The sequence below is a fragment of the Typopeltis vanoorti genome, chromosome 2, assembly GCF_054136105.1.
Source record: "Typopeltis vanoorti isolate ZY-2024b chromosome 2, IOZ_Tvanoo_1.0, whole genome shotgun sequence".
In the NCBI taxonomy this organism is placed as follows: domain Eukaryota; kingdom Metazoa; phylum Arthropoda; class Arachnida; order Uropygi; family Thelyphonidae; genus Typopeltis; species Typopeltis vanoorti.
In genome coordinates this window covers 153,357,025-153,645,382 of record NC_143550.1, presented here as the reverse complement: position 1 = coordinate 153,645,382, position 288,358 = coordinate 153,357,025, and the positions used below count along the sequence as shown (strand labels likewise).

The 288,358-nt window shown below is 33.7% G+C and overlaps 3 protein-coding genes across 3 annotated transcripts; all 3 read right to left on the bottom strand.

Annotated features, from left to right (window-relative positions):
* Positions 1-19,281: 19,281 nt before the first annotated feature.
* Positions 19,282-31,724, bottom strand: LOC150109541 (uncharacterized). The gene is made up of 2 exons (XM_090408896.1): positions 31,557-31,724; positions 19,282-20,407 (listed from the first exon to the last, which is right to left on the bottom strand). The coding sequence occupies exons 1-2, from the start codon at positions 31,699-31,701 to the stop codon at positions 20,079-20,081; spliced, it is 474 nt and encodes a 157-aa protein (XP_090265022.1). The 5' UTR covers positions 31,702-31,724; the 3' UTR covers positions 19,282-20,078.
* A 36,315-nt stretch (positions 31,725-68,039) lies between these two features.
* On the bottom strand, positions 68,040-142,984 carry LOC150109540 (uncharacterized). The gene is made up of 17 exons (XM_090402609.1): positions 142,853-142,984; positions 142,563-142,739; positions 139,543-139,854; positions 136,632-136,943; positions 134,386-134,583; positions 126,922-127,005; positions 114,217-114,270; positions 101,518-101,779; positions 94,578-94,639; positions 84,001-84,168; positions 80,013-80,267; positions 77,537-77,710; positions 75,588-75,620; positions 75,418-75,450; positions 75,089-75,315; positions 73,582-73,707; positions 68,040-68,240 (listed from the first exon to the last, which is right to left on the bottom strand). Exons 1-17 carry the CDS (start codon positions 142,884-142,886, stop codon positions 68,040-68,042), a joined length of 2,712 nt encoding a protein of 903 aa, XP_090258735.1. The 5' UTR covers positions 142,887-142,984.
* A 1,178-nt stretch (positions 142,985-144,162) lies between these two features.
* LOC150109539 (uncharacterized) lies at positions 144,163-195,898 on the bottom strand. Its single transcript, XM_090408884.1, has 15 exons — positions 195,705-195,898; positions 193,774-193,953; positions 193,026-193,220; positions 190,775-190,969; positions 182,984-183,262; positions 179,773-180,045; positions 173,160-173,345; positions 168,850-169,044; positions 164,437-164,622; positions 156,626-156,826; positions 154,038-154,355; positions 152,719-152,955; positions 150,666-150,950; positions 148,652-148,915; positions 144,163-144,682 (listed from the first exon to the last, which is right to left on the bottom strand). Exons 1-15 carry the CDS (start codon positions 195,826-195,828, stop codon positions 144,366-144,368), a joined length of 3,435 nt encoding a protein of 1,144 aa, XP_090265010.1. The 5' UTR covers positions 195,829-195,898; the 3' UTR covers positions 144,163-144,365.
* Positions 195,899-288,358: the final 92,460 nt, after the last annotated feature.

Sequence of the window (288,358 nt, the reverse complement as noted above, 5' to 3'; positions counted from 1 at the left end):
AATGCACTGGGGCTGTTTTCCTTGACATAGCCAGTGCATTTGACAAGGTTTGGCATTATGGTTTGCTATACAAACTGATATCATCTGGTGTACCAGTCGGAATCATTCATCTTATAAAGGCATACCTCTACGATAGGCGCATGCAAGTTAAGATGTGTGGGGGGTAGTCTCGACACAAAAACGCATCTTGGCTGGAGTTCCTGAAGGATCCTTACTAGCACCAATCCTATTCTCCATATACTTGTATGATATACCACACAACCCATTATCTTCAATTAAAGCTCTGTATGAGGATGATACAGCGATATTGGCCAGATCTTTAAAGCCGCACCTAGCCATCAAGAAACTGCAAAAATACTGACTGCTAATCGAACAATATTTCACCAAATGGCGACTCCAGGTCCCCAGAAGAGCGTAGCCGTCCTATTTTCTAGACGATCAGTGCTTACTAAAGAAGATATTCTCCTTTTCAACACTAAAATTCCGTGGAAAACTGAGATCAAATATCTTGGGGTAATATTAGACAGAAAACTGACTTTCAGCTTCCATATCAAGATTCTCTGTGCCAACATGTCAAAAACCATAGCCGAGCTCTATCCGCTAATTAATAAAAACAGTAAGCTGAGCACCAGAACCAAACTTCTCATATACAAATTGATGGTTCGTCCAATACTTATCTACGCTTCACCGGCCTGGAGTCATACTTCAAATACTAATGTTCTCAAATTGCAACGTATCCAGAATAAATGTCTCAGAATTATGCTGGGCGCCCCGTGGTTCATCCGAACTGTCCAACTACATCGGGACACAAATGCCCCCTATATTTACACTTTCATGCAGACTATCGCAATCAAATTCTTCTCAAAAGCATCTGTGCACCCTAACAAACTGATCCAACTGGCTGCAGATTATGACGCAATGGATTATTTCAAACATAAAAGACCTAAAGCCATCCTAAACTTCAACACTGAGGACTAATCTCCCAGCCCACTCAGGGCGAGCAATTTTAACTCATCAACTTTCTTCACTCACAGTTTCTCTCAAGATAGCGGGGAATATGAAAAGCTTTTGCTTCCCCCCTTATGTCAGTAAAGTTGATAGTTGATAGCATCAAAATATTCAGTACGATGGGCTATTGAAGTATGTGTATCATAAATAAATAGTTATCAAACTATTTATGTTTGTGATATAATAAGAAAAAAGAAGGATCGTACCGTTAGTGTTATTCCTGTTATAGTACACCCACAGATACGAAACCCTTCGACACTTCTGCGCATGTCAGCAGAAGGGGAATCCATTCACAACTAGTCACAAAGCATCCTATTGAGTTACCTGATTGCGAATGACAAAATTGCTCACAACACTTCCGAACTCCCTGGCTAAACCATTCAAGCAATATTTGCATTTCAATTTCCAATTGGACATGTCATTTTTCGAGATCCTGTTTTCGATGTGGAAGTTGAATGATTGTTGGGAGGACATTCTAATCTACCATTTAGTTGAAAAGTCTAATAAAATTATGGGAATCGAAATTAATCCATTTCAATAATTTTTTTTTCCTGGACAGTTTTTGTAAATGAAGCCATGAGTTGTCAGAGAGGATGAATCCTGGAGAAAAGCTTTTATTTTTCCATGGTTTTCGCCCCGCCCCCTCACAATATTGTATAGGACTGAGGAAACCCATTGTGCTCGGCCTTCTCCAAGATTAAATCGTCAGTGCGCCATTGATCACCATGGTGAATTTATGCGGCTGGATCCAATACAGTAATTACTCTTCGGCAAGTTCCTGTTGAACCATTTATTAAACATGAAACTCGTAAACGAAATATGTTTTCGTTTACGAGTAAAAAATGCTTTAGTGTTAATACATAGAACGTGAAAAAAATTGAATATATAACTTCAAAAATTTCTTGTGGTTGAACGAATGATGGCGTTGGAACACGTCCAAGTTTTAGTGCCCAAAGCAACCGTAGTGGCGCTGCAAAAAGTGCCAAGAAAATGGCAAAAAAAAAAAAAAAAGGGAATGTGTTTTTGTAGTGTCTTTCAAATACGGCACGAGTAGTTTTTCTTCGTCCACCTTTGTCCACTGTCCACCTTGATGTGTTTACAAACTTCATTTTCCACCTGATGTCCGGAGTGTGATGGTTTTCGAACAGGATCGAATTCGCTTCATCACTACAGACAAGTACTGGCATAAAATACTTTTCGTGACTATAGATGAAGGGAACTGTGACACACTCGCACACTTTGCAAATAGCATTTGGAAATGCGGCAAGATGCTTGTGCTGATGATTATGTCGAAACGTGAGAGATTCAATCCGTGAAGCAACGAACGTGTCTGACCATCTGCTTTGATTTTCGTTACCACAGTGTCTGAGTGCATTTCGTTTCTTTCAAACAGTTTTTGTCCAAGAATAGCATGACTTGAATCTTACGTATACATGTGCAAGATTCCGGTACCATGGTTGGCACGATACTAGTATATACTGGTGCTCAAGGTCCTGATCCTTGTTCACCGTGAATTTCCGTTGATTGGTTGATTGATTGATTGGATCACGAATATTCAAACTAATAAGGAGAGAGGCAGAACTCTAACTGCGAGCTCAGCGGACCTCTTTATCTTGAAGTGTTGGTAAAATAGGCGTAGTTTCGTTCAAATTGCGACGAAACATGAATGTCTATGAGACCTGTGTGTGTGTGTGTGATTTCTGTTAATTGTGCATGCGGTAATGTCCGTTTTGCCTGTTTTATGGATGGAAAACCGAATTACTCGGAAGAAAAAACCTGGCCACCTCCGCATGAGACCAGATGACTTACCATCTGTTGAAGGAAAAAACCCTTATAAAATCTGTTTGCATCCTAGACAGGATTCGAACCAAGACCTTTTCGATCAATGGGCACCATCGATACCAACTGAGGATTAGACTGAGAAATTTGTCTTTTTTATACATTTACTGTACGCACGAGAGAGCGCATATTGGTGTCTTGGGGGAAGGAGGGGGGAGACATGTAAGGAAGGAGGATAGAAGTAGATGGAAATGAAAGATGGTGGCGAGAAATCGTTTCAGTCAATTAAAGCTGGATTGTGAATGACTTTTGAGGCTACACTTGTTTTGACACATTATATATATAAATATACTGTATATATATATATATGTATGTATGTAGAAAATTTTTTTCCCTCGGGTATAAATATGTTAAAGATACCAAGCTATTTTAAACCTGTTTTTACTCCATTTCCCAAGTAAGCAAACACATTCAGGCACAAATCAAGTGAATCATGCGACTCCGAAAAGTCTTAGACAGCAAAGAAGAAAAGAAGATACCTCAAGACAATTACAGTTACCATTCATCTGCATCGACTGGATAACTGGCAGATGTTCTGAGATCTAACTGTTGATTTTAATCTGGAGGGGGATAGCACAAGAGTTAGTAATCCATCCATTACGTAACACAAACCCCCCACCCTACCCAATCATTTTTTGTACAAAGGAACACCGGACGGCTGTGGCTGCATCAGTCAAAACCCTGAAGATTGCCTCCACAAAAGCCATAAATACAGATGAAGGCAAAAATTGTTACAGATTACCAGGAGCTAACCAAATTCCTTGATAAGAACCTCTCATATCACCCATTTGCCCTAATAGCGAGAAAAACCTCAAAATTGAGCTGCGAGGAGTAACTGAGTCTATTTCCATAGAAGAAATTACAACAGATCTTCAAACCAAAGACTTTAACCGAATTAAAGTTAGTCGTATGAAAAGGGCAAACAAAACCCATATCTTCTCCTAATACTGGTTAATGAGAAAGAATTAACGACACATAGGATCTTCAAACCGTCTGTGACTTTGTTATAAAACAGACAGAATCCCTGAAACGTGAAGCCACCACAACCGAGAACACAGCCAATGAAATGTGCCAATTGCGGTGCCCCCCCCCGCCATCTACAGAGGCTACTCATATTTCAAATCTCAACCTACGCTGAGTGACATAAATCACTCAGCAAAAATCCACCACTGGAAACAAATACTCCCCCATCAAGCTGTACTCCTTTCAGAACCAAGAAAACCCACGGAGAAGCTGCAACCCCCCAAAACAAGATTAATACGATCTAACATTCAACATTTACAAGCAAATCCAACAATACCAGATGCGTGGTTAAACATAATAGGAAACATGGTGATTGATTTCAGCCGAACCAATCCCACATAAGAAGCCAAAGAAATCGCTGTGAATTGCATGTACACTATGGACGATTTGCCTGTGTGAGGGATGAAAAACCCCACTTCCCTCACATCCGGCAATACAAAAATCATCTAAATGTTGATCAGTCAAACGTCAACATATTCTTCCTGTTAAACTAAGGGTTGTGAAAAAGAGTATTTAATCAGGATATTAAAATGGAGGATATTATGAATCCAACCATATTTTAAAGTCAAATATAAAAATAAACTTAAGAACTCTCTTAAGTTTCTTTTTTATAAATGGCTATAAACTATGATTGGATCCATAATTTCCTCCATTTTAATTAATCGCTGTATCTGTAATCTTGTACATCATTTAAAGAACAAAAAAAAAAATCATTGATAAATTAACATTATCATCGTGAGTAATAAATAAATAAAACTGGATCCTTAAGGCTACCAAGTTAGTCGGTCTTGGGCGTGGACAGTAGAGTTTTTTCCCCCAGTTTATCCTGGGATTTTTCATCCCGCAAAGCAGGCAAACCGACCTTGAGAACTCAACACTACGGACATGGATACACCGGGGCGTAGGGCTGATCCTGTGAACCTCATCCTGTGAACGGTTTGAGGTCCGATGATTAATAAACCCTCGACACAGCAAGGTAAAAGAGGGTAAAAGGAAGATTAGATTATTATTATTATTTTATTCACATAACTGAATACACAGTCAAAACAAGATATCATTTAAACAACAATTTCACTGGAGATACAGAACAATTCAGATTCTACCCAAGAATCTAAGAATAGTCCGTCAGATAGCGTCGTAAAATATGGACTGTTCCAAGTAGTGTAATTCTGTTTCATGTTGGGTCACTTCGTTGATGTTTAATTCTTGTAAATAGTTGGATGGCTTCTTTGAAATTGCACCGATAACTATTGGAATGACCTTGGTGTGTTTAAGCCACTGACGGCCAACTTCGATTGCCAGATTTCGATTCGATTGGCAGATCGCGATATTTAGTAATTTTTTCCAGTTCTTTGTTGTTCACGTTGTTATCACTGGGTACTGCGATATCAATAATCCAAACCTGTCGATGCTCGATAATTATGATGTCAGGTCTATTGTGTTCTAAATGCCGATCAGTTTGTATTCAAAAGTCCCAAAGAATTTTTGCTGTTTCGTTTCCCAATACAGTCTCCATTTTATGCTGCTACCAGTAATTGGAAGTAGGAAAGCCATATTTTTTTGCCTACATGCCAATGAACTATTTGGGCCACTTGATCATGGCGGTATTTATAGTCAGTTTGAGCTATTTTGCTGCAAGTACTGATTAGATGTTCCACAGTCTCATCTTTCTGATCGCATAATCTGCATTTGCTGTTATTATTGATGTTCATAATAATTACTTTCATTGCATTAGTTCGTAATGCCTGTTCTTGAGCTGCTAGAATAAATATTTCAGTTTCTTTTTTAATGTATCCATATTGAAACCACTGCTCGTCTTGGTGAAGTCAATTTTTTTCTCAGTATCTCGAAGAAATTAGCAATGCACGGGTTTTGTAATCGGATTTATTTCCTGTTGCTTTTAGAAGACCCTCTTGTGCAATTGCTTGAAGCATTTGCTCAGAGCTATTCTCGATGTAACTTGTTAAAATAATTTCTTCTTCTTCCACAGTCTGTCTCACTTGCAGCAGAACCCGCCCACCTATTCTACTCGGTAGGTACAACCGATCAACATCACTTCCTGGATGTAATGCATAATGCATAGTCATTAATTTTCTAGTTTTGCGGTCCAGTTTGTCCAGGTCTTCTTTTGTCAAATCTATTATGTGTATCGGATCACTGGTCTAGCCCAAGAAATCATTGCTCTAATTGTGTTTAATCCATTTTGTTTTGTTTTCAGAATATTTCTGACTATTTGGTGTATTAGGCTGACTCAGTACTAAATGTACTGTAGATTTATAACCTTTCATGGATGGAATTCACATACTTCTGGATGGAAGGTCAGAACATCTGTGTGTTAAATAATTATGAGTTCAATCCATAATTATAGGTGTTTGAATGCGTACTGGCGCCCTGATATCATTTAAATGATTTAGGTTTATATAAATGTTTCTCGAGGGCCAAATTAAATTCGTTAATAGGGTAGACACCCTATTTTAAATCATTCCAATGAAGTGAGGTGATCTTCTTGTAAGATGGTTCCTCCTCACTCCAGGATAATATTCCATCCAATCATCAATTCGATATTCCCCTTAGGAATCTCAACAATGTTTTAACTACATCGTAAAGTTTTGAAATAAAATTTTAACAAGTTCCAAAGTAAGTTAGTTACATCCGTTAACCCTTGGAGGCAATTTAATTCATTACACTTTAGTATTCAGATTAATTACATCTTAAAATAGAAACATCGGAACTCAGACTATCCTGAGTTATAGAAGCATCTTTAATTAAAATGCTTTCTCTCCAGATGTATGCAATATTGAGTTTCTAAGAATAGAAGACAAGATACAAATCATAGAGTGTTTATTTGATACAAACTGCAGGTAAATTTCTCGCTGGAATAAAAGAAAACAAACAGGAGTTGGAATGCAAATGGAAAACATCACAATGGCGAAAAACAGAGTTCATTTGTGCATCCTGTCACTCATATTTTTCCCCACTGATATTGAACGAGGAAACTTAAAACAATTGGAACAACAATTATAAAATATGAGATTCCACTGATAAAATCTGATTACGTACACAGGACAAAAACTGTTACCAACGCTTTACTATAGCTTTTCTAATTTTTCATATCATTATATCCAAAATTAAATAAATTCTTTCACATTTCTATTTTATATCGTAATAATAATTGTTAATAAATAAATTTTAATTAAAATTTTTGAATTATAGAAATATATTTCATCTTTGATAGCAACACCAATATTTAAAATGAATAATAATTGTTAATAAATACATTTTAATTAAAAATTTTGAATTATATAGATATATTTTTTATCTTTGATAGGAACACCAATATTTAAAATGAATAATTTTAATATGACAGTTAAAAAAATGATATTGTTTGGAGGGTAATGAATAGCAATGCTATAGCCAACGAAGTTAAGACTGAGGCTTGGCTATTGCTGTTACCCTCCTGCCATAATCATAGCTTTAATAGCTCAATAACACATATATTGGAGGGTAATGGATGGCAATGCTGTAGCCAATGAAGTTCAAACTGAGGCTTGGCTATTGCTGTTACTCTCCTGCCATGATCAGAGCTTTAATAGCTCAATAGAACCTAATCCCTACACTGTCCGCTATACATAACGGGGAACTGAAAAGCATTCTTTCTTCGCCCCTTTAAGCCAGTCCTTATAAGGACTGTTATAAATTAAATAAATTAAAACCGTGTGTGTGGCCAGGATAAGCAAAATATAAACTATCAATATATATATATATATATATATATATATAAATTGATAGAATAATAGAATACCAGGATAAGCAAAAGAAGATAAACATATATATATATAAATTAATAGATTAAAGCCGTGTGTGATGGCCAGGATAAGCAAAAGATTAAATCTCCGTGTGGTGGTCGAGATAAGCATATATATAAATTGGTAGAATACCCTTGAAGGGTAATGGATGGCAATGCTGTAGCCAATAAAGTTCAAACTGAGGTTTGGCTATTGCTGTTACCCTCCTGCCATGATCAGAGCTTTAATAGCTCAATAACACCTTATCCCTACACTCTCCTCTACAGACAACGGGGAAGATGAAAAGCATTCTTGCTTCGCCCATCTAGCCAAGAAAAAGAAAACATTAAATTAAAAAAATAGCAAATTTGTAATACTTAGTTCTGATTTTGATTTGATATAGTTTGTTATAAGAAAGAATAATTAATTTTAATATGGCGGTTCAGTATAAATGTCAGTAAATCATAAATCGTTATATATATATATATATGTTATATATATTTGTTATAACGAATAATGCCTTATATGTATATATACAGGTAGCCCTTGCTTAACGCGGGATTTGATTAACGCGGCGAAATTAATTGCGGCAATCCCTTTATATACGCGGCAAGAGTTTTGAAACGCGCCTTTAACCCTGCGGAGCTCGCAGCTGATCTGAGAGATACAAGCAAAATGTTTAATATAAATATTCTTACACAATTCAGTGTATAGCTTGGAGGTCATGAGTAGCTGTGCATTCATATGTCACAAGGGATATTCCACACTGTTTTTTGCTCAGTTTGGTTTAACACGTGTTATGCAAAGGTTTGTGATATTTGACGGTAAATTGTATCTGAGAGATACCGCGACCTCTGATGTCAGTATGGTATGGTTTAGTTTTATTTATTTATTTTTATTTTGTTCAATAATTTCTAGATTGTAACTGAAAATAAATAAACCATCATGCGTTACTGAAATAGAGAGCCAAAGGCTTATTTATCATATATGTCCTCTAGGAGACGTGCTTTACATTATGGAAAATACTAAGGAAAGTGATCTGGAGCTTACTCCACCTTTACTACGAGTTGCCCATAAAGTTGCTTATGCTTGCATCTGCCGAAACGTTTAGTTTCTATATATTCGGCACGAAACTCGTGTAGTTTCTTTATTCGGCTATGAAATAATGTTGGATTCAATATCCACCTAATTTTTACAACATGTAATCATATTTGCAGTGTTTTTTCTTTATGTTCTATTGCTTGTTTGCCGAGTGCTGGGGAGTCATTTTGCTTGTTATCGTAGAATTTATGCCGATAATAAAAAAAAATCCCATAAAACTGTTCAAGCAACTCTTGATAACTTCTTTTGATTAAAAAATTGCAGTAAATAATGTAGGTACAAGTATTTATTAACCTTTACTTTGCATTCATTTTTTATCTTTCCTAAAAGAGTAAAAAATAAAACGAATTATTAATACAGTAATCGATCATGGACGAATTGCAATTTTTACCATTGATTATCAGATTTGATTAACGCGATTTTGATATACGCGGTAACATCGAGGGATTAATTAACCGCGTTAACCGAGGAATACCTGTATAATTTATCTTTAGAACTGTTACGAGTTCAAAAAGGTTAATTTTGCAGCAGGGTTTATTGATAAAATTTAAAAATTTTATTTTATTTAAAATATATTAAAAATGATTTTAGGTTTAGAAAGTTAAAAGATTTAATATTGTACAAGTTATATCGATATCATTTGATTTAGTTCTAGAAATTTTATTTTATTTTATGCTTATATGTTTATTTATATATTGGCATTATAGTGTGATATATATTTTTAAAAAAATCAGCTAACACCTTTTTTTTATTCCCGTATACGGGGAGTAGGCGAGGCTGTTTAGCCCTATCTAACTTTTTGGAGACCGAGTGGGCAGTTCAATCTCCACTAGCAGCCAATCAGAGAGATAGCTAGCCCAAGGGTATCACTAATTAAGTGGCACGCGGTGAAGAGAGACGGCTCAACAAGTGCCGCCATCTCGTGGTCCTTAGCACAATATATTTAATGTCTGAAATAATGTGGGTTCTACGGTCCCGAGTTTCCGGGAGAAAAAACCCACTTGCCCATGCCAGAGATCGACTAACTCGGGAACCGGTCGAAAAAAGACTTAGAAAAATTTCCTCTAGTCGCCGACTAGACTCGAATCCAAGTCTTCCTTCGTGTGGTCAAGTGCCGTGGTATGCAAACGCCACATCCACTGAGCTACACAGGCTCTGTGATATATATATTTTGACTAAATTAGTAGCAATCAATACCAAAAAAAAAACATAAATGTGCATGTATACCAGATCCTCCAATAATATTTATTAAACGAAAATCAATACAATCAACTCAGTTAGTACAATCAACTAACAACAATCATTAGCTCAACTTCCAGAAATTGTATGAACCTCGAGGGTTTCTCAAAGGTTAAGGGTTAAGGGTTTATATAAAATATGAGTATTCTTACAATCATTGTAGAAGACAAGACAATAATTCAATAGCGGAAGATGGTTTTCACCATCGCCAATTGAATCCCCAAATAAAAGGACTTTTACTTGCGTCTTGCTGGATTTTTTGTGTGGTGAACAAGTCTCTGGTGCTCCAACATGATGTCTCTACGAGAATACAATTGCCCACAAATATCGCATTCGACCTTCTGTCGATCCTTTTGGTGTATGGGCAAATGACGACGCACATCCGGGACTCTAGAAAACACTTTTTGGCAAACGGGACATTGATAGGGGCTTTGTACCACCGCGACGGCTGTTGAAGTTTGGGGATCATCGCGTCGTACATTTGTGCTCTGAATTTGTCTCATCCGTGCTTCTATCGGTTCCATCTTGATACCGGCCTTGACCCGGTTCTTCTTTGACTTTCGGGATTTCTTAATTTTGGCTTTCGATGTAGCCGACACTCGAGTCTTCTTGACCCTGGCTGTGACTTGTGTCTTTTTCACCCTTGTTGTAACCCGCGTGGTTGCCTTGGTTTTCTTGACTTTTGTGGTGGTGACCTTTGTGTTTCGGACTCTTGCGGTGACCTTTGTCTTTCTCTTCATTTTTGCCGTCACTCGAGTTCTCTTCTTTGATGCTGCCGTAACACTAGTGAGTTTTGAGGTTAGCTCCGTATTAAAATCGACTCTTCTTCGAAAATCAGCAATTTCTTCTTCTTCCCCGTCTGTTTCGAACCACAGATCGAGTTCCCCATAGGAGTAGCTCCAAAAAGCATCTAAAGGGGGGTAAAATAATTTCGTTAAAGGGGTCTTATCGGATATAAAGTATATGATATGTACTTATTTATTGGCGTATAATAATCAACTAATTTATTATCTTCAGGCTCTTGTCACCTGTCAAAGCTGTAACGCAGCGTTTCCCAAACTTTCCATAGCTGAGAGGGGATTTTTTTCTTTTTTTTTTTTCTTTTTGTAACGTTAAAGTTTACTAAATTATCGTCAGCCCACTTTAGACTGGCTAGAATATCGGCGTTTAAAGACATTGACCGTAGAAGATTTTGAAGCTTGAATCATCAGAACAGCTATTAATAGGATGGAAGTTGGATCTCCTAAAGTGGCTAAGAGATGCAGAATGGCAGAATCCATATTGGTTTATGGATTCTGCCATTCTTGGCGTCGGTGAGTCACCAAAAAAAAAAAAAATCCATATTTTTATAGAGTTTTGAGGTCAGAGCAATAGGGCAAATGTTTGATGGTTAACTTTTAACTCCCTTTATGAGAATAAGTTGGATAAACCCTTGCTTCCAAGCTGCTGGATAAACCCCAATGAGTATGACAACTTGTAGAAGCTACATAAGATAACTGTTAGTTCTAAGCACACGCTTTTAGTACAACTAGAGGAATACCATCAGGGCCAAGAGGAATAATAAAATACTCAATATGGGATACGAGACCAACACCGACTGGAAAAAAGATTATGCATTGAAAAGGAACCTTGGACGAGGCTATGAGCAGACTTGCCAAGAGGAGAGCTAACATTGACGGAGTATTTAGAGGGCGAACTTGAAAGAAAGGGTCCAAGGTGTTGGGAGAACGATGTGGATTATCTAGTGTGCGTATATTTTTGATCGTTTTATATCTTGATTTTTTCTATCAAGAACTCACGTACCATATATTATAATTATATTTTCTGAGATTTTTTTTTTTAATTTTCAAAGACTGGCACAGGAACAGTTTGGGAAATGCTGCTATAAAGCGGTGAATCAAATGGAACATACCCTGTCAAAAGTAACGGAGGCTCATTGGCATGTTAAGAGTAACAACATTTTTTTTATTATCATTTGTTAGCGAGCTGAATGGCATTATTAACAGGCAATACAATATGCATAATAATTTTATAGTACATAATTTTCATTTTTGGATTTAATAAAAATAAAATAAATGCAAAAAAAAATTAGTTTGATTATATCTGAGTTTATAAATGTTAGTACGAAACACAGGAGTGTCCTCAAGGCACTTAAAACGGTCGGTATGACTTTTAGAATCCCCATCGGAATGGGATTGTCGGAGGTCATTTATTCTTCCGGTGTTGGTGTCGCTTATGGGAGAGCATGTTATCTTTGCGAGTAAATTCTCGGCCGCAAACATCACATCTGAATTTTTCTCGGTACGACATGTGACATTTGAAATGTCTTCGCAGATCACGTGGTCTTCCGAAAGACTTGTAGCAGAGGGGGCAGCCGGCGTTTTTATTCCCTCGGTAAGGTTTGAACGGCGAATCTTCCAGATTTACGACCTGCGGAAATAATTCGGACTGGAAATCTTTCGTGTCTTCATTTTCCACCTGGAATAAGAGGCCAATCTGTCCTGCTGGATCCGGTTCGAGTTCTGTTTGAGAGAGGAAGAAATTACGGTTATTAAAGGAAGCTACTGAAATCTAAATAGTTAATATTTAATGAATATGAGTGTGGATACTATTACACAGCGATAGCACCGTACGTATAGCTGCTCCACAGTTTTGTTGTATTGCCAATGTCATTAAAGGCATTCCAATACTGCTTGAATTCATTTCTCTACAATCAGTACCATCTGCGTATTTTAACATGTTATCTTTTTAATATACTTAGAATATTTCCATATAACACTAGGAAATCCTACAATGTTTTTTTTTCTTGTGTTAAATTTGTAGTTAACTGTTGTCTATTTCTTTGTTATCTATCATTATATATTCCGTTTAAATAACTCTGCGCAGTCATTATGCGCAGAAGACATCAGCGACATATTGTGGTCTTTTGTATTAACATATATATACATTTTTAGTTTTATGTGAATTTTTGCGTATTTTTTTTTTTTTGATAATAATATTTAATTTGGATTTATTTATTTACTTTTATAAATGTTAATTTTTTTAAATATTTCTTTGGCAAATTTAATATATAAATGATCTACAGAAAGACACCATTTATTGTACAACTTAAATTCTCTTTACTAGGCAATTCAGTTTTTTTTTTTTTTTTTTTTTTTTTTTTTTGAATATCACTAGTCTTTATTAATTGTACTACGACAATGGCCCCAATGAAGAAAAAGGTTGAAAAGGAAGGCGGTGGCAGTAAGAAGAAGGAGATGATTACGGTGGAAGTTAAGAAGGGAAGCACGAACAAGGTATGCAAGTGTCATTGGATAGATTCCTTGTTAAAGTCGCACAAAAAGAAAAAGAGTCAACAGATAGCAGTGATATCGTTAGTGACAATGAACGTCGTCCTACCCAATACAATTATTGTAATATGTAAGTGTAATGTAATTAATAAATTCGATTACTTTATGTATTTTGCATTAATCATTTTTATATGAATATTTTTCAGTTTTGGAACGAATCATCTAAGTTTCCATTATTTCTTATGGGGAAATTCGCTTTGATATACGCGTGTTTTGGATTACGAGCATGTTTCCAGAACGAATTATGCTCGCAAACCAAGGTACCACTGTATATGCATGCGCAGCTACTCATGACCTCCAAGCTATACACTGGGTATAGTGGAAGAATATTTATATTAAACAGTTTGTTTGTATCTGTCAGATCAGCCGCGCGATCTCCGCAGGATTAATGTGGGTTTATTTATTTATGTCTATTTTTTAAACAATAATACATTAAAGATATACAGAAATACATCATTATTATACAGTATAACGTAATTCTATTTACTTCAGTTTATTATATCTTTATTTTATATTTATTTCATATATACATTTTTACAATATTTATTTATATTTATTTAATTACATTTTTATTTATATTTGATTTTGATATATATTTGGTGGCAGCTCCACTCAATTGAATGAGGTTAATAGCCTGAAAGAAAAAGAATAGACTTTTTGTATGCAAACTCTAACAGTATTTATATTATCAACACGACATCGAATATCTACTTTATAGGTAAATATATTAACAGTACAAATATTTAAATAAACTCTGTCGATGCAAAATAAACCAATTTCTCGAACAGATGGCATGATGGTCTCCGATCACAACCAATCATTTGACAATACAGATTTGTCATTTTTGATGTCTGGTTGCCATGTAAACCAATATGGTGTCCTAGAATGAAGGAAGTAAATACATATACTATCACAATCATTTCAATTTTGGAGACAGGATAGGTTAGAGGGTTATTTCCTCTGCGAATGACAGTAGCGTTTATGGGAGAGCATGTTATCCTTACGTGTGAATCCACGGTCACAGATATCACACTTAACCTTTTCCCTATACGACATGTGGCATTCCATATGTCTCCGAAGAACTGTACCCCGCACAAATGCTTTGTAACAAATAGGACAAAATTTTCTGTTCTTGTTTCCGGACTTTAGTTTGGATGAACATTCGGAATTCTTGTCAACCTCAAACCAGAGTCCTAATGGTCTCGAAGGATGGCTTTGGTAATCTGTATGTTAAAAAAAAAAAAAAAAAAAAAAAAAAAGTGTTAAAACGAGAAAAAAAAATTCGATTCAGTTAATGTTAGTAATCATGAACTTAATCTACTCTGTGTGTGTGTGTGTGTGTGTGTGTGTGTGTGTGTGTGTGTGTGTGTGTGTGTGTGTGTGTGTGTGTGTGTGTGTGTGTGTGTGTGTGTGTGTGTGTGTGTGTGTGTAGATGGGTGCTGTTCTAGCAGTAATTCATACAGTTTATTTTTATTCTCTTTGAAGATTCCCCAGGATGCCACCAGAGGTCGTTCCCCTCGCCATAGAAATCTTATATATGACGTAAGTATGGCAATGCCCACTTTTATACTAAGAATCCTCGAACCAAATAAGAAATCAAATGTAAATTAGTGTCTTATTCGCTAACCACCAGGTGGCGTGACTAGAAGAAATAATATGTCTATATAAAATAAAGGACTCGAAGAACAACGTGCATAAAAATATGATTTAATCAACTTTTTTTTTTTTTTGCTTAATACACAAAAAGTGTCCAATAAAAAAATGGAATGGTAAGGCACTGATTTCTACTTGGACAGACGATGAACACATCTTCTGTGTTGTAACATATTATCTCTGCGTGTAAAGCTGTTGTTGCAGATGTCGCACACTATCAAGTCCCTGATAGTCATATGGCGTTTCATATGTCTTCGAAGATGTTCGGAACGGGAGACAATCACGTGACAATATGGACATTGGTGGCGCTTTTTGACATCCGTACTATCTTCCGATTCCACCTCAAACCAAAGCGAGTCTTTGATCAATGCATCGAGATCTGGGGGTTAGGAAATTTCAAAGTTAGAAATACTGTACAAATATGGCGTATAAAATGAATAACTTCATCAATACAGAAACCAAAAATATTCACTCACGAAGAACACAGAAAAATACACAGAGAAGCAGTAGTACTTTTAGCCAGTCCTTCTTAACGACAGCCATAAGACGTGTTCTATCTTCACTTATGTTATTAGCGCTCACTGCCATCGTGTAGAGCAATTTTAGAAATTGACTTTGTGTTGGATCAGACATTATTATTGTGTTATATGCCTATTATTATTATTTAGAAATAACTTAAACATAAGTTTTATTCATCGTTAAAAACAGCCAACATACTATTATAACTATTATGAATAAAGGCATTAATTAAACCTGTAAAGTGCATTTGTAATATAAGCACAAAAGAGAAGTTTAAAGATAATATTACAAAATACAGCTCTTAAAAAGTGACAAGTCGGTCGAACCTTATTTCATAGCCAAATTTGGTGAATTGATTGCAAATATTTTTCTCGATAAATTTTATAACATCATTTCTTAATTGAGAAATGTCTTTCTTAATTGAGAAATTGAGATTCAGTTCAAATTCGAAAAATGAATATTCCTCCTTCCTATTGAACTATAAAAAACATATTCATAAATAAAAGGTATATTATAAAAACTCAATATTTTATCCAAAAATATAAAAATTCTGATTCAATCTTTTAAATGTTTATTTTGTTTATAATTTTAACTTGTATTTTATAAGAAATATATAATTATATTGTTCCTTAATTTCTTATTTTAATCAATTATGGATTATATTGTACAATAATTTGTATATATTTGCAAAAGTATATCGAAAATACTCTGTGTATCTTGAGAAATAACATTGTATGGAAATACATGTTACCAGCAATTTAGCCTAACTTCTCTTATCTTTATCTACTGAAACTGCAAACATTATAATATCATTACCGCTATAAGTATGCAGCGGAGTATCAATTAGCGAGCATAGTACAAGTTCGATTATCCGAAGCCTTGCTTATCCGAATGGCTACTAATTTAAAAAAAAAAGAAAGAGAGATGAATACTGTATGTAAACAAAAGTGAAAATGACTCAAGGTAGTAGCAGAAAAATCGATAATTTAATTTTTTTTTTTCTGCATACACAAGAAAGTATTTAAATGCCAAAAATATTGAACAAATTCTGTACAAGGCGTGGTTTTTACTTAGGCGTGCCATGAACAAGTCGTTTGTGCTGCCTCATGTTGTCTCTGCGTGTGAACCCTTTATGACAGATGTCACACTCTATCAAATCTGGGAGAGTGATATGCCGTTGCATGTGTCTTCGGAAGTTTTCTGACCGTCGGGAGAGAATCACGTGACAGTACGGACATCGGAGTTGCTTCTTAGCATCTGCGGTAGCGTAGTCCGAGTCCACTTCAAACCATAATGCCTCCTGGATCAGAGCATCCGGATCTGTGTAGGAAAAATATGTTAGAAATACTGCGCAAGTATACCGTATGACATAAATACCCTTCAACAACACAGAGATCGTATATATTCACTGATGAGTCGAAACAGCTCATTTCCATAGAATAATACTCATAGAATTTTTTTGGGAAAAAAATTCTACGTATAGGCATAAACTTCTTGTCCTCATGACCATAAATAAAATAATTTGTTCAGGTGTCATAACACGACCCCTATCACCAACTACATGGCAGTGCAATTACTATTTTTTTTTTTTTTACCGAAATATTTCATAAATTTCCATCATGGTTATTTCTCTCAAATATTCAGTTGTGTATCTGTTAATCTGCAAGCGTAATGTCCCTAAGTTCAATCGGAACCTCTTTATATACAGGGTGTTCGGGATAAATTTGACATATTTATAATTAATTATATTTTTCCGTAAGTTACATGTATTAACACACACTTGTCTTCATTTAAAAGTTTGGACCATTCTTCATTCATATACAAGATGTCAGAAAGGATGGATAGCTGGAACCCACCTGAATCATGGAAGAGAATAACTTGTATTATGATGATTCGTGCCCGCCATCAAAATAAGGATATTACGACTGCTGCCCAATGCTCCCTGAATACAGTAAAAACAATCAGGCATGAACTAGAGACTTGCAATGGTGACTACGAGGATGTAGCAAGAAGAAAGATCCCTAGCAGACGATCTGATTGCGTTCGTACAGCAGAATTCCTCGCAAATCTGCAGGAACAGGTGTTGAAGAACCCTGGCATTGGAATTCGGGCTTTGTTCGTGGAGTTGCTAACTGTAGTCAAGCCCTGGATAACAAGGGTAGCCAATGGTAGGCCGTATGTATGGCAGCAGGATTCGGCCCCTTGCCACACCTCTGGGAAAAGTCAAAAATGGTTGTCTGAAAATTTCTACGACTTCACCAGTCCAAATGTTTGGCCTCCAAACTCCCCAGACCTTAACCCCATGGATTATTTTGTATGGGGCGCAGTTGAAAAAGACACCAATCGCACTTCCAGTAATACAAAAGCCCAGTTAATGGATAAAATTAAAACAGTTTTTGCGGCCCTTCCCAGGGAGACTGTAGCATCAGCTTGTTCGAGGTTCCGAAGCAGAATTGAAGCTGTGATCGATGCTAATGGTGGTTATTTTGAGTAAATCTTGTTGATAGTATTGTAATTAACTCTGCCTGTAATGTTTTTTTGTCAATTCATTAAATTTAATAGATACAAAGAAGATTTTCTTTTTCCTTACGAAACTGTCAAATTTATCCCGAACACCCTGTATATATATATCAGTCATACAAATAATAACGTGTGTAATTTACTGGTATCCACTAAGAAATAAAACACACTGACACTGTACTAATTTATTCATTTATTTATTAACAATAATAATAGACTTTTTTGCATCTTTTTTTAAAGTATTATTCAAAAAATCCATCGATTTTTTTGGATATTAATAACTGATTTTTACATTATATTCAGAAAGATATGTCATAAAAAGAACAAGTAAAGAAAAAACTCTATGACGTCATAAATCTTAGTAACAATGCCAAAAACAACGCAACAATAATGTGCTGGACAACAATAAATAGCAGACGATATCATGCAAAGATTGAAACACCAGAAACAACGCGAGGCGAGTTTCAAAAATGTACATTTCACTTCCAAACGATTGTTGTGAAATCCTAGTAGTAGTAATAATAGCTTAGAGATGAATAACGCATAACAAACCATTCTTGTTAAAAAAATTTTGGAATGGTAAAAAACTAACTGTAGATATAGGAACAAACTAGATAACAATCACATTGATTTATTCTTTATATAATTTATTCTTTAAATCGTCTGCTCTGTTTTGTGCTGATCTTTGATGTGTCTGACTAAGTTATCTCGTCTGGTAAATGACCTCGAACACCAAGGACACACAAATGCTTGACGAAAAAGTCTGTGCCGATCTAGATGTCGCTGTAGATGAAACTTGACAGCGAATCTCATACCGCATATAGAACACTGATAATTCCTCTGACGTTTAGGATCAGCCATAACCCGTCTTCTCATCCATCTATGTAGTTTCACGGGGAAAAAAGTGGGAAACTCTAAGAGAAAAAAAAAACAACAAAAGAATTTATTGAGAAAAATTGTTGTACATAAATCAATAATACAATGTAATTAATATGTTTTCATTAGTATTATATTTTGTCTGTTGTCGACTCGAGGTACAATGGTAGAAATTTATTTTTATTCGAATGAATTTCTGGATTTTAATTATAACCAAATAAACAGGTTGTTCAATATGCTAAATATAAAAAATATATATATATATATATATAATCTTCCTGTTTGTACTATATGAACATTGCATCAAAATGAGAAAAACTTCTACTTGTAGGATTTATTAATATTTAATATAAGGGTGTGTATTTTAATTTTCAATAGTTTTATTTTTAGTAAGAAATTATGCAATTTTTTTTCTTTGTTTAACTAACATATCATTTATCCAATTTTTTTTTAATTATACTTTCAAAAAAAACTAATTAAAAGAAGTTTTTTTGTGTTAATCCTTATATACGAGATCTGAACTTTCTAGAGCTTTTGAAATCGTTTAGTCACAGAAAAAAGTTAAAAAACATGGTTCTTCTTCTTCTTCGAAAGGTTGTCGACCTCTGAACAAGTCCTATAATAAACTGCGTCTTTATTTTAGTATTTTAAAGAGCATGTCTTTGATCATAACAATGATATGTATACAATATAACGATGAACTTGTCTTCGAGCCGTTTCCGTAGTTATTCAAATTTTCTGTCACGTGTGACAGATCACATGTTTATGTCATTTTCACTATTTTTATCAGTGGTTTTCTTCATCACAAAGTAATGGATAAGTAGCCTATGGTGCCTTCCGTACTTTAATAATATGTGCATTTCTTAATTGTTGGCTGCGCATGATGCATTTATTAATAATTTATGGCAGTTATTTTTTATTTATTTACGGTAAACAGTTTTCCATTGTTGCAATAAACAATATTACAATTATCTTTCAAGCATTAAAAGCACTGAGTTTGTATTTTTATTTGCAGATTTTGAAAAAAAACAATAACATTAAATAAAAATACTCAGAAAGAACTTTTTACACTAAACTGATTAAATCATGTAGTATATCGGTTAGGTTTAACATTACTTTTTCTATTATTATTTTTTTTTTTTTTTAAGGAGAAAGAGGAAGGAGGTCACACTCTCCTTCCTCGTGGCCTTCCTCTTGGTCTTCCTCGCTTAACGGTTTGGGCTCTTTTTACGTGCAAACGTCTATGTCTGTATAAGGTATCTTTGCGTGCAAGTCGCTTCAGGCAAACATCGCATTCGTAACCAGGTCGTGACATTTGATGTCGAGCCATGTGTCGCTTTACGCTACTCATCAAGGTCATCACAAGACCACATACGGGACAAGGAAATTTTTGATTACTTCCAGATTTTGAATCGTCATCTTCCATTTCGGATTCAACGTCGTCAGCTTGAATTTCTGGTGCTGGTAAGTCAAACCACCTTCCGACAGATGGCGCTAAAAAACAACAACAAAAATATTTTATTAATTTATTAAATAATTAATAAAAAACTAAAAACAATTTGTAAATAAATAATATAAATTTAATAACTAATAATTAATAATAAAATTAATAAATGGTAAAAAAACGGGAAAAGCAAATTAATAGAAATAATTAACAATTAAAATTATAAATTATCTAATTTGGGATGGAAAAAAGCAAACACAATAACATCTAGTAAGAGAGAGAGGATACGAAAGGGTTGTTGGAAGAGGAGAGAGAGTGAAAATCGTCAGTATTTTACCTCGATATGATAAAAATTAATTAAGAAGAAGGTCTATGACGGCAGACGATTCGATGCGTAGAAGGAATGGATGCGAGGTTTTGGATGTGTGGAGTGAGTTTGAGGGAAGATTGGATTTGTATAAGAGGGACGGCCTGCACATGAATGCGTTTGGTATCAGCAGTCGAGAAAAACTAAGAACTGGTAAGAGACCTAACACAGAGAGTCAGGGAAACTAAATTATAATGGGAGGAATGGTGAGAATGTGAGTGTAACAGCGACAAAGTATATAACTGTGTTAATGACGGGAATGGGCTTTGTCATGGATATGTTGAGGAGGAGAGAACGATTTCGAGTTTGTTTTCGTTCCGGTTCGTACCCATCAAATGGGTGTAAAGATGTCTACATGTGTAAGGCATTAGAGAATAGAGATCTGCGCAAGTTGTCCAAATGTGTCAGGCAGACTGCAGAAAGACAATACAAAAGAACAAACAGGTAGATTATTGTGTCTGTACACGGAGTATCAGAAACAAAGGGATAGAGTTTGTAGCCTAAGTCAATATAAAGCGATCTCAGATTGCAGGTATTAGCGAGACCTGGCTGTCAGAATCAGGCCTACTAACTGATATCGAGTGTCAAGGGTACAGTATTTTTAGGAAGGATAGAAAGGATAGGAGAGGAGAGGGGGTGCTGCTAATGATATCAGATGACTTGAATCCAGTTAGAGTTGAGACACCAATGATTGTAGTACTACTACTAACTATATTTCATGTGGCACTGAGTTTGATGCCATCTGGTGTGAGGTGGAATCTAACAAGATCAATTATGTAGGGGAATGTTGTTACAGACCTGGTGGATCGTTTGCTAGTGATGAAGAAATGCATCACCATAGAGACGATGGCCGCGAAAAGAGTAATCATGATGGGAGACTTCAAAAACATTGGTTGGTGTTAAAAAGTGGTTTCTTATTATTATATCTATGTTCTATATTTATTTATCTCTTTATACTTAATTTTAATCTTATTTTTATATCTAGGATTGTTTCCTCTTCGGATACTGGCGAATTTATATTTTGCTGCGCCAGCCAGTATCCTCTAGTAGAAAAGATGCTTACTCAGGGAGACAATACTAGATTCTTAGCTTTCTTACCCAATATCTTACTTAACTGCCGCATAGATCTAGATTATTGCAGTCGTGACCTAAATCTGTATTTTTATTCACTCACTAAATCCTTCCCTCCAAAATCAGGTTCTAATTTTATAAGTGGTAATCTGGAATCGTAATCAGACATAACTCAGGTTCAGGTAAATATGACATGTTCATTGGAATATCTAAAGCACAATACAAAATTCATTCACTTAATTATGTTCAATACTAAATAAACTCGAACTAAGAGATTAACACATTCGAACTAATTAAAACTTATAAGGCATGCTAAACACTGTAATTACGCATTGGGATACAAATCAAATGATAAGTTAAGCTAAATTCCTTCTAGCAGTATTGCTCGTAAGAACAAACTACCAACCATTCTAATGTTACTGAGACACTAAATTCTACCTTTCATATCGCATCAAGTTAATTCTATCACATACAAGTTACAACAATCTCTCCTAAACAATTCTTCTTACTCACAAACGAGGTTAACTTTCTAAATAGTGACTGTCCACAGAGTTCCTTATTATAAAGTTCTTAATTTCACAATCGTAAACAATCTTCTTTCTTCTAATGAACCATCACACAAAATTAGAGCAATAGCACCTCACCGACCTTTTTTTCTCCGCGTCGTTCTGCACCACGTGTTTGTCTGGATATTTCTCATCCATTTTGGCTGTCTATACGCCAACGTAGGGGTTACGCTATCTTCATTCTTTCTCCCGGAAACGGACTCAAGATCTTTGCGTTTCAGAAACAACTCGATGGGGCTTTCCAGCGATGGCCTGATTCCTAGCGGAATCAGGCCATCGCTGGAAAGCCCCATTCGCTCTTCAGTTTTGCAAAGAATCCAGCTTCATTTCTTTACGAACGCTCGCTGCCCGACATCACAGACTTCATCCCCCCCTTTTACGCGAAACTGCCCGCCAACTTCCGAACCACCCAATAGGAAAATGATACGACAAGTGATCAAGAAAAAGCCCCCTTGTTCCAGGCTCAACCCCCTTTTATACTCCTATCGAGCGCCTTCTATTTTTAGCCCCTTTTTGCACACCATCCTTACTAATTTCATCCTTTGGCTTATCCTTCGTTTCTACGACGCTGATATCCTCGGATTCATGGAATACATAGTTACGTGATTTTCCGAATTAGCCATACCCTCCAGCATGTAGCTTTAGGCCTTCCAGGAATTAATACTTAACAGCTTTATGATGACTTACAATAGATTTTACGTAGCTTAAGTAAGGCTTAAATTTAATTCACATCATCCCTCTTTTTAAAGACATACAAAATGAAATCTTAAATTAATCACAATAGCTTTGTTTAAATAAAGAATACAAATTTTTACATAAAGTGAGGAAGTTTCACTTTTAATTACAACTGATGCCATTTTTTTATGTTAGACCCTAAATGAGTGATTTCTATTCAAGATTCCTTCATTTAGGATCTAACATTGGATAACAGTAGAATCTCATGAGAAGAATAAAAATGAATTCCTTCAGCTGTTGCGAGACAACTTCCTCGAGCAGCATGTGACAGAAGGAACGCGCGGACGAAGTGTGTTAGATTTGATTATAGTGTCGGGGGTGTTTCAGTTAAAGACGTAACTAATCTGTGTCCGGTTAGAAACGGATCATGTGGAAGGAATACCGTCTGCATAAAAAGGATGTTCGTTATGAAAATTATAAGCAGCAGGCTAGAATAGTCCCAAGTGTTGTACGGAAAGCAAAGTCCGAGTATGAAAAGAAACTGGCTCTGCAAGATAAAGACAACCCACGAGAATTCTATCGATATGCTGCAAGTAAAAGAAAGATTGAATATGAAAGAATAACTCTTCTAAATGCAATTGGTGTGAGGGTTACAGATGCAGAAGAGGTCGTTTAGTTAGTGAGTGTCCATTTTGTTCAAAGCTATCAACCTGGTGTACGCGACATTAAACTCACTGATCTACCTCTTCACTGGATGAAGGAGCGCAGGTTGATGAGGACGAGGTATTAGAGCTGTTGCACAAATTGAATAAGAATTCAGCAATAGGGACTGATGGGATATCAGCACGTGTGCTAAAAGAGTGTTTAGCTGAATTGACCATTCCTTTGACCAGGCTCTATAATTACAGCCCTCAAAAACAATGAAGATTCCGCAGGAATGTATGGTAATTCCATTGCACAAAGGTGGTGCAAAGACTGACGTATCAACTATCGACCAATTAGTATCTCAGGAGTGGTGGTGGTGGAGATTTTGGAAAAATTGGTCAGGTTAGAAAGGGGTTGACACTGAATCTCTACTTTGTAATGAACAACATGGATTTATTCTTGTTTTAGCAAATTGCTCACATTCTAAAATATCATTGAATTGGACAAAGGGAAGGGTTTCTGACAGAATACAGCATGGAAAACTGTTGCATAAATTAGAGAATATAGGTTTGGATTATAAAATGTTAGTGTGGATAAGAGGATGGCTGACTGAGAGATATCTAAAAGTGTGCAGGTCTATTGTGCATAGGCCTGATCTCGGTTGTAATTCTGATACAGTGGAGAGAGTGCAAAGGAGAGTGTTATCAGGATTGTGGAATACCGATTATGAAGACAGATTGATACGGGAAGATGTGAGTCTGCAAGATTTAAGATAACTAGTGGTGGACCACAAGGATCAGTCCATGGCTTGTTTTAATTCAATCTGTACATCAATGACCTTGGGAATGATTTGACATGCGAGTATTTGCTGTGGATGCAAAGATAGGCAGGGTTATCAGCATTCCTGATTGCTAATATGCGGTACTGGCAGAATGATTTTGAATACGCTGGAATTGTGGGCATGGGAATAAACATCCACTTTAGCCTGATTAGATATCCAATGTCATATTATATTGGTAGGATTATGCTAGAAGAAACTGATCAGGCTAGGATCTTGGAGCGTTAGTGGATAGCAAGTTGAAGTTCAGGAACCATGTAGCAAAGATCGCAAATACAACTCAAAAGATAACTGCAATGCTGAAAGTTCCTTTCAGCATTGCAGTTATCTTTTGAGACAGATTGGGGCATTTGTAGATTGAGAACAGATTGAGAATTTGCAGACTGCAGACACTAGCAAACAGGAGAAAGAGGGGTGATATGATTGAGACTTACAAACTTCTGCAAGGGACATACAGGATTTCAATTGATGGAATTTTTCAATTTACGGAGAGCGGGGAAAGGACGAGAGGGAATCTTTGGAAGCTGAGAATGAAGGCCGCTAAGAAGGGGGTGAGGGCTAGATTTTTTCCTCATAGAGTGGCGCGTGATTGGAATGGATTATCATTGGATGTTGTGAGTGCAAGCAGCGTGAATGGATTCAAGAATAAGCATGACAGCAGGTGCGTGTGGCATGTGGCCTCTCTCAATGAGTTCCTGACTTCCTGGAGGTCTCTCTTAATAATAATAATAACAATTATTATTATTAATTATTATAAATAAAAAATCATTATTATTATGTTAAAAACTTAAAAGAAGATACAAAGATATGAGTTTTTAAATAAGTATAAAGTCATTTGAAAATACTTGCACACCCGCGTATGTTTTCCCCCATGGGTATTGCTGCAAGAGCGCTTCCGTAGCGTAGTCGGTAACGACGATACCCTTTGGTTAGGAAAGCATACGATCGATACTCATCATAATTAAGGCTTTACGTCAGTGTTTTGAATTAAAAGTAAATTAGTAGGGTTTTTATCCCAGCAAAACCGTCCGATAGTATACGCATTTAACACAAAACATGACACGAAAATGTGCATTTACATGTAATTCAAATCCTTATAAAGAAACTAAAGTGGTGTACCGAAAGGATCAGGAGTACACCATTCTACTTAATAACGCAGAGCTTAGAACATGGATGAGTTGGTAACTCAGTATTTTCAATCATCTCGTTAATTTTTCCATCCTTAAAAGGACTGGCTAAATGGGCAAAGCAAGAATGCTTTTCATCTTCCCCGTTATCTGTAGAAGACAGTGTAAGGATAAGATGTTATTGAGCTATATAAAGTTCTGATCTTGGCAGGAGGGTAACAGCAATAGCCAAGCCTCGGTTAGAACTTCATTGGATACTGCATTGTCATCCATTACCCTCCCTGAATGCCCATTTTAGTCGCCTCGTACGACATGCATGAGCTACATTGGAGCTATTCTTATCCCGGCTACCACACGGGAAAACAACCAATTTTTCCATATCATTATATATGTATGTATGTATTATTTGCGCTGTGGAAAGGTCTTTTAAAACTTTTAAGAATATTTATTTAATTTAATATAGAAATAATTATTTATTTTATGAAAAATTATTTTTATTTGATATACATTTTTTTTTTTTTTCAATTTTCTATATTAACTCCGCTCACTATATCTTGAAAATCATTGCATGTTACCATAGTCATTGTACTAAGAATTAGTAATTGCACTTCAGGTCTCTATTATGCTGCATTATAAGGTTTCAGCAAGAATTATAGTGAGAAATTAAAATGCATTTTTTTTTTCGAAATGTGCTACCTTCTAAATTTTTATTATCGGTATTCTGTTTACAAATACTATTATAGAGGGCGCTTTCTCCAGACACAGTTACGACGGCTTCTACAACGTCTTAATTAGTTACAAGTGTTGTACCTAATTACCTAATTGTCCAAATTTTCACTTAAATTGTGGTAGGTTTGTCATTAATTAGTTTTAACTATTATTAGTTATTAGTTAGATTTGTTACTGTTTGCAGCATGCTTCGACGACAATTTAATTTGAAGGTGGTCATCAGTCTCAGTTCCCCCTCTTTTTATCCGGGCTCGAGACCGGTATAGCTGACGAATCAGGCCTATGGATGAGTCTTAAGTATTCCTGACTGTAATCCGTGTGTGTGTTCTAGGGCCGGTTTGCCGGTTCTGAGGGATAAAAAACCCGAGTTTTTCCGGAAGAAAAAATCCTCTACCCCGTATGAGACTGGCTAACTCACCTTTTGTCGGAAGAGACCAGATAACGGTTCCTCACGTCACTGACGGGGATCGAACCCGGGTCTTTCCGACCAAAGGGCTTGACTGAATTACGGAGGATCTAATCCTCTGGGTTATACCGGCAGTTTTCATCAAGAAGTACTAGCGACCTCTTTTTTTAAAATGTTAGTCGCACGAAACGGATTGTAAACATGTTCCAGAAGAATTCGATTTGTGGATGTTGATAAAGAAATGTGGATGATGTCCTAAATTTATACAAAAAAAAAAAAAAAAAACTGAGCAAGGGAGATCTGGTTGTTTGAGAACAAAAGAGAAAGATTGGAGTCCATCCTTAGGGAAGTATTATAAGATAACCAAACCGCATGGCTTCACTTTTTCATTGTTTCGGTAGGGTCAGTAAACAAGAACTAAACCTTACGACGTCTAAAGTGACACGGAAAGTTGAAAATTAACATAAAATAAGCTGCTATGCGGAAATAAATACGAAAAAGGGGAGTAAAAAAAAAAAAAGGGTTTTTTTTTTTTTTTTACACGCAATCACCAACGTTGATTACAACTTCCACTTCAGATGGAAAAAAACCCGATGAACATGAAATTAAAAGACACAGTCTATTCGCTTCATATATCCCGAGTTGCAATGTCCAATAATGCCAACCAACCCAACTCAAACTTCCGTGATTTCTCCAAAGGTCCTACCGCAATATGACTTCACTCATCGGAAACCGAGATTCCAGTGGTGAATTTTCGTATGTTAGAAGTAGTAACAGCATGCAATGAAACTCAATGCAGTCATGACTTAAGGCTTGGTAGGACGCGTTCCATGAAAAGATATCGAATCTCAAGGACTGTTTTTGTTTTGCTTGATGGTAATACTATCCACGAAGGAATGGCTGTAAATGCTATGTTAGGTTATCGTGGATGGGATAAGGATGAGATACTCTGGGTGCCCTGCTTTAGAGACAAAAGACGAAACGTCTTCAAGTCTGCCATCTCTTCTCGGATTGACTGTCACATCCAGTTTATCCTGTCACAAATATGTCACATCTTGCCTCCTCAGCCTCTAGAGAACTCGGTGTTCTTTTCTGTTCTCAACATTACTTCTCTTCCTCTCAATTCGTAACACTCTATAAGTCTCAGGTGTGTCCAACTATGGAATACTGTTCCCACATTTGGGGCTGTACACCTAAAACCTCCCTTAGAATTCTTGATGATATACAGAAGAGGAAACTTTCCCTCACAGACTACAACTAGAGCAGCCACTGGCCAACACCCAATCCACTATCCAGCTTCGAACTCACCGAACTTACTTCTCATCAGCGTTTTGTGATGATCCCACCTTTCATGTGTGGGATCATCACAAAAAAAAAAAAAAAAAAAAGGAATTTAAGCAACTCTTACATGCAACACTACAAATGTTGAGAGTAGTCGAAGGATTTCATATTTTAAGAGTAAAAGACAGATGAATAGGTAACATCTTGAACAAAAAAAGGATGCCAAGTTTCTAGAATTGCTATGAAAGGGATGTAATTATGCCCGGAAAGATTAGAAGTCAGTCGGTCCCATAAGAGAGAGATTTGATATTTATTGTTAAGTTAAGCCTTATCAAAGGCAATCGGAGACAGTGACGCACCCAGAGGGGGGAGGGGTAAGGGGCCCTGTCTCCCCCAAAGAAAAAAGGAAAAAATAATAGAAATTTTCCAAAAAATCTTTTCCTAATGAATAAAATTCATTTTTTTTTTAAATTTATGTTGTGTCGTGTCCTCTATTTCTATACTACTTGTTAATTAGCGATCGTTGCAGATGGCAAAGATGTCATCGCCTTCATTGAAGGATGTGTGCAAATCAGTATTTAGGGCACTTATTACTGATTTTGAACTTGGAGATGTTTGAGCGCTGCAAAGTTTGCTTATGAGTAGGACGAGTGGAGGGTACCATCGTCGACAACACTGTGAATAGGTCAGCGAAAGCGGATTAGTTATGTATATGAGGAAGAAGATGGAGAAATATCTGCATCAATACGAAAAGCTAACTCCCTGCCTTTATACACAATGAACGATTTTAGAGAAAAACCAACGATCCAATTACAAATCCACTGCTGAGCAATTGGGTGATAGTTTGATGGTGGACACAACTTTTTTTTTTTTTTAATGGCTGTTTATGGACTTGCTTTTGCAGCCTTATTTATATGCCAGTAGCACGGAAAGCATTGATGACGATGATGATATGGATTTGCTTTCATACGTTTTAGTTCAGGAACGGATCTTTTAAGCACAACTGGTGGGATACGATCAAGACCGTTTGTTTTTCAATTACAGCCAAAGCAACTAACAATGAAACCGATGTATTATATCGATTAACTGCGTGAGTTCTTCGGTCTATTTGTTGAGTTTTCAGAGATAAAAAAATTCGAATTTTCCGGAAGAATAAACTCTGACGCCTCCGAACGAGATCAGCTTAATCACCTTAATTAGAAAAGTCCAATTATATAAATGAAAACATTTTTTTTTAAATTATTTTTATCTTTATAGTTTCATATTTTGAATTTAATTTTAAAGTTTATTAAATCTTATCTCTTATATTATTAAATATTAAATCTTATAGTATTTAGATTATTTATTATTAAATAAGTAATCTAAATCTTAGATTACTTATTTAAGCAAAAATATTTATAAAAGTAAACGATATACCTTTTCATTTTTTATATATGTTTAATTGGCCTTTAATTGTTATCCATGTGCTATAATGAAATAGTGTTTTATTGGTTCTCTTTATAATATAAAAAAGCTATGTAATATAAAGTTTATTTTAATAAATATATATTCAGTTGGCTTTTAATTGTTAGTTGTAATAAGATATCGTGGGTAATTGTACTTCCTGTGTTGTCTATCTGGTTAGACTGCTCTTCAAAGGATTAGAGTACGTACCAAATCAAAATTAAGTTTAAACGCAAATAAAAAGGGTATATACGAACATTTCGGCGATCGTCTTTTTGTAAATCAACCAATGCTATAAATGAAAGATCGTAATCACATATTCATAATCATCGTTTCTATTATTTACATTATGATCTCGGATGTGATTAATTAAATAAAGTGAAGTTTTTTTTTAGTTTGCAGCTAAATTTCAAGACCAGTAATACCTAAGAATCTCATAGTTTCTTTGAGATATCTCCGATATCTCAAAGAAATGAAGTTTACCATCATACAGCACTGGTGGCCAAAACTTAAGGACGAACTACATTTTTGCCTGTATATAAAAAATTTTGATGACTACAGTCAAATGTGGACAAATTTATTTCCAGCATACTAATAAATTATGTTGCACAAAAATTGCGTCATAAATTTCATACAAATTAATTTGCAGTATGCTCTTGCAATTTACAAATTTTCAAAGGTTGCTGTTAAGGAATTAATGTACAGCGCTTACAGAAAACTATGCCAAGAGACATTTCAGTATGGAATATGCCCACCCTGAACTGCGATGTGCGATGCAGCTCTCACGACGTCGTACTGCTTAGCCCCAAGTGATTCAGGAGTTTTTGAAGCAAACTGGCGCCCTTCTCCTAAGAGCGAAGATAAGGCCTTGTTCGTTTTCTGGAGGGGAATTTCGAGCAGCAATGCGTCTCCCTATTGCGTCCCAAATGTGTTCTATGGGGTTGAGATCTGGGGAGCGTGTTGGCCAGTCGATTCGATTAACATCCTCGGTCTCCAGAAGTATTTCACAACTCGTGTACGATGAAGTGTGATATTATCATCCATAAAAATGAATTCTTCGCCTACAGCACCACGAAACAATGGAACACAACGTTGAAGAACTTCGTTGCAATAACGCTCACCAGTCATAGTCCCTTTTACCAGCGCTTGTAGCTCGGTGCGTCCATTAAGCATAATGTCTCCCCACACCATCATAGTAGCATCTCTGTATCCGTTTCAAGAACATTCTCGCGATGGTAAGCAGTACACTTTCGCGCCAGATCACGTGTCGTCTTGAGACTAAAACGACTCTCATCTGTAAAGAGTACATTAACTCATTGGTGTCTTGTACAATTTTTGTATACAACACCACTGCACACGCGCTCTACGATGAGTTGTGGATAAAGGAACGCAGACTACGGTTTCTTTGGAAGTATACGCCTACTTTTCGAAGACGTCTTGCCACAATTTGTCGATATATCCGCGCACCTGTGCTCGAATGGAACCAACTTGCAAGCCGACCTTGCGTGGTGCTTCGATTACGTTTTACTGTTATAACCAAAAATCTATTTCCATGCTCCGTTGTAGAGCGAGGTCGACCTCCTTCTAGAACACATTCCATTGGTTTGAAATGCTGTTTTCCAGATCTTGGATACAACTTTATATGAGATTGAACTCTCTGTGTCAATATCAGTAATTCTGCGGCCTTCTTCAAGCTTTCTAATAATTCTTCCCCCACTTGAAATCATCGAGATGATGTCTTTAAGATATTACAAGACATCCAAGTTTGCAACAATTCACTTAGCGAAGCCTTTTCCCTTTTATCCTGTTGAGTGCTACCACGTGATACCTTTACGCGTGATTCGAAAATTTGAATGTGTTTCCCCTTTGTACTCGAAATCGTCAGTTCTACAAATTGCCACAAGCCGATTCGTCTAAATTTGCTGTTGTGATCTTCAAAAATAATGTTCGTCCTCAGGAAGAACACACCAGTGTATGATGATATATAAATAGTATTAATCGCAATTTTTTCAGAACTTAATATTAGATGCGCAATCATAAGCAACACTTACAGCTCAGTGTGTTGTTGGAATCCTCTTCGCTCTGCTCTTGTCCTGTATTTTCGATTCCTTCATCCTGTTCCACTTCGGTCATATCGGCAGATATCTCGATCTCTTCATCCACCACTATAAATGGCGAGACTGAACAGAGGGGCATCTCTTCCTTCACCTTAACCCAAGTCAAAAGTTCGGCATCTGTGAGAGAATGTATCCCATTAGTAAGAATCAAATCAACACCATCTTGTAAATGTTTATTGAATGCATTATTGGTATACAAACAGACAACAAGAGCCATAGAACTAGGATTGGAAATTTTAAATCCATGAATATATGCACATATTTTAAAACATCCAAAATCTTCTGCAGTTAGCTTGAATTGTACTAAAATAATGCATTTTATAGGAAATAATAATAATAATAATAAAACACTTGATATTTATTCTATAATAATATAAACTTAGGGAATTTTTTCGTATTAAACTGGTATGTCTTAAATTTTTTAAAAAAATGGACTAGTTTGTCTGTTTTGTAAAATGAATATTTCTCTTGCTTTTATCTAAAACACGTTCACGTTAGTTCTTTTTTTTTTTTTTATATATTTTTTTTTATTCATTTGATATATTCAGTTTACCAAACAATAATTACTTAGGTAACCATCTGCTTGCCTCGCACTGCACTACCGTCTATGAATGTGAATATTGCAACCGAGGTTAGCGAGATATGCTGGAAACAAAACGAAACAATAATTACTGATGTTACCTTTGTATCTTCGAAATGGTTGTTATATAAACTGCTCCATATAAACAAATATTGACTTCATTAGACAGTCAATTATTTATCCAACAGATCCACATGAACAGTCTATGTTACTAGAATGAACACGTAAGTGCTGTGAATGATTTCTTTGCTAAATATATCTTATTCCATCATGAAAAAAAAATAAAAAGGCATATTGTTGATTTGAAGATCGTTTTTAAAATTCTTAATATTGATTAAAACCTAGAGTAATACTGTAATTAGGCAAATATACAACAATTTAATTGGTACACATGTAAAGATAAACGTATCAAAATTAACATATGAAAAATCTGAGTATTAAAATAAAAAAACATTGATGGATTTGAATGCAAAATATCCCATAGTTTAGTCTTTATAATTAAGGATGTTCCCTACAGTAATATTAGCATTCTGTTTGGTTGTAATCATAGACAACAATTGGAGTATGTATACAAACCAACAATAATACTGGCACGATTTTATTCACATCAATGTTACAGAAAATGCAATATTACAAATAAAACTACAAAGGTATTATGGGCGAATCTCAATTTTCAATACTCGGAGAAAATGCTCTTATATTATATAATATAATACATCTTCAACATTTTCTCCCCTAAAACACTACACAAATCCATATCATTTCAATTATAAGGCACACACAGGGAATCATTCACAATATAGCTCGGGGGGGGGTGTTGAAATATACATGGATTTTTCATTTTTATTTTTTTTTTAACGAACAAATTATTTAGAACATGTATAAACCTTTTATTTAGAATGAAACATGTCCAGACACTAGATCATTAGCTGTCTGTATTCCTTTATTATAACTGATAAGGATTTTACACTATTAACAAGCATACATCATCTTCAAAAGAAGTTCCCCTTTCAATATTTTTTTGCAACAATCCCAAAACAACGGGTATAAAAACGGTTTTGTTAATATTCACCGGAGTATTGAAGAAATGTTCATACAATAGGCATATCTGCTATTCGCCCTTCTTTTATGTAATATTCTTCCCTAAGAGGATATTTTCAAAGGAGGAAAAGGGGAAAAAAAATTAGCATATACAAAAGCTGGTGATAATTTATATTTTTTTGCAAAATTGAAAAACACGAAAGCACATAATTCTGTAAAAGTAACAGGAATTATAATACTCTAATAAAACATTCGTAAATAGCTGTCTATGAATTTCTAGGATTTTATAATTTATTTCATGTGATTGTATTTATTTTATTACTTTTTGTATTAAAATAATTATGTAATTCTAAATCCAAAATGGTTACACATTTCAACCAGTTACACATAGAAGGAAATGCTATAATTCTTGTACCCCTAGACACAGCAAGTCGGGATCCCACATCTCAATGAAAGCTGGCAAACAGAGGCCAAAAAATTGCATTTTTAGGCCATCTTTTTCTAAAATTCTTAAACAAATTTATAACCTCTGTATGATTTCAATGAAAAAATCCTAAAAGTTAAAAGTGTAAAGCCGAAAAGCCTTAATTTGGTATAAGTGAGTATTATGATGGTATATATTATGGATACGGCTATATTTTATAGGTAAATATACAAAAAACCTGAAAAAAAGTTTCGAAAATTTACCATTGAGTTTATAAGAACTATTAAAAGACACAAGCGCTGTCCAGGAGTCATATGTTCGCTTTTCGGAACTTTTAAGGTGTTTTTTCTATATTTTCCTATAAAATATAACTGGATCTATAATATTTTCTAAAATAAAAGAATCCTTATTTAATCAATTATTTTTTCAGCTTTGAATACAATGATACTTTTGGTAATCTAAATATTTTTTTAAAATTGTTACCTATAAAATTAGAACAACTATTTTGGCAAATACAAAAATAGTCCATTTTTAAAAGCATTGTTATTGATGTGTGGAATTATGAAATTCGAATAAAAAAAAAAAGACAATTACAAACATTGTCAAACATATACTTACAATCATTCATATAGATATAATATAATAATAATAAATGAACTTATAACATGAATGTGACCGATAAAATAGGGAATTACAGGACTCTTTCAATTGGCACTTTGTTTATCGTAGGAAGGGGGGATGGATGGAGGAAAAGAGATGACAGAAATTGTCCGATAGTTCAAGAATTATCTTTATCTGTACACCACTATAAAAAATAGCCTTTAAAACTTCGCCGTATTTCTGTACTCAGTTCTTGTTCAGGTACTGGGAGAAATCAATCTTTGGATTTAACAAAGATCACAGAAGATCTATTTAATGGTGTCGTCGTTATCATCATGTTGGCGTCTTCTGTGGTCCAATAAATGATCTCGTCTTGTGAAACTTTTATGGCAAACATCGCACTGTACTTGTACTGACATATCAGAGTGTCTTAAAAGCGGTAATTGACCAGATACTACAAGATTGGAGTAGAAACATCTATTATCGACCCTCTTGTGACGATGATGCCTCAAACACCACTCCAGTTCCTTCAGTTTTAGCCAATCTGGATCTCTGCTGTGTGCAAAGAGTGGTGATCCTAGTAGGAAATAAAAAAAAAAATATGCTTTAGATAGTTTGGGTTTTTTTCTTCTTCTTTTTTTATTCTAAAGAAAATAATGGTATACTGACGGCGTAGATATCAAAGTTAGTAATTTGTGAAATATCATTTTTAGTTAAAAAATATTCAATATATACGGTGAGAAAAAAAATCACTGATGATATTAGTTCAAGTGGACCTATTGCCAGGCCCCCCAGTGCATTATTTTTACAAAAGTAACAGGGGAAAAAAAAGAAAGCATCTAATTATTTATGAATATTTATTGAAAGAAATCCCAATACAAAACATCGTTATTCAAAAAAAAAAAAAAAAAAAAGACAGAATTACATAATTTTCATCTCAATTTGATTCACATTAAAACATAATTAAACATTTCTTGAAAAGAGAACTAAATTAGATAATAATTAGTTGATTATTTTAATAAAATATATTATATTCTATATAACGAGGCACATTCTTTTCACATAGGAATAACAGAACAGTTTCGGAATTAATTCCATCAAAAGCGATATACTTTTTTTTATAGTAGTGTATATCCTTTATTAAAACTACACAGCATTTATTATTATTCAACAATACGCAATAAAATATAACCTTGAAATTAGCAGCTATCACGTTTAAAGTTCAATTCGAAACAGGTTTCCATGACGACCAATATGAATCAGTCAATTTCAATGCCAGCACGCGAACCAGTTGGCAATTATAAACAGGTTTCCATGACGACCAATATCAACCAGATACTTTTAATGAAAGCACGTGCACCAGTTTGGTAATATTCCAATTTTCATTTTTGTTGGCTTAAAGCCAATTATTATAATTGCTCTGGCAAATAAAGGTGTTTATTTAAAGCCTAAAATTACAAAATTGCTTTTTAAAAAGAATTATTGCACTGTTAACATTGCACTTTCTTACTACATTAGAAAACAAATGATATCCGGTAAATCTATAGATATAAAACCTAATTCCGTACAATTAAAGCAATAATAAAAACTACATACAAATTAACAGATTTCTGAAATAATTTCGATTTTTTTAATAAACTCTATGAATAGATTTCATGTGATATTTCAAGTTGTCGGTTCTTGTGAAGGGTTTGTGACAAATACAACATCGATAGAATTCTCTATGAGGTTGGTGACGTTTCATGTGTCTTCTTAAAGAATAAATATCAAAGAAAGTTCGTTGACAGTAAGAACAGACAGCAGAATCATCATTATTGGAAGCATTAGCTTTTGAAAAAGCTCCTCGATGAGGCAACACACCAGATTTCCAGGATTCTTCGATATCTGTAGGGGTGTAGAAAAGAAAGAGTTAAGAAAGATAACTTAAAATTGTGACACATATAAAGAAGTATTCAAGTATGGTTTTATTTAGAACTTTTTTTTTATTAGTTTCCTAGTACTGGAGTTGGGTTTATATTCGAAGTTAAAACATGATTCCATTTTCGTGACAATTCTAATAATATGATGGCCATCTTGTTAACTATTCAAGCCGCCATTTAAATCGATTATAGTTAAAGCCCAACTCTACCACGCATCTTGGCCTTTTGCCAAAATGCATCTTGGCAATGACAGCTTGGCATTTGGCCAAGATACATTTGCAATGATTGTGAATCGAGAGAACAAATTTGAGTAAAATAACCTTACAATATACACACACAAAAAAAAAAAAAAAAAAAAAACTAAATCTCCACAGAGGTCGCTTCCAGTCTTCCAACTACCAATCATAATCTTCTAAGAAATAACAAACCAACAAACTGTTGCTATTTAGAATTTTATTGTTTAAATCTCTATCAATTACAACATAAAAAATTATCACTTAATTATATTTTATTTAATTAACACTAATTACATTCCCAATAAGCATTGAACGATAAATTACGAGTTTTAACAATACACCATACATAATAAGCCCCATTTAGATCAACTTTGGATCAGTCATACATCATTCTACACAATAAAAAATAAACAATTTTATAATCCCCCAAGCGCAGTGGGGGTTAACACCACATTTATTATACATTTCATTTTAAATGATCTATTTATAAATCGATAATTCTAATGAACCTGTTCCCTCCACCAATATAATACCATTGAAAGACGTCAGTCAGAGTCCATTAAATATATAATATTGTAAGACAATTTTAATCTTTCTTGAGTCACTTATGTAAGAATGGAAGATTCTTATCAGCTTTAGACGAGTTTTAAAATGCAAAGCGATGACTAGAACAGCTGCAATTAATATTTTATTTATTTTTTGCTTTGAAATCTTCCTAGTCAGTTCAAGCTCACCCATTTTAGAGATAAAAATATTCCAGACAAAGCAAAATTATCACAGGGGGTGGGAGTATCTTAAGAATCGAATCTTTAACCGGGCAATCCGTGGACGAGCCTCTTGTGTTGCTTCATATTATCTCTTCGAGTAAAACTCCGATGACAGACATCACATTGTACGGTTTCGCGAACCATTAGATGACATTTCATATGTCTGCGTAGATGAGGGATGCTGGAGAACGTTATATTACAATAGACGCATCGAGGTTCTTTCCAACTTCCTTTTAAACATCTTTCTCTTCCTGTTCTTCTCATCCACATATGGGACTTGGAGTAGATTAATGCACCTGTAAGGGAATAAAAATGACACCGGTTATTTCAATCTGGGAATAGATTTAGGGGGATGGGAGGAAAACAAATGGTTACTGAGTTAGTAGATACAAACATAAGCGAAATAATAAAGTAGGAAGATAATTTTGTGAACGGATCTCGAACTTTCTCTTAAATAGTACCACAGCTTCAATAAACACAAATCGATACGAAGAATAAAATTTATTTATTTAAAAAAAAAAAAAAAAACATACATTATTATCTTCTGTGTGTCCATTTTTTTCATTCCGATGGCTATTGTTCTTTGAAATCCGCCCCCCCCCACGGTATGGTTGCCTAGCAACCGTGCACATACCTCTTGTGTTGTTTCATGTTATCTTTGTTAGAAAAATCCCGAAAACATAAATCGCACCGAAATCGTTCCCTTATCGCTAGATGGCACTGCATATGCCTTCTTAAATGTTGCAAACGAGAGAGGATCTTGTTACACAGATTACAACGATATTCCTTCTTTTTTTGACCATCCTCGTTTCTTCTCTTTACAGTCCAGTCTTCGCTCTCCATTAATATTCGATAACCTACAAAGACAATCACCGCTGTTAGTTAAAATAGTACTGTGCAGTTTTCGAGTTAGAAAAAAAAAATAAAAATAAAGAGGCAGAATTGGGGTGGAAAAAAAATATTTATTAGAAATAATATTCAAGTAACAAACCACTTTTGTTTGTGATCTCTAACTTTTGTACCATAGTGTATATTTCCTAATGGGTGAGCCTATTGGTTGATCGTTGTCTTTGCGCTGATTGTGTATTGTCCTCTTAAGTCCAATAACACAAAAACCATTCGCATACCTCTAGGTGGCGCTGCATGTGTCTGTGAAGGCTTGAAATTTTACTACAAACGCTGCACCGATAATCGGTCTCAGGACCACTTGGTGTCAATTCTTTCTTTCTTTTTTTTTCCTGCGTTCATCAGGGATTGGTTGGATTAGTGTAAAGGCCAAAAAAAAAAATCTAAAAATATTTGTTTAAATAATATGAAACTCAGACAAGGGTCGCATCACTGGCAAACATTTATTCCAATAAACAGTGTACATTTCATAGTAGAGGGCGCCACTGTCACACTCCATGCACGTATTTTCTATGTTGTTTCATATTATCTTTATTGGAAAAATCTCTGGAGCAAAGGTCACACCGGAAACGCTCCCGTATTTCCCAGTGACATTCCATATGTCTTCGGAGGTTGTCCAAACGCGACAGGACCTTGTTGCAAACAATACAGCGATGCTCTTTCTTTCCTTGCTGGTTCTTACTATCCTTCTCTTTGGTCGTGGTCCATTCCACGATGTCACTCCATTCCAGGAGATCGAATCCTATAAAGATAACCACCTAGTAAGTCCTAACTGTTTAGTGCATCAACACCATAATAACGATGCGCGCATGCGCAGTTGTTAAACAAAGCAAAAAAAGGCGAATCGGGTTTTTTTTTTTTTTTTTTTTTTGAGATATCGCAAGTTAATTATGAAGTCATCTTTTTTTCGTAAGACTTTTATTGAAAATTATGTACATGCTTCTGGTGTCGTTTTAAGCTATCTTTGTTACAAAAATCCCTTAGGCATAATTCACATTGGAAGCATTCCCGGATGTCCAGATGGCACTGCATATGTCTTCGCAGATGAGCCAGTCTTGAAACAATTCGATTGCACAGCTTGCAACGATATCGTCTTTTCCCAAAGCCATCTTCGTAAACCGAGTTTACCTTGAATTCTATGTTATCGAACTCGAAATATTTATCTAAAATAAAAAAAAGGGGGAAAAATATGTCAGTATGAAAGTCTAAAAAATAACCTGATTTTCCTGCAATATCATAAAAACACGGAAAACAAGATGACAGTCATCTGCTATCATCAAATATACCAACTCATTGTTAGTCAATCTTGTTTTTATTACGTAGTATTTTATCCATTCTTTACACTGCCCATTGTTCAAATATCAACATTTATTATTCACCTGTTACCATGACGACAGGTAGTAGTTCATTCAACTTTGGTTATTTGCACGTTACCGTAACAACCATCACCATACGTTACCATGACGCTAATTCATTGTTCGTATGAGATTTATTTCATTTTATTTTTAATTTCAATTTTAATTTATTTTTAATATCTTTCAAGTTCTTAGAATTTTACAATATATACAATATATAGTCAGTATTTATGTGTCATCACAATTATATTATTTATTACACACACGACTCATTATTTATATTATCTGAACTCCCAAAAATATTTGGTTAAAATAGTATTTTGATTGTCAGCATTTGTACTTGATCAAATGTCACATTTATCTACATAGAGAACAATAGTATTTATCTATTGTTATGGAAGGCTTCTATTGGTTGATGGATGGCAAAACAGCCTATTATTTTATCTATTGTTTCACGGTGTTTATTTATTGTTGTTTTCGTATGGCTATTGGTTAGATTTATTGCATGTTCATTGTTGAAATTTATGTTTTTGTTCTTCAACAATACTTGGACACCAAAAATCGAAGACCAATTGAATAAATCAAATAATAGATAAAAAGTAACAGATAATCACCATCTATCCATGCTTTGCAAGAACCTCAGAGGCACAGTCCAGCAACTGGGATTTAAAAATCATTTAATAAACTGGAGTTGAATCAAATTCTCATTACATGAAATAAACGACTTCACCAATGGATTAATAGTAGGTTCAAATATGCACGTGACAAATAGCTGTGATTTTTCTGTCATGAATTTTCTGATTTTTTTTTTGCATCGTTATTAATAAAATCCCAAAGACACTGCTTACCTTCGATCCATCTGACTCCTTCTTCCATTTCTCTTCAACTAACGAATGGAAGTAATTAAAAGAAGGCCCATACTATTTGAACACAGCCGTGAGGAGTTTATTTCAAGAAAAACAAAACACAAAAAAAATCCCAGGAATGATTTTATTCACAGAATACATTCATCGTTATGCATGTGATCCGTGAACGAATACCCTGTGCTTTTTCATGTATTCTTTGGTAGAAAAATCCCGATGACATAAATCACATTGAAACCTAGGAGGAACCAGTAGATGACGTTGCATGTGTCGCTTTAAATTTTGACTGGAGGTCACCACAAGGTTGCAGATCGAACAGCGATATCCTCCTTCCTTGTTGGGATATTTTCTTCTTTTCTGAGGTCTTCTACGGCCACTGTTAACATACACAAGCTGGTTGACTCCTAGAATATAAAAGACCACAACTTGTTAGTAAATGAATGCTATATTCTTAAGCCTACACTAAGAAATGATTCTTATCGTCAGTAAATGAGGACTCTGATCACACAGTTAGTAAAAATCATTTTATTTATGTCATAAGCTCGTATACAAACTAACAAAGCAGCAAATTAAAAACATTTAAATATTACGGATAACAGACTTTAACAAAGGACTGATCGTAGGATCCTAAGACAAGCAATGCAATCTACATCGTGGAAAAGTTGTGGGAATAGGTCACATTTACTTGGTGACATATTCACCGATACATCTATGTCTCTTGAGGTATTCTTTGGTAGAGAAGTCACGTGAACATAAGTCGCATTTGTATCTTGGCCTCTCTGATAGATGGCACTGCATGTGTCTCCTTAAATTTGGAAGCGATGCCACCATAAGAGTACAAACAGAACAGCGGTGTCCCCTGAGTCTAGAAGGCTCGTATCTCAACTCCGATTCCAACCAATTGCTCCATTCTGTAGAGAAAACGTTACCTAAAAATGGAAATTTTTTTTTAAAAAAATGAATTAATATTTTCTTAGTTTCGTATTTGTTTTGCGCAATGAAATTCGTGTGCTATCATTAGTCAAAGTCTAAATGTTTCTCAACAAGTTTTGTTTAAAATGATTGCGCACATCATAAGTATATAAAAAAAATCAGTATTTGCTTGTTTAAAATATTCAACTTACAAGAAATAGTTCTTCCGTACAGTGAATATTACCCATGTAACATCAAAAACAAGGAAAAATTATCAGTGATTATTCATAAAAAAATTTTATTCCGTCATGATATACAAATGAGGTCACAACATATAAGGATTAGCAGTAATTACGAAAAAAATAATGAATAAATTTTGCTTCCCATTGCTTTTTTTATTGTTTTGAGTTTTGACAAAGGACTAATTGTAGGATCGCAGCAAATAGAAGTCGCTCCTATAATTTACTGATATAATCACCAACAGGTCTATGCCTTTTGAGGTATTCTTTAGTGTAAAAATCACGTGTACACAAGTCCGATGTAAATCAGGATCTATCGGGTAGGTGGCGCTGCATGTGTCGCCTCAAATTCGAAAGCGATGCATCCGTAAGATGCATCCACAGAACAGCGATATCCCCCTGTCTAGAAGGTTGACATATGAACTCCGACTCCAATCTATTACGCCATTTTGCGGGAAAAACTCCCTAAAATGGACTTTAAAAATCAATTAATATTTTGGTAGTATCATCAACACAATTTACTTCTAGAAGTTCAGTTTAGAATCATGGCTATGCTTCATACACAATACACTGAATATAAGAAAGAATATTTTTATTACTCTGTTGTGGATCATACATTGGATAACCTCACCAGATAATGAGGACTTAATCGAATCGTTGATAAAAGAAACAAATAACAGTAGACAAGCGGGCTACATGCCCAATACATCGAGTTGAATTGATAACAAGAGAATAAAAAAGTTAAAAATATATTTAATATGTTAACAGTCAAAAATAAAAATTCTATACAATGATCATTATCCAGTAAGATTTACATGTTTATATAATTATTTTAAAAAATTCCCAATAAAGAAATCAAAGATACATTACTGAGGTATATAATACTTCAAACTTTTTTGACTAAGCGAGTCAAAATAAAGTTTGACTGCGCATAATAAACAAGTGAAGCTCTTGTTTGACTGTTTATCACAAAGTGGAACTTTTTTGACCGTGCAGTAGTCAAAAACGGGAATATTTTTGACTACCAATTTTTTTTTTCTTATGAGGGTAAAAAAAAGGGGGAAACGTATTTTGACCATATAATATAATTTTATTATTATTTTGATAAGGATTTGCATATTTACAAGGATATTGGAGACTCATAAAAGACTCCTATTAAATGTCGCTAACATTATTAATCTTCACCATAGCTGGATGCTGATGAAGTGAGATTGTCTGTTGCAAAGTCCCTCTTTACAGTACTTTTAAATGAGAAATAGTTATATGATTTTTATTTCTCTTAGAAATAATATTGTAACTTATATTATACTAAAAGTTTTAAATAGATATTTAAATTACTAACTTTAAATATTTAAAATTTTAGAAATAAATAATACACCTTTAGCAATTATATATATTTATAAGTATATTCTAAAAATATGTTATTTTACTCTTCTGAGTTTAAAGCTTCGTTATCATTAGAGAATAATAACACGAAGATCGAGGAAATGATAGTAGTAATATTAAGGCGTTTTCTTATTTTTTTTAAAACTCCATTTTCAAACTTGCACATACTGTATATATATTTCTTCAGTGTAATCATCACCATAGAACAGGATCTCGCGCTACGCCTTTTAGCATCTGTAGAATATGTTTCGGATGATCAGCAAGGGACGGTCTATAGGGAAGAGACACGATTCATTCTGCTTTTATGAGAATACGGTTTAAATAATGAAATTTTTCTATTTTCTTTTACAAGTAATAGCGTAACTTATATTTTACCCTTAATGTTTGATTTAATTATTTTAAATTGGAAATGGGTTTTTTTTTTTTAATTTTTACAAATCCCAAACACACCATTAATAATTCTATATCGTGAATTTACTAGAGATAAACAGTTGAAAAAAAAGAGAAAAAAAAACATACATCCCCATTCTGTTTCTAACAGTGGACACTTCTTTGCATGAAAATTGCAAAAATTAAAAAGAAGAGGTATGTGATTTTTTGAGTATTGGCTCTCAAAGTCGGTTCTTTCAATCATATCCCATGTAAAGTCCTTTTGTGTTTCTTTAAATAATCCTTGGTGGAGAAATGTCGAGAACACAAGTCACAATAGAATCTAGTACGAACCGGTAGGTGGCACTGCATGTGTCTTCTCAGATGTGGAAGACGCGATACGACCCGACAGCAAATAGTACACCGATACTCTCCGCCCTTCTTTTTCTTCTTCTTAGGTTGGTAACGTTCGATGGAGGAGACCTCATTGGTTTCATCCCACTTGGAAAACTGCGTGAGCAAATAAGAAGGTTGGTAGTAACCTAGAAGTATAAACCCCCGTATCAGTATTCAGTAATATGAACAGTGATTAAAAATCCACACAAAAAAGACGATAATAGGAATTAGAATTATTGCCAACGAATTAACAAACCTATCGCATCATTTACCTGTTTATCCTAAAGCTATTAAACATAAATAAGACACGGAAACAGTTTATTTAAACACTTTATTAATTTTCTCTTTTATCAGTAATGCTGTACATAACAATACATAACCAAGGCAATCATCGTTCTTTTATAACAGTTTTTTTTTTTTTTTTTTTTTTCAAACTTCAAGGTCTGAATGATATGAAGGCCAGCAATAACATGACAAAGACAATAAAAATAGGCATTGAAAATATCAACTTCATTGTGAATAGAGAACCTGTAGAACAAGTAAAACATTTCAGCTATTTAGGCACGATTTTTACTGAAGATGGTAAATTAAATATAGAAATAGACAACAGAATCAGCAAAGCTGGTATGGTGGGAAGTCAATTGAATAAATTCATATGGAATAAGAGAGAAATTAGTCGGAACACTAAATTAGCTGTATACAAGACAGTGTTCAAACCAGTTTTAACTTATGGATCTGAGAGCTGGGTCAGAAGTAAAACACTTGACCAAAGACTAGAGACTGCACATATGAGAGTCCTGAGAAAGATTAGAGGCGTGAACAGATGGCATCAATGGCAATATCATATTAAAAACGAGGTTATTAGGAAAGAACTTGACATTGTCTGCATCCAGGAATGCGTTAGCAGAGCTAATCTCAGATGGTATGGTCATTTAAATGGGAGAATGGGCGAGGAAAGATTAGCAAAACAAGTGTTCTCTGCCAGGTTGGCAGCAAAACGACCCAGAGGAAGACCAAGATATAGGTGGATTGATATGGTACAAAGTGTCTTAGACGATAGAAATATAAGATCTGATAATATTGGAGTCTTGACAAGTAACAGACTGATTTGGAGGAAAATTGTAGATAGGAAGTTAGTAATGATGTAATTTTTTCATGTAGTACTATCATATCCTGTACACCCCTTGAGGGTACATGGCAGGAATTTGATGATGATGATGATGAGGTCTGATAAAAAAATACCACGAACTACTGTTTTTTTCCTCTTGTAAACTAGATATGGGTTAGGGAGTCCCATCTTCAGGGTCGGTCAAAAATGATGACTTGACCAAATGTTCCATCTAGGGGCAAGACACGACTTTGATCTGATAGTCCATCTGTAGTCAAATTCGCATCTTTCTGGTTGAAAAAAAAAAAAAAAACTTTGCCAAAATTAAAAGGTATTATTATCTACATCATGTTCCCTTTGCTTCTGGAACCACAGACTCAACTTTTTTTTTTTTTCTTTTTAAAGCTTGATCCATTCAAGTGCCTGATTTGTGAACAGTCTTCTTGTGTTGTTTCGTGTCATCTTTAGTCGAAAAATCTCTAGGACACAGATCACACGGGAATCTGATCCTCACCTCTAGATGGAGTTACATGTGTCTTCGAAAATAAGCTAATCGAAAACCAAACGCCCGCAAATAACATAACGGAAGTCGTTTTTTTTTTTTTTTCCCAACACGGTTCCAAATTTCGTTTCAATTCTGATATTATCGTTATAGGACACTCGGACGACAAAGCTATGTAGACAAAAGTAATAAATAAATATATATTTCCTCACTATACACTTTAGATTAATTATATTTGTACAAAAAGTGTTGTAAACACTCTTTAATTTATTGCTAATCTAAAAAAAAAAAAAAAAAAGGAGTAATCACATAACGATTTGCCTGCGCATCTCTGTACGCATGTTTGCATTGTCAAACTTGCCACTCCCTCTTCATATTGACATGTAGGTTGCAGCTTTCATGGTACTTCCGGTCGCTTAATATACCAGGAAGTGACGTAAAGGGAGTACATACTAATTGAAATAATAAAATGGAACATATTTGTACATCATCAAAAAAAAATTTGACTGTGTTCGGAACTTCCGGTTAGTTAATAAAAACAGGAAGTGTCGTCAGCTGATGTAACTCAACTATTAAATTATTTTTTTAAAGTATAAAATGGTATATTTTATTGTATCTATGTATGTAGTTTGAAATAAAAAAAAACCATAAACATTATAATAAATTTAATGACAAACATCGGATTACAAAACTCTGTCTTGCCATATCATATGCACTTCCTTCCTATGTTGCTTCAAGTAATATTTGGTGGAAAAGTCTCGTGTGCATAAATCGCAGGAAAATCGCTCCCGCACTTCTAAATGACACAGCATATGCCTTCTCAAATACTCCAGTCGAGAGAGAACCTTCTTACAGATGTGACACTGATGCTCCCCTCTTTTTCGGAAACACCTGCGGACCCGGTTTGAATCCTGATCCCAAACTTCGGGTGCATCAAAGAAGAAAACGGATCCTGAAGTAGACAAGAATACATCAGCAGCTAATTACAAATGTTTATTTACAGATTACAAGTAGCTAAGTTATTCTTATTTGTATTTATGACTCTGTATGTGTGTGTGTGTGTGTGTGTGTGTGTGTGTGTGTTCTAAGGATGGTTTGCCATTTGAAGTCTGATTGTAGTTCAAAATTTGTCATCGATATGAAAGTAATGTAGGCAAAAAAATCGAGAGAATTAAAGAAACAGCACTAAAATAATTAATTTGGTTTATTTCTTAAAAATAGTTACAGTACAACTACAAATGCAAGGCTTCGTTTACATAATAGGAAAAGAGAGAGAGAGATGGGCCGAGAAATCATCCTCTTGTGGCAAAAACTTTTCTACATTATAAATAATAAGTAAGCTGATTAATCTTATATTAAATAATATAAAAATCTATACAATCTAATCTATCCAATTTACATTATTCATATACCCTCGCAAGCTCATTCTTCTCAACCTTCAACCCATCAGCGAATGGACGTCTATGAGTTCAATCTGTTAAGGACTACTGAAAAAATTCTATAAATATAAAATAAATATAGTCGTTATTCCCTTTCAACACGTTGCATTCAACTTTGACCATAAGAGGGCGCATCTTTCCATCTCTCTTCACAACGCATAAACAAAGGTAAACAGTTCGTTGTTGGAAGTGCAAAGAAAGTGTAGATTTTCATAGAACAAACTCATCAGAAGAATTTGAAGTGAGATGTGGGACATAAAGGCACATTAGAATCACAATCGTTAGTCGTTTATCGTAGATAACAATTCATTAGAAAAGTTAAAAGTAGTTGGTATTGAATTAAATAGCATTTCCTCCTCAATTGATCAGGCACAAGGTTAGAATCCTTTTTTAAATATTGAAAAATAAGTTAATCTAAAGTAATACTTTCAGTCACGTGACAATCTCTGTGTTGTTTGAGGTAGTATTTGGTAGAAAAGTCTCTCGGGCACAAATCACAGCGAAATCTTTGACGTACTGGCAGATGACACAACATGTGTCGTCGCAGATGCTCGAGACGAGATAAAACCTTATTGCAGATCATACACTGGTGGGCCCGTCTCTTTTTCTTCCTCTTTTTAGGAACCGATTCCGAAACCTGTTCTTCTACACTAGTTGAGTCGTAGATCACTAAATCGGACCAGAGATACTCTGAAACTTTAAAAAAAAAAAAAAAAAAAAATTAAGACCATAAAGTGAATTTGAATTTTATTACACAATTATTTATGAACCTTAAAACAATACACGCTTCTAATAATGATTTAATTGTTCCACTTGCAGCGACACCTACTGACAGTTAGCGGAAGTCTCGTGGATGAAAGGTCGACTTAATAAAATTCGTCTGTTATTTTTGTTATATTTATCCTTTCGGTTGTTTTCTGTCAAAAAAAAAAAAAAAAAAAGGAGCTGGGGGGGGCTATTTTATGAATAGTCAACGCCTACCTCAAGGTATGAACTATACATAATACTATTTAAAAATAAAAAAAAAAACGAGTTCTATTTTGGGGGGGGGGGGTATCCTCTTTTTTTTGGTTAAATTAATTCAAATTCTGTTTTAGGAATCTTATTTCTTTTTACAAATAAAACAGAATATTTTTTAAAAAAATCTTCAGATGAGCTAAGTAATAGTGTACAAACTACCTACTTTATCTCGGAGTCCCCTAGTTAAATCGGGAATGGGGAGGATCATCACTGTATTATGTATTTCGCTATGAAAGGAAAGCGTGACAAAAAATATAGTATTTTAGATAAAAACATATTTGAAGTTACAAGTAAAATTCGTATTTAACAAATACACAAATAATAATAATAATAATTAAATTTATAAAATAAACAAGTAAATAAAATACACAACAGATAACTAAATAAAGTGATATAAACATAACTGAAATCACCCCAAACACCCAAAGATATTTAACAAGATACTTTAGGCCTAACATGTATAAGTTCAATATACACAGAATCGACGAGTTTTATAAGGTATTTTTTACAAAGCTTATATCAAAGCAGTTGAAGCTTACGTACAAAGGACAATTCATTAAAATATATTCTTTATTTTGATCAAACGTTTACCAGACATACAAAGCATTTAGAACATCAGGTTCCGAGATCAGTGTCTATATCAAGATCTTGCCACATTATGTTCATTAACGTATTGAGATCCTTCCCCCTATATCAGAGGATCGTCCCTTTTCTTTCAAATAAATTTATATCTCTTTTTAATAACATGAGCACTTGCTACAAATATCTTTTTAAGTGTTTTTTATTTAAAAAAATCATTTTTAAAATGCGACTCTGTAGTAATATCATTGCCGATATTCAGTCTCCCTCTTTTTTTTTTTTACATAGGGGGTAATTTCCCGATCCCTCATCTTAAAAAAAAAGTGTGACGTCATTTAACGATGAACCAATGAGGATGTTGTTGTTGTCTTTTCAGTCCGACAACACTGAGTTGGTCGGGAAAAAAAATAAACTGTTGAACTGGGTTCGAGGATGTTCTAGGGGATCTTCTTCTGGTGTTGAAACCACGGGGGTTTGTTGTATTCCACCTTATGGACGAATCTTTGATGCTGTTTCATGTTATCTTTGCTGGAAAAATCTCGAGGACATAAATCACACGGGAAGCGTTCTCTCACCGGCATATGCAGTTGCATGTGCCTTTTCAGATGAGTCCGGGTGGAAAACTGGCGTTGACAAACTGAGCATGCGTGTTCCCTCCACGAAAGTTGGTTTTTCACTTTCCACTCCCTCAATCTCCAGTCGACAACTCCAACTTGGGAAGGAAGAAAAGAACCTAAATTTAAAAAAAATAAAATAGATTTTACTTCTCCTATAGAATCTATTTCAAGAAATATTCAGTAGAAAAGGAAATGCCTTAAATACAGTTTTAAAATTCATTTCTGTCGCTAGGAGGCGCTGAGGCAAGAGAAAGAGTGTAGATTGCGTTCCTTTAAAAAATAAAATAGAATAAAACGCTAAACAATAATGAAATCTCACTCACTATTTTTTGTTCTATTTATTCTTTTCAAGATAAATTCTGTACATTTCGACACATTGCAAGAAATCAACATAACAATAACGTTCAGTTCAATCGCTTCTATTACGTCACATAGGAACGGTTGCCAATAGCAACCACTTCTAGTTCTCAATTGGTATTTCGTTACTGTTTATTGCTAATCTTAGAAAGAAGGGCCCGTCGCGAATTTGTTGATGTTCTGAAGGAGAAAAAGAATATTGGTCTTTGTGATGATCTTAAACACATCGATCCTTTTTTATTTTTTTTCTTTGGAAGGGATCATCAGCAACGAATTTTGTGAACACCTCTTTTGTGTTGCTTCATGTTGTCCTTATTGGAGAAATCCCGCAAGCAGATGTCACACGGGAACCTTTGACGAACAGGCATGTGTAACTGCATGTGTCTTTTCAAATGATGCTTCCCGGACACGACCCGGTGGCAGATATTGCATCGAAATTCTAGCTGATCGGCTCCTCCCCAGTGTCGAAGCCAGTCGGGGATCCCTTTCAAATGACGGGCTTGAGAAACACCTAAAAAAAAAAAAAAAAAAAATAGAACAAATAAAACTCCATGTACGCCAACGATAGACAATAGTTGGTAGAGAAACAATACTGCGCATGCTCAAACTATGACCAATTGAAATTGTACGTATTTGTTTATTTCATGTTCTCGTCTATTTATTCTTTTTAAGATAAATTCTGTACATTTCAACACATGCAAGAAAGCAAACATAACAATAAAGTTCAATTCAGTCACTTCTATTACGTCACATAGGAATGGTTGCCAATAGCAACCACTTGTAGTTCTAAATTAGTATTTCGTTATTGTTAATTTTAAAAAGAACTATCGGGGGATTTGTTGATGTAAAGATGTTATTTCATGACACCTTTACACCATTTTTATGAGAAATTTTGGCAAGCTTTTTTCAGTTTTTTATAATACTTTTTATAACTTTTTCCAGACTTTTTGAGACCCTTTTTTCATTCTTTTTTGAGACAATTTTGGTGGTGTATTTTTATTTTATAAAGAAAAATTACCAGACCTTACATAAACAAATCGAAGTATATAAATCTAATGGAAAGTAAAGACATAAAAAATTGCAATAGAAGACACAAAAATTGACCAAAGAAGTCAAAGGCACTTAAATTGAAATTCGTGTTAAATGAGTCGGACAAAGGACACGTTAGTTTTATGAACATTTTATTATGAAGTTAAAATACAGGAACATTACTGTGATCACTGTTCCATTGTTCCAAAACAACCGATGACTAATTATTGTGCAATCCATTGTCCTTCCCGTTCCCAGCAAAATGGACGCATCTTTTGTGTTTATTCAAATTGCCTTTACTACAGAAGTCTCTAGGACATAAATCACACGGAAATCTTTCACGAACTGATAGATGAACCTTCATGTGTCTCAAGAGGTCATTTCGGGTCGAAATCAGGCGCATGCAAATATTGCAACGATGTTTCTGGTCCGAATCTTGCTTCCCGTCAAAAATCGGCCTCTGAAAAATTTCTAATAAAAAAAAAAAAATTTTTTTTTTTACTAAAATGAATCTTTATTTGCCTTAGAATGATCATTTAGTCAGTCATTTTTTTTTTTAATTTCAAACAAAACACGTGACTGCAAAGCAAACGCATTTACCATTAAGTAATGTATATTGCCTGTCCCTTAAGATCCAATGTCGTCTCCTGCATTGCGAGTAAATACAATATTTCAAATTCTACACAATTATTGCACTTTTGACTATCTGGAACAGCCTTTTTCTACAACAAAATGGACGTATCGTTTGTGTTGCTTTAAATTTCCTTTACTGGAGAAATCTCTCGAGCAAAGGTCACACGGAAACCGTTCTCTGACGGACGAGTGAAGCCTCATATGCCTGACAACATCGTACCGAGTAGAAAATAAACGTAGGCACACAGCACACCGATGTTCTTTTCCGGACTTCTGCTTTAAGTCACGCCATTCTCTGAGTCGCCAATCGGGAATTTCCAGGTCATATGGAAGAGAGGAACCTGTGGGGAAAAAAATACAGCTTAACAAGTGCGCATTTCAGTGGAACTCAATAGAAAAATATTTATTATAATTACTGTAATAAGTGAGAATGATACGAGTTGTGAAATGCATTACTTAAAAAAAAAAAAAAAAAAAAAACTGACACCATTGTTGATACCTTATGCATTGTTGAGCCAAATGTACGTTTCATCGTTTGCTTATTGTAAGCACTAATGCACATTGCATTTTTGATAAATTGTTGATTTCTTGCATTGTTGAGCACGATGATATGTTATTGTTGATAAACCTATTGTTACTTTATGTACATTTCATTGATGGTTAGCACTATAATGTACACTGCATTTTTGATAAAGTAATTGTTGATTTCCTGCACTATTGAGCACGATATTATTGTTGATAAACTTATTGTTGATTTCATGTACATTTCATTGATTGTAAGCGAACTGAAACGGTCTTCATTTCATGGCTGTTGAATTAATTTAGTGTTTACTTCATTGACTAATAATGCTGCAGCTGTATATTTCGTCTATCTAAAGTCCATTACTAGTGTGAAAACAGCTGATTGTTACCTTCAAAAGTGATCCACCATTATATTTTATTGTAATATCATAATGATTTCACGGTAGCCAAATCATTTGCTTGCCTTTTGTCGTGTACGTGTTAGATCAAGAATATCGTTGGAATTAGACATTAATTTCTTAAACAACTAAAATCACAGAAAATAATTCACAAATACAAATTTGAACAAAGTAAGAAGCCGAAACATTTAAAAACTGCATTTATTACGTGGAAAAGTAACATTTAAATAGTGATATATATTAGAATTGTACAGTGACGTGTTGATCTTCTTATATAAATAACTGATACTAAAAGATGTAATAATAAATCATAACTTTATATGTTACAACTTGATCAACAAATAAACGAATAATTTTGTGACAAAATTCCAACAATATATATTTATGTATAGCACATTTCAATTAGACAGTAAATTTCTTTTGTTTCACTTGAACCCATTGTTTAACACAGTTTTATTTTTATTATTATTGTTTACTCTTATTGTTGGCCATTGTTATAGTTTCCCGGATATCCAGTTCGGTTATCTTAACACTTTATGAATGCTTTTCATATGATATCTCATGCTGTCCTTAGTAGAGAAGTCCCTGGAGCACAGATTGCATGGAAATCTTTCCCTTACTGGCATGTGCACCAACATGTGTCTCTTCAAGTGATGTTTCATGGTAAAAACGCGTTGACACACTGTACATCGGTAATTAGAATTCGCTAATACCCATTGACGATGTTCGGGTTTGTTCCATTCAACAGAGTGATAGGAATCTTCTGACAAATCCGAAAGAAAAGAACCTGGAAGAAAAAAAAAAAGTCATTATCTAAGAATTGTATATATTTTTTTTTTCAGACTAAATATAGGAACCAATATGAGAATAATAAAATAAAAATTTGTCTACGAGTTGGGAAGAAGAAAAATCTCAATATAACTTACCCATAAACCAACTTATGCGCAATTTGCAGTAGAAATTGTCTACGCTATAAACTGTTCTGGTTGCTATAGTAACGAATCGGTCCTCATCATTAGACATCTAACCATTTGTCTTGTATAAATGGAGATTACATCGGGGAAATGATAGGATAATAGGCAGACTTTGCACATCGAAACATGAGTTGCAATTTTTTGGCATATTTTTCGATTTCTATACAATTGTGGTGTTTTCTTTGATAAATAAGAGAATCATTCAAAACTAGAATTTTTTTTTATTTTATTTTTACAACCGTGATTTATCCGACAAGTCTACAGAAAAGTAATTAATTAAATTTATACAAAAAAATATTCGATCTCTTTGTAAAATAATATTGCAATATCGAAAGGCACAAGAACTCTCTTGGGGGATATCACAGCGCGTGTCCTTCTTTTAATCTCATCTTAGATTGCAGATAAAACAACTGTAACCCATAATTAAAGGAACAAACGCTCATAACACTCTCATCATCATCATCAGTGTTCTGTCTCTTGAGAGGTCCAATGGTATAACTCAGCAGATTCTCTTCCCCCAATTTCCTCTGTTTCTTGCTTCCTCCTTCTTGTTCCCATTATATCATCAAGCATCGTTAGTGGCCTTCTTCCTCTTGGTCGCTTTCCTTCAATTTTCCCTTCTATCATTCTTTTCAGTAGGCTGTCTCCTCTTAATACATGTCCTATCCAGTTATGCTTTCTTCTTCTTATGGTCTTTAGTAAATTCCTTTCTTCTTCAACTCTTTGTAATACTTCTTCATTGGTGATTTTTTCGGTCCCCTTTATTTTCTCCATAACCACATTTCAAATGCCTCCAACATTTTAGCTTCTTTCTTCCTAATTATCCATGTTTCTGACCCATTATGCTATATTTGGAGTATGACCTTATATGGGTCATACTCCAAATATAGCACTTAATAAGCCTTTTCTTTAGATTTTTATTCGTTTTATTAATAAACAAATTTTTCTTGCCATAAAATGCATATTTTCCTTTATTAATTCTTTTTTTTATTTCCGTGTCACATTTTCCATTTTCTTGTATTATACTACCAAGGTATTTGTATTGTCTCACTTGCTCTACACTTTCTCCATTCATCCTCACCTTAACACTTCCTGGTTTCCTGGAGACTCTCATCACTTTTACTTTCTTTGAGTTAATTTTCATACCATATTTCTTGCATATAATTTCAAATTTTTGCATTAGATGCTGTAGTTCATCTTCGGTATTAGCTAATATTGCTTGATCGTCTGCAATTCTAATATTTTGTCTTGTTTTTCCTCCAATAGTGATTCCTCTTTATAAAATGCTTCTTTTATCATTTCTTCTGCAAATACATTGAAGAGCGTCAGTGACAGGCAGCATCCCTGTCTTACACCTCTGCCGATCACACATTTTTTAGTTTTTCCTACTTTTGTCTTTATTATGGCCGTCTGGTTCATATATAATTCAGCTATTAAGCTTCGGTCTCTCCAATCTAAACCTATTTTGCGTAATATTTCCATCAGATTTTCCCATTTCACCATGTCAAATGCTTTTTCAAGGTCGATGAAACAAATATAAACTTCTTTATTTACTTCTATATTCCTTTCGCATATGGTCCTCATTACTCCAATTGCATCTCTGATTCCTCTGTCTTTTCTAAATCCAAATTGATCATCCCTCAGAAAATACTGCACTCTATTATACAATCGTTGATTTAATATTCTTAGCAGTACTTTGGAGGCATGTGAGCGTATGCTTATAGTTCTGTAGTCACTGCACTTAACAGGATTGCTTTTCTTTTCAATTGGTATAAGAATACTCTCTGTGAAATCTTTAAGCCATACTCCTGTTTTGTAAATGAGGTTGCAGAGTTTCCATGTTTCTGTTATACCTTTTGTTCTCCAGTTGTTTTCGGATTTCACGAGGTATTCCATCCACTCCTTCCATCTTTCCACTTTTTAATTCCTTAATTGCTGTTTCTACTTCTCTCTTTAGTATTTCAGGACTTCTTTCTTCTGTTGAAATTTCATTTTGCTCTTCCAATTCAATTTTTGTTGGTCTTTCATTTTTTGCATAAAGTTCTTCGATTTATTCCTTCCATCTTTCACCCTGTATTTCAATATCGTAAATCAGTTTTCCTTGCTTATCTTCTAATGGCAGATTTCTTATGCTTTTTTTTAATATTTGTAATTTCTTTTGCATATTACGTGTTAGTAAATATTTTTTTAAAAAATGCTCAAAAGAATATTTTTAGGCTAAAATTATCCCCACCTCACTAAAAAGTAAAACATCAAAAGAAAATTATTTAAAAAAAAAAAAAGGTCTAGTGATCACGTGATTTTCTAATGTTATTCGACTATCAAGAATGGGAAAGGAAAAAAAATATAATAAATAGCTAATAGTAAAAATAAAAAGTTTGAACCCTCTGTGAAGATCAGCGGACAAGCCTTTGCATGATCATTATTTGAAAATTCTTTCTGTCACCATTTAGTTGTACCGAAAGGGTTAGTGTATCAATTGTTGCAGAGCGGATTGTTGCAAGAATTGGAAAGACAATTGATTGCATTGTTGCACAATAATTAGTCATCGGTTATTTTGAAACAGTGATGTTCCTGAATTGGGTTCGAATTCCGCTATAGACATGAATGTTTGTGATTGTCTTTTTAGATGGGAGATGAATTTCACTGCCCTGGTGTGAGAGCAACGCTCCACCGGAATTATTGGTAATGCATTGTTATTAGCTGTTTGTTCCTCTAATTTCGAAGAATAGTTTACGATCACTGTATTTTTTTATTTTTGATTTATTCCCGATTTCTGGCTCACGAGTCCTCTTTTGATTGCGTCTTCTTAATCCGGTGGTAGACTCTTTTATGTTGCTTCATGCTATCCTTCGTGGAAAAGTCCTTCTTGCAAATATCGCACGGAACTCTCACTCGGTAAACCTGATGCCGTTGCATGTGCCGCCTTAGATGCTCCCTGCGCGAAAGGACCACATTGCACACCGAACAGCGGTGTTCTGAAGCTCGGCTGCGAATACTTCTCAATTCATAGAAGGTTGTATCCTCTTGGAATTCCAGGATCTCAACATCCCCAAAGGTAAGAAAATTACCTAAAAAAAAAAAAAAATTAAAAACAAGAGATAAGATAAATATTTCTCATTTTAAATGCATAAAAAGCACACTGGCCTTAGAAAGGCTTATGCCTTTATCAGCCTGAATCAACTATAATATTATACTACAAAGAGAGAGAGAGAGAGAGAGAGAGAGAGAGAGAGATCTGCTGGCTAAAAGTTAAAAAAGTAAATAGACTATGAAGTTTTTTTCTATTATCACAAGTTTATTCTCTAAAATGGATATACAGAAAGTGTAAATCATAAATAAAAAACAAACATCTTGACACAATACATGTACGTATAAATAAAATAATCACTGCAGTAAACAGTGACCAATCACAATGACTTAATAATATACTAAGCCAGTTATTGCTTCTAATTGTAAACATCAGAATGGCAAAACATTTACGAGATCTTTACTGAACCATGAAGAGGTAGCTAAGGTCTTAACTAGATTCTCTATAATTTAATTAATAAAAAAGTGTTTTTATGAGTCACAATACACGAAAAAAATAGTCTGTTATAAGAATAACCATGACACAACCTTCAAGCACAATTAGCCTTACTCACAAACGGTCTATTTCTTACGTAACCATGACGACCAGCAAGCACAATTACATTCTCTGTTTCATACGTAATCACCACAATCAGCAGGTACCAATTTTATCTTTCTAAATAAAAACTATCCGTTTCATACGTAACCATGACAACCAGTAAAACACGATACCGTCTTCTAAGTAAAACTGTCTATTTCGCGTGCATCCATGGCAACCAGCAAGCACTCATTCGCTCAGTAAAATTGTCCGTTTCATACGTAACCATGACAACCAAGAAGCACAATTTAACGTTACTCACTAAAACGGTCTATTTCTCACGTAACCTTGACAACCAGGAAGCACAATTGCATTTTGTTCTTCACATGAAAACCACCAAAGAAACACAACTGCGTTTTCATATCGACATCGTCTATCTCGCACGTAACCATGACAACGCACCAGCTCATGTTTCATCCTTCAATAATTGTTGCATCACTCGAGATTCAAAAGTACTATTTGTGTTCTGTTGAAGTTTTTTCCTGGTAAAACAGCATTTTTTTTTTCTGCCGATGTAAATACGGAGTTCACTACTTCTCCATCATGAAGTGGGCATTTTTCTTGTGGTATCTCAAGTTACTCTTATTGGAAAAATCCCGCGAACAAAGGTCGCACGGAAAGCGTTCTCTTACATCCATGTGCAGCTCCATGTGTTGTTTGAGATTACCGGAAGTGGTGTAATGCCGATTGCAAAGTTCGCAGCGATATTTGGCCCAGGGCTTCTTCCACTGGCGAAGAGAAGAAAAGCTGTAACCACCTTGAAGAAGAAAAACAGACGGACCTAAAATTAAAAATAAAATAAGATAAATAAATTAATAAAAACCTTTTGAATAATTAAAATCAGTGCATTGATTGAGTGAGTTTAGCAGAAAAAGCAAATTGTGAATGAAGCAGATATGTTCAGCAGTTACAGATGAGGGAAGAAAGAAAGAAATGCATCGGTAACGTACTCAACTTTACCTAATATGGTTGACGAGGAACCACTTTCGTCATACGAAACTGTAACAAATTGCATTTTAATACACTTTATACTCATTTTAATGGGAAATCAATAAATATTGGATGGTTCGATGCTCCGGAATGTCAATGCGGAAACGAGATTCAGACTATCAATCGCATTGTGCTTGAATGCACTATCTACTCATTCTCAGACAGAAAAGAGGACTTTTTTTTACAAAAAAAGACCCCTGAATCCTGAATCCTTGGAGTGGATCCAGGATTTAAGGATTAAGCTTTGATTTTTAATTTGTTAACACTTTAACCTATTGTACCCCTTTTAATGTGATTTTTACAATTATTTTTATGCTGCTTTTATGCAATATCTTGAAACCTGTATATCATACGCTAAATAAAAATAAAATAAAACGCATTATCCACTTTCATATGGGGAAGGCTGTTTTTTTTTTTCCTTTTCTTCTTCTTCCGGGATGTAGGATTTTTCATCCCGAAAGCAGGTAGCCAAACCTTCCTCTGAACACACATATCTACTGACATAACACATTTTTGTCCTTAGAAGAACAATGAAGTACTAATTAACAAATAAAAAAAAAAAATTCACGGAACAATGAAGTACTAATTAACAAATAAAAAGAAAAAAATTCACGGAACAATGAAGTACTCGTGTCAATTAAAAATAAAAGAGTTTTCATGGAACAATGAAGTACTTGTTAACAATTAAAAAGACAAAAAATGGAACAATTAAGTACTAGTTAAAATTAAAGAAAAAAATTCCATAAAACAATGAAGTACTAATTAACAATTAAAATTTTTAAAAAATTGCTATTCATAACAGGAACTTTCATCTTCCTAAACTTTTGGAAAAATGTACGACCATCCAAAATTATTCCTTAAAAAATCTAAAAAAATTGAAATGAAGTTTCGTTTCATTTTTTTACAATGAAGGTGATTTACATTAATCATTATTATTATTATTATTATTATTATTATTACGGTAATTGTTGATCCGTGTACTTTATTATTTTATAGAGCTTACCTATTCACGCACATACATTGAAATAAGATTGTTTAGACAATTGGCAATATCTTTGATTTTATTTCGCCATTCCTCGGAATAAATACGTAATAATTGTAGACAAAGAAACTGATTTCCGCATAATCTGGATAAGCAGAGATTAGGAAGAAAGGAGAAAACACAAACTGGATCCCCAAGTATTTATAATATCAAAAAAGGGGGAATTCACAATTCTTTAATTGTTAGTCAAATTAATCCTCTTGTAGAGTTTTGTGTTTAAATGAAAAAAATAATCGTGTTGATTAGAATAACTCGAAACGTATTCCCAATCTATTTTTTTCTTTACACATTTATTAAATACAAGAATGAACGATAGGAAAATTTCTCACGTCAATCTATTAACTAATCTCAACACATTACAATACAGCAATTCTGTGCCTTGACGTTCTGTTTATCTCACTAACAAATGAATATATGTCTAGTACATTTCATCTCGTGACCTCCTAATTGTCACAGTTGATTTTTAATACATTTCACCTCGTGAGTTAAGTTTTAGTACATTTCACCTCGTGAGTTAAGTTTTACTACATTTCACCTCGTGAGTTCATTTTAAATACATTTCAGTTCGCGACATGATTGTTGTCTCAGCTGTTTTTAAGTACATTTCATCTCGCGACTTGATTATTATCGAGTTGATTTTTTTAATGCATTTCATCTCATCGCATGATTGTTACGTCACTGGTTTTAAACACATTTCACTTCGCGACTCGATTGTTGTATGAGTGGATTGTTTAATACATTTCCTTGCGGCCTCAGTTCAGTTTAAGTGCGCTTCATCACGTGCAATAAGTGGTTTGCATTTCCTATTTATTATACTCACCGTAACATCGTTTTACACGAGCAATAAACTCATTTCAGACACGTAATGTTTCTTTTTATGTCTCGTAAGACTGTTCTTATGGGAGAACTCCCGCGAACATATATCGCAACGAAATGTCTCTCTCACATCCATGTGCAACTTCATGTGCTGTTTCAGATTGCCCGGAGTGGTATAGCGACGGTAGCACATTTCACAACGATACTTTGCCCACGGTTTGTGTCTGTTGTGAAAGGGCGCATAACTTCTTTCAACGAAAAAACACGAACCTAAAAAAAAAAAAAAAAGAAAAAAAAATTAATGTAAATTTATTTGTTTTTGAAGCAATGATTGAGCAAAAAACAAAGAATAACATATACAGAAACAATGCGGACACATTTATGGCCGGCAATAAATATACATATTCGGAAATCGTAAACTTTGGCATGTAACAAAGCGATGCTTTACCGTATGGCAAGTTCACCACATTCATAAAAAAACTTAAACAAAACACGTCTATGGACTCAATCCGCACATACCTGTATATACTGACGGTCATAAAATGTAGTAACAAATTGATACTTTGCCGTATGGCAAACGGATGAATTTAGTGAGATCAGTTTAACATATTTAGCTTTTTCTTTTTTTTTCTTGCCATCATGCCCTTTAAAACTGTCTTTTTAAAGGGCATGATGGATGATTATGACCACAACAGTATAATAAGACAAATCAATAAAGTTAAGCAGACAGCAGAAGTTTTAAGTTCGTACCATATTTAACAAGCTTTGGTGAGCAAAATCTAAACTACCTTCTTTGTGATAGATGGCGCTAGTTCCAAAAGGCGGCCCTTATGTAGACAGCACCCGCCATGAAACATCTCCTATTAATAAATTTTAACAAAATATTAATATACACGGGAGAGAAAGTTACATGCAAACTAAAAAAATAATAGAAAAAAAACATAACAATACGAACTTAAAGAATCCGACGTACATTTTATAAAACAATAAAATCGATTATATAAAAAAATAATAATAAAGAAAACCACTTATTTTGACATGCAAAAACTCTGGAAGTGCGAAATGTGTTAAAGGCATGCCTAAGGGGAAAAAAAAGTTGAAAAATTAATAAACCTCAAATAGGATTGAGATTAAGATTAAATACGATTAAGGTGTGAGATTAGATATACAAATGTGTGAGTTCTCTTTTTACGTTTCATGCTGCATGAACAGTATAGCGTTGAGCATGGAAGGATTATTATTATTAAAGCGAAATTTTACTGCTGGGATAAGTCTCCTTAACTCAGCTGGAAGCGATGATGCCTTCTGGTTGGAAAGACATGGGTTCAACCCCCCCCCCAGGATATTCGAAGGACTTTATAAGGGTTTTACCACGTAAAGGAAACATCTCTTGCATAAATTGAACTGGTTCGATACTCCGAACTGTCAATGCGGAAGCGGGATTCAGACTATCAATCACATTGTGGTTGAATGCACGATTTGCTCATTCTCAGACAGAAAAGAGGATTAAAAAAAAAAAAACTGGCCCCTGAATCCTTGGAGTGCATCCAGGATTTAAGGATTAAGCTTCGATTTTTAATTTGTTAACACTTTAACCTATTGTACCCCTTTTAATGTGATTTTTACAATTATTTTTATGCTGCTTTTATGCAATATGTAATATCTTGAGACCTGCATATCACACGCTAAATAAAAAAAATAATAAAAGGCATGATCCACTTTCATATGGGGAAGGCTGTTTTTTTTTTCCTTTTCTTCTTCCGGGATGCAGGGTTTTTCATCCCGAAAGCAGGTAGCCAAACCTTCCTCTGAACACACATATCTACTGACATAACACATTTTTCTCCTTAGAGGAACAATGAAGTGCTAATTAACAATTAAAAAGAAAAAAGAATTTAATGGAACAATGAATTACTAATTAACAATTAAAAAGGAAAAATTATGGAACAATGAAAACAAGTTAACAATTGAAAATAAAAAAATTCACGGAACAATGAAGTACTAGTTAACAATTGAAAATAAAAAAATCATGGAACAATAAAGTACTAATTAACAATTAAAGAGAAAAAAATTCCATGCAACAGTGAAGTGTTAGTTAACAATTAAAATTTTAAAAAAATTGCTATTCATAACAGGAACTTTCTCCTTCCTAAAATTTTAGGAAAAATGTACGACCATCCAAAATTATTCCTTAAAAAATCTAAAAAAAAATTAAAAAGAAGTTTCGTTTCATTTTTTTACAATGAAGGTGATTTACATTAATCATAATTATTATTATTATTACGGTAATTGTTGATCGGTGTTTACTTTATTATTTTGTAGAGCTTCATACCTACTCACGCACATACATTGAAATAAGATTGTTTAGACAATTGGCAATATCTTTGATTTCATTCCCCGGAATAAATACGTAATAATTGTAGATAAAGAAACTGATTTCCGCATAATCTGGATAAGCAGAGATTAGGAAAAAAGGAGAAAAAACAAACTGGATCCACAAGTATTTATAATTAATCCTCTTGTAAAGTTTTGTGTTTAAATGAAAAAAATAATCGTGTTGATTAGAATAACTCGAAACGTATTCCCAATCTATTTTTTTTCTTTACACATTTATTAAATACAAGAATGAACGATAGGAAAATTTCTCACGTCAATCTATTAACTAATCTCAACACATTACAATACAGCAATTCTGTGCCTTGACGTTCTGTTTATCTCACTAACAAATGAATATATGTCTAGTACATTTCATCTCGTGACCTCCTAATTGTCACAGTTGATTTTTAATACATTTCACCTCGTGAGTTAAGTTTTAGTACATTTCACCTCGTGAGTTAAGTTTTAATACATTTCACCTCGTGAGTTCATTTTAAATACATTTCAGTTCGTGACATGATTGTTGTCTCAGCTGTTTTTAAGTACATTTCACCTCGCGACTTGATTATTATAGAGCTGATTTTTTTAATGCATTTCATCTCATCACATGATTGTTACGTCACTGGTTTTAAACACATTTCACTTCGCGACTCGATTGTTGTATGAGTGGATTGTTTAATACTTTTCCTTGTGGCCTCAGTTCAGTTTAAGTGCGCTTCATCACGTGCAATAAGTGGTACGCATTTCCTATTTATTATACTCACCGTAACATCGTTTTACACGAACAATAAACTCATTTCAGACACGTAATGTTTCTTTTTATGTCTCGTAAGACTGTTCTTATGGGAGAACTCCCGCGAACATATATCGCAACGAAATGTCTCTCTCACAACCATGTGCAACTTCATGTGCTGTTTCAGATTGCCCGGAGTGGTATAGCGACGGTAGCACATTTCACAACGATACTTTGCCCACGGTTTGTGTCTGTTGTGAAAGGGCGCATAACTTCTTTCAACGAAAAAACACGAACCTAAAAAAAAAAAAAAGAAAAAAAAAATTAATGTAAATTTATTTGTTTTTGAAGCAATGATTGAGCATAAAACAAAGAATAACATATACAGAAACATGGCGGACACATTTATGGCCGGCAATAAATATAAATATTCGGAAATCGTAAACTTTGGCATGTAACAAAGCGATGCTTTACCGCATGGCAAGTTCACCACATTCATAAAAAAACTTAAACAAAACACGTCTATGGACTCAATCCACACATACCTGCATATACTGGAGGTCATAAAATGTAGTAACAAAATGATACTTTGCCGTATGGCAAACGGATGAATTTAGTAAGATCAGTTTAACATATTTAGCTTTTTTTTTTTTTTTTCTTGCCATCATGCCCTTTAAAACTGTCTGGCAGACAATTTTATGGACGTTTATGACCACAACAATTCAATAAAGTTGAATTGTTGTGGAAATTAGAGAATTCAATAAAGTTAAGCAGACAGCAGAAGTTTTAAGTTCGTATTCAACAAGCTTTGGTGATCAAAATCTAAACTACCTTCTTTGTGATAGATGGCGCTAGTTCCAAAAGGCGGCCCTTATGTAGACAGCACCCGCCATGAAACATCTCCTATTAATAAATTTTAACAAAATATTAATATACACGGGAGAGAAAGTTACATGCACACTAAAAAAAAAAATAATAGAAAAAAACATAACAGTACGAACTTAAATCACAGTACATTTTATAAAACAATAAAAAAATAATAATAAAGAAAACCACTTATTTTGACATGCAAAAACTCTGGAAGTACGAAATGTGTTAAAGGCATGCCTAAGGGGAAAAAAAGTTGAAAAATTAATAAACCTCAAATAGGATTGAGATTAAGATTAAATACGATTAAGGTGTGAGATTAGATATACAAATGTGTGAGTTCTCTGTTTACGTTTCATGCTGCATGAACAGTATAGCATTGAGCATGGAGGGATTATTATTATTATTATTATTAAAGGAAAATTTTATTGCTGAGATAAGTCTCCTTAACTCAGCTGGTAGCGATAATGCCTTCTGGTTGGAAAGACTTGGGTTTAAATCCCCCCTCCCACCTTAGAATTCGAAGGACTTTATAAGGGTTTTTCCACGGAAAGGAAACATCTCTTGCATAAATTGAACTGGTTCGATACTCCGGACTGTCAATGCGGAAGCGACATTCAGACTATCAATCGCATTGTGCTTGAATCTGCTCATTCTCAGACACAAAAGAGAACTGACCCCTGAAGCCTTGGAGTGGATCCAGGATTTAAGGATTAAGCTTTGATGTTTAATTTTTAAACATTTTAACCTATTATCCCTTTTAATGTGATTTTTACAATTATTTTTATGCTGCTTTTATGCAATATGTAATATCTTGAGACCTGCATATCACACGCTAAATTAAAAAATAATAAAAGGCATGATCCACTTTCATATGGGGAAGGCTGTTTTTTTTTTTCTCCTTTTCTTCTTCTTCTTCCGGGATGTAGGGTTTTTCATCCAGAAAGCAGGTAGCCAAACCTTCCTCTGAACACACATATCTACTGACGTAACACATTTTTGTCCTTAGAGGATGCAGTAAAAGAAATGACATACAATAATTACGATATTACGATAATAAGATAATTGCGATCTTATTATTAAGTATCATAATTATAAGATAAAAGATTATAAAAAAGATAATAAATAACGAGTTTTAAAAATAAATAAATAAAGTAAATAATGAAAAGTAATAAATAAAAATAGAAAAAAAATTAATGAATTAAAAATAATAAATAAAAATAATTAAAAATATGAATAACAAAATAATAATAAAAATTTATTATTAAATAACCAAAGTAAAAACACAAAACAGTTGGATATCTCCTTGACATCCTACTGAAGAAAATGTTTGGAGAAAATGCACATTTGCGCATGCGCAAACAATAGTATATGAACATTGCAAAGCGATTATGCGCAGTGAAGCTACTCCTCCCACCCCTCCTACTATACATACATTTCAAGATATTTATGGTATATGGCAATCGCCTTCTCTTTGTACTATCTTAGTTATCACCTGAAGTATTGGATAGCGAGAGATTATTGTCATGAATATGGATAAAACGTAAAGTAAATCTCGACTAGACTAATTCATCTTTCTCTATTATCTTCAATATAAAATCACAATGGACCTCTTTTTTTTCCTGTTTATTTAAAATAAATAAACAGAACGATAAACAAACAATATTATTTACTATTGTTTGTTTATCGTTCTGTTTATTTATTTTAAATAAATAAACAGAACGTTTATTTATTTAAAACTGGCATTATTAGATATCACATACTATAAATTTTCTTTTTTTTGTTTATTTATTCAAAATACAAATACAGCAAACGAAAAAATCTTTAGTTTATGGCAACAATGAATAACCCTCATTGTTCATGTGACTCTAAATAAAACAAAGTCAAACAATAAACAAAAAATTGTGCGTTACAGTTCTGATAACAATAACAAAACGAATAACAATAGTAAACCTTGTTTAATAATTAAAAAGTATATCTACGTCACCATTTGAGTGAGTGCAGGGTTGTCATAGCAACCATCGTATCCCGATCCGGGACTCACTCGCAAGTAATTGCGTTACTTTTTTTTTTTTTTAATCACACGAGTGATGGATTTTTTGATGTCTGGTAAGACTCCCCTTATGGGAAAAATCTCTGGAGCAAATGATGCACACGAATCTTTCCCTGACGTCCAAGTGCAGAGCCATGTGTTTCCTCAGATTGCCTGAGCTGATGTAATGACGATTGCACACACTACAACGGAACTTTGCCCACGGCTTATGTCTGTGGTGGAAGGAGCCGTAGATTGCTTGATGATGCCGAAATGAGGAACCTAAAAAAAATATAAAAAAAAAAAATCTTGTTTCTTTAAGTATTATTAAAGTTATGAAAAAGAATGTATGTTAAAGAATAAAGAAATCACTGATTTTTTTTTCTATGACAAACCGTAGGTGTTAGGGGACAATAACTTCTGTTTTGAATGCTGTTTTTGAGTGTTTTGCTAATTGAACAATATACGTTCGATTTTCAACTATTAAGGGGGATTCGAACGTATATTCTATTGTAAATGTATTCTACATATATTCAACTATTAAGTATTAGGTTCTCTATCCAACAATATTCAGGGTGTCCCATAAGTTCGTAGATATTTAAATAATTCATAAAAATCAGAAAAATTGGTATATTAGAGTGCGATTTGTATGAAGGTGAATCGCAAGGAGGGGAATTGGGGGAACTTCGAATTCTCGCCGATGGGGGGCGCTGTGCCACTTGCCTCATTTGCAAATGCGTGCAAATGAGAGTTCTTTAAAACGCAGGGTGTATCTTTGGCAGCTCGTAATGAATGAGTGCGAATTCCCAGTCATTGGGGACGAACAGGGTTGTTTTGGGGAAAAGAAAGATTTGTTTGCTTTTTGATGCGTCCATTGGTGGTGTGATGCTTATGCATCGTGAAGGATGCGGAATACGGATGTTTTCGCTATTCCTGTGATTCTTGCAGCTTCCCGTGCACTGCTCACACCGCTTGTTGATTGTGCCGCTAAGGCATTCATTTACGATATCACAACGCTGGCATACGGCTTTGGATAACACCGGTCTACATGTTTTCGAGGGCGATCTGACAATTTTCTAGTTTTCTCCAAACGTCTTATTAGAGTCTGTAGTCTGGCAGAAGTGATAGGACCTCGCCCTATCTTCATTCTTTTCTGCGTTTAGAAACTTTAGTAAAACCTTCCGCTACCGAATCCCCACTTACGTAAGACAACTTCACTAACAATATCTTATCTACCAAAGTAAGCATCACAGCAACAAATTTTTCTTTTCCCCAAAAGAACCCTGTTCGCTCCACTGACTGGGAATTCACACTCATTCATTACGAGCTACCAAAGGTACACCCTGCGCTTTATAGACCTCTCGTTTGCAAACGTTGCATGTGGTACAGCGCCCTCTATCGGTGAAAATTTGAAGTAAATGTTTTCTCCCCGCTAAAAGAAAAAACCCCATCCTTGCGATTCACTTTCGTACAAACCGCAGTCTAAGATACCAATTTTTCTGATTTTTATGAATTATTGAAATATCTAGGAACTTATGGGACACCCTGTATATTCTATTGTGAATGCTATTTTTGAGTATTTTACTTTGATGGGAAAATCCATTGCATTTTTGTTATTTTTGAGTGTTTTAGTCTGTTAGAACAATATATTCTACTGTGAATGCTATTTTTTTATTGTTTTGCTATGCTTAAAATAGGTTGTAGAATATATTTTTAAAGACAAAGTATTCTTTCTTTCACTTATAAAATGAGTGACGATAGGACACTAAGGATAAATGATTATAACAAATATCCTCAGAGGATATTTGACAATTACTTCTGATCAATCCTCATCATTGGATAATATTTGTTTGTAGTTCCATTATGTTTGTTTCCGTTTGTTTATGACAATGAAGTACATGTTGAGTTTAAGTACTTGAATGTTTTTTGGTTGTGAGTGTTGGCATTGCCAATATTATAGTCATGTTCTGATGACTGCAATGATTGTATATTGAGTACCGCTATAAGATCAGAAATAGAAGTATACTGCACACACACACACACACACACACACACACACACACACACACACTGGATTCTGGGTGAAACTAGCTAAATAATAAACATTGAAATGACATTGACACATTCAAATTAACAGAATATGTAAAAACTACGTTGGGATACACTTTGGTCCTTTAAGTATCTCCAAAATGGTTTGCATCTTTACTTTCAGTGTTATCTGAAGAAAGACAGTACTCTTCGAGGTATTGTTTTGAATACTGTTAAATGTGTACTTAAAGAAAACAGTATAAAAACCAATTTTGACGAAATAACAGAATATTTATTGTCCATACGGAGACACAATATTCTATTATACTTCACGAGGCACACAATATTTTTTATTACATTTGAACGTCTTTTGTAATCTATTTCAGCGCACGCATTTCATTGTTGCGTTCTTGACATCATTATCAACAATATCCAGTGCAAGTTGTAACTTTCAACTTGTGCACATTGTTGCGCATTAGCTGAAAAACAATACTTTATTTAAACAATGCTTAAGTATACAGAGTCCAATTGATCTGGCGAATTGACTTGTCATTTCTATTATTACATTCTCTAAACACAGCTTTATAGAAAATGTCTGTGAACAGTAAATGTACAATAATAAGAATAAAAAAACGGATGTCCAAAGAAACAAAGAAAATCTTAGTAAATATTATGATGCTTCTTTTTGTGTTTAGTTAAAGTAGTTTTATGAGAAAAGTCACACGAGCATAATTCACAAGGATATCTTTCCCTGACGTCTTTATGAAGCTCCATATGTTGTTTAAGATTGCGCGAACTTGAGTACAGGCGATGACATATTTCGCACCGTATTTTGCCCCCTGGGTACACATTGCGGACGCTTCCAAAGCTCCTTGCCAGAAACCGAATGGAAGCACCTATAAAAAAAAAAATAATAAATAAAACAGTTAAGGGATTTCAGTATTTTTATTGACAACCGAGTTAAAAAAAAAAAAAAAAAAAAAAATTAAAATTTACAGATTGCGTAGTTTAAGAATCCTTTTTTTTTTTTTTAAGTGCTCCAGTAGCGTACCCACTGTGTTACTGTCAACTTTTATGTTTGTTTGTTTATTTTTTTTCGGTATTGTGCAAGATAAAATGAAATTCAGACACAAAGTCAGACTTTCTATTTATTTATTTCAATAACTCTCGGACTAGTACTAAAAACATTACATGTTGATAAAAATACAGCACAAACAAACCAACACATTTGTCAGATCACAATGTTCTACAGCTGCATAGTTATATATGAAATATTCTATTTCACAAACACGCAAGCACACACACACACACACACACACATATCAACACTTTGTGTTCAACGCGTACAATCATATGACAAAAAAACCCATTGTCACTTCACTGGACTACAAAAATTCCACACTGAAAATATACGAATACTATTCCTTCTCTAAAAGATCGTATAATGATGGTGAGCAGTGGTCTCCGATTGTGGAAAATCGTAGAAATGTACAAATCTAGTTCGTGTATATTTGGAGGTTCGATATTTTAATAATGAACGCCGCTTAGATTTGAATAAATGTCGTTTTAGGAGAAATCACGTGTTCTTTTCACTATACAATCTTTAGAGCTGTCTCTATAATGGCAACTAAAGTTTCGGATCTAATTGATAATACTACGAGGAAGAGCACAACCTGCTACATCGACATCAAATGATTATGTACACTTTTATAAATATATGAAAATATATAAGAGGTAAAATACTACACCCGCTAATACTTTTACTCATCCAATACTTCCTAAGCTTGACAGATGACCCACATTTTCTGCAAAACCTATTCTCGACAAAAAAAAAAAAAATAATAATAATAATAAAATAAAATAAAATAATAATTTAATTTTTTTTTTCAATTCAAGAACACGATGGTATAGGCAGTACCACAGGCGTCAAATCTAATCCTTATCCATATATTAATCGATAGATTCAATGGCAAAATATAGCACGCCTACAGTTAATAAAGTCAACAGATAGGAAATGAGAATTCGTAACAGTTTAAATCAATGATATTTTTCTATTAACAGGAACTAAAATCGTTTCAAACAATGGGATCGAAGATATCCATCTGCAACCTGCAGTACCTCTTCTGCCAAGAACAGTTTAATTATTTACTTCATCTTATTCAATTACAACTACTTATTATGGCAGATAAGGAAGAAGAAATTTCGCTTACAAGTTCATTGTTCGGCACTAATTCAATGAGTGACTGCTAATGCATTCGACAAATGCTACTCTCTCTCTCTCTTTCTTTCTCGTTCTGGTAATTCGTCTTGCACTCTGCTTGGTAAAGATTATGCGATTTACTGCGATAAGATTCGTGTTTACATTTTATTGTTATGTATTGCGTTATGCTATTGCTATGTATTTTATTGTTGTTATTGTTATGTATTTTTATTATTGTTATTGTTATGTATTGCGTTATGCTATTGCTATGTATTTTATTGTTGTTATTGTTATGTATTTTTATTATTGTTATTGTTATGTATTGCGTTATGCTATTGCTATGTATTTTTATTGTTGTTATTGTTATGTATTTTTATTATTGTTATTGTTATGTATTGCGTTATGCTATTGCTATGTATTTTATTGTTGTTATTGTTATGTATTTTTATTATTGTTATTGTTATGTATTGCGTTATGCTATTACTATGTATTTTATTGTTGTTATTGTTATGTATTTTTATTATTGTTATTGTTATGTATTGCGTTATGCTATTGCTATGTATTTTATTGTTGTTATTGTTATGTATTTTTATTATTGTTATTGTTATGTATTGCGTTATGCTATTGCTATGTATTTTTATTGTTGTTATTGTTATGTGTTTTTATTGTTGTTATTGTTATCTATTGCGTTATGCTATTGTTATCTATTGCGTTATGCTATTGTTATGTATTTTTATTGTTGTTATTGTTATGTTTTTTATTGTTGTTATTGTTATATATTTTTATTGTTATTCTTAGGTATTTTTATTTTTGGAATTGTTATATATTGTGTTATACTATTGTTATGTATTTTTATTGTTGTTACTGTTATGTATTATAATTTTTATGCAATTGTTATATATAATGTATTTTTATGCAATTGTTATATATAATGTATTTTTGTTGTTACTGTTATGTATTGTAATTGTTATGCTATTGTCATATTCTGTACTGTTGTTGTGTATTTTTATTGTTGTTATTGTTATGTACTACGTATTGTTATTAGAATCTCTGTAACTCAGTTGGTATAGACGAACTCATCTATAATAGATGAGCCTTTCGGTTAGAAAGATCCGGGTTCAAATTCCGTATATGATGTGAAGAATCTTTAGTAAGTCTTTTCAATCAAATGGTGAGGTAGTTGATCTCATACGGAGGTAAAGAGTTTTCTCTCGCGGAAACTCGGGTTTTTCGTCCCTCAGAACAGGCAAACCAGCCTCGTAAACACAGACAGGAAATATCCCTTGAGGGATGCAACAGAGGAATGGCAAGCGGCTGAATAAAATTGCAAAAATCCCCTAAACAGATATTGTTATGATAGTGCTATGTATTATGTTATTGTTATGTATTGTTTTATTACTGTTACGTATTATGTATCGTAATGTTATATTACTGGTTTTCTCTTTACATTTTATCGTTATTATTACCAGTTGTATTAATTTCCCTTTTTTTTTCTACTTCACTCATTAAGATAGCAATAAAAATATTAAAAAAAAAAGAATTTTTCTAATATCTGAAAAAGCTGTTTTGAAGACTGCACCTTTAATTTTCATTCCCTCCCTCTATCTTCTTATTATTCCCTTCTAATTTTTATTATTATTCGATCATTTAGCGATGGTATAAAAACCAGTAAATAGATACGAATATTTTGAAATTGATTTTAATAAATAAATTTTCAGAAAATATAATAATAAAAAAAAAGGAAAAAATCGTAACAAGTTGGCAAAGAGATCCACGTCCGGTTGCTTCCAACATCACTGGGAGCAACACTTTACCAATACACATCAAAATACTGAGAAGTTTTTCCGTTTGTTTGATGAATTTTATTTCAAAAGATATATTTCGGCGATTACACCACATTTTTTTATTATTCAGTTCTATAAAACACTGAAATAATAGTTCCCGACAAGTTTCGTAAATCGTAGGATTTACATCTTCAGGGGGTAAATAGTATAACTTAAAGTTTAAACAAGAGAATTAATAAATACAAATCATAACCGTCTGGCTATTCATAAAACTCAAATAACAGAATGCGGATAACGTTATTGACGTTGAACAATACTGGGCGATGTCACGTGTTCTTGTTCTCATTCATACAGTCCGAGCTCAGATTGAGGGAGATTTTTTATTAGAACTGACCACACTTAATGGAGAATTAAACCTTGATTTTTATTGCATTGGGTTGGGTTTTTCAAAGATTATCTCAACAATTTGCACAGCACCATAAAATTCACTTTAGAACAAGAAAAAAACAGAAAACTTCCTTTTCTGGATATTCTATTAGAAATGAATGAAGAAAGTAAACTCTCCTTCTCAGTATATAGGAAGCCGACAAACACTGGAAGATTTCTAAATGCAACCTCACACCACCATCCTTCACAAAAAATAAGCTTCATTAAAACTCTTCGAGACAGAGCATACAATGTCTACAGCACACAAGAAAGATGTAATGAAGAACTAAAATACTTAACACAAATCCTCCAACAGAATGGGTAGGAAACAAAAACCATCAAGAGAATCTTCAAAATGCCTCCAACTAACAACATAATACAACAGGATTACAAAAACGCAATCTCGCTTCCTTATATCAAAAATGTTACAGACAAGCTAGCCAAATTAACGAACAAACACAACATAAAAGTAGCCTTCCTTCCTTCCTATGGAGAAAATCTCAAGATTCCTACATCCACCAAAACCACCTCATCGTCCTCTTAAAAAACCAGGAGTCTACAAAATCCGTTGCTCTTGCGGGATTTGCTACGTAGGACAGACAGGAAGATCTGGAGAAATACGCATGGCTGAACACCAAAAAGACGTACAATACAAAAGAGAACAAAAAACGGGTCTTGCTTTCCATACCACTTCCACTGGACACGATGTACTCTGACCAAAAGATGTCATACATACAAAACAACAGTTATATAAGAAAATTTAAAGAAGCTGCTAATATGCTGAAAAACCCAACCCAATGCAATAAAAATCAAGGTTTAATTCTCCATCAAGTGTGGTCAGTTCTAATAAAAAATCTCCCTCAATCTGAGCTCGGACTGTATGAACGAGAACACGTGACATCGTCCAGTATTGTTCAACGTCAATAACGTTTTATATCTGCATTCTGTTATTTGAGTTTTATGAATAGCCAGACGATTATGATTTGTATTTATTAATTCTCTTGTTTAAACTTTAAGTTATACTATTTACCCCCTGAAGATGTAAATCCTACGATTTACGAAACTTGTCGGGAACTATTATTTCAGTGTTTTATACAACTGAATAATAAAAAAAATGTAATCACCGAAATATATCTTTTGAACCAATTAGCCACAGAAGTCTACGCCTGAATTTTATTTCATCTAATTCTGAAATGGTCACTGATTAATTTCTTTTTTTTTTTGTTGGGTGGGGGTGGGGGGGGGTTAAATGACAATTCTAATTCTAAAAGTGTTTGATTACAATCCTTTCATCTAAGCAGCACTACATACAAAGACTCGATGAAGTGATTATTTCGATCTCAAATGCTGCCAAACACACTCAACATTATTTAGATTTTGAAAAAAAAAACGTATAAAATTTACAAAGTTTATTTTTATGAGAAAATTATAAAAATCGTCCAAAAATATTAAAAAATAAATAAAATAAAACGCGATGTAATAAGATTATTCATCATTTTTATACTAATAATAATGGTTTCTTCCCTCACACACTTTCTAATACCATTATGCACTTTTAAAACTAAAGCGCAAGCAAATACAGTACAATTTATTCTCTCTTACTTTCTGAGACTTAAACGATCGAGAGAATTCCTCATTTCACCGGAACACGTGGCAGGAAGTCCAAATGCGTTTTTCACTGCGATTTGTTGGAGTACGAGTCGCATCCGTGGTGCTTCTTTTTGTGCTTCGTCAACGTGGTCTTGTGCGAGAAATCGCGAGGACACAAGTCGCACGCGAACCTCTCTCTGACGTCTTTGTGCAACACCATGTGCTGCTTGAGATTACCTGAATTGGAATACACCCGATTACAAAGTTTGCAGCAAGTCTTCTCGTTGCGATCGTACGTGTCTTCGGACTTCCTTCGGTTGTGGAACCTTTCGTAGCTTCTTTGCAGGAAGTGGAAAGGTGAAACTAAAAAAAAAAAAATAAATAAATAAATAAAATTGTATTACGATTCAAATATGAACCAACTTTATTCAATTGTTTTATTTGTTTAAATTAGTACGTCAAAGCGCATTTTTCATATAAAATGGAATTAAAATAGAAACAGATGTGAAGCAGTTGTTCATTTCAAGTATATTTCAGACGAAATTTATCATGAAAAATAAAAAAATAAAAATAAATAATGTAAATTTCATCACGTTACCCTGGCAACAGTATGAATGTGGATTTCAAATTCAGTGAACAATGATTCACGTTTCATAAGAATCGGAAACATGCCAGCGCGTGGATCATTTGTTGTAATAGCGATAACAATGTACATTTCACATTCTAACAATAACAAAGTGAATTACAACGCGTGAATCATTGTTCAATCATTATGAAAGTCACAATGTACATTTTCTGGATCATTTCATACATTGTTAACGTTAATAAGAAATTTAAAAAATATTATTGCATAATTGCTTGCAAATAAAGGTACATTTCTACGCATGATCCCATAATCTCTATTTCAAAGAAGCGGCGCCTTATGAATGTGTTCATACCAACTCCCTCTAGCGAGTATTTATGAAGACCGATGAATAATATCACTTTTTTTAAGCCACAACAAAGTTCTTGACAAACATTTCTCCGCAGACTTCCTTCTCTTACGATTGCCACAACATCTTGCTAGTACTTGGAAGATGACCTAAACGGAGAAAGAGAGACAGGGAAAAAAAAATCAGTGTTGAATTTTTCGTTCTTTCGAATTCATTATATTTTACTAATATAAATTTATTTAGTAAACAACTAATTGTTATGCAAATTAATTAATATTGGACAGACAACTTTAATAAAATCTTTAAAATTATATTTATTTATTTATTTATTCTATCAGAACATATACATTTAAATTTTATTTAAAACTTAAAATTTTACAAATATTTTAGATTTAATAAAAATATTTTTATTTAATTAATTATTTTTATTTTTTAGATTTTTAATAACAAATACTTGAAATAGATAATGTAAGATAAACAGACTGTACCTTTTTTTTTTCTTTATTATCTCTTGGTTTAATCTTTGGCAATTCTATTTCTTTCTTCTGATAAATCCAAACTGATAGCTTCAAATAAAAAGCCCCGATAAAGAAAATAGCTAAGAAAAACCTTTTTTTTTTTCAAGCTGCATCATCCTCAGAGACACATTATCATCATTTTATTAGAAAAAGCTCATCATGGGATGATGTATTTAAAAAAAAACGAAAAAAGAATGAATCAAAAACTTCAACCGTTGTCATAAACGTGTCTGACTGTCACACTGATTCAATCTTTATTACAAATCCATCACATTTACCTTAAAATTTTCTGACTTTTTTGGATTCGATTTCTGCAGGATCGGGAAAATGATTGTGATTATCCATAAAATCCACGATGCTGTTTTTGAATGTTTTGCATCGTCCGTTACATTTGAATTTGTCGTATTTAATGCATTTCCAGTAAATCGTAGGTCCTTCGCTGCTGCTCTTCCTAAAGATAAAGCCGTTGTGGACAAGAAGATTATTACCTCGTTTGCTTTTTACATACTGAAGACCAATTTCTGGAAAATAAAATAAAAAAAATTCATTAATATATGTTAATTATTTTTTTTAAAATATATTTTATAAAATAATCATGTATCAGGATACTCGTAAATGATTACCTTTTTCGATTTTTACAACTTGGAGATCCACTTCTGGAAGGAAAAAAAAATTAAATTAATCTATTTAATTTTTTCTAATATTTTTCAAGCAGCTCGAATATTTTAATTAGGTAATTATTTTTTAAAAAATATACTGAAACATTCATATATCAGTACTTGTAAGTTATTACCTTTTTTGATTTTTACCAGTTGGAGATCCACTTCTGGAAAAAAAATTTACATAATTAAATTTTTTAAAATATTTTTAAGCAATTTATTATATACTTTAAATAAATACACTGAAATATTTTAAACTGTCATCTCGTTCTTGAATTATGACTTCTAAAAGAATTAGCTTTAATAGCTAACGCCTTTGGTATTCACTTCGACAGAAATAATAAATCAACTCTTTGGAACTTCCTCCTATCCGGAATATTTTTTAAATTCTATGTATAGTTTTGTTCAAACTTTTATAAAAAAATTAAATATGTTTAATAAAAATATATACATTATTAGAAAGAATATTAAATTAGATATATAATTTTTAAAAAAATCGATAATTTATTTATTTAAATTTTCTGTTTTAAAATTCAAATTTTATAGCTCAAAATAAATTAATATGCAACAAAAGGTTGATTTTTTTAAGTTTTTCATGAGTACGCAGACTTGTTAATATCGCTTCTGTGACGTGTTCAAACAATAGAAATCCATTTCATGTATGTTTCGGTTAGTGATTTATGGCAACAATAATTATCTGTAGAGCATCCAAACAATGCATTTAATTATTCCTTTATTGAAATGTAGTATTTAATCGTAAACAAAAGCACAGAATGGAATTAAAACATTCCGAACTTAAATAATACCAAACAATTGCTTGTTTGTTGCCTTATTTGTGCCTCTTTAGACTGGATTTATAAGTAGGACATTTAGCTCACAGAAATCTTGATCTTACATCTTCATGCCGGTGTAATGGCACGAAGATGTTACCTAAGAGATGGAAATTTGCTGTACTTTATTATTTCATGATCAATCAGAATGATTAATAAAATATCTTATTAATATATTGGACGGAGAAGCTACAAACCAAACCCAACCTAATAACCACATCAAAAAGCAACTAAAGAGAAATAACTGACCTCATAAAATGGTTCAAATGTTAAAACCATTTCATGATACTGGCCACCTGGTGGTGAAATCCAAAATTAATCGTTTCAAACGAGATTGTCCAAGTATGAAGTATAAATATGAGAAATTTTTAGGTCTAAAATTTGTTAGTGATCACAGTTCTCTTACTTCCGCCCTTCTTATATTTCTAATAATGAGGCAGATCGTGTAAATATGAGTTGTGATGAGCAAACCGGACTGGAGAGGAGGTGGAATGAATTTTTCTTTCTTTTTTTTTCCTCTCAAATAGAAAAATTGGACGGAGTATAGTATACAAATGGGGATACTTACAGTCTTTCCGCTACTGTTGTTTTATGGGTAACCTTGTTTTATATCATCGAAATCCTTTGGCAACAAGATTTTCCTTCTCTGAATGACTTAAAGATGTTCAATGGGAAGAAAGTCTATGAGGATTTGGCTCATGACTTAATTTTAAAAACAATCTCAAAAATAACATCAAAAACCTTGTATTTATTCTCAAAATACTTATACAGAATTTTCTTTGTAGTGACATTCACTTCTTGGAATGATTAGGCGCATCCAAACAATAGAAATCGATTTTTATTTGAGCAGACGACTTGATAGTACATTTCACTTAATCAAGTGATTGTGACGTATTACAATAACAATATCAAATTCAATTAACAATACAAATTCGCTTTACATTAGACGGCTTCTCAGAAAATTTCAGCTGTAAAATCATAGCCCGACAACATGTTTCATTCATAGTAACAAATACACTACGTTGAAATAAGTATCGGGTCATTGTTGTATTTCATAAAAATCGAAATGGCGCACTAGAGGGCGTCTCTTTCTCATAGAGAAGTGTAGGTCACGTGCGATGAATGTGGAGGTTCGTTTTAAAACAAGAAGATGTTCTAATACTTCTTTCAGCGTAGCGGATATTGTTATTTCTATAATCACTTCTGGTGTTCTCTTTGGTGTCTTATTAGACTAGTCTTATGCGCAAAATCACGTGAGCATTTGTTGCAAGGAAATCTTTCTCTCACATCATCATTGTGTAGCTCCTTGTGCTGTTGATAATTTCGACGGGTGGAAAAAGAGCGTTGACACAATTCACACGTAAATTTTTTTGGATGTTGTTGCCGCCGGACCATGGAATGACTTCTTGGACGTCGTAATCGTCTACCTAAAATAAATAAATAAATAAACGGAAATATCTTTGAGTACTCTTTCCTATTGCTACAATTAATTAAACAATAGAATTTAAAAAAGCTATTGGAATTGTAGAAGAAAAATTAAACAAAGATGCTGCCTGAAGATATTATTAAAACAACAAATGATATGAATGAATGAAAATCAGCTAACGCCTTTTATTCCCTAATAGGGAGTAGGCGAGACCTTTATTTATACCCTATCTAGCTTTTGGAGACTGAGTGGGCAGTTCAATCTCTAATCAGAGATAGCTGATCCACGTCTATCACTAATTATAGGCGGCCACTGATGAAGAGACCGACAAACAAGTGCTGCCATCTCTTGGTGCCTAACCCTAACAGGATATGTTATTGTCTGAAATAATATGGATACTACGGTCGAGTTTCTTGAGTTTATGGGACGAAAAACTCGCTTGCCCGTGCCAGAGATCGACTAACTCAGGAACCGGTAGAAGAAAGGCTTAGAAAAAGTTCCTCCAGTCGGTGATTAGACTTGAACCTAGGTCTAACTTCGAGCGGCCAAGCGCAGAGGACGCAAATGCCGTTTCCACTGAGCTACACATCAAATGATAACGTTTATGTAGTTCTTAATACGTTCTTGTCAGTATTATTGTCTGATGTCTCCGATATTGTCTATTTTTCTTTATTGTTATATAAAAAAGATTTTCAGGTGTTTATTTATCAAATTTTAGTTTTAGATATATATAATTCGACTTCTTTTAATTGTATCTTCTGGATGAACTCCTTACATTTAATTAATTCTAATACTTTTCAAAGTCTCCGAAAATGCTCAAGAAACGACTACTTGGATTCTCGTAGCTTCTCAATTGACTCTACACTTTTCCACCCATACTATTTTACGAAAACAACTGAGTCCTGTTCCACCCTATTATCCTCATTTAAATATTTATCCTTCGATCCATTTGATGGTAGAGAATATCGCAGCAGTTCCGTTAAAAGGATAAATAAATAAATGAAAAAAAAAAACACTCGAGGTGGTCACGTGTCACTGTTGAATTGGAAATGTGTGTGATACAATAGTAAATTTTGGATCAGTACTGTTTACGATGGTGCGGTCTATTGATTCAGTGTTGTAATATTTACCTGGAAAACTTTTCAGAATGTCACATGGCCAATTAAAAGAATAAATAAACAAACAGAATAGTTTAATCAAAGTTAGAGTTCATAGTCAGTCAATAAGTAACATAAAAAAACGCTTTGCTTTTATTATTATTATTTTTTTTTTTAAATCACAACCATTTCTGGTACATTTCCATTCTTGAAATGACTGTGTGACGTAACAAACAATGCGAACTCACTTGATGCTAGCAGACGATTTTTTTTGGTAGATTTCAGCTAGCGAATATGGTTTGTGATTACAATTTTTTTTTCTAATAAAAAAATAAACATTTATTCAAAAATATTCAGCAATCAAAGCATAAAAAAAAAACAAAGAAAAGGGTGTGTGTGTGGGGCGGAGAATTTAAACAATGGTTTAAACTTGATGTTCTTTCCGATGCCTTAAAAGGCTGGTCTTATGAGCAAAATCACGCGAACATTGATCACAGGGAAATCTTTCTCGGACGTCTTTGTGCAGCTCCATGTGTTGTCGAAAATTCCCTGCCCTCGAGAAAGAGCGTTGACACAGTTCACAAGTAAATCTTTTGTTTCCTTGATGAAATTCTTGAAACAGGGGCTGCTCATTTCCTCTCTGGGATCGAAACAAACCTAAAAAAAAATCAATAAAAAAAAAAATCATAGTCACAAAATTTATGACCAATCAGTATATTTGAACAATAAATATATATTTTTATTCATTGTTTATTCATAATCATTTAAATGAATTAAATTGCACATCTTATAGATAGTACAATTACATAAGTATAGGACGTAGATAAGATTTTGCAATATTTATTGTATATATAAAAAATTCCCACTGATATGTAATAAAATTTTATAATAATATAATAACAATAATAAAATACTGTATTTAAATAAAACAAAAGAAAGAAGATAAAAAATAATTTAATTGACCAGAAATAATCAATTTCATATCACTTGCGGACGACTTTTTTAACAATGCTTTAATTCCATTGTTGTCTTCCACGTAAACAATGAATACAATCGCTTGCTTTTTTTTAAAGGACGTATTCCACTGTTGTGTATTTAAACAATGAACGTTTTTCAGCAGTTGTACACAAAACTGTTGCCATTGTTTTTAGCTGCACGAGGTTTTTTTCTTATGCGCTTCCAAACTGCTTTTATGGTAGAAATTACGACGGCACGTCTTGCAAGAGAAAATTTCTCGTACTTCCATATGCGACTTCCTATGTTTGTTGAGATTACTGGAACTCGAATATTGACGATGACATATCGTGCAAAGAAAGGTGGGTCGGACATGCGTGTGGATTCTCATGTGATTGCGAAGACTTTTCACGTTCAGAAAGAGCCCTTTGCAAATTTCGCAGCGGTGTTTTCTTTCGCGCTGTTCAACTGCCGGCCAACTTCCGCCGAGACCATTGTCGGAAGAACCTGAAAGAGAAGTAGGGGTGGGGGGTTGAATTAAAAACATCACTTAATGGTTAGTGATGAGTGCTCGTGTTAATTTTTATGTTTTGAATGTTTTTCTATGGATAAGAGTGAACTGAATTTCTAAGGAATGCTATAAATTAAAATAACGGAAATATAAAATAATTATTTATTTTCTTTATTTTCTCTTCTTTTTATTTATCTATTTATATTTTTTTCTTTTATTTATTATTTTATTTTTCTTTTATTTAATATATTTTATTTTTTATTAAATTTTCTTTGTTTTAATTTATTTTTTTCTTTTTAAGTATTCACTTATTTCTATTTATTTATTTCATTTATTTTTAATTTTTTTTTTTTCAAAAAACGAATTAGTACAGTTGATATCAACAAAAATAATCTTTTTTCTTGCAAAATATTCCATCGTATGCAGTTAAAAACCAAAGAATATAGCGTTAATTTAATAAATTACAGACAAAATATAAATACCCTGAATTATTTAAGAAATATCTTAAAGCCAATATATTCTTTTAAGTAACACAATAGAGGCCGCTTATTGTTTTCACTTGGGTATAGTCGCTTTTCGATAACATTAAGCCAAGGATGTAAAAAATTGCATCATTTATTTCAATTTATTGTTATGAACATATTTTGATTTATTGTTATAAACAACTTTCAATAAGCAACAACATAAAATTTGTTTTTAAAACTAATCTAGTATTGTCTCTGGTGTCTTTGAATATAGCAGTTCATGAATAAATTGTTTATACTCATAATGCCTTGCGAAGTTTGTTGCGACGAAGTATTCGTAGAGCTTCTTGCATCTAGGCATTGGTTGAAGGAGCTTCTAAAATTTGTTCTTCCACAGGGTGTCCCAAAATTCACGCAAGATTTAAATTTAGCGCCATTTGTGCGGTAAAGTGTTGCCAACGAGGAAAAAAAAAGACAGCATGACAGCTGACAGTTCATTTTCATCTTGATGGCTTCGTTAATCGACAAAATTGTCGCATTCGGGGTTCAGAAAATCCACGAGGGATTGTTGAGAAACAAATGCATCCACAACGTGTCACTGTTTGGTGCGGGTTTTGGGCTGGAGGCATCATCGGTCCATTCTTCTTCGAAAATGCGGCTGGTAAGGCAATAACAGTTAATGGCGCTCGCTATCGCACATGATAATCCAGTTTTTTGTGCCTAAATTGCAAGATATGGATGTGGACGACATGTGGTTTCAACAAGACGGTGCCACATGCCGTACAGCCCGAGAAACAATTCAATTACTGCACGAGTCATTTCCTGGTCGTGTAATTTCCCGTTTTGGTGATCAGAATTGGCCGCCCAGATCATGTGACTTAACGCCGTTGGACTTTTTTCTTTGGGGTTTTTTGAAGTCTAAGGTTTATGCCAACAAGCCCACGACCACCCACGCCTTGAAGGAGGAAATTGAGCGCTGGTTCAACGAAATTCAGCCACATTTATGCAAAACGGTCATGGAAAATTTCGACAAAAGAGTGCGTATGTGCCAGCAAAGCCGTGGAGGCCATTTACCCGATATGCTATTCCATGCATAACCCTGTACTGTATACTTTATGAATCAATAAGAAATTACAATTTTTAATTAAAAACCTGTGTTTTCTATCAAAATTACTTCTTGCGTGAATTTTGGAACACCCTGTATAAGCCTATAGGTTTACTTTCTTCTATTAGTTTAAAGTTCTCATTGGAAGCAGCTTGACATATATCCGACACTGTCATTGTAGCCACCATTTCAACGTTGTTATCAAATTCAAATATCCAACCAATTTTTAAACTCTTCTTTTGACATCCGTCTGGGATTTTATCGAAAATTTCATTTGTAAGAGTACTCAAATTCTTGGGAAGGAGTTTCAGAGTTGGTCTTAAAAAATTCGCCTTTCTGGAAGCAGTATTCAATGGTCTTTTCAGAGACTTGCTTCCAGGACATTGCATCAAGAAGGAAATCTTTTTTTACAATTCCATCAGATTCGTCTTTTGCATCATCGAGTTCAGCCCTAATTCTCGCACGAACTTGCCTGCGATAAACTTTAAAAGCTCGTATGATGCCTTGGTCACATGGTTGAATAAACGATGTAGAAATTGTTTGTGTGTGTGTGTGTGTGTGTGTATGTGTGTGTGTGTGTAGTGCAGTTGTCTATTGTACTAAAACCATTTTCAAATTGTTGAAAATGGCATTAGTCATCCAAGCATTTGCATTAGTCACCAGACAAACCTTTGACACCTTTAAAACACCGAGGATTTTTACTTTTTCAATCACTGCGAGCTCTCATTTCCGACCTTTCATATTAGCCCAAGCCACTTGCTCTTTTGAAGATTTAAATCCTTTAGTACTTTCATTTTTAAACAAATAAGAGTATGCATCGCATGAAAATAGTCCTTTTTCGTCTGCCCGGAGAATATTCAGCAATAATGTTTGGCCACTCGGTGTTAATCTGCGCATCAGCTAATAAAAAATCAGCACTTTTTTCTTCGCCATGAATACGCTTCTACACAATATTCTTTCACTTTTTCCACCAGTTAAACCATCCATCAGTTGCAGTGAAAATTTCTTTGCCATTGTTTCTGCAAGTTCTGCTTTCTTGACTCATCAAAGGTCCATTAATTGAAGCATTCTTTTCACGAACATTACTAAACCAAATTTTTAATGCTGATTCAACTTGAGTATTATCCATACCAGATCGGGTTCTCTTCCGATCCATGTTGTCGTTAGTAAGAGCTGAAGTTTCGATGTTTGAGCTGTATTTCAAGATCTTACACAAGAGTGGTTGTGGAATTTTTAAATTTACTACGCTGATTTTATCATTCCGGACAACTTATCAGCACTCAAAAATTCTTTACTTTTTTTTTTTTTGTAAAGATAAATCTTGACGTTTTTTTACTTGCTTCTGCCATAATGCTAAGTGTTTTAACGAGCACTTAAAGTCAAATTCACTTACTGAAAGAAAGCACGAAAATAAACTCGAAAAATCACAATTAGACTGTATTTATACCCCCCCCCCTCCTCTGCATTTGCCTGGAAGATTTAAGTTTTACGGAAGAAGAACAAAAAAAAAAAAGAAAAAAAGTCAGGTTTCGACAAATGTTCTTTGTCAAATTATACTACGTTACCGGATGGTTATACGTCCAACGCCTCACCAGCATGGAGTCACACTTCACGATCAAACATTTCAAAACTACAAAGAATCCATCCTAAGTGCCTAAGGATGATTCTAGATGCCCATGGTTTATCAGAAATTCACAAATTCATCGAGAAACCGGCATTCCATACATCTCCACCCTTCTTCGCGATCTCGCAGAAAAATTCTTCAAGTCAAGTTCGCATTCAAACCCGCTGATCGTACAAGCTGTCAATTAGTACTACAAATACAAAAGACCGAAGGCTATTCTACTCCCAGTTGATCATAACTAATACAACTGCCCCCAGAGGTCGAGCTTAAAGCTCACAAAACTCCCTTTCCCAAATAACTTCCTTTACAGACAAAGGGGAAGATGAAGAGCATTTTTGCTTCGCCCATTCCTGACAGTAGCGTTATACGTTAATAAATCGGTTTAAATCTAAATCTGGGAAATATTGGCCACATGGAAAAATAATAAAAGCGTGTGAGGCTTAAAGCATTGATATAAGGACAAAGAAATGAAGCCTGCTCGAGATTACTCGCCAATGAAGTATTTAGATACGAAATAAAGATTGAAAATATCTTACCCCATACATCGTCTGTTGATGTCGAATCCTCTTTTTCTTCAGTTTCTTTTCTTTCCTCTTTAATTTTTTCCATCGTCTGTATATTCTGCACTCTCTCGCACCCCGAAAGTATAGGGATATTGTCCACTAGATGACTTTTAGTAGACCATTTCAAGTGTTTTCCAGTATCTATGAGAGAAGCTGCAGGTTAATGTACGCTTAAATAATTACAAAAAAAAAAAAAATGTGCGAGAGAGACCTTTGTGTGAAACATTTATTCCTTATAAGGGTAAACTACACATCCAAGATCGTCAACAGGTATAATTGTATCTCAAATAACTGCTTTCTATACAATAGATAAAGTAAGCAATTTTGTCAACTATTATCATCGCTACAGGTATGTTTTTAAAAAAAGTGATGATATACAGATTAAAATTAAGTCTGAACACATCTGTAAGCTTAAAAAACTCATGCATAAACGCAAAAAGTGTAAATTAGTATTTTTATTAAAAAAAAAAATAAGGAACTCAATGCGTACCTAGATCTCGGGCATATTTCAGCTCGCGACCAAATGTTCATGACAAAATAAAAAAAAAAAAAAAAAAAAAAAAAAACCACGCGTAAGTTTAGTTGTCTATTTCCGCACGCGACTAATGAAACAAGTGTATGATTTGGCAATTACACAAGTCAGCTGACTTTTTCCAACAATGCCTACCTTGCTTTCACTAATTGTTTACACAACCAACATACACGAGGAAATCAATGGAATGATTTATTCAGGATTATTCAATCGCTTGCGTGTTGATTTTTCTTATGTCTGGTAAGAGGGGTTTTATAAGAAAATTCCCGACAACACAAGTCGCATCGGAATGTTTCTCTGACATCGCGTGTAGTTTCATGTGTTAAAATTGAATTTCAAGAAACAATTTAATTTATAACTTATTTAAAAAATAAATTTTTTAATTTTAATTAAAAAAAAATATTAAAAATAATGGTTTTAATTTTTAAATGCTTAATTTTAAAATAATTTTAATTTAAAAAATAATTTTTATGTAAAAATAATTTTTATGTAAAAATATTTTTATTTAAAAACTTTATTTAAAATATTAAAAACTTAAATTTTAAAACTTTTTAATGCAGATAAATCTGTAGAATTAATATATGCAATAAATAGATAATTAACATAAAGAAGAAATAAAATTATTTAAAAAAAATAAATCCTCGAAATAATCTCAATAACTCCATGACACAATATTAAAATCCTTTTATTCTAGTAAGAGCAACAATACACAATCGACCAATACCACGTGCACAAATTTCTAGTACATTTCCTCACGTGCACTCATTGTTATGAAACTGTAGTTTTTTTTTAAAAAACAGACGCCAATTTCTAACAATACTTGACAATTGTGTTTTAGTGAGCAAAATCGATCCACAAGACGTGGTCGTTCTTTTTATGTCTCGTGAGGCTTTTCTTATGCGAAAAATTCCGAGAGCAGATGTCACAAGGAAATCTTTCTCTTATGTCCATGTGTAACTTCATGTGTTCTTTAAGACTGCTCGGAGTGGTGTATTGACGATGGCACAATTCGCAAGGGTATTTTTCCCTGATTTTCATGTGCTGCTTCATGTGGATTTTAAGGTTTCCCGAACTGGCATATTGTCTGTGGCAAATCTCGCATCGATATTTCCTCCAGGATTTCCGTCTGTTGTGAAACTGGTACACGAGAGAAGAATCTAAATAAAAAAAAAAAAATTAAAAAAAAATAAAAAAAAAAAATTAAATAACAGAGGGACACTTTTATTTTCAAAGTAAAATTTTATTTTTCAAAATTTTCGAAATATATTACAAGCAATTTATTTTTATAATTTTCTACCATTTTTTCTCTTTGTTGACTAAATAATAAATATCTTAAGAAAGGCTCTCTAGTTGACGAAAGTAATGTTTCTTTAAACATTTGAATTCTTTGAATATTGGGCTCAATACTGATCTCAGCATAAGATCATTCTGTTTGTAGTGGATATGACAAGAAAATAAACACACACACACACACACACAACCCTCGATTTACACGGTAGATCGGTTTTATAGGAGTGTACCGCATAAATGTAAACCGTGTAATTCAAGACTAACATTTGTATGGAAAATAAAGTCCGAGGACGACTAAGAACATACCCTCACACTGCTACCTTTTTTGCACCACTGAAGACGATGCTACATGTTGGTTCGGGTAATGTGGGGCTTGCATATTACGAAACTACCACAGAAATCCAGGTTGTGAGCCCGGGTTCTGAATGTTTTTGTGCAGATTCCAGTCGACGCCCCGTTTTTACGTGTTATCCTTCGTAGCACCCTACGGGGTCACGTTCGGTGAATGTGGTGGGTCGTCCACTGCGGGTAGCACTTGCAGTTGACTCCCTGCGCTTCCATCTCACTAGAGTATCACTGATTGTTGACCTGGGATGGTCCAATTTCTCAAAAATCTGTCGAGATAGGCTTTTAACATAGCATCCGATCACAAGGCCTCTTTCCAACTCCGTCAGTTCCCTTCTGGTAGTTGTTTCACAGTCGCATTGCGAGCATCGTATTCCTCCAAGTCAGCTACAAACACGTGACTCATTACACAGCACGATGCACCTTGCCCATGGGGTATCTACTGACTTCTTTCCAAGTAGTATATATGTTACGGTTAAAGGGAATAATTTACGAGAATTAATCACTTTAACCGGTTAAAGTGAATAATTCCTAGAGGGGTCTGGTAAATGTAATAAAAACATGTTTACAGGTTTTGTATACAGGTGTTCATTCTCAATAGAAATAATAATAGCTTAGGTTAGGTTAGTTTATAATGATTTCTGGGTTCCGATTTCATTGAGTGCAAAAGAAGTACTTTCCTTACTTTTTTCATTATAAACTAACCTAACCTAAGCTGTTATAATTCTATTGAGAATGAAAACCTACACACAAAACCTATAAACATGTTTTTATTACATTTACCAAACTCCTCTAGGAATTATTCACTTTAACCGGTAATTATTAATAATTACCGGATTTATCACTTTAACCGTAACATACACAACTGTCTCTTTATATTATTTTCAAACAATTTAATAAATCATACAGCAGAACTTACATTACCTAGACCTGTTTCGAATAATAGATCATTTAAATCTACATTGCATACAACATAATATTATTTTACAGCTCAGGTATTACATCTAAAAATAGCAAACACGTGTCTGAAAGACTTCAATGTGCTAACATTCGAATAACAACTGGCGTGACATACTCAACAGATGGATGCTACCAATGGGTACAAAACCCACAACAATTTGTAGCCCTTTTTCCCCCCTAACGTACCAAACGGAAGTCGTGTAATCTGAAAACACGTGAAAATCGAGGGTTAGGTGTTTTAATAATTAGAAAACATTTTAATAATCAATGTTTTCTAACCTCTCGTAGAGAAACTGAATTTTCTTATAAGTCTAAATTTGACGATTTTCTTTTCAATTTAAAGTAGTTCAATATCTTAAGACAAACATTCTTATATCACGAATAAGGTTCATGAGACATCAGTTAAAACACTACGATTGCATTTCTTATAAACTCATTTGCATATTTGGATTTAAAACTATAAACTCAACTAAACAGCGTAACATCCTGCCAGATTTAAAACAAAAGATGGAGGAAAAGTTAAGCGACTATAAAACAGTAGAAAACTCTCGTTTTCTAAATAACAAGAAAAACTCTTAACACAATGAATACGATAATATTAAATACAAGATCAATTATTCCTAATGAAGATAACTTCTCTGGTTTATAAGATTCATAAAATGTAAAACAATGGCGGGGAAGTGTGTGTGTAGGGGGGTCTATTAGAAGTGGGACATTTTTTTCTGATGGCGTATCAGATTGGTTTTGTACGTAAACTCATGAAGACAAATATTACATCGAAAAGTTTCTCGGACATCCATGTGCATCTTCATGTGAAGTCTAAGATTGCCGGCAGTGGAGAAATCCCGCTGACAGATTTTGCAGGGAAAAATTTCTCGAAAACTCTTGTGGAGTTTTAAATGTTGCTTCAGGCTCTGTTCGGTCGTATATCTCCGTTGACAGATGTCGCAACAATATTTCGCCCAAGGTTTCTGTCGATTGTGAACTGGTCCGTATTGGGTCCGATGCGGGACGAATTTTGAACCTAAAAATATATAATGCGATCATCTCTCAATTTTTTGTATTAATTTCAAAGCAATGAGTGAATATTGTTCGAAAGAAAATATTGTATCAGTACCGTATTGATAATGTTAGGAATGTAAAAATAGGTGGCGCTGATTGTTAATACCATATACGCATTCTACCGATACCCACAATTTTTGACATGCACACATACGTCTATAGGCGCGCGTCGGTATTGTAAACTATAAAAGAAATATTAGCAATAAAATAAATTTGGAATAGGAAATAAAAAAATAAATAAGATTCTCTTGAGCCTTATCTGTTGATAGGACACACTTCTGCTTATTGTACAACAGCGCCACCTATTTTGACTGCTTTTCCTTCCTTGATTACTTACTATACCAACGACATAAAAAAAATAACAAACTGCTATTAAAATGATAATAAATATCCAGTTGCTGGTCCTCCGAAATAATCCTCACTCATATTTTGAGCATTGTGGAGAAGGATATTGTCCTTGGTATACGAAATTGCCAATACATCTACGGGTTTTCAATTCTTGTTACAAAAATCTTAGTTACAGTAATGGAAAATGTAAATAGAATAAAATAAGAAAAAAGTCAGTTTAAATTATTAAGAATGTTTATTCGGTTAATAAATATTATCCAAAAATACTGCCAAACAATGATATTTATGCATCTAACAATCATTAAGCTGTTTCCTATGCATCCGTTTTCACAGTCAACAATAAACAGATTGCGTGAGGAATACACAATAATGAAATTTCATTGTATTGTCATTATACATTATTGTTAACATGTAATATATTTAAAAGGCTTAACTTTGATTGGTTATTAACAATAAGAAACAGTTAATTGTTGAATCGTCACACAGAAAAAAAAAATGTGTGACATCATGCATTTGGATTTCAGCAATGTACAATAGCAACTGATAAAGTTCTAGTACATTTCCGTTTTCATTGTTGAAGTCGTATCCTAGCAACGCGCATTATTCTGGTAAATTTCACGATTGTTGTATCTGCAACACTAGATAAGTTCTTTGCAGCTGGATGTGAAGCCGGTTGTTCAACAGCTTTGGACTTTTAAATTTTGAGCCTCTGCACTACAGCTTCTTAGCATCGCGGTGCGTGCGTATGTTCTTTAGTTACCCGCACTACAATTCTATCATTGTGGCTTACCGACACTAATCTGCCATTACATATTTCTCTTTGATCACATTTCCAATAGGTATTATTCCCTCTTGTCTTGTCTCTGGTGTACATAAATCCTGCGTGCACGAGTTTGTATTTCCTTCTTTGTGAAGTTACAAACTCAGTAAAGTCTAGAGGGGATCAGAAAGAAAATTTTAGTTGTTTTAACTTAAAATATCATATTAAAAAATATATATATATTTCGTATGGATATAACGAGATAAACTTCCCATTGAGTGGATAAATTGAAAGCAAAGTAATCATTGACCAAAGATCACTTTATCCGTCTGTCCGTCTAGAATATATAACAAAACTGTTTCAACTGGACGAATTTTCAAAATAAGTATTTCGGATCACTTACGATTCATCATATGATAACCGAATAAAAGAGAGAATTTGTTATTTTAGCAAACATTATTCAAAATTATTGCTCCTAGAATGGAATACTGAAGCTAAGAAGGTATTTGCATAAACAAGCTTTCTTTTTTTGAATGATAAGATTAAAAATATTCTACTGCAAAACTCAGAACCACCCGGTAATATAATCTCTATGAACTGTGTTCTGCGACTTATCTTAGAAAAGCAATTATTATCTGTGCTTCATCTCGACTACTGCCCTCACTGCGATATTAATACCATAATGCAATTCATCCATAGTGTTACTACTTCTAAAAATCATTGCGATAAAAAGAAAAAAATATTCTGTGATAAACCAAAAATATAACTACTGTCCGACCACAGATCCGAGAGCCTAGACTGGTATCCTGCCAAGAAGAGTCAATTCATGCTGAAGGGGAAAAAGAAAAAAGGTGATGTATGAATTGGTCGCCAACATGCGAAATCACGTGCTTTATACGTAAAATTTTCCAACTGTTATACAAACAAAATAGTTACCACTTTAAAAATTACAATGTTCATAAACATCGTAGTTTTCCGACTTGTAATGTAATAATAAACAACTCGTCCCACAAGACGGATTGATTACCCTATTATCGGAATGGATTTGCCTTCTGACATGCGGGAGTGTCAAAGGGTCTCGCATCTGTAGGCGTACAGTAACAAGTCAATTTTTTTCACACATCAATTAATTGTTTAACCACCTTACCGGCCGTTATGGATCAAATACGAATCCGCATACGCTTCGTATCCATCATATATTTCATTGCTATAACAATGGTTTTACAATTTTAATAAGCACTTCGCATCCATGATAAAGTGAACGTCTATAGACGTCTTGGCCGGTAGCGTGGTTAATCTAAAATGTTGTCCAAGTACAAGTTGAACAGCGAGTGTTTATGTCATTCAAGATACTACTTAAGAACAACAGTTGAAAAAAAATAAAAGGTATGAATTGAAAATTGTATATATCAACAAAGAAACTTCCTACAAATGATTAATAATACTGGATATAATTTTATTATTATGGTTACTTAATTGTTTTATAAGAAATATAACTTTTTTTCTTTATACAATCAGATCTGATGGAATAAAACATCAGATCCATACAACAGAGCGCAGGGGAGAGACATGTAGATATATTTCGGTTAAAATATATGATAAAACATTCAATCATATACAAAAACTACGTGGAACGTCACTTTCCACAGTCTACACAGTGGACAATTTAGGCAAAGCTAATTTTCAGATTCTTAGATCCGCTTCCTGTTACATAGTGCCATTACCCCGCAACACGCGTACACACGCTCTCTCAGAAGTATCACTTAGTACAGCGTTTCCCAGGTTTTTCCTACGACGGAACACTTCACAAATCCTGAAATTTTCACGGAACACCTCGGTTATTTTGTAATGTATTAATAATTAATTATGGCATAATCATAAAGAGTATTAGTACACTTATGTATACGGTGTGACATGTTGACAAATATAATATTACATTTAAATCAGTTATTAATCACTGGACTAATGAAATCTTGTGGCATATTGTAGTTTCCTCAGGCCAACATCATTAAATTAATTTGTGCTGATTTTGGTTGACATATTCCATTCTGATCACCAAACATTTATAATATTATAAGTACTTAGGAGTGAATGCAGACTTTTTCTTCTGTGTGCCGGTAGTTTTGCCCTCTTTTTGTACATCCTGGAGATCGCTTTGTATGCTTCAGGTGGATGAATCATTATCTGTTGCTTCACAAACACCTTCAATACGAGATTTTTTACCATCAAAATTAAACAAAGTCCCTTGTCTCTTATTCATATTAAAATTTAAATCTGTAGGTCTATTAATTTTAAAAAATCACGGCACTACGGTTTCGAAACAAGCACTTTCACCCTACAATACGAACTTGAGAAGAAAGTATTCAGTATTACTAGATTTGAGAACCGGATACAGACTACCTTGATCTGCAATTTTAGTGGAAAAATTTTCTTTATACTTCCTTGCTGATTGGTCACTGACATTTGCAACACACATGTTATTTCCTTCAGTTTTGAGAACAGCGGATACGCCGCCCATTGTCATAATCCGCTTGCAGGCAATTTTTATGACCGGTCATAAACAGCGGTATTCCCTTTCCCAAATGTTGAAAGGTTTCGATGTGTGAAAATTAACGATAATGCATGAATACTTCCACGTTTAAAAATACACGGCTTGGTCACTAACATTTGCTACCCAGATGTTATTTAGGCATTCTGGGTCTGAGCTATTCGGCACATTCACGAATATTATTCTCCTCAGAATATTTCCACTAAAAATATTTATTCATGAAAAATGCTTAGAAAACTAAAATGACAAATTCCAGGAGAACTTCTCGCAGAACACTTATTCACCTTCTGCGCAACACCATTTGGGAAACCCTGACTTAGTACATGGACAAGCCCGGAGATAAAAAGTTGATGCACGCTATAATAAACTTCAAGCCTGAAACTTGGTATACACATCAAGCCCTGCACTATCGTAACACACAACATTTTTTTTTAAAACAAAAAATACCAATAAATTGTTAACCCTGAAAAAAAGTAAAATTTACCTCTTAATGAAATAAAATAGTGAAAATTCACATAATAAAATAAACAATTTTTTAAACATATATTTGAAAAATTTAGCCAGTTTTAAAACATAAATATTATAATATCTGTTAAAATGTGTAACAATAATTTTAAAAAAAATGTAATATAAAATACACAAATGACCATCCCACATTTTCTAGAACGTTTTTATTACAATTTTCGCATATAATGCAAATGAAATAAATAAATCTACAAATACTTTTATATATAATTAAGATATTGGTGGAATCATCCGATATAAGCACAATTGACTCCACATACAGTAGGTTTTAACAAAGCATGCAATAAGGTGTTATGAACAAGAAACCCAATCACGTGTATGCTAAAACCAAACATAATTCAGAGACCAAGTGTTTCCATATAAAGAAACTTGGACAATTCAAACTGTCTGAACCATTTTTATAGCTAAGGATGGCACAAAGTTCTCTGGTGACGTGTAAGGTTGGTCTTGAAAGTGAACTCACGTAAACACGTGTGACAACGAAATGTTTTCCTCACTCCCACGTGGGTTTTCATGTGTGATTTTAAGTAAGGACCCGAAGAGAAATCTCGGTGGCAAATATGGCAAGCGAATACTTCTCGGATATTCTTATGAAGCTTCAAATGTCGGTGAAAATACCATTTGGTAGTGAAACGTCGGTAACAAATATCGCACTGGTGTTTGGCCCAGGGTTTCTGTTGGGGGTGAAAGGGCTCGTACTGTTTCGTGAGAGGAACTCGTGGGAAACTGAAAAAAAAAAAAATGCTGTATCAGAGAACAATTCCTTTGTAAGAATTTGGTTAAAATATAAGAAAAAGAATTGAAAAATTATGAATGATACGGTACTAGCTTAGCTAAATATCGCGAAATGCTGTAATGTCCCCCCCTCCCCCAAAAAAGCGGAGGGACCACTGCCATCGGAAGCTCTTAAACTGTAATTAGACGAATGTATAATAGATAAAGCATTGTATAATAGATAAATTATAATAGATAAAACTCGTAGGTGAGACAATCTGTAAATTGTCTCACCTACGAGTTAAGAAATGCAAATAATGTAATGAGCTTGCAGAAGAATTAAAATAAACTTGAAAATAAAAATTATGATACTTACCGCAAGCATACAATAGATTAGGACAAATATTCAACTTGGTTTCAGCCTGCTTTCTTTATTTTTAGATTAATTATTGCGAGGAAATGCGATGTTATGATCATATCCAAATGCGCTTACTAATATTTACCTTTTCGATATGATTTTGGTGTATCGGTCAATCAAAAAAAAAAAAATGAAACTTTTTATTATAAGAAAATTTTAAATTTTGTTTATTATAAAATGATAAATAATTATTGAATTATTTTTCATAATTTAAGTTTTCTATGCCCATTGTTCAAACCATATTTCACTCCCAACAATCGTAACACTGTCAATTGGCAAATATCCCATTGTTGAAAACCACAAACGAAATGTGATTAATTCAAGGAGTTGTGATTGAATACGAAATCACGTGTTGTTATTTGACGAATGCAAACTAAACACTTTCTTGTATGTTTCAGCACGAGATTGGTATCCAAGCAACAAGCGGTAGATTGCAGACCTAATTGTATATTTCATTTGTCAACTTAAAATTGTTAATTTGAAACTAATGAAATCACGTGCTGTTATATGACGTAATAATGCAAACTACAAACTTTCTTGTATATTCCAGCACGGGAATGGTATCCAAGCAACAAAATGAAGAACTAATAGTATATTTCGTTTGTAAACTGTACAAATAATAATAAAAAAAGAATTACTGGATCCATTACTATTAAGAATTAACTTAAAACTTACGCACATTTTACAGAAACAGTCTATCGGACAGGGGAAAAAACAAACTCTTTTTTAGATTAATAAGACTATTTATTTTTTTTAAAACGATACAAAAACAATCATTTCAAACAGTCCTTTAGTGACGTAATTTTTTTATGTGTCGAGAAAGACTCGTCTTATACTTAAATTCCCGACTGCACGTGCCACAGAAGAACGTTTCTCGCACATCCACGTGGATTTTCGTGTGTCGTTTCAGACTGCCAGTCGAGGAAAATTTCCGATTGCAAACTTTGCAAGAAAACACTTCTCCGTCACTCCTGTGAAGCTTCAAATGTTGCTTGAAATACCAGTTGGTCGTGAAACGTCGGTGACAAATTTCGCAGTGATGGCTTGCCCAGGGCTTCAGTTTGTGATGAAAAACTCCGAAGTTTCTTTTCCGAAGAACACTGTAATAACCTGAAAAATAGAAGCAGTTAACCATTATAAAACATTGTATATTAAATTAAAAACATAATAATAATAACACCGAAATATTACATTACTACGTTAATCACACACTAATAACTTTCATCATTTCAGAGTAAGATATTCTAATAATAGAATGGTGTATCTACATTATCACGAAATTTAGCAATATGGTACTCCAGGAATTAAAAATTGGGGTTACATAAGCTGAAATATTATACTTACTCTATTATTATATAGCATAGAAAAATAATAAATGAACATTGTTATAAAACATTGACATAAGTGAAAAAAACTAGTAAAAATCTCTATCTAAATTATCTATAAACTAGATTAAAATTTAACAATCAGATTATTCTAGATGAGTATTGACATTATATCAATTAACATAATTTGGATAGTGTTATAATTATAACACTACTCAAAATGTTAATTGATAATAATTATAATTAGTATAGTATTCAAATCATATACAATAGATACGAATGGTATCTATTGTATATGATTATACTTCATAATTTTAATTTATGATAGTAAGATATTTTTATAATAAAATTGTGTGTTAAAATAAGTTATTATAGTTCTTATAAGAACTGGGCGATGGACTGAGTCCTTGACTCTTTATCCCGTCATCTGAATGAAGAAAATCTGTGTGGATGGAGTGTTATTGAGCTAAAAGCTCTAGTCATGACTGGGTAACGGCAATAGCCGAGCCTCATTTAAAATTTCATTGTCTACAGCATTGCCATTTGTTACCCTGGAAGTCCTAAAAAGGACTTTTCACCTCTCCTGTTAAAATAAGTAAGAAATTGGGCACTATAAGAGCCCAAATTATCAGGGAAAAAAATTAGTATTATAATATATGAAAGTAATGAATAGACATTATTATAAAACAGTATTAAAAGATGTAAAAAAATCTAAACGAATCTGGATTGAAATAAATGTTAAAAATAGGTATAAACTTTAGTTTTATATTATTTGCAGTTTATTATTCAAATCCTTGTCGTAACCATACTGTCCATCAAATTAAAGTACGCAATCAATTCTGGATTAAGCCTGAGAATGAACTAATCAAATATGAATTCGTGAAACCCTTTTGTGGGTGTGAAAGATGCAAAATTTCAACTCGCGTATGTTTTAGCACGTGATTATCGCTGAAATCGTATTCACACCATTCAAAGCAATGGCTACTTCCAAATTTGTCATATATTAATACACTTAAAAATATTACAATGCGTGTATTTCCATTTGTTACCATGGTAATAGCGATCTGTAATCAAGATGGATTAAAAAAAAAAAAACTACTTAAATTACATGAAGAATATTTATTTCGCTTTGTTCAAAATACTTCAACAATACATAAAAACATATTTGCATATTTGGCTGCCATCAGTTTCTAGTGTTAACATTCCAACAATACACAGAATATATTTATCAAAATATTTAAACAAATGACTCCAATAAAAGCTAGTTTTATAGCAACAATGCATAACTAGTAATTGACTTATTTCGTCTGCTAAAAAGATATTTTTATAGCAACAATACATAACTTCCAACTGACTTCGTCTGCTCATTTTGAAACAAACAAAAACAATATTTGGCTAACTTTTGTATGTTTTTTTTTTTTTTTTTTTTTGTAAAGAAAATTAATTTTATTTTTCACTGTTAGTGACATAATGTTTTCTGATGACGTAAGAGGCTAGTTTTATATGTAAATTCACGCGAGCAAGTTCTACAACGAAACGTTTCTCGTACATCCACGTGCATTTTCATATGTAGTTTGAGATTTCCAGCCGTGGAGAAATCTCGTTGGCAAACTTTACAAGGAAACACTTCCCTCACACTCTTATGGAGCTTCAGATGTTGTCGGAGATAATTTTCGGTGGTGTAGCGTCGATGGCAGATTTCGCACTGATATTTTGCCCAAGACTTCTGGCGATTGTGTACGGGAGTGTATTGCACTTGTTCGGGGAGAAAATGGGAACCTGAAATATAAATACGGTTGAGTCACAAAATGTAAAATCACAAATTCTATATTTTTTATCTAATCGCTGAAATAAGATCATGGTCTTTCACTCATCAGATATTACACAAAAATATATATTTACTGTGGACATTCAAACATTTTTTATCAAGTATTTTTTTTTTCAAGTTTTTTTAAACTACAATCAAGAATCGCTTATCAAGCATTGGTGTCAACAAACATAATATGTACTTACAAATAAATATGTTTTGTATGCTGGACGATCCATAACTTTCACAGATAACGATCTGTGTCACTCCAAGAAATTACCGCTAAATTTGTCCAACACTTCAGCCCCCCCCCCCCCCAACTGTTGTGTTTGTATGCTTCTGTTAACTATTCATAAATTTTTTCTATCTGGTTTCCTAGTTTATGTACGTTTATAATTTCTGTATTGTTTAATAAAGCGACTGAAGTAAACAATTGATCGCAAACAATGACTCAAAAGGTGACGTCACAATGCTATAGTAGCTACACCGCTCGCCATAGCATTATAGATTATTGCGTTTTTTGAAGAGCAAAATTGAACAATTCTGTTTGAAAAAATGGTAAGATAGATACGAAAATCGCTCAAAAAAATAAAAAAGAGGAAAAATCACAACCAATTTTATGAATTTGTAGCTAAAGCGATATATAAATAATGCACTATGCGTCCTAGAAAGAAAAGATGCAATAAGTTGTGCATCCTTTGAAATCTGATCCTAATTACCAAACAAAATTATCGTAAAAATAATTTTACAATAATTTATGCACCGTTTGATTAATTAATGATAAACAAAATGCATTCTTCAAGACAATAATTTAAGATTACATCATCAAAATAAATAAAAATTCAATGGTAAATACATTCATTTCATCTTACAGTCCAATTAACGCTACAAATTTGAAAAGCATTTTTTTTTTTTTTTTTTTTTTTTTTTAAGTATCAATGATCGTCTGATTAAATCTCAATAATACAAGCTTCGAACTGTCGTGTATATTTCAGCAAGAGATTATTGTTGCAATCGTATGTAAGCAATTCACGTCATCTAGAACAGGAAATCTGTTACAATTGTTGGCAACAAACAATTCTGCATCTGTTATTCATTTAAATTAATTAAAATATTTGCGCAATATTTAATTAACTTTTAATTGTGAACACTGCGCATTTGGCATCAGGTTATAATAACTGTCGGTAATATATAAAAAAAAAAAAAAAAAGTGTTTCGTTGGTGGCAAATGTCACACTGATATTTCGCCCAGAGCTTCTGTCGATTGTGTATGGGGGGGGGGGGGGAGTCCGAACTTCTTTATGGACGTTCAACGAACCTGAAATATAATCATGAGAATAAATTAAGAAAAGAAGAAGAAGAAGGTATTTACATAAATATATCAAGAAAACCAAAGATGAAAAAAAAAAAATTCATCTACTTATTCTAGATTCAAGTTGTTCGGATCAAGAATCGTTAAAAAGGCAATAGAATTTGATTTATTCACGATGTTATAACCCTCTACACCTTACTCGTAAAGCTGGATTTTTTTTTTTTTTTTTCCCTGATATTAAACTTTAGACAACGTAAAATCTTCTTCAGGAAGGGACTGAAATAACAGAGAACCCACACGAAAAGGCTACGGGGATGGAACCATATCAATTGCCCTAATGGATTCAAAAACAATAATACGATTTATGAAGATCAGAAAAATCTGGTTTGGCTTAAAAAATAATAATTATCGACAAGAAGAAATAGACATAAGGAAAAAGTAATTTGTGCATTTCAAATATGTAGAAATTGAACGTCTGCTAACTGAGAATGCGAAATGTTGCGAGTTGTTAATTTCACTTTGAACGACTGTAAAATCTATTCTAAGGCACATGCGTAGTTAGCAAAGCTAATACGCTGTCTCATAGCCTTAGCTGCTTCGGTCGTATGCAAAACAATCCAACATAACTCTGTCTAGTTCACTGTTTTATTTTGTTTAGGTTCATTTGTTGCATTCAATAGTAATCTATAGAATGACAGACAGATTATGGATCTCTCAATAAAATATTTTTCTAAATTTTTGAAAAAAAATAGAATTAGAAAGGAGAGACATTTAGGCACAAGCAAAAAAGCAATAAAAGATTTAGGTTTGGGACTGGTCAGAATTTCCTTCGTAAATTTTGAAACAATAAATCCTAAATGATAAAGTGAGAAGTTATGAAAGTGAAAACAATAAATTATATATGTAAAAAAGAAAAATGAATTCCAAAATAAAAAATAAATCATAAAGAGCAAAAAAAAAGATAAATTTCCTAAGTCTAATATAATACACAAAAGGCTTAAAAGATAAATTTCTTAAGGCTGACATAATAAATTATAAAAGGCTAAAAGCGATAAATTTGTTAAGGCTAATCGAAGGCTAGTATAATACCATAAAAGGCTAAAACCAGACATTATGAGAGTTTGTTGCTGGAAGTCCAAAAATTCCATTTACGTCCCCCCACAACTCTTCGGTCATATTCTAGCTTACTTCATTCAATGGCAAAACCTTTTCTGATGTCGGTTGAGATGGGCCTTCGACGTCAACTCACTTAAGCACGTGTCGCAGTTAAATGTTTGGCGCACTTCCGCATGCATCGCCACGTGCCTCTTCAAGGAGGTGGAGAAATGTTGACGGCAAACTTTGCAAGGAACACTTCTCTTTCGTTTTTGTGCAGTTCTGAGTGTTGTCTGAGATTCTTTAAAGAAGAGGGGGGATGTAGCGTCGGTTGCACACTTTGCAATGATGCTTCGCCCACGGCTTCTGTCGGCTGTGTACGGGACCGTATTATTTGGTCCGAAAAAAGCATCGAAGTCCTAAAAGCGAAATGTAATTGGCTTACGATGGTAAAAGCTTTCATTTGATAATTATCTGTAAACTAATTGATTTACTGATAACATTTCCCCCCATAATATTTTGCAGTATTTTATATGTCCCCTACCCTCAACAGGTAAATGTCGTAGATGATTTTCATCGCTCGGTGTGACACCGCCATCCCTGTTATCGAAGGGGCGAAGTAGTTTGAAAAAATTACGTGTTGGAAAGGTTCAATACTCGAAGAAACTTGCAGTCATGGCGGAACTCGGTTATAATTCTTACACGAAGGATTGTTCTTCCTTTATCAAAAGCACCGTAACACTGAGCTGCCATTTGTTCTCGTAACCCTCCGTAAATTGTTACGTAAGCCCAGGCTCTCACCCTACTATCTTGGACCATTGTTAGTAACAATCGACGTAATTAGTGTCACGCGTGAAACATTCTTGTAAGAGCAGCTTCTGCGATTTGTCATTTGGATTTCATTGTTGACCCACACCAACAGATCCTCTTCATATTCAAATTTACAGAAAGTTAAAAATTCTCATTATAATAATTATTATTATATAGGCACTACCAGGGAGTCAGGGCTCGGCTCATTGAAGGAGGGGGTCCCGTAAGGTGTACTTGCTTAGTACTTGTAACTCAGTGTCCACTGTTAACTCCAATCATCCTCATTCCCTCAGGTTCAACAAGCCTCCATACGTCATTCTCTGAGACCTGTTGGATAACCACGCTCCGATCCACGCCATGTGAAGCAGTGCATGGTGTGCTTCTTGGAGATGAAATAAGAATCTAAGGAAGAAATAACGTTAAAATCTACGTACACAAAATAAATAAATAAATGAAAAGGTATTAAGAAAGACTATAAAATAAACGGATTAATAAACAAATAAAATAAAATAAAAAAAAGAAATGCACGCACTTTTGTTAATAAAATAAGTTAGCATCACACACACCTTCTACGTTACCTAATACGATCCTCACTAGCGACACCTACAAAATATTACAATAATTTTTTTCTCACCTTGGCTGACCAATCCGACTCGATGCATTTTCCTCATTTTTTTTATAATTCAATTAATATACATATAAATACACATACATAAGGGAATAAACATAAACGTATTCAACAGAAGTGGCATTTAAAATAAATGCTATGAACTGCGACTTACCAATGCTTACAAAACAGAATGGATCCGCCCTTAAAATACCAACAGTGGGCTAGGTCTAATTTCTAAAGTTTAAATTTTTTTAAATTAAATTTCTAATTTTTAAATTATCGTGAATTGACATTTTCAATGTAGTATAAAGAATACAAATTTGAACTTACCTGGAGATAGTATTAATAATTTATTAAATTTTTATTTGCATAAAAATTAAATATATAAACGTGACACATTTTTTAAAAATTTTATTTAATAATCTATTCAATCTAATAACAATTTATTTTATTTATAAACAAAGTTAGATAAGACATAAACAGCCTCGCCTAATCCCTATAAGGGAATAAAAGCTGATTTTTTTTTTTTTTTATTAACATCTGAAGTAAAAATTTTATTTGTAACCAATTAAAGAAATTCAATTTTTTTTATTATGATAAATATAGCAAAATGTGTTTAGAAAGAGAGAAAAACATCTTTTTTTTTTCTCAAATTCAACATCGTTTTCATATTATTTTGAATTAAGTTATTTCAGAGATTTATTGTTTTTACAAATGTTTTTTTTTGTTTGTTTGTTTAATTGACAGAACAGTTCAAATTTTAATAAAAATCGAGTACTTATCAACTGATAACAATAAAATATTTTTTTTTATTGTCGTTATACATCATTTTCTAACGTCAACAATATCCCTAAACAAAAAGCCTTTTGGTAACAATATAAAGCTTTGATAGGCAACCATCTAGGAACTATCAATATTTTGATTAATAATGAGAGCGAGCACAAAAAAAAAAAAAAAAAAAAAAATCATGCCTAATTGTGAAGTCTCCTCTGGTGACGCAACAGACTGCTTTTCAATGTGAATTCTTGCCAGCACGTGCTACAACGAAATCTTTCTCTTACATCCACGTGCATCTTCATGTGAGATTTCAAGTTGCCAGGAGTTGAAAAATCTCGGTTGCATACATTGCAAGGAAACACTTCGCGCACGTTTTTATGCAGTCCTAAGTGTTGTTTAAGATACTTTTTAGTGGTGTAGCATCGGTGACAAACTTCGCAACGATATTTTGCCCACGGCTTCTGGCGATTGTGAACGGGTCCGTACTGCACCTCTTCAAGAACCAAAGGAGAACCTTAAAAATAAAGATAGCTATTCACAATCACAAAGAACCACGAACACAAATTTTCCATAAAGCTGATTTATTTAGTATTTAGTACAACAACAATGAAATATAACTTATATGTTAACGATCACTGGATATTTTCAAATATATACATTCTGTATCGTAGAATAATTTTGGTGTGGCAAACAAATTTTCTAAAAAATTTTAGAAAATGAAATCATTGAAATAAATTTAAATTATATAAATAAATATCAAAATTTAAAACAATATTATATATATTTCATTTATTTGATTTAATTTTAAAAAAGGAATAAAATATATGAAACGAATAAATCAAATGAAACACAACTAATAAATGGTAATAATAAACCAAAATAATGATATTAAAATTAAGTAAATAAAAATGCAAAAAAGTATTCGTTTTTTTTATATTAACTTCATCTTAATAACAATGCTTGCAGAGGTTTCCGTTATTACAAAAATAGATCACGCCCTCTTGCGGGAAACACTTTAAACTGCCAATCTGCATCTGAATTTTAATATTGCACTAGACACTTCTTTTAGGTTATCAATGGGATAAATGTTTTTGATGTCTTATGAGGCTAGTCTTATGTGTGAAATCTCGCAAGCACGTGCTGCATCGATACACCTTCCTGACGTCCATGTGTCTTTCCATATGCCTTTTAAGGTTGCCTGAAGTGGAGAAATCTCGGTGGCACACTTTACAAGGAAACACTTCTCGGGTATTTTTATGGAGCTTCAGATGCTGTCTGTAATAGCGTTGTGTGGTGTAGCGTCGTTGGCATATATCGCAATGATATTTTGCCCACGGTTTTTGGCGATTGTGCACTGGCCCGTAATTGGTCTTCGGAAGAAGGGCACTGGAATCTGGAAAATTAAATTTAAAAAATACCTTGTTAAAGATGACGCGGGAGAAAATGTTACAAATCAATAATTGAAATGTAGGAAGAAAAATTCATAATATAAAATTTATAAGTGAAGTTATTAATAAATATTTCACAACTCGGCTAATAATATACAATTTTAAATCCAAAATCAAATAAACTGCGCTACTACTAAAGAAGGAAAAAGTAAACATTTTAAATTTCGAATACTATTTATTTATCTTGAATAATTCATACAAAATTACATCGAATTATACGGCAAAACTGAAACAATCAATTCCTTAAAAAAATAAGCCCATGGCATCACTTTTGCTTGCGTTGAAAAGTTAAAAAAAAATAAGAAAAAATATAACAATAGAATTACGAGTCATATCGCTGCTGTCGTAACTAAAAATGAGAATAAGCTTCTTGGTGTTGCACCAGAGTGCCCTTGGTATAGAAATCCCTTGCACATGTATGGCAGTGAAATATTTCTCGCACTTCTCTGTGCATTATCATATGTTTTTTAAGGTTGCCCGCACTGGAGAAGTCTTTGCAGCACAGTTTGCAACTGTAATGAAAAGCATGTGGAATTCTCGGGAGCAGAATTGGATCTTGAAGCGTAGAACAAGAATCTAAAAAAAAGCATTTTAATTTTAAATTAAATATATTTATATTTTTTAATTTTAAATTATATATATATAATCATAAATAAAATTACGTTTAAAATCAAGAATAAGTAACATTGAGCTCTCGGCAAGCATACACGTATACACAATTAAAATCCATACATTGCTGCAGATTTCAACTAGCGAGTTATAATCCGTATCCTAACAACAGCAATTGTTAGTCATTTACATTTCAGTTCAAGCTCGTGACAGAGACGAATAATGAAATTAATCTTTAACAATGAACTTCAACAATGAACGCATTTAAAAAGGTATCTTTCAGTGGTGTAATGTCAATGACAAGTTTGGCATCGATGTTTGGCCCAATGTTTCTGTCGGTAATGAACTCGTCCCTATTTCTATTTTGAGCACCAAAATGAGAACCTAAAAAAAAAAAAAAAAAAAAAAACGAGATATCGTTCAGGTTAACAGAGTTGTATGTATGTTAGATAGCACTGCTAATAAGTTATTGTGATCTTTTTAAAAATTTCACTGAGGGAGGGTGCATGTCATATTTAAATATTAGTCAGTGGTTTAGATACATTATTCAATATATATATTCATATTAAACTCTCACAAAACAATTGTAATTTTACTCACCTTTATTTACAAACTACTTTTGAAAAGTAGCACCTGCTGACTTCTCTGTTTCACTAACCATTTGAATCAAATTTCTAACACAAATCTGGGAAAATTCCAGATCGCCAATGTTGCCAACTCTGATAATCCTCTGTTGCTGAGTACGTTTTACTCGGAGAAAGTGGGAAATAAACGTAGTCATTCAGGACTTATTTTCTTTAGTATACCTAAGACTCCAACTCGATCTATTTAAGATGCAAACTGGAAGAAATCAGCTTATGAAAAATACAATGGAGTCCAAAAGATACATTTTTCGCAAAAGTTACAAATTTCCTAAGGACATAATTAAGGAATTAATGTACAGTGCTAACAGAAAACTATGCAAAGAGACATTTCAATATGGGCTATGTCCATCTTGAACTGCGATGCAGCTCTCACAACATCGTGCCATGCTAAGCACCAAGTGATTCAGTTCTTGAAGCAAATGGGCCCACTCCTCCTTCAGAGCGAGGTAAGGCCTTGTTTGTTATCTGGAGGGAAATTTCGAGCAGCAATACGTCTCCCTATTGCGTCCCAAACTTGTTCTATGGGGTTGAAATCTGGGGAGTGTGCTGGCCACTCAATCCGACTAATATCGTCGGACTCCAGAACTATCTCCACTGCTCATGTACTATGTGGTGTGGCATTGTCATACGTGAAAATGAATTCTTCACCTACAGCACCCCAGAACAATCGAACATAATGTTGAAAAACTTCGTTTCAGTATCGTTCATCAAGCATATTTCCTTTTCCAGCACTTGAGCGTTCATGAAGCACAACGCTTCCCCCACGTCATGACCCCAAGCACCGCAGTATCCATCCCCTTTCAAGAACATTCTCGCGATTATAAGGAGTAGATAAAGTGGATAAAGGACGCACTACAGATCTTCCAGTGTATAGGCTTACTTGACGTCTTGCCACAGTTTGTCGAGGAATCAGCGTAACTATGCTCAGATGATGAGACATCATCTAGATGATATCTTTGAGACTTACAAGACATCCAAGTTTGCAACTTTATTCCTTCACGAAAAGAGCTTCCTTCAAGTACGATTCGCTTAGCGCAGCCTTTTTTGTCTTTTATCCTGTTAAGTGCTACCATGTAATCCCTTAGCGAGCGATTCGAAAATTTGAATGTGTCCTTGCTTTCTACTCGAAATCGTCAGCTATACAAATTGCCACAAGCCGATTCGTCTGCATCTTCAGAAAAAGCGTTCGTTCTTGGTTTTGGACACCCGTGGAGAAATGCGCTATTCGGTTTTTTATTGTACAAGACCGCAGCGAAATCGGGGACCTCGCAGGAAACTGACGTCTACTTATTTTCGCACATGCAGAAAAGGGAACATTAAAGGATAATATGGGGAGGGGGGGGGTTGAATGCGATGAACAACTACGTGGTAGTTGATTCCCTCGCTCCCCCTTTTTGTATAGTTGTATCGATGCTTCATTTTCTTTGTGTACATCGTTTATTTTCTCAGTTCAATTAATGTTCTTGATGCCTCATGGTGTATACTGATTTTACACGGTTTATCAATGTCATTGTTTTGTTTTATTTTTATTTAGAAATAATCGTGTAATTTATATTTTACCTTTGATTTGATAAAATATTTTAAATTTTGAAAATAATTTCGAAAATTCTAAAAAAAAAATAGCAACACCTTTAAAAATTCTAAATCGATTACTTCAATTATATTAAGGCAAAAAAAAATCGCTTGTAGAGTTATAGGCTGATCAAGACGTGTAAATATGCAGTTTCAAAGGAAAGTTGATTTTCGAAAAAAAAAAAAGAGGCTTTTTTTTTTTGGAAACGTATTAGTACCACTTCTAGCTAAATATTTATTTAGATGTTTTTTTTTTTTTTTTTTTTTTTTTTTTTGAAATACACGTGTGCTGATACTACAATCTCTCCTGACATACACACGAAAGTTTCTTTCACAGAACCTTGGCGTCTTTTCCCACAGCGAAGCGAATCCCAATACACACATACTAACCATCGTTTAGAACTCCCAAGCACTAAAATGGCACATTGACCTTGAATCGACCACACGCCGTAGCTGACACAAAGCAATGCAGCGAGATTAGCGCTCTAAGCAAGAAAGAGATACGCAAAAGACAACTGGTAGAAAGTCAGCAACCCCACCAACACAAGAGCGGTGGAATTAGTTCCTAAAAACATTAAAAATAATTGATGTATGATTTCCATTTATTTTATAAATTCATTAATACAGTTTATAATTGACAATAAACGTAACATTTTACGCTCCTAAATATGAATAACTATATAACCTCAAATATATAACTTCCAAAACAGTTGTCAAGTTACTTACCATAATCAGTGCAACGAAAATAATAAATAAATAAATAATGAACTATTATTCGCTTAAAATGTGAGACTCCAACTTACTGAAAAGAAATATAATGCATAAAAATTAGTAATTTATTTTCAAAATGAAAATCACGAGTTCTAAGTCCCTCTCAAGCTTACATTTGTTTAAACATAGCGTTTAATAAGTAAACAGTAATAAAATAAGAAAATAAATCTGGAAAAAATTGGTTTGAAAAGATTATATTGAAAAATACAATTTTTAAGGAAGAATATAACTTATCCGGAAACTTATTCGCATTTTATTTCTAACCATTTTTACAACAATAACATCGACTGTAGCACACGAAAAACTTTCTTGTATATTCCATTCAAGGATGACTGCGATTTCCGATTATTAAAAAAAAAAAATGAACGAAGCCTTTCTAAATGTATAGACCTCGTACAACAATATGAATAAAGAATTAGAAATGTGAATGAAAAATCAATATACTTTGGCTGAAATCTACAACTTAAGGGAGATAATCCTGCTACAATCAAAATAGAAAATCAGTAATTAACCTTGTACATTTCAACAGACGACTTTATATGAAATGGTATCCTAGCAATTAAAAGCTAGTAATTCCTATTGTATGTTTCATTTTTCTTTATTGTAAAGTACCATACATTGTTAAGTGTACAATTCATTTAAACAATGGAATTAATAAACTGGAATAAAAACACAACAATATAGGTTTAAATAATATTGCTATGATCAAAGAATTGTTGTTATACATTCTACTCCAGTGCTATTTGCATATCCACAACGTAAAGAATCTGATATTTTGAAATATTTATTTGTTTAAAAGAAAAAATATTTCTAAAATAAAATTTGTACATTTCCCGAAAAATATTTTTTACAAAATTGTACGTTTCCTTGTACTGGAAATACCTTGTGCAAAAAAAAAAAAAAAAAAAAAAAAAAAAAAAAAAAAAAAATTAAAAAAATGTAAAAAAAAAAATCCTTGTACATTTCAGTACAAGTTGCTTGTAAATTTGAAATAAAATGTCAAAATAATCCTACTTAAAAAATAAATTGCTTCAATTCACTGTTCAAAATATTGTTGAAACACTAATACATCAAAAAAAAAATTAATTTGCATAAATTCATGAATGCGATCACAATAACAACAAATAATAACGATACTGTCTTCGAACGATACATTTTTCTTACACGAATATATTCAAACTAGTTTAATTATTCTTAATAATAAACAAAACATTGTTACCTATTAATAATTAAATTCATTGTTAGCATTATTGTTAACTGAACACTGTACAAAACTTTGAAGTGTACTACACGTCAGCAGTTTTTTCGGGAACTACTCTACAACAATGAATAATACACTGTTATTCATTGTTTTGCATTCTGTATTGTTATAATTTTAACCCCTAAGGGTTTCGGTAATAACATGGACCTTAAGGTTTTTCATCACTAAGTTCGACACACCGTTTTCTGATGTTTTACCAGACTGCTTTTACGGGTGAATTCGCTCAGGCACGCGCCACAACGAAACGTCTCTCTGACATCCATATGTCTTCCCATATGCACCTTAAGATTTCTGGCAGTTGCAAAATTACGGCGACAAGTCTCGCAACGAAAAAAATCCTGAATCGAATGGAGTTTCGTGTGTTCTCTGAGTCTTGATTTCCTCGAGTATCGTTGTAGGCACACGTCGCATTGATATTTCGCTTGGGGCTTTTTCGGGCGAGCACGGAGTGTTCCGTAGGCTGTCCTTTGAAACCCGAAAGGGGCACCTAAAACGAAACACATGACGGTGTCACACAGAGACAAACCGGTGAAACAACTAAGAATTAAATGACATATTCTGGTTAACAGTAAAACCATGAATCAGAAGTTAATGCACAAATAAAAATATCTTATATTTTTTTAAATTCTATATAAAAAAAAAAAGGTTTAGAGTTTGCATCCTCCCGTTTGACATGTGTTATAGCACATATCACGTGATCTTTAGGAGTATTTCTACGTTACATTAAGGTTTTAACAGTAGAATCCCTTAGGATGCTGCATGTTTATCTATATTTTCTTCAACTGCTAAATTCATAAGATATGTCTAATACTTGTTGAAGATGAACTGTCTCGCATTTCGCCTTCAAAATCAAAACACCTAAAAATGAAACATCTTATTCTACAGGATGGTTCAAAATTCCACGTACACACTTTGAGGGGAGGTAGAGAACATCAAAATCAACCATATTCACATAGGAAAGCATGACCGGATACGCCACCGGAAGGTACTACCAGGGACACAAAGATACAGAAATAACACAAGGCGAAAAGTAGTGTAAAAAAACTTTATTAGACGTAACTGAACAGTTCAATAGTAGTTGGATACATAATATGGTAAACGAGGTGCATGTCTGCCATCTCAGCATTCGTAAAACGACGCATGTTCTTCGTACGACGTCGAAAGCTTAAATGAGGAAGCCCCAATTGCTCACCTGGAGCGCTGACGAACAGCGCCACCTATCACTTTCGGGTGGCGTTTCCGTCATGCTTTCCTATGTGAATACGGTTGATTTTGATGTTCTGTACCTCCCCTCAAAGTTTGTACGTGGAATTTTGAACCACCCTGTATATAACATAAAAGAATACTAATATATAGAAGATTTATTGGTGGTTGGATGTCAATTTTCTCCATAATATCCTCCCCAAAATATTCTAAAAACTTTCCCCAGAGTTAGAACCAGATTCCAAAGTTGGATTAAGGGGTTGGTGGTATGGGTGTAACCGGTCTCATTCACTGCATTAATGCCTCCGATCACAAGACATCCATTTGAAGATACTTGTACTTTTATAAGTACATCGTCTTAGATCTTCAGGAATATTATTGGGCTACAGTTCAAGCTTCGAAATACTATTCAATAAAAATACGTCCAAATAGTCACGTGTGTATTTCGTTTCCATGACAACAGGAGCCAGAAATATAACTTGTGGATTACGCTTTCTTCTCATAATTAATAAAAAAAAAAAAAAAAAATCAAGAAAACAAAATATTGAAAATTACATTTCTGTTCTTAATCAAACAACACGTCGTTCACGCTTTATAAACAAAGAAGAGGCTTATAAACATCGAATAAATCCTTGAAAGTGCGAGTAATACACTGCGCATGATCCTGAATGATGCAGTGAACACGTGATTCATGAACTAAGACCAAGAATATTCTCAGTAAACTAAAAATGAAATGAATATGAAAGATTTTCTCGTATTAACGTTTGCTTAAATAATATGAAAAATAATGAATTAACCAAAATATTTCCAGAAATGTTGATATTAAGCAGAAACGGACCTTTCACGATTACACAACATTTTTTTTATTGCGTTACAGATAATTGAAAACAAATACAACTCGGAGAAATAGCCGTAAAAGCCCTGAACCGACTGCAGGGGAGGGGGATTGACGTTGCTGTGTTGTATCTGAGATTGGTTCATCCCTGGCTACGCAACGAGAAATTCATCGCGCGCGCGCGCACGCACACCTGCACAAAAATGTTCGAATTCTTTAGCTCCTCCAAAGTTCAGTTAATCTCGGTCCGATGCCGTTCATCTCGTCGCTAGCGATGAGAAGTTCGTCTCTGATGGCGCACGAGGCTGTTCTTGAACGTGAATTCTTGCGAGCACGTGTCGCACCGAAACGGCTTGACGATCGCCACGTGCATCTTCGCGTGCAGTTTCAAGTAACTGGAAGAAGTGAAATCTCGTTCGCAAACATCGCAACGGAATTTTTCGCGCACGTTCTTGTGCAGTTTCAGGTGTTGGCGGAGGTTCCTTTGGCTGATGTAGCGTCGGTGGCACACGTCGCATTCGTGTTTGGCCCACGGCTTCTGTCGGTGGTGAAAGGGACCGTAATGTTTGGTTGGGGAACCATCGAAAGAACCTGAAAAAAAAAAATAAACATCGCCATGTTACGAGGAGAGACAGAATATTGAAAGCATCACATAGGGAAAGGCATTGTAATAATAGAAAAAAAAAAATAATAAAATAAAATAAAATTATTACGAACCTAACGCTTTTGGCTTCTCAGAAAAACCTCCGGAAAAAATGCTGTAGAGACCTCTCAATGTTATTTACTCAAAAAAAAATAAATAAATAAATAATAAAACTTCGCGGTTATGTTCACAGTAAAGCCAGCCTTGGTCTAATCAAATAAAACATCCTACTAGGTCCTAGTATCCTAATAAATCATTCCCATTGGTACTACAATCAGTTGAAGATGCTTGTTACGTTGTCGAGGGTTCTCACGAGCACTTCACAATTCCTTATATCAATTAAGAATAGTTTTTACCTTTTTTTTTTGTTCAAAAATCATGCGATGACGTCACATCAAACCATATGTTGAAACATGCTCAAGTGAGATGGTCGGCTTCAGAGCTACCACGCTCCACTGCGTGCTATGAAAATATTTCAATTGTATTGCTTTTTAACAGATTATTAACCCCATGAAGAACATTTGAGGATTAAAAAAATTTGGAAAAAAAAACGTCATAATATTGTCGAGAAAAAGAAACAAGTTTCAAATCACACAAAATCTTTATTGCATTTCAAAGTGTTTCGAATAAATATTAACCAATAAATGAACATTTCGATGTAAGAATATTTAACTATCAAAACTTAGTTTGATTTAATTAAAAAAATAATGACAATTAATTAGCACATATAGAAATTAAGTTACATCATTATTTGTAAATGTTAAATAGATTTTTTTATTTTATTAACTGACACACACCAAGTCCAAGTGCGATCATATAACTGCCAACAGAGCGATATATCTTCCAGATTTTTTTTTTTTTTTTTTAATGCAAGTTGACGTATTAAGAGCCGACATCATCGCGTGCATTCCCATGTGTCGATTGGGATGTCATTAAAAGTTCTTTTCTTCGGAAAACATATTTCACACTTTCGTCTTGCATTTTTCTTCTTCTGACGGCAGGGTTGTATTGTCCCGTATTGACGGAAACCTGAAAAACCCACACCTCGGTATTATAGATAAAGTTGGAATTTTTAAAGTTTAGTTAAACTGAAAAATGCGTCTCATCATAAAACACAATGATGTGGCGTTAGGATAAATTCGTATTCTACAAACATTGGCTAATCACAATTCAATATTTTGTTCTTATTTGACCCCCAAATACACACGTTATTTAAACTGAACAATGGATCTCTTGAACAGAAGAGTTTTTTTTATTTTTTTTTCAACTAAATTTAGCATGTTTAGGTGGGAAATGAATGCCATCGCCTGGTGTGAGATCACCCTCCCCCCTCGCTTATTAGAGGCCTCAAGTGGCTTGAAAGAAAGTTCCATGATTGGTTCTCTAGAGCAGGGAGAAAATAAAATAAATGAAAAAAATAAAAATAAAAAAAATATATATATATAAAACAAAAAAAAATCTTTGTCCACTCAATATGGGTGGGAGCCTCATTAAAAATATTTAAAATGTTCCTTATGTATAATTTATTTCAGTTGGAAACGATCCCTGTGTCAGAGGTTATACATAGAAATTAGGTTGATAAAAAAAATAGAAATGCTATCACTGTAAGTCTCGAAGTTGTCCAGGACTCAGCTAACTTGAGCACGAATTCGTTCTAAAATTAATAACCGTCCATTTTTAGGTATTATTTCAGGGAAAATCCCCACTCTTACTTTTATGGCTATATAGCCTGCTTTCGTTTAGGAGTGCCCTGCTTTTTTTTTTACGACGACGCACTGTCGAAACGGTTCACACCCGCGTTAATCCCACCCCTGACCTTTCCCCATCAATCCTTCCTCTTCCTCAAAAAATAGTTTCTAACTTCAGATCCTTCTCTCACCCCCCCCCCTCCCAAAAGCGCTCTCTGCCCACCCTTAATCATAATATTTATACATATAAAAAACCGGGTTTTTTCAAACAATTCCCCCCCCCCACATTGCTTTACCCCCACTTTCCCAAAACGCCCTTCCTTTAAACGGCAGATGAATTCGTATCGCTGGGATAAGGAGACAAAAACAACATCTACAAAGGTATGTCCCAATTTTCCTCTTATATTATTCTTCATATATCGGTTTTTATAACCCCTAAGATTTGAGTAAAGAGCCAATGATATTGTAAAAAAAGGGGAACTCCTCAACGAAAGTAGACTATATGTCCATTTTTATTTCGTTTTACGTCAAATGTATTATATCTGGATATATACAGTATCCTTATACATGTATACAGTATAATGCTACTATAGTATAATATACCAGAATATAATACAGCATAATATTGATGGGAATGAGAGGAATGGGTTACCAGAGTCACATGTGAGTACTGTGTCGGTGATTGAGTTCAAAGCAAATATCACAGATTCATATTTGGTTTCGGATTGTTAGTGAACTTCCCGCGATGAGTCTGCGGATCCCTGGAGGTGTCAAAAATAATAATAATACAGTAGTTTGCAAAGTTTTATACATTTTTTTGCATACAAGTGCCTATGTATCTATGTACATACATTTAAATTGTACTGTACTTTACATATAATGTATATCCAGTGGCGACTCGTGGCTTGAAATTGTAGGGATGCTGCAACTTCCGAAATATACATACACACTGAAAGTACAGTGTTTGGATAAAATATCAAAATTATAAAAAAATTTTTTTTTTAAATATTGTTTATTATCGATAAAATTATACAGTTTGGTATAATTCAAAATTACTTAAAAATAAAATCCATTATCATAACCCCAGTAATGTTCTTAAATAAAAATTATAACAAATGTTATGTGCTTAATCGTAAGTTAGAACTTCATTGGCAAGAGCATGGCCATTCATTATCCACAAAGGTATTAATCACCTCATCCCACGGTCGATTCATCCTCTTATAGTCCTTATAAGGACTGGCTTGAAGGGGCGAAGCAAGAATGCTTTTCATATTCCCCGTTGTCTGTAGAGGACAGTGTAAGGATAAGGTGTTATTGGGCTATTAAAGCTCTGATCATGACAGAAGGGTAACAGCACTAGCCGAGCCTCAGTTAGAACTTCATTAGCTACATTGCTATCCATTGTAGCTAATGAAGCATTGCTTTCCATTACCCTCCAAGGGTATTGGATTGAACTCCTTCCGATTCATCCTCTAGAGGTCTCTCTTAATAATAATAATAACGCTTTGATAAAATATATTTGGTGTTTAAAGTTGGTGTTAAAATAGGGTAAAAATGAGATCTTAAATTATGAAAACTACAATATTATTTACAGAAATGGTAATTCAAATATGGGGTGTTACAGACGGAGTAAAATCTGCAATTTTTAAAATCTTACCAATCAACAAACTCAAATCGCGCATTTATGACATTTACATCTAAAGACGAATTATACCGAAATTTTTCTGAACTTACCTGCATTCCTGAGGGCCCTTTTAGATATTTGGAGCTGGAAAAATCTTGTTGCCAAATTACACAATCATCAACTCATCCTTAGGCAACTTCAAACTATTTAAGACGTATTTAATCTCAACCCAGCATGCCTAACGCAACTCACTTACTTTTTGATCCTCCATCGTATTTCCCAATGGAATTTTTGTATAATTATAGCAATAATTTTGTGTAATTATTGCTATAATTTTCAAATAAAACATACATTTGAAAAAGTCACCATATTTTATTGTCTTTTGATTTTTACCTACACCTCTGAACTCGAAAGATTTTTTTTTTTCCTTACATTCTGATTCCGAAGAATTAACAACCCAACAGGTAGATAACATTTATAAATAACAATTTATAACGAGTGAATAACATTGAAACAGTTCAAACAGAGAGGTGGTTGTCCTGTACAATCTACACAGTACGTCGTAACTTTCCTGGATTTCCCATCGGCCGCTTTTTTGCCAACGTTTTGCCGAAGTTTTCTGTAACATTCCCTACAGCGTCTACGGTTCTTACTTGCCAAACCAACCATTTTTCGGATTCGGTGGTTCTTAAGAACACCGTAGTAACCTAAAACGGATACATCATCATGAATATATAATTTTTATGATAAAGACACAATCCTTTTGCGTCCATTGTCAAATAGCATGCAATAAAAATAACAGCAAAACAATTCGCTCGTAAATAGCAATAAATATACGCAACTTCCTGATTATAGCTGAGCAATGAATCTTAACAGGCAATATTTTTTTTATTTTTTACTTCTGATCACATATGTAAACCTTTATATGCTTACTCGTACAATATAATAAACATGTATAGGCTTTGTGGGGAAGAACATAACCTCACGCCCGCGCCTGAGCACGACCAACTCAGGAATCGCATAGAAAAATGCTTCTGTAGTCGAAGCCGAAATCGAATCTAGAGTGACCTTTCTAATAAATAAAAAAAAAAAAAATACGAATTTAGCAACGTTTATTCTGCAACCAGTCCAAATAATAAAATATTGGAATGAATTCAGTAAAACACTCGCTTCATCAATTAACACATTTCAGTGTTTGTTTTCCGTTGATTCCACATAATTTGTTTCCTTTTCATTTCGATTTACTATTTTATTTCTTCATCGCGACTTAAGTGAATATTTTTGAAGTGCTTTGCATTGATTTTTCAGTATTCTCTGCAGCGTTTACAGGTTTTAGCTGCAAAACCAATCTTTTTTTCTTTATTCGATTATTTTTCAGAAATTCATAGAAATCTAAGATAACACAATACATTGCTAGCATCATACATGTCCGCAAGGATATGTGCTTTGCATTATGGGAGATATTGAGACAAGGGGTGACGAGAGCTTGGTCCACCTTTACCACGAGTTGCCTCAGTCCTCAAGATACTTCAGGTGCAAACTTTGTTTACTTACACTTCGATAAAGGATTAAACTAAATTTAGTATATCAGAGGTTGTATACGGGAATATTTACAATTTTTGTTGTCAATAAGAATAAGAACAAGAATAAGAAATAAGAAATTGACTATAACGAAGATAACTTGATTTTCTTTTAAAAAAAAATGTGTTTAAGGATGTAAAAAGAACTGATTCTAAATTACGATTTTTTACGCACACAAACAAAAAAAGCCAATTGTAACAATCAGATTTTATTTATTTTTCTACAATTACATCAATGCAAATCCTTTTATAAACTGAAAATATTTCTGAGCTTTTTTTTTTTTTTAACATTTTCAGTGAACAATGTCTATTTATTAGCTAAAATGCAAATGATGACACTTCACTTCTCGTGAATTCTAATGCAGACCACTAGATAACGCAATTCAGTAAACGATACACATCATCTACCGGTAAAAGTCATCGTGTTGATCAACTAGTTTTTCAATCAATCGCATCACGGTGCAAAGGTTTCAGTTTTTTCCAATTACAAAGAACAACACCGGGAAAGATGTTATATACGTTAATAATAATATACAAGAAATAAACAGAACAAAATAAAATTATCAGAAATTCCAACGAGAGCAACAACTTGGCTAAGTTCTTTTAAATCATATTTTCTTTACTAGAAAAACACAGATACCAACCACCTCAAACTCGAAAACACTAACCGATAATCGCGATGGTTTTCACTGATCCACGATATGCCGAAACCTCCCACTTTCTGCTCGGCATCAAGTTGTTCTGTACACAAACCGATAATCCCGTGAGACGATAATCTGCAAGGAATGAAAGACGTTGAAACAGTCCAAACAGAGGGGTGGTTGTCCTTCACAGTCTTCGCAATATGTTGTTACTTTTTTGGCTTTCATGTATGCCGCTCCGCTTCCGTGACTCTGACGAATTTTTCGATAGCATTCTCTGCATCGCCTGCCAGTGTTTTTAGCTAAACCAACCCTTTTTCCGATTCGGTGGTTTAGTAGACTTTCATCAAAACCTGAAACAAAACACAACGCTGTGTCATAGATCGTATATACAGCAATCATAAAAGTTTAATTACGTATAGTATAAAACGCAGTAAATACAATATAAATCCTTTATGCAAAATGAGAGAAAAAAATTGGATAATAGGAGAATAAATTCAACATTCTTTCATAATTTTTTCTGGATTTTTTTTTTTTACCGTGTGTCAATCCAATAAAAAGTTTTTATTATTTTGCAGATGTCTTAATATCCAAGAAACTTGTGGTTATTGTTAATGACGTAGACCAGGGTTTCCCAAACTGTTCGGCGAGAATTTGTCATTTTATTTTCCTAAGCATTTTTTATGAATAAATATTTTATAGTGGAAATATTCTGAGGAGAATAATATTCGTGAATGTGCCGAATAGCTCAGACCCAGAATGCCTAAATAACTCTGGGTAGCAAATGTCAGTGACCCACGTTTAAAAATACACTAACAAGTGTTAGTGTATTTTTAAACGTGGAAGTATTCATGCATTATCGTTAATTTTCACACATGGAAACCTTTGGAAAGGGAATACCACTGTTTATGACCGGTCATAAAAATTGCCTGCAAGCTGATTACAAGAATGGGCGGCGTATCCTCTGTTCTCAAAACTGAAAGAAATAATGTGTGTTGCAAATGTCAGTGACCAATCAGCAAGGAAGAATAAAGAAAATTTTTCCACTGAAATTGCAGATCAAGGTAGTCTGTATCCGGTTCTCAGATCTAGTGATACTGAATACTTTCTTCGCAAGTTCGCATTGCATTGTGTAAGTGCTTGTTTCGAAACCGAAGTACCGTTATTTTTTAAAAGTAATAAGCTTGCAGATATGTACAAAAGAAGGGGAAAACTACCAGCACACAGGAGAAAAAATCTGCATTCACTCTTAAGTACTTATAATAATGTTATAAATTTTTGGTCATTTTAAAAAGAATTTTTTAAAAATAATTTTTAAAATATCTCTAGAACAGTTAAGCAAATCAGAATTAATAGATACATAGAAAAAAAATAACTATTTATAGTTATTTTATTTTTCTGAGAAGTTTTATATTATTTTCTTTACAATATTTCTACATCCTTAATCTTTAATAAACGTCTGAAAAAAATTAAAAACATAGGTGGCGCTCCATTACAATGTTTATGCATGTTTAAATTCTTTTGCAGCTTGCTAATTGTTAAATTATCCCTTCTCCTCTGGATTCGATGTTTATTTTTCATTTTACTGAACCTAAAAATAAAAATATATTCTGACGAAAAAAATTCTTCAGAAGATTATGAAAACTACAAATAAAAATAGATTTAAAAGGAAAAAAAAAAAAGACAATCAATCCGAAGACATTTCATTAAAGTGACGTCATAATTACCATTGAAATTACAAGCTAAGCGTAGGATTCAATTTAGACTTGCTGAACTAATCTTAAAAGATATTTCACTTAGTTTAGGTAATAATTTGCAGTATTAGTATCAGCAAACATTTCAGCACATTGTACATTTTATTATCTTCTGTACGCTCGTGTTTCTTTCGTGATATTCCTCACTCCAATCAACGACTCTGGCAGTTCCAGTCATCCGTATCTCTTCTGACGTTTGTGATGTTTAACTGATCTGAAAAGACAACAGCAGAAATGGTTAACACATCCTACGTTTCATGCATGCAATTACACAACAGAAAGTAAAATATTCACATTACTTACCATGTAAGACATCATATGCGTCAAACTGTTGAATCAGGTTTAATATTTTCTTTCTCTTCGTACTAACTTATGATTATCTCAAAGTAAAATACTATGACTATCTAGAAGAAACTATTGTATTTATCAAAGAATGATGCAGAGAACACGTGATTCATGAACTAAGACAAAGAATATTCTCAGTAAACTAGAAATGAAATGAATATGAAAGATTTTCTCGTATTAATGTTTGCCTAAATAATATGAAAAATAATGAATTAACCAAAATATTTCCAGAAGTGTTGATATTAAGCAGAAACGGAGCTTTCAGGATTACACACATTTTTTTTATTGCGTTACAGATAATTGAAAACAAATACAACTCGGAGAAATAGCCGTAAAAGCCCTGACCGACTGCAGGGGGGGGGGGGGGATTAACGTTGCGGTCTTGTATCTGAGATTGGTTCATCCTTGGCTACGCAACGAGAAATTCATCGCGCGCGCGCACACCTGCACAAAAATGTTCGAATTCTTTAGCTCCTCCAAAGTTCAGTTAATCTCGGTCCGATGTCGTTAATCTCGTCGCTAGCGATGAGAAGTTCGTCTCTGATGGCGCACGAGGCTGTTCTTGAACGTGAATTCTTGCGAGCACGTGTCGCACCGAAACGGCTTGACGATCGCCACGTGCATCTTCGCGTGCAGTTTCAAGTAACTGGAAGAAGTGAAATCTCGTTCGCAAACATCGCAACGGAATTTTTCGCGCACGTTCTTGTGCAGTTTCAGGTGTTGGCGGAGGTTCCTTTGGCTGATGTAGCGTCGGTGGCACACGTCGCATTCGTGTTTGGCCCACGGCTTCTGTCGGTGGTGAAAGGGACCGTAATGTTTGGTTGGGGAACCATCGAAAGAACCTGAAAAAAAAAAATAAACATCGCCATGTTACGAGGAGAGACAGAATATTGAAAGCATCACATAGGGAAAGGCATTGTAATAATAGAAAAAAAAAAAATAATAAAATAAAATAAAATTATTACGAACCTAACGCTTTTGGCTTCTCAGAAAAACCTCCGGAAAAAATGCTGTAGAGACCTCTCAATGTTATTTACTCAAAAAAAAAAAAAATAAATAAATAATAAAACTTCGCGGTTATGTTCACAGTAAAGCCAGCCTTGGTCTAATCAAATAAAACATCCTACTAAGTCCTAGTATCCTAATAAATCATTCCCATTGGTACTACAATCAGTTGAAGATGCTTGTCACGTTGTCGAGGGTTCTCACGAGCACTTCACAATTCCTTATATCGATTAAGAATAGTTTTTACCTTTTTTTTTGTTCAAAAATCATGCGATGACGTCACATCAAACCATATGTTGAAACATGCTCAAGTGAGATGGTCGGCTTCAGAGCTACCACGCTCCACTGCGTGCTATGAAAATATTTCAATTGTATTGCTTTTTAACAGATTATTAACGCCATGAAGAACATTTGAGGATTATAATTCTTATAAGGACTGGCTTAAAGGGGCAAAGCAAGAATGCTTTTCATCTTTCCCGTTATGTGTAGAGGACAGTGTAGGGATAAGGTGTTATTGGGCTATTAAAGCTCTGATCATGGCAGGAGGGTAACAGCAATAGCTTAGCCTCAGTTAGAACTTCATTGGCTACAGCATTGCCATCCATTACCCTCCAAGGGTATTTATTATTATTAATCTTCCTTATCCTTATAAGGACTGGCTTAAAGGGGCGAAGCAAGAATGCTTTTCATCTTCCCCGTTATCTGTAGAGGACAGTGTAGGGATAAGGTGTTATTGAGCTATTAAAGCTCTGATCATGGCAGGAGGGTAACAGCAATAGCCGAGCCTCAGTTAGAACTTCACTGGCTACAGCATTGCCATCCATTACCCTCCAAGAGTATTGGATTGAATGAATCAATCACCGCATCTCACGGTCGATTGATTCTATTCTCTAAATTAATAAATCATTATTATTAATATTAATAATAATAATAATAACGCTTTGATAAAATATATTTGGTGTTTTTGAATTTTATTAAAATTTGCGGATATACTTAACGTTGGTGTTAAAATAGGATAAAAATGAGATCTTAAATTATGAAAACTATAATATTATTTACAGAAATGGTAATTCAAATGTGGTGTGTTGCAGACGGAGTGAAATCTGCAATTTTTAAAATCTTACCAATAAACACACTGAAATCGCGCATTTATAGCATTTACATCTAAAGACGAATTATACCGAAATTTTTCTGAACTTACCTGCATTAATGAGGGGCCTCTTTTAGATATTTGGAGCTGGAAAAATCTTGTTGCCAAATTACACAATCATCAACTCATCCTTAGGCAACTTCAAACTATTTAAGAAGTATTTAATCTCAACCCAGCATGCCTAACGCAACCCACTTACTTTTTGATCCTCCATCGTATTTCCAAATGCAATTTTTGTATAATTATGGACAGATATTCATGTAATTATTGCTATAATTTTCAAATAAAACATACATTTGAAAAAGTCACCATACTTTATTGTCTTTTGATTTTTACCTACACCTATGAACTCGAAAGATTTTTTTTTTTCCTTACATTCTGATTCCGAAGAATTAACAACCCAACAGGTAGATAACATTTATAAATAACAATTTATAACGAGTGAATAACATTGAAACAGTTCAAACAGAGAGATGGTTGTCCTGTACAATCTACACAGTACGTCGTAACTTTCCTGGATTTCCCATCGGCCGCTTTTTTGCCAACGTTTTGCCGAAGTTTTCTGTAACATTCCCTACAGCGTCTACGGTTCTTACTTGCCAAACCAACCATTTTTCGGATTCGGTGGTTCTTAAGAACACCGTAGTAACCTAAAACGGATACATCATCATGAATATATAATTTTTATGATAAAGACACAATCCTTTTGCGTCCATTGTCAAATAGCATGCAATAAAAATAACAGCAAAACAATTCGCTCGTAAATAGCAATAAATATACGCAACTTCCTGATTATAGCTGAGCAATGAATCTTAACAGGCAATATTTTTTTTTATTTTTTACTTCTGATCACATATGTAAACCTTTATATGCTTACTCGTACAATATAATAAACATGTATAGGCTTTGGGGGAAGAACATAACCCCACGCCTGCGCATGAGCATAACCAACTCAGGAATCGCATAGAAAAATGCTTCTGTAGTCGGAAGCCGAAATCGAATCTAGAGTGACCTTTCTAATAAATATAAAAAAAAAAATACGAATTTAGCAACATTTATTCTGCTACCAGTCCAAATAATAAAATATTGGAATGAATTCAGTAAAACACTCGCTTCATCAATTAACACATTTCAGTGTTTGTTTTCCGTTGATTCCACATAATTTGTTTCCTTTTCATTTCGATTTACTATTTTATTTCTTCATCGCGACTTAAGTGAATATTTTTGAAGTGCTTTGATTTTTCAGTATTCTCTGCAGCGTTTACAGGTTTTAGCTGCAAAACCAATCTTTTTTTCTTTATTCGATTATTTTTTAGAAATTCATAGAAATCTAGGATAACACAATACATTGCTAGCATTATACATGTTCGCAAGGATATGTGCTTTGCATTATGGCAGATACTAAGACAAGGAGTGACGAGAGCTTGGTCCACCTTTACCACGAGTTGCCTCAGTCCTCAAGATACTTCAGGTGCAAACTTTGTTTACTTACACTTGGATAAAGGATTAAACTAAATTTAGTATATCAGAGGTTGTATACGGGAATATTTACAATTTTTGTTGTCAATAAGAATAAGAACAAGAAATAAGAAATTGACTATAACGAAGATAACATTAAAAACTTGATTTTCTTTTAAAAAAAATGTGTTTAAGGATGTAAAAAGAACTGATTCTAAATTACGATTTTTTACGCACACAAACAAAAAAAAGCCAATTGAAACAATCAGATTTTATTTATTTTTCTACAATTACATCAATGCAGATCCTTTTATAAACTGAAAATATTTCTCAGCTTTTTTTTTTAACATTTTCAGCGAACAATGTCTATTTATTAGCTAAAATGCAAATGATGACACTTCACTTCTCGTGAATTCTAATATAGACCACTAGATAATGCAATTCAGTAAACGATACACATCATCTACCGGTAAAAGTCATCGTGTGGATCGACTAGTTTTTCAATCAATCGCATCACGGTGCAATGGTTGCAGTTCTTTCCAATTACAAAGAACAACACCGGGAAAGATGTTATATACGTTAATAATAATATATAAGAAATAAACAGAACAAAATAAAATGTGAAACAGTAAAATTATCAGAAATTCTAACGATAGCAACAATTTGGCTAAGTTATTTTAAAGCATATTTTCTTTGCTAGAGAAGGGGAAAAACACAGATACCAACTACTCCAAACTCGAAAACACTAACCAATAATCGCGATGATTTTCACTGATCCACGATATGCCGAAACCTCCCACTCTCTGCTCGGCATCAAGTTGTTCTGTACATAAACCGATAATCCCGTGAGACGATCTGCAAGGAATGAAAGACGTCGAAACAGTCCAAACAGAGGGGTGGTTGTCCTTCACAGTCTTCGCAATATGTTGTTACTTTTTTGGCTTTCATGTATGCCGCTCCGCTTCCGTCACTCTGACGAATTTTTCGATAGCATTCTCTGCATCGCCTGCGAGTGTTTTTAGCTAAACCATCCCTTTTTCCGATTCGGTGGTTTAGTAGACTTTCATTAAAACCTGAAACAAAACACAACGCTGTGTCATAGATCGTATATACAGCAATCATAAAAGTTTAATTATGTATAGTATAAAACGCAGTAAATACAATATAAATCCTTTATGCAAAATGAGAGAAAAAAAATGGATAATAGGAGAATAAATTCAACATTCTATCATAATTTTTTTTTTTTTACTGTGTTTCAATCCAATAAAAAGTTTTTATTATTTTGCAGATGTCTTAATATCCAAGAAACTTGTGGTTATTGTTAATGACGTAGACCAGGGTTTCCCAAACTGTGTTCCTGGAATTTATCATTTTATTTTCCTAAGCATTTTTTATGAATAAATATTTTATAGTGGAAATACTCTGAGGAGAATAATATTCATGAATGTGTCGAATAGCTCAAACCCAGAATGCCTAAATAACTCTGGGTAGCAAATGTTAGTGACCAACCCGTGTATTTTATTATCGTTAATTTTCACACATGGAAACCTTTGGAAAGGGAATACCACTGTTTATGACCGGTCATAAAAATTGCCTGTAAGCTGATTACAATGGGCGGCGTATCCTCTGTTCTCAAAACTGAAAGAAATAATGTGTGTTGCAAATGTCAGTGACCAATCAGCAAGGAAGAATAAAGAAAATTTTTCCACTGAAATTGCAGATCAAGGTAGTCTGTATCCAGTTCCAAAATCTAGTGATACTGAATACTTTCTTCGCAAGTTCGCATTGCATTGTGTAAGTGCTTGTTTCGAAACCGTAGTACCGTTATTTTTTAAAAGTAATAAGCATGCAGATATGTACAAAAGAAGGGGGAAACTATCAGCACACAGGAGAAAAAGTCTGCATTCACTCCTAAGTACTTATGTTATAAATTTTTGATCAGAATGGGATACGTTAATGAAAATCAGCACAAATTAATGTAATGATGTTAATGTTTAATTGATGTTTTGTTAATTAATAATCGATTATTAATTAATAAAAAATCAGCTAAATTAACAATTAATTATTACATTACAAAATAACCAAGGTGTTCGTAGGACAAGTTTGGGAAATGCTGACGTAGACAACAATGATATGGGCAGAGACGCAATTCGAACAATAACAATTGACACGCTTTTAAACATGCAGAAATTTCACAGACGATATTCTGTTAGATTTCGGTAAACGAAGTAATGGTCTAAATGGTCTATTACCTAAACCAAGTATTGCACATTTTATAAAAATATTCTGCAAATCAATTTTACAATTTGTAAAGTACCAATTATACAGTATGCCATTAAGTGTACTTGTGAATTTTTTTTTTTTAAATTTAAACCTTGAAACCGAGATTAAAAAAAAAAAAAAAAATTAAAATGAAATAATCTTTCAGATACCTTGCTAGCCATAAAAAAAATCTCTTTAATATATATTCAGATTGGAGGATTGTAACATGGACACCTCCAATATATATTTTTGAATTATTTAGTCTGTAGGGTGTTCTTAAATGACACCTGATATATATATATATATATATATATATTAATTTATATATATTATATATATTATATATATAAAACGCAATAGAAATGCGGACTCCGGTGGCAAAGTAGCTTCGATCTTGAGGCGATGGAACACACCAGCAAGAAGCAATGACATTTTTTAACAAGAAATCCTTTTGTGTTTGAATCTGAAAAATATTTACGGTATAGATATTTATGAATGTCTAATTCTTTGCATCCAAATAGATGTTTTCTTTTTATTAATATTGAAAATTATTTCTTGAAAAATGAATATTTATTTAAAAAAAAAAAACATCGCATCTAATTAGTAGGACTGCCTGTAGATGCGGAAGATCGTAACTGTTAATAAAAATAAATTCCCAATTTTATTATATTTATTTATGCAGGTCTAAATTGCATCCTACGCTTAGCTTGTAATTTCAATGGTAACTGTAACGTCACTTTAATGAAATGTCTTCGGATCGATTGCCTAGCATTGTCTTTTTTTTTTTTTTTTTTCTTTTAAATCTATTTTTATTTGTAGTTTTCATAATCTTCTGAAGTATTTTTTTCGTCAGAATATATTTTTATTTTTAGGTTCAGTAAAATGAAAAATAAACATCGAATCCAGAGGAGAAGGGATAATTTAACAATTAGCAAGCTGCAAAAGAATTTAAACATGCATAAACATTGTAATGGAGCGCCACCTATGTTTTTAATTTTTTTCAGACGTTTATTAAAGATTAAGGATGTAGAAATATTGTAAAGAAAAAAATATAAAACTTCTCAGAAAAATAAAATAACTATAAATAGTTATTTTTTTTCTATGTATCTATTAATTCTGATTTGCTTAACTGTTCTAGAGATATTTTAAAAATTCTTTTATTTTATTATTCATTTTTTTACTTTTTAATACTTTAAAAATAGTGTGACAATATTCATAACACAGTGGTTGTCGAATACACGATGTTAGACATTTCATTTGTACTGATATGTACGTAGAAGCTATTCTGCTGATTTGCCAGCAAACCTTACAACTGATTTTCAGGCTTCACCTCCCCTCCCACAAAGCCTTTATTACAAGTAGTGGCGGCTCGTGGCTTGAAATCGTGGGGATGCTGCAACTTTCGAAATATACATACACACTGTAAGTACAGTGTGTGGATAAAATATCAAAATTATGGTAAAAATTAAAAAAAATTAAACATGAAAAATATTGTTTATTATCGATAAAATTATGCAGTTTGGTATAATTCAAAATTACTCAAAAATAAAACCCATTCCTTTAATTATAATTAAAGGAATGGATTTACAATTTTTGGACATTACAATTAAATCCTTTAATTGTAATGTCCAAATATTTAAAGAGACGGAGTAAACGCGATAAGCATTACGAACATTCTACTACTGGCACAAACTGCATATAAACAACAGTGGAACTGCGCGACGGACAGTGCCGCATTACGCTAATAGCTCGCATCTTACTATGACGTGCATATGCTTGCGCGAGTAGCAATATGACACTGTGGTAAACACAGTGCCGCTAGTGTCCTTCGCCCTCCTAAGTGGTACAAGATGGATTTTTATTATTTTTTATACAAAATAAGAGAATTGTATAGGTTTGTTGTTGATAAATTAAATATTACAAGCAAATAGAAATAAATTAATAAGTACATTTATATATCGAGAAAAACTGGGAGTGCTGAAGTTCCGCAATGCATATGCACGAGCCACCCCTGATTACAAGTGCCACACATGGACTTCTACCCAACTGAATTCTAACTTCTAAAGGAGCCTGTAAAATAGTTCGCTTTCAGATCATAGCGTTTCCTGATGCGAACAAATGGAGTGAAAGAAATTGTTTCAACAATGGATAGAACTATTGGTGATGAAACCTACATCGAACGTCTGAATTATAATTAAAACACGTGATCTCATGCACATATTGTTGACATTTTTCCAACTTTTTTTTTTTGAATTTTGAAGATGTGTATGTTATTTATTTATTAAACAAAATAATATCAATACTTGTACCCAAGTGTGTGTGTGTATTCTAGCAAATGTAATACACTATTATGCATGTCCTGCTTAAATGATGGCCTTTCGATGTTTTGCTTGATAATTTTCATGATTAGCTCAGAGTGGATACGTTCAAAAAAAAAAAATAAATAAAAGTCAGACACATTCGTCCACAGTAATTTTCTTTTATAGTTTATTTTAACCTTCATAGATTTGAGATTTTATTCCCTATGGACCCATGTCAATGGGTCTCCAAGGTGAACAGTCGAGTAGACAAAATAACGTACATAAGGGAAGTCGTCAATATGGATCCGTGACCTCGGTCGGGACGATTGGTTTTGAGAACTGGGCCGATCGAGAAGAGATCAGAAGCGCGTGAAGGTACCGACTGCACATAAGATCAGCGTTGGGGAGGGGAGGGGGGGCTTTCGTAGGATGTCTCATTTGTACGTGAGACGGACCCATCTGGCGCTGCCTTTTAGGCCCGCAACTAACGCAATAGTTCACGGGGAGGGGCTTATCCAATGAACAAAAAATGCTGATGTGGTGATTCATCGATGCTTGGCAGGAATACACAGAGGTCGATTTATTTATAGGTGTATTTATTTCTATTTTCCTTTGTTTTCTAAGAATTTTCTTTTATTTAGTAATGATTACATACATTTTTTTACATAGTAGTATATACAAAAAAATTCATTTTTAATATTCTATTTTACAGATGTGTCAAATTAGCCATACGTGTGAGCAACATTGAAACACGTTAAGCACATGGGAGGCTGTCCATCGCAGTTCGTTGTCACCTTCTTCGATTTGCAGTCTGCCATTTTTCCCCCACCAATCTTGGAAAACTTTCGATAGCATTATCTTACCCACCTGGCGTGAAGGACCTTCCATTTTTCGCAATTGATGGACTCGGGGTCTTCTCACTATAATCACTTTGCGTATCCTCTTCCCTGTATGGAATTAATATGTCAAATATAAATTATTAATTAATATGTCAAATATAAAAATAACTGAATAGAAATATCAAAAATAGATTTTAAAAAATAAGAGCTGCTGCTAGGCAACAAGACAACAATTAAACATTTCGTCATCGTTACCATAGAAATTATACAGCATGAGTAGAATTTCGTATAATATTGAAGCACGTTATTATTTTTGGATATTAAAATTTTCGACTTAAACCAAAATTAAAATTCTCCGTAATATTTTGCATCATACATTAGAATAATGAATTCAACTCGGGGCTGTTTATGGATTATGTTATTATTTGTTACCATTGTTTACATTATTTCAAACCATTTAAACTGTCTAACCAGAGTTGAATTTAATTATGTGTTATAAAAAAAAAAAAAAAAAGAAGTTCGCCCACAGTTTGTAGATCTCTGCTTGACGTCTCCAAGAATAGTCGATTCGTGCTGAAGGGGAGAAAAAATGAAGGACGTACGAATTGGTCGCTCACACGCGAAATCACGTGCTTTATTGGTAAAATTTTCCAACTGTTATACAAGCAACACAGTTAACTACAATAATCATAAAAGAGAAGTTAATTTTCCTACTTGCAATAATAAACAACTCATCCCACAATACGGACTGATTACCTTATTATCGGAATGGATTCTCCTCCTATTGACACGCGCAGAAGTGTCGAAAGGTCTCGAATCCGTGGGCGTACTATACGTGGATTGGGGGGGGGGGGATATTATAACGGTTTTAAACTATTAGATGTCTTCAGTAGTCTAGTCTAGGAAGAAAATATTGCGAAATAACCACTAATTATTAAAAATAAATAAATAAAATAAAATAACGTTAGTAATCCGCTTCCGAAATGCAACTAGTTATGTTTTCTGCTATTCCCACAGCTATTTCAATAAATTGAAATCCTTTATTTCAATTTATTGCTTAAATACATTCAATGATTATGGTAAACATTAATTATAATAGAATTCAAATTTCTATTTCGTGATGACTATCAGATACTCTTGATAGTCATCACGAAATAACTCAAATATTGCTTACTGCACTTTTGTAATGGTGGAGTTGCATGGGGTTAGGTAAATGCCAGATATCTCCAAAGTAATACAAACTTGAGATCGTGACTTTTTTTTTTTTTTTAATGCAACTCCCACACCCGTAAAGGTTTCTTTGTAAACCTGTAGTAACATTTGGGCTACGGATTTTTTTATTTTGTTTTTATTGATTACATATTATTTTTACATCGAACCTGCAATCGATTGAACAGCAGATACTCTACGCACACCTGTTATTTTTATTTTTATTTTTTTTTTGCCACATTCCTAGTTATAAACATCGACATAACAAAACTCTGAACGAATTCCCACCTTTTACCGTTCTACTCAAAATTATGAAACACTATTGAAACTGTCTGGGAAGCGGACATCTTTTTCTTTTTCAATCATTTCATTCATTGCGACAAACCCAGGAGAAACTTCAAAAGGTTGCGACTCTTTCTTTACTAAGTTCGTATGGCTTTATCTGTAAGAAAATAGATCAATTACTAGCAAACGAATATTCCAAGTTTTACAAACTTAAAAACAAGGTGTTATGAGATGAATCCTATTTGTGATAAGCAAGTGCTTGCTTATCACAAAACGACTTTAAATGATTTCAATTACTGTTTTCAAGAATCAAGTCCTTATAAGGACTGGCTAAAAAGGGCGAAGCAATATTGCTTTTCATATTCCCCGTTGTCTGTAGAAGACAGTGTAAGGATAAAGTGTTATTGAGCCATAAAGCTCTGATCATGGCAGGAGGGTAACAGCAATAGCCGAGCCTCAGAACTTCTTTGGCTACAGCATTGCCATCCATTAGCCTCCAAGGGTACCAATCTTTAGTCGCCTCATGCATTGGCTACATTGGTGCTATTCTTATCCCGGCAACCACACGGGGATTCAAGAATCAAGAAATCTCACTTACCGATTATGTAGTCCTCTGAAATTAAAAATAAAAAGGTAGCTTTGAAATGTTTACAATTCTAACTTAAATTACAAAACAATTTTATTAAGCCCTCGGAATTCTAGCGCGATATTAAGTTTGCAAATTAATTTTATAAGCATTATTATAGGACTTCGAAAACAGTTTGAGGTTAAAACATAACTTAGTATGAAAACGAAGTTGTTCCTATGTCGGAAATTTTTGAAATGAAACAAATCTTTTGTATGAAAAGCGCCCTCTACAAACTGGAAACTGATATTCAATCAGTTTAAACTGTGTTAACCAAGCTGTTTTTTTTTTTTTTTTTCTAAAAGAGAGAAAAAAAAAATCTTTGGATTTTTTTTTACCTGAACATATAGAGAAATAAAGAATTGTGAAAAATTAACACTTTAAGCTATCTAAATTCACTTGATATAAGACCTTTAATCCCATCAATCTCAACTTGTCATTCGTTGAAAACCAAATATAATGTACAAAGAAAAGGGGATTTTTTTTCTTTCTCAATCAATTTGTTTTTTGAATGAGTGAATACCTGAAACGGATGTAGCGTACTGTTTCCATGTTCCCACGGAAACGGTAGATTGTTCTTACTTCGTCAAGAACGAAATAGGCGAGGCCGGACATTCCCTAATACAAAATGAACTATAAAATGTCTCCCAGTATTTTATGAAAAGGTGAATAATGTTATTGCAAAAATAATATCAATCCCAGAGATTATTTTGAAATCCTTTATTTCAATTTATTGCTTAAATACATTCAATGATTATGGTAAACATTAATTATAATTTAAGCCTTTTTTTTTTTTTTTTTGCAATCTCACTTGGTTAAAAAATGCAAAATTTTTGCAAGAATGATTACTTGCATAATTAAATGAAGTTTTAGGTAGTTAACTGGGTGTACTTTTGTTGGAGAATTATGCAAGACAACAATCGTGTGGCTTCAAGTCATGACTCAAGACGAAGTAGAATATATCTCAAAAACCTTCCCAGCATGCACTGCAGTACTAATATACTTTTTGATTACACTTTTTGCATTTATGTAATCTTTTTCTGGTAGCTATTAGCAGCACTCAAACAATTTAAAAAAGTTAAAAAAAAAATCAAACAATTAATTTTTCGAATTTTAAAGATTGTCGTAATCTAAAAGAAACATCACTATGCTAAAGGTTCATACGGAAAATCTATTTACAGAAATTTTATGAACAAGTAATGAATAATATTAAATTTCCAGCTATTGCTACAGTTAACAAAAACAACAGATGGCAGAAGTAAGGGATTGTATATAAATTAGTGCCGTGATATTTATAAAATGTTATAAATCAGTATCAATCATAACAGATTAGAGATCTCTTTGTAAGATAACTTCATTTATTACATAAAGATCGTTGTTCATAAATTACAACCCATAATTTTTGATGAATATGAGACCAAATGGAAAATATCTTGCTTGTTTGCGTAAATCGGCAAAATTCTCTTGATTGAGTTCGACCCCCCCCCCCCCACCCGTACTGTTCGCCCATTGGTTTATACTTTCCGATTAAGAAAGACATTTCAATCTCCTCGGAAGTTGTTTTTTCTTGTTCCCAGTAAACTAACTAATATGATGCAAAAAAAAAAAAAATAGTTTCAGGTTGGTCCACAAGACCAACTTTAACAATTGCCCTGCCGATTGTTTAACCATCCAATAGTCGGATTGGTGTATTTTTCACCGTTGAATCCAGTCAACAACGTATTAAGTTAAACATGTAATACTTAATAAAATAAAAGGTCAACAGCGGGTGACCTTCCAGCAATGGTAGATCTAAAATTGATTTAAAGTCACAATCCAAATCTCCATTCTCTCTGCCCCTCCGATATCATCTATAAGCATTATATATTTTTTTATTTGCATCATATATTAGAAATTATATTGCTATTAAACCTGTTTAAGATTCTTCAAATTAAGTGGATATTGAATCCAACATTGTCTTACGCTTGGATCCGCCGAAACTTTTATAGTTTCTCTATTCGGCTTTGAAATAATGTGGGATTCACTAGCCACTTAATTTGAATAATTTTGCATCGCCGAAGTGAAGCCTTTTTGGCTCTCTTTTTTCAGTAACTGTTTAAGATTTTTTTTATTGAAGATTCCATTTTCTATATTAACGCAGCTAAGAAGAATATACATAATAGGCTTAAAATTATTTTAAGCAATAACTTGTTGGTGTTCTGTGGAGGTGAGAGGATCTAGTTGTGTCCAGGAGAACAATACCCAATGCCAGAATACGCTGCTATCGCTCTGGTTGCAGCCAAACACGCGAGTCTATCGGTGAAAAACAGACTGAGCGGTCACACGCTGTTTTGGCTTACGAGTGTGTGTGGCCAGGAATACACAGCGGTTGATTTATTTATAGGTGTATTTATTTCTATTTCCCTTTGTTTTCTAAGAATTTTCTTTTATTTAGTAATGATTACATACATTTTTTACATAGTAGTATATACAAAAAAAAGTCATCGTTACCATAGCAATTACATAGCATGCGCAGAACAAGGTACTTGAAGTTGGTTCTCCAAATTGGCAGTTAGCGAATTGCCGAGGTGTTGATTCCCCGGGATGTTGACTCGTGGGAAATATTCTAAATTAAATTTCATTTAATGTGCAAGTTTAATTTAAAGATATGCAGGATTTTAAATTATGGTTCCAGTATTTCTCTTAAATCACTTATTTGAGGTAAAGTGCGTGAGTTGCTTCTCCAAAAACTCTGACCTTCTGATCGTCCATCTCAGTGACAGTCTCATCCTACCACTGAGCAGAAGCACTCGCATTCCAGGCAGAGGCATTCACAGACACGGCCCGATAGAGGCCATGCAGGAAAACACCAATCCCCGGAGACGCAAATTGTTCCCGCCCCCTTAAAGAAAACCTTAAAAGGGCAGAACACTAGCATTATTTATCAAAGATTAAAAGGGCAGAACACTAGCATTATTTATCAAAGAAATATCAAAGCACAACAAAAATGTCTGATTATATACTCAAATGAAATTAAAAATAAAAAGGTGAAGTAGAACTACTAACGATATTACATAAAATTTCATAAAATATTTTATTATGCTATCAAATTTTATTTTAATATTAAACTTGCAAATGAATTTTATATGTTTTACTATTAATTAAAATATTTACAATACGTTTTTTTTAATTAGGAGCATAAGTACAAGAAGTTCTGTCATTTGAATTTTTGAAAAACACATCTTTTGTATGTAAAGCGCTACCTACAAAACAGAATCAACTGTTACTTAAGTTTTGTAAAAGGAAGTGTAACATTCAGGATTTGTTTGGAAGAGAAACCAAATATATTCAACTACAGAATTTTTAAGGTGTAGTCATTCGTGATGAAAATCGCATTTAATTTTTTTTTTTTTTTTCATTCTTTCAATTTTTTTACTAAATACAGAAATAAATGTGAAAAAAATTGCTTAGAGTAAAGAAGCATTTTAAGCTACCTAAACTCACCAGCTATTGTTACAGAAAGTAGTTGAAATAAAGGATTCAATGTACCAATTTATATAAACCCAGCTGTATCAACAATCAAGTAATCGACAAGTCACGTGCGCTAAACAATGCGCGAAATTAACAGAATTTCATCTCGCGAATCATTAAAAATGATCACTTGCAACACAACCGGAAACTTGTGGGCTGTATTGTCAACAATAATGAACAAAGGCAGTAGGATTTACATTTTATATAATTCATTTTTTATACTCGATTTTACACAATCATTCTGTAGCTGTATTTATCTGAATTACAATTATGATCTTATAGTTTTCTACCGTATGTATCACAAAAACGGATGGATTGGTGGGAGAGGCGATCCACTTCAGGTACTCGCATTCTCAGGACTTCGTAGAGCACTGAAAACCACCAAGACATTTTTCTTAAACATGATTTGCAACCAAAAATACAAATATCACTTGTCATTTGATAAACATGTACGAATATTACTATAGAAAAAGAAAAGCGTTTAACTTTTTTGAGAAAACCAATTACTAGGTACTAATATAACGCCTCCAATATACGTAGTTATGTGAAAGAAACAAAAAAAGAAAAAAAAATGTTAGCTATGTTAGCTTCAATGTGCAAGTAATTGAATGAGCTGGCGGCCTGACGTTTTCCCCATGGCTTTTGTAGAGGGTTAACTGGTCCATATCGATTTTTAGGGGAAATTGAAATATCACAGTCATTGGTCGAATAGAAACCTGTTGAAATGATTTGAGCGGAAGTTGCATATGCAAAATACTGCATATACTTTTATACCCATTATTAGTGCTGGTAAAAAATCATGTGCAGTTTCGTTAAAAAAAAAAAAAAAAAAAAACCAGAATGCAGACAATTTTAACTATTGTTGATTTCATGAACAACGCACTTCTCCAAAAGATACTTGTATGTTTCACGCGTCATATTTCATTATTGGACTCCATTTGATCAACAATGTAATTTTGATGAAACTTGTACATTTCAGTCGTAACAAATATTGTTGAACTTGTATCTAGGCAACGAATAGATTTACTAAAGATTTCAAAATACACACAGACATAAATTCCACTACTGTTTTATGAACACGTTAGACACGAGGGAAGTAGCAAATAACTAAATATCTGAAGTTAGCATTAAATCGATGCAAACTTCCTTGCTGAAAAATAATTTATTTAAAAAAATTGGAATAAAAAAAAATTAACATGATCCATATTATTTATTATATCTTGGTTAATAATCAACAATTGCATCAACAATAACATAATTAAAGTGATCACAGGATAGCTTTCTTTACATGGGTTTTACCAAACATAATACAGCACAATATTCAAATAATAAAAATAACTTAAGACAACATAAGATTACAATTCTTCTCAATGTTGGTTAATTTATCCAGAAAGCAATAATCCTGTTATACTAACAAAATAATTTACACTAGTTTGGTTACATTAGCCAAAATAGGTTACAACGTAAATAAATAAATAATAAAGAAGATAAAATAACAAACAGCTAATGTTAACCAGAAAAAAAAACGAACTCAACTTTTGTTTATAGTATAAATAAATTGTGAAAATACGAAATTAAATCATTTCAAACAAATTAACTTACATTCTTAAAGATTACTTATGCTATATTAAACAAATACATTTATAAGTCCATTTCAAGTTGAAATGGACTTATAAACTAAAAGTTGAAATTTTCAACTTTTATTTTTAACAGACGACATTCGAGTATATTTCACTTCGTGCAACAATGAACTAGCTTTGCTTCAAGGTAAGCTGCATTTCCGTTTCCTATTGGCTATGCGATTTCATGACGTCATTCACATAAATAATGGAATTCAATTGTATGATTAGTCAAATTACCTTTTTTAACAAACTGGCGCTTGCATATTTTGCAGCGATATTTTTTCCTCACGTTCGTGTGCGTTTTCATGTGTCCTTTAAGATTAACCACATTTGTGTATTGACGGTTGCACAGGCGACACTGGTGAATCTTTTCGTCAGGAAAAAGGAATTCCACATCTATCGACTGCCTTTCTTGTGCGTGATGAAAATGTAAATCTAAAATTAAAAATAAATCACGTGGACATAGCACTAAGGGGGAAAAAATCCAGTGCATCCTTTCTAACTCGAAGACACACACATATCGGCCACTGAATTGGAAACTTTCATTTTACGTATCCGACTGTCAATACCGATTCTCATCAATTCCCTTCGCATAGTTTGGTGCGATATGGATCGAGAACAGCCTTCATTAAGTCTTTTCTGATGGCGATAATCTCGTTTCTGACAGACTGTTACTACACCTCTTAGAGTGGGTTGTTTTTCTACTGATTAAAAACCCCGGATATCTCGCCTTTAGAGAAATGGTTAACTCTGCTGTTTTCAAAAGCCAGACAGGCACCCACAATAAGCCCTTTATCGAACTCCAAAAGATCCTTTGTTTTTTCCATTGTGATCAACATTACTAATCACCAGCATTGTTAAATAGTTGCCTAAAACACGTGATTTTACATAAGAATTTTGTAAGTGATGTTTACGATATCTGCATAAAGGTTTCTAAATTCAGTGGCCAGTATGTGTGTTAGAGATAGTATAGATTTATAAAAAAAATAATTAAAAAATGCTGAGTAATAGCTTAACGATTTTAATTTTTACTACGAATCTCTGGAGTTAAAACTCAAATTAAAATACAAAAAAATAATGACCATTATCATTAATTAATTATTGTTATAAAAAAAAATCTGCTAACGTGTTTTATTTCCCTGGGGGGGGGGGACGCGAGGCCATTTAACCATAACTAATTTTTGAAGACGAGTGGTTAGTTGGGTTCCCTTAGCCAATCACAGAATAGCTGATCCAAGACTATCAGTGATTTCAATAGGCATCTAGGGAGGAGAGTAGCAAACAACTGCCATCATCTCATAGTCTACAACACTGTGTTAAGGTGTTTAGTGAAGTCTATGCCATGATGGAGAATTCATTAGAACTAATGAAAAAAAAAATGTACACATAACCAATGTCTGCATTTAATCTAATACAATATTACCATCTGTAAATATTGGAATTATTAACCTCCTTTCAAGACAAAATGTTATAAAAATAGCTAAAGTATTCTGAATATCTCAGTTAAATGAACTTTCTCCAACAAACTAGTACCACTGAACTAATCCTTCTCCCCCCCCTCCACAAAAAGTTTAAATAAGCTATGCAACAGTGGCATGAAAATGAAATCCGCAAAATGTTCTTTTTATTTTCATTCTGAGCTGCTTCATTCCTAGCAGATGATTACAAAGCACTTCCAATCGCTAAAAATCATTCTTGGAATATCAACAATTAAAAAATAGGGGAATGTAGTGAAACGGTAATACGAGATTCTTGGGGGAAAAAAATCAATGTAGATTTCAATAGATGGCAGTAAAATTAAAGATTTGCACCTTATAAATTTAATTTATAGAAGGTCTATACTTCTATGAAATATTATAAACAAATTGTAAAAAATAATTAAATTATTAATAATTTAAAATGAGAAAAAATAATTTATTTAATACGTAAAACACACACCAACACAATAACACTACAAACAGTAGTGCACTCGGGGTTTAATCTTGGGTGGGCGGCCCGAGTTAAGTAGATGATTTGAGAATACGACCTATGACTGAGCATCTGCAATGATCGCTAATTCATAAGTAGGATTGAAATAGAAGACACGACACAACATAAATAAAAAAAATTAATTTTAATTAGGGAAAGATTTTTGGAAAATTTTCTAGTGTTTTTTTTTCCTTTTCCTTTGGGAGCCCCCAGGGCCCCTGCCCTCCTCTCTGGGTGTGCCACTGGAGATCCTACACTGCAATGAAAAGTTGTATTTCCAGTACGAGAGGGAGCTGCAGTAACTTAGTTTTGATGAAGACCTTTGACTGGCTGTCCCTAAACCATTCCCAAAAAAAGTGAGGGTTAAAACGAACTTGCTTACCCCCTTCGGAGAATAAGTTGTAAGCAGATTTATTAATCTTATTTAAATTGCCTCAACCAAATTCCAAAAAAAATCACAATCAGCAATTAAATTAGAGGTCAGTTACAAAAAAAAAAAAAAAGGTAATTCTTACCTCTTAGTTCATCATTCGGGTTATCTTCACTGTGTTCCCTTTGTTTTACGATGTACTTCCCCCATTTCTTCTTATACAATTCCCTGTGTTTTTGCATGCGCAACCTGATATAGCTGGGAGAAGCAAAATCTCTCCGGCAAAATCTAGAAGAAAATGCTTGCCTCGTTTGGTCGTGCAATTTCAGGTGTTCCTTCAGGGACCATTGGGAGGTATAGCGTCGATGACATATCTCGCACTGATGTTTGGCCCAGTGCTTTTGGCTGCAGTGAACAGACCCATAGCATTTAACTTGCTGAACGAAACTAGAAGAACCTGAAATGCAAAGAAAGAACAAAACATTCTTACAATGATTAAAAAAAAAAAAAGGAAAATGAAAGTAATCTGAAATAACTATTTATTATTATTATTTATGGTCTCACCCATGTAGAATCGTCAACACTTACTGCATATTAGCATCAGGAATGGTTGAAGAGTCGGAGAATGCAAAATCAGAGACCACAAATCGTATTTTTTGAGCCACTTCAGGATGCTGATAAACAAAAGGTGGTGTCACATCTGGGCAGTGAAAATCATCTACCATCCCTCAATAGATTCACAAAAACCCATGCCAGAGAACAAATTCAATTCACAGCAACTAGCTTGAGTTTGCATAAACCTAATTAATGTCATGACACATCTGTACGACTAATTCTATCTGCTCAGCAACCTGCGGTGATCAAGTGTATCTGCATGATTTGTCTCCATTCTAGGATTATTCTTTTTAGAAGACAAAAATCCCTTCTTTCAGCATATAAGAATGAAAAGCCCTTATAAAATGTTCCTGATATCCTTAGACAATAATCCAGGTCTTTTGATCAGGATATTATCAATATCATTGTAAGCTACAAGACTCCATCAATGATGAAACATAGAACCATAAAAAAAAAAAATAAAAAAAAAAATTTTTTTTGTAGTGCAAGCTTTATCCTTGTCATTCGTAGTTACTGTATCTCAAAAGATGGCAATTAAAGATTCATATATCACTAATCGATGCAAACCACACACTTCTATGATAATTATAAAACACTTAATTAGAAAAACAATAATTACGATTATACATGTTTTCATTATTTATAAAAATTACTCCAACATGCAAAAGGCCTGTGTAACTCAGCGGAAGTGGTTCGTGCATCCTCTGCACTAGGCTGCCCGAAGATAGACTTCAGTTCAAGTGAAGTCACTGACTGGAGGAACAGTTTCTCAGCCTTTCTTATACTGGTTCCTGAGTTAGACAATCTCTGGCATGCCAAGCAGGTTTTTTCTACTGGAAACTCTGGCTTTTCATCCCGTAAACTCAAGAAAATCGACCGTAGAACCAATATTATTTCAGACAGTAACACATCGTGTTAGGGTTAGGTACCAAGAGATGGCAGCACTTGTTTGCTGGTCTCTTCATTGGTGGTGCATATAACTAGTGTAGACATGGGCCAGCTATCTCTGATTGGCTACTGGTGGAGACTCAACTGCCCACTCAGTCTCCACAAGCTAGATAGGGTGTAAAGGCCTCGTCTACTTCCTATAAGGGAATAAAAAGGTGTTAGCTTATTTATTTACTCCAACATGCAGTCAAATACATTGCTGAATAGCTCTGCAGAAATGGCATTTTCTTCCATAGTGCTAGACTGACCAAAGAAAGATTTCAATAGGCATCTAGGGAGGAGAGTAGCAAACAACTGCCATCATCTCATAGTCTACAACACTGTGTTAAGGTGTTTAGTGAAGTCTATGCCATGATGGAGAATTCATTAGAACTAATGAAAAAAAAAATGTACACATAACCAATGTCTGCATTTAATCTAATACAATATTACCATCTGTAAATATTGGAATTATTAACCTCCTTTCAAGACAAAATGTTATAAAAATAGCTAAAGTATTCTGAATATCTCAGTTAAATGAACTTTCTCCAACAAACTAGTACCACTGAACTAATCCTTCTCCCCCCCCTCCACAAAAAGTTTAAATAAGCTATGCAACAGTGGCATGAAAATGAAATCCGCAAAATGTTCTTTTTATTTTCATTCTGAGCTGCTTCATTCCTAGCAGATGATTACAAAGCACTTCCAATCGCTAAAAATCATTCTTGGAATATCAACAATTAAAAAATAGGGGAATGTAGTGAAACGGTAATACGAGATTCTTGGGGGAAAAAAAATCAATGTAGATTTCAATAGATGGCAGTAAAATTAAAGATTTGCACCTTATAAATTTAATTTATAGAAGGTCTATACTTCTATGAAATATTATAAACAAATTGTAAAAAATAATTAAATTATTAATAATTTAAAATGAGAAAAAATAATTTATTTAATACGTAAAACACACACCAACACAATAACACTACAAACAGTAGTGCACTCGGGGTTTAATCTTGGGTGGGCGGCCCGAGTTAAGTAGATGATTTGAGAATACGACCTATGACTGAGCATCTGCAATGATCGCTAATTCATAAGTAGGATTGAAATAGAAGACACGACACAACATAAATAAAAAAAATTAATTTTAATTAGGGAAAGATTTTTGGAAAATTTTCTAGTGTTTTTTTTTCCTTTTCCTTTGGGAGCCCCCAGGGCCCCTGCCCTCCTCTCTGGGTGTGCCACTGGAGATCCTACACTGCAATGAAAAGTTGTATTTCCAGTACGAGAGGGAGCTGCAGTAACTTAGTTTTGATGAAGACCTTTGACTGGCTGTCCCTAAACCATTCCCAAAAAAAGTGAGGGTTAAAACGAACTTGCTTACCCCCTTCGGAGAATAAGTTGTAAGCAGATTTATTAATCTTATTTAAATTGCCTCAACCAAATTCCAAAAAAAATCACAATCAGCAATTAAATTAGAGGTCAGTTACAAAAAAAAAAAAAAAGGTAATTCTTACCTCTTAGTTCATCATTCGGGTTATCTTCACTGTGTTCCCTTTGTTTTACGATGTACTTCCCCCATTTCTTCTTATACAATTCCCTGTGTTTTTGCATGCGCAACCTGATATAGCTGGGAGAAGCAAAATCTCTCCGGCAAAATCTAGAAGAAAATGCTTGCCTCGTTTGGTCGTGCAATTTCAGGTGTTCCTTCAGGGACCATTGGGAGGTATAGCGTCGATGACATATCTCGCACTGATGTTTGGCCCAGTGCTTTTGGCTGCAGTGAACAGACCCATAGCATTTAACTTGCTGAACGAAACTAGAAGAACCTGAAATGCAAAGAAAGAACAAAACATTCTTACAATGATTAAAAAAAAAAAAAGGAAAATGAAAGTAATCTGAAATAACTATTTATTATTATTATTTATGGTCTCACCCATGTAGAATCGTCAACACTTACTGCATATTAGCATCAGGAATGGTTGAAGAGTCGGAGAATGCAAAATCAGAGACCACAAATCGTATTTTTTGAGCCACTTCAGGATGCTGATAAACAAAAGGTGGTGTCACATCTGGGCAGTGAAAATCATCTACCATCCCTCAATAGATTCACAAAAACCCATGCCAGAGAACAAATTCAATTCACAGCAACTAGCTTGAGTTTGCATAAACCTAATTAATGTCATGACACATCTGTACGACTAATTCTATCTGCTCAGCAACCTGCGGTGATCAAGTGTATCTGCATGATTTGTCTCCATTCTAGGATTATACTTTTTAGGAGACAAAAATCCCTTCTTTCAGCATATAAGAATGAAAAGCCCTTATAAAATGTTCCTGATATCCTTAGACAATAATCCAGGTCTTTTGATCAGGATATTATCAATATCATTGTAAGCTACAAGACTCCATCAATGATGAAACATAGAACCATAAAAAAAAAAAATAAAAAAAAAAAATTTTTTTGTAGTGCAAGCTTTATCCTTGTCATTCGTAGTTACTGTATCTCAAAAGATGGCAATTAAAGATTCATATATCACTAATCGATGCAAACCACACACTTCTATGATAATTATAAAACACTTAATTAGAAAAACAATAATTACGATTATACATGTTTTCATTATTTATAAAAATTACTCCAACATGCAAAAGGCCTGTGTAACTCAGCGGAAGTGGTTCGTGCATCCTCTGCACTAGGCTGCCCGAAGATAGACTTCAGTTCAAGTGAAGTCACTGACTGGAGGAACAGTTTCTCAGCCTTTCTTATACTGGTTCCTGAGTTAGACAATCTCTGGCATGCCAAGCAGGTTTTTTCTACTGGAAACTCTGGCTTTTCATCCCGTAAACTCAAGAAAATCGACCGTAGAACCAATATTATTTCAGACAGTAACACATCGTGTTAGGGTTAGGTACCAAGAGATGGCAGCACTTGTTTGCTGGTCTCTTCATTGGTGGTGCATATAACTAGTGTAGACATGGGCCAGCTATCTCTGATTGGCTACTGGTGGAGACTCAACTGCCCACTCAGTCTCCACAAGCTAGATAGGGTGTAAAGGCCTCGTCTACTTCCTATAAGGGAATAAAAAGGTGTTAGCTTATTTATTTACTCCAACATGCAGTCAAATACATTGCTGAATAGCTCTGCAGAAATGGCATTTTCTTCCATAGTGCTAGACTGACCAAAGAAAGGCCATTATAACTGATTATAGTTGCCAACTGGAGGAAATTTTTCTAGGCCTTTCTTGTCAGTTTCCCAAGTTGGAGAAACGAAAGATTCACCCAGAAAAACTTGGGTTTTCAACCTCACAGCTAAAAATTGACCATAGAAGTAATGCTATTTCAGATATCACGTACACCAGTTGTGACTCAGGGCCACTAGATTGTGACTACCATAATCTCCTGTCCCAAACCCTTTCCTTGAGTGCTTGAGCTCCTTATCAGTAGAAAAAAAGTAGACACTGAAAACCCCACCAATCTTCAAAAGTTATTTGGGGTGAAAGGAGTACCACATATCCCTTGAGCTTAGTAGGTATAGATGAAGCCCTTCAGTTGTAAAAACCTGAGTTTGGATCCCATCTACGACATGAACATTCATCAGGACTTTAAATTTTCCTTCTGAAAAACAATCTGGACAGAAGAATGCACACCATTTACAGCCACAGTAGACAATACAAACAGGATTAACCACCCCAATCATAAGTAGTAGAACCAAGTTTCTGGAAGCCGAGTTACTTGGAAGTGACAGGCTATTGAGCATAACATGAAAAGGGAAGATGGGATTTATTTTTTAAAGCAGTCATCTCTTTAAATAAATATACACCCTCTGTCCAAAAAGAAACCGAACTTTTCGAAAATAGAAAAACTAGTGGCGCCACCTGTTGTATCTTTTTGTTGTCGAAAGTGGAAACCTTTATTAGTGTTGTGTCAACTGTTTATGACATTTGTTTCATTAGAAGCCGAATTATAGTGCCAAGAGTGACAGTGTGTTTCGCCTAACTCGGTCGTCACGATATTTATGCCGTACACGACGAATTCTAGCTATCGATCGCTTCAAAACTTTGAGATAAAACTCACCATCGACTGTTTGGCCAGGCAGAACGAATTCTTTGTGGGTAATGCCTTGGAAATGTAGAAACAAATCAGTATTGTCTTTACTTTTGACTTATCCAAGCGACTTTTTTTCGAATGCCCCTCTTCTAGTGGTCTCCGCTCAGCGCTGTTTCGGGCTCATACTCAAAACACTACTTTTCGTCACCAGTAACGATCGTTTCAAGCATTTGATGCGTTTCGGTAAAACTTTTACCAAGTATCTTTTTGTTTCGACAATAAAAAAAAAAAAAAAAGATACAACAGGAAGCTCCACTAGTTTCTTCTATTTTCGAAAAATTCGGTTTCTTTTTGGACAGAGGGTGTAGCTAAATCTATTCCCGAGTGAATTACAAGCTATTAATCATGTACTATTTTCAATAAAGTAATCGTTAGCAATTTTTTAATTCTCAACATAATCTATAAATCGCATTAAGAAATTTTTTACCTCTTAATTCATCACTAGAATTCTCTTTTGGGGATTTCATTTGTCTTGAGGTACTGGATTCCTGTTTTACTTTGGGTGGATCTGGTACTATTTCCATCTCCTCATTCATTGCTACAAACCAAGGAGAAACTTCGAATGGTTCCTTCTTCACTTTAATCGAGCTCACAATGTCCACATCTGTGGGAGACACACCGATTAATAAACCGAAAAGAAAACTGCTTATTCACACATTTATTATCATGGAATTCTATTTATTTCATACAAACAGCAAACATTTCAGCACACTGTACATTTTATTATTTTCTGTACTCGCGTTTCTTTCATGATATTCCTCACTCCAATCAACGACTCTAGCAGTTCCAGTCATCCGTACCTCTTCTGACGTTTGTGATGTGGTCATGATGTTTAACTGATCTGAAAAGACAACAGCAGAAATGGTTAACACATCCTACGTTTCATGCATGCAATTACAATAACACAACAGAAATAAAATATTCACATTACTTACCATTTAAGACATCATATGCGTCAAACTGTTGAATCAGGTTTAATATTTTCTTTCTCTTCGTACTAACTTATGAATATCTCAATAAAATACTATGACTATCTAAAAGAAACTATTGTATTTATGAAAGCTTTATGAACACTTTTACAAAACAAGCAATTTTTTAAAAAAAATTGTATGGATAAATTTTAGAAAAATATTACTTTTCATAAAATTACGAAAAATTTTTAAAAAATGAAAAGAATTTTTAGAAAAATGTTTGCGAGAACAAATATTTCTAAATTTTATAAAAAAAATTATTTTTTTCGGTATTTGTTTTGTCAATAAACTGATTTTGTTCATGTATATCCTTAGGAGTTGTATGAAGTCTTCCACGTATTAAAAAATATGTGCACGTGTTAAGTCAAATTAACCAAATTGATCTCGATATGATCTTTTCTTCATGACTAGTCAGGTTTTTAAAACCTACATTTATTTTTCTTTTATGTGGCCTCCACCACAAAAGGTTTCATAAACCTATAATACAGTTGTACTCTGAATGGACTAAGGATTTTTTTTTTTTTTAGTTTATTTTTACCTGGTCCAGAAACCCTGATCTTGAGCTTCAAGCTTCCCATAAGTGGGTAAGTAGTCTCAATTAAATTATACAATTAAATTCTTCCCTACCTATTATAAACAATCGCATACATTTATGTCCAGGATTTGAGCTCAGCCTATTGGTTGGAGAGCAGATACACTAACCAAAAGTTGTTCTTCAACTCTTGGTTAAAACAACCCTAATTGAGAGTTTAGTCACTTTAAAATGACAATTTAATTTCCTTCTCTAAATTTAAATACAATATAAATTTACAATAACTTGTATTAGTAGTTACGACCAAGAAACAAAATATATATTTTTGCAAAATATATTTCTGCAAAATATTTGTTTAGTAAATTTATTTAAAAAATAAGCAATTTTGTTAAAAAAAAGTTGAAACATATATGTTCATATTAAAATACAAAACATACTGCAAGTAAAATAGGAGTCCTTGTAATATAAAAAGGATTTATTATAAATCAGTTTAATACAAACAAGCTTGTCACAATAAAAAAAACATTAATAAAAGAAAAAAATTTATTTAATTAATGATAAATTGAAAAATGATGAAATATCCAAACTAATAAACTATTTTAATTTTGTAAATTTATTTGCAAAATTAATTAACAATATCAGGAAACAATTATTGGATGGCTATTTTGTGATTTATTAATTACGTTTGTGCTATAAAAAGGAAAGTGGCATAAAAAACTTAAATGCTTTAATAATGGGATAGTTTCTGATGGCATAAAAGACCTTTTCTAGATGAAAAAACTTGAGAACAAGTGAGGCATCGGAATGTTTTCTGCAAACCTGTGTGTCTTTTTTTCACGTGCAATTTAAGGTAGCTTCGAGTTAACAACCCTTGTTGACAAATCAGGCACCGAAACACTTTTCTGATTTGGCTATGCACCTTCATGTGTCTCTTAAGGTAATATTTATTGTACTGTCGATGGCAAACCTCACACTGGCTTGTGGGTTGTGAACACGAGCGAACCAGTCTGTAGCGTTTTCGTTTCTGATGAACAAAATGGGAACCTAAAAAAGAAATGAAAACGTTAACATCCATCCAGACACGCATGCAAAAAAATAAAAATAAAATAAAATATTTGTTATTCATTACTTTCCTATGCTTAATTTAAATCTGTGAAAAAAACAAGTTTAATAAAATGACATCTCATTGCATTTCTTCAATGATTTTGAATGTTGTCAGATGCGTTTCTGGATGTTTCTAAACTATTTAGAAATATCTTGCAATTTTATACTCTTCCCTCCCTCACCACTGGTGTTTATTCTGTAACTTTGAAATTAACTCATGTTCAACTCATTCCGAAGAAGGGCAACATTCATTTACCTTCAAATTATCAATTTCTTGCTTCAGTATTTTTTTTCTAAAATAATGGCGAACTCAATTATCCACACAAACGGTCACAGGAATAAAATACATCAAGAATAACTGCTTCAAATCCATGTTATTTCAATAATATTCAAATGATACATAACTTCTTTTCTTTGAGGATCCTTTCTTTGAGGCTTACACGGTGATCAGAATACAGTTTTGGAAAATTATGGAGACAACTAATACATACATAAACATACATAACTTCAATGCCCACTTTGCATCCACATAATTACTGATGTGTAAACACATAGGCTGGTTCAGTGGTTATTGGTCAGCTTCTGTGACGTCCACAAACCTCTCGATGTCTTCTGTAACTGAGTTGCCACGGTGAAGCATTACAATAAACTCTAACTAACGCAACGATTCCACAAGGTCCTGTTCTTTACCTACTCTCTTCCATCTATGTCAATTGCCTTCTCTAGTTGCCATTGACTACTACACCAGTTTTGCCAATGACCACGGATGGCACTCCTCCTCATTAGATAAATCGCCAAAGCCTCTGAAATAACTTCTTCAGCCCCCTTAAATAATGATTTTCAACATACTCTTCAAGAAAGTTCTGATAAGAGTTTAATTTCAATTCTAGTAAAGTCAATCCTTTTTATTTCTTACAAAAAAACAAAAACTTTTCTCACAGTTTTACTTTTGCTAACAACGAAATCTTTGCATAAGAAACAAGATGAAAACAAGAATGAAATAGTTAATGAATAGCTAACCTACATATTGTCTGCCATACTCTCCTCCCCAGATGCCTATAAAAACCATTGATAGCCAACACAGTTAGCTGGCCCAAAAGCTAAGGGTGTGGCTATACTATGTGTCTCCAAAAAGTTAGGACAAAATGATTTCACAGTACTTCATAAATAAAAAAAAGGCATTAGCAAATTTATTCAACTCTAACCTGCAATTTTTCTTAGCAAAAACATCACAAATAGCATCCAAGAATTAGATCTTCTCTTTTGATCAAGGGTATTATTTTACCTCTGAATAGCTACAAAACTGCATACAAATTACAAACCCATCAACTAATGAATTCTCACATTTCATGTGCTGTCCCTTAGATCTCCATTAAGTCTTAATTACCAGATAACAGAAGAAATTTCCTTCACTGATATTCCATATCTTACAAATTCACTCCATTATCTGTCAAGCAGATATTTCTGCTGCTGCCTGCATATTTATTTATTATACAGATATTTTATGGTCACTATTTCTCAGAATTGGTGTTGCAATTTTGCTGATTTTATTATTATTATAATAACGGTGTCTCCATGGAGTCGGGAGACCCCACATTGACACACTAACCATTATTTACACAATACCTATTGTACTTCTCCTTAAATTCATTCACACACGAAGCATTCACAACCACCTCTGGCAATGCATTCCACTCCTTCACAACCCTCCAAGCAAAAAATCTGGTCCTAACACCATTGTTAACAACACTCCTACATAATCTCCAGGGATGGTCCCTCGTTCTCTCCCTTCCTGCACTGCTCTTAAAAATGTCAATCGGTATCAATCCTATAAAATCCCTTTAATCATTTATATGCCTCTATCATATCTCCTCTCCTACTTCTATCTGCTAGTTTTTGGAGCCCATAGATCTTCAATCTATCCTCATAGGGAACATCCCCCAAACCTGCAACAATCTTTGTAACTCGCCTCTGAATCCTCTCCACCATTTCTTCATCACCAAGAAATCCAGGTGACCAGATCTGTGCACAATAGTCCAAATGCAGTCTTATTAATGTCTTATAAAGTGGAACAATAACTTCCTTATCCCTGCTTGTTAGTGTGTTCTTCAACAACCATGTAATTTGATGTGATGTTTTGGAAATTTTTGTAATATGCCCTTTAAACTTAAGTTCTCTGTCCACAATAACTCCCAAGATCCTTGCCTTGTCAACTTCTTGCAGCTTAGTTCCGTTAATATAGTAAACAGTATGTGATCATCCTCCCCAAGTGCATCACCTTACACTTAGCCACATACCGTCAGCCTATTTAAGTCATCCTGCAAGATATCTACATTATCTGAATTGACCATCACTCTTCCTAATTTTGCATCATCAGCAAACAAGTGGATATTTCCTTTGAAAGTATTCCCAATATCATTGATGTACAAATTAAACAATAGAAGACCAAGCACCGAGTCTTGAGGTACACCACTAGTCACTTGCCTTCTCCTGGACTCAGCTCCTCCGTAAACCACTCTTTGGTATATATGCAGCAGCCACCCTCTAATCCAAATCACCAGCTTCAGATCCATAACCATTTGCTCTAATTTATGCAACAGAGTTCCGTGTGGAATCTTGTCAAATGCCTTTGCAAGTCCAGCAATATCACCAAGTAAGGATTTCGTTTATCCAATTCTGCTGTTATTTTATTATAGAAAGTAAGCAATGTCTATTGCTCTTCCTAATTTTGCATCATCAGCAAACAAGTGGATATTTCCTTTCAAAGTATTCCCAATATCACTGATGTACAAATTAAACAATAGAGGATCAAGCACTGAGCCTTGAGGTGCACCACTTGTTTGACATTATAAAAAATTAAATTACAAAGGAGCATATTCTCCAATATATCCGACTTAAACCTGATAATGACTTATTACTATTACATCTCCAAAGATTCACTGAGGGAGAACATTCTACTCTACTTCACACATCATCTCTACTCCTTAATTAATCCACTAATTACACACACAATGCGATGCAACACCCACAACCAATAGTATTTTTTGTCTGTAAATTTGTGTGTATTCTAGCCAATATACAGGATGAGAAACCTGTTTTCTGGGAGAAAAAATCCTGCTACCTCTGTATGAGATTAATTAACTCAATTGAAAAAGCCCATATAAAAATTCCTCTCATCATGATGAAAATTGAACTCATGTCGTTTCCAATCAAAGGGCACAATGTGCTGTCATTCTTCCAACTGTGCTGTGAAGTTACTTAATTGTCCAAAGGGAGTGCCATTTTAGCACAATCAAACTGTTGGAGTAAGAGGGACAACCAATCTCCATCCTTAGCCAATCAGAGATAACTGGTCCAAGACTTTCAATGCTTTTAAATGGTGACAGCTGGTGAAGAGAGCATGGCAAACAATTGTTACCATTTCATAGTCCACTTTGGGACCACGGAATGAGCAAATGCAATATATATTGGCCTGAAACAGTTCAAATTCTACAGTTTATTTTCTTGAGTTGCAGGATTAAAATCCTGAGTTTTGGGGAAAAAACCATATTTACTAACATCAGAGATCAACACACTTGGGAGGATGCCAGAGAAATGTTTAGAAGAAAGTTCCATTATTTCTCGACTATAATCGAACTTAACACCTTCACAGAGAGAGAGAGAGAGATTCTAAGTTCGATAATCAAATGCACCTTCACATGGCTACACAGGCACCACTCTTAAAGAGTAAGAATTCTAAAAATTTCTACTTGCAATCTTGATAAGTTATACAGAACTTTTTCCATCCAATAAATTAAGTCCAACTCATCCAGTATACCTAAATAAGTAAGAACACTGCAATATCTGAATTCTTCCATAGAAAATCAAATATCAGATATAATATTGATTGAAATAAAGGGAGTTTATTACCTTTTTGTTTATCTTTAGAATCCGCTTTGTGGAGGTGCTCGTTTTTCTTTGTACTGCCCTGAATCCTCTTCGTCCCATTTTTCTCATCCTTCTGTGCCACTTTGAGCACTTCTCTCCTTATCTTATGCAATTTCAAGTGGCGTTGAAAGTGGCCCTCAGTGGTATAGCATCGTTGGCATAACTCACACTTATGTTTCTTCAATGGCTGTTGGCAGTTCCGAACTGGTCGTCCACAGTCTTTCTTTTCAGCAACAGAATCAGAAACTAAAATGAAAGAGTGCAGCATGTTTTTAGTAATACGAAAAATTACAGAAAACTAAGTCATAATAAATCTCTTCCCCTATAAATGTTGTCCTTGTCAATAACACAGACAGATATTCTGTATACTACTAATCTAATATGTAAAAAACTGAACTGTGTATTAAGAAGGAAATGGCTTCTTATTGATATTTTTATGGTTCTGTTGATGTTACAGTATTGCAGAATTTTTAGTGAAGTTTACACACTTAGTGATTAAAACAATGTCAGCCAAGAAGATATTTTTAAATTGTTACTAATCTCCTGTTTACTTTTTTTTTTCGGATATCACTTGCTTTTTAGATGAAGTAGGCAAAAGAATCAACAAATATATGGTCAAAACCAGTTGAATAATGTACCCAGTAGCACTGACTACTGCGTTTTACTTCCACTTTCAATTTTGATCCAACTGCGCAGAAATAGTCAGATCTCAAATATACACAAAATTTATATTCCAAATTTGAGTGAGACAATATTACGTTATCTATAGACATATCACTGAGGAATAGGGAAAGAAATAAAATGGTTTTGCTATTATTATTTTCAAAATATGATAGTTCTTTCATTAATTTAGCATTTGATATATGACCAACTGTCTCCAGTTGTACATCACTGTTAAAGGAAAAAAGTGGGCTGATAATATTCAGTTCAGAACCAGAGTTTTGAAAGTTGGATTTAAGACCTCAGGATTATTATAAGAATCATGCCTTACTATAGTACTCAACTTATGAGTCTGTACCATCATTCTTGATATTGATATTTAATTTCTAAAGAAGTGCCTGTGTAGCTCAGAGGAAGTGGTGTTTACACTTCACAGCGCTAAAAAGCCCGAAGAAAGAGTGTAACGAGTTCAATTCTAGTCACCGACTAGAGGAACTTCTAAGCCTTTTTTCAACCAGTTCCTGAGTTATTCAATCTCTGCATGGGCAAGCGAGCTTTATCACCATAAAAACTTGGGTTTTTGTCCCATAAACTCAAAAAAATCGACCATAGAACCCACACTATTTTCAGACATTAAAAATATTGTTAGATACCACGAGATGGCAGCACTTGTTAGCTGTCTGTTCACTGCATGGCACTTAATTAGTGATACCCTTGGGCCATCTATTTCTGATTGGCTACTGGTGGAGATTGAACTGCCAACTCAGTTCAATCTCCAACTCGTCTCCAAAAGTTAGATAGGGCTAAAACGGCCTCGCCTACTCCCCATACGGGAATAAAAAGGCGTTAGCCGATTTTTTTTTTGAACTTCTAAAGATCTCTTTATGAGTATAAAGACACTTCGTAAATGCTAGTTCTCACAGCTGAAATCTTTTATTGAAATGTGAATTCAGTACATGCATCAGTCATTTCAACTCCCTTATCTATTGGTCTATATAAAATATACTTTAACCTAAACCATTTAAAGTACTGTTTAAATAAATAAAAAAAAGTGTTGCTTCTCAGCAGTTTGTTGACAAGCAACACAAATTGTCATTCATTGACAGCTATGATTCTTGTAATTTTTTAATTAGTGCAATCTACAATAGGATTCTGCATTCTTATTCTATGAACCATACGATCTACACACACGTATACATATATACACTTTAGCATCGAGCAAACTGTTAAACTACTTTTAAATTATGCTTCATCTGTCCCCTAATGCAGATTAATGACATATCAGAAATTTGAAGTCGTCTTTGCAATACTAGATGTGGAAAGACAACTTTCTTACCTTTTTTGTCATAAGGAAAGCGACGAAGATTCTTTGCTGCTCTCTTCTTCGTCTTCTTCATATGAGTCTTCATGTGCAATGAAAGGTAGCATGCAGCTGAAAAATCTCGATGGCAAACTTTGCAAGAAAATGCAGCACTCCGTTTCTTATGCAGCGTCAGATGCTTCTTAAGATAATTCTCAGTGGTGTAACGTCTGTGGCACACCTCGCACGGATAGATAGCCCACGGTGTCTGGTAATTGTGAATTGTCCCATAATCCTTCTTTTCCTGACATGAGCGGGTAGCTAAAATGCAAAGAAATAATACATTGTAGTACTAGACAAAAAAAACAAAGAAAATAGATACAAGTAGGAAGTGATCATTGATAATTCATAAAAAAAAAAAGTGTCCAAGTAGCATTCTCTGATAGCATTCATCACAAATGCAATTGAACAGCTATGCTTGGCTAATATAATATAAAAAAAAAAAAAAAAAAACAGACCTTCCAATGCCTTTTATTTCGCAAAGGAAGCTCTTATAGCACTAACGTTTTGAAGAGAACTCAGCAACCAGTTCCTATCCTTCAAGCTTTCACTGATAGCAAATAGAAAGTATGAACGAATCAAGGCTTTTCAGGAGACAGCATACATCAAATAACTGCTGCTATCATACGACTCTAAAAAACCCTACCACTCATGTATTGTCTGTAATAGCAAGAGTTCGAACAGTCAATCTTTGAGTGGAGGCTAAAACCCAAGTATTTATCTTACCTGCATGTGCCAAACTAATTCAGGAACTGGCCAAAGAAACAGCTACAAATAGTTCATCTAGGGTGACTACAATTCAAGTCATGATTCTTTGAGCAGCATATTTGTAATACTACTACAGAAGCAAACGTCATTTCCATGGCTCAAGCTAATGTATCGTTTTTTTTTTATTTTGCTTGATTCTGACATTAAAAAAGAAGGGAAGTATTAAAAATGAGAGGAAATCATACTGCAACACGTATTAGAATGGCTTGTCAATTTTAGTGACTCATCCTCATCACAATAAAATCTGTTCTTATACATTTCTTATTTATATTTTTATACATTTACGCAAATGCATAAGATTCATGTCCTATGCATAGAGAAGCAAAAATGAAGATTCCATTCTAATGCATCGATATTTTAAGAATATAATTGATAAAAATAATAATAAACAAAATCAATCTCACATTCGTTTACTGTACAAATTTTAACTTTAGTTTCCTTACAATAAAAAAAAAATAATAATAAAAAGATATTAACACAATTTAAATGAAGTACATCTTCTTTGAGTATAAACACAACTCATACGTTACTGAAGACCAAGTTTATTAATCAGAAATGATCATCTCAAAGACACTCAGCCTCTTGTGAATTACAGGCTCAAGTTCTCCTAAATATTCATTAAATAAATGTCATCAAACCAGTTATCTTAAAAGAATGTGGCATTCTTTTAGCCTTACTATTCAATTCCACTGCCGTTTATCTTGCATTTTCCATATTTGTCCATATTCAATATATTCCACAGAAAGGGATAAATCTTTATCTTCTTACTGCTCTACCTTCAGTTCTTTACGTAATGAATGAAATTCATTAAAACAGTTTTTATACCACCTCCACTACTGCCAATGAACTATAGAATCTTCTTGCATATATCCCCCACCCTTTAGTTAAATGCCAAGAAAAATTTCAGAGAAACTCATTGTTAGAAAAGTACATCTTTCCCACTCTTGATGTAGACAGCACTAGTCAGTAAACATAAGATATTACATCTATCATCTGCTAAGCATTCAATAAATTAGGTTTTTTCTATTGATCAAGATATTGCTCTCCACAAATGATAAATCCTTCCGAAATACTGTTCTCTCATTTGGAGTGATTTCTAAAAATCATCAATTTACTACAGAAGAAACCAGATGCTAATTAATTAATAACCCATCTTTATATATATTTTAAGCTACAAGTTCAGCAATTCCTAGCTAAAATTAATAGTATGACATTAAACATTATTATTGCTTAGATTGATGGAAAAAAGGATGTTTCTTACCTCTTTGTTTATCCTTAGAATCCTCTTTACTGTGCTCATTTTCATTTGTGTCATTCGTTTTTTCCTCCTCTGCTATCTTGCATATGTCTCTGTTTATCTTATGCAATTTAAGGTGTTGTTTGAGATAGGTTTCGGTAGTATAGCGACGATAGCACACCTCACACTGATGTTTCGCCGATTTCTTTTGGCGGTTGTGAACCGGCCCATAGTATTTCTTTCCAGGAACAAACTCAGGCACTAAAATGAAAGGAAGGAGTAGTACATCCCAGTCATATCATATCATACAGATATGATAACAGGAATAACAATGAAAATTAATAAATGTAAATCATCTCATCTGGTCCGAGATTTTTTATCAAAAGATCTCAGTTTTACACCATAATGAAATACTATAGTATTTTATATTCCTAATTTAGTGGTGATAAATACATCCCCTGAAGCCTTATATTCCCCAAAAGGAATAAGTAGCATTCTTTTAGCCCTATTTTTTTGGAAGTGAGTCCCCATTTTTTACCACCACAGAGTTGTGAGCACTGCTATGGCAGTAAGAGGCAAATGTTCCTACCTCTCCGTAATATTTATTTGTATGCACATAAGTCTTCAGACTCCTTGGAGGTGTCAGGAATAATAATGTGGCCAGTTAGGCCAGAAAAGGCTTAGAAAAATTTCCAGTTACTAACAAGAAATCGAATCTGTAAGGTATTCCCTTCAATGTTGGTTTAAATAAATGGAAATAAAAACAAAGGTTTTATGCATTCTAATATTACTTCATATAAAACATTTAAATCATACAATTTTTAAGTTATTTCACGGTACAGGTCTGTGTGACCGTGTGGCAACTTCTATGATGACGTTAGATTTGTTGAAGAAAGGCCATAATATATTTGGTTCTAGTTACCAACTAGATAAGCATTTCTAGATTTTTTTTGTTGTTGTTAACAGATGAAAATTATGGCTTTTAATCAACACATCCAAGTATATACAACTGAATACTAGTTATGAATTGAAATGCACTCAGCTCTGGTAGTGGGGAGAGGGCAAACCGGTGCCGACCAAAAAAATTAAACAGCTAAAAGAGTGTTGTCACCCACCATCATAGGGACTAAAAGCATATTTTATTATTTCACCAGCATTTTAATATGCAACTTAATAAAAAAATAAATAATATACAAAAAAAAAAAATCTCTTGAAACCAACTTTCATCCCAAATAAAATGTCCTCTCTTCCTCACCCAACTAATCTGATTTCTAGTATTCTCTGAACATAACTTATAACGGAAACAATATTAGATGAAAAATTGGAAATGATAAGTGACTTACCTTTCTGTTTGTCATAAGAATCTTCTTCACTGTGCTCTTGTTCTTTTGGACCTTTCACCTCCTCTGTTGGCTCATCCACTTTTACCTCCTTATCGTGGGCCTTCATGTGCATATTAAGGTAATGCACAGCCGTAAAGTCTCGATGGCAAACTTTACAAGAAATCACAGCATTCCTTTTCTTATGCAGGGTCAGGTGCTTCTTAAGGTAACTTTCGGAGGTGTAGCGTCGATGACACACCTCACATGGATAGATTGCCCACGGTGTCTGATAATTTTGAATTGGTCCATAGTCTTTCTTTTCATGACTAAGGCGGCTACCTAAAATGCATACAACTGAATGTAAGAAGAAATAGTACCTCACATTTATAGACAAAAAAAAAACAAAAAGACGACGCAGTAAAAAGAGATTGGCATGAAAATACTAATACTTCACAACAATTTTTATGCATTTCAATCAATAATTGTTGTTAGTTCTGAGCAGGAGAATCGTGTTTTTAATTGAATATTATCAGTTTTGCCACTTTTTTTTAACAAAATTATTCTGTAAGGACAAAGCTTGCTAAATTTGAAACGTTAAATCCAATTAATGAAACAACTACAGAATTCTGAAAATAACCAGTTATTCTTCAAGTTGGCCTATTTCATTAAAAAGAAAAAGTGACAAAGCTATTGAATGCTTACATCCATAAGGCTACTTTAGAAGTAGTAACAAATCAAATATGATATGGCAAGGGAAAGCTTTAAGTTTCCAATTAAAGAGGCAAGTCTCCTTCCAGCTACAGAACAGTAATGAATCCGAGTTAAGCAAAATGGTTATTCCTCCTTTTGTTGAGAATTCCATCTCTGCAATTCTCAACAAGGGACATGAAGCCAATTATGTTGCCAGACTTTATTAAGGGCTACATAAAGGATCGTATTTATGCGTAACTTCTAGCAAGTATGCTTAATGAACTGAAGAAATGAATTGGAAACCCATTGCATCAATGAATGTGGATACGTTTATGAAAAGTGATTACAGAGAGGGTATTTCCTGTTACTAGAGGTACATATATGGAATTATTGTAAACTTACAACACTTGCAATAAAAACTAGATATTTATCCTTGCGAAACAGTGTTTGATCTTCTTAAAGTAGCATTACATATGTGAGTGAGCCTGTCATCGGTATCAAGTCTCTCTAAAAGATAGTTGTACGGATGAAATATCATCAATTAATTTATGCTTTGCATCCATGTCATTTCAACAGTTTATTTTAATAAACTGTTGAAATGACATGGATGTTTAATAAACAAAGTGCCTATTGAAATATTATTTCAATAGGCACTTTGCATCCATATAATTACTGACATGTAAACACATCAAGATCAGTGTGTCTGTTAAGACTGCCTCTTTGCATATAAAGAAATTGCCAAAAAGGGTAATTAATAAACTGCATAATAAAGTCACACAAATTAACATACCACAATGTCAACTTTTCTGAACATCTCTACAGTGCATGCTTTAATTTGAAAAGACCTGGGTTTGAATTTTGTCTAGAATGCAAAAAAAAAAAAAAACCCTTTACAATGACTTTTCAAATGAGGTGATTTAGCCACTTTCTAACAGGCATAACTTGGAGGATTTTTTCCAACAGCAGAACTGGCCATTGAAACATGCAGTTTAACAGATATAACATACTATCTTTACTAATTACCTACTCAACTCATAATTCTAACCAAACAAACTCAGAAATAAAATTGATTATTAAACTCAGAGTCAGTTAACTGGACTAAATTTTAATTTACCAAGTAGAGAAGCAGTCACATGAATTTAGTATCAAATTATGTATGTATAACAATTAGGTGTAGAACTGTTTAAATAAGAGACAGTTGAAATAAACAACTATAAAATCTAACACCTTTTACTCCCTATAGGCAATAGACAAGGCTGCCTATCTAACTTTTAGAGACTGAAGGGGGACATTTCACTCTCCATTGGTTGTCAATCAGAGATAGCTCACCCAAGACTATCACTAATTATACACAACACCGATGAAGAGAGGCAAATAAGTACCACCTTCTTGTGGTCGCTAACCCTAATGCAGTATATTAATGTCTGAAATAGGGTTGGTTCTATGATCATTTTTCTTGAGTTTACGGGACAAAAAACCCAAGTTTCCAGGACGTCGATACCAGAGATTGACTTCCTCAGGAACCAGTCGAAGAAAGGTTTAGGAAAAAAAAGTTCCTGTAGTCAGCAACTAGAAATTAACATAGAGTCCTTTTTGGGCAGCCTAGCGCTATGGGTGCAAATGCCACTTCCACTGGGCTACATAGGCCTGCTAGGAATGGCTATTGAAGTAATGTTGAGTGCATACTAATATTAACTTTTATTATTATTATTATTATTATTATTTCATTCCTATGAAAATTGCAATCAATATACCTACATACTATAAATAAACAATAGTTTATTTATAGTATGTCAATATGCATAAAAACTGCTCCACCAATTTTTACAAATAATTAAAAATATTCATATGCAGATTACTGACATATCAGGAATTGTTATCAGTGCAATATTAGATATGAGAGAAGGTAAATTGCTTACTTCTGCGCTTATCCTTTGAATCCTGTTCACTGCAGACCTCTGGCTTTGTGCTATTCTCCACTTGTTTTGTATTTTCGATTTCAGGCAGATCAGGTGATATTTCTATTGGCTCATTCATGAGCACAAATCCAGGGCTAATTCCAGAGAGGTCCGATTCAACCTGTTCATTCAGCAGAACCCAGAGCATATGCTCAGTACCATCTGTATAAGAAGAGAAAAATTAACACCTAATTCAACTCCCATCTGCAAGTAACATTTTAGGCAACCATTACTATATAATAGCTTTGTAGCCTACTAATACTATACTGATACCTCTTGTAGAAATGGTGTTGGCCTCCATATAATAGACTGCTTGAAGAAAATCATTACAGATTGAATTCTAATCACTCACTAGAGGAGCATCTACTGTTCTACATCTGGCTCATAAGTTATTTTTTGGTACAAGCAATTTGGATTTTTTCTGATGGCGATTCGGGCTTTTAATCGTGCAGCTCAGGGACAATCTATGGATTGTCCCCGAGCTGCATGAATGAATTTACTCTTTTACACCGGTTAGAATTTCGGACCATGAAATGGCAACACTTGTGTGCCATAATTTCTCCCCTGAAATTCTTGGTTCATAGCTTTGAACTCGCTATCAGTGATGGCTGAAGGGTAGTCTGGCTACCTACTTCTTGTAGAAAGGCTTATACGCTGGTTAGACATGAAAACTAAGTACTTAAGGAATTGACAGCGTACACTAGAAATATAAATTAAATCAACTTTAATATATACTTTCCAATATTTCAGCAACGTCACGTTGCCATCATCATGGGAACTTAAGCTAAAGACTACATGAGCAAGTACTATATAACACCCAAAGCTGTTATGTAGTACTTGCGTGCAGGTGTCTTTATCTTAAGTTCCCATAAAGATGGCAACGTGACGTTGCCGAAATATTGGAAAGTATATATTAAAGTTGATTTAATTTATATTTCTAGTGTACGCTGTCAATTCCTTAAGTATTTAGTTAACCTGGCCACCTACAGATTTAAAATCTTAGTTAGGCCTAAAGCAGGGATCGGCAACCTGCGGCTCCAGAGCCACATACGGCTCTTTGAATGAATAATTGTAGCTCTTTTTATTAAATGATCTATCTAAACATAGAAGTAAAAAGAATTTTTTTGTAGGTCAAATGACCCCTAACCATATGTCGATACTCAAAAAACATCAGTTTACATAGGGAGCAATCAGCCAGGCAGAGCACAATGCAAGCGCTACAAATTAAATGAATCTGTAGCGAATGGCGATCGCTACGGTAGCGCTACAATCGAGCAGTTGGCTCGGACATATTTGTGACGTCACGCTGGATTGGACATGTAGCACTATGGTAGCGCTTGCCTGCCTGAACACGCCCATTGTCTTCACATATAGTGCAGGTGTGTCTGTAAATCTGCTCACTTTGTTAAAATAAGGGTTTGTAGTGGACGTTGCAGTGCTTTCATTTACTGGTGATTGTGTTAGGTAATGTGAATATTGTAACATTAAATTAAATATTAACAAAAAAAAAAATTTTTATAGTATTTAAAATGTCAGCAAAGAAGAGAAAAATAGAACAAGAAAATCGGGAGTTTAAAAGTGAATGGACCGAAACCTATGCATTTGTATCAAATACAGCAGGATTTCCAACGTGTTTAATATGCCATTTAAAGCTTTCAAACAATAAAAAAATCAAATATACAAAGATATATATCAAATAATACAAAGCTTTTACTCTTACAGAATACAGAGACAAATGTAAGAAAGCTAAACAGTGTGTAAAACTAGCTAAACAAAAGTCATGGGAGGACTTTGGCAAGAATATAGAAAATAAATATCAAGAAGGTGGCAAAATATTCTGGAGGTTGTTGAAGAAGCTTAGGAATGGAGGAAAGAGTGCTTAAAAGGAATTAGAGATGATAAAGGTGAAATGAAAACAGGAGAAAAAGATATCCTTGAAGTATGGAGTAATTACTTTGAAAAACTGCTAAATGAAACAAGCAGTGATGACAGCACAGTGATAAAAAAACACTGACCAGGCATGCAGTCAGGAATACATATCCATACTTGAAGTAGAAAAAGCCATCAAAGGCTTGAAATGTGGAAAGGCAGCAGGAGTAGATGATATTCGACCAGAAATGCTGAAGTATGGTGGTATAAGAGTCTTACAGTGGCTGCACTGCATAGTTCAGAAAGCCTGGACAGAGGGACGAATTCCCGATGATTGGAGTAGAGCTCTCATAGTACCCATATATAAAAAGGGAAATAAAACTGAATGTGAGAATTACAGAGGTATTTCCCTACTGAGTGTTCCTGGCAAGATCTATGCAAGTATACTTGAGAAACGGTTGAGAAGAATTGTGGAAGAAAAGCTTGGTGAAGAACAAGCTGGATTCAGGCCAAATAGAGGCTGTCAGGATCAGATCTTCACTTTACGACAAATAGTCGAGAAAGCATGGGAATATAACAAAGATCTGTATTTAAGTTTTGTCGATTTGGAAAAGGCATATGACAAGGTGCCAAGAGAGAAGCTATTCAATACGATGCAGTTATATGGTGTCAATGGGGCATTATATCAAACAATACTTAGTCTTTATTTGAGTTGTGAGTCTGCAGTTAGAATTGAAGGAAGTACAGGAAGATGGTTTAATGTTAAATCTGGTGTGAGACAGGGATGTACGTTATCCCCTCTGTTATTCATTATCTATATGGATCACATTATGAAGGAATGTGGTATTAAACCTGATATCAAAATTGGAGATGTTAATGTCAGCTCTTTGCTTTATGCGGATGATGTTATACTTCTAAATAAATCCGCTACAAGTCTGCAAGATTCTCTGACTAAATTGAATAGCTGTTGTAATAGATATGGTATGAAGGTCAGCAATAAAAAGACAAAGACAATGAAAATAGGCAGAATCATTGAAAATGTCAACTGTGTTGTGAATGGAAAACCTGTGGAACAAGTAAAACATTTCAGCTACTTAGGCACAATTTTTACTGAAGATGGTAAACTAAATATAGAAATAGACAACAGAATCAGCAAAGCTGGTATCGTGGGAAGTCAATTGAATAAATTCATATGGAATAAGAAAGAAATTAGTCGGAACACTAAATTAGCTGTATACAAGACTGTGTTCAAACCAATTTTAACTCATGGATCTGAGAGCTGGGTCAGAAGTAAAACACTTGACCAAAGACTAGAGACCGCAGATATGAGAGTCCTGAGAAAGATTAGAGGCGTGAACAGATGGCATCAATGGCAATATCATATTAAAAATGAGGATATTAGGAAAGAACTTGACATTGTCAGCATCCAGGAATGCGTTAGCAGAGCTAATCTCAGATGGTATGGTCACTTAAATAGAATGGGAGAGGAAAGATTAGCAAAACAAGTGTTCTCTGCCAGGTTGGCAGGAAAACGACCCAGAGGAAGACCAAGATATAGGTGGATTGATACGGTACAAAGTGCCTTAGACGATAGAAATATAAGATCTGATAATGTTGGAGTCTTGACAAGTAACAGACTGATTTGGAGGAAAATTGTAGATAGGAAGTTAGTAATGATGTAATTTTTTCATGTAGTACTGTCATATCCTGTACACCCCTTGAGGGTACATGGCAGGAATTTGATGATGATGATGAATATACAAAGACATTTTTTAAATAAACACGATACATTTGACAAAATATATCCACGGGGAGATGAAAGAAAAAAGGCAGTAGAAGAGTTGCAATGCAAAGTAAACCTAACTAAATGTTCATTTTCCAAATGGATAAAAGAATCCATTTATTCCATTGACTTTCTACCATACCAGTTTTGTTGATTCTGTTGTCTATTTACATATTTAAATTACCATCTTCACTAAAAATAGTGCCTATGTAGTTGAAAGATTTTACTTGTTCTATAGGTTCTCCATTCACAATGCACTTGACATTTTCAATGCTTCTGCCTATTTTCATTGTCTTTGTCTTTTTATTGCTGACCTTCATATCATATCTATTACAACAGTTATTCAATTTAGTGAAGGAATCTTGCAGACTTGTAGCAGATTTATTTAGAAGTCATCTGCATAAAGTAAAGAGGCAAGATCTCCAATTTTGATATCAGTTTTAATACCACTTTCCTTCATAACATGATCCATATAGATAATGAATAACAGAGGGGATAAAGTACATCCTTGTCTGACACCATATTTAACATTAAACCACCTTCCTGTACGTCCTTCAATTCTAACTGCTGATTTACAACTCAAATAAAGACTAAGCATTGCTTGAGATAATGCCCCACTGACATCATATAACCGTAGCATTTCAAATAGCTTCTCTCTTGGCACCTTGTCATATGCCTTTTCCAAGTCGACAAAACTTAAATACAGATCTTTGTTATTATGATTATCATTATTATTCAGGCCTCCATGGAGTCAAAGGACTCATCGTGGGAGGTCCTTCCTTAGAACATAAAGTCTGTCAAGACTCATCGAGGGGAGCCCCCCCCCCCCCTAAGAAACACAAAGTCTTTACACTCCTTACTCCTTAACTCCTTACACCAAACCTAAAACCAAACTCCTTACACTCATTGACCGTTCTCGCTCTCACCACTCCATCAGGCAATGCATTCCCCGGTTCAACCACCCTCCATGCAAAGAAACCACTCCTCACCCTCTTGCTCACAGTTTCCTTTCGTAACTTCCAGGGATGGCCTCTTGTCATCACTCCTTCCCGCTGTTCAACCAAGCGAAAGAACTCCCCAGTGTCAATCCTGTAACCACCTCTCAACAATTTAAAAGTCGCAATCATATCACCTCTCCTTCTATCCACCAAACTCTGCAGTCCACATTCCCTCAGCCGATCCTCATAACCAAAATTGTACAGTCCTGAAACCATCTCTGTCATTCGTCTTTGTAACCTTTCCACAGTTAATTTATCCCCTTCAAATCCTGGGGACCAAATCTGAGAACGATAGTCTAGGTGTAGTCTGATCAGAGACTTATACAACGGAATGATAACCCTTTTATCTCTGCAGGTCAGTGTCCTTCTCATCATTGCAGCAATCCTTTGTGCTACCTTCACCATCTTTGCAATATGTCCCCTAAATTTCAGGTTTCAATCAATCATCAACCCCAGATCTCGTCTCCCCTACTTCCTCCAGTATAACTCCTTCCATAGAGTATGCAGCATCCCATCGATGTTTCCCAAACCTCAAGACCTTACATTTTGCTGCATTAAACTGACACCCCATTCATTTGCTCATCTATCTAGCTTATTCAAATCCTCTTGCAGGGCTACCACATCTGCACTATTACTAATAATCCTTCCCAGCTTCACATCATCTGCAAACAACTGAATATTCCCCTGTAATCCACTGGCAATGTCATTGATATAAAAGTTAAACAATAGGTCCTAGTACAGAGCCCTGTGGAACCCCACTTGTAACCCTCTGCCTCCTTGAAACTGCTCCACAATACACAACAACTCTCTGATACCTATCAGACAGCCAATCCTGAATCCAGTTGACCAATCTGACATCCAGACCCATGTTCTGCAACTTAAATATCAGCTTATCATGTGGTACCCAGTCAAATGCCTTCGCTAAGTCTAAGAAAATTGCAGTATATGCCTTTCCTTCATCTAATGCTCTTGTAACTTTATCATAAAAGACTAGCATATTGCTAAAACAAGCACGCCCCTTCACAAATCCATGTCGACTCTCACAGATAACATTACCCTCATCTGCACAATGCTGTATAAGGTCCTTCACTACTTTCTCCAAGATCTTACTAATTATTGATGACACAGAAACTGGCCTATAATTAGACACTTCCAGTCTGCTACCGTCCTTATGCAATGGCACTATCTTACCTTCCTTCCATTCCATGGGCACCTTTCCCACAGCCAGACTTTCATTGAAAAGCCAGGTTAAAGGCACTGTCAGTTCCCTAGCACATTCTCTCAAAACTCGTGGTGAAATACCATTCTCAACTATCTGCCGTAATGCGAAAATCTTATCCTGACAGCCTCTATTTGGCCTGAATCCAAAAGAAAAGCTTGCTCTTCACCAAGCTTTTCTTCCACAATTCTTCTCTACCGTTTCTGAAGAATACTTGTGTAAATCTTACCAGGAACACTCAGTAATGAAATACCTCTGTAATTTCACATTCAGTTTTATTTCCCTCTTTATATATGGGTACTATGAGAGCTCTACTCCAATTATCTGGAATTTGTCCCTCTGTCCAAGCTTTCTGAATTATGCAGTACAGACACTGTAACACTTTTATACCTCCAAACTTGCATTTCTGGTTGAATATCATCTACTCCTGCTGCCTTTCCACATTTCAAGCCTTTGATGGCTTTTTCTACATCAAGTATGGATATGTATTCCTGACTGCATGCCTGGTCAATTTCTTTTTTTTTTTTTTTTTTTTTTTTTTACCAGTGTGCTGCCATTACTGCTTGTTTCATTTAGCAATCTTTCAAAGTAATTAATCCATATTAGAGGATATCTTTTTCTCCAGTTTTCATGTCACCTTTACCATCTGTAATTCCCATTACAGCACTCTTTCCTCCATTTTGGGGTTTTGTCAACAACCTCCAGAATACCTTACCACCTTCTTAATATTTATTTTCTATGTTCTTATGAAAGTCCTCTGATGACTCTTTTGTGAAGATATAATAACTGTTTAACTTAAAAAAAAAAAAAAAGAGTTAAACAGTTGTTCTATCTTCAATTTTTGAAAAATACACTGATATAAAATCAGAAAATTTGCTGGTGCTGCTTGGAAATAAAATAAATAATAATAAAAAATTATTATAACAAATAATAAATTAATTAATAATATATGAAACAAAAACTAAACATTTCCAAATTACATATTTAAACTAATATATAATAATTATTCTCCTAATATTCATGCAACACTATGATAGTACTATATAAGTATATTTACATTAATTTGGAGGCAAACTGTTGACAGAACACTAGTGTTATCTGTCAAAAATCCATTATCATCAGATCTTGGTCTATATTTTGGTCTTTTGCTTTAGGGCACTGTTAACTGCATCGTGGTCTTCCCTTGTGTCTCGGCATCAAACACTTATGTTTTTAACTGTTCTGCTTCCATTCTGTTTAAATGATCATTACAATCTTTTTTGTTGTTTTTTTCTAGTACATTTCTATAGAACCACAGGCACAGATAAGTTTCATTATCAATTCCCCATTTTGAAATCTGCTTGCGTATCTCTGCTCAAAACTGCCAGCTAATCAAGCTTGTTTTCGTGTTGAATGCTATATCTACCTCCTTCCAAATATGACATCTTATTTAATAGAATGTCTTCTACTTTGGTTTTCTCATCTTGGTAATGCCTATTATGTTGATGTGATATGTCTAGTTCTTCTACAATTTCCACTAATTATATAAATCACATCACATAATCATTAAGGAACTCCTTACTTCAATAAAAGTGAAACTGATGAAATAGCTAAACAAAATCAAATATCGAAGACGAACGTGTTACTATTTTAGATACAGTCTCAACAGATGTCAGTACAAGTATTACACATTGTCATTTTAATTTGCCTACATTGCACTTCTATAATAAAGTATAAAATAACCATCTGCCAAATCACATATATAAACCCACCCAGTATCAATAAGTATAGATAAAGCAGTCAAAACTATTCAAATAAATTCCCACCTCTCTCCCATTAATTATCCACATCAACATTTGACCTCCACGGAGTCAGAGACTCATCGTGGGATGAAGTTAGCTAGGGAAAAAAGTAAGCTTCTTACCTCTTTGTTTATCATCGGAATCCCCTTCACTATGCTGCTTTTGCTTTGTGCCATCAGCCAGTTGTTTTGGCTCTTCTATTTCCAATAGATGTGGTAATAATTCTGTATTCTCATTCAGTCTTATAAAAGAGAAGAGGTTGGCCTGGGACTCTTCATTAATTGTAACCCAGCCAACAGGTTCAGAGCCTGTTAGGGAAAAGATCAATTAATTTATTCTGATAAGTTTATTTGCAGCATTGTCAATTATAAAATTAGGAGAATTTGCAGGCCTAATAATTGTTTTTATGTGCAGTTCATGCATGTTGGGATAAAACTAAAACACTAAATAGAAAATGGAGTTGAAAATATGACTGAATGCAGAAAATATGAAAGATCGTAAAACATTATGTGATACAATTTGACATTCAGACTTTTAGTATAGAAGGTCCATTATAGCAATTCGGATCGGCAAAAATGTACGGTTTTGTCACTTTGTATAAACATTCACATATGAAAATGTTTCAACACAAATCTAGAATTAACAAAAAAAAAATTAATATAGCTAATATCAACCAATGGCCAACGAGATCAGGCTTGTGTGATTTTATAGGCTGAATATAGTTTTCATGTTCATGGATTTGCTTCTGAGCTGAAAAGCAAGTTTGACTTAATGTAACATAACATGAATGTAACATAAGTGGCAGTCAGTTGAAAGCTTTTCATGCATTTGGAAGCACTTTACTTAAGAAATCGAGATTTCATGTATTTCCAGATTGATTCAGAGGATAATGAGTGAACCAGTCTATTTTTTGGGTTACTTTGAATTGTAGCTATCATTTTATTTGGTTGCTATATGATGGCAGAAAGACTGGCCGCATGAAAAGCAAACATCTCTAGATAAGAAATGAATTTAACTTGCCAGTCTCTAAAGCAGCATTTTCAAATTATGTAAAAAATAATAAAATAAATAACCTTACCCAACCACAGTGCTAAATGTGCAATATTTTAATATTATTTCACAGGTGAGTCAAATTTAGAAAAATAGTAACATGACAATTTTGTTATAATGTTTTGAAGAAATGCCCCACAAAAGGAAAGTTTTAGAAGACCAGACATTGAGAGTCCTTGATAGTAGGATCTTTCTCACTTAATTTTGGGAAAATTTTTTGGAAAAAGATGGAAACAAAAATCTACAGATGCATATAGCAAAAGAACATGGGTTCACATTAAACGGTAGCAAATAGAGGAACATTAGAGAATCCTTGCATTAATTTGAATAACCAGGAAAGACCTTGTATTGTGGTTAAGTTGTTGGAGAAACTTGTGAAAACTAGGATCCAGAGTTGGGTTGATAACAATGGTATTATCTTTGATGGACAGCATGGATTTGCTAAAGGGAGGTCATGTTTTAGTAATTACTTACTTATTACAATAAAGTGACTGCTTTCTTGGACAGAGGAAAAGGATACACAGTAATATGCTTGGATTTTGCAAAGACTTTTGATAGAGTACCTCATGATAGTTTGACAGTCAAACTAGAGCAGATGGGGTTGGATATTAGATTGATGCATTGGATTGGAGACTGGCTATCTGATAGGTATCAACAAGTTGTGTATGGGGGAGCGATATCCAGGAAAAGGAAAGTCACTAGTGGAGTGCCTCAGGGGTCTGTTTTAGGTCCATTGCTGTTTAACTTGTATATTAATGATATAGGTAAAGATTTGGATGGAGATATTCAGTTGTTTGCAGATGATGCAAAGTTGGGATGAACCATTAAGTGTAGTGAAGATGTTGTGGCCTTACAGAAAGACTTGAATAGATTGAGTGATTGGGCACGGAAATGGGGATATGAGTTCAATGTTGCAAAATGTAAGGTTTTAAAATTTGGAAAACAAAGATGGGATGCAGAATTTATGCTTAGTGAGAATATATTGTTGGAGGTAGAGGAAATAAGAGATCTGGGGGTGATAGTGGATAAGGATCTAAAATTTAGGGGACACATTGCCAAAATTGTGAAGACAACACAAAGGCTTCTGGGAATGATGCGGAGGACACTGACGTGTAGAAGTAGGGAGATTCTTGTTCCATTGTATAAGGCTTTGATTAAGCCACACATGGACTATTGTGCCCAGATTTGGTCACCAGGTTTTCAGAAGGATGAAGAGATGTTGGAAAGGGTCCAAAGGAGACTGACTAAGGTAGTTTCTGACCTCTGGAATGTCGAGTATGAGGAAAGATTGAGATGTTATTTTCAGAGTCTGGTGGACAGGAGGAAGAGGGGGGAGATATGATAGAGACCTACAAGTTGGTAAGGAGTTGTTATAGGATCAATGCTGGAGAAGTTTTACAGAGAATAGTGGGAGATCAGGGGAGAACCAGGGGTCATCCCTGGAAACTGTATAAAGAGGGTGTGAGTAGGGGAGTGAGAGGCAGGTTTTTTTCGTGCAGAGTTGAGAATGATTGGAATGCCTGAGAATGTGGTGTCTGCAAAGAGTTTGAATGTGTTTAAAACACTGTATGATGAGCTGTGTGTGTATGTGTGTGTGAGTGAGATAAAAGGACCTCCCAGATGAGTCTTTAACTCCATGAGGTCTTGGGGTGGTATTAATAATAATAATAATATGAGCATAATCCTTGAGGAATGTGGTTAAATAGCTGTTCAAATATGCTTAAAAATGCATGTTGAATCCCAAGTTCTATTAGTGTTTTAGTTTGAAACTAGTATACAATACATGCACTGACATAAGAAAGATACCCACTAATGTTAATGAAACTTACACTGCTGTCCAAAAGTTAAGGATAAACTACAGTTTCACCTGTATAGTTATGGTCTTTCTGACTGTAAAAGGTCGGTTAAAATGGACTAACGAAGAAAAAAAATTTGAATTTTACAAAATTTTACAAGCAAATTTCTGCAAATTTCTCTATTTTTGGGACAACATATCTTTGTGAACAAACTTTTTCCCGAATGAAATATATCAAATCAAAATACAGGGCAAATTTATCTGATAAACATTTGAAATCCCTACTTGTAATTAGCACTTCAAAATATGAACCTGAGTTTAATAAGATTTCAAAAACACAAACACAGTTACATCGTTCATATTAATGATTTTATTATAATTTGTGATAAAAATGAGAATTTGTTGATAGTGTTCGCTGTCATTAATACGATAATTTAATCTTGCATACTCTGTAATCAGTTTTTATCTGCTTTCAATAAAACTCATATCTAGTTCCCGAGTTTTTTTTTTTTTTTTTTAATTACAGCCCGCTAAACAGTGCTGAAGTACTCAATGTAGCCCTCACGGCAAAACGTTTGGAGACCACTGGTCTAGAGCAATGGAAGTACACTATTTCCACAGTGCTACAAAGCACTTCAAAAATATATTTATAATGTAAATATATTTTTAGTGATATCTGATATCAGTTTAGCATACACATTTGGTCCAAATCATTGCTTATGTTAGAAAATTTAAATAAACAGTTACACATTACTGTTTGTTTGATTTTTTTTTAGACAAATTTAGCTCTTATATCATATTTGAATTTTATATTTTCCAAGGACTAATACCAGTCTGTGGACAGCCACAATTCATGAAATGCCGGTGTAGAATGTTATATGAATTCATTCTACTACATGTTCGGCCTAAGGTTTACAAGTTGTGGTCCACAGAAGATGTAGCTTGTCAGTTCCATTCAAGTGGTCCACAGAACAAGTGAATTAAAAAAAAAAATTCAAGCTACATTATAAGAAAGGTAATTGGTATTTAAGAATACCGTTGATCTTACTCACTGCAAGTCTAAGTAATCAGGTCAAGGGAAAAGCAAACTGTTTTGTTATACCTTTTTTTTTTCTTCTAAGACCTGTATTATAACCAAAAACCACTGTAACAGTTATGTGCCACCTCCAAGGCGTCCAAGGACTCATCTCAGGAGGGCACGTACTCCGCTCCACTACATACATCTGCCTCCCCTACTACTTAATTCTCTTACTACACACTCAACTACCATCTATCACTGCCACAACAGTATTTTTTTGTCTGTAGATTGTGTGTGTTCTCAAAGCCAATTTGCCTGTATGCGGGATGAAAAACCCGGCTACCTCCATATCAGATCGGCTAACTCACCTGCAATTGAAAAAGCTCATATAAAGATTCCTCTCGTAATAGCGAGAATTTAATGTAGGCCTTTTCCAATTGAAGGACACAACATACCGTTGTTCTTCCAATTGCACTACAGATGCACTTAATACCATTAGCAAGTTAGCGCACATGCACTACATAATATATCCATAGGAACTGAATGTTTTCAGATAAATTATTACCTTCTCTATCTCTCACATACACACCATAAAAAAGTGCAAACCAAGTAGAATAGCGTATCAGAGCTAATGTAAGTAAATAAACTGGAAAAAAAGTATGCATTTCTTACTTTCACATTCATCATAAGAATCTCCTTGACTAGGGGGCCCATTTTGGTTTGAGATATTCAACACCTGTTTCATGTTTTCCGCTTTAGTTGGTAATGATATCTCACACTGATCACCCATTACTACAAACCCACAAGAAAAGTCAGAAGGTTGTGGCTCTTTATCCATTAAAGCCCAGATCATATCTTCGATATTTTCTAAGAAAAATAAACAGATTAGTACTCATTCTCAATAAAAACAGGATGTCTGTTTTCTTCAAAATCATAAAATAAAATAACTTGTATGAAAAGATACCCTTTATTATTTGCCAAAAAAAAGTTTACTAATTATAGATTAGTAATAAAAATTATCACTACTAATATAATAATAATGAAACAAATATCGACCTTTTGTGAAGAACTTTGTTAGCGTGTTATTTCTCAAAGGACTAAACAATATACAATAGACACTTGATTTTAACAACCTAATCAGTTTGTGAGAAGAAACTGTCTTAAAGCAAGCCATCATAAATCAAATCCACATGTTCCATACACTAGACATAATGAATTGGAGTTGCATTCCTGTAAATATAGTTTGAACTCTATAATACAATACAATATAAACTTTTTGTGTATTCTTTCAGATGGTACTCATTGTAGAATGGGAAAACTTCAACATGGAACATGTCTCATCAATTTCGTTCTGCATTTCTGAGGGCAAAAAAATTTCATGCTTCTCTTCTAACATTAGTGGATTCCACTTCTTTAATGATTCTCAAAGTATTCTCAAATTTGCTTTTCCTCTTTCTGGATAATTTGAGGTCATAAATATGTTTGCACTATACTGTAAAGAATTACCTAAATTGAAAATAAATGAAGAAGCAAGGCAAATTACAATTCATTTTAACTGTTCCCTTTCACTCTGGATTTGTGAAGTAAACCAGACATAGGAACTAAGAGCGACAGTTCTTTAAAATGCAAATATGTAAGTAATATTTTGTGATATAAACTCAATCATTGGATAAAAAATAAACCATGTTGGTTCAGTTATTAGAAATCATTCATATTAATTATTAAAATATTTTATTTACAACTGTGTGCTTCTCTGATTGGACATTTCATACAATCATAATATCACTCATTAAAGTAATGGGAGTATAAAGCTGGGAAGTTTACTGTGTAATTATGCAATGCAATTATAACCAATTAAAATTATAAATACACCCATAAACAAAATGTATTGATTAATTGCAAAAGTTATATTCTTGTACACTGATCTTTAAAAACTAAACAAAGAAATTTTATATAAATTTAAAATATATTGATCTTTGTTAGAAGACTGACTTTAATAGTTTCAGTCAAATTTCATGATATGAAAAGAATTTTCTAGACTTTCTCCTAACATAATTTATGCCAATTCAGCTGTATAACAAAAAGACATGGTGGTTATTACACCAGAGATAAAAACGATCAGTTCATCTTGGGGGTTATTTAAATTTTTTTTTCTCATATAGAATTTTGTAATATAGTTCTGAGTTCTAAATATATAATTTTGTTCTATATAATTTTATCATACAAATGATATAAGACAGAAAATTTGTGTTCAGGAAAAATAAGCTAATACTGAATGGAAGCTTTTGTAATGCAGAAAACTGTTGGAACATTTTTTTCAAATGGCAGGTACACCACATTATACCTATTAAATAACAAGAAAAAAAATTTGTATAAAAATACACAGCAATTACAGGAAGTTTAATTATTTATTTATATTCAATATTTTCTCTCCTTAACTGAATACAATCACATCATTCATACAAATTTTCATAATGCTACTCGTAGGGTTCTAGAGTATAGCATCGAGCTTGGCAGTCATGCTCTTAAACGAACATCATTTGGATTTTGTTTATAATTTCAGAAAGATAAAAACGTTTGCCAGTACTAAATCCGGAAGATGTGCGTGTGTTCAGGCACCGTGATAGTTTTTTAACGCAAGAAACTATTTCATGTTTCAAACAATGTACGGGGGGGGGGGGGTAATGATGTAATTTTTTCATGTAGTACTGTCATATTCTGTACACCCCTTGAGGGTACATGGCAGGAATTTGATGATGATGAACAATGTACAGGCAACATTGTCATGCAACAACACCAGCTGACACCATTAGCCCTCCAGAACAAATTTCCTTATAAACAATTCAATGAATGTCAAAGAAAACAATCAGCACTGTTTTGACTTAAGACATCCGCAGTTGAACCTTTTGCTGTCTAGGAGTTCGGCAACTGCTATTCCATACTTTGCCATTTTGTTTTCAGATCATATTGCAAGAATTCATCACCAGTCACGATTCACTATAAAATGGCATGATCTTGATCAACCATTTCCATGAATATTTCACAGCAAGAAACAATATGTTCTCTCCCTACTCAGAAGTTAAAGAGTTATTTATTTCATATTAGGTTCCCTCCCTCCCTCCCCCCATCCCTAAGGATGGGTTGAGCCCTCCTAACGAGGGATTACGTATGTATTCTATGACCGTTGACCGTCGATCTGTGTTTGTTCACAGGTCTGGTTTTGCCTGTTCTGAGAAATGAAAAACCAGAGTTTTTGGGTGAAAAAATCCACCACCTCCATATGAGACTGGCAAACTTACCTTTAGTTGAAAGAGACCAAATAAAAGGTTCCTCACATCACAGATGGGAAATCAAACTAGGTCTTTTCAGCCAAAGGACTTCGTTTATACTGAGTGAGCTACAGAGGCTCTAAAAAAATGTGGTACTAATCAGGAACAAATCTTTCTTTTCACTAAATTTTCCAGCAGCATTTCATGGGCTATTTCCTTTCTGATATTTAATTTCTATGCAATGATCTAAGTGATGATTCAACAATTGATGTTGATGAGCTCGAACTTTTTTTTAACATTTTCAGTGTTCCAAACCTAGACAGGTCTTCAGTCTTCCTCTTTGCAAGTCATCTTCTACTGAATCCTTACCATCTCAAATTGTGCACACTACTTAAAATTTCATGCATGTGATAGGCAGTCATCTGAGTATAATGTATTTTACAATCATTAAATGTTTTTCAGATGGATTTGTGTAGTTTAACATAAAATTTGATCACCATTCACTGTTCCATTTTCATATTTTTGTTATTGGCACTGATGTAGCTATCACAACAGTCCACTATATGCTCATTGGAAAGTGCAATTAAAAGGATGTACTATTTTGTCCAATTTTATTTATAGTAGGTATCATAAAAAATCTGTCATTATTTAATGGGGACACATACAGAAGGAACGTACTTTTCGGAGGATTAAGAAATTTTACTTACCTACCTACCTACCATCTGGCGTTACAGCCCACTGTGAGCCTTAGCCTCCTGTACAACTTGCCTCCATAATCTTCTATGCTTGACTAGTCTTTCCCAGCCTTTCACTTTCATAGTAGTCAAGTCTTGGATTACATTATCAATCCATCTTAATCTCGGTCTTCCTTGTTTCCGTGTTGCATATATCTTTTCTCTCAGTATTCTTGGCATACAGAAGTCTTCCATTCTCTCTACATGACCTAACAATATCTTCTTCTTTTGGAATCTGACTAATTTCTTTGTTGTACCATATTCTCCATACACTATTTTCTTCAACAGAATAAAATATGAAAACTATGAATAAAAACTCATTCATAGTTTTAATCCCAGAAATAATGGTGCCACTGTAATTAAACTAGAATAACATGAGCTAAGATTGAAAATTGAGCCTGTGGAAATGGGTTTGCATCCATAGCAGTAGCCCACCTGAAGAAAGCTGTTCTAAGTTTGATTCTAGTTGCTGACTAGAGGAACTTTTTGTAAGCATTCTTCGACCAATTTCTGAAACTATCTCAGGTATGAACAATTAGGGATTTCTCCCTTGAGACTCTGGTTTTTAAACCTGCATTTCAAGAAAAACTAATCTGAGAATTCAAAGTATTGTGGCCAATAATACAAGTCTTAGGATTTAGAACCGCAAGTTTGTCTAAATAATAAAGGTTTTATTCATAATTGAGACCTATCAGTAAATGCTTGAAAGGTGTCCAGTAGCTGGTTGACCACTAGTATTAAAAAAAAAGTTACTTAGGAATAAAGGAACTCTGCTTACAAGTTGAGAAGTAAAAAAGGCATTAAAAATTCATTTTAAAAAATTATTTACCAACATTTATGCAGAAGTGAAAGCAATTTAATAAATAATTTATAAACAAACTGATACTTGGTAAAATCTGACAGTTTGATATAAATTTGGTAAAATCTGAGGATTAATTGTACTTGTAATAATAAGAATGAAACACAGAGGTTCACTTACCTCTTTGATTATCATTAAAATCCTCTTTGCTGTGCTCTTGCTTTGTATTGTTCATCCCCTGTATCAGGTTTTCCACTTCTGATCGATCCAGTATTATCTGGATCTCTTGATCAATTATGGCAAAAGGGGAAATATCATGAGGTTGCAGCTCTTTGTTCATTGTAACTAAGTTTTTATGTATGGCATCTGAGGAAAAAAAGAAATGATTACTATTCATTACTATGTGAATAAACACAAGACACCCATCCTATGGTGTTTATTTAAGTATTCATCTGAGTTTGGTGGAATTATGTCAGAATTCCAGCGAATATCACAGCAAAGTATTTTCTCATGTCCAAGAGCATTTTGACAATTTTACTGAATAAACAAATTGATAGATGTATTGAATACATCTATTGTGAATTTTTTTTTTCATTTATGTAATCATTAGAATATAGTAATTCTATGAAGATCATTTATATTTGAATATCGTTACTACCTATTTTTATAGCACAGGTGATGATCTGATATTCAACATTGGAGGGTAAAGTGTACCTTCATATGTTTTTTGTTGCCAATAGTTCATTAACAGTAAGTGTTAATGAAGTTTTATGAAGGTAGTTTACAATTATAAACACGAATCAGAGCCAGATGGGTTCTAACCAAAGTGCACTGTCATTACATTAACAGTATGTGTTAATGAACTGAATACAAGTTTTGCTTTCACATTTCTGCAATGAATTATGGAAGCATGATGTCAACCTCTTCTTCATCAGTTGCAAAACATTGTGTGCGGGAGAAAAAACCCTGCAGTCCACACCCAAGACCAGCTAACTTGGCTATGTCTGATAAAGATCCTTAAGCTCCTCACATCAGCGATGGGATTTGAACCCAGGACACTCCTTTCCCAGGAATATTTGTGAAGCGTATAGCCACTAGGCTAACAGTGCAGACCATTAATATAATTCCCATAATCTCTTTCCTTAAACTCATTCACTCAAAAAGTGCTTATGTCACAATCTATTCCACTCATTCACCATTTTCCAAGGAGAAAATCTGGTTCTTGCACTACCCTTGCTAACCATGTCTGGACAATTTCTAGGTTTCCTATTGATTCCTCCTTCCTTGTTGTGTATCCAACAGTGTAATACACAGCTTGTAACCTTCAGAATGATGTCATAAAATAAGAATAACTTGACACTTTACTGGCTTGCTTTACACTTCATTAATCTAATATTCATTATCCTTTGTTCACACTGTCAATCTATTTTTTTATGCAACTTACATCCAAAAAAAAAAATGTAAAACTATAGCATATTAGTACCATGATGACATATTATGCCAAGTAACTAACTTACTTTAACCACCTTACCGGCCATTTTGGATCAAATACTCGCCCTCATACGCTTCGTATCCATCATATATTTCAATGTAATATCAATGGTATTACAATTTTAATATGCACTTCGCATCCATGATAACCTTGACATCTAAGCCAGTAGCATGGTTAAACCTAATTTAGCAAACGACAGTATTTAATCCTGCCTTCATAGTCTTGGTGTATGTTTTCAACTGCATGTTTTCGCTACTCGATTTGCTTGTTTTGCACAAAACAAAAGAAATGTGGCTTTCCAGGAGTGAAAACTGCTATTTTTATTTTAAATCTACAATTGAAAAAGTTTTATGAAGGTAGTTTACAATTATAAACACGAATCAGAGCCAGATGGGTTCTAACCAAAGTGCACTGTCATTACTTCTTAAACTGTGGAGGTATTTAAGTAACTTTTTCACTTTCTAGTCTAAGGAGATGTTTAAATTAGTATTTAATTAAATCAGTGAAATGTAAATAATAGTTACAGAAAAAAATTTGCAATGGGTACAATTTTTTTTTCTCCCCACCTTACCATGCAGCAAGTGTAAATCTCTTTTAGATAGCAGCACAAGCAAAGACTAAGATTAAAAACTGAATTCATGGAATCATTTATTTCCGTAGTTGTCAAATACATAGGTATAAATTCAAAGTAAAGTATTATATATTTAATTATATTTAAAAATTGCTTCAACACATTTAAACATCTTCATGTCCATAGGGTGAACATGAAACAGTAACGTGGATGAAAATCAACAGATTTTATCAATTTGTTTATCACCAAAATCCTCTTCATTGTCCCTTTATTGGTTAATGATATATCAATTTATGTTCACATATCTCACTCTTGGTGAACAGCTCTTCTTCTTCACGTGCAAATTTCGACAGCGTGCAATTAAAAATTCTCGCTTGCAAAATTTGCAACAATAAACTTTTCTCATTTTCTCGTGCAGAGTCATATGCTTTCTAAGGTAGCGGGCCGTCGTGTAGCGTCGTTGACATACCTCACACTGATGTTTTGCCCATGGCTTCTGACGGTGGTGCACTGGCCCATAGTCCTTCTCTTGAGGAAGGAAATAATCTAACATACAAAAAAAAAAAAAAAAAAGAATAGAACATCCAACCTCACACAAGAAAAATACGCAACTACTAATGGAGAAAAAAAAAACTTAACATCTTTTACAATTTTAGCACACTTTGTTGAATGTAGTTACCATAAAATAAAAATATTGTCATAAAACTGATTTTTATAATTATTTATTATAACTATTAGTAATACCAACATTTCTGACAAATTAAAAGATACCCCCTACTTTATTTTTAACAGATTTTTCAACATGTAAAATGTCTTTCACTTGTAAAAATAAAATAATTCTCTTAAGAATAATGCAAAACATTTTGAAAAAGAATGAAAAAAAGAATCCCCACCCATAATCAGTTTGAGAAATACTTATTAATCATATTAAACTGACATTTAATAAGTCAAATCTGTACAATACATAAGATTGTCTGGTTTTCATGGCTCTCTAAATGTTAAAAGTTTGTACTTCATAGTTGATTCATGTTGTATGTCCTTTTTATTCCACTGCTATCTATTCAGCAACATAGAAATTACTTCATATTCAGTCCATTTCTATGAAGAGAAATACAGCTTTACTATCAAATTACCAGTCAATTCTTTCCAAGTAAATGCTGCTTGGTTGGCCAAGTGGTTAGCACATCCACTCTCCAGCCAAAAGGCTGCAGGTTTGAATCTCACCGTGGGCATGGATGTTTGGGACTGTCCGTGAAAATACTAGTAGTTGTGAGGCAGTGGATGGCATTGTATTGGTGGATTCAGTGGTGAAGATAGAGAAGTGGTAGGGAAGCTGCCTTCTCTCAATGACTTCTTGGAGATGTAACATAATAATGGAGAAAACCATTAACACGCAACTTTTAGACTACCTGGAAACATCAACTAGTAACCAGTATAAAATCCACTAAAAAATCAATCAGAAAACCTATTTGTTTATGTAATGAGCTTTTGCGAAAAATGTCATGGAAATGTTTCTCTAAAGACTGTTTACTTCGTATATCTCAAAACGCATCTGATCATGTTTAGCACAAAGGCCTATTAAAGAGACTTCTATCACATGATCTTTTCCAACTGGCTTACCAGTTTTCTGTCCCAACACTCATTATATAGTGTAAGGTGGCCAGATTTTTTAGAAAAAATACATGAGGACTAAACAGTTTTTTGAAAAGACAAATGAACAAAACAGAACTTGATTCTTGATTGTCCACTATGCAATACAGAAAGTTTTGTTTTCTACAAATATCACATCTCTCCATGTTTGTTATCCGATTTTTTTAAAAAATAAAACTGAATTCCTTTTGTAAGTATGATTTCTTTTAAAAATCATCGTGCATAATATAAGGAAGCATGTAATTTTGCCTCTTTATAAGGGCTTTGATAAGACCACACCTGGATTACTGTGAGCAGATTTGGTGTCTCCCGGGTTCCAAGGGGATAAAGAAGCTGTGGAAAGGGATGCAAAGAAGAGTTACAAGCATTATATCCAGATTATGGGATTTAGAATATGAGGATAGAATGCGAGTATGTGGATTACAGACTCTGGTTAACAGGAGAAAGAGGGGGTGATATGATAGAGGTCTATAAACTTTTGAATAGGTGTTATAGCATTTCAAATGATGAAATTTTTCGTTATATGGAAGGTGGGGAGACAACACGGGGCCATCCATGGAAGTTACGGTTGTTCTCATTCAAGAAAGGGGTAAGAGCTAGGTTTTTCCTCTCAGAGAGCAGTGAGTGAGTGGAATAATTTGCCCTTAGGGGTAGTGAGTGCATCTAGTGTAAATGAATTTAAGGGAGGGTATGATAGCTGGGTTGGGTAATTTACAGCCTCCCTCGATGAATCCTTGACTCCCTGGAGGTCTCAGATAATAATAATAAAAATTTATAGAATTATTTCTCCTAAAACCACTCAATTATTGCTCAGCAGATAACAAACTTAACATTATTTAGTCTGATTTTTCAGTTCAGAAATTGTTATACATGCATGCATCTTGGACGAATGGCACCATTTACTAGAAATAAGTAAAGAAAACTGACATTTGTGACTTGTAAGAATGTAGCATATAATTGTAACTATTTTCCTGCTTAATATTTATTTGTTTATTATTTATTTAAAGCCTTGGACAAAACTGGTATATTTTGGAACACCAGGAGAAGTTATCCAAAGCCAGTCTTCTTCTTCTATCATCTATGTGGATGATGATGAGGCCGAATGAACTCTTTCCACTTCTGTCTGTTCCAGAGAGTTATCTAAAGCCAGTACTCATTCTCAAATGTTGCAGCTAATGCTGGTAATACATAAGGCTCTGATCTTCCTCTTACTGGTTCTCATATACATATCTTCCCCAGTTGACTGCAAATCTAATATACAGTTTTAACTATCTCTACATCCAGATCTGAAAACAATCTTCAGAGTTCTGATAATATTAACTTTAAACCTTGCAAAAATCCATTCTGTTTTGTTAGTTGCAAAAAAATAAGAACTACCTGCAACTCTCACTTTGGACAATACCCAAATATCTACGCGCTTGGCATTATTTTATTTCTTGGAATAACTCTCAAGTATAACTTCTAACATTTCTTCTAACAGCATCCATAAGATGAAATATTTTAGGATCAAACCTTCAATACCTCTTTGCATAAACACATTAGCATCCAAAAAAAAACTAGATATCCTCTTTCATCCAAGTAATTAATTTACCTCTAAATAGCTTTAACTACATAAATCACCAAACTATTGAACACTGTTTTCCATTGGAAATGGTGCCCTAATTAAGACAAGTGCATTTTCAATTTTTTTTAAATCTGACGCATTCGCCATTTATGAAAATTACCCCTCCCCAAAAGTATAAGTGAATTCCATTATCAAACATCCACTTCGTTTTGCTTAGGATGCTTCTTCTTAGGGCTGTCATGACTCTCATGAGTTTGACAACAACTTTAAAAAATGTGCAACACTTTGACAAGTGTTAAGCATAGGCAGGGCCATTGCCAGATTAGATCGCACCATGAGACGAACAATTAAATATCACCCCTGACAGATTACAAGACAAAAATATAAGAAAATCTCCAATTGCTATTTTGTTTTTATTACAAGAGAAATATTAATGTAAAACGATTGCATAATAATATTAATTAAATGTTTGCTCTACAGGGATATCGTACAATGAAACTGTTCATAAGCTCTTCTAAATTTAAATTATAAGCTATGTCCGCCTCTATTGATATAATTGCTAGACCAACCAATCTTTCAGTCATTGCTGTTCGCAAATAATTTTTAATCAGTTTAAGCTTGGAAAAACTTCTTTCCGCACTTGCTACGCTAACAATTCCTGTTAGTGTAGCGACAGCTGCCTCTATGCTACACTCTGTCGATGGTACTGAGCATAGGGATCCCATTACCTAAAGAAAAAATAGAAAATTAAGTAAATGTTTGTTGAAAAATAACATTCCTGCAAAATGGCTAACGGAGATAATCCCCATGTGCAAGCTACTGCATAGAGAAGGAATATAAAAAAAGTGCTTATTTCAGTGCAAAAGGTAGATTTTTTTATGTCACTACATACAAGTTTATCACCCAAATACTGCCTGCCATTGTGGATTGAAATGAGTGTCGCTCTACAGTTTATAGCTATTGTCTGTTTAGCAACTGACTTGCAAAATTCTTGAAATGTAACAATGGCTCATGCAAACTAGCTCCAGCACATTACTGCCTTAAGACCTCCTTTATAAATACTTGAACTTGGTAGACAAAAAAATGCCATTTAGTTGAATAATTACCAAATTTCTCATCAATTCACTGCACTCTTTCACGCAGATGCTCAGTTTCTGACTTGCATTTACTACAGATAGTTAATTCCTCTGTTCTCTTCTTAATCTGTGTAAAATGCATGAAGCAGTAACTAATTCCCATTCCTTTGCAAATGCCATTCCTGAATGATAGAATAAATTCTTGCAACACGGTTTTTGTTTTTTTTAATATATAGTAAATCTATGTCTAATGAGATGACTGCAAAAAAAGTAAAGATTCACAGATTGAAAATTAAATTTATGTAATTCATATATGTCAATGTTAGCGATAAAAAATATTTTACTTCCATTTAAAAATTACTCCAACACCATTTGGCATCTTCACTTTTGCATGCTGAACATAAATGCATAGATGTAACCAATGTTTATCATCATCTTACCAGTTTGTTTATCATCTTCTACTTTTATGTTACACTCAAGTTTACAGTGTTTCTTCTTCTTCATGTGCATATTCCATGCGTTTGCAGATAAAAATTCTCGCTTACATATTTTGCAAACAAAAACTTTTCTCATTTTCTGGTGTAGTTGCATGTGCTTCCTAAGGTAGCTCTCAGTGGTGTAGCGCCTTTGACATACTTCACACTGATGTTTTGCCCATGGCTTCTGACGGTGGTGCACTGGCCCGTAGTCCTTCTCTTGAGGAATAAAATAATCTAATGTAGAGAAAAATATTTAAAAAAAAAAAAAAATCAACTTCGCCAAAAAACTACTACTGGAAAAAAAAAAAAACATTTTTTTCAATTTTAGCATACTTTGTGCATGCAATTGGCATTAAATAAAAATATTGTCATAAAATTAATTTATTATAACTGTAATAATACCAACAATTCTGACAAATTAAAAAGATAGTCCCTGCTTTATTTTTGAATGATTTTTTTAACGTGCAAAATGTATGTTTATCATTAGCAAAAACAATAATTTGATAAGGATAATTATTATTACAACATGTTCACTTTATACATCCTTGTCATCTTCCCTATTACTTAATGTCCAATGACAACATAATGACACTACTATCAACACTATCTAATTTCCCAACATCAACATTATTTTTTGTTGGTAAAATGCATGCATTCTCAGGGTCAATTTACCTGTACATAAGAAATCAGCTAATGCCTTTTTATTCCTGTATAGGGAGTAGACGAGGGCGTTTTAGCCCTATCTAACTTTTGGAGACTGAGTGGATAATTCAATCTCCACTGGTACCCAATCAGAGATAGCTGGTCCAAGGCTATCACTAATTAAGCAGCACACAGTGAAGAGAATGGCTCAACAAGTGCCACACATAGGAAAAATAAACCTGTTATCTCCATATGGGATTAGTTAACTCAACTTGAAAAAGACCATATAAAGATTCCTCCTGTCATGATGAGAATTGAACACACATCTTTTCCAACAAAAGGTCGCAAATATTCTGCTGTTCTTGTAATGTAAAAAATATTTTGAAAAATAAAAAATAATTCCTGCAATTATTATGAGAAATACTAATTAAATGTCAATTCAATTACTAATAAGTAAAATTTGTACAATACATATAATATGGTCTTTGATTTCTGAAGAAATTTCTCCAGATGCTAACACCAGCCTGATTGGCCTTGTGTACTACTATAAACCTTCGATATGGTGCTATATGATCTTTGCTGTCCTTGCACCATTAAAATCATGAAAACATCATTATTTCATCATCTAGATGCTAAAAGTTTACTTTAATAGTTTATCCATATCCTTTTTTTTTATTGTTTCTTATTCCACTGGTATGTATCCTGTAACAAATTAATTACAGAAAATTAACCCATATTCAAATCCATTCCTAAGAAGTACATCTTTACTATGAAATTGCCATGCAGTTCTTCTAATTTCAATTCTTTCTAAGCAAATAATGGATGACTATTAGCATGCATCTTCTAGACTACTTGAAAATCTCTCAACTAACATAAAAAAACCAGTATGAAATCTACTACCATCATTCAACAGAACAACTATTTGTTTACCTGACAAACTTTTGGAAAAACATCAAGGAAATATTTCTGAATTCCAAGTAGTCATTCTGTTTTTATCAAGTTCATCACAAAGACCTATTAAATGACCTTCCATCACATGGTCTATCTTCTGTAAATGGATTACCAGCTATGTCCAGAAGTTCATCATTTGTGATAGTAGATGAATGTTTATCCCCAAATGTTGCGACTAATGTTGGTATTACATAAAGTTCAGATCTTTCTCCGGTTTCCATATAATAATCTTCTCCAGATGACTGCAAATCCAATGCAGTTTTATTGATGACAGTACACACAATCACCAAAACTGCTATAATAACTATTTTTGTATAAAATAGTAATAACTGAGTAATAATTAAAAACAAGTCATAACAAGGATCCATTTTTTACAGCTATCATCAATCCAAACACTGAGTGCTTTTCCATATTTTCAATTATTTGCACTTAGGAACAACATTTCATATTGAAGAAATGACAGCAACAGCAATTCTAATTTTCTGTTCATTTTTCTTTATGGTCCAGATTGTTGCTTCATTTAAATTTAAACTTTTTTTGCGTTTTTTTTTTTTTTTTTTTTTTTTTCCTTCACAATTCAAAACAGTTCTGTCAAAATATTTTCATTTTTTACTTTCACTTTTATAAACAAATCAAATAAAAACAAAAGTAATAACCTTACAAAAACTACTGTGCACTTCAAAGTCGCAATTTGTAATGGTCTACAAGTTCAATAAGCAAGGAAACTAATACAAGGATTTCCTAACAAAATGAAATACAGGGATTTCCCCCTTTCCCCCCCATAATGGCTAGTGAGTCAATACTGGGGATTCATAAAACAGAATGGAAATGTTAAGTAATCACATTCAACATAATAGCAAGCTTTCTCAGCACAAACGCTCAAAACCATGTTATGCGATGTTGCAACAATTCTCTAACCATGTTTTCGAAGCAACATCTTATTTGGCAGTTGCCGTATTTCTATAAAAGATTTTTTTTTTTCAAAAATGGATTAATAAATTGAAAATATCCCATGAGAAAATTAAATTTAACTTACAAATACATTTTAAAGAAACACTACATTTGTAAGCCTGTATTGGACAAGTATAGGGGGGAGAGAGAGAAAAAAGTCCAACTGATGCTTTTTTACTACTACATAGTAAATGTAGGTCTCATCAGATGACTACAGATTTAGATTTAATAATAAATTCATATAAATTGTATACTTTGATAATAATGCTTAAAATTATTTTATATTTATCTGGTTTCTTTTGCTAAAAGGTGAGTTAGCCAGTCTAACACAGAGGTAGGGGGGTTTTTACACCTGGAAACTTCAGTTTTTCGTCCCCATGAACACACGCTTCTACAGATATAGGACACTTCCAAGAATAAAGAGTAATCAACCTATTCCATAGGATCCTGGTTCCAAATACCTACATGGTAAAATGTGTAGATCTATGCACGAGCGTAAATTAGGATAGGATATTTAAAAATTACTCCAACATCATTTAAAGACATCTCCACTTTCACATGCTGAACACAAAATAGCAACATGGATGAAATTAATAGATCTAACCAGTGTTTATCATTAGAATCTTACCAATCTGTTTATCTGCTTCACTGCCTTCTTTTTCATCACTTTGGGGTTTACAGTTCTGTCTCTTCGTGTGCAAATTCCACGAATATGCAGTTAGAAATTGTCTATTGCAAATTTTGCAAGGAAAAGTTTTTCTCATTTTCTGATGCAGTTTCATGTGCTGTCTGAGGTATCTCTCAGTAGTGTAGCGCTGTAGGCACACCTCGCACTGATATTTTGCCCATGGCTTCTGACGGCGGCGGACTCTCCCATAATTCTTCACTTGAGGAACAAAATGATATTCTAAAACACAAAAGAGAACAGAAAAAAAATTATCATTATTATAATAACGGAGTCTCCATGGAGTCAAAAGACTCATCAAGGGAGACCCTACATTGAAACACTAACCATTATTTACATAATACCTGTCATACTTCTCCTTAAATTCATTCACAGACGAAGCATTCACAACTACCTCTGGCAATGCATTCCACCCATTCACAACCCTCCAAGCAAAAAATCTAGTGCTAACACCCTCGTTAAAAACACTCCTACATAATCTCCAGGGATGGTACCTCGTTCTCTCCCTTCCTGCACTGCTCTTAAAAATGCCAATCGGTATCAATCCTATAAAATCCCTTTAATCATTTATATGCCTCTATCATATCTCCCTCTTCTACTTCTATCAGCTAGTTTTTGGAGTCCACAGATCTTCAATCTACCCTCATAGGGAACATCCCACAGACCTGCAACAATCTTTGTAACTCACCTTTGAATCCTCTCCACCATTTCTTCATCACCAAGAAATCCAGGTAACCAGATCTGTGCACAATAGTCCAAATGCAGTCTTATTAATGCCTTATAAAGTGGAACAATCACTTCCTTATCCCTGCTTGTTAGTGTTTTCTTCAACAACCATGTAATTTGATGTGATGTTTTGGCAATCTTTGGAATATGCACTTTAAGTTCTCTGTCCACAATAACTCAAGTCACTTGCCTCGTCAACTTCTTGCAGTTCAGTTCCATTAATATAGTAAACAGCATGTGATCTCATCCTCCCAAAGTGCATCACTCTCACTTACCCACATTAAACTAACAGCCATTTACCTTAGTCCATACCGTCAGCCTATTTAAGTCATCCTGCAAGATATCTACATCATCTGAATTGACCATCACTCTTCCTAATTTTGCATCATCAGCAAACAAGTGGATATTTTCTTTCAAAGTATTCCCAATATCATTGATGTACAAATAAAACAATAGAGAACCAAGCACTGAGCTCTGAGGTACACACCACTAGTCACCTACCTTCTCCTGGACTCAGTTCCTCCATAAACTACTCTTTGATATCTATCCACCAGCCACCCTCTAATCCAAATCACCAGCTTCAGATCCATACCCATTTGCTCTAATTTATGCAACAGAGTTCCGTGTGGAATTCTGTCAAATGCCTTTGCAAAGTCCAGCAGTATTACTGAGTAAAGATATCCTTTATCCAACTCTCCACTGTTACCTTATTATAGAGGTAAGCAAGACCTACCCTTCACAAAATCATGTTGCCCCTTATAAAGTATCACATTGCTGTCCACCAAGTCCTGAATTCTAATTTTTACCGATTTCTCCAAAACCTTAATCACCAGTCCAGATATAATGACTGCTCTATAATTTGAAACCTCTGTCTTGGAGCCTCCCTTATGCAGTGGAATTATTTTCCACTCTACTGGTACTATACCAGAACAGAGGCTTAAATTAAACAGCCTGGTTAGAGGTGGTGCTAATTCTCTTGCACATTCTCGTAACACATGGGCCGATATGCCATCTAACCCAATGGCAGTGTTAGCATTAAGGTTCTATAATATATTATGAACCTCTATTTCGACTATCTCTAGACTCTCATCAGTAAATGACACATTCGGCACTGCAATATCACAACCAAGATGGTACACTTTGGCAAAATGATCACTAAGCAACTCAACTATTTGATTTGCTTCTGTAATTTCCCTACCATCAACACTTTTTAAAAGTAATCTTTCCGTGGTTATTCTTCCTTTTACTTTTCTTTTGGATTCATCAGCTAGCTTCCTCTCATAATTAGCTTTGGCTTTCCTTACCATATAGATTACTCTCTTTGCTTGTACCGCTCATAGGAACGCTCATTTCCTTTTTCATTATACTTCCTCCACAACCTTTTCTTTATCCGCAACTCCTGCTTAATACTAATATTCATCCATCTTACTCCTACTTGATTCTCCTTCTGGCTCTGGGAATGCAATCTGATACAGCTTTCTTTAATTACTCCTTGACAATCTCCCAAACACCATCAACATCTCTCCCCTTCAAATTCTCATGCCATAGCACTGCTGAAAGCTGACATCTCAGCTTATCATCATCACTAGCCTTGTAATTCCACATATACCCCTTCTTAACAGAATATTCAGCACATCTTACAATCTCCCAGGTCAAGACCACATGATCACTTTCACATGCAAGTGGAGACAGTGTAACTAAATTACTTATATGTTCTCCGATGTTATGACCAGATCTAACACTCTTGAATCTCTTGTCCCTTCCATTGCATGCTGTCTCAGGTAGTTATCTCTTAACTGTATAAACTCCATTTCCTTTGTTCCTTGAAACCATTCCTTCTCCCAGTCTATGTCCCCAAAGTTAAAATCCCCCATAATGATTACTCGACCTCACTCATCGTGCTAATTTGCCAATACATACTATCTACATTCTCCTTTATACCCCTTGGATTAAGCAACAACCGATTACATATTTCACCTTGTTGATCTCTATCTCACACCAAACAGCCTCAAATGAACTGCTCTCTACATACCTATCATCTTGAGGCACTTCAACCTTTTTAGCTTTAACACTTTGTCTATCATTAGTAAAACCCCTTCCCCCATTCTGTCATCCTTGTCCTGCCTGAAAATACTGTACCCCTTACATTCAATCCCTATATCATTCTTAGTTAACCAAGTCTCACTAATTCCTATAATTTTTGGCCAACTTGTACTAAGTAACGACAAAAATTCTTCGTACTTATTCCGAATATTTCAAACATTAGTATACATATACTGCAATACTCCTTCCTCCCATAATCTCCCTGTATGTGAGTTAGCCCACTCTGTATACTGTTAATTTTCTGCAAACAATTAATCCCAAATTCACAGTGATTAATGACCTTAGCACTATTTACAGCGGACTCTATCACCTGCCTCCCTAGCAAATCCCATTTCCCTGTTTTTGACCATTTACTCTATCCTTTATCAATAAATGTTCTAAATGCCAAGCACCCAATCCATTTAAGTGCAAACCATCTCTCTTAAAATACTCCTTCCTTTTATCAAACTCATCCCAGACATTCATAAAATTAATGTCTTTGCAAAAGCTTTTACACAATCTTGACATCATTCCATTTACTATAACTGCTCTTCTGTTTACTTCATCACTATCAAATCTTGGTAGCACACTCATGATCTTTCCACTCTTGCTCTTTGCATTCATTGCTATCATTTTTGCTACCTAGATCATTCACTTATATCCTTAATCTTTGACCCTGGATAACACGCTGTAATTACTTACCATCCTTCACACCCTTAATTATAGAATCCCCATACAGGACAATATCTTTTTTTGCTCCTTTTTAATTTGACGTCCTTTATCCCCACTAATGCTTGTTTTTGTCCCCAATCTTCTCTCACATTCCTTTGTACATCGCTCAGCAATCTCTGTATATGTATTTCTGCACTATTTATTCCATGCACACACTCACTTAATCTGTTACTACATAATCTGTCATTCTTAATCCCCCCATATTTTCTATTCCATAAAAAAACATTAGAACATATTGAAATGCTGCAAGATAGACTATACAATTTGGTCAGATCAAAATTATAAAATATATTATTAGTCATTTATAAATATATATAAATATAAATTAAGCACCACACAAAAAGAGCAACTGTCTTCAAACTACCCGGCATGCTATGGAAAGAAGAATCTTAGGGATAAGTAAAAAAGACCACATCACAAATACAACTATCAGAAAATTAACCGAAGTAAAAGAAGCAGTGAAAACCATATATATAACAAGGCACAGTGGGCAGGTCATATTGCAAGACTTAATGACAACAGGTGGACCTAACATGTCACAAACTGGTATCAAAGATCAACCAATAGAAAACCTGGTAAACCTCCAACAACATAGAGGACCCTCTAACCAGAGTGATAGGAAACAAATGGAGAAGAATGGCCCAAGATTGTCATTGCTGGAAACTTTGCAACCTGCATTTGTAGAGAAACCCCCAAATGAAAACAGGTCGATCCAGGTAATCGAAGGTAAAAAGACTATGTAAATAGTAGAAATAAGTTGAATAAAGATAATCTTCTTACCCTGCTTCATATGCTTTCCATGTGCATATGAAAGTGAAGGATGGATGAGAAATCTTGATCACAAATGTTGCAATGAAAAACTTGGCTCATTTTATTGTGCAACTCTATGTGTTGCATAAGATACCTTTTGGTAGTGTAAAGTCACTGGCAAACCTTGCACTGATGTTTAGCCCATGGTTTCTGAAGATTGTTAATTGGCCCATAATCCTTTTTATGAAGAGAATAGGAATCTAAAATATAAACGAGGAGCTAAAACATCCAACGTTAAGTAGAAATGAAACAGGAATTATTGGGAAACAAAGGGTTAACATGAAACTTGCACATAAAAAGGGGGTTTAACACATTTTTCACATATAACTGCAATAAACTAAAATATGAATTTATCATAAAAATTAAGAAATCTCATTTACTATATTATTAATACCAACATCTCCAATTTAATTAAAAAAGGGATCTATACATTATATTAAAGTGATTTATAGAAATCCAAGAACAAGAAGCATCTGCACTACTGGAAACTCCAGCTAATAAACAATTTAAGGGATTGCAATACATGTTTCACCTTTGGAAAAATTTTGTATTATCTGCCATGGAAAAGTTTGGGGATTCTCAGGTAGTCACTCTTGATATTTCAAAGGCAATGGTTGGGTCTGACACCAACCGTATTAAGCAAACCAGCAGCTTATACTTTCTCTTCAGAATTGTACAAAAGTGTTGCTAGGTTTTACTCGAGTTAAACATTATGTGATTGTTGATGGATATTAATTCTCAAACTGTGCAAATGCTGGGCTACCACAAGACTTTTCTCTAACTGCACCTTTCTCTGTATGTCAATATCTTCACCCTTAGTGTCAGCCAGCTGCAAACACAATCTAGTGTTGCTGATCACAATCATAATACAATCAATAATATGCAAAAGCAAGACTTCTAAACAGCTATCTTGACATCCTAAATCCTATTCTCCAAACCATCCTTTCCAGTCTTATTTCTTGAAAAAAAATAAAAAATACTCTCCCTTCCCCCTACACACAGCTTCTTACAGATATTGACTGCACATCAGTAAAAAAAAAAAGCATAAAAAATTTCTCTCTTTTAATCCAAGTATTATATTGCCTCAGAATAAATACAAACAATCACACACATCCATCCAATCATTAAATACAAATTGTTCTCGCATTTCGGGTGGCACCCCCCAAGAGCTATCTAAAAAATATTTGATTCTTTGTTTACTAAATAAAATAGTACACAAATAAAATAAAAAAAATACTTTGTTTACTAAACAAAGAAGCTATTGCGTTGATCAATAACCCATCTCTCAAATATTCACTTTCACACAAGTGTTCAGATTCTGCTGCTTGCATTTCTGCAAATATTTCCATATTCACTGTTGATTAGAATTTTCAGGCTTTCTGTTTTTCCCATAATTTAAGTCCCAAAAATGTACTTCCCAATACATGGCACACATAATTTATCACCCGGAGAATGTTTGATTAAAAAATAAACTTCACCATAAAAATAATTCATATAAACTAACTCTGCAAAAAAAAAAAAAGGCTTTTTTCTTGCTATTTCATAGTTGACGTAAGCCTCAAGTGATGGCAGTAAAGATTATTTCAACATTCTAATTTTAATGAAGTATATTCTTCTCAATAATTGTGTTGTGTAAATAGTTGTGGCCTTACAGGAAGACTTGAATAGATTGAGTGATTGGGCACGGAAATGGGGATACGAGTTCAATGTTGCAAAATGTAAGGTTTTAAAATTTGGAAAACAAAGATGGGATGCAGAATTTATGCTTGGTGAGAATATATTGTTGGAGGTAGAGGAAATAAGAGATCTGGGGTGATACTGGATAAGGATCTAAAATTTAGGGGACACATTGCCAAAATTGTGAAGACAACACAAAGGCTTCTGGGAATCATGCAGAGGACACTGACGTGTAGAAGTAGGGAGATTCTTGTTCCATTGTATAAGGCTTTGATTAAGCCACACATGGACTATTGTGCCCAGATTTGGTCACCAGGTTTTCAGAAGGATGAAGAGATGTTGGAAAGGGTCCAAAGGAGACTGACTAAGGTAGTTTCTGACCTCTGGAATGTCGAGTATGAGGAAAGATTGAGATGTTATTTTCAGAGTCTGGTGGACAGGAGGAAGAGGGGGGAGATATGATAGAGACCTACAAGTTGGTAAGGAGTTGTTATAGGATCAATGCTGGAGAAGTTTTACAGAGAATAGTGGGAGATCACGGGAGAACCAGAGGTCATCCCTGGAAACTGTATAAAGAGGGTGTGAGTAGGGGAGTGAGAGGCAGGTTTTTTTCGTGCAGAGTTGTGAATGATTGGAATGCCTTGCCTGAGAAGGTGGTGTCTGCAAAGAGTTTGAATGTGTTTAAAACACGGTATGATGAGCTGTGTGTGTGTGTGTGAGAGAGAGAGAGAGAGAGAGAGATAAAAGGACCTCCCAGATGAGTCTTTGACTCCATGAGGTCTTGGGGTGGTAGTAATAATAATAATAACAACAGAAATATAAAACAGAGCAGTTTAAAATTTTCAAAAATATATTTTAATATTTATTTTTAAATTTTCTTTCTGAATGGACGTTTTTAATTCACTGGTTTCCAACTATTTTATCAAATTCACCACAATAGTTTCTGGCATAAAATGCATTCATTTTATGTCAGAAATTATATTATATTAATAATAATTTAAGCATAATAATAATATAATTTCAAAAACATGATTGGAAAAGGTCCAGGAACGATTTAACTTAAGGTGGTTTCTAGTCTCCGGAATGTTGGGCATGAAGACAGATCAAGAAAATGCAATTTGCAGAAATTGGTAGATAGGAGGAGGAGAGGGGGATGTGATCGAGACATATAAGCTGTTAAGAGGTTATTACCAGATTAATGTCAAGGAGGTTTTGCACAGAGTGGATAAAGATAGGAAGAGAACAAGAGGTCTTCCCTATAAAGCAAGGGGGTGAGGAGCAGGTTTTTTGCATGGAGAGTGGTGAGCACAGAGACATTAAATATATTTAAGGCACAGTAGGATGAGATGTGCATGTAAAGTGGGAACCCCTACAATGAACCGCTTGACTCCATGGAGGTTTGGCAATAAACTCTTTAATAAAAATAACTTATTAAAGTTTTTTAATTTTTTACATATATTTAGAAACTGACATTTGCAACAGATGTATCAATCTGTTATGTCACCAATAGCCACATGTGGCTAGTGGCAAAGTTAAAAAAAAAAAAAAAATGTACAAAATTTCAATTTAAATGTTAATACATGAAACGCAAAATCTTTTCAAAATTTTGGTATTCCTGCTAGCATTATTACATTGATTTATAATGAAAATGTGCATTTTCGTTATAATGCAATGGACATTACATGGAAAAAAATATAATTTTCCTACCTCTACGATTCATATTCGACTCCTGTTCCTCATGGTCTGTTTGGTTTACATCATTTTCTCCCTGTTCAGCAGTTTCTGCTTCTGGCGAATCAGTTGCTATCTCAAACTCCTCATTCATGAATACAATTTTTGATGTAGTCAAAGACGGTTGCAACTGTTTCTTCACTATAATTGAGTTCCTATATTTCTCTGCATCTACAGTGAGAAAAGAGGGCCAACGAACGTTCACTAAATAAAATCATACCTGTACTTATTCAATACAAAACAAGTCAAATACACATGAAATATTAGAACTATAATGCACATAGCATACATCAATTATTGTTTTGCCGCATTCTTAAAAGTGCAATGCACATATTTGTGATGAGAGCTATACTCAAAAACAAGAAAGCGACCAGCAGTCAGCATTTGCCACTTGGTTATGGATGATCGCCTATTTCATTCTTGTCTATGTAAAAATATCACAGGCACGAGGCATATGCAGCAACTTCTGTTGCCGTAACTCAGATGAAAATGCAAAAGAATAACATTACATCCATCTAAGTCAAGAAAACAAATGCACCCATAACAGTTAGAGTATAGAAGCTTGTGTAAAACTTAAGGTCTGCAATTTAAATTCATACCTTAAACTTCATAAGAAAAAACTCATGGTTAGCTTTGTGGATGAGAAAATGATTAACCATCTTTTGAAATTAATTTTTTCTTTCAAAATTAGCTTTTTATTTATTTTTTTAATACATCAGTGTTCATAATTCATTTTTCCTATAAAAAGGTTCTTTTTGGTTTTTCATTAAGGTAAAATCTCTCATTGTCAATTCCAGACCTGAAATTTGTTTTATTTTATTAAAAGGTTTTCAGATACTCCTTAACCTTAAAGCTGGTTCTGTGTTTTTATTTATTATCTCTTGACTACAGTACATAAACACCTCGTGTATTTTCTTAGCAACCATTAAAATACGGCAATTTGTAAAAAGAAATATTTTTAATTTAACATCTAGCTATTTTATCATATGGTAATAGCAAAGGTTGCCACAAATTTTATTTCTAATATAAATGATATATAAATTAAAAATATAAAATAGAACAAATAAATAAATCTGCAACCTTTTATTCCTGGAAGATGAGGCTATTGGGTAGCCAATTTCCATTTTAGCCAATCACAGATAACTGGCCTAAGACTATCAATGATTTTAATGTAAATTTTAATGGCAGTCACCATGAGATGGTGACTGCCACCATCTCATGGTCCCTAACACTATATATTATTGTCTGAAAATATATAAAAAATAGACCATAGAGCTCATGTGAGCTCTATGGTCTATTTTCTTGAATTACAGGATTAAAAAACTATCTTGGTAACTGATCAGCGAAAGGCTCAGAAAAGTCAACAATTGGACTAGAAAGGGTGGTCTATGAAAACACTATTTTTACAGGACTACACACAAAATAAAATATAAAAAAACAACATTTTAAAAATTTATTATAAAATTAAAATATTTTTTTAAATTTTAAAAATATGCATGAAGTATACAAAAGATTTATTCACAAAAAAATATCTGGACTAAGCTCATTCAATTCAAAAGGTGAGTCTACTTTCCTTCTTCAGCAACACATTCTATCATTTTTGTACTGCTGAAAACAACGAAATCCAATTTTGGTATATCCAAAATTGGATTTCCCTATTTACATCAGGAAACGAGCATTTTTTTTTATCTTTGGAACAAAAAAAAAATGTAAAAAAGGTTGCACGAAATCAAATTCAGTAAATAAAAATAATAAAAAAAAAAGCTGCTGTATTTCTGGTCCATTTTTGGACCAAAAGGAAATTCCCACTGCACCAGACTTTACTCAAAACATGTTTGTCTTTAGATCTTCAATGAAAGTTGATACGCAAGTCCTAAAAGAAATTTCAACCTTTTCTTCTGGACACTAATGGACCACTTTTGACTGAGTTTCCTCCCCTTTCAAATCAAGGGAACCTGAAAGGCTTTAATCCCATAACAGCATCTCCAAATGCCAATTTTCAGTGATGTGTCACTAGCCATTCACCAACTTTAAAACAAAATTTAACCTGCATTGCTTTCATACATATAGTTGTCTTGCCTAAAAAAATAATATAAATCTAAATAGCCAGAAAGGCTATAGTCCTCCCAAATAAATTTTAAACCCATTCTAAATAACATCCCACCCTTTAATGAACAGCAATATTTTTAATTCTAGATGTCGATTGGTCAGATAAAGCATTTCTTACCCTTTTGTTTTTCACTGGAATCCCCTTCAATCTTCTCCGTTGAATTTGCACTGGCCACATTTGGCTCCATCTGTTCCACTTCAGGTGGGTTAGTTGATATCTCAAAGTCCTCATCAATTATGACAAACTCAGGAGCAACTTCACACAGAAGCTCTTCTTTCACTTGAACCAAAGTCATCTGTTCGCCATCTATGGCTGAAGAGAACAATTATTATTTCATAAATCTTATTTTTTTAAATAAAAATATTTTAAAACTAGAAAGATGTTGAAAGTTTATTTTTCACTTGGTTAGAGTATAATAAATTTAGTTTAATCCTTTATCCAAGCGTGAGCAAACAAAGTTTGCACCTGAGAGTATCTTCAGGACTGAGGTAAGGTGGTACAACACCGGGCGACTCCTTGCAAAGGTGGAGCAAGCTACCAACTCTCCTATCTCAGTATCTGCCATAATGCAAAACACATCTCCTTGCGGATATGTCTAATGTTATGCATTAAGGGAAGGGCCACTACCCAGACTAGTTTCGACCTTTATTGAGGTCTCTTCAGTGGGAGCCAGGCCCAAGTTGACTTGGATAAAGGATTAAACTAAATTTATTATTTTAAAACTAGAATTTTTGTGCATTCAGTCCTCGACTCCTTAATAAGATTCTTAAGGCTACAGACTCTATTAGGTAGATGATGAAACTGCATAAAAAGAAAGTTGGTCGTAAACAAGTTATATCATCATGAAGAAAAAAAAAATTCTTACCTGTTTGTCTAACATCAGACTCTCCTGGAACCTTTTCCTTTTCACTGTTTGTTGACTGATTCACCTTTTCGGGAGACTCGGTTGATATCTCAATGTCCTCTTCCAACACTAAAAATCCAGGGGAGATTGCGCAAGGATGCTGCTCTTTGTCCTGTAGAACCCATCTGAGATTCTTGCCATCTGTAAGAGAAAAGATCAAATTAGTATTCATTCCCTCAAGATCATTTGCTGTTAAACGTTTTGCCACACAACACAGCAGTGGTCTCAAAAGTTGTGACTTTGTACCCCTCTACCAGTAACAATAAATATAATACACTCTGCAGCCAAAATGGCGATCAATGTTATTAAATTTTATGTACATGAATTATAAATGAATGATAAAAAAATAAATACAAAGAAATAAACACACATTCACATGTCTGTTCATTTCCACAAGACTGTGGAAGCACTTGTTTGCCGTCTCTTCACTGGATACTGCTTATAATTAGCAATAATCTTGGGCCAGCTATCTCAGATTAGCTCTCAGTAGAGATCGGAATAAAAGACTTTAGCAGATTTTTTTAAGATTATAAACACAAAACAAATTTTTTGTGGGAATATTCATGCAAGTCAACTACCTTGAATTATTTTTAATCTTATGTGTTTTTTGAAGATATTAAATATAGTCGCAGACAAACAGCTCTGCATATGCTTAACAATTATCTTGTTCATCCCCAGGAATGCATACATCCCATTTGGAGACCATTGGCATGTGGGATGTTTCTTAATGAAATTATATGTCAACTAGTGCACGCATAGCAAAATATTTTTAATCAAATTCACGTTCAACTTAAAAAAATATACACTCACAAGCTAAAATATCACGACCACCTACTTAGTAGCATGTGGGCCTAATTTTGTACCCATCTTTAACTCCACTAACCACAGGCATCTTGAGGTAGTCTGGATGAACCGGACAGAATAACGTCCTGGAAGTTGATGAGCAAGCAAGGCACTGGCATCAACTAGTAGATGCTCTGTTCCATATGATCCAACAAAATCCCATCAATATTTAATGGGATCAAATCAAACTCAAAAGAATTAAGTGGATTGGGAAAAGATGTGTAACATTTGGATATGCTCTTTGAACCAGGATTGCACAATGCGAGCCTTGCGACTTAGGGCACAGTCTTGTTGGAAGAGTCCAGATCCATCAGGTTACGCTGTCATCATGTAGGGCAACACTGGTCCAAAATTATTCGCAGGTATGAAATAGTTTGAGGTGTGTTCAGCCAGGATGAGACAACGTACTGATGTCGATCAGAACAATCTTCGTGCCAAGGTATTACCAGCCAATGCTTGAAACAGGTTACGTGGCCTTAATATTTTGGCTCATGAGTGTATATATCTGGCTTTAAGATCCCGTGATTCACTGGGATGAAAATATTGTTCACCAATATACATTTTCAAAGCAAATACACCAGTAGCACATTTTTCAAGTTCACTGGCATAGTAAGAATAGAAATTTACTTTGCAGTTTGCAATATTTGAAGCAAAACATAGCCTAGATCAGTGTTTCTTAAACTGTGTTCTGTAAAGATTTGTAAGATTCCCGAGAACACACAAGTTCATTTACAAGTTGTATTAGATGGAGTTTCTAAAAAAACTTTCAGCAAATGGGCAAAATATTGATATTTATTAAATTGACTTCTTACTTTATTATTGATATTATGTATCGTATGCTATGTGTGTATCGATTAAAATATTTTTTCGATAATAAATGGTTCATTGGTATAATTCCTTTCCACATATATATTTTTTTATGAAAATTTTCACATGGGTTTTGGAAGGGAAAAAAAAATTTTCACGTTGGATTCTGCAGACTCAAAAAAGTTCAAGAAACACTGACCTACCTACACGAGATCAGTTTTGGGGAATTTAAGCTTTCTTACCTTTTCTTTTATCATTACACTCTTCCTCTTTGGTGTTCTTCTTTTGGTTATCTAAGTTGTTTGATGCACGCTTGATTTTTTGCACTTTGGCTGGATCTTGTGGTACAGCGACCTCTTTGATCATCACTATAAACCCAGGAGGAATTTCAAGTGAATTGGATTCCTTCTCCACTTTAATCCAACTTAATTGCTTGACATCTATGTCAGAAAAAAAAAAAAAAAATCCAATTAGGACTTGCTAAGTAAAGAATGGCTCTCTTTATTTGGGTCTTTACTATCATAAACAGAGTTTATGTAGATGATTTCCTGCAAAAAAAAATTGCTTCTGAGGAAAAGCACCACAAAAAATGTATCTTTAAGGAACTAAAAGATAAAAATCTTAACATGCCAGGATTTTCTAGGGGAGGAGAGTTCTGAGATATCTTTGCTAGGACTTGTGGCAAAGGTAACTCAAGCTCCCAACCATGTTTGCCTTGCTTGGTTTTAACATCATTTTTTTTTTCATGTTAATTAAATACATATTTAAATAACAGCATTCTTTAAGACTAAAGACATTTTTGGCATCTATAGCCAATTTTATTTTGATACTGCTCATTTTAACCAAAATTAGCACGAATGGACAAATTTCGATGGATATTAAATACATGAAACTCTCGATTTACATGGCAGATTGATTTTGCAATAAATACCGTGTAGATGCAAGTCATAAATTGAGACTAACATTTGTACAGAAAATAAGAGTGTAGATTCTGTAATACTCTGTTAAATATTTACACATGTTTGAAATAAATTTCTTTCTTATAAATCAGCTTCCACTTTGACTTTAACGTTATGTAAAGAATGTCTTTTTTTGAAATTCTCAAACCACCCTTTGCTTCCAGAAAACAGAGTTGTCTGATTCGCAGATGACCGCTGGGCACTCTTGATGTCGTTAAAAATTCTTACAGCTTTATGTCTTATTGCATTGCCATCTAAGGGAATTTTCTTTCGGATGTTATCCTCGATCCACGTCATCAATGTTTTCTCCATCGTCTCCATCGTCTTATCTCGTATGTAGGACGTGTGCTTCGAACTTATGGAGGATCCCGCCGACACGCTCGTTCTGATCTTTTCTTCGTTTTTTTTAATCGTTCTAACTGTAGCTTCGTTTAAATGAAAATAATTTGCAACTGCCGTTGAACCTTCCTTCTTTAATCGATCTAATATCTGAATCTTTGTATGCAAAGATATTCGCTTTCTCTTCAGAACTCTTTTAAGTTTTGTAGACATTCTGAGGCCTGTAAAATAAGGTAAAAAAAAATAGAGAAACAATCATTTTAAATCACAGTGTATAAAAATTAAAATTACAAGTACAAAAATGTGTAAGTGTGCAAAATGAATGGAGCAGTTCAAGTACCATGTAAATCAAGGGTTGGGGGTGGGGAGGTACTAAATTTCATTAACAATTGTCCAGTTAGAAAGCAACTCATATGCGTGTTGATAGATGGAAGAATGATCATTATGAACACAAGAGATTCTTTTGCAAAATGCACCTAAAAATTTCAATACTCGTTGCCACTATCAGCAAGAACGTGTTCACAGGATGGTAATGGATGATTACTTACAGTTTAATACTAAGGAAAAAATTACAAAAATTCTCTCTTTGTCATTGTCTATACAGATCTATTAGCAGAATTGTTAACAGAATAAAGAAATAATAGCTGAATAACACCGTGTCACATTTGATATTCCATCGGCAGCTTCTAGAAGGCGTAATTGATCGTCTTTCATGTGAATAAAAATCTGAAATGTAAAACAAACACATTCTAATTTCTGTATAGATAATAAATACACTTTCATTGGCTTGTTGGCAGAAGGTTATGATGTCATGTATCCATGAAATATACAAATAAATTAAATATACAAGCATGAAATATATGGACAAAAAATGTCATTTTTTCATGTCAAAAATGTCATAAAATAGACATTAAAGAAGTTTAATATGAAGTTACATGGTAAAAAACAAAAAGGTAGATAAGAATAAGATAATGATTATAATTTGTGCATAAAATTACAAGGAAAAAAAATTGTTTTCAATATGTCTATATGCGATTTATGTATATATATAAAAATCCTTTTCATTTGCTTATTCTTAAGTTCATTATTGAAATAAAAATTTCATTGAGCTTGCAGCAGACAATTCAGTCATTGATAATAATTATAGCAGCCTTGTAACTTGTGTTCTTTTCATAATCCCATGCAGGGGTTATAAGAAAGGTGGGGAAATATTGTTATTCATTCAGGATATATATATAAGAATGCTTCTCTTTCCCTCATGCACACAAAAATCAGACAATAGCATAAACATATTTCAGCTTAACACACAAACAGCTTTCTAAATGACAAATAAATGAAGTCCTAAAATATTCGTGCTTAAACCAATACGAGTCGATTATGAATTGACGTGAATTTATTCATAACGAACACGAGTAGACTTTGTTGTTAGGCAAGTTGGCTGTACAATGCAACAAATTGCGTTCTATTTGCATATTTTGTTTTGTTACACAAACTATAGAGAATTTTATGTAAATTCAAATGTTTTTTTTTTCCATGTTCAGTGTAGTTGTCAATATTTCAGCACATTTTTATTCTGTTTGCAAATGAATTCGAACAATCTTTCAAGTCCAAAAACTACTAAATGAGTATTTGGGGTAAAATACATAACCTTGTTTTCTTAAATCATTATTTTGAATCCTGTAACTTACATAATGTGGATTGAAGAATATTGGTTCAAGAAAAAAAAAAAAAAGTTCCTATTATTATTCTTATGTTGGTTCAAGTATCATTTTCAGGTATCCAGGGTTGAAGTTGAAATACCAAACACCACATTCTTGTTCTGTCCATGGGATATTCATTCAGGATCGAGTTCGAGATGACAAAAACCAATTCATTATGGGATTCATTTGAAAAATAAATTGCAAATCTGGAAATTAAAAACTTCAAGATAGAATGAAGAAACAATCTGAAGTATTTTAGTCTAAGAATAACAAAATCTATACATGGAATGGAAATTGAAAAATATGTGCACATAAGATTACAGTCGAGGATTACTAAAGAATTGCAGTGTGTTTTTAATCACAATGCATCCAAGGATAATTTCAGAAGGGAACACTCCCCTCCCAAAAAAAAAAAAAAAAAAAAAAAAAAAAAAAAAAAAAAAAAATATCAGACCAGATGAGGTTTTGGATGGACTTCATTGTCCACTGTGACTTGACACCACTTTGCTAATCTGAGTTAAGCAGTGAAAGAAAGAAAAAAAGTTGGTCTTATTAGGAATATTCTAAACAAAGTGGTGTTTATATTTCTTTAGAATGTTCCTTGCAAGAAATCCATCGAAACAAAGAATCATACTAATGGACCAGCATGCATGCTACTCTACACAGAACGGGTATTTCTCCTCCACATACCTATAAAACTTACCTTTACAAATTAAAAATTCACATGCATGCCCTACTAATACATGCATTTAAAAAAATAGTTAAAAAAAACAAAAACTTGTCAGCATATGAAAGAATATAATAAAAAACCTTGTGCAGCTATGATGCTTGATCAAATATCTACAAGAAAAAATAAATAAATTCAAATAGTATTTACATGGATTCACTTCCGTATTCCAAGCAGTGCTACAAGAAGTCATTGTATAAGTAATGCCTCCCTTATAGCTGGTTTTATAACAATAAAAGTTGAGTCAAGGGTTCAAAAAAATTAAAAATAAAATCTGCTATCAATAATAAGAATCACTAAATCATGTATTTCGATTTTTGAAACACAAAACGCGATGTCTTTTATATATATCAATAGGGGAAAAAAAATAAATAATACCATAATAAAATAAATTGTTCAAATTCTGATTAATTGTATAATTAGCATATTTTCTAAATGGCATAAAATTACTGTGTATTTCTCAGAACTTTTTATTTCTAATTTGTTTGTGTCATACGCAGTCTCTTCATAAAAATCATTCACCAAAAATCACAACCAATCTTGGAAAAAAAAAAAAAAAAAAAGCATAATATTAGCAAAAGACTGTCGTGCATATTTCAGTTGGGAACCATTGTTGAATCGTAGATTAGCAAAAGACTTCGCACATTTCAGTTGCTATTGTTTAACTTGGATATTGTTAATAGGAAAACTGGGAATTTCAAACACTATTACCGTAAAAATAAAATAAAATAAAAGTTTTACATTCTTTAATCACAGCACAGTAGTTGCTGTACTGTTCTATTTTATCACAAAATAATAAATGAAAGTAACTCGGAAAATAATAAGGTTCGTTATTTTCTATGAGAAAACATAACGAAGTGCCTCTGATAAAGCCCTTTACGAACGAACTCTTTCAAAGATGTCCGACAATAAAATATTTCCCGCCCTTGCCGACGTATTTACGTATGCAGCGTCAAGTACGTCGAGAAATCTCGGTAACAAATCGCGCATGTCAACACACTTCCTTTCGTAGCTTCAGGTGGATTTTGGGTGGTGTGGCGACGGCACGCACGTGTTGTATTCACGATTCTGGACGATGGTAACCTTGTCCTTGTTTTCCTTCGGACAACCAAAGCCTATAAATTAAAGAGTTGTATCACATCATGCACAGAGAGACAGTGGTTACACTAAAATAATTTAGTACACTCTAATTAAAAATAATAATAACAAAATAGTACCTAGGTAGAATTGAAGTCCATTATGTGACTTAATACGAAACAATCACTGACTATCTTCGTTGGAAAAACGATCCAAACTTGTATCCTAGCAACACACCACAAACAGAACAACTCCTGTATAAACAAGAAGTTTGTTTGTACAAAATGCAAAGTTTACAAGCGTAGAGAAAGTAAACAACCAATGGAATGAACAATTGTAAAATACGACAATAGGGTAATACATGCTAATATTTTATTGGCAGTGCCATGATGGAATTAACATCTCTTCCTATCTAAAAATAAAATACGTGAAGATGGCAAAGAAAGTACAATGTATTTATGGGAGAGAAAAAAAATGTATTAGGATTAAGGGACCGTCTAAAAATTGCGTAATGGGGTGATAACAATTATGATTAAAAAAACTTAGTATAATCATCTAGGGCAGTGTTTCTCAAAGTGTGGTACGACCTTTCGTACCACACTTTGAGAGTTATGCACAGAGGGACAATGAGAGACAATTATCCCCCCCCCGGGGGTACGCGAAAGGTCGTTGGGGGAACATTGTAATTTTCGGCTATGCATAATTAAAGGAGTCATTCTATTTTTCAACAAACAGTGCAATTAGAGACAACCGGGATGGCACTAACTAATGAATCACATCCCCTCTCCAACAGAAACTGCTTTATAGACCAGGCAAAACCATATGTTGCCGGTTAAACATGGTTTTGCTTGACACCCCCCCCCGTCGTTAACGTGTTAAAACTAAGAAATATATAGTGAATGTGTTTCAGATATTATGGAATTCGGTTGAAGGGAATTAGCATTTCAACTCAACTGTTGAAATGCTAATTTGTCTTTGGTTCGCGCGATCTTTTGTTAATACCGCACTAATCATATGCAGTTCTTCGCTGCTCTACGTATCTCAAGTCTTGTAAATGACTGGTAATTTTTGCTTGAAATAATGGGAAAGAAGATGACGCTATTTGGGTAGATGAGTTTGACGATGCATACAAAGAAACTGTTCTCGATGCCAAAAGTAGTGATAGCGAGTAGGAGCTTCTTGGTAAGTCGCACCATTTTCAGTTTTTTTCTGAAAAATTTAGTTTCCGAAAATTCCCGCACGTATCTCGCAACACGATTATTTAGCTTTAATTTTGGGAAAAAAAGTTAGAGTTATATTCGAGTAAATACGGTATTTTTTTTTTTAGCTTTCAAATTCTTACGTATGGATCATTGGTTAAATATTTGATTTATAAAACGCACAAAAGAGAGCAATATAGCAAATACAATTAGCTGTAAGCAACAAGAAAACGTTGATTTTGCATCTGGATCAAATGAAATTGATAAGTGTGTCGTCTGACATCTCTAGAGAACCAAAATTTAAAATAAATCATATTTTGTTTACATGAACATATAAATTCAAATAAAATAGATATTTAATTTTAATTAATATTTTAAATTAATTTATTAATTTTAATTAATTATTTTTAATTAATGAATGAATTTATTTATTTTTAATTAATTAATTAGGGGGTACTTGGTAATAATGAAAATTTAAGAAGGGGTATGCGGATATCTGAAGTTTGAGAAACACTGATCTAGGGGATGAAAGACCCTAGATCAGTGATCTAGTTTCTGATTACAGGAGATGAAAAACCCTATCACATTCGTAGCAGTAGTTTTCAACTTGAGGGTTTTTACGAGTTCTTAAGTGGAATAGCTGTTATAAAGGATTTTTCATACCCAGAAGGGGTTATACCCAGGTTTTTTCAACCCGGGGGGGGGGGGTGGAAGAGTTATAAGACTTTTTTTGCAATTATCTAAAAAAAAGGAATTACCTGAATTAGAGTTCGATGTTTTAAGCAGTTAAATGTTTATTTTTAAGAGTCATCCTCAGAGCTACGACTGTTTAAGACATTTCATGAGAAAGATATGCTCATCACTGGAGGACACCATATAGCCACAATGAAATTAAATCCAACTCAGGTCGACTGCTTTAGTCCCTAACTGGTGACAGAATAAGTCATTTGCATAATGGGATATCTGTGAGAGGACACATTGACACTAGTTGATCCTTATTAAAAGATGCAGGAAAAAGGGCGTTTCATCTTAGGAACAACTAGTGTATCTACAGGATATTTTTTCTATTAGTTTCTAAAATTTTTTGTTCAAATATTCTAATATTTTTTTAGCTTGGAAAATATTTATAAAAACAATATTCGGAATAATGAGTTACATGGTTACGTCATTTAATATAATCTTTTATCTCCTATCATGACATTATATTCGTTTTAATCAAATATTTTATTACAATCTTGTAAATACCGAGGTAATGAGACAATACATCAATTGAAACAGTTTAATAACTTAAAAAAATGTACAAAGATGGTAACTTAAAGATGTTAACAGATTTTATCATCACCAAAAAAAAAAAAAACGGAATAAAGCTGATTTACCTTCGAGTTAATTTTGCTGACCAGCTCTGCATGGTTGGTATTCCCTGCGAAATGAAAGAAAATCTGTGCGGATGGAACTCCTGAATATTTGCAAAATAATCTCAAATCGGGTGACCTGTTTCGAATTCCAAAGAACGCGTCATAAAAAAATTTCAACAAATGCAATAATCTTCTTGTAATGCATCATACACAGACCCAGAGAATCCCACCATCTTCGCCCTCCACCCCCTCTGTATGAGGACTTTTCTAGATGACTAGGTCAATACTACTTGACACGCTACTAATGATCAGTTGGACTCCATTTTTCACCCATACTGTATAATGAAACAAACATGAAACGTGTCACATTTCGTTTGTTATAAATTGTTGAGACATTGTTGTGCCCGGGTATTACAAATTTCATTGTTAAGTTAGACAACAATCAAAAGAAGCAGACGACAACTCGCATTTCAGTAGACTAAGTCAATTAACAAGAATTGTCGTCTCCTTCGTGTTTCATCTTCTTGTGTCTCGTCAGACTGCTCTTATGAGAGAAAGCACGCGCACACAAATCACAGTTGTAAGTTTCGCGAACATCCAAATGCACTTTCTGATGTAAAGTAAGACTACTTAGAGTAGCGTATTGTTTATGGCAAACATCGCAAGAAAATATCGTTCTGAAATCTTTATGAATTTCCATGTGTTGTTTCAGGCTACTCTTGTGGCGAAATCCGTGATAGCAGATGGAACAACTAAACATTTCCCGAACCTCCAAATGTTTCTTCTTGTGCAAGTTGAGACTACTTAAGGTGGCGTAATGTCGATGGCAAACTTCACAAGGGAATATTTTTCTAAGATGTTTGTGAAGATTCATGTGAAGTTTAAGACTTGCGGACGATTGACATCGACGATGGCAAAGGTCACAACGATATTTTAACCATGGATTTCTTCGGGAGGTATGGCTATCGATTGCTTGGTTATGGCTTAGCACTTGGTCGATTTGAACTAAGGAAAGAAAGTAGCGGATAATAATTTTTGGCGAATTATTCTGTCTTTTATAAAAAAAAAGGATAAAGTATTACATTATATACATAAAATCACTGAACTCTTAGGAACTATTTTATTTAATAGTAAAAAAACTGAACTAGAATGAACTACAGAAAACAAAGTCCTGAACTCTTATGAACTATTTTATTTAATAATAAAAAACTGAACTACAGAAAACAAAATACCGAACTCTTATGAACTATTCTATTAATAGTAAAACTGAACTAGAATGAACTACAGAAAACAAAGTCCTGAACTCTTATGAACTATTTTATTTAATAGTAAAAAAACTGAACTAGAATGAACTACAGAAAACAAAGTCCTGAACTCTTATGAACTATTTTATTTAATAATAATAATAAAAACTGAACTACAAAAAATAGAGTACTGAACTCTTATGAACTATTTTATTTAATAATAAAAAACTGAACTCTTATGAACTATTTTATTTAATAATAATAATAAAAACTGAACTACAAAAAATAGAGTACTGAACTCTTATGAACTATTTTATTTAATAATAAAAAACTGAACTACAGAAAACAAAATACTGAACTCTTATGAACTATTCTATTAATAGTAAAACTGAACTAGAATGAACTACAGAAAACAAAGTCCTGAACTCTTATGAACTATTTTATTTAATAGTAAAAAAAATGAACTAGAATGAACTACAGAAAACAAAGTCCTGAACCCTTATGAACTATTTTATTTAATAATAATAATAAAAACTGAACTACAAAAAACAGAGTACTGAACTCTTATGAACTATTTTATTTAATAATAAAAAACTGAACTACAGAAAGCAAAATACTGAACTCTTATGAACTATTCTATTAATAGTAAAACTGAACTAGAATGAACTACAGAAAACAAAGTCCTGAACTCTTATGAACTATTTTATTTAATAGTAAAAAAAACTGAACTAGAATGAACTACAGAAAACAAAGTCCTGAACCCTTATGAACTATTTTATTTAATAATAATAATAAAAACTGAACTACAAAAAACAGAGTACTGAACTCTTATGAACTATTTTATTTAATAATAAAAAACTGAACTACAGAAAACAAAATACCGAACTCTTATGAACTATTCTATTAATAGTAAAACTGAACTAGAATGAACTACAGAAAACAAAGTCCTGAACTCTTATGAACTATTCTATTAATAGTAAAACTGAACTAGAATGAGCTATAGAAAATATAAAGTCCTGAACTTGTGGGAATAAAAAAAAATGTATTGAACAAGTATGCATCATATAAATTACATTTTATAGAAACTACACAACTAAAAACAAAAACATCGACTTTGTTGATTTCTATACTTTAGAAATCAACAAAATTTATGCTTATTATGTACTGAAAAAAAACATAACAATGAACAATGTATTGAACTATTTCACAAGTCACTACATTATATGGAGATGCAACAGCCACTTCGTCTACAACTTAAACGGCAGTGTCGAAAGCAAAAGAATAGGGCCATTGACGTCAACAAGAGATTTCATGTTTTTGTCTTTTATGTCTTGTTAAACTCCCCTTATGAGAGAATTCCCTCAAACACACTTCACAAGCAAACGTTTCCCTTACATCCATGTGAGTCTTCATGTGCAGTTTGAGGCTACACAGAGCTGCATAATGTCGATGGCACACCTCGCAAGGATACGTTTTTCTGAGCTCTTTATGAAGTTCCATGTGTTGTTTGAGACTACTGGAAGTTGTATATCGCCGATGACACACTTCGCAGCGGTACTTGGCCCATGGTTTATGACGATTATGGAAAGGCCAATAAATCCCTTGTTTATTGACGGAATTCCGGCCTAAAAATAGAAACGTATTATAAAAATAGAAAATGAGGCAGTCATAAATATAATAATAAAAATAAAATTGTTTATTTTTATTTTAAATATACAAAAAAAATTCGCTTAATAATCGGGACACATTGTTGCAGAACATCAATGAATATTGTTGGATGACACTCGAACAATAAAACAGTAACAGAAGTACAAAAAATCGACTTTATTGTTGTTTTCAACAATACAGTTTTTAACACTTTATTATAAAAGAAAAAGAAGATATTAATAATTAACTATTAAAGAAAACGGTGATGACAATTATGTGGATTCTTTCTTTATTGAATGATACATGTATTCTAACAAACACGTCGAATGATGTTGGTTACAAACTGGTGGCTAAGTTTTCGTTGAAGAGTTCATGAACTAATCGATGGTATAATTCAATCATCAGAGTGGTGAGTTTTCTTATGCCTGGTTAGACTGTCTTTATGGGAAAAATCACGTGGGCATTCGTCGCAAGCAAATCTCTCCCTCACATCCATGTGTAGTTTCATGTGTTTTTTAAGGTTACCAGGAGTGGTATAATGACGGTGACATATTTCGCAAATATATTTAGCCCACGGTTTTTGTCTGTTATGCAGAGGCCAGTAGTAGCTTCCGTGATGGTAACTGTAAGTTGAACCTTAAAAATAAAAATAAAAATTAAGTTAGAAAAATAGCTTTGAGTAGTTAACATAAATGAGTGAATTTCACGACCGACTGTTGAATTTTATAAACTAATTTTTTTTTTTTCAGAAAAAAGACTCAGAGATAAGAAAATTCATAAAAAAATATTTATTGGGTCAGATACAGACAGATGTAATTTACAAAAAGAATACACGAGTACAATTTGATTCAAGAAATTCGTTTGAGAAGTTCAATTGTTGACCAGTCGTCTGTGACTAAACAATCTAAAGTCATTGTCCGACTGCCTATTTTTATTAAGTAGGCAGGCAAGATATTAATTTTGTAAAGCCATTGTTACTGACCCCTCCCTATCCATCAAGTCTTAAACATTGAAATAAATACGTAATTGTCAAATATCGGAATGGAATAGGCAGATATATTGACTGCCTATTCATAGCCATGGTCAGTTTTTTTATGTCTCGTGAGGTTGCCCTTATTGGAGAAGTTGCGTGAGCACATATCACAAGCAAATCTTTCTCTCACTTCTCTGTGGAGTTCCATGTGTTGTTTGAGGTTGTGAGGCTTGGTATAATAGCGACCACACGTGTGACAACGATATTTCGCCCACGACCTATGTCGACTAGGTAGTGACCACGCGATACATTCCTGGCGTAATAACGATGAACCTGAAAAAAAAAAAATAAAAAAAAAACATGTAGTGAGTTCTCGCATTATTTCAAATAGCATGAATTATAAACACACACACACACATACACAAAATTCTTTAAGTGTAATTATCTACAATCCTTAACATAGTTTTTACGCAAATAAACACACATGTATTTTTTTTTTCTTTCAAAAATCGCCTTTATTGAGGAAATACAGATCTCGGAAGCAGCATATAATAATTCTAAACAAAGTTATTATAACAATAATTAAAATAATATTCATTATTGATTTTATTTTGATTTAGGATGCTTTTTTTTATGCGTTACTACGCTGTTCTGACTGGCGAAATCATGCAAGCTTATATCGCACACAAATCTTTCTCTCCTTCCTGGTGAATTTCCATGTGTTTCTGTTCAATTTTATAAACCAATTTTTTTTTTTTCAGAAAAAAGACTCAGAGATAAGAAAATTCATAAAAAAATATTTATTTTTTTGGTCAGATACAGACAGATGTAATTTACAAAAAGAATACATGAGTACAATTTGATTCAAGAAATTCGTTTGAGAAGTTCAATTGTTGACCAGTCGTCTGTGACTAAACAATCTAAAGTCATTGTTCGACTGCCTATTTTTATTAAGTAGGCAGGCAAGATATTAAATTTGTAAAGCCATTGTTACTGCCCCCCCCCCTCTATCAATCCATCGAGTCTTAAACATTGAAATAAATCCGGAAGTGTCAAATATCGGATGGAATAGGCAGATATGTTGACTGCCTATTCATAGCCATGGTCAGTTTTTTTATGTCTCGTGAGGTTGCCTTTATTGGAGAAGTCGCGTGAGCACATATCACAAGCAAATCTTTCTCTCACTTCTCTGTGGAGTTCCACGTGTTGTTTGAGGTTGTGAGCGGTGGTATAATAGCGACCACACGTGTGACAGCGATATTTCGCCCACGGCCTATGTCGACTAGGTAGTGACCACGTGATACATTCCTGGCGTGATAACGATGAACCTGAAAAATAAAACCTGTAGTGACTTCTCGCATTATTTCAAATAGCATGAATTATAAAAACACACACGCACACATAAAATTCTGTCAGTGTAATTATCTATAATCCTTAACATAGTTTTTACGCAAATAAACACACTTGTATTTTTTTTTCTTTCAAAAATCGCCTTTATTGAGGAAATACAGATCTCGGAAGCGGCATATAATCATACAAAACAAATTTATTATAACAATAATTAAAATGATATTCATTGTTGGTTTTATTTTGATTAAGAATGCTTTTCTTTATGCATCTTTTTCTTATGCGATGCTACGGTGTCCTGACTGGAGAAATCACGTGAGCATATATCGCACACAAATCTTTCTCTCACTTCCTGGTGAATTTCCATGTGTTTCCGAAGGGTAGAAGAGTTGTTACAATATCGACTACATATACGACAACAATGCATCATTTTATGCATCTTTTCCTTATGCGATGCTACGGTGTCCTGACTGGAGAAATCACGTGAGCATATATCGCACACAAATCGTTCTCTCACCTGGTGAAATTTCATGTGTCTCCGAAGAGTAGAAGAGTTGTTACAATCTTGACTACATATAGGACAACAAGGTGTCCAAGGTCTATTGAGCGTCAACTCGAACGAATTCTGGTACGACAGCCTTGAACCTAAAAATTAAAATCTGTTGAGTTCTCGCATTATTTAAATAACGTGTATTTGAATTATAAACACACAAATTGTTTCATTCTATAATCCCTAACAAGGTTTTTACGAAAATCAGAACACTCGATAAATAATATTAAAAAAAAAAAAAAAAAAAAACCATCTTTATTGAGGATATACAGTTTTGTCAACATTAAAAATATTTCAGATAAAAATGTTAATTGAAACTTATACAACTCAGGGAGAATCCTATTTCTCTTCCTCTGTGGGAGTATTGTTTCGTGAAAAAAATGAATAATAGAAAAATAATAAAAATTCCCTCTCAGCCTATTCCTAAGTGTGAGGGTAACATTAAATCATATATAAAAGATTCAACCAAAATTTTGTGATAATCCCATCTCCCCTCATAACAATACAAATAGACTGCAAACAACTAAATAAAATTTAAATAAAAATTAATAATTAAAAATAATTTAAATGCTTTCAATCTCATTTTTTTATTTTTAGTAAATACTAATAAGCAAAGAAAATACAGCCTTTTACCTAAAACCTTTTAAATGAAATAATTTACGATTTAAATTGGTGTGTCTTTCTAAATAGTTCATTCATTTGAAAAAAATAAGTTAAAACAATTGATTCGTTCTAAATAATAAAATTAATTTAAATATGTCAGATGATTATATATGAAATAACTTTAAATTAATTAAAATTTAATTAATTTAAAATTAAATCAATTGAAAAAAATTGTATTTAGAGTTGGTTTCATTAATCTGGGAAACTAAATACAAATTTAAATTCTTCCAATTATATGACGTTTTCCAATTTATTATCCATCGTATTCCTTCCATGTTTTTTCCCCCAAAAGGTCCCTTTGAATTCAGAACGCATAATCACTGAGGTGGTCGTGTTTCTTATGTCTGGTGAGATTTCGCTTGTTAGAGAAGTCCCGACAACACATATCACAGGCAAATCGCTCCCTGACGTCTTCATGCAGTTGCATGTGTTGTTTAAGATTATACACGGTCGTACACTGACGATGACAAATTTTGCAGCAAAGGTCCCAGGATGCACTTCGATCTGCGCGGGAAGAACGCCTGATATGATGAAACGGTAAAGATGAACCTGAAAAATAAAACACTTTTCGTGATTTTTATTTTTCTTTTCGATGACGTTTCGATAAATTGCACAAAGCTTGACAAGTGTGTAATAAACACTTAATAGGAAGCATTTAATTTTTTTTTTTATTTAGTACATTTTTCAGTAACAAATAACACTTATTGTTAAATACAACAAATTTAAAACTTTTAAGTAACACAGTCTTCTTTTACAATAACAACAGATCTTATTTCAGTTTCGTGATTTTTTTTTTGTCGAACATTTCAATCAACGAAACTTGCTTTTTAGTACATTTCAGCTCGCGAGTTCATTGTAGTTTTCAACAAAGAAAACTACAACAATGAATAAAAAAACTACTTGAAAACGAAATTGTTGTTTTTTTTAGTACATTTCAGCTCGCGAGTTCATTGTTGTAGTTTTCAACAAAGAAAACTGCAACAATGAATAAAAAAACTACTTGAAAACGAAATTGTTGTTTTTTTTAGTACATTTCAGCTTGCGAGTTCATTGTTGTAGTTTTCAACAAAGAAAACTACAACAATGAATAAAAAAACTACTAGAAAACGACATTTTTGGTTTTTTTAGTACATTTCAGCTCGCGAGTTCACTGTTGTAGTTTGCAACAAACCAATTTGTTGGTATTCGAGCACATTGCAGCTTGCGAATTCATTGTTGAATTATAAAAAGTAAATTTCATTTTATGCAATCAATACATAGACAAAAATATGATTAAAAAAAAGACCAAAACACTTCGATCAAAGAAATTATTTTTTTTTTTAGGTGCTACAAACAGCTAAATTTTTGACCCACTTAGATTAACGATCTAAAATTGTAAATATTTCCTGAAAATATAAACAAAGTCTGAAAGTCACTATTTTTTTTTTTTATTTTAATCACAAAAATGGTCATTTTTCTTATGTCTTCTCAAATTTCGCTTGTGTCGAAAGTGACGGGAGCACATATCACACGGAAATCTTTCAGTGACGGCCATATGCAACACCATGTGTTGTTTCACACCTCCGGCAGTCGTAAATTGGCGATGGCAAAGAGGACATGGAAATTTTTCTCTGACGTCCATGTGCAATTTCATGTGGCTCTTAAGATTGCCCGCTTTCGAGTACGAACGATGGCATATTTGGCAGCAGTGGTGGTCCTGGAACGGCCAAATATTCGTCGGGATTTCGGGAGAACCTACAAATAAAAAACTTATGGCAAAATTGCTTCGTTTAAGACTAACAATGATAATTAAAATCTGCGGAGCACTCTAAGAGTATACGTCTATAGAATTTAACGTAAAAAAGTAATGTTTGCGATCTGTATAATGCATGATTGGTTACTAACCCGCACTTTCAAAGAAGCAAAAGGATTGGTTAAATGCTCCAGAGGATTTTGAACATTGACTTTCGTTAATATGAAGACTGACTACAGAGAAGCATGCTTGGATCAACGTATAATTTTACGCCTTCTAATGATCCCTTTTCTGTAGTAAATTGCGTTTTTATTTATTTTTAATTAAGACTTTTTTAAATTATTTCAAAAGATAGTGTTGTTAATTCTTTATTTCTAAAGAGAGATTTTTTTAATTATTATTATTTTGTCTGATAATTGTGCGTATGTTCTCTCGATAGGTTTTTTTTTTTTTTTGAGGGGGCGGGGATGCTAAATGCGAGCAATATACGAAAAATCAGAGCTATGAAATTAAGTGTACAAGAGAGATTTCATTCAACTCCAGTCAGCACGCTGGGCAACAATACCAATGATGGTTGTCATGGTAACCTAATGAGTAGGCAGTTGACTGAATAAGCTCTGGCGAGAATCTTTATTAAATTCTTTGTTCTACTTCTAAATCAATATTTTCCGCTCCAAAATTGATTGCAGACACACAGACCTCTCAAAAAAAAATTTTTTTAATCAAGTTCCGGAAATTATATTAATATAAATGTATTACTAAAATTACATACAAAGGTCAACAAAAAAAAAAAAAAAAAGAATCATGAAAATGAGCAAATAATATCGGCATTAAAAGTGTGTGTGTGAACCATATAGACATGGCTTATGCTCCAGAATTCCAATAAATAAAATTATAGCCTACGAATCTGTAATAGCTAATATTAAAATTTGAACACTTAAAATTACTTGTAAATATCATAAAAGAAATTTCATTTTAAAAATAATTTTTATAAAAATTTCGAATTTGTTTAGACACCTTTTTTTTATAAATAATATATTCCATATAAACCAGAGTGTTTTTAACATTACGTTTAATTTAATATGTCACTCAAAATATATATACATACGGTTTTGGTTTTTAATATTAATTGTAAACTAGGCAAACAGATGATTAGCATTTTATTCTATAAAAACCAACAGAACACAATTAATTTTGATCGAATAATAAATGAGATAATAATAATCAGAATTGAATGATAATAAACAGAAATATTGTGTTGCTGCTTCGTTTTAATAAGGTTATTAGCTGACGTCGCCAACACCAACTTTTTTTTTTTTTTTAATAGAAGGCTACTCCAATCTAATCGTAGGGATGGTCGTTCTTTTTATGTCTCGTCAAACTACGTAAATAGCAGAAATGGCGAGGACACAAATCGCAAGCAAAGGTCTCTTTAATAGGCATGTGTTGCTTCATATGTTCTTTACGGTTTCCTGGTGTTGTGAACTGACGATGACATACTTCGCACGAATATCTGTCTCGAATACCCAAGTGCATGTTCATGTGGCTCCGTAGATAGCTGGCCTTGGAATAATATCGATAGCAAATATCGCATTTATAGGTTCCTTCCGATTTTGGACGTCTGTGAAAGTTCCACAAAATCCCTGGTGGATACAAACCTAAAAATAAAAAGAAAATCACTTCCCGATCTGTTTTTATCATATACAATGTCAATTATTATAATTTATAAGTAGATACGAAATATGAGAAACCCCAATTGTAACACTCACATACGTAACGAATAAAAAAACAATAAAAAAGTGTTAAGGATTGAACCGATTTCGATGAAATCTTGAACACAATATCTATGTAACGAACACTTACCGCTTGCAAATTTTAGGGAAGATCCGATTGCTAGATTTTGGAGAATTCTGATATAAAAGTTGGATAGTCCAGTCTGTGACATCATACCTTTTCACACGATTATATTATATTCCCATAATCCCCTGTTCCTGAAATTTTGTACACGGTATGCACATGACTTGCACTTACTATACACAAATTTGGATAAAGATCTGATCAATGGTTCTGGGATTAGGCTCAGTTTTAATTTTATAGTAAATAAACAATAACTTATCACTAATACTGAGAAATTGAGCAGAAATAATCTTTATTCTTGGCTTAATATACAAAAGGACTTTATGTTAACATTTCACTAGTCGAATAGGAGGCAATTAATTGTTGAATATAAGTCAAATTTAAAATTTAAAAAAATGCACTTTTCTCATTGTTGGGTTATTATTGCGAAATGGACAAAATAGCGCGCAACTTACTAACAATAGAAATAGTGTTTAGTACATATCAACAATTAAATTTATTTAAAAGAAACAAACATTTTTCTAACAATGTAAACAATCTAATTTCGACGTTCATTGTTGAAATAACAAACTTTATCTGTTGCTGATATCAATTGTAAGATCCGCGGAATCTTACAATTGTTTGACTAGGATTACGTAAAATTGCTCTTTGGTTGTTTAAAAACTTAGTGTGCGTATGGCGGACTTTAATTAAAATGAATATCCAAAGAAATGTATTCATATTAATGTAAACAAGTCATTTAGGATGGTTAGTCTTTTTATGCCTTCTCAAATTACGTTTATGGGAAAAAAGACGCGAACACTGATCACAAGGAAATGTCTCGCGGACATCCATGTGTAAGGCCATGTGCTGTTTAAGGCTGGCTGGGGTTGCAAACTGATGATGGCAGAGTTCACAGCGACACCTTTCTCGTACGTCCATGTGAAGTTTCATGTGACTTTTAAGATAGGCTGGGCTTGTGTAACTACGGTGACAAATGTCACAGCGATGAGGGGCTGGCCGACGAGGATCTATCCATCGGGCTCTATGGAAGGAAAAAGCTGAAAGAAAAAAAAAAAAGGAAAAGAAATTAATGAAATAAAATTTTTGTAACGAACTTAACTTTATTTATGGGGGAAAAATATACATAATTGAATATTTTATACACCGTAAATTAATAATTACACATTTACAGATTTTCGGGGATTTTAAGTGCTGTTCTCTCTATATATTTGGAAAGTGCTATACTTGGGCATGCGCAATGGAATCTTTTTTTTTTTTTTTTTTTTGCATGTGTGTTTGCTTTTTTTTTTTTTTATGTCAACGATAAGTTCTTGTTCAACTTACAGATATGCAATTTAGTAAAAAATAAATAAAATAAAATAAAATCAGTGGAAATTTAACACACGGAGATGCTACAAACTCCGTCATGTAATCACAGTATTTAAATAATAAATAATGTAAGCAATCAAATTCATAGGTCTTCCTTGTAATACTTTGATATCGCTGTTATTTCTATTACAGGATCATTACTATTGCGTTGGATTACGAATTCAATATTTATTTATCGTCAACAAGACATTCTTGACTTCGTTAGTGAAAACAGATTTTGTACATGACGTCATTGAAAAAAAGATAAGAGCTTTATAGCGTCTTTAACGGCCTTGAAACTCGCGTTACGACCTAGAGAAAGCGCTGTAACATATGTTTAGATATCAACGGAGAAATCGTAGCGTGTCTGTCGCGCATGCGCGTGAGTTCTAATATCAACAATGTTATTAACTTATCAAAGGATTAGGATTGTTATATCTGAGAATTCATACATTATTCTTGACTTATTTAAATTATGGGAATTAAATAAATTTAAATAACTCGATTTTTATTTTTTAAATCTACTCTCTCTATATAAAAAGATAAGCCGAAATTTGAAACGTTTTTATGTCACGTTTTTGTCTCTTCATTCTTTCGAAACGTCCAACAATGTGTTTGCTTTCATGAGACAACAATTTGTTGGACGTTTCAAAACAATGGAGAACCGGCTTACCAGCCCGAAACTCGGGGGGGGGGAGTTTGGAAGCCGTAGGCACCAGGGTGGGGAAGTGCCCCCCCTAGTATATATATATATATATATATATATATATATATATATATATATATATATATATATATATATATATATATATATAAGTTCTCTTAAATTTTATTTTATTAAATATTCCATTTTATCAAATTACCTTATTAAAACATTTTAAAAAAATTATCCAATTTATTATATTGCTAGATGAATCATTTATAATTAAATGCTTAATAAAAATTGAGTTATGAATTATTTTAATTAAAGTAATTAAATGACACACACGTTGATTTTTACCGTTTACGTTACCATATTCTGAGTATAATCTGAAATTCCGACAAACTTAACTGGAATGTGCTACACTATAATGTGAATTTTAAATAAAAACTTTAAAAAAATTTAAAAACTTCTCTGGCATATTGTTTTTTATCGCAATAAATAAGACAAGAACTTTCTACTTCAAAATATTACCATCATTTTTATGCAAAAGCGGGATATAAATAAAATAAATAAAATAAAAACAATGAGATAATACTTGGATGTGTATCCTCAGAGGAACACTTGTAGAAAATATTTAGGTTAAACGTCAAAAATGTGTGCTCGCTCATCACAGGACATTACGTTCGACTAATTCGATGTGCTAATTTCATTCGTCACAATTTTTTTTTTTTTTTTCGATTGATAAAACATAATTTGAGTTTCGTGTATCTGCAAATACTGGTGGTCTACGTTGGTTCAGAACTCAAGAAACTACAAAACTAAACATCAAATAAAATATTTGAAAAAAAAAAAAAAAAAACGACAGTCAACAGAAAACTGTAATCTTAATAAACATAGAGAATAAAAATAAATAAATAAATAATAAACACGTGTTTGATTTTTCATACCTACCTTAAGGTCTTTGAAGTATTATGAAATGTCTTTGCATCTACATTTTAAATACACCCCTTTTTTGCTGTTTCATCCAAGAAATAAAATCTCACGAGTACAAATTATTCCCAATAAAAAGACACTATATTTAGGCATAAATTTTAGCAATAAATGCAAAGTCAATATATGTACAGATGGCGCTGTAGGCGTTTCTCTTTCATAAGATCCGGTTTTTGACTTTATTTATATTAATACTGTTTTTATTGTTTAATAGATTCATTGTTGTCATTGATACACATGCTACTGTTGCATATTTCAGCACGTGATGGGGAGGGGGGGATCGCATTTCGGTTTACCAGTTCATTTTGAAACTGACACATCGGCTCGTGAATTCATTGTTTAAATTAGAATGAAAGCCACACAGCACATTTCAGATTGAGTCACGTGCTTAATGAGATAATAAACAATAAATAAAAAATAAATAATCAATAACCATGCATTTGAACTCGTGTATATTTCATGGAAAACACACAATATACATATGAGATTTCGGCTGGCGAGTTTATTTTTGTTTGAACGAATCTGTACATGAAATTCATACAAAAAAAAAAGCCAATTTGTTTTGTTTTGTTTTTTTCCACGAAAATCGAAGTCATTACGGAAACCACCATTTCAATAACTACCATGATCGTTCCTCTGATGTCTCGCGAGAGTGTTCTTATACGAGAAATCACGAGAGCATATGTAACAACGGAATTTTTCTCGAACATCCATATGCACTTTCATGTGCTGCTTAAGACTACCCAGGGTAGTGTAGTGACGGGGGCAAAGTTCACAGGCGAATCGTTCTCTCACGGCCATATGTAACTTCATGTGATTTTTCAGGTTTCCCGAGCTTGCGTAACACCGATGACACACTTCGCAACGATGTCTGGCGATTGACTTCTGTTGTCTCCGAATTGTGATAAACACTTCCTGCTTGCATGTCGTGGACGCACCTGCAATACAAAAGCCTGTTTGTGATTTGTTGTTTCATTCACTGATGAATGCACAACGAAGACACGAAACAACACACATAAACATAAACACATCGAAATACGGAGAACTTGTTACTGTTAAATAGGGCGCTGAATACTTCATATTTATTCCCTGTTAAATCTATAATCGATTAAAGACTAGAATAAAAATGATAAAATGCATTGGGTTGTATAGAGCATCTTGGGATTCCACTGATGAGTCCTGATTGCCGAGGAAAGTGTTTGCACCAGTGAAACATGGCTGTCGAGACCTTTCATGTAAGCGATCTTAGTTATAATAGTTATTAGTATGATGTTACAATGAAAATGAAACTGTTTCGCAGGAATATATTACCAAAAAATATTGAGAATAAAAACTGGAGTCGGTAAAAGTTAATTATTTTATTCAGCAACCAAATAATAAATCATTCAACATTTCATTGTCAACACTTCGAGGTCAAAATTATATTTCTCTGTTTCATTGGGGTGCGGTTAGTTTCACTGGAATTTTTTACGTCGATTTGCAAATGTTATGTACTGTTTTTCTATGTCTTATCAGATTTCTTTTACTACTTAGGTCACGCAAACAAATATCGCAAGGAAACCTCTCTCGTACATCCTTGTGCAGGTCCATGTGTTGCTTCAAATTACTAGATGTTGTATAATGACGATGGCAAACTTCGCACTGATGATTTGCGACTTGTTCTTTAGGGAAATTCCAGAAGTTTTCCTCTTCTAATATTCCTAAATGAAAAGATCAAGAAATAAAATGCACGTTATTAATTTTACGTACCGAATAAGTGTGGATTTGGAAGTTTATTGTGGGTCCTTTAGCAAATATTAATGATATGCATATACTGTAAAGTGTCTATGTTCGTTAAAAAAACAGAAAAAAACACGCTTACTGTAAGAAAAAAAAACATTTTATTCATTAAAATACAAGCGCATGCTCTGTTAAACGAATTGAGTACATTTCGGCACGCGCGCTCATTGTTTGCGTCATCATTATCAGATTTTTTTTTCACTTGACAGCAGACGATGTACATTTCGACTGTCATTATTACGTCATAATCGTCACGCTTTTCACTCGGCAGCAGATGTACATTTCAGCTCGCGCACTCCTATTTTGGTCAACAATGCACTTTATTGATAACGTTCGGTCAATTTCATCTTGCAATCAGTTATTTCTTTTAATTCCACACATTGTGGAATTTCTTTTCGTGTCTTTTAAGGCTTCTTTTACTCGAAAAATCCCGAGTACAAAGATCACAAGAGAACCTTACTCTCACATCCATATGGAGTTCCATGTGTTGTTTAAGGTTACCTGGCGTGGTATAATGCCGATGACACACTTCGCACCGATATTTGGCCCAGGGATGCTGCTTCGTCGGAAAAGTCCAATAATTTCCTTGACGATGGTACACAACAGAATCTACAAAAAAATGAAGATATTGAGGATTTCTCACAGTTATACCATATAATAGAAAACAAAGTACACATTTACACCCTGCAAACTAAAAAGCAACATTGATTCCAGTGATTGGAATTTCTGCGAACCACACGGATTGATTTTGTTGTAATTTAGGCCTGAAGTAGACCCGCAGAGTCTATTTTTTGACTCTGTACATCTATTTTACGTACTTTATTAACTATAAATCACTTCAGAGCAGTGGCGGCCGGTGAAAATTTTAAGTGGGGTGCTGCATAAAAAAAAAAAAAAAAAAAAAAAAAAAAAAAAAAAAAAAACGTTTTTCCCTAATCAGTAACGAATTTATTAATAAATAAATTTACATATTAAAAAATTGCTTTATTAAAAATATTTAATCATCACCACGAACAAACACCAATAATAAAAGTTTCGTATCAATAGCAATGACAAGCGCGAACAAATATCGGCGTTAGATCGCAGTGCATTTTGTTTCGTAATCTAAAGCGTTAATCGAACAATTCCAATGATTAACTATTCAATCAATGTCGAAACGAAACATAAGCTGTAACATTTAAAATGTTGTATTGCATTTATATGATGTTGTAAGCATTGCTATTATTTATAAGCACAAACAAAATTTAATTTTTTCATGTTTTCCTTGGGGGTATTGCAGTGCTTATGTACGGGCCGCCACTGCTTCAGAGTGCATTTTAGGACCCTTGCAGGGTATTTTAAGGGGATTCTTTTCACTATGAGTACACCAAAATGTATAAATTAAGGGTACTCACCTGGCTTTCATCATTTTCTTAAGAGATACTCACTGGGCATGACTTCATCCAGAGGAGGTATAGGTGTTGCACGTTTATCTGAAAAAAAAAAATGATAAAAAAATAAAATAAAATAAAAATAAAACTTTTTTATATAATAAGTTACGATATGACAATGCTTGAAGAATATCAAAGAGTTCTGTTAGAGCACAGACTGTATTTCATGTATTAATTTGTCACCTTTTTTAATTGAATAACAACAACAAAAGATAAATCTATGTACATGTTTATTTTAATCTAAATTAAATTTTAAGAGAATTGTTAATTGAAATATTTAAATAAAATTGAAAAAATTAATTTTTTAAACATTTTCTTTTCTTTTTTCTTTCTTTTTTTTTTTTTCTGTGTGTGTGTTTAATAAACAAGAAATCAGAAATTTATCAATAATTGCTCCGATTAAAAGAAAATAAGAAAATCAATCATTTAAATTACAAAAGAAAACAAGAAACCACTCTACCAAATGATACTGATTGAACAACACTCGAGAAATGATTGGGAATATTTTTTTTTTATTCAACAATACACGAATCCATTTACAACACGCGTCATAATACATTTCAGCACGCGCGCATGCTTTAATGTTTTCGACAGACGACATTCTAGTGGATTTCATCACGTGCGCAACAATGACAAGTGCTTCGAGAGTCAACTGCACATTTCACTCTTGCATTTTATTTTATTTTATTATGCTGTGACGTCATTCATAAACAGAGAGCATTTCCTTTTTGTGATTGGTCAGATTGCCTTTTTTCACGAACATTCGCTTACGTCACAACAAAAACATTTTTCGTACGTTCATGTGTAATTTCGTGTGCATGTTAAAGTTACTCGACTTTAGTATTGACTGTTGCAAAGATTACAGCGATGAATCTTTTTCCGGGAACGACGTCGCTTGAAATGAATCGGGTAATTTTCGGGTAGGAGAGGAAAACGTGAACCTAGAAAAGAAAGAAAGAAAAAGTTACATTCGAATGAATAGGAAACAAGAACGTGTATACAAACATTTAAATCTTATGCTCGCTCATATTTTCTGAATAATAAATGGAGAAAAACAATAAAAATTAATCAATTTAAAGCGTATCTCACACACTTTCACACACACACTCACACACACGAGATAAGCAATTTTAAAACAGGCATTACATTTATATCTACAGTTTTTAAACAGTGTTTTTTAAATGTTATCCGTATTTTAAGAGATAAAAATCAAAAAATAAATTTTAAAAAAGTATATAAAATAATGAAGTGGAAAAAATCTTTACCCCGCCCATCGTACGAATGTACTATATGGATTTAAAAAAGAAAAAAAAACTGTATGCGGGAGGGAGCACATAAAAAAAGTCAATAAAACAGAAAGTTACTTAATCCTATCCTAAACCCAATCCACAGTACACCTGAAGGGTTACACATTGATGCGATTCATATTAAAAAAGAAAAAAAGAATAATAGAAGCAAGTTGGGGAGATATTCATTAATTTTACGTCGGGAAAAAAAGTTCATTTCAGCAGTTATGTGTCTACTGCTTCGTTTTTAGCAGCAGATGTAATCAATGAATCGATTTCAACAGTGACGTCAGAATGTAATATCAGTGACTGGTAATAATGAGTCTGCTACCGATAAAGAATTTCATTTAGGATATAAAAAAATAATAAAAAAAAACGCATAGAACAAACACATAGAAAACCTACACAATTACCGATGCACAACGTGATATTTTCTTTTGTGTTTCATCAGGTTGCTCTTGCTGGAGAAATCACTGGAGCATATATCGCATGGAAATCTTTCTCGGACATCGCTGTGAAGCTTCATATGAGATCGAAGAGTTGACTGAGATAAGAAATAGCGACGGCAAAGGCGACATTGAAGATCCTTGTTCTTTCGGAAAGTGGTGTCGTATAAGGGACTGGCGGAATCAGAGAGATCGGAACCTAAAATACAAAAACAGTAACAATTATTTTTATTGGCAAAAGAATTAGACACAAAAGTTGTAGAGGACACTGGAGGAAAAGAAAAAAAAATAAACAGGAGAGGGAGATAAAATTATTTTATTTTTATTTGTCGTATGCGGCGATACAATTTGGGCAAAACTGAAAGGTTATTATGGCATAAAAAAAAAAATCAAGAAATATACGGTTTAAAACAAAGAATTTTTAGGTTTATCGTCCCAAAATATGTAGGATACCTGTAGGGCATAAATATTATATTTCATTATCTTTAAATTAAATTATAAGTAAAATTTGTACTTAGACTGTGCTTAGACTTAAACACTATGCAATTATTTGTATAGTGTACGGTATAAGAAAAAACTGACGTATTCGTTGCTGATTGTAAATAGGATTATTAATGTTTCTCAAATTTGCGAGTCCCTTGTTCTTCTTGTTTAAAAACTTTGTAGAATTAGAAAATACCACCGTGGAATGTATACATGCTACTATAATTGCTACTCATATGGATTTTCTGATAACTATATAAAAAATCATTTCATTGCATTTTGTTCTGATGGAGCTAGTGTAGTGTTAGGAAACAAATCAGGTGTTGCAATCAAACTTCTACAAAAATTTCCCAACGTTGTGATTTGGCATTGGGCTCATCGTTTACGCTTAGCAATAGACGATTCCATAAAAAAACATTAAAGAAATAAATCATTTTGAAATATTTATGGATAAATTATATGCTTTTTATCATCAATCACCAAAAAATCAACGAGAATCGAATACGATTGCAAAAGACCTTGGTATCGAAATTTTAAAGATCGGCCGAGTGTTTGGACCAAGATGGGCAGCTTTCAGTTTACGAACGGCTCTTGCTTTGTGGAGAAATTACCCAGCTTATCCCATTTCCAAAATTCTAAAAATTTCAACTTGAAAATTTTTAAAAGATCTAGCATTAATGATTGATATCCTACAGGAATTATCATATCTGTCAGAAGCTCTACAAAGTCGCAATATAAGTATTATAAGGACTAAGTTAGGCCTCTTTTTTTTTTTTCTTTTTTTTGCTCGACGATGCGAGCCCTTTGTTAAAATTTTAGCTCACCATTACTTGGATGTAACCATTGATATTCATAATGTTGGCACAATGATCAGTCAAAAACCCGTTTGTACTTGAGTAACAAAAAAAAAAAAAAAAAAAAAAAAAAACACTGATAGTATGGCACGTAATATCACTGGAAAACAAATCGCAAGAGTTATAATTATTATCAAACAAAAAAGAAAACTTATAAAATACAATGAATTATATCTTCCCATACAATAGTATTGAAACGTATCCCCATCCCTAAATGAGATGATCATGTGACTCGAGCTGTCGGCTTTAGAATCGAAGAAATGTGTGCAACTGTCCGATAGTGAAGATATCCTGATGACATAAACACAATTGATTGCCAAAACACACATTTGTAGTCTCCAAATAGCAAATATATCGCTAATGTAAGGGGGGGTGGCATCATTTTTCCCTTTCTCGTGACGTCGTTAACCTCTATTCGCAGACCGAGTGATACTTCTTTTTATGTTTGGTCAGATTTCCTTTATGAGAGAAATCCCGATGGAAAACACCACAAGGGAATATCTCCCTTAGGTCCATGTGTTGCTTCAAATTACTAGATGTTGTATAATGACGATGGCAAACTTCGCACTGATGATTTCCGACTTGTTCTTTAGGGAAATTCCAGAAGTTTTCCTCTTCTAATATTCCTAAATGAAAAGATCAAGAAATAAAATGCACGTTATTAATTTTACGTACCGAATAAGTGTGGATTTGGAAGTTTATTGTGGATCCTTTAGCCAATATTAATTGATATGCAATCAGAATCATGCATATACTGTAAAGTGTCTATGTTCATTAAAAAAATAGAAAAAAAAATACGCTTACTGTAAGAAAAAAAAACATTTTATTCTTTAAAATACAAACGCATGTTCTGTTAAACGAATGTAGTACATTTCGGCACGAGCTCTCATTGTTTACGTCATTATTGTCAGTTTTTTTTTTTTTTTTGGTAACCGATGATGTACAGAAAGGCTGGAGCTGTCATTATTACGTCATAATCGTCACGCTTTTCACTTGGCAGCAGATGTACATTTCAGCTCGAGCACTCCTATTTTGATCAACAACGCACTTTACTGATAACGTTCGGTCAATTTCATCTTGCAATCGTTTATTTCTTTTAATTCCACACATTGTGGAATTTCTTTTCATGTCTTTTAAGGCTTCTTTTACTCGAAAAATCCCGAGTACAAAGATCACAAGAGAACCTTACTCTCACATCCATATGGAGTTCCATGTGTTGTTTAAGGTTACCTGGCGTGGTATAATGCCGATGACACACTTCGCACCGATATTTGGCCCAGGGATGCATCTTCGTCGGAAAAGTCCAATAATTTCCTTGACGATGGTACACAACAGAATCTAAATAAAGAAAATAAAGATACTAAGGATTTCTCACAGTTATATTATATAATAGAAAACAAAGTACACATTTACACCCTGCAAACTAAAAAGCAACATTGATTCCAGTGATTGGAATTTCTGCGAACCACACGGATTGATTTTATTGTAATTTAGGCCTAAAGTAGACCCGCAGAGTCTATTTTTTGACTCTGTACATCTATTTTACGTACTTTATTAACTATAAATTACTTAATTTTATGACCCCTGCGGGGTGTTTTAACGGGATTCTGCACACTATGAGTAGACCAAAATGTATAAATGAAGAGTACTCACCTGGCTTTCGTTCTTTTCTTAACAAATACTCACCGGGCATGACTTCATCCAGAGGAGGTGTAGGTGTTGCACGCTTATCTGACAAAATACGTTCTGTTAAATTTTTTTTTTTTTTAATAAAGCTTGTTTATATAATAGGTATTATTTACGATATGACAATGCTTGAAGAATATCAAACAGTTCTGTTAGAGAACAGACTGCTTTTCATGTATTAATTCGTTGTCGTCATATTTTTAAATAAATGACAACAAAAGATAAATCTATGTACATGTTTCTTTTAATATAAATTAAATTTTAAGAGAATTGTTAATTGAAATATTTAAATAAAATTGAAAAAGGAAATTTTTTAACCATTTTTCGTTTTGTGTGTGTGTGTGTGTGTGTGTGTGTGTGTGTGTGTGTGTGTGTGTGTGTGTGTGTGTGTGTGTGTGTGTGTGTTTAATAAACAGGAAATCCGAAATTTATCAAATTGCTCCGATTAAAAGAAAATAATAAAATCAATCATTTAAATTACAAAAGAAAACAAGAAACCACTCTACCAAATGATACTGATTGAACAACACTCGAGAAATGATTGGGAATATTTTTTTTTTTATTCAACAATACACGAAGCCATTTACAACATGCGTCAAAATACATTTCAGCTCGCGCGCATGCTTTAATATTTTCGACAGACGACATTCTAGTGGATTTCATCACGTGCGCAACAATGACAAGTGCTTCGAGAGTCAACTGTACATTTCACTCTTGCATTTTATTATGTTGTGACGTCATTCATAAACAGAGAGCATTTCCTTTTTGTGATTGGTCAGATTGCCTTTTTTCACGAACATTCGCTTACGTCACAGCAAAACCTTTTTCGTACGTTCATGTGTAATTTCGTGTGCACGTTAAAGTTACTCGACTTTAGTACTAACTGTTGCAAAGATTACAGCGATGAATCTTTTTCCGGGAACGATGTCGCTTGAAATGAATCGGGTAATTTTCGGGTAGGAGAGGAAAACGTGAACCTAGAAAAGAAAGAAAGAAAAAGTTACATTCGAATGAATAGGAAACAAGAACGTGTACACAAACATTTCAATCTGATGCTCGCTCATATTTTCTGAATAATAAATGGAGAAAAACAATTTAAAGCGTATCTCACACACACACACACATACACACACACGAGATATAAGTAGTTTTTAAAACAGGTATAAAAGGTTACATTTATATATAAAGACATGTGAACAGTTTTTTTTTAAAGATGTTATCGATATTTTAAGAGATAAAATTAAAAAAATAAATTTTAAAAAAGTATATAAAATAATGAAGTGGAAATAATCTTTACCCCACCCATCGACGAATGTACTACAGGATTTACAAAAAAAAAAAAAAAAAAAAAAAAACTTTGCATGCTGGAGCAACATAAAAAATGTCCATAAAACAGAATTTCAGTATTACTTAATTCTAAACCCACTCTACGTGCACCTGAAGGTTACACATTAATGAGACTGACAAAAAAAAAAAAAAAGAAGGAAAAAATAATAAAAAATAATAATATAAGCAAGTTGGGAAGATATTCCCTAATTTTACGGGGAGGAGGGTGTTCATTTCGGCAGTCATGTGTCTACTGCTTCGTTTTTAGCAGCAGATACAATGAATCGATTTCAACAGTGTGACGTCACAATGTAATATCAGTGACTGGTAATAATGAGTCTGCTACCGATAAAGAATTTCATTTAGGATATAAAAAATAATTAAAAAAACGCACACAGACAAGCAAGCATACGTAGAAAACCTACACAATTACCGATGCACAACGTGATATTTTCTTTTGTGTTTCATCAAGTTGCTCTTGCTGGAGAAATCACTGGAGCATATATCGCATGGAAATCTTTCTCGGACATCGCTGTGAAGCTTCATATGAGATCGAAGAGATAAGAAATAGCGACGGCAAAGGCGGCATTGAAGATTCTTGTTCTTTCGGAAAGGGGTGTCGTATAAGGGACTGGCGGAATCAGAGAGATCGGAACCTAAAATACAAAAACAGTAACAATTATTTTTATTGGCAAACGAATTAGACACAAAAGTTGTAGAGGACACTGGAGGAAAAGAAGAAGAAAAAAAATAAACAGGAGAGGGGGGATAAAATTATTTTATTTTTATTTGTCGTATGCGTCGATACAATTTGGGCAAAGCTGAAAGGTTATTATGGCATAAAAAAAAAAAAAAATCAAGAAATATACGGGTTTAAAAACAAAGAATTTTTAGGTTTATCGTCCCAAAATATGTAGGATACCTGTAGGGCATAAATATTATGTTTCATTATCTTTAAATTAAAATATAAGTAAAATTTGTACTTAGACTGTGTACAATTATTTGTATAAGAAAAAACTGACGTATTCGATGCTGATTGTTAATAGGCTTGTGTGTAACCATGAGTAGATGTTCATAATGTTGGCACAATGATCAGTCTAAAACCCGTTTGTACTCGAGGAACTAAAAAAAAAAAAAACTCGGATAGTATGACATGTAATATCACTGGCAAACAAATCATATACCTCACTTTTTTCTGTCTGATAAATATTATTATCAGATAGAAAAAAAAACTTGAAAAATATTATAAATTATATCTTCCCATGCGATATTGCTGAAATGTAACACCCCTCCAAAAAATGAGATGATCACATGACTCAGTTTTCGGCTTTAAGATCAAAGAAATGCATGTAACTATCCGATAATAAAGACATCGTGACAACATAAACACAATTGATTGCCAAAACACATATTGGTAGTCTTCGAATAGCAAATGAGGGGGGGGACATCATTTTTCCCTTTCTCGTGACGTCGTTAACCTCTATTCGCAGACTGAATGATACTTCTTTTTATGTTTGGTTAGATTGCCTTTATGAGAGAAATCCCGTTGGCAAATATCGCAAGGGAACCTCTCCCTTATGTCCATGTGCAACTTCATATGATCCTTAAGATGGCGAGCCGTCGTGAGATGTCGGTGACATAATTCACAACGGTGTTTGGTCCACGGCTTGGACACCTTGTAGAGCGTCCCGAAGTTCTCCTGGCAACGGAGAAACGACAAACCTAAAAAATGAAATTCGTTTATCATTTCGGAAGTAGTTATTATAATGGCACACGTTGTACATTTATCAACAAGACTTTTCATAATAAATTCATGAACACAACTATAAATGAAGTTCGAACAAAACGATGTACTATAGAATAAATTATATTAAAAATAAAACACAGACGCATCTTTTTTTTTTAAACAATGCCACAGTAAACAATTAAAAAAAGTTTATTTCAAGTTTGATTTAAAAGACAACAATTGTTCTTGTACATTTCAGCACGCGCACACTCGTGTATTACATTAAGAAACAAAAAAAAAAAAACTACAAATTCAACTGAAAACAACAATTAAGTAGATTTCAGGCTCGTGGCTCGCTTAACTGATATGGCTATAAATAAAAATCGCGTTACAATGAAACAGACTCCATTTTAACTCAATAAAGAACTGCCACGTCAACAATAAGTTATAGGACTTTCACAGAACATGGCTGGGGTGGGGGTGGCGGTGGGAGGAAATTCACTTCTTCTCCTAATCGTAACAATCGCTTAAAGAAAAAATGGGCATACTGTAGAGAAATTCTGTATTATTAACACATCTTGTTGGCACTCAATGATAGAGTTTCTGATGTTGTTTGAGATTGCCTTTAGTAGAGAAATCACGTGGACATTGGTCACAAGGGAAACGCTCCCGTATATCTAGGTGGAGGAGTTGATGTTTTTTGAGATTCCCTGCGCTTGAATATTCCTGATGACAAACATTACAGATGTGTCTTTTGCGTCCTCCTGGAGATAATTGAAAACAGGATTCTTCGCTGTTGTACGGCGAACCTAAAAAGAATACCCCATTAATAGTTTAATATTCTTTCATTCGCGAATTTCCATGATAGAAAGACTTCTTAAATAGACGAGGGCATCGTTGTAACTGTAAATTCTATAATTAATTAATTAATTTAAAAATAATAATAATAAAATAAACACCGGCAACACTTCGCAAGAAAATTAATAAAAATCTTAAATACGTCCACAAATTCTTAATTAAACCAACCAATTCTACATTTATTATTAATTAATAGTTAAGTAAATTTCATGTAGCAGTTAAACAAGGATCGATAATTTAAAAAAATAAAACAAAAGTGCTAATAAGAAGAAAAACATCTTTATTTATAAAATACGCATTTTATCCATCAGTACATTTCTTATGGGTGAAACAGACCCGTTGTCATGACAACGAACAATTGGAAATGAGCTGTCGACCATTGTTTTGTTAACAATGTAGATGAAATCGATCTATCGTCTGCCGTTTTTAAACTGCAAAGTTGTATGGCAGTCCACTGATTGGCTCAGTGATAAAAATCTTTGTGTTTCGTCAGATTTCCTTTTGTGGAAAAGTCTCGCGAACAAATCTCGCAAGGAAAACGTTCCCGTACTTCCATATGTAGCAACATGTGTTTTTTCAAGTTGCCTCCACTTGAGTATACCTGTTTGCAGACGCCACACACGTGTTTTGTACAACTTCGACGCTTATCCGAACTATCATTGTTACAGAATAACCCTGCAAGAAAAAAAAAAAAAAAAAAAAGTGAGTGGCTTGAAATCTATGAATACATTATTGCAAAGATTTCTTAGGAAATTCTAATAATAAGAGAAAAAAAAATCAACAAAATTGAATCATCAACACACCTGTTTAGATCTCGACTGTAAAAATTCTAATTAATTTTTCTACTGATTTCTTTGCTAATTGGATTCCTAAAAGAATCCAATTAGTAAATAAATGTAGCAAAATTGTTCTGGTTGCAACAATCAAATTTTATTGTGTTGTATTTTAGTAGAAAAATAAATTGCAAAAAATAATAATAATAAATTGACGGAAACATATCTTTATTAACAATATAACGTTATCGAAATATTAATTAAAGAATTACAACAATAGGAATACAGTTTGGAATTTAACAATAGGAATGACTTCGACTAGATGAGGCAGACGCGTGTCTCCATGGTAACACAAAGAGAGGTAATCTGTTTCATTGTTGGCTGCTTAATCATAGTCTCACCACGCGGTCGTCTCCATGACAACCCACGAAGTGGTCTATTTCTCGAGAGCAATCGTGGTCGTTTGCACACAAAAGGCCTTTCACGCGCATTACCATGGTAACGCACACACGAGGTGGTCGGTTTCTGGCTATTGCGGTTTTGCCTGTTCAAAAGTAGCCTATCAAAAGTTAATGCACTTTTCTTTTGTGATGCGCTAAATTACCCTTCGTAGAGAAATCGCGGAGACAAAGGTCGCAAGGAAATCTTTCTCGTACGTCCGAATGCAACTTCATGTGCCTCTTAAGGTTGCCAGAATTGGTATAGTAGCGGTTACAAAGCTTACAAGAATATTTTGAGAAGGGCTTTACTTTCTTGTTAGCGATCATGATGGTTCCCGGCCGTTCATCAAGCAGGAGTAAACCTTAAAAAAAAAAAAAAAATTAAAAAAAAATCATTTACCTCTACTCTTAGAAATATGCTAATAAGAACTTATAAAATATAGGCTTCTAAGAATGATATATAAAATGGGCTATTAAGATGTCATAAAACGTAATAATTAGGATAATTCAGGGAATGGGATAACTATCCCTCTATTCATGACTTCCAATTATTCTATTTTCATAAATTATGTTAATTATCCTGATTTATGACTAAATCTTTAGGACTATCTACGGTACTCATGTAATATAAGTCTGTAATTGATCGTGGGAATGTCGTAAAATTGCAAGGATATTCGCAGTGCATCGAATAGAAAGAAGTCTGCTATTGTGGTGATATAAAGAAGCAGCCAATACATTAAATCAATCGCTTTGTTGGTCATAGTGTCGGAATAGGTTGAAGGGGAAAATTCATCTATTATTTAAATGCCACTCCCACATTTAAATCATGTACTTGTTAGTTCGAAAACTGCTGGAGAAAAGAGCAAATGAAGACACTCAGAACAAGATGAAAGAAATACCTTTTATTGACCAATACAGCATTGAATTAACACTACACTTGGGCCCCTCCTTCTATCAAGAATTAGATTGAGGTTATCCGAAATTTTCAAACTCTTCGCACGATGCATCTATTGTTCTTCTAGATATGTTTAGACCGTGCTTTTCTTCAGGTTAAACGTTCGAAATATTCCACTGCGTCTTACAGTAGTACACTAATAATAAAGTGGAATTTTATTAAGTTTAAAATCGGATTGGATTCAATGCACATTCTTTTTATGCTTGTTGAGGTTCCCTCTGGTAGAAAAATCCCGTGCACAGATGTCACACAGAAATCTTTCCCGTACGGCCAGGTGCATTTTCAAATGTTTTCTAAGGTTGCCCGGACTGGTGCAATACCGTCCACATTGTTCACACCGGTGAGTTGCCTCTCGCTTCTGTCTAGAGGGATATCTCCAGTATCCTTTGCAGCCAGAAATTGGACCTAAAAACAAACCAAAAATGAGGGTTGCATTAACAGGATTCAATGTTAATTGCACCAACATTCATATCTCGGAGATCCACGTCCCCTACGGTCACCTCTAAGATCTAATACAATCTAGAGATAATCCCTATAAACAAAGATGCATTGCGAGATTGCTAAAATACAAACATAATGGACAAAAATAGGATCATTAGAAATAGGGGTTGTGTAATGACTCCCAAAAAGAATAATCCATAACTTGGTCAAAAAATATCCCCAATTATATTTTAAAATGATCAACATTTCTGTTGATTTAAAAAATGGCTTACCTTTCTCGAATTATACAGTTGTTCCAGTAGTAATGTATTCCTCTTAAAGTCTGTTAATTCCATATGGCAATATCATCAAATCCCACTTGGATTTAAGATTCGGTCGATATATGATACGATATATTGTAAGTTATTGATCTATAACTAGAACAAATGCGAACAGATATAATCCAGTCTATTAGTACAAGCAAACGATGTCGTTTGCTTCAACAGTTCATTGTTGAGTTACGTCAGCATTTATTTCAACTCACTGTTGAGCTAGTTCAGCATCTTCATACAAACGTATTGATGAATTAGCTTACCAGGCTTTGTACATGACTTCAATGTACCAAGGCTGGTTAGTCCAGGACACTTCTCCACAGACTTAGTCATTTAAAAAATCATAATAAAACGGATGCAGTTATAATCTTAATGGACATTTCTTTTATGTTGAGTCAAGTTACTTTTATTGGAGAAATCTCGCGCACAAATATCACAAGGAAATCTTTCCCGTACTGCCATGTGCATCTTCAAGTGTTTCTTGAGGTTACTTGGAGTGGTACAATAGCGGTCACAATGTTCGCATCGATAGACTGCTGGTTTCTTCTGTTGATGTCTCCAACCAGTTTCTTCATTCAGGTACAACGGAAACCCTAAAAAAATAATAAAAAAAAAAAACAGAAAAGAAACAAATATAATGTCTGCATCACTGTCAAATATCCTTGAGATAGTTCGAACAATCAACAGATAATTTAGGATATAAAAGTAATTCTATAAAGCACGATTGAAATATGACGTCATATAAAAGATATTTTAGGAAAGAAAAGTACATTTGAATAATTATTGGCTTTATCATGCAACAACGACCTTCGTTCGTCTGCTGTGTGCATTCAACGCGACAATGAGAATCCAACAATGATAATAAACAATGTTGGAGTATCATTTTGCTAATTACATTTACAACAATGAAACCATTGTTGTCTGGTGTATTTCTGGTAATGTATTGTTTTCATGCAGGTTTGAAGGAAATTTATAAAGCAAAACCAATGAACAAAATAGAATATTTTTTTTATTTGAATAAATACCAATAATGACAATATTAAACGGAAAAATTTTAATTATTATAAAAACAACGTTTTTTTTTTTTTTTCAATGGAATTTTCTTTGATGAAAGTTCAAATTACTTCTCGTAGAAAAATCCCGGGAACAAATACTACAGGGAAATCTTTCTCTTATGTCCAGGTGTATTTTCATATGCTCTCTGAGATGGCTGCCACTGGAATAGTCATTTTGGCAAATCTCACAAGTGTAACTTCGTCTTCTCTTGGATGACATTTGACGCCATGGATTAGAAAGTGTTGACGCTTAAAAAAAAAAAAAAAAAAAAACTGGTAATTTATCTAAAAAAAAAGTGAAATAAACAGTGCGTAGAATAAAACAATAAATGCTATAGATTCTCAGTATTTATTTTTCTACGTACAATTTCACCTTAGATGATACATACAAGAGCTAATCACGTTGCTCGAAACATTTCCAAAGCCTCCACGTGCTGAAACACACAACAAACATGCAAGCGAAAAATACACGCCTTCAATATTTAGATTTCAGCTTTCATTATTGTGTTATTATATTGTTGATCATTGTTGGATGACATTGCAAGCATAGGCAATAATGTAGGTTGATTTCTGTTAGTCAAACAAGTTCAGTATGCATTAAAAGCGATAGAGGTCGCTTCTAATCCTATTTCTTTAATAATCCCGGATGTTATTTTAATAAATTAATATAACGGGCTATAATATATCGGGCATTAACTTATATTGATGAACTTTCTGTATTTTTTTAAACTCAATCCCCATTAGCTAGCGAGTGACATCTCGCATCGGACAAAAAAACATTTATGTAATGTAGTGGATTGAGCAAGACTTCGATAAAAGGTACGTGATGCAAATACGAATTTATTGCCAGGAATATTACAACAAATCATTCACACAGAAACATTCCTTAAAGACAAAGGAATAAACACAGAGTTCATTTTAACCGTAATTTTTATTTCTTTCCAAGCAATAAGTACATAAATGACAAGAACAAATGTATCCTTGTCCAATTGCAACAGTTAATACGGTGTGTAAAAAACTAACAATGAAAGTAAACAATGAACTTTTATATAAAAACTAAACAATAATGAAACTTTATGCTAATAAATACATGCTGGTGAAGCTTTCTTTTTTTTGCTATTAAGTATAAACAATGATGAAAATTATTTTAAAGCTAAAGAATGATGAAAAAAATGAAACTAAAGAATTATGAATTATTTTCATTAAGGTAAACTATGATTTAAAAAATTTAAACTAAAAATTAAGTTTTTTTATTAATGTATTATAATGAAAAAATTAAGCTAATGAATAATGAAAAAAAATGTAAAAATGATTAAACATTTTTTAAATTAAAGAATGATTAATTTGTTTTGTTATTAAGTTAAACAAAAATGCACTTTTTTGTTAACAATGAGCTTCGTTTGTTATAAAGTCAAACAATAAAAGACAAAGGTTTACGACCCAAACTTTAAGAAACACATAAAGTCAATTAAGATCCATATTCCATTTCTTGCGCTATGAATGTGTATCATGTTATAATAACACAAGATTATACACGGGGGGGGGGGTCTTTTAAAAACACTCAACGCAACTTCAGGTGAGTGATTACAATATAGAAGACATGGAAGACCATCTCAACAATGAACAGTCGGAAAATAGTAACTTTTTTTTTTTTTTTTTTTAGGATAAAGGTTTTCTTGAACATCGCATGAAGGTCCACGGATAATGACGTCAAATGCTTGCTTTTAATTTATTTGATAAACAGGGACGGATTGCAGCAAAATTAAAAAGGCTTATAGGTGGCTTTATGGAATCTTTTTATGTGAAGTCCCAAATTGCCTTTGGTGGAGAAATCCAACGAACAAAAAGTACAAGGAAATCTCTGGCGAACTGGCAGATGTAGCTTCATATGCACCTTCAGAATCTTAGCACTGGCGTACCTTTTCTTACAGTAGTGGCAAAGGAATCTGTCTTCATAATTCAAGTAATCTGAAAGAAAAAAATAATTTTTTTTTTTTTACTTTCTTCTCTCGGGAGTTCAAAAATGTTTTCCAAAGAAACAATAAAAAAAAAATGAAAGGGGTGTATGTATAGCCCAATAATAGTCCGTAGTCCCCTTAAATTCTGAGACCAGGATCCAGTCGTGGGCTTTTTAAACTTTAGCCTTACCAACTTTTTTTTTTCGGTATGAATTTTCTATTTTTTTTTCGTTTTTTTTTTTAACTACTCAGTCCTCCTAAGCTAATAATTGTGTCATAATTGGAATATCATTATAAAATAATTGTTTACTTGATTGTATTCAACATCTTTCTCCGGAGGTCTGGTTGGCTCAAAGAAGGCAACATACAAACTTCCATAGCGGCTGCAAAAATAAATGATTTATTATTATTTGAAAATAATAAGCACGTAGAAATAAAATATTGAATAATTTGAAAATAAAAAAAGCTTTTTTTAATTTAAAAAATATTTTTCTATTTTTTTTTTAAACTAATCAAGTTGATGATTTCATAGTAAGGTCAACCTACCTGAAGTACGTGTTGGTAGAACTTTCTATGACGTTGAGGCAGGGGCGCGCCGGCCATATGTGCAATGTGTGCGACGCACACAGATACCAAAGAGGAGGAATACTTAAAAAAAAAAAAAACGTTTTTTTTAAAAGTGATTTTTTATTGGAGGGGGGGGATGGGGGCGCTAATTAAAGTTTTGCACACAGGCACCGGACACTACTGGCGTGCCCCTGCGTTGAGGTAAGCCTTCGTTCGGAAATCTAGACAATCGATAAGACAAGAACTTTCTTGAATCCATATGGAAGGGATATTGAGTATCTGCCGCAGTTTGAAGTCGACTATCCCAGTACCAAAGTCATATTTCTTTAACATGAAATCAGAGGTGGGGGATATTAACAATATTGATCGGTGTATTGCATAACATTCCCCTTATCTTACTTTTTCTTGAGACGAACTAATGTTAGAAATGTGCAAGCTAGAAGGTAAATATTGATTTATTATTATTATTTAACAGTAGCGGCTCGTGGCTTGAAATCGTGGGGGTGCTGCAACTTTCGAAATAGACATACACACTGTAAGTACAGTGTATACGCGTTTGGATAAAATATCAAAATTATGGTAAAAATTAAAAAAAAATTAAACATGAAAAAATATTGTTTATTATCGATAAAATTATACAGCTGGATAAAATTCAAAATTACCTAAAAATAAAACATATTCTTCTCGTTTTTGTTTCATGAAAATATATTGCTTATTATCGATAAAATTATAGTTTAGTATAATTCAAAATTGCTTAAAAATTCTGAGGTCATAATTATAAATAACCCCAATAATGTTCCAAAATAAAAACTATAACAAATGTCATGTCTTTAATTGTAATGTCCAAATATTTAAAGCGACGGAGTAAACACGATAAGCACTACGAACACTCTACTACTGACGCAAACCGCATATAAACAACAATGGAACTGCGCGACAGACAGTGCCACTATCTGACGTGCCACTATCTATGCACGTCATAGTGAGAACTATGACGTGCATAGGCTTGCGCGCGTAGCAAATACTATCAATGACACTGTGGTAAACACAGTGCTGCTAGTGTCCTTCGCCCTCTTAAGTACTACAAGATGGATTTTTATTATTTTTTTATACAAAATAAGAGAATTGTATAGGATTGTTGTTGATAAAATTTAATATTACCAGCATATATAAATAAATTAATAAATATATTTATATATCGAGAAAAATTGAGGTGCTGCAGTTCTTATGCACGAGCCGCCCCTGTTATTTAATGACAGCCCGCTCACGAAAGATGTAAGCAAGCCTACATGAGTTAGATGAGCTATGTCATCTACTGTTATCATATATTACACATATAACATACTGTAATATCACGTAATTGACTGTAATTAAACTCGGGATATGTATATGTGAGTGTATGAATATCTTTATCAAAACAATGGAAAAGAAAAAAAAAAAGTTTAAAAATAAAAAATGAACTAATGCAATGATAATAAAATATACTAAAAGAATGTGCTAAAATCAAATATACGTAAATATACATGAATATGCGTAAATAGTCCGGTGTGGACCCTCAGCAAGTATAGAAAATGAAAACCAGTATATTAATTGGAAGGGCACGTGCCGCCATGGGAGAAGTGCACCGACTGTCCAACCTGCGCATGAACTGAAAACAACCACCTGAGGTCAAGGGGGGGATACACAGCTATAAAGTGGCGAGGATTAATTCTTTCGTGTCTCGTGGGTATTTTAAGTCCAAAGGCCCCTTTAGCCTCGCAATAGGAGTCGAGGAGGTTTAATAAAATCAAAAAGATTTCGGAAATTCTACTAATCTGGATTGGGTACGATTTTCTAAGAAAATAAATCCGTTTAATCCCTGGGAGGCTACTCGTTTCGGTGATCGAGTCCACTCAAACGACATTATTTACAGGAAAAATAATTTTTTTTTTAAACTTCCAAATACATCTCTGACTTTTAATAGACAAATAGACGTACAGCAGAACACGTTTATTGCAACATACTTTATTTTATTCTTTACCAGACAACATAATGGTGTTACAAGAAAAGCGCGAGTATTACTCTTACTCCGTTTGTACGGTAATATCTTATGAATAAAAATAAATTTTTAAAAACTAGCAATCGAATACGTGAACTTCACGCTAAATATTGAACCAGAAAATAAACATGAACTTGCCGACTGAAGTAAAACACACAAAAATTATAGAATTTTGAGAGGTTGGAATGGTAGATAGTATTTTAATACACACCACACTATGAATAAATCTGTAAAAATAGTTATTTTAAATTTTCCTTGCCGATATTCCAATATAACATACTATGCTGCGATCACATTATAGAACAGTCTTCTATTTCAGGAAAAAGAGAAAAAAATTAGAGGATCCCTTTATGAAATCTTTTTTTGTGAGCTTCCATGTTGCCTTTGGACGAGAAATCAAGTGAACAAAGATTGCAGGGAAATCTGTGACGTACAGCCATGTGAAGTTGCATGTGTACCTTCAAATTATCAGGCCTTGAGTACAATTTCCTACAGTGAGGACATTGAATGTTGTTTTTATGACTCACTTGCTGGTTCGCGTAACCTGAAAGAATAAAGAAGTCTTTCATTTTTTCACTAAAGGAGTTGCGTTAATTTTTTTTTTTTTTTTCAAGTCAAAAGGAATAATATCGAAGGAGTCAGGAATTATGCATTCAGTAACATTGCAACTATTTGTCTATTCCGAATTTGTTGTCACGAAAATACTTAATCACAACAAAAAAATCAAAATTTAAAAATATATATATAAAGTAAAAAAAACAAACAAATAAACATAATCAAAAATAAAAAGAAAAGAAAAAATTAAAACAAAAATTAAAATCGAAAAAAAAGTATGCTTATAGTTAAATTTCAACACTTCTGTGTTCTGTTACAATATTTATTCATTCATAAACAATCGGCATCATCAAATCTTAGCAGACGAAATCTCAATCTAGTATATTTCAACTCGCAAATGCATGAACAATCAGATGTCCAACAGCAGACGAACGGTGCAATATATTTCAATTCATTAGCAATTACACGTTATTCCAAGCAGACGATCATTGTACTTTACATCATCTCATAAACTCATTGTTGCGTTATCAAATACATAAATGGTTGACAGTTAGAGTCGCTATTCTCTGTGCTTCACGCATATTTTTTCCTGAAGTAGCCTTAAGTGGAAAAATCCCGAGAACACAACTCGCAACGAAATCTTTCTCGCACATCCGTATGTGTAGTCACGTGTTTTCGAAGGTTACTCGAACCTGTGTAATGGCGAAAACGCACTTTGCATTAAAAATTTTGCCTGTCATCCACGTGCACTTTCGCATGCTGTTTGAGGTTGCTGAAAGTCGTGCGATATTTTGTTGATGCCCTGTGGAACTTTTCAAACCGAGTTGCTCGGGTGATATGGAAAAACCTAAAAAAAAAAACAATTTTTCTGACTTCCAGTATTTTTTAAATAATTCTTGACATTGAAGGTCACAATAATTCATATAAATAATCAATTATCCACCAGAGGGCGTTTAAATCATTTCCATGTCTCTTGACATGCCGTGCATCTTTTCTGTTGTGAAGAGTTTTAGATACGGCACGTAAGATTTTTGACAGGCGGAGAGGGGGGGGGGGGGTCATCAACTGAGCACGTCCCTATTTTCATGTGTGCACCCTGCATCCATAAAATGCAATTTGTATTACGTCAAAATTATTTTAAAAATTAAAAACAAAACAAATACTCGGATGTTGGATTAGATAGATTTATAAATAATTAATATTTACATAATTTCACTAATTACGCGAATTTATTTAGCTAAACTTTTGTTAAAACCTTATTGCAACGATTGTTGCATTTTTTGTGTGTTTAGGAGCATGCGAAATAGTTGAAATGTAATTAATGTTGTACCCAACAATATTAGGAAAGCAACAAACATAAATTCAATTAAAATGCGATCTTCATCTGAGTAGACAAATTTATGGATTTCAAATTATTACATTAATCTAATCTTCATGTATAAATTAATTTCAATAATTATAACTTTTGATCGATCTTAATTATGAATTAAAATTTTTTAATTATCCTAGTTTGATTTTTTTTTTATTAATCCAAATCAACAGAATCAACTTCCACTGAAAATCAGGTTCATTAAAATGGAAAGAAAAATAATTATAATGAAAAAAAAAATTCATCATGAATTAAAAAAAAAAAAAAGAATAGAGAAATATACAATTATCAGAAAACTACAAAAAATCGTTTGTTCTGATTACGTCAGCGCGAGGGAGAAGGTTCTGTTCTATTTCAGCACGTGCTCTCATTGTTGCGTCAAGTCTTACGTCGTGGATGGATTTCCTGTACATTTCATCTGGAAAATGACATCGTTAACCAATAATTTCTATACAAACTTGGCATTAATTACATTATAAACACCAGATGTCACTCGGGTGGGTGGTACGTTTTTTTGTGATGTTTCAGGTTGCTTCTACTAGAAAAATCCCGAGCACAAAGATCACAAGGGAATCTCTCTCGTATGTCCATGTGCAGAGCCATGTGTTTCTTAAGGTTACCAACGCTGGTGTAAGATTGATGGCAAATGAAGCAGGGGAAACTTTCTCTTTGGTCCAAGTGGAGCAGCTTGTGTTTTTTCAAATTGCCAGCACTCGTATAATGACGTTTGCATATATCGCAACGATGTTCTTCGGTAGGATCTGCTCTCTGGAAAATTCTCCCGAAGCTCCTTTGATAATCAGGTGATGGACCTAAAGGGGGAAAAGTGTCTCTTATTTACTAGAATTTTTTTTAATGAAAAATGATTTAATTTATTACTTTTGTTCGAATTTTTTGTGTGAATTATTTTAATTTTTTTTGTGGTTTTTCGATTTTTTTTTCAATTTTTACTTCTTTAATGTTTAATTCTAAAAAAATTCGTAATTTTTATAATTTTCTTCAGTAATTAACAAAAGTCTGTATTTTATTAAAATTTATTTTACTTTTTTTTAAAAAAAATATGTTTTTTTTTTTAAAACATAAATTTTGAATTGCAGTAATTCAAAATTACTGCAATTTTTAAAAAAAATTTTCCGGTGATTTTTTTTGAAAAATTCCGACTATTTTTTTTAAATTTCCACTAATTTTTTTTAATTTCTTTTTAAAAATTTCCCCTAATTTTTTTTTGGAAAAAAATATACCGTGATTTTTAAAACATATCCATTTAAAAACAATTTCCTTTAAATCATTTTCCCCAAAAATTCAGGAAAAAAAACTCACAGTCGTTGATAATTTTTAAAAAAAATAATCCCGCTTATTCATAACAAAATAAAAACCATCATTACAACTATATAAAATAATGTGTCATCCTCAGAGGCTATCGTAGTGATAAATTCAAAACCGCTAACAGAGGGCGCTCGTCCTCACCTCATCACTGGACGACACAGTTTATTAGTTGAAGGAAACAAACAAGTCATGTTCATTAATTGCCAGCTAATGGAACACTGAAGAAACACATTCTACGTTTTATTTCAACACTTTTTATTGAATCATTGTAATTCGTTTACAGTGAACAATTTTTACTTTTACATACCATTGGATGCATATCATAAAATAGACTATAAACAATAACATGAAGTTATTCAGTTTGCAAATGCGTCAAGTTCTTGATACAAACCAAACACAAGATGAAAGATGAGGCCACATCTACCATGGGTTACGATGGTATTGAGCTTTCGTTGATCGTTTATCAAAAATCAAATAAATTTTCGTGGTGCAATACCAAAGCCACTCGTGATAGATATGGCCCCCCTCTTAAGTTTGCCGAAGAAATTATTTTGGCTTTGTGTTGGTCTGTTGTTGTTGTCAATGCTTAGAACGGTCTATATTTCGCGTGCTTCTAGATCAGCTAACAAAAGCCATGAAATTTTCTTTGATGTTTGGTGAGACTTGTTTTGTGGCAAAAATTACGCGAGCACATGCTGCAGGGGAAACTCTCTCTCACATCCATGTGCACCTGCATGTGGGCTTTGAGGTTAAAAGGCGTCGATAGAATGCGATGACAAATATTGCACGCGTATCTCTTGCGGGGTTGGAGTTGCCTCGGATAAAAAAGACTGCAGCCATCTAGGGGATGGGGGAAAAAAAGGATAAACCAAAAAAATACACATTATGAATTTTTTTCACGTGAAAAATAGATACAAAGAAATACACACACACACACACACACACATCGGTGTGCAGTAGTAGTAAATACACAAGGAATTTTTAATATTTAAATCGAATATTTAAATATTTTCTATTAAATATTACATGCGAGAAAAAAAATCTTTGTTATACAACACAGAATAATATATTAGGAGACTTTATAAAATCAATAATAAGATAACAATAACAGTACATATAATATCGTGGTTAAAAAGATATTTAAACACCCTGTAGTAGGCTCATTTGGCTAATTATTAAATACTATATAAATGCAACGAAGAAAAAAAAAATTTTTTTTTTGGTTTAAGTGACAAAATAGATATCTGGGGGTTGAAAAATTTTATTCGCAACCATGGTGTTTTCTTTTATGTCTTGTCATATTAGTCCTATGGGAGAAATCACGTGAGCAAATACTGCAAGGAAATCTTTCTCGGACATCCATGTGCAGAACCATGTGCTTTTTCAGATTGCCTACACTGGTCGATTGGTGAGGACACATGGAACAGGGGAAGACTTTATCCATCTGCCGTGTCATTCCATCTTTCGGGTTTAGTTTACTTTTAATGTTTTGTTTGTAAACACTGGAATTCGTTGAAGCTTTTGGCCACGTGATGGTTCTCTTGACGTGATCCTGGTCCTCTTCCTTGTGAGCGTCTGATCAAAAATGAAATGAATTCTTAGGGGGGAGAGAAAATTCATTCAACTCATCATAACTGAATGATTTAACTATAAACTCAATCATGGAAATTCGAAATATGAACAATAAATGCGTGATCAACATCTACCATAGGAGTGAGGAAAAAAGTCGTGGCAGTTATATTTCTACAAGTTCTTGTTCTTACAAGACATTCTAGACGGCGCTCCTTACTTTCAAGTCTCAATTGCAGTTCACATCCAGCTCATATGTCGCCTGATACAATTTAAATCTTGACGCTTGCTCCGGGCGTGCTGTTTTAGTTTTATGAACATGTTTTACACTATTCTCTACTTTAATTTTAAATGCTGCAGCTGGCAATTGCAGATCGCTGTACAATGTGAAACACATGAAGTGTATCGGTGCTGCCACCTACATGCCACACGCAGAATCTAATAAGTTGCAGTGGAGATTATTATCGTCACTAGTTTTTTCCTCAGACCTCAAATCTTTAACTAGCTAAATCAGCTAAATTTGATAAAGCGACAGAATATTGGCAAATATATTATTTATAAAGAAAATTGGCAATTGACTGATTATAAAAACTGGGCAAATAATTTGACAACAACAGTTTAAGGAACTTACGGATAAAACTTGCAAGGAATCAATCTTAATGTGAAACCTGTAAATAAAAAACGACTCTAAAATAACACGCGCGCACGCACACACACACACACACACACACACCATGAATGATTTTCTATACAACTAATGATGGTGACGTCACTGTAGCATACAGTTATATGCAATGTTAGCTAATCATTATTCACAACCATGATGCATTCTTTTATGTCTCGTCATGCTGGTTTTATGCGAGAAATCACGTGAACAAATATCGCACGGAAATCTTTCTCTGACATCCAGATGCAAAACCATGTGTTTTTTGAGATTGCCCAAACTTGTCGATTGATGAGGACACAAAGAGCACTGGAAGTCTTTTTGTTTGGATCGACTTGCATCTTTGGCGTTCATTTGAAACCTGTTTGAGGGATGGTCATCTGAGGTGGTCAATCCTTTTAGCCAGAGATCATTTCCCTTGTTGTGTGTCGGTTCGTCTCTGCAAAAGTCTGATTAAAAATAAAAGAAAAAAAAAATTAGAAGGATAACTGGATAAATCTTTCGAAAAATGAAAAAAAAAAAAAATGAACATTTTTTTTTTAAATGTAAAAAAATTAAAACTATAAGGTGTAAATAATATAATTAAAAAATAATGAAAAAGCGTAGTTCCAAGCATACATAGCGCAATTAAGAAACGAGTGATTATATTTTTAATTATTTATTTTTATACTTATCATTGTGTTTATTTTATTTTTTTAGTTCATTGAGAATATGTTGGAATGTATATACATTTGAAACACATAAAAAATTAAAAGTCAACAGATAAAATGAGTTTGGATTCGTATTACATTAATATTAAGCACTGACTAAGAGAACACCAGCTAATTTGTCTTTATTATGATCTATAAGATGATAAACATTATTACGTACAAAAACAGTTCGTATATTTCAGAGCATGCGCACATAAGCACACTAATCATGTGAAATACGTAAAAGCATGCGCAATATCACAAAACTAAAGGCGCTATTTTCAGAAATGTACATTTCAGATCTGCGCTTGCGCGGTATTCATTGTTGAGAAATCTATTCCATAACAATGTGGATTACGCACGAGTAAAAAGAGGAGTAATCTACACGGTTATAAACACAACAATGAAGTGTCGTTTGTAAATTGCATTAATTAATATTTTCACCGCTAGGGTGGACTCTTTACATTTCTTTCCTACGCGTTGTAAAAGAGTTCTAAGTTTTTGATGATATTCGTCTACAAACGCAGTGTTTAGACGCGTAGTAAATGATGAGAATGACTAGTCACACCCATGAGAGGATCGTTTATGTCTAGCTAGACTAGTCTTATGAGAGAAATCCCTATTGCACATATCACAAGGAAATCTTTCTCGAACATCCATGTGTACTGCCATGTGTGCCTTAAGATTGAAAGAATTGGTTGATTCGTGCTTGCACAGAGGACACAAAAAACTTTTGCCCATATGCCGGGCCATGTGATCTCTAAAGTAAGTTTTGCTTTTAAAATTCCTTTTACACAGTTCACAACGTAACCTTGCCCACTTGTCCAATCTTTTATAAAAAGTCTTGAAAGGCGCGTAAGGTTCAGCATCTTGGCCAGGCGAACCTAAAAAAGGGGGAAAAAAAATCATAACACATTTGGTTAAGGAAAATAAAATGGAAAAACTACAATGTCTTCATTGGTTAAAAAAAAATCTAAGTTTAGTTTAAATAGCCAATTTGTAGCAATAATGGCTAACAAATCTTCGCTATAAGTAGGAACAGAATGGCTAGTCAATGATATCCAACTATATTTACATTACTGAAATCCATATTTGGTTTATGCAAATATATATTTATTTTTTAATTATAAATTTGAGTTATTTATTTATAGTTAATTTAATTCCAACAGTTCAGTTGAAAATGATATTTTAAAATAATAATTTAAAAATTATTTCAAATTTTTAAAATAAATCAAAATTTTGTTTTAACAAATTGTATGAATAATATGCTATATAGAATTTTGATTTAAACTTATTATATTTCGAATCATGGGATCCTACTTGTTTTTTTTATTAAAAAAAATATATTTACTTTATATATATAGATAACAAAGATCAGCTCCTCCATCCTCCCCACATACGAGATTCATTTGAAACCTGAGGAAAGCCCCTTTATAATACATATATATAATTTATCATTTGTCATATAAATTTTTAAAAATTTTTCCATGATTAAAAAAATGCTAATTTTTTTACAAAAAAAATATAAAATAATTTTAAATAAAAAACGATCCAGTTTAACAAAATTAAGAGTTTTGAAAATTCACATAAAACCCATGAGAACTCTTAGGATAGTTTTGGGAATGCCACAGGGATCTGTAATACTCCTGCATGCAGATTAGTTAGTTAATGAAATGTATTTATTTATTATTAATTATTTTAAAATATTTAAAACTTTTGAATTAATAATATATTTAAATATCAGCAAAGGATATATCTGCTTTGACAAGCTGTAACTGAAGTTAGAGTTTAACCGACGCATTACTATTGGAGGAGTTTAAAAAAAAAAAAAACTATTAACCTCAGACCGATTACTGGAACCTGGATTTTAATCGGCCTATAAAAATCTTCCCCCTCAATTATTAAACAAATATTACTTATTTATACCTACGTTTCTATTAAAAGATGAGTTTTTACGAGGGAGGGAGGGAAATATATTAATTAAAGCCCTAGCGAGTGTGCGTCATCCTCAGAGTGACACCATCTGAAAAACATCTGGAAAAAAATTTTTGTGTGCACTCATCATCGGGTGACGTCATTTATTTCAAATATAATGATTCGGTGAAATAATTGCACGAAAATTACACGAATAAATACACTCAGAGATATAATGGAGTGATGTTTGGTTTCTTTATTCAATCAGATACATTTACAAGAACTCCGTTTTTACATGATCATAAGTACATGGAAAAGTGTGTATGAATGACGATGGCAAAGTAACAGGTGAGAAATATTTCTAGAAAAAAAAAAAAAAGGAATATTGACATCAAAGAATAGTCGAGGCTTAACAATTCAAAAATTGATTGAATGATGAACTACCCTTCGGTATTTCAGCGAAAATTACTTTTCTAAATCCTTGTGGTGTGATAGAAATACATCACGAAGTCTTATGTAATGAAAAAAAAAAAAAAAAAACTAGTCACACGAAGAGTGAAGGTCTTAAGGATGACGTCACATACGCATGCTCATAATTCCCAGGAAAAAAAAAATACCACACAGTTAGGGTTCTAAAAACAAGAGTTTAGCAGGAGGGTATCAAATGAAGTAAAGGTATCAGTTAATAAAGACCAAAAACACAAAAGTCAAGAATAATAGAACATTGAAACAATAAGTATGACGTATGGAAGACCACTGGAGAAGATTCCGAAGCGCATTAGCATCAAGAGGGCTTATAATTTTACACTTAAGGGCCTATGATCATACACAGATCCAGGAGTTCGATGTGGGGTCTCTTAAAATGAAATATAATATTTTTTTTTTTTTTTTTTTGCCATGATGGAGTAGAGCAAGCAAGTGGTATGGAAAGGAATGTTTCCTATTTGTTATATCCTAAGGCGGACTTTGGTTACATACAAACGTTTGATCATAAAGTGTTGAGACTGATTTTCTCTCAATAACCCAACCACCTTGGAGCGTGGTACTTATTAACGTGCTTAATGAGACTGATTGGGTATTGAGTGTCGTTGGCGGTCACCATTAAAATTTGCTAAGGAGAAGTAACCTACAACAATAGGGATTAATCCCTGGATTATAGAAGCATATTTTCGTTTTAACAACTTTCGTTTTGATCGAATCTCTGGAAAATAAAGATAAAGAAGTTAGATTTATCATAGATCCAACAGAAATCCACTCTCAAATGCTGCAGTTTCCACGCACATACACATCTATAATTCGGAATAATCAAGGATCAGTTGGCATTCCACCACGTAACAACCAATATATCAAAAATAAACTATGCAGGTGTCACAGTCTTTCAAAGAAATCTTTTGTTAACAGACTCATAGTATTGAGTTCCTAAACCTTCCCAATCGCAGTTCCAAGTACACTGGAACGAACGCCACAGTACATATTAAAAGAAATAATATTGCTTCGCAGAGAACCCAACGGGACTATTCAAGATGGAGTATACACTTCCGGGAAATAAAGCCCACTTCCAAGGAAATGAAGAGGACTTCCGGTTAGATGAGGTGCACTTCCGAGAAGATGGGGATGAAAGACTTGGATATGTATGATCAGCCTCGCACTTTGGAAGCACTGAATCACAACTCCTAGGAAAGGAAGCGATCACTTCTTTTTTGCGGTGTTTAATAAAGCAAGTACAAAGAAAAGGGGGGGGATATTGGAGTACTTCTAAATCCATTATCTCTATTCCCCCCCCGTTATCTAATTATACAGACGAAGTGCCTTCGCTGGAATGTTCGTGAATGACTAGCGGGATCGAAGGTTTGTGTACGGCGTGCACATTTCTCTTATGCACCATCATATTCCCCTTGGTGGAGAAGTCCCGCGAACAAAGGTCACAAGGAAATCTCTCCCGTACATCCATGTGCAGTTTCATGTGTCTCCTGAGGTTGCCGGCATTGGTGCACTGTCGCTCGCACAAATGACAGACGAATTCCACCGATTCCGGTTTCTCCTGAGCGATCCTGTAAGTGACTTGCCAATCGCTAGTGGAGCCTAAAAAATAAAACTTTTGGTGATTTTTCCGTGTGGGGGTGTTGGAATAAATGCTCATACACATTAAAACACACATTATTGAAGTTTACTGAACATACACATCATTGAAAAATAAAAAGCACAAAAAAGGATTTGTTATTTAGCACGAGGAATGCATTTACTACTCGATACAGAAGCAGCCAGTAAAAGTTTTACTGGCGCTAACTTGCGTCATCCTCCGATGGTCACGATCTACCAACATGCAGTTTTGTTTACACTCCACAGCTTAAAGAGAATCTTCCAAGATCCATCAGAACATAGAATATTTTTTTTTTTATTATTTATTGTTTAGTACGAGATAAGTTCGTTCTAGGCGGGACCAGATCCCCTAAACAATTTTATTTTAATTTCTTAATTTAAAAAAAAATTGATCTGAATGGCACGCATCACAGCCCATTAACTGTTGACATTATAAAATAAAACTGTTGACCCCAGAGGTACTACTTCATTTTGATAAATAAGTAAAAGTCGCATGGAAGGAAATATGTCTAATATGTAGGATATTTTTGCATGTTCCCCCATTCTGTCTACGTTTCTCAGGGTAGTGTTAAGAGTAATTCAGTGTTTATGATGACCAGACACTGGCAATTATGATTTTAAATTGGCACTATCTGTTGGAATATTTCGACAATAAGCCGAGAATTAAATGCGTGTATATGGCACATTGCGATAGAGGATCTTTAAAAATAAAAATAAAATTATAATTTGTGGGTGAGTGTTTTAATGATGCTACCAGGCATTACAAAAAGAAAATAGTGACCAAAAAAACTGCCAAATATTCAACTATGGTGGATTGTTAGCTACAGAGATAGCATCGCCACTCTCCAACTAACAAGCTGTTGGTTCAAAATCCAGCAAAGGTCTCAGAATATCTTTATGAGGACGATGATGTTTCTCTCCAGGTATAATACAGCTACCTACTTACTGGAGGATCGAAGTGGATTAAAGAAAGGCTAAGCGGGATCCCCCCTCACCAAAGAACTAAACTGTGCTATGGGCTATCAAATTTTCTTTCCCTTATAAAAAAAAAAAAAAAAATCGAAAGCTTAACATTGCTGAATAATAACAAAATCAGTCTACGAACTTTATGATAGACATTTTGATCACTCGTGAGCATCGTTATCCATCGCAGAATGGCACTAAGGAAGGCACTTCTACACTGAGAAGGGAAAATATTAAAATTGCTCAAACGAGAGTTTTTTTTTTTTTTTCAAGTCTAATAAATTGAAACTATAAAATTTTCGAAGTCAGCACAGCTTCAACACGTGACAAAAATGAAAAGCGCAAGTCATATCCATTGTTGCGTCACCGCGCACTCTAAACAATTCGTTACAAGCATCGTCGATTTCAGCATCACTATGACGTCATCACAGCTGGAATCAGAAACATGACGAGCCAGTTCATTGTTCGATGGTTAATCGTCTGCACTTTTACAAGTCTATTCCCAGACGTAATGAAAGGCTTGTTTGTGTTCCGTGAGGCTGCCGTCATCCTTAAAATCGCAGTTGCATAAATCACAAGGAAACGTTTGCATAGTGGAAGTGTGGATCTTCATGTGTGCTTTGAGGTTACGTTTCGACAGAAAGGTGCGCTGGCAGGAACCACAAGAATGTTTCTTCCACGGATGGTGTCGACTGCCGGAAAACGAACTAGAAGTTGGCATGTGGTCCGTAAAAGGAGAACCTGAAAGAGAAAAAATAAATAAATAAATAAATAAAGGAACAATTTTGATGTAAACAAAGAACAGAAAAGATAATATGATGGAACACAACAATCAAAGGCACACAAAAAAAAAACGTAATATTAAAGTTTAAAAGGTAGCCATTGTTGGCTTTCAGGTGACATGCTGACCTCTGTCGTTTACATTTTTACCAGATTTTGACCTCTGAACCTTTGTTTTCTGTGATATTTTCACCTGATCAAGGAATCAGATTTGACTCCTGTAATATTTTTCAACGCATCAGGAACGTACATTTTGACCTCTGACCTTTTGTTTCGTGTGTGTGTGTGGGGGGGGGGTCATTAGTGACATTTTGATTTCTGTTAGGTACAATTTTTTCCGAACGATGAGAGGAATGCGATTTTGACCTCTGACCTTTTGTTTCGTGGGGGTTATTAGTGACATTTTGATTTCTGTTAGGTGCAATTTTTTCCGAACGATGAGAGGAATGCGATTTTGACCTCTGACCTTTAATATATAATTAATTTTTTAAAGTGAAAGATGCGTTTTTTTTTTGAGCGGGAAATAGTTGCTTTGTCATTTCCAACCCCACACACAAAACCTCTGCCAAAATATAAGGCTAACTTACCCTTCTTCTCTCTATCACTTAATTTAGTTGATTCTGTCGCAGCCCCTAAAAGAAATCGGATATCAGATGCCTTAAGAACGAATGCACAGCCAGCCAATGAATATTTTTATTTCTGACAGTGGGAGGGACACAGAAATTAGTCCAAAACATGGTGAACAATTTTTTTATGTTTGGTCAAATTCCCTTTGCTGGAAAAATCACTCGAACACAAATCGCAGGGGAATCTTTCTCTGACGTCGATGTGCAACTGCATGTGAGTTTTCAGATGGGTTTTTGTGGTGAAAGTCCTCAAGCACAGATCGCAACGGTGGGTCGTTGAGGGATTCTTATAAAGAGGCCGGAAATTTCGAGTACAACGAAAAACGGGAGAACCTAAAAAAAAAAAAAAAAAAGATAAATTCCTTTGACTTTTATCAATCCGAATAGAAATCTGTATTTAATTGAATTAAATTAAAAGGAAAAAAATATTATAAAAATCTCCAAATAATATTAATTGGGAAAATAAATAATGTATTCCAATCCATGACTAATGAACTGTTTAGTTTCCATGGAAACCACCGATATTCCACTTGAGTGCGCATGTTCCGATGGTATTCATACTCCTGAATATTCTGTTTCTTAAATGCAACTGAAAACGGGTTATCCAATACAAGCGACCATAAAACACGTAATGACAAAGATGGTATTCAATGAAGAACCTTCAGAAAAAGAAAATACAAACTGTATATTTTTCATTTTATTTTAATAATCACTCACGTTATTCGTACAAAGAGCTTCTTACAATACTTTGTGAATAAAAAACTACAGTCGAAACGTAAAGGATCGAATGACAATTAGCAATTAGAAACGTTACAACTGTTCAATATATAATAATAAATAAGAACGATAAATAAATAAAAAGGCAGAAGACCTCTGTGTAATCGCTGGCATTCATAAGTACAACTCTATAAGACTAAACATGATAACAATACTCAATAAATACCAATGATGCTCACCAGAAGAAAGTCCATTGTGACGTCACATAAATGGCGCGCCTTTGTAAAGTCATATGTCATTTCAATCCGAAAAATAAAAATAGAAAATGTCTCGTGTTGATTTCCAAATACGTCACTTGTTCTCTGGCACGCACACTCACGTTAATGTAGATTTCAACTAGTGAATTTATTGTTGCGTCAATTGCACGCACGTGACAAATCAAGTCTATTTCAGCTTATGCAATATTTAATAATAAATATCATTTTTTTATTTTTCGGATCTATTCACAGCCGTGAGATTTTCGTTTGTGTCTGGTCAAACCTGTCTTATGAGAAAAATCACGTGAACACATATTACAAGGAAATCGTTCTCTTACGTCCATATGTAACTGCATGTGTGCCTTAAGGTTAAATCGAGCAGAAAACACCCGTTCGCACAGCTCACAAGAATATTTTCTCCAAGGCTTCTGTTTCTTGTAAAACACCCTCGAATTTGACAGATAGGAAAAAGGAAAACCTAAAAATGTGGGGGGGGGAAGAAGAAGAAGAAAAAATTAGCATCAATTGACGGGTGATGTATATGGACAAAATAATAATATACAATAAAATTATAATGTACAATCATTAAAAAAATACGTAACAATAAAAAAATCAGTTTATTGATGACGTCATCACAACAATCCAATAGCCAATCATAACAATTACCAAATATTGCAATTGAAATGTGTAATTACGATAATTTTACCGGTTTGATGTCATTTTAAAACCAATTTTAATTAAAATATTTCTTATCATTCATTTAAATATTTTATTAACGTCCAAAGAACATACAATGATCACAAAAAATTATTTAAATAATACATTTTTTTTTTTAACAATACCTGTTTGAACTAGTTTCTTGACTAGAACGATTTAAGTAGAATTTCTCACACAATATAAATAATAAATTATTGACAGTTTAAAATCCATACACTAATAAATTCTACGACTAATGTTGTTGTTTTTTATGTCTTGCCAAGTTGCTTTTATGGGAGAAATCACGTGAACATAAGTTACAAGGAAACCTTTCTCTTACATCCATGTGTAGTTGCATATGCGTATGAAGACTGCTTGGGGCGGTAAAAACTCGGTTGCAGATATCGCAACAGTTCTGCTTTCCCATTTTTTTGTTTGGCACACTTGAAATCTCTCGGTTCGGTAGACTCGAAGTAATACCAAAGTGGAAAAAGGACGAACCTAAAAAAAAAAATAAAAAAAGAAGAAGAAAAGGACAAAAAAAAAAGAGGCATTTCTTTTTTTGTAAACATAAACAAACAACATTCATATAATTGTGGTAATTGCTTTGACATCGTGTTAGTATCGTAGTACAAACGGATTTATGTGAAGACATTCTTACGTATAAGACAGGGTGTCCCAAAATTCACGCAAGAAGTAATTTTGATAGAAAACGCAGGTTTTTAATTAAAAATTGTAATTTCTTATTGATTCATAAAGTATACAGTATAGGGTTATGCATGGAATAGCATATCGGGTAAATGGCCTCCACGGCTTTGCTGGCACATACGCACTCTTTTGTCGAAATTTTCCATGACCGTTTTGCATAAATGTGGCTGAATTTCGTTGAACCAGCGCTCAATTTCCTCCTTCAAGGCGTGGGTGGTCGTGGGCTTGTTGGCATAAACCTTAGACTTCAAAAAACCCCAAAGAAAAAAGTCCAACGGCGTTAAGTCACATGATCTGGGCGGCCAATTCTGATCACCAAAACGGGAAATTACACGACCAGGAAATGACTCATGCAGTAATTGAATTGTTTCTCGGGCTGTATGGCATGTGGCACCGTCTTGTTGAAACCACATGTCGCCCACATCCATATTTTGCAATTTAGGCACAAAAAATTGGATTATCATGTCGCGATAGCGAGCGCCATTAACTGTTATTGCCTTACCAGCCGCATTTTCGAAGAAGAATGGACCGATGATGCCTCCAGCCCAAAATCCGCACCAAACAGTGACACGTTGTGGATGCATTTGTTTCTCAACAATCCCTCGTGGATTTTCTGAACCCCAAATGCGAAAATTTTGTCGATTAACGAAGCCATCAAGATGAAAATGAGCCTCATCGCTGAAGATGATTTTGTTCGAAAAATAAGCAGCCACTTGTTGTTGTTCCATAATCCATTCAACGAACTCTCTCCGCTGTGTGTGGTCAGTAGGCTTCAGTTCATGAGCCAATTGAACTTTGTAAGCATAAAGATACAAATCTTTCGTGAGAATACGCTGTAGAGAGCTTCTCGAAATGCCAATTCAAGATCACGGTGCCGAATTGATGTTCCTGGACTCTCAGCAACACTCTCACGAACTGCTTCGATGTTTTCTGTTGAACGACTTGTTGAAGGACGGCCAGAGTGTATAAGATCACTAATTGATCCAGTTTCCTTGAATTTTTTAATCAATCTTTTCACAGTTGATGAAGTTAAATCACTATTCCGACCATATTTTGTACGAAAATTGCGAACTGTAGCTGCCAAATCTTCATTATTTTTAAAATATTGCTCAACAATGAAAATGCATTGTTCTTTCGTACACGAAAGAACAATAATAACCCTGAACTGTCAGCTGTCACGCTGTCTTTTTTTCTCGTTGGCAACACTTTACCACACAAATGGCGCTAAATTTAAATCTTGCGTGAATTTTGGGACACCCTTTAGAAGGGATTTGGTAATCAATGGTGTATATAGGATGAAGACAAACGACAGACTCTTTTTAACAGGTTGGATCTGTTTATTTGAAAAAAAAAAAAAAAAAGCACGCTCTTACAAGCTTTTAATATGACACCGAATATTGTCCACACTCGGAGTTTACCATACAAGCGTTTGAGGGCAAATCTCTCAAAAGTCGATAAAAAAAAAAAAAACCTGAAACATACACTGCAGGATTGATGACACGAATTGATCACATTAATGCACGTGCAATAACAAAACAACAACAACAAAGAAAATGAATGAACGTGAACAATAGACAAAAAAAAAATAATAAAAAAAAATTAAACTCATTTCGCCAATTAATTATCACGTGAATTCTCCTTCCCGCTGTATTTTGAGTTCGGAGTGGTCCTCGTTGGTCAACATGTGATGTTTCTTCTTGTGTCTTGCGAGGCCGTTCTTATGCGAGAAATCCCGCGAACACATATCGCACGGAAATCTTTCCCTTATATCCATATGCAATTGCATATGCATGTTGAGGCTACTGGAAGCGGTAAACTGTCGTTGGCAAAGGTCACAGCGATATGCAGATGAATGATGCTTCTTCGCAGATAGACTAGAAGTTATTGGACGATAAATTACAAACGGACCTAGAAAAAAAAAAAACTTTATAATTTTTTAATCCTTTTTTTTTAAATAACTATTGCTTCAAAACTTAACTTTACATAAACATCTGTAGATATACAATAAATTAATAACCAACAGAATAATTGACGGAACTAACAAATATATTTGGCAAACTTTATATACATATTATAGTAAACCCGTTATATATGTTAAAATTAACAATTTAAAAGAAGCACAAAAATTACTTCCGATTGTACATTTCAAGTTGCGTAAGTAGCGCACAACAATTTCTAGTAGATTTCAACGCAAATGCTTCAAAAAATTCTCGCTTTGCAGTATATTTCAAGTCGATAACTGTAACTTGCAACACACGTGGTAGTAGATTTCAAGTCCTGAACATCAGACACGTGATAGTACATTTCAGATATTAAATACCAACAATACCTTCACGAGACACGTAGTAGTAGATTTCAAACTGAAAACTTCAACAATACTACACGTGCTAGTATATTTCAAGTCTTGAATACAACAATAACTTTTCGAGACACGTAGAAGCAGATTTCAAAATGGAAACTTCAACAATACTACACGCGCTAATAGATTTCAGGTCTTGACTGCTAAAAATAACTCACGTGGTAACAGATGGAAGTTCTGAACACCAACAATAACTCAAGTGGCAGTAGATTTTAGGGCATGGTAACGTTTTGAATCATTCCTAACTGGCTTATTTCATACTAATCGAAAATATTATGTATATTTTTATTATGTTGTTTCAAATTTCCTTTAGTGGAGAAATCCCTTGAGCAAATATTACAAGGAAACCTTTCTCTCACGTCTAAGTGAACTTGCAAATGTGCTTTAAGGAACTTATTTTTGGAGAAAGACAGAGGGCAAAAGCGACACGAATATTTCTTCGGCAAATATTTCTTTCCGTTAGGAGAAATGATGTCGGTATTTACAATCCCGTAGCAAACAGCTCCTAAAAAAAAAAACAAAGCACACAATGAGAATTAGTAAATTTTGAGAATTGAGCAAATTCATAGAAAAATAAATTATCATCAATGATGTGTTTAATTACGTAGAGGTTGAACTACGCGAAAAAGAAAGAAAAATGCATTTGTGAAATTCAATAAGTATTGAATTAAATACAGTTTAAAAACAACAACAACAAAACTTAATTAGAAGAACAGGCCCTTTACTCAGTAGTATCTTGATTGAAAAATCGGTTGTGCGGTAACCATAACAACCAAATACATTTCAAGCACGAGTCAGTGATTACGTGTCCAACAATTAATTTCGTGGCTGCAGTTACCACAGCAACCGTGCAGTACATTTCATCGCTTAAATGTGAACTCGTGAATTAAAACCACTGCGCGCCGGTAACCATGACAACCGTCTCGAGTAGATTTGGAGTCGTAACAGAATGTTGATTGTAAGGCATCGCATCTGCGAACGTATTGTATGGAATTAATAACTACAAAGACAACAATATTTTTTATTAAAAGCTTTTAATAGCCTACTTGGCTTGTTAATACATACGGTAAAAACACAATAAAAGTTCTGCATTTAATCCAATACATTTGAGTATATTTGCAGGCCTAAGATCAGATGCTATAGCAAACTATTAATTAAAATAAACACACGTATTAACCACAGTGAAAATTATTTAATTGTAAATATTTCACCCTAAGTATCTTAGGACCTCATCAGTACAGCAGTTTAAAACAATAATAGGAATAGCATACAGTTAGGGCGCATGATTACAATAGAATCTCATTAAAAGTGCGTAACGTGCTACAGAAATAATAATAATAATAAACTAATAATAATTATTTTACACAATTTTGTATGACAGTTTCCCATACTTTAGGAATAGTAAGAACGTCGTTAAGGTTTAAATTTAATTTTTTTAAAATCCAAGCTATAGGATCCATTGGGAAAAGTCTCAACTTTTACATAGATCTTTATATAAACATGAACGTTTCAAAGAAAGTTCTGAAGCCCTACTACACAGACCAAATTTAAACCGCAACGACGTTCTTACTATTCCTCAAGTATGGGAAATTGTCATACAAAATTGTGTAAAATAATTATTATTAGTTTATTATTATTATTATTATTTCTGTAGCACGTTACGCACTTTTAATGAGATTCTATTGTAATCATGCGCCCTAACTGTATGTTATTCCTATTATTGTTTTAAACTGCTGTACTGATGATGTCCTAAGATACTTAGGATGAAATATTTACAATTAAATAATTTCCACTGTGGTTAATACGTGTGTTTTTATTTATGAACTCACCACAGGTTTTTTCGTTATTTAAAAAAAAATTTTTTAAAAAAATAGCAAACTATTGACGAACAATCAACGCTAACAATAGCATTTATCTGTTCTGGTCTTCAGTAAATAATCTCAAACAATTTGAATATATTTCCAAACAAATTACTAACGAAGTTGGCTATTTAAAAAAAAATACGGACAGACAAAAACTACGTAAAAACAATTTTTATTTTTTATTTTATTTCAGAGGATGTGATGGATATTTTTCTTATGATAATTGAGGTTACTTTTACTAGAAAAATCCCTCGAGCAAATATCGCAAGGGAATCTTTCTCTGACGTCTAGATGGAGTTGCATATGAGATTTCAAATAATGTTTTGTGCTGAATTCCCGTTTGCATGGTTCGCAGTAATATTTTGCTGGTTGTTGTCGTCCGTAAAAGGAACTGAAATTCCTTACTTGGAAAACTGAGGAACCTAAAAAAAAAAAAAAAAAAAAAAAAAAAAAAAAAAAAAATTAATAAGTGTTAATACAAATAACAAATATAGAAAGAGTATACCAGAATCCAAAGAAGTGAGAGATAATACTTAAGGGAGTTAGGTGTGTTTTATTAGAAACGGGATGGGTGGAGAGAAAAAAAGCCCCAAAGGTGAATATAAAAATTGAAAAAAAAAGAAAAAAAAAAGTCCTTTTAACTATTTTAATCCTTTATTATTATTTTCAATTGACTGTTTATTACAACTCAATTAAACTTTATTTAAAAAGACTCATAAATTTATATTTCTTAAAAGGGGTGGTCTCACCAACTCCGTATACCTTCCATGAAGGATTATATCCTTAGATAGTTCGTTTAGTTGTCACTGTTTAATTTTATTCAATACTTATCTAGTATCCTAATAACTTTAAGTAATATGCAAACGAAGAATTTATAAGTTATACAAATAATATAAAATATGGTATTCTATGAAATAGACAACAAAGATTCAAAACTACTCAACAATCAATATTTGTTTTAAAGAGATAACAATAACAATTTGTTAACTTAATGTTTGGATACTCATTGTTTCATCTTTGGGTGTCGAACAAAGATTCCCCACCCCCCAGGAGACAATAGTACTCTGGTATTGATTATGTAATGCATAGTAGAAATATATGTCGGCAGCTTAAAAAAAAATTAAAATAAAATAAATAAATAAATAATATATATAACGTCGTGACTTAAACAGCCGTGACTTAAATATCATATCTGTCCTACCCCCCCACACCTCTCCTCACACACACACACACGTAAAATATATTTGAATGATTTTAGTGACTTTGTTTTTATTTCAGTACAGACTTTGGGGTTAAACAAGCACATTTTATTTCTAAAACAGCAATACATCAGTATTCAAAGGCAAAAAACATAGTAATCATAATAATATAATTTAATAGGAACTACAGGCAGATTCATATCAACATTACGAGTCATTTAATTGCTTCTACAATTCAGAGACCGCTACGTATGGCAAAGTTCCAAATCTAGGACTATTAGCTGTAGACACTCATCCCTTTAATACACTGCAACAGATTAACAACAGAAGTGTGCTTCAAATAAAGATGGCGCTACAGTCAAAAGCAAGTAACAATGGTTCAGAGACGTTGTAATTTGAGGATATCAACGTTTCCTCACACGCTAAAATGTGGACCTTCTCTGAAATCTTTTGATGAATTATAAAATTTGGCAGTTTGATTTTTATTAATTTTTAAAATATTTTAACAGATTAGCAAAACAAAAAAGCAAAATATTTAAAAGATTAACAAAACAAGTGTTCTCTGCCAGGTTGGCAGCAAAACGACCCAGAGGAAGACCAAGATATAGGTGGATTGATACAATACAAAGTGCCTTAGACGATAGAAATATAAGATCTGATAATGTTGGAGTCTTGACAAGTAACAGACTGATTTGGAGGAAAATTGTAGATAGGAAGTTAGTAAGTTAGTATACACCCCCTTGAGGGTACATGTCAGGAATTTGATGATGATGATGATTTTAACAGATTTTTTTTCGTTTTTTTTAAACATCGCTATCACTTAATTATAAAAACTAAATAAACACTTTATAACAATTTATCTAAATCTTTATAGACTCCGCAGAAAATGAACTCTGCAGGAATTAAATAAAAATATAATTTTAAAAACATTATTTTAAAAAAAAAGAGACAATACAATTACACAAACAATATCTTTAAAGGAAAAAAAAAAAAATATATATATATATATATATATATATATAAAACAAGTTCCTTTTGATATTAAGGGAAAACCGGCAAGTTAAAGGAGAAACAAAGAAAGAAACAAGCAAACAACAAAAAAAAGATAAAAAGAAAATTTAAGAGAATTAACAAAAAAAAAAACAATTTTATGATTTTAATAATCTTTATAATTTTTTTTTTTTTTTTTCTAGTTGATTTCAGCTCGCTAAAAGAAGTCACGTGCGGCACACGCGCAGAGTTGCCATTGCTCCGCTATCTCGTGACCTTAATGCTGAGAGAAATTCACACCGTGGTGTTTCTTCCGATGCCTGGCCACGTTGTTCTTATGCGAGAAATCACGTGAACAAATACCACAAGGAAATCTCTCCCTGACGTCCATGTGCAGCTGCATGTGCGATTTCAGATGATGTTTGTGAGAAAACTGACGCTGGCACGGCTTGCAGTAATATTTCGTCTTGGACTTCTGATACACGTTGTAGAAGGTAGGTCCGGCAAACCCTGAAACACAGAAATCATTTTGATGAATTTCTTAATAAAAAAAAACTCTGAGATGTCATGTGTTTATTTCAAGAAATTAAACCATCAATAGTGCCGCTTAAAAAAAAAAAAAAAAATTTGAATAACTTGTCTGTATATTTTGATTGCACTATTCACTGTTTCTATAGCAACGTAGATATGACTGTTACTATAGAAACGGTTATGAAAACCACACGGGACTTTAAATAATCAAGTGACGGACATTAATATGAAGGCAATTAAACAAGAAACACAATGTAACAAAAACCACGTGCGCATGAAAACACGTATACTTTTATTACATTTCACTCTTGCGCGCGACATCGTTCAAACATTCCCCATTGTTGGCTAATTAATTGTCGCTTTCACTGGAGCGTGCTATTGTTTCGAATTCTCTCGTGTGAATTGCACGTTCACTATTGTTCGGTTCACTAAATGGTTAATTTCACTGGCACGTGGTAAAAGTCATTTCTGTCTACTGAAACTGTTTTTGAACAAAATCACGCGAATACTTAAATTTAATACTAAAATGGATGGATGTGCTTTTCATGTTGACTTAACACCATTCAAAAAAGTAATTACTACTTTCATTACGAAGCAAAAATAAAACAAAATTTAAGAAAAAAAAAAATTGAAAGTGTCATCCTCAGAGGGTCACCGTGATTACTTGCATTGTACATTTATGCAACAATGGTAAGACCTCATCAGTGGACGAAACAATTCTCCCCCCCCCCCGCAACACGAGTCCTTACGTCTTCATGCAAACTTTGCATGCAGTACTGTATATCATCGTATGACAAAAGCGACGAGATTACAGACGTATTTCGTAATCACAAATTACAAACATAATAATCAGTTAAATTCTGCGAATAGTTGATTCATCCTCCCCTTATTTTGACAATAATTAACAGCCGAGTTATATTAAACCAATCTTTTCACATAAATACGAGAAATAACGATTATTAATCCACACTTCAATAAAGAAAACATGTCGGTATATATTTTATTAAACAGACAATTAAAATCATACAAGTAAGTTTATGGATATCGAACTAGAATAGTTCACTGGGAAAAAAACAAAAAACGATAGTTCAGTGTATATACAACAGCTCAAAATAAAATGATGGCGAACTCATCTAGTTCAGTATTCATATGTGTGGTGATGGGGCCATAAAAACCTTTTGTTCTGACAGTATTCTTGCCCAATAAGTCACATTACATCATTGTAAAAAAACAAACAAACATGAAAGATGAAAATAAATGACTTAAACAGTTGTATCTTCTTTTAAACCATCATCACCAAACCTGTTCGAAGAGGATCTACTACTCAAACATGAGGTGGGCTGCCTTTTTATGTCTGGTTACGCTGGTCTTATGAGAGAAATCCCGCAAACAAACATCGCATTTGAACCTTTCCCGAACATCCAAATGCACCTGCATGTGTGACTGCAGATGATGTTTTTGTAAAAATGGGCGCTGACAAGACTCGCAAAAGAACTTCTTTCCCATCTTCAGTAGTAGATTCTTATAATAACCTTTTCTACCCGCACGCCAAGATCGAGGCACTCGAAGCAAACCTAAAAACAGAAATTAACATCACTTCCATTAAACCACTTAAGAAATTTATTTGCACAACAGAGAATGTGTGAAATGCCACTGGTTAAGTACAATTAGAGAAAAGAATAAAAAATAAAGGCATGAATATTGAACTAGGATAGTTCAAGATCCGTGAAAGCTATTGAACTAGAATGGTTCAAAGTCTGCTGAGAGCTACTGAACTAGAACAGTTCAAGATCTATGTGGACTACTGAACTAGAATAGTTCAAGATCTATGCAGACTACTGAACTAGAATAGTCCAAGATCTGTGAAAGCTATTGAACTAGAATAGTTCAGTCTGTTGAGAGCTACTGAACTAGAATAGTTCAAGATCTGTGAAAGCTATTGAACAAGAATAGTTCAAGATCTATGAAAGCCAATGAACTAGAATAGTTCAATGAGGTAAATCTATAGAATAATGATAGTTCAATATCCCAAATATACAAAATAGTTCAAGATCGGTAACAGCCATTGAACTAAAGTAGTTCAATGAGGTCACTCACGCACACAGAACAATGCTAGTTCAATATCTCAAATATTAGTTCAACTTAGTTCAAGAATGATGGTTAATATCGTCTGCAACTTCTGAAGGTATTAAGAAATACCTGAACTGACTTGGAATTCTTTTAATCCCGTATTTTTATTTGAATTTAACGGTCAAAGTTGCCGGAAAAGATTATAGAAGTAAAAAATTTCTAAAATAAATTAATTTTGGGGGGCAGCCTTCTGGATACTTCCTTCTTTCTTTCTTTTTTTTTTTTTCTGTCTTTGAACAAGGTAGGAACATTTCAAAATTTTGCGACATTTATAATAAACAATAATAATTACTCGAGGTTCGAGTGTGTATCTGAAAGAAAATGACCCTTTGTTTGTTATAAGACTTTTATTATTTACATTATACAAACATCTGCGATATGAACAGACCATCATGACTCTTTTGAAGTTCGATGGTGACATTTGTACAGTAAAACTAAGACAACGTGACGATATCCACATACAGACACATGATTAAGATATTTTTCGCGGCTGCAAATTCTGTATTGATCCTGTTGTATTATTTATTGGTTGACTAGTTAATTCTAAAGTTTGAATAGTTTTACTGATAATTGGAATTTAAAAATAAGAACATAAATTAATCTGCTAATAACAAATAACATTAAAGGAACTATTACATAAAAGAATCGCAGTGCATTCTTGCAGTACTGGTGGATTGCTCTGATATCTGAATGTTTTCTAGCAGAAGACTACATTGCTTGTGTTCTAGTAGGTTTCATTGTTGACAATTCCCATTCTTATAATAGGCCATTGTTGCTAGGTTACAACTTTTCTGATACATTTCAAGATGACGTCACTCCATATAATTATTTCACTAAATACAATTGATTTTTTTTTTTTTTTTAAATTAAAAATCCATACAGAATTACTACGTATGCTAGTTTTTCTGATTATCCCAGCATACAAATTGGTTAGTAAATAAGTAAAAATAACCAAAATGAAATCTTCAAAAAAGGCATTTCTGATACTAAAGTCATGTTTGGTGCTTTTTATTATTATTTTTTAAATATAATTATTAGGATAAACCGAATTATTTAAATTTTATTCACCACTTTGAAGAAAGGCTACTCAGTGAAGATGTGATGGGCTCTTCTTTTATGTCTTTTTACACTTGGTTTATGAGAGAAGTCACGTGAACAAATATCACACGTAAACCTTTCTCTGACGTCTGCATGCACTTGCATGTGCGATTCGAGGTGGTGTTTTTGTAAAAAAGGACGTTGACACGGTTCGCAAAAATACTTCAGCGTCGGGAGTGTCTTGTAAGCATTGTGACTTCGATGAACGAGTGATGAATCTAAAAATAGAAAAGAAAAAAAAATTAACACTTTCTTAATCTATATTAAAAACAGTTTTTATAAGAAAGACGTATTACAGAGTTAGATTTTTTTTTTTTTTTATTCTCTCTATCCCACAGGGAGTTTGTGCACGTGCTAAAGGCTGTCTAATATTATTAAAACAAATGAAACCGTATTAGTAAAATTTCGGATATCTTCACTACCAAATTTCATCAAAATTCGTCCATCCAGATCAGAAAACAAAAAAGTTCGTGCACTTGGAAATCAATAACAAAAGTATTTGAATTAGGAATATTTCAAACGTGAATTCATTGTTGCTAGAAATCCAATACGCCTGTTTATTTGCATTCATTGTTGTCAGCACCGAATCAGTTCATTATTGTGAATCGTCTGCTACAGCTCCAAAACCATTGAATATTTTCCATCGTCTGCTACAGTTGTTACTCTAATTTTCAGGTACATTTCAAAAACTGACGTCATCCAAATATTTTTATAAGTAGTCTGTTTATTAACGTATCAAATTATGTGAAATTAACGCAACAATACCACATAGAAAGAACTAATATTTAATATTCTAGCAATAAAACTGCAGAATACATCAAAGAAAATGTCAATTATTCGATAAACAACTTTGACTTAGGGTTCAAGTCTTTGTAGTTGATGAGATATAAACGAATATAACACAAACACAAAAACGGACTGGCCAATTCTTCTGATGTACAAAACTGTCACGACCCCAGTTGGGAAAAACTTGAACTACAAATTGGGATGAGCTATTTTTTTGTGTCTTGTCACATTAGTCTTATGAGAAAAATCCCGCGAACAGATGTCGCAGCTAAACCTTTCTCTCACAGTCGAGTGTACTTGCATGTGAGATTCTAGTAAAAATTTACGTGAAAAGGGACGTTGACAAAGATCGCAAAAATACCTTTCTCCAGTCCAAGGGGATGGCTTCTGATGAGCATTCGGACTTGTCACATAATGAGACAGGAACATACCTAGAAATAGAAACCATGATCACTTCTTTGATCCACATGACAACAATGTAACAGAATAGGTACAGAATTTCGTAGATTGAGCCAAATAACCCCTATTATTTCGTTAACATTAGAAATAATGACAAGGGCTCACCTGAAAATCGTATTAATTTAATAATACTTTTTTTATTATTTTATTTTTTTATTTCTGAATAGGCTAGGTCCTGCTGAGTTCTTCCAGAATAATTTCAAGTCCTTATGTATGTTTTCGTTACTTTTTTTGCTCCAATCCTCATCCCGGTGATTGTATAGTGTTGTAATATGAAGTATATATTAGTGTATCAATTCCTCACTTCGATGTGAGGTGAATCCCGATTATCCGAAATGGACGAGAATCTTCGGATAATCGGGTCTTGTGGTTTTTTTTTCTTAAGAAGTACTTAAATTTTGAAAATTAAATTTCATTCAAACAGACGACTTCTCACATCTTTGTAAGAATTTATTATACCTTATGAATTTATTTATAAATATACATAAAACTAAATCAAAATTAGTGTTTTTTTTTATACATATGTACAATAATTAATCATTGTGGTATTAAAAATAAACGCGTACCGCTATGAAACAGCAGTACGTGTCAATGAAGAACAAAAAGAAAACAAAATTGTATCAAAAACATTTTTTAAAAAAATTGCAAATTATTTGTATTTTTAAAATATATATCATTCAAGTATTGTACTTCCGGAATATACATTTATATGTTCACATTATTTCGAACTTTACTAGCAAAAAAAAAAAAAAAACTATCATCGTGCTACCTTGATATTTCGTATGATAAATTATGTTTTTGTTTTTTTTAATTAATCGAAATTACAACATTAAATGACATTAAGTGTAATTTAATGTTGTAATTTCGATTATTTGTAAAAAAAAATGAAATTGAAATTAACCATATCCGGGTTCAATAAAGATATATTAATAATCGAAGACATTTTGATACATTTCTGGTTGCTTGGAAACATTTTTGGTAGATTTCAGATTGCGAATATCAATGTTGCTAAGGGAAGCATTTTCCGGAAGTGACGTCATCCTCTTTATTTCATTTTATACTTTTTGTATTACAAAATGATTCTTAATGAAAATGTAACCTACAGCTTTAGTGGTCTGTAAAACAAACAACTATTTACAACAGATGATAACCTTAACCAAATAACAGGAAGAATAAATAATAATTTTCCAAATCACATATTTTATCTTTTTTTTTTCAATCACATTTCGAAAGTTAATATTCAAGCAACTTCAACTTATGAGTTACAAGTAGGATGAGCGAATTTTTTATGCCTGGTCACACTGGTCTTGTGTGAGAAATCACGTGAACAGACGTCACAGCTAAACCTTTTTCTCACGGCCAGATGGAGCTGCATGTGAGAATCGAGGAGAAATTTGCGAGAAAATTGTCTTTGGCATGGTTCACAAAAATACTTTTTTCCCATGTGGAGCTTTTTGCGAGAACGCTGACTCCCCAAATGATACGACAGGAACATCCCTAAAAAGAGAAATTTCTATCACATCCTTAACTAGTATTAAAGTAATAGAAAAGTACATAAATTCAAAGAGAACGCCCATCTTTTTTTGCAAATTATATACAAGCAAGCTAATTTATGGAAATAATGGTTAGACACCAACAATCATCGCTTATTGAAAGTTGAGTATCCTTATTTTACTTTGTTTGTTCATTTTCGTGTTTTTATATACTTATTTATTATTGTGTGTGTGTGTGTTAACGATAATACCGTGAAAAAAATGTCTACACACTGTCCACATTTGTAGATAGTGTACATTATGCGTACATTACAGCATTGTAGACACAGAATTCGTTGATATATACACACTCATGGGCCCAAACATTATGAGCACCTACCTACCTAGTATAGCATGCTGGGTCAAGAATAACCACTTGCATCCATCTTAACATTGACTCTAATAGATCATGGAAGGTGTCCTGAAGTATTCTGGACAAACTAGACAGAATAACGTCCTGGAGGTCAACCGTCGGATACCACATAATCCCACAAATGTTCGATGAGATTCAAATTAGGTGACCATGGACAACAGAGAATGCTTGAACATGATCTTCAAATCATATTTGTGGAAGAGCACAATACCTAGTCCTAAACAATCTCCAAGTTGTGGAAGAGCACAATACCTAGTCCTAAACAATCTCCAAGTAAGAATTAGAGGTCAATGTGAGTTCATTGGGAACGAGAGGATCCAGTGATGTCAGAGGGAACATGCCCATACCAGAATACTGTCCCCTCCCCTACCCCACTGGAGTGTTTCTGATACAATTATGATTAGTTCGGAAATAAGCTGAATTGTTATTAATGTTTTGGCTTATGAGTGTGTGTGTGTGTGCGCGCGTGTGTATATATACAAAAGGAAATGCATATTGACGATTTCAGATAACTAAATACTCTACAGAACCACGAAAAAAAATTATTTTATTGCAACTAGTATTGCACAACGTACAATACAAACATAGAACTAGAAGTCATAACATAAAATGCCAACAAAAGCTTCAAAATACATTGGTCACTTGAAGTGGGTATGGTGTTCATTTGAAAATGCTAACAAACTGAAAAAAGACTAGTATTTTGAGGGAAACTCTCTAAATTAGAAATATAGCAAGTTAGTAAAAAGAGTTGGGATGAGCGCTTTTTTTATGTCTGTTGGCGTTGGTCTTAGTGGAGAAGTCGCGAGAACAGACATCACAGCGAAATCTTTCTCTTACATCCAAATGGGTCAACATGTGCATCTCCAGAGTAAATTTGCGTAAAAAAGGTCTCTGACAAGGCTCGCAAAAATACTTCTTTCCCATCTTCAGTTGCTCTTTATGAATATTTTTTCTTCGTGGATGAAAAAGCAGCAGCGGACCTAAAAACAGACAACCATAATCACTTCTTTCAACCATCCATTACATCTCAATCAAAAAAAGGAGAAAAGAACAAGATAGATTAACAACATATTATGATTAAATCAAAGCTCTGATCATGGCAGGAGGGTAACAGCAATAGTCGGGCCTCAGTTAGAATTTCATTGGCTACAGCATTGCTATCCATTACCCTCTTCTCCTATGATATGATTAAATAGACGTTTGTTAGTTCATAAAATGAACTATTATCTATAAAGTTAAAAGGTGTTTTCCATATTTTTAGAAATTTTTAAAACTTTTAGAGATTTTAAAATTTAATTTAGAAATTAAGCGCATAATATAAGTTACAATATTATTTCTAATTAAATTAATATTTTTAACTTAAAAGACTACGTAAAAGTGGAATGATGATCTCAACTCTGTAGAACAAACACCTTTTCTTTTTTTATCGATGACAGATAAAATATACTAATACTAACATTTACTGAATCAATTTAATAAGTGGGAATTCAATATTCCTAAATGTAAATAAGTACTTTTTGCCAGTCGTTCATTTTATTAATTATTAAAATAACATTATTAACTTAATCACATAAATATAATATTAATAGTTTTTTACTATATAAGTGGCGATACTACCCGACAATAACGAATTTCAACTACTGTCTAACGTCATTTCCATCTCCTGGAAATATTCTTGAAACCCAAATTATTCTATTATTATTATCATTATTTAGATTCATTAGAGGTGTTTCTTACAAGTTTATAATTTAATCAAACTTTCAGAGTATTTAAATTTTAAATTTCTGATTTATAAATGACATATAAGTTACATTATTATTTCTAATAAAAATGAAGTAAGTACATTGAAAAACTATGTAAAAATGGAAAGTTTGGTGTCATTACTCTCTGGACCAAACAGGCAATGTAAGTCTATGCAGCATACAAATGGTTACGTCTGCGTTAATCGTATAAAAAATGTAGGAATCAGCTAGAAATGTTCCTCAGTATTTTGAATGTTAGGGGATAAGGGGATAATATCTGAACATTTCTACCCCCCCCCCAACACCAATTTTACGATATTCCAATGAACAATCGGCTACATCGAAGAGGATATCTGGGTAGTAAAGACTGCACATTTAAACTGGACTCCTTGAATGTGGGCTGGCGGGGGGGGGGGGAGCTTTGAGCTCCTTATTCTCTCCCTCTCTCTCTCTTCCTTCTGTTGAAATAATTTTAAAGCCTTTTATTCATCTCTTAATGACATCTCTCATGACCATTACGACCCAAATAGATAGCACGTGATCAAACATGGCGACTTCAATTACTTGGAGATTTCATAGAAGTATTACGTTACACGCACACACACACACACACATATATATATATATATAACATAAAAAGGAAATGCATAATGATGATTTTAGAGATAACTAAGAAAAAAATTATTTTATTGCACAACATACAATACAAACATAGAACTAGACGTCACAACATAAAATGCCAACAAAGCTTCAAAATACATTGGTCACTTGAAGTGGGTATGGTGTTCATTTGAAAATGCTAACCAAACTGAAAAAAGACTAGTATTTTGAGGGAAACTCTCTAAATTAGAAATATAGTAAATTAGTAAAAAGAGTTGGGATGAGCGTTTTTTTTTTTTTTTATGTCTGTTGGCGTTGGTCTTAGTGGAGAAGTCGCGTGAACAGACATCACAGCAAAATCTTTCTCTTACATCCAAATGGGTCAACATGTGCATCTCCACAGAGTACATTTGTGCGAAAAAGGTCTCTGACAAACATCGCAAAAATACTTTTATCCCCATCTTCAGTAGTTTTAATTCGTGAAAGAAAAAGCAGCCGTAAACCTAAAAACAGACAAACATAATAATAAGGAATTCAATGACCCTAAATGTAAATAAGTAATTTATTGTCAGCTTATTTTATTAACTATATATAAATGACATTATGTGCTGCTTTAGATAAACGTAATAGTTTCAGTGAGAATACAACAACATTATAACAAATTTCAGGTAGTATTTGTTTCAGATTTCAGATATATTTGCATTCTTGAAACCAAAATTATTCTATTATTGTTATTTAGAATCATTAAAGGTGTCTCTTAGAAATTTATAATTTATTCGAAATTTTAGACTATTTATATTTATAATTTCTGATTTATAGGTGAAATATAAGTTACACTATTATTTCTAATGAAAATGAAGGTAAAAATGGAATGTTTGACGTCACTACTTTCTGAACCAAACAAACAATGTAAGGCTAGGAGGTATACAAATGATTATAACCCTATAAAAATGTAGGAACCAAGTAGGAATGCGCTTCAGTATTTTAGATGTTAGGGGATAAGGGGACAATATCTGAACATTTCTCCCCCCCCACACACCAATTTTATGATATATATATATATATATATATATATATATATCACTGTATTTCGCAAACTGTAGAGGAGATATGACACTTTTTTTGTATTTTAATTGACTAGTAAGTGAGATGTGCACTTCTTTTATGTCTCGTCAGGTTGGTTTTCGTAGAGAAGTCCCGCGAACAGAAGTCGCAGCGAAATCTTTCCCTCACATCCGAATGAATCTGCATGTGCACCTTCAGGTTGTCCTTACGCACAAAGGGGCGCTGACACGGTTCGCAATAATACATTCTTTCCATCTTCATGAGGAATCTTTTACGCACGCTATTCGTATTTCGTCTTCTTCCCAAACGACGTGATGGACCTGTGGAAACAAAAAAGCAGGATCACTTCTTCGATCCGCAATAAAATAGAGTGCAACAGAAGAAACCGCACAGGGAATGAGCACACACACACGCACACAATTGAATAGAAACAAGCATTTATTGTTATTATTATTTAATGGAACATTTTTAAGTAACCATTATTTCGTTTAATGCTAATTGAACTTTAACAAACAGATTCTCGAAATAAAAGCTTCTACAATGACTGAAAACGTTTGCTACGAGTCGCCTTGGTATTTCGTACTTTTATTATTATTTATTATTAATAAAAAAATCGGCTCACATAATAAATCGAAGCAATTAACAATAATATGAGGTTCATGTATTATGTCTGTCAATAGCGTGTTTTAGGGAGTGAAAAACCCTCCAGCTCCGTACGAGACCGGTTAACTTACGTTCAAATGAAAACCCATTATAAAGGTTCTCGTATGTTTTCAGAATTCTATATGAATCTCGCCGGCCTGATTGGCCGAGTGGTTAGCGTATCCACTCTCCAGCCAAAAGGCTGCGGGTTCGAATCCCGCCGTGGGCATGGATGTTTGTGAAAATACTAGTGGTGGTGGTGATGGTGGGTAGATGGCGTTGGTGTAGATGATAATGGTAGTTGGAGAATTGGGTGGAGACAGAGTTGTAGAGTAGATGCCCTCCGTCGATGAGTCGTTGGACTCCCTGGAGACGTCACGTAATAATAATATTTACAATACCACTCCCACGTAGAATTTTCTTCGTGGGAGTGGTATTGTAAGTATTTTTACATTCCCGCTGTAAGAATTTTCAACTGACGATAAGTTAAAAGTGTCATAGGGAAGGATTTTGTCTTCCGTAAATTGGACAAACCAGCCGATGAACACAGATCGTTTGTCTCTTTTGCTAGATAAACAAATACTTTCGAAGCCTTATACTGACTTCATAGCCTTAGTCGTAATTAAGTGTAATGAAAGAAAACCAATCCAAGCTTCTTCCAGTATTTACCCCCCGCCTCCAAAGCTTTTTTCCATGAAGTTTACAGCATTTGTGTTCAATGATGACCAACACTGAACCACACATAATAAACTGACAAGAAGATTGCCAACCTTCCTGAAGAGTAAATTTCACACTAATGCAAATAGCAGGTACGAAGGGTGCTTTTCCCGCAGCACTAGACATATTCTATTGGGTAGTCAAATATCCTTTTATACATACGATTTGTTCCCTTTTTAACGCGGGTAAAAGTTTGTATAAACAGTAACTAATGTTATCGATATATGCACGTAAAGTATTCGAAATAAATTCATTAAAATATGAAAAAATTAATGAGAAATCTTTCCCAAGGTTTAAGGTTGAATTCAAGAGGGTTATCCAAAGAAATTTTCTAAATTATTTCTTTAAATGCTTAGTTTTGAAACAATAAAACACACTACAAAGCATAAAAAAATTTTAATAACCACTTCATATACATCAAAGGTATTAAACGTAGATGACTATTAAAAAAAAAAAAAAATAAAAAATAAAAAAAAAAAAAGAACACATTGGGATGATCACCAGTCTGCACTTCATCATCTGGATGAAGCGTGACCATTGGGATGAGCATTTCTCTTGTGTCTGGTGGCGTTGGTCTTGGTGGAAAAATCACGCGAACAGATCTCGCAACGAAACCTCTCTCTGACGTCCAAATGCGTTTGCATGTGCGTCTTCAGGTGATGTTTATACAAAAATGGACGCTGACAAGGCTCGCAAAAATACTTTTTGCCCATCTTTAGAAGCAGCTTCATCCGTTCGCTTTTCCTTTGGATGTAAAGAGACGGGAAAGCACCTACAAACAGAAAGTGCGATCATTTCCTCTATCCAATGTAGAAAGAAGAATGGAAAGAAAAAGGGAGAGAAAGAAGATGAGAAAATTAACACAAACAATTTTTGTATTTGTGCGCTTCTTGTACTCAAGAATACACACAAGAGCTTTCTGTATTTTATAACAAGCAGTGAAACCAGATTACGATGGAGTTGACAAGAATTCGAAGGAAGGGACAGAAAAACGTGCTACATTTTTAAAATTGTGAAATAATTTCGTTACTCTGCGCCTCTAAAACGATAATTTAATCTAATAATAATAATAAGTATTAATATGAGCCAATTCTATGATGTGTCTATTGACAATGAAACAAACCATTCATTCAACTGATAAGAATGTGGTTACCATGGAAACAGATATTACGTCACACCTATCTCGATTCTTGTATAATTCCAGTAGGTTGTTGCTTTCCATTCAAAAAGAACGTAATGTCGTTACCACGGAAACAGGTATTACGTCACACCCGTGTGGATTCTTCATTGATGTACTACTTCACATTCTTTTTTTTTTTTTTTTTTAATGAAAGTATATATTTTTTTAAATTTTCTAATCTAAATCAGCATACAAAATTCAAAATGCCAGTAGTATCTGAATAATCCACGGATTAAAATAAAAAAGAATATTACACAACTGTATTGATAAACGCATTTTAAGTAGTCTTATGGTTAATCTTATGCTAATCCTGATACAGAAAGAAAATTAGCGAGTTCAGTTTTATGTAGAGTGCGTCAACTTTATTTTGAAAGAGATAATGTATTTGTTTTTGTATACAGCGCTGACACGTTATAAAAAAAAAAAAAGTGATTTTTTTTAAACCACTTCCGGGTTCCGAAATATATTTAAATGACTAGAAAAACATGACACGAAGATGACGTATATAATGTCAGAGATATTTGTACCATTTGGAATCCAGGCAGCATTGAAATCCAACACGTGTAGTATTCTTGTAGATTGCAACAATGAAAAGTCTTCACGTGCCTAGTCAGAGACCAGATGGGCCAGTTTTTTATGTCTAGTCACGCTGGTCTTATGGGAGAAGTCTCGCAAACAAATGTCACAGGTGAATCTTTCTCTCACGTCCAAATGCACCCGCATGTGTGAATGTAGGTCGTATTTCCGAGAAAACGAACGTGGACATTGGTCGCAAATATACTTTTTTCCCGGCTGTTGTAGCTGCTTCATCGCGTCCACGAGATAACACGGCGTACCTAAAAACAGAAATGATTATTACTTCAATGTACAAAAAAAAAAAAAAAAAAAAAAAAAAAAAAAAAAAAAACATAACAAAAGGTTTCATGAATGTCGTTGGACTGATTGCACAAAAAAAAAAATGAAAAAAAAAATATTTACACTACTGTAAAAATATTCAGTACCCCCCCCCCCCCCCCACACACACCTTAAAGTCAATTCAGATTTCTCAAGTATACATCTGGCAACAAATTCTACCTTAGTTATACGTAACATCTGAATGAATTGCATAAATTTTATTTTTTTTAATAGATACCGAAAAAAAAAATTCACTTACTGTTGATGCATTTCTTGTCATCCTCAGAGGGCCTCATCTCATCAGCTGACTGACGTAAGATGTCGGTATCTCATCATTGGATGACATGGTTAAGAATTAAAACTAATTTAAGTCACAGAATTTAAGCATTGACGGATAGTGCAGTGTATTTAACGTACAATATACCATGTTACTACTTGGGAATGATAAACACACTACTTGTTTTAAAAGTTGCATTCTTTATTGATATTTTAAACTACAATCAATATACAAAGCAACTACTAACAACAAACTAAAAACAATAAAAGAAAAAGAAGCATAAAAATTTGCTTGAAATACAACTAAAATACACACGTATTTAAAAACACCAAAAAGATGTTCTGATATGACTAAATAAACAACTAAAACAAAAGCAGAAAAAACAACAATAACAAAAAAAAAATAAGAATACAAATTTTGTTCATTTCAATATGGCGTCATCGTTGATGAGTATTGTTAGGAAAACATTGTTGCTATGCATAGCCAAAAGTTGTCATTTTTTTCAAATATTCAACTACAATATAAAATGAATTGTTTTCTTATGATGTTTTAAATTGCTCTTGCTGGAGAAATCACGAGCGCATATGTCACAAGGGAATCTTTCTCGGACATCTTGATGTCTCTTCATATGAGATTTCAGATTGAAAAGAGCCGGAAATTGACGATGGCAAAGTTCGCAGACAAAAGCTGATTCTGACTTGCGAAGTTTCTTATTAAATGTAGAAGGTAAAAGATCGTATAGAAGAGCTGCTCCTGTGAATAAAAAAAAAACAAAATAATAATAATAATAATAAACGAAATAAATAAATAAATCTATTTGAAATGGACCAGTTTTATTTCATTCAGCAGATGGCGTAAGACAAAATAACACGAAAACATCAAATAAAGACAGCATCACAGTAGCGACACCTGACGACGATTGACTTAAAAAAAAAATTGTTTTTTAGCGACATCTGACGGAGAGATCCTTAGCAATATTGCATCACTGTTACATTGTTGGATGCCTAAACATTTTATTCGCGATATTTATGAACTTATGGATTAAAAACCAGATAAGAATATTACATCACGAAAACTATGACAAAAGATAGAATCATAATTTATATATCCCACTAAATCTTACCTTTATAATGCTTAGAAAGAATCCATGATATATTCTCAACCGAAATTACCACGTAGGTATGAATTAATAGTTCAAACGGTCAAGTATCAAACCAATAATGAATATAGATAAACTATTGATACGGGCTTGTAGAATATATGTAGTCATTTGTGCATTTGTATTTTGTAAACTGTACATGAGACAGCTTTTTTTGTTGTTGTTCCAAGGCTTATTTGGATATACGATGGATATGTTTCTTATGGAGTCTCAGATTGCTTTTACTGGAGAAGTCTCCTGTGCATCAATCACACGAAAATCTTTCTCTAACGTCCAGATGGAGCTGCATATGAGATTAGACAGATCTCGAAAGACGCAGGGTGATATACAGACAGATAAACAAATATTACAATAAGAATTCATTACACCCATAGAAGTTATGATTACTAATAGAGATTAAGAACGGATATGTGGTGGATATTTTTCTTATGGAGTCTCAGATTGCTTTTACTGGAGAAGTCTCTTGTGCATAGATCGCACGGAAATCTTTCCCTAACGTCCAGATGGAGCTGCATATGAGATTTGAGATTAGGCAGAGCTGGAAAGACGCGATGACAGTGAGTGCATGGATAGCTGGTTTGTTTTGCTCTTTTCAGCCTAAATAGCGAAAGAGAGGAACCTAGAAGGGGGAAAAAAAAGAAAAAAAAAAGATTACAACAAGAATTCATTACAAGTATAGAAGTTCTGAATACTAATGGATATTAAAAATAAACAAACAGCTTTGAACAATAAGAATTGCAACTGTGACAGGTACTGATGTTCGATCCGTTGTTTCTCTAACTGCTTGTACTGTAATTGCAATGTAGTTAGGCCTACTTTTAGAGATGAATGTTGATTAATGAAGCAAACAAATAAAAACCAAAATCGTTTCTTAACTAAAACTTTTATTGGGAACACAGATTACAATATCACAAATTGTGCATAAAAATACGACATAACAAAAGAGATTGTAACTTAAACGCTTAATTTAGTGTAGAAGAAATCCCACTCCCCAAAAAAAAAGTCGAGAGCACACACACACACACACACACACACACACACACACACACACACACACACACACACACACAGAGCGTGTGCGCACGCTCAGAAATCACAAATAAACAATGAATCCAGTAGGGAGACAGAGAGAGAGAGAGAGAGCGAGAGAGAGAGACACATCTCATTTTTCAGACTACGAGGAGTACTGTAAAAGTCTTCCGAATTCATGATTTTCCTAGTACATGATTTTCACCGTTCGGTGTGACCCTACTCCGCTTATCGGAGACATGATGGGCGATATTGAAACGGACAGCTAATCAGCCACACCGATTCTCAGTGAGATTAACTGGCTATTATCAAAGATTGTAATCATTTACTATATTCATAAGCGATGAATGTAAGATGAGAATGGCAAGCATTTTTTTTTTTCTTGAAGTAGGGACGAGAGACGTTTGTCCTCCTTAATGTTAATGGTGCAGACAGGAAGTTATGCAGAAACTGTTTTTGTCTGATTGTTTAGTTGTTGTTTTTTCATACGTTGCTAGGCAACGCACTCTTCATAACTACAGTTTGAAGGGTTGTATTAATATAGCGGACAAGACCGTTGCTATTGAAAGACCCGAGTTAGCTTGCAGTATTCCAAATAACAAGAATTCGACGCTTTCTGTTTGGCGATCTTGAACGACTTCTACGGGAGTGACGTTTCTTATTTATTTATTTTATTTTATTTTTTGGAAGGGAGAGGATTAAGGATATTCTAAAAATACAACGTCAGGTGGCTTAACTATGATTTCCCTTCCCCGTAAAGGTGGACACTGTTTGCAGGGGCAACCTTTTGCTAGATTTTAGACAGTCGCCTCGTAAGCACGTTTACACCGGCGAAGCTGTTGTCCTTTGAACTGCACAGTATTGTAATAACGAATGAATTAATGTATTACAAGCCAAGTAATTATTTATTTATTTATTTATTTATTATTATAGCGAGTTCCACTTATCCTCGATATAAAGCAGATCGTGAGATGCAATAGGAACTGATTAAGATGAATTAAAGTACAAGACAGTGAAACATATAACCATCAGAAAGAGATTACAGGATTCACAGTGAATGATGAAAGATATAAGAAAAATAAGAGGAAAAAAGGAAAAAGAAATACGACGAAAAAAATTTAAAAAAAAAACACCCCATAAAAGGTTATAAATATAACAATAAATGAATTAATTAAATAAAGTAAAAAAAAAAAAAATAACTTTCATTTACACACTAAGGACATAGTACGTTGTACACCAAACATGGTTGACCCTACAGGTGAGTCCATTAAGGGAGAGAACGGGGGGTATTACAGGAATGATGTCCTAATAATGATATGTGAAAACCTATATTTGGTTGACTTTTTTTATATATACACAGTTTCACTAAGACATTTGAAGGTTCGACTCTGTCTTGTTAAGCTATTCGAATCGGTTGTGAGTACGTCTTTTATGCTGTCCAAGATTGCTTTTCGTCGAGAAGTCATGAGTGCACAGATCGCAAGGAAATCGTTCGCGAACATCCATATGTAGATTCATGTGAGTTTTGAGATTGGTTCGATTTTTAAATTGTAGATGACAGATTTCGCAGCGGAACTCTTTCCTTGAGGGATAACTTTGGACGCACGAAGGACTACTTACAATTCCTAAAAGTCCGAACAATGAACCTGGAAATACAAAACAAGAACGAATCAATAAAACTCATTGCAACTATTTTGTTGTTGTTTTAATATCATTTAAATTGTGTCTTACACACACACGCACACACTTAAGTTAAAAACATATTTCAGTGGCTGGCAAAACCCTGGAATAATTGGTTCATAGCAGAAGACAAAAAAATTCCAGTTTGATTTAGTTTTGCTTGACAGACGTTTCTTCGGGGTTCAATGCGGACATTGGCTTATCTGAAAGATAGAAGTAAATCTATAAATAAATAAATAAAAAAAAAACACTCATATAATTCACTGTCAATACATACGAGTATGTATTAAAGAAGTATTGAACCAGATCTTACCTTCGATCGCCAGAGGGCGCTGCAGAGAAAAGTTACAAAATACCCGTACAACCAGGCACCTAAAAGATAGATTTCCACCCACCAATCGAATTAACAAATCATATTAATTGGGTAGTTATCTTTATTCATTTAAAAAAAAAAAAAACAAGTTCCATTAGCAGCATGTGACCAAGGACCACCACGTTCTAACAATAATAACATTAGCTAATCAATGCTCACTTTATTGTCATAGCAACACGTATTTTTACAGAGATAACAATTCCCAGGTCTGGAATGAATACCTTAAACATATTCGCAGAGTTATTTGAATATCCGGTGGACATTTTTTTTATGTTGTGAGAGATTACTTTTTTTAGAGAAATCTCTGGAACAAATATCACAAGGAAATCGTTCTCTTACATCCATATGAAGTTGCATGTGCGTCTTTAGACTACTCCTTTGAGTAAACCCTCGCTGACATAGTTCACAACGATGCTTGCTGGTTGGCTCATACGATTCCATATACACTGAAGTATCACAATTGCCGTTGCTACCCAAGAGGAAACCTATAAAAAAAAACAAAAACAAATAAAAACTATTATAACTATTCCAGGGGGGGGAGAGTAAACTTGTCATGTATTCCTCCATAAATATTCTTCTATAGAAAAATGTAAATCGAGTTTCGAGAGGTCATCCCCCCCTCCACCTCCATACGAGACCGGTTAACTCACTTTCGAGTGACGAGTCCTGGTAAAGATCTCTAAATAAGATTCGAACCCAGGTTTTTTTATCACTAAAGGCATTGTTATCAACTGAACTAAGATGAATGTATACTGTCCTGTCAAAAGTTATGGAATACTTCCGGCATTTAATGAGAAAGATGAAATAAGTGGAGTTATCATAAAAAACACATTCGCGAGAATGGGAGAGAGGGGCGAACCCCTGAAATTAGCTAAATACTGATGCATTAAAATATACTCTAAGTTAAGTCATTCAGTTTAGGCTGTGAATCATTCGAACTAACAGCTTACAGTAAAAAAAAAAAAAAGAAAAGAAAAAAAAAAAGGAAAAAAAAAGATGTTTGTTTCATAAATGAGCCAAATACAGAGTAGTGTTTTTATTTATTATTTTTTTTTTCCATGACAACAGTTCGACTATTTACAGACGAGTCTGAATGTTATATACAAGCCTAGAGCTTATCTGGACTTGAAATTTCAGGAACGTTCTATCACACCGATGTTTAACAAAGACTTGATCAAGTCAAGAAAGCTCCAGACAACTATAAACACATCTTCCTAAGAAGTGATGACGGAAATCTAGAGTAGATTTCTTACAATAGTTAATGACTATACATTTTCAACCATAGGAACTTTGATTTTCAATTTGAAGTTGATTTATAATTATTATATGCGTCAGAATGTGCGTATTATATCAACACTCCATCCTCGGCATTCAAGAGGTAGTTACATCAATAAAACATTCAGAAATAATCGACTGTACAAATTGTAGACTCGATTAAAACCAGTTTGATTTAGGTAAGATTCAACAGGAGTACCCAATCTCCATCCTCGTTTAAAATTCTGAATATTTTTTCTCTATGACGTCATTTCCGCTTTTAAAAACGTTAAGTACATTCACAAGGTGATATTCTTACGAGTGGGCAACGATCGTCATAACCTGATGAGGACTGCACCACATAGCTCGAAACGTCTTTGATAAAAATTTAGCATCTATTAACAAAAAAAAAAAAATGTCCATTTTGGAAAAATACCTGAGATAGTTTAAGAAAAAGGGAATGTGGAATAAATATCCATTCCCTCATTTACGATTGACTAAATATATTGCAGTTCATCTGAGGTAGAACATTTGCGTTTGTTCCGGTTTTGAGCTGAGATTATTACATTATTGGATCTTTCAATGCTTTTTTTTGGCATTAAAAATCGGACGATTTGCCGAATTACAATTGGAAAAATCATTACTAACACCGGGATAGGATAACCTTTTACGTCGGTCTTACAATTCTCTGAGACAATTGACATACCTACATTCTATTCACATAAATACGAAAACTCGAAAAAAAAAAAAAACATTCGCAATATAGATTAGTCCTTTAGTATTCAACATTTTTTCCCAACAATTACCGACAAATAAAGAGAATTAGGTCCTTAAATATCCAATTAAAAAAGGTCATCGATTGAGCAGAAGTGGTCAACAATGAGGTATTTGATCTTCACAGTTCAATAGATCACGTGAACAGTACGTGGAAGGTCAGAGGAGATCTGATTGGAGGTAGTTTTGTTGTTCAAATATCGAACTGTTTTTTTTTTTTTTTTTTTTTTTTTTTTTTTTTTTTTTTTTGCACAAACACAAACACCGGTTGTCAGTAGGCATCAATCCTCGGTTATCCCATGCATGTGTTTCCGATGCCTCATCATACTGCTTTTGGTAGTAAAAGGGCGCAGGCATACATCGCATTCGTAAGCCACTCTCTTGTGATGTCTTCTTCTCCATTCGATCTCTTTTTTCTTCAACCAATCGGGATCCCTGGTGTAGACGAAAGCTGAGATTCCTGTAAAATAGGGGGGGGGGGTATGTTAGTGTTTTATCATGTAAACAAAGCATATTTAATCTAAAACAAGTTCAAGATGATCAAAATATATCGTGGGGATTTCAATTATCTTTTAATTAAAGAACATTTCATTTTATCTTCGTCAAAATACGACCAAAAGAATTTTTTTTTCTTTGTTAAATCAGGTATTAATTGTGCTTCTTTGTTCACTAAATAAATACTTTTGTTTTTATCGCGAATACTTACCTGTAGGTCATAGAAACCGTCTCTGACCTCTCATCTGTGTTTATTTGTCATAATATTCCCTTCAGGAGGTTCAATACTTGCAAAAAAAAAAAAAACCGGCCATTTCGAAAATTCCTAGAGGGCGTTGCTCTAGCAGATGGGAAAACTAGACAAATGGAGTTATATTTATTGATTTATTGTGGATAAAACAAACGTTGATTTTTGTGGTCTGTCAGAAAAGTAAGAATTTTTTTTTTCAGGGTGTCCGATGATGGAGCGCCGGCCCTGATATTATAAACCAAAACAATAGTTAATGTTGGAGATGATGTCATACTTAACACTATGGAAAAGTAAAAAGACAAATTCACTGGTCGATAATTTATTGACGTTATTTGAACAAATTACAAAGATTTTTATATATATATATATATATATATATATATATAATAGAAGTCTCATCTACTGACAAAGAATCGTTTCGTTATAATATTTAGTAACAATTTTGAGCTTATATACACATACACAATTATGAGGTGTTTAACAGTCAACTTGGCTGTGGGCTTCAGTATTATTTCTAACAATCGGTGAACAAACAGTCTAAACAAAATAACTAACGGACCATTGGATAACAAAAAAAAGATCTAGCAGTTCATTTAATTTTATCACAAACATAATAAGTTTCTTGTTTCCAACCTACAACAATCATACTTCACTGTCGTTAGGGTTAATAATTCGTGGTCCCATTTGTATTTTAAACTTTTGGCACTGAATGCAGTTCATGCGCGAATCGGGTCTCGAACTCTTAAGGCCACTGATATTTTAAGTAGCCATTAAAACCATTTTTCAGAACTGAAAAAAAAAAAAAAATAAGACTAATGATCATGAAGATCTAGCAGAAAAATTGGTAGATTTTTTTTCTAATAAATATTAAACTACCAACTTTTTTTTTTTTTAAGTTTAAGAAGTGTCCGATGCCGATTTAGAAATTTATAGAAGTGGCTAGTTTTAAATATTTTTATTCTGACGTATGCTATTACAATTGACACATGTCTCAAGGAACTATGGGATAGATGCTTCTTAGGATTTGATCCGGGTTACAACACTTAATCCATAAGAGACTCCCAAATATAGCTTATGTATCCCAACAAGTTGAAATGACTTGATAACAGTCAAATGAAATGGGATTATAACGATTTTTGGATACAGCGAACATTATTAATTCAATGACAGATTTTGAAGAACGAAAGGTTATCTATTGGTCGGAAGATTTAACCACGTCGCCGTCAATATGGATAAAATACATCACTCCGCTACACTTCGTATCCATCATGTATTCCAATGTAATATCAATGGTATTAAAATTTTAATATGCATTTCATATCCATGGTAACCTGGACGTATATATATACGTCTTGGCCGGTTGAGTGGTAAAGACTTTAATCCGGCCAAGGCCAAAACATAGACTCCCTAAATCTTTTCCAACAAAATCCTGAGTCATTCGGTCTCAGACGGAGGATCTGCTTCTGATATTTCAGGTTTTTTCCTTTCCCGCCAAAGACACTAACATGGACGGCTAAACACACGCAGCAGAACACCGAAGCGTATTCCTGGTGGCTTCGGCTAAATTCTAAACCAATCGTCAATCTCTCTTCTAAGTTCCCTGTCCATTATGATATACATTGAATATCCATTATTAGATGCAACCTATCTTAGAGCGAGGTGGCGAAAATGGTCCATAAATGACCATTGAAGGCTAGATTCCGTCCTTCAGCTATCTCAGACTGGATCACAGTAGATTGTCCAGAACTCATCCCTCACATGCTCAATTTTCTTGAGATTGGGCGACACAACAAACCCATAAAGTATGCGAAAATCGTAACCAACGCGTCTTGTGAAATGAAACAAGAACTATCAAGCTGGAAAAAAAAAAAAAAAAAAAAAAAAAAATTACACGTGTGCATGAAAGAAGGCCACTTTTTTTTTTCTTTATTAAATGTTAATTAAGCATGACATTATGCTAATATCACGGTATCGCCATTGTCAGCAGCCTACAATGTTGTATCATTGCCTCCTGCTATTTGAATGAAACTCAAAGAAGTCAAATTTCCGTTCTACCGTATCTTGTAATAAGACTACCGTTCTACTGGGTTGCTATTGGGCGCCATTCTCTTAGATCGCGCGATTTTTGAAACCTTCCTTCAACTACTCTATAAAAAAAAAAACCAATGACTCAATCGAATGTACCGTATGGATGTCGAATATCACGATAGGATATTACTGTACACTTTCAGCAATAAATTTAAGTTCAATTTTGAAACAGCCGATAATAAATATATTATTATAGACCGTTTCAAATACCAGCACAGTCGGTATAGACGAAGCTCTTTAGCTAGAAACACTCGGGTTCGAAATCCTGATAGGATTCAAAGAACCTTCATCAGGACTTTACAACTAAAGCCATCACGAAGGTAGAAGGATTTTTCCTCCAGGATAGTTCAGTTTTTTCTGCAAACCTGCCCGTGAACAAAAATCTACAGACGTAAAAATACTCATTGGACAAGGGAAACCACTTTGTTCTGTATCATTTGCTAGCATGGCTGCCCCCACCAATCGTTAGGATGAAGATAGGAGAAGATATAATAAATAACACGTAATTTTCTTTCTATGTAAATATGTGTTACAATATTTATAGCATTCGATACATTTAAATAGTATTATAAATCTATGATTTTTAAACATATCCAAGAAAAACTCCTAAGTGAAAGAACTCAGCAAGTGTATACAGGGATAATATCGTAAGCGCATTAGTACACTGCTAAAGGCAGCTCATTGAAGCTTATTAATTTTAAGATGATTCTATTATACTGGTTTATTTTTCCCAAACAGACACTGTTCGAAATACAATTGACCGATATAAACGAATCTTTATAAACCCAAAGTCACTGCTTGGAAGAAAAAAATAAAATAAAATAAATAAAACAAATAAGACGCAGTCCTAATAATAAATTTGATTGATTATACAAATTTTAAGTTCACGTGATTGGAGTCGTTGCACATATTTGGTTCTTGACATGCGCAGATCATTCATTGGAACGACATATCTTCTGATGACGTCTTAAACTATCTTTTCGTGTGAAAACCCCTGGACATTTATCGCATGCAAAAGTCTGTCTGCTGGCTTTGTGTCTTTCAAGATGGCGTCTTAGATGATGCATGTAGGAGAATGCATGACCGCATTGAAAACAACGATATTTCCTCTGGTAGTTATTATTTTCGAGCTGATGGTGACTCCTCATTGTAGTTTCGTCCCAGTTTTCGAAATACAGGACCATCTCGGAGGCACCTGGAAGTAACAAGGGATTGATCATTGATGATGGCAAAAGTCGGATGTATAAAACACAACAATCAGTTCGATTTACAATAGGATTCGTATCTTCGTAAAACAAAGTAATAATAATGATTACAATTCGTTAACTGTTTTGATTTAACCCCCCATCTGCAAACATGCTGTTTCTATATATTTAAAATAACTGTTAATGTTCGTATTCGAGTTACAAAATAAATGCACTTTAGATAGATAGAGTCTACTATGGTCAATAAATGTCACTAGATTTGATGCGATATCTGTTGCTATAGTAACCCTTTGGGAACGTAGGAATTTTTGATAATGACAAGCTATCCATTACCAACAGAGTTGAATAGACTTACTTCTTTAGCAAGGTTCTGCTAAAAATTTCGTAGAGAAAACACAAGTCAATCCACACTCAATGGCTTTATTTTTTAACATAAGTACAGTTCATTGGAATGAAACAATTTCAGCGATTTACAGGAGCGGGAGGAAGGTCCATATTGGTTCCTATCCGAAGGCACTTATGAGGTTTTGGATCTCTCTGAGAATCACATATTGTGAGCGCGTTTTTCGTGCCTCTGCAGACTGTCTTTTCTTGTGAATTCTCTGTAGCAGAAGGTGCAGGGGAACATCATCCGGCACTCCTGGTGTCGTTCCTTGTGTCGATTTAAATGGGTGATGTCCGAGAAGCTCATGTCACATTGGTCACAGGGATGGCGTTTTCGTTGTCGGCTCCGGTCGTCAAACCCTAAGTCGAAAGACCTTGTAATGGACTGTGGGAAGCAGGCGCTCATCGCTATGGGAGAAACAAAAAAATAACACTGAACTTATCAAGCTTAGTGTTAATAGAAAAAAGAAGTGTGTGTATGCATGTTCAACCTAATTTTTTTTTTTTTTTTATGTCGCTTTCACCCACTAAAAGTTGTACACCTCGGTATATTAGCCGTGAGTGGACTAATGTTTTTTTTTTTTTTTGTTTTTTTTTTAGATAATCTGGATACCTAGCTCTAGAGAACCAAACATGGAACTCTTTCAACTTTAAGGCTTCCAATAAACAGTTTAATGGTTTCATACCGAGCGATAAAAATCATCTCCCATCTAAAGACAGTTACGAATGCTTGCCGGTTACGGATTTCGAACCAGTAACCCACTAGCTACGAGCTCGAATCCCGAATTGATTTTATTTTCCAACCTGCATCAAAGTCACAACTCAATTGGAGTTGTATAATCCATCTTGCCGAAGACTTTTAGACTTAACATCTACCGTCGTAATATACCAGAACGAAACGAAGAAATGTAGATTCACAAGTGCGTGGCTTTGATTGCATTCATGCAGGAGCGAATGCTGGTCTTGAAATTCACGCTTGCTCTTGTTATCATTCAGGGAGTGAGAGGTGTGATTGAAGTCTGATTCGCGGAATAATGAATTACTGACCATTTAAAACTATATATTTAGATATTTATGTACATTTAATCATACAAATACAACATTTATTTTAGAAATGATATTCTATCTTTTTTAATTTAGCTACTTGAATATAAATTCTACTCTACGGTTCTTCTTTATGAGCTGGTCAATAACATCGTTTTAAAAAGTTGGTTGTAACTTAATTTTCCCAAGCAACACGCACGTTTGTAAAGGCTGGCTGAAACTCACTCGCTAGAGCTACTTTGACTGCGTATGGCTTGTGTTTAAGACGACGTGAAGGGAGCGAAAATGGCTTGAAATCACAGTGCTGCAGCGAGGACCTAGAAGCTCCAACAACCGAGCAAGCCAAGGTAGCTTTGAATAGACGAGCAAGCACCGGCCTCCGATACACAACGCAAAGCTCAATTATTGCTGCGCAAGCTTAAGATGTCTTCTGTCTACAAAAATAAAAGCCTAAATGGAATGCTTATAAATGCATGCATTTATTAACAAATAAATATTACTTCTTTCTGGATTAATGAGCTTGTGCAGCAAGCATAGAGAATTCGCTCCTGCATTTATGGTACTGTCTGATACTTAATACTGTAAAGTTTCCGTGTTTTAATGGCAAGGGTCAACTGACTTGTCATATGCTAATCCTACAGGAGTACGACACCGTATTTTGTGGTGAACTTTGATCTGTCAACAGATTGCTAGTTTTAAATGAACTGAATCATTGATAGAAATTTAATTATGCACTGGTGATATGAAAATTCAAGAGGATCATCTCACTATGATAAAATACGTGTACATAAACCATTCTAGGGAAAAAAAAAAAAAAACGGTGACGAGTTATTCCTAACGTTTTAGGAACATTTATAACTGTGCAAAACAGTTTTTGAACATTCTATTTCAGATAAAGATATATTTTAAATGACTTGATTAGGAAGAACCGAATTAGATCCTCTTAACCTTTTCAAATCGATATAAAAATAAACTGAGGTGTCTCATGAGAATATTTTGTATCAGTCAACAAGATACACACCTCTACTATCAAGAAAATATTAAAAAAAAAAAATAGCACAGAGATTCAACTAGATAACTCATTTTCTGAAATGTTATTATTATAAGAGCAGACATGTTTTATATATCAGATAACAATCGTTATGTCCACAAAATGATGTATATAAAACTATTTATAATACAAGGAGAAAGTTTTGACAAACACAGCACATCAAGTTCTATACGTTTATTGACCTCACCACTGAATATTTGGTCAGACAACACTTTGATCGTGGCATACATAGCTTTGTTGCACGTGATACCATTTTCACACTTACATAATAAATAATGATAAATGTTTTTATTTTTTTGTCCGTGTTGAGATCCAATTATGGCATTGCAATCAACTTAAGGAAAGCGATCTGATTGGTCCTTGAGAAGACAATGTAAATTCTGAGCAGGATCTGCGCATTTGGGGAAATGACGTCACAAACGAGTTATCTTCAGACTTTTGTCTTTAATGAATATGTTAAAAAAACATTCAGCAACAGAGAGAATAGATTGAATTTAAACTTTCCCAGAGATGTACAGATCGTTTTTCGTACTATCAGGATATTTTCTTCAAAGTTTTAACAAATAATAAAAATTAAGTAATAACATTAAACAACAACTTAATCTTATCTAATGTTTTTTTTTTAACAAATAAAAAACAGAACGGAAAAACACAAAACTAGAATTCTTAACGATTATAAATCTCTACATTTTTGGTAGAGAAACATTCTTGCAGTTTTTGAGATCTTGTAGTTGGCACAAACGTGGTTATTAACTGTCCACCCAGTCCACCCCGTGAGTTTTTTTTCTGTGTTGTTTTAAGTTGTCTTTGCGTGTAAAAGAACTGTCACAAAAATCACAAGTAAATTTTTCTCTGTACACCAGGTGTCGCTGCATATGTCGACGAACCAGAGTGTTGGTGGCGAATGCTATGTTACAGTACGGACAATGAGGTCCTCCTTGCCAGCTAGATGAACGGTTCACTTGTCTTCTTCGTCGCATCCATCCACCTGGAAGTTGGCCATATCTGACGTAGTTGGGACCTACGAAAAAAAAAAAAGAAAAATTATAGATCTATTCCCAACTGCTGTACAAAGTTGTTAATAGCTGAGAGTCCCTATTTTCGATAACAACATAATAGTGTCGATCCAAACTCACGTTCGAGTGACAATTGAAATCACATTAGTCGAAGATCAGTCCAGTTCCAATATTCTACATGGGAATTTTCACGTTATTGGACGCAGTTGGGTCCCTCCCGTGCCTTATAGAAGGTTGGGGAAAAATGGTTGCTGGAAGAACTGCAGAAGCTCTTAGTGGGATTCGAAATCACGGCCTATTGACTGGAGAACGGGTATGCTACCCAATCGACCAACCAGGCCCGCATGAAACTCATGTCACTCTCAGTCCAACAGTGTTCCCATGGGTTATATATATACAGTGGTGTGTTGGTAAATCTTTAACAACCGACTCGTTTTATGTGACGGGGGGGGGAGTTAGACCTATTCTAGCCCCCTCAACTCAAAAAATAAATGATTATGTAACAGATAGCCTTTTCTCTTAAAAAATTAAAATCCTTTTTATCAAGATTTTTGTATCAAATAATTTAGAATTTTTCATAATAAAAGTCAAACTGATCATTATAAACAAAGAAATCATTTTTGGCATAAATACTGCATCAGCAAGAATTGTCAAAAATTGACAATAAAAGAATTGTCAATTTTTTTTTTGACAATTCTTGCTTGAGGCAATTTAGTGCGACTTCTGGGAATCTTTCTCTCCTGTGTTTCTCAAAAGAGTAATCTAAGACGTTTAGCTTTTCTTCCAGCTAAGAGGATTATTGTCCAGCATTTCTAAGACGTAAATAGCAACCAGCAGCATTTTGTATGGTATACAGTTTTACATATTGAAAATATAGCACAGTATTTCTAAATCTTTGAATAATTTCCGAAGACCGCTGATCAGCTGATTTCAGATGCAAAGAAAGAGTACAGAATTAGAAGCTTCGAATATTCAACAATATTATTGCTTTGTTTCTTTTGTCAAAACGGTAAACTGAAATAAGAGATTTTGAATACTGTCTGAAAGCTTTCAAACAGTAGAAATTTAAAGTAACTGAGTTCCAGGAGAGGAGGGGGGGGGGGGAGAGTTGCAGTAAAAGATCTTAAAAACGAGCGTAAATTTTGAATCATTCTATAAAGGATATCCTTCTTATTATATATTTTCAACATATCTACAGTGAGTAAGCACTGGATATTATAGTAATGTGCATCCTACAAAAAAAAAAAAAAAAAACTTGCAATTTTAAGCAAAAGAAGATGGCGATGTGTCTCTGATAAAATACCATTGTATATAAATTTTTGATACTAAAAAAGACACAATCGGAAATCGAGTAATGCAGTTTATATTCATTTGTTGTTCATTAAAAAAAAAAAAATCGTTCCTAAAATTGAAATGTAACGATCCATGTAAAGGTATTTTGCAAAGAAAGCAAGCAAAATGCCATATTTATTTCACTAAATGTTATTTAAAAATATAAATATTTGACAAAATATTTTAAACGTAAACAAACATTTGAAAATTCGCGAAAAAAATCTATATTGTAAGTGAAGTGAAGGAAATTAACTATTTACTAAAAAGTATATTCATTGCAAAGGCTGATCTGTGGTCATTTCAGGATTGATTATTATTTTGGCAGATGTGAAACTTCTATTTTTGGAGAGAGACACAAGAAATAAATTGTGCTGGAAAAAAAAAAAAAAAAAAACGATCAAATATCCTAGTACAGTGAAGAAAATTCGAAGTAACAAAAATTCTGGGGTGGTCTCGCTATTTCATCCACCTCGGCCGGTAGGAGGAATCTGATATCAAAATTGGAGATGTTAATGTCAGCTTATTGCTTTATGCGGATGATGTTATATTTCGCGTCAGTCTGTGGCAGGATAGATAGTGAATGCTTTCAAATCCTTTCATGAAACAAATTGTGATAATAACCAAACTAAACAATAATAATTCAATATTTATTTTTATTGAGAAATAGTTTTCCAAAATTTTTATAATAATTTCCAAATAGAAATTTGATTTTCACTAAAATTGTTCTCCTCTTTCTGTCGTACCCTCGTATCTGTTGCCAATCTGTGATTTTTATTTATCCTTTTTTTTATTTATTTATTTATCTACGAAAGGTGTAGCGTCCCATTCTTTTATTTCTTTGCCCAGTAAAATAATCGCCATGAAATCAGAAATATGTTCAACCGTTAAACTGTTTCTAAGTTTTGAACATATCACGTTCATTAAACTAAAATCTCTTCCAGCTTCTACGCTACTGTCTGCTATAGTGTTAATTATTTTTCTACTGTTTTAATTGTTGTAGGAACTGATTCAGTTTTTCCTTTGATGTTGTCATCCACAGAATCTCGAATTTATCTTTATTTATCTGGTATTTCAAAACTTCAATTAATTGATCTAATTTTCTTTCACCTTCCATCCAAGGTGAAGTTAATTTTTCATAGGACCATGTGGATTCATATAGTAAATGGAATAGTTCTAAGATATCTTAGAACTTTTCGATCTAAGATATCTTAGATTCCATTAACTCATTAATCTGTTGCTCATTCTTTCCGGGATTGTTTTCAAGAAGTTCAAAAGCACGGATTGTACGCTTTATTAACGTTTGAGTTTTGGTTAAAGTTTGTTTTTCGGGATTGAAGGCCGATTGAAAGTAAAGGCAATTCTTCTAGAATATCTATCATTAGAGCCAGATCTTTAAAAAAACTTATGTTTGTTAATCTCTTTGCTATACCGGTATAAACTGCATACTGAGCAAAATGCTGATACAAAGCAGGATATGGATATGCTCGCCATACTGCTTTAGCAGATCGCAAACTACATGCTGCCCATCGCGGCCCGAGAACTCTCAATTTTAATAATCTCTATATCGAGTTCTTTTGCTATAGCTGCAAGTTCTATCTGATTTTTTTTCATTGGTGATAAATTGAATAA

Coding starts and splice junctions, on each gene's coding strand:
- LOC150109541 (XM_090408896.1), bottom strand. CDS start 31,701: ATGCCCCTCTGTTCAGTCTCGCCATTTATAGTGGTGGATGAAGAGATC. Junction 20,408..31,556: donor TTCCAACAACACACTGAGCT/GTAAGTGTTGCT, acceptor GTTGTTTTTTAG/CGCCATCTGTCGGAAGGTGG.
- LOC150109540 (XM_090402609.1), bottom strand. CDS start 142,886: ATGAAAGAAACGCGAGTACAGAAAATAATAAAAT. Junction 127,006..134,385: donor GCGCCAGTTTGTTAAAAAAG/GTAATTTGACTA, acceptor AATTCCATACAG/GGAAGAGGATACGCAAAGTG. Junction 68,241..73,581: donor TCGGGTGTATTCCAATTCAG/GTAATCTCAAGC, acceptor TTTTTTTTATAG/GTGCTTCCATTCGGTTTCTG.
- LOC150109539 (XM_090408884.1), bottom strand. CDS start 195,828: ATGATCAAAGAGGTCGCTGTACCACAAGATCCAGCCAAAGTGCAAAAA. Junction 190,970..193,025: donor TTCCAGTGAAAAACAAAAGG/GTAAGAAATGCT, acceptor TTCTCACTGTAG/ATGCAGAGAAATATAGGAAC. Junction 180,046..182,983: donor TGAAGCAGATAAACAGATTG/GTAAGATTCTAA, acceptor TCTCTACATTAG/ATTATTTTATTCCTCAAGAG.